This window comes from Diplotaxodon limnothrissa, linkage group LG1 (assembly GCF_057381915.1).
Source record: "Diplotaxodon limnothrissa isolate DT_005_m linkage group LG1, D_limnothrissa_male_GT1.1, whole genome shotgun sequence".
In the NCBI taxonomy this organism is placed as follows: domain Eukaryota; kingdom Metazoa; phylum Chordata; class Actinopteri; order Cichliformes; family Cichlidae; genus Diplotaxodon; species Diplotaxodon limnothrissa.
In genome coordinates this window covers 3,515,818-3,804,175 of record NC_140596.1, presented here as the reverse complement: position 1 = coordinate 3,804,175, position 288,358 = coordinate 3,515,818, and the positions used below count along the sequence as shown (strand labels likewise).

Sequence of the window (288,358 nt, the reverse complement as noted above, 5' to 3'; positions counted from 1 at the left end):
AGGTTACTCCATTCACTGTGAAGCTGCTAAATTCAGAGTATCACTCACCTGTGCTTCTTGACAAAGGAATGGGCATGGTCAGCAACAACACTCAGGTAGGCTGTGGGGTTTAACTGATCCTGAGCTGGTACTAAGGGGCCCAAAGTGTGCCAAGATAATATCCCCCACACCATAATACCACCAACTTCCCGAAACGTTGATATGAGGCAGGATGACGCCGTGCTTTTCACTCCACATTCTGATGCTACCATCTGAGACTCATCAGACCAGGCAAAAGTTTTCCAATCTTCTCTGGTCTAATTCTGTTCAGCCTGCAGGAGCCTCAGTTTCCTGTTCTCTCTTGAACAGTGGCACCCAGTGTGGCATTCTGCTGCTGTAGCCCATGTTGTGCATTCAGACATGTTCTTTTGCATACCTTGGTTGTCACAAGTGATTTTCTGCGTTACTGTGACCCTCCTATCCGCTTAAAGCAGCCAGGCCATTCTCCTCTCACCTCTGGTATTTTCCCCTTGAGAGCTGCTGCTCACTGAATACTTTCTCTTCTCTTCTCTCTTTCTCAACCCATCTCTGTAAACCCACAGATGGTTTGTGTAGGAAACAAACTACTCAGACCAGCCCACCTGACACAAACAACCATGCTGCATTCAGTCACTTTAATCACCTTTCTTTCCCATTGTGATCCTCAGCTTCCACTTCTTGATTTCTGAACACCCTAACTGAGATTTCTTTTAAAATTTTTAATAAACACTATAGACTCACAGCTTTTTTACAAGGTCAGAGGTCAAATCTTACCCAGAAAGTGTTTGTCGGTGCGGAGTTTAGTGGGGTCCAGAAAGAACTCGATGAAGACGTAGGAGGCAACAACAAGAATGAGACAAACTCCCAAAAGAGCTGAGATCACACTGTGGAGGAACAACCTGCAGGACACACAGCACTGCTCAGCACACACGCCTAATGGGCATGAATGTACAAAATATATATTTCAAAAACATTGATTAAAATATTTAAAATACATAACATTTGCTATCTTTGCAGCCCATGTCTATGTTGCTCCAGTATTTTAGAAGAGACTTTTGGAAATGCTTCTAACTCGGTTTTCAGTTAATGACACTTTCATCATTACAGGCAGAAGCACAGAATTATAAAAACAATGACAGACACCGACTCCTCACTGAGTCACATCAGACACGACGCATCCTCCTCTGATTCATCACTCCCATCATATGGCAGCTGCCTCGTTCTGTTAGTTTGTCTGTGTTGCGGTCGTGACTTTCCTGTTTTAAAGACTTTTAATGTTGGAAAGACTCAGATGTGCACGTACAGGTGCAACAGAATCTCCTTTTCTTAAAGGAGATTCAGTGCTTTGCACAGAGCTGTATATCAGCCTCACTTCCCTGTCAGAGACAGCTGTCTTACTGGGAGTGAACCAGTGTCAGGTGACAGCATCCTTCATTGTTTGACTCCACAGAAAATTAACCAGTACTCACTTATAGTTCCTGCTGCCCACACAGTTGTTGAGCCACCGGCAGTGATGGTCGAAGTTCGCCACACACTTGTTACAGGCGCTACAATGTTTCGACTTCGGTCCCCTGAAACAACCACATACATATATCTGTGTTTACAACGAAGTGCAGCCTAGTACTAGCACTACTATACAGAATGTACAGCACGCATTGTGATACAAATCTAACTGAAACACATTCACGTTTGATGACTTTACTGCTTTGGTAAAACAGTACCAGTCAAGTTTGTTTTAATGTGTGTGGATGTTTAATGTGTGAATGAGAACTTTTTACTTCCAACACAATTCAGGTTCTTAATACACAAAATGGTACATAACTGTTATTTAAACAGCCAATCCCAGAGTTCACATCCTGGCGTTGTAAATAGGCCGTATATGCAAATAAAACTGAGGAATAATGAGGTCAGTGCACATGAGATAAAAGTCTTTTTTCTACTTGTGTGAGAAGCCCCGCCCACCAGCTGCACAAACTTCTGAGGGGCAACCAATCAGAAGAAAAATAGAAAACTGAAAAGAGCTCGAAAAAAAAAGCTCAAAAAGCTCGTTTCAGACAGGGGATGAACTGCAAAGATAAATAACATCATTTTTAACTGGGAGTCATGCAAAGCTACTCATGGAGCAGCACAACAAGCATAATAAACCACCTTTAAAATTAGTTTTCAGATTCTGAGTCAATGTGTAGCTCCTTCTCTGCAGCAGATCCAGAGGATTGTGGGTATTCATATCCGGTCCCAATGTTTATTCTGAAATGGGAGTGCTGCGCAAAGCAATGTCAGATCAGATCCAGGTTTGAGAGGGGGTTTACGGTCTGTAAGAGCCCCTGTGACCCAGTTCTCTGAGGCCTCCTGAGACCAGCCCACTGACCCATATTTTTTTTTCCTCAGAGGTTGTCACTGCAGTTCAGCTCAGCTCATCACCTCCTGGCTTCAATGAGCAGCTCTATTATTTACTCAGGAACTGAGCTGCATTCAGCTGCTGAGGACTATGCAACACTGCAATTAATGAAGCCAGTAAAATATTTAAATGGAGACTTAAAATCAGCAGAATTCAGTGGTGAAGAGCTCTTGTCTGCAGTGCAGATGTACAGACAACTGGAAGCAAGTCCCAAACTGTTGTTTCTCTGAAGGTCAGTTCTGATTCATATCAAAGATGACAATCAGCTCACGCTAAACCGAAACATGTGCACCTCATTTGTGTGAGCATACTGTGAAACAGCTAATTCCTCTCGGCATTTCTTACATCTAAACACGCAGAGTCTGGAGAGTCACCAGACTGCCTGAACTGTTTCTTTAGATCAACAGTCTGAAAAAAGACCCTTTCAGAGTCTTTGTGTAGATTCAAATTCTAAGAAATATTGTTAGATTTAAGTGTGCACAATAGGGCCCGGTATCAATTTCTAGAATCGATTCGATTCTGATTGACAAGGTTCGATTTGATCCACGATTTCGATTCAAATCAGGGAAATTTTGCCTCAAACAGTCAGAAATATTATAATTCTGATTATTTATCAGTACTGACACTTCTGAGACTTCATCAGAGGTGTGAGCATCACAGCAGATGTCTTTGTGTCAAAGTAACTGAGGATAAAACAAAAAACATGAAGGAGATTTTCCTGGCCTGGCTTTTTATAGCAGATAACCTTAAAAATATTCTGCAGTAGAACATTTTGAAAAGTTTACATTTCTTCGGAATTGAACAGCAGAAATGAGTTTTTCTTTCAGAGGTCTTTTTAAAAAAAAAACAGCGGCCGACAGCGCTGTGCACAATGGTAAACTGGTGGGTAATAAGCAAGCGAATAATGCAGAAAATTGTGATTTTTAGATGGGAAACTGTTCTTAAAGTACACTGAGAGAGAGAGAAAGAGCTGTGCAGGAAGTGTGAATTTATTGTGGTGGAAGCAAAACCGCAAAAGTAAGACAGAATTCATGACGATGCTTATCTGAAGCGTAATGTGAAGCTTAGTTTGGATCTTCTTTTGCTGCTGGTTCAGTCAGTTTTGGTTGGAGAGAGATGAAACCTGCAGCATCAGAATCTAGCGCAAAAAAAACAGTAAACACGACACGCGGACCTGACGCATCAGAATGTGTGAGGTGACAGTTTTCAGCCCCGACGATGTGTCCGACCGCGTACGTGCCGTCTGGTGAGAAAGCCCACAGCTCACTGATTCTGATGCATCAGGTCCACGCTTTGTGTTTACGTCTTTTTGCAGAATCCGTTTACCTGCTCTCATTTACTGTTTTAGCTGTTTGGTGGTTGCTGAAATAGTTTTGTGAGGTTTAACCTACATTTTTAAAAATAGATTCAGGATTTTAATGAATCGATATCGCTTTATTTAAGCTAAAATCGATTTTCATCGGAAAATCGATTTTTGTGATGTTCAGGACATAAAATGTCCTGAACATCACACTGACTTTATGCAAGCAGCCTGGCAGGTTAAAGACCATATGAGCTCTGATCTAACAGAGATGGACACTTGCAATATGTTAGGTAACATCTCAAAGGGTTCATGACTGCAGAGCATGCTTTAAAAAGGTTACAAGGAGCGGTGGACTGGAGGGAAGGAACCATCATGGGTTTAAAATGAAATTTAACATGACACATTTTCAGTTCTTTCAGCTGAAGCTTTGTGACCTCGACTTCAGATCAGTAACACTTTGTGGCATTAATAAATAAATGCAAAGTATGTGGCTGTAAATTAAATAAATCCATGACACCTTCACTTTAGTTATGGAACAAATCTTTTCTGTGCATGCAGAGAGACCCCTGATAAACAAACATGCTTAAAAAAATACTTAAAAACACCGGAGTCTGATTGGACAGTGCAAATCCAGACCATGTGACAAGCAGCTCAGAAGATGAAGCAAACTTCAGTTCATGTTCATGTTGCTACCAACAACACCAAAGCTGCTAACAGCTGACAAGCAGTTTGTGTCTGCATGTGTGTGTTTGTGCAACCTGCAGAGACTGTCCTCCTGTGAGAGACACCCAGCAGGGACATGCCAATAAAAACTCCAACAGCAGCTCAAGTAAACATACCTCCGTGACCTATTTGCAATGTTAGCTTGATAGGAAGCAAAAGGACAATTTGAGCTACAAAATCTCAGCTACTAACAGCCAATGGGGAAACTTGATCAGAAAGAGTTTCAGCCAGTGTTAGCACCATCTGCTGGCAGCAATCCACAGTGTGGTAGTTTTGATTAACCAGATCATTCAGGGTTAATGACAAAAAATATAAAACAGATGGGGTTCCTTTTGTTTGTTTTGTTTTTTTGGAGACCTTAGACAAAACCTGATTTCATCTAAAGGTATCAGCCAACACCAAGGCATCAACTGAAATAGCTGCCTGGGCCATATTGCTGCACACGAAGGGGTATAAAGGCCTTTTAGGCTAAAATGCAACAACTGTGCCTGCATCTCTTGGAAGACTTACAACACAAATGAGTATCCGTCTGCAGCTGTCTGGGTCCAATAGGGTGTGCCATACTGAATCACCCCTAATAACATCGGTTTAAATTTTGAAGTTAGATAAAAGTGTCATATCATGATATCATAGCAAGATCATGTGTTTATTTTTCCTAGTGCACAACGAGATGAGCCCAGGGATCTCTGAGAGCGAGAGCCACGTGTCAGCATCCACTTACAATTCAGTGCTCACCTCAACCTCCAACAAAGCACAGTACTACTAGAAAAATAAGCAAGAAAACTGCTCCTGCTGGAGATGGACAACTGTGGCAAATATGTTTCACCAGAGATATACCTCCAAATTGAACCAGCCAATAGCTGGTGACGTGTGACCCAAAAGTAAACAAATGACTCAGCGACCATCTCTTTTAAAACTACTGCACTATAATGCTGCTGCTGCACCTTGTAGCAATAGATTCACCCATTGCATTAGGTGGTCACAGTAACTCACTGAAAAATATTTTTCATTTTGCCAGCATAAAAAATGCAACTGCCTGCAAGCGATTACAGATCATTTAATTTTTTTTGTCTGTATCCTCATAAATATAATTTATATCATGAATATAATTTTTGCAAATTCCCTTAAAAAAACATGACAGAATTTGGAAGCTATATCCTTACCAAACCCTAGTGTCCACTTCAGAAACAATATAATCACTATAATTAATACATTAGAATCATACAAACAACACATTTTATATAAAAAGTGAAAATCACTTGTTTTACATTTCAATAAACAAGAAGAAAATAATGTGTATTGCTCTAAAAGGTAAATTGCTCAACAGCAAGTGTAATTACAAAATTTAAAGATGATCTGTACACATCCCTATTTTTAAAAAAAATATTCCACAGCACGCTGAGACTCACCCTGAGATTAGTGCATCGAACTAACCCGACAGCATCCCATCTGAAGAGGCTGTGAGCTTTCAGATTTATCACCGCTGCTGCTGACTCATCAACAAAACTCAACAATGACCATAAAACAGCTAAATGTTAAAATACAAGCTTAGAGAGCACTTGAGAGTTTTTATCATTGGGATGAAGGTATCCGGCAGTTTCGGGAACGATAACATGATGCAGCATACATGCGTTGAAAAGCCTCTGTTTGTTACTCACACTTCGACCTGGCACAGGTAGCAGTGGCAGTTCTCGATGACGTGCGCGTGTTTGGAGCGGTCGAACACGGGGACCGGGCCTCGGACGCTCTTCGCTCTGACATTGTAGTCGGCTGGATCGATGGACACGGCCATGACGTGGACAAACAGGTGACACACAAACATGATGCCCGTACACTGACACAGAGATCAGGAATCAAACACAGATACGCCGGAGCAACACTGTAACACCTCACCTAAAGAAAAGACCTGAAATCACTGTCTGTCCCCTCAGTAACAATAACTCAATGCTATCAGACAATATGGAAATTACATTTTGAATAGGGGTCATTTTTCATATTTTCATAGGCATCAGACACTACCAAAAACAGCTCCCTAACACTGCCAGACTTTACACTGGCTGTGCTAAATAAACCAGCAGACAGAATGAATAAATTATAGATTGTCGACTGTACAACCAAAGTATCTGGGACACAAATTTGAGAACTCACCTGAATTACGATCCAGTTAAAATAATAAAAACTGGAATTTTTAGAAGACAAAAACGCGAAATATTTAGATAAAAGCTGTAATAATTTGAGGAAAAGCATCGTCAGCTTTTGAAAGACAATTTGCTCTATTCTTTGACTAAACTAACACTATATTTTAAGGAAAGACGTTTTACTATATTTTGAGGAAAACCTCCCTTTTTTTTCCATAGAAAAAAATGCTACTGGTGTAGAAAGTTCACATGTGTTTATCTGTACACCTCGCTACCAGTGGTGCGGTGGTGGTCTGTCCACGCAGTGGAAGGATACGATGTAGCCCGCAGGGATCCAATGTGCAGGCAGCAGGGGGACGAATATGCCGAACCCGGTGACGGCAAAGTAGATGTAGAGCAGCCAGGCGAGCAGCTGGAAGGGGTGCGGAGGCCAGCTCCAACCGTTGGTCCGAGAGCAGAGCAGCACGTCAGCTCGCCGTGGGCCGTCCTCACCGACCGGCGCCGTCCGGTTCGGGTTCCTACAGCACACGTCCATCCCGAACGCGCATCCAGCATCAAAGAGCTGCCGTTTGTTGTCAGGCACAGAGCGTGGTCTCCATCACATGAGCGAGAGAGTAACCGCAGGCTGAAGCTGCATAAAGAGCCGCTTCATGATCAATGAGTTTGAGCTGCAAAGGAAACAGAGAGAGAGAACAGAGGCTCTGATTCAAACAACAACACACAGACCAACAACAGCTCTGCAGCATCACAACCGTGTGTCCCACTGTACAACACACAGCTGCAAATAGCAGTGATCTGAGACCATCAGCCCAATTAGCCACAATCAGTTTTCCACAAACCCTCAGCTTCCACCTTTCTGTAATCTGAACATCTGGGGTGAGGTGGAGTCTCTGAAGTCTTAATAAAACAATTATACCCTTTCCCTAAATTATTCATATCATCAAATAAGTTACATTTTTTACCGGTATTTGAGTTATGAGTTGTTTTTTTTATCCAGGGTCCATTTTCTGATTATTGTCATGATCAGTTCATCTGCTGGTTAATTTCTTTATCAGTTTGTCTTTGACAAAAGTCTGCATACAGCTTGGATTTGTCCAAGCAGGCTGAGATAGTAAACAGATTATTAAACAGCAGAGGTCTTTAATTGAATATCAGAAAAGATGCAGATAATTTTCGTAATCCAATCACCTCAGCTGTAAGTTTTCCAGCTCCTGTTTTTCCTGTCTCTGTTCAACTAATCCATCATCTGAGTAATGATGGTTTCACAGACTGTTATTTTACTGGCTTATACCTGAATTTATCAAAGTGTAATCAGGGGGAAATTGTTTATGTGTTTGATTCTACATGCATGATTTTTTTTTTTCAAACGTTCCTGCTGAGCAGCTGGAACCAGACAACACTGCCTTCTACATGCTGCAGCTGAGGAGCAGTTCATTCATTAAGTAACCGAGTGAATGGTGCAAAAAAAAAAAAATGAAGTCCTCACAACAGCATCACATAATTTATCGACAATTTTTTTTGGCTTCATCTCACCACCGGACCTCCTGCTCTACGAGAGGGCAGCCCACCTGGTTAACCGGTACCCGAGCCTCATCTCATCCCGGAGCCCGGGCCTGAGCAGCGGCGTGAAGCTTTGCCGTCCCCCTTGTCCCAGGGGAAGGGGGCTGCTCTTGGGTAAACCAGAGATCCACAGATCTGGGCCACACCGTCCCAGTACTCCAGCTGTTAACTCACATCCATCCTGGTCGGCAGCCGCAGTCCTCGTTTTATCCCTGGACCCGAGCTCATCCACTGTCGAGCGGCCTCGCCGAGACCGGTGCTCAGGGAGAAACTGTGATTGGTATACAATTCTGATTAGCTCGCCAGATAGCGTGCTAAGCTGCTAACGAGACGCGACTAGCGGGACACCGCTGCTGCCATGCTTGCTCTCACTCCGGCAGACGGAGGGGGGAGGGTAACCGCAAATCAACCGCAGAGCGTAACGTTTAATATTTAAGGTGAACGACTGTTTTAAAAATTTAAGATCGCTGTGGATCCCATTAGCCTGCTAGCATGATACCCGTTAGCCTATCTGCTGCTGCCTTCCACAGTCTCCTAGCGTCTTCCAGCCTCGTAAACCGTTTCCCTGGTAACGCCGTAGGTCCACACCTATTGGTAACTGGAGCTGACCCCGCCTACTATATGAATGTAAAAACCGAGCTCCGGGAACTGATAGTTGTGTTAGTGACGTGGATCCAGCAGAGGGCGGCACATCCACGACCAACAGAACGCCGCTATGTATTTATTTATGTTGATATTTGTATATGTGAACTAGAACCATTCTCTTCAGGCGTTTACAATTTTCGTTATTATTAGCATTATTATTAGCATTATTATTATTATCCACTGTTATCTCGTTAAAGTTTTCGATTTTTAATAAGATTATCAATTATTAATTATTAATACTTTATTTTTGTCATTTTACCACCCGTGTTATATTTGATGTTTCACTTAGTTTTGTTTATTTTTTCATTCGTCTCAAAAACCCTTTGCTGTAACCTCAGTTTTGTCAGTGGTTGGTAAAAGGGTGCTGTTTTTTTTAGTATAAACTAAATCAGTCTAAGTTTTGGGTCGTTTTTTGAAAAGTTTCTCATTATAAGCTGATCAGATAAATGCTGAGAAGTATTGCAAGCTAAAAAGTGTTTATATATTTTAATGCTGTATTTTTATGTGCAAATACAGCATATACAGCATATAAAAAGAAAGATGTAAGGTCTTTAATCTCATACATTCACATTTATATTTTTGATGCAACACTAAATTGTTACTTTAAGATCAAAGCAATTAATTTAAAAAAGATTACAACACGGATTCACTACATACAAAAGTACAAAAAAAGTACAGCTAATCCAATTGAAGCTGCCTTACATACCTTCAACCTCCTACACAGTTTTTTCATGGCTCTTGTGAACTCTGGTAATATTTCACTTGTTGGCATGGAGCGTAGCACATTTACAATAGTCGACTTGAACAGACACATCTGGAATGTAGCTGTTTTATGCAAATTCTGTCCTTTTCTTTTGCATTCTTCACTCTTTGAGCAGAAAGAAAAAAGCGTGAAGTTTGTTGAACAGCTTGTGACATGCACATATACAAGTTTACTGTGAATATTCAAAAGAATACAATACAACTGACATAAATGGACATTTAAAAATTACCCAATGTATTTATTATCTCTATATGTGTCACGGGAGTGGAACGGACTCAGGCGCAGACTGAGGTATCACAGTTCAACGACACTTTATTAATCACACTGGTGCACTATATACACGTGAAGGGGGGGGGAAACACCAGGGTCCCGGGGATCACTTGGCTGGGGAGACACACTTCTTCGCACTCGCTCTGCTCCTCGTCCAAACAGTCTCCACACAAGCAGCTCAGCTCACTCTCCTGCTCACGGGGTCCAGGGGTCACAAAAGGGCTGATCCAGGTAAACCTGTTTACACAGACGAGGGTAAGTTGAAGGCAAACACGGGAACAGTAGAATCGCAAGGAAGCCAGGCAATACTAACGAGAGTTACTCAATATTCCAGCGACGAACAGCTCAGAGCCCCAGCCTTAAGAGCCAGAGAACTGCAATCCGCTCGAGATCAGCTGCAGGTGCGTGGGCCAAGGGCAGGAGCCCAATCAGAGCTCCGCCCAGGCAGACAGGTAGGAGAGACAGAGTGAGAGAAAAACAACAAACACTTGTGGCCACACTGGGCTGGCCGGGGAGGCACAGGGACCATGACAATATGAGTAATTCAAATGTAATCCTCAAAAGGGAGTAGGAAGAAGTAAAGACTTTTACGGTTATATGAAGTCTGTCTATCTATCTATCTATCTATCTATCTATCTATCTATCTATCTATCTATCTATCTATCATTTGACCTGTTGTTTTTTCACAAAATGAAATTCTTACTGGTTCATGTAACTTTATGAATGAAGTAACCCCGAGGAGCTCAGCCGTGATATCTGGCATCCTGTAGACATGACCTAACCCAGATACTATACTGGAACAATGCACATGAAAAAGTACAGTTAATCCGATTAAAGCTGCCTTACGTACCTTCAGCCTCCTACACTGTTTTTTCATGGCTCTTGTGGACTCTGGTAATATTTCATTTGCTGGCATATTGTTTACAGTAGCCAACGTGAGTGGGTACATCTGGAATGTGGCTTTTTCCATCCAATTTTCTCATTTGACTTTCTTTCCAGAGAACTCTGCAAAATTTCTCCAAGTTCCAAAGGAGAAGGGTGTTCTTTATGCAGCATGCGTGCAGCTGATCCTGACATTAGATATGAAATAGGCTGGCTGTAGTTGTTTTGTTGGCATGTCCAAAGCAAGGATGTATCATTTTGTTAAATGTGGGGGTTGCCTCAACTCCTCTCTCCTGGAGTCCTCTATATGCCTCCTCCACTCGTTTCTCTGGTGGGAGTGATGAAAACATGAGGAGAGGAGGTGAGAAGAGAACTGAGGATGTATAAACTGAAACAATGAGGAGGGAAAGGCAAGGATACGCAGGGAAGACTGGGAAATTTTGCCCCCCCAGAAAATCTCATATCATGATCTACTGGGCCACCCTAGATCCTTTTTATTTAACAAATTAATAAGTTCCTCAACCAACATCCTGAAAGGTCAAAAGATTCATTCATCGTCATGTTGTGAGAAGAAAATCAAGAAATTGGGATCCAAAGTGCAGATGCTTCATATTTCTGTTGAAACATGTGATAAAAGATGCAGGAAAAGTTTCTCCTGATATTATTTAACTGTTTATGTAGCTTCGGTCCAGCCGACCCCTGAGCTGTGCCGCTGTCGGATGCTCCACATGGAAACTTTAGGATCTCCTACAAAACCTGCTTATTCTGGTTCTGACTCCCACAGTGAGCAGAAAACGACAAACATGCACCTCACTGACAAATGTGGGTCCCACAGGGGCCTGCAGCGGTGCCATATGACGGGGCTCTTTGACTCGTCTGCAGGTTACATAACAGATTCAAGGTCTGATGGAAGGTGGCCAGCACTGAGTTTCCAGAGAGGAAACTACCTTTATGCACACAAGCGAACGTGAAGAATGCACGATCCTTCAAGATATCTGATCTTATCTTATTTTAACATCATTGTTTTACTGATGTTACACTCTTACAATGGCGTTAAACTAGGTTATACTTTTTATGACCAAAAGGAAATAAAACTTTTGCCGCACTGCAGAAATGTTCAGCACAAGTTGAGCTTTTGATATTACGCTGTTGTTAAAACTTGCAAAAAGGTTTTTAAAACAAGCCCAAAGTCCGGGAGGCTCGCAGCTCAGGTGGCATGTTAAAGGTCATGTGTTCCTCTGTGCAGATGTCAATAAAGTTGTGGTCACAATACTTTGGCATCTCACTTACTCTACTGTAGATGAACAAGTTGAAACTGAGTTAAGTTTTTTCAAGTCACAGATAAATTTAACTGCAACATTTGGAACAGCTCATATAATATAAGGCTAATTGCTTCTATGCAGTCTGGATCACAGCCTGTCTGATGGCTGAATGTAAAGCGGCTGTATTTAACAGGAAGAATCAAATCCTTAATCTCTGATAACTTTCCTCTCAGAGTTGGAGGGAGGCGTACGGCTGAGAGGACAGCAGAGGAATATGACACAATATTTTGTGATGAACTGGACATTTAAAGCTCATATGTGAAGTCCTCACTCATGTTAGACTTTTTAAATCAGTGAGTGGCTCTGCAGATGATGTGTTGCTGAAGTTATCTGGTTATTTCAGAGTGAGAAACGTCTTTGAAAACAAACTAATTATGATAATTCTATGTTATTTAAAGTTTATACTGAACAGACAGTACAGGTTAAACTGGGTAGTTTGCAGTATTGTGGTATAGTTTGCAGTGATGGAGAATGATGGATGAGTGCAGGGCAGACGGTGGTAGCAGTAGAGAAATTATAAAAGAAAGGCATGGCACTGAAAGGAAATGAAATCGATGAGAGGATTGTGTAACAGCAAAGCTGGGGTAGAAGCATGATGTCAAGTGAATAAAAGCTTTTATAATCATATCTTGGGGCAAAGTCAGCAACTTTTCTGTTTTTATGATCACTGAAATTACAGCAAATTTAGATAATATTTCAAAGTAGCCAAAAGGATCACTTACATCCTTAAAGGAATTACTTGCATGCATGTTAACCTCATGATTTGAAACTCTGGCCATGTTTAATATGAGTACCACTGTAACAGCATGTATATGACAGAAAATAGGGGGGAAACAAAATAGGTCAAGTTTAGGGTTAAATGGTGTTCGTTATTCGGTTTGTAGGAAGTTCCAGTCCGGTTCGTGTCCTCAGATGTTTTGCAGTGGATCTGGTCCAGAATTAGCTAGGTCAGTGGGTTGAGCTGCTGGCAGCTGCTTGTTTCCACTGAGATGAAGCAGCAGTTTACTGGACAGTGCAAACGCAGTAGATGCTGGGAGCAACAGTCGGTGTTTCCACGCAGCTTGGCCGCCGTGTATGTAAGCGTTTACTCTGGCAGAATAGCAGTGGAGGAAATCCAGCTCGTTTCCATCAGCGCGGAGGGGGAGACGACCTCAAATGTTCCTCTTCATTAAAATATGTGGTCGGACGATCCTGCTGCACCCCCCACGCCCACCACCTCCAGCAGAAGCAGCAGCAGCCCTGAGCCAAGTGATGGAAATAACTCCCATTGTTCAAAGCTCTGTGGGATACCAACTGGCTGCGTTGCAAAGTCACAGAGTTTAATTCTCACTGTGCAAAGAAAGGAACGCAAATCCCCACAGAGCAATTTATTATTATCCCCCCTTCTAATAATATGCCCCTCCTAAAACACAGACTTACATCCTCTCTTGGCCTGTTTGAGCTCCAGCTGTGGATGAACCTACATCAGCAATTTTCTGACTCGAGGAGCAGGCCAACTTTTCTTTGACCAGCAAAGGGTTTATAAGAAATTTCTGGAATTTAGAGAAATTGACTCTGAATCCTTTTCTCTTAAAAAGGGGAGGAAATTTGGTGTCCTTTAAGCACATTCATGATGAATTTAAATCCCTTCTGGGCAGTGTTGGGGAGTAACGGAATACATGTACCGCCGTTACGTATTTAAAATACAAAATATGAGTAACTGTATTCCGTTACAGTTACCATTTAAAAAGGTGGTATTTATAATACAGTTACTTTGTTGAAATAAAGGGATTACACGGCAGTATTTTCCTGTTTCATATTGTTGCGGGTCAGGACTGTTTGGGTTTTGTTTGACAGCTATGTTCTGTTACAGGGTTGGTTACAGGGTAAAGCTCTCTCTGCGACTGTGTGTTTCCTGGGTGAGAGAGCGCTTTTTTGTTGTTGTTGTGCTAAGCTAATAGGCAGAATGCTACAGGCTCTAAAGAATGTAGCATCATGTTCAGTGTAGTCCGTGTTGCAGGGAGAATGGACTGCCATACACGTTATGTGTCTGTGAGCGCGAGGAGAGTGAAAAAGTACGAGCTGTCATCGAGCAGAAACGGGAGCTGGAAGCATGTAAATATAATAATAACCACTGCAGCCAAGAAGAGTGCCTGACGAGCCCAGTTGTAAGTAAGCTGTTAAGACTCGACTGTACACCGTGTTCGTGTTTTCCTCCGAAACAATAAGTTCCGTTGGAGCAGTCTTTCAACGCCTCTCTCTGTCTCTCGTTAGCAAAGTTGACCCAGACAACAAAGTAAAGCTAGTTTTCGGCTATGAGCCTGACATGAACCCGACGTATTAGCCAGAGGTCCCTTTACCTCCAGTAATAGTAATAAATCACACAGCAATAGTACATTCATGTAGTTGTAAACAGCATGATAATATATTAGGTAATCCAAAGTATTCAGAATACGTTACTTTCATTGAGTAACTTAACAGAATACGTTACAAACTATATTTTGGGGCATGTAATCTGTAGTGGAATACATTTTAAAAGTAACCTTCCCAACACTGCTTCTGGGATCTGAAAAGTAAAGCCAATGCAGAAAAGCCTTAAACCTGCAGAATGAAGTCTGGAGAGACACGTTTGTTTATCTATCAACTTCTCCTGCTCTGCAGGCTTAATTGCAACTTCTAAGCCTTAATAAAACATGGTGTTTATTTTGCAACTTACGATCCCTGTTAGAGTCCAAATGGACAATAAAGCAGGGTGTTATACCAGATGGGCCTTCCCTACTACCAACTACCATGTGAGCATGCAGTGTCAGCATATCCAGTTACAAACTAGTAAGATGGTGATTGTGAAAACACTCTCAACAGAAGTCTACTAACCACTGACTAACATCATGATGTCTATGAGCATATGTGCTAATCAGCATATGCTCCTGATGTCTTTACTGAAAGAGAAATGAAGCAGAAACACATCTGTCACAGACAGTGAGCTGAAAAAGGCAAGAAGAGGGAAATGATTAGAGGCGTTGAGAGTCTGCCACGAGGTGACCTGTGCAGTGTCTGACCTCCAGTTTGATTGCTGCACAGGTGGGTTTGCAAGCAGCACATACAGTATCTAGGGGAACAGAAGTAAATACTGTGTCAGCACTGGCAGCAAACTGTGTTAAATAATCAGCACATCTATAAATATTATAAAGAGAGGGAGGAGTTGCTGAGAGCCAGGCAGAGGAGCCATGGGGTAAAATATGGAGCGTAAAAGAGACAAAGTGAAGCCTGAGGTCAGGACCGTGTGAGCTCAGCCTCTGTGGAAAAGCTGGTTTGTTAGGTTGCACTCATACTGGGGAACTCACGTATGGATGTGTTACACGTTTCACTCCTAGCAGAGAGAAAAAAATCCAGTGAAGATGACTCTCTTGTTTCTCTCGGATTAATGAAATGTCCAACTGGTCTCAGTTCTCAAAAAAGCTTTTTGTGTTAAACATATGTTGGAAAATTGGGTCATCTTCCAATCAGTGCGTGTTCTTTGCAGAATAAAGGATGACCCCTGACTTCTTGACTGTATCCCTACTTGTGGCTGTCCTACAGTCTCCTCCTGCTTCCAGTCTTTGTTCTAAGTTATGCTAAAAATGCCGCGGCCCCTGTGAGAGTGTGGAAGCAGACAGGAGGAGTTAATTGTTCTTATAAAAAGAAATCACTCTGAGACGGTCGCAAGTATGGGACTGACTGAAACTGAAGACTTATCGGCGTATTAATGAGATGTGACAGTTTAATGAGCTGTCCATGAGGGTCGCTCAGTTCATCTCTAACAAAGAGTCAGAGTCATTTCTTTTTCTTCATGTGCTGGCACTATACTCTTGGCTCAGGGTGAATATAGGACAGCGTGAGCTCATGTGCTCTTATTGAACTCATTACATCACCTGCTGCTGTCCTCACAAACATTAACTGTAAAAGAGATGATTCAGAGGACATGTACAGGACATGTTCACCCTGCTGACACATTAACCACCGAAACCATTATTTATTATTGGATTATCATCGAGTGATGATTGTAGCAGGTTGAACAGAAATAAAGAAGCTCTTGCTTCACTGACGTCTTCTTGTCCCGTTTATTGTTTTCTTCTTAAAGCTGCTCAGTCAGGCAAACATAGGCGTGCGGACGAGCACGTCAGCGTGTTTTTCCTGACATCTAAATGTAGAAAAAGGACACTGTAGTGCAGAAGAAAAGCAGCAGGTGTTTTGGAAGCAGCCTGTGTCCTCATGCTGAGTTCTCAGCGCCGGTTCTGGTTACACTCAGCTGAAACTGTGGCTGTGCAACACGTTCTTTCTGAATCAGCTCTGATTTCTGAAGTTCTTGACCTTTGACCTTTCAGTTCGTACTGCCAAGAGTTGCATGCTTTGTTTTTTTGTCTCTTGTCCATTTCTCAGTCCAGTGGGAAACAGTGTGACATGAAAGAGAGAAATCTGTGTCACTGGGATTCAAAGTAACACAGAGCTTATGTGTTACTTCTAAAATAAAATAAAATAAACAATTAAAAAAACACACAGAGCTTCTGTAAAAATGTCAAAGAAGCAGATAACTTTATTTTGAAAATCTGGCATAGCATTTCTTAGCAACAGCACTGGTTTATTTTTATCCCAAAGTAAAACAACCAAGTTAATGAGCATGAAAGAGCCACGAGGAGGAGGGCTGGTTTTGATTCATAACCAAATGAGCTGATAACCACAAGGTAACTTTTGGAAAAAACATTAGAAATAACACATACAGTTAGGAAGGGAAGCCAAACTCACTTTCTACTTCTTACATGTTCAAAACATGCTCGTTACTTTTGCTTTAACACATTTTGGTCAGTTATTGTTTCATCAGTGTGAGCCTTCAAACTTCAAAATGATTGATTCTAAACAGAAAAACAGAAACACACAATTTGTTTATTAATCGCCAGAGGATGTTGCATAAAAAGAGATCACGTGACAAAGTCAGGGGTTAAAAGTGGGACGGTGATTTTTAGTTTTTATGTGGGGGGGTTGTAACAACACCAGAACAGCTGCAGGTGTCTGTAAGTTCCTGGTACTTCAGCATCAAGCTAGCTCTACAGAAGAGGAGCAAACATGAAGGGAGTGACTTTATTTTTTAAGTCTCAGGTAATTTCAAATGCAGCGTTACTATCAGCTCAACAAACATCAGCAAACACACAAACTGTGTGCAGTTTGTCTCCCAGTGTGTTGCTAGCTAAAGGTCCAGCTGCTGTATTTCACAGGAAGGGAAAAGAGAGAGAGCTAACTTCACTCAGAGATGGAGAAAGACAAGAGAGGAAGAAGAGAGCTTAGCTTTAAAGGGAAGGAACTGCTCATTTAAAGTTTACATGTAAGTCTGCATGTTTTAAAATCAGATATTGGGTCTGTCTGGATTTAAAGTAAAGGAACGGTGTGAATGATGCTTAGATCCACTGACTGAATTCCACATTCATACCAACTTCATACCATCTAGAAAACAGACAGCATAAACGTTGCACTGTCAGTGTAGGGGATGGAAATCAGCCAGGACAACTCATCAAACATCTGCTCACATCTGGTTGAATTCAGTTGTGCACATCCACAAAGAGCAGCAGGCCAGCTGATCACAGCCTGTACACTAAGAAAATCTCCTCGAGCTGTCAATAGAAATGATTGTGAGTTTGATTCTGTTCCCCACACTGAGCCATTACAACCAGTTTAGTGTTCCCCCACCTGCTGAATCCACTTTAACACCTGACTGTACACGTTTTCCTGTTTAGAGGAAAAGTTACCCTCTACAATGGAGACAATGGAAAATATTTTTTATTTTCCTTCTTTTTCTGTAGATTCAAGCTGAGTGTAATTAGATTTTTTTTTTAATTTTACTTAGACTAACGTTTTTATTCCTGTCTACTGATAATATTTTATCATTATGTTAACACAGCCCAAGGTTCAGTTAACTTTACACAAAAATAGAAACGTCCTCCAAACAGCTACTATTTACTTTCTTACTTTGAGTACATTTCAGGGCCTGTACTTTTACTGGAGTAGTTTGGAACAGTAGTATGTTACTTCTATTTAAGTACAGAATCTTTGTACTTTTGCCAGCTCTGATTTAAAAAAGTTATAAGGCAATATTTTAACAAGACTGTGTATATGTTGTAGCCGTTGTTAGCAATCGGTATCTGCAACACGAGTCTTTACGTGTGTAGCAAGATGCAGAGTCTGCAGTTCCAGTGTGTCTAAATGTGAAGTTGTATGGGCTCAAAATGTGGTCATAAATATTTTGTACTTGTAAATCGGTTTTGTATTTGTAAATCAGGATTTGTATGTGTACAAAAAAATTGTGTGTGCGTAAAAAAGATTTGTGTGTGGACTTAGCCAAAAAAAACCCTGCAAGTTACAAGTACGAATTTTGACCCTATTTTTCTTCCTTACATCTGATTGGTCAATGTCATGTCAATCACAAATGTAACAATCCAATCAGAGAACAGATAGGTTTGGCTTTTTTGAACTGCAGGTCTTTGAAGGGAATAAATGCCCTTTTACATGCCAACCCAGCATTTTCCTTCATCACCACGAAGGAAAACAGTCTGTGGTCGTCCGAGTTTGGTGATTTTTGTGTCACAGGTCTACGTGTTTAATACAGGGACTTCCACAGCCTTTTCAACAGCGCTGCGGACCGCGGGGTGGGGGCGGGCAGTGTTTTGGAAATGACAGTCTTCATTACAAAGCTTTCTTCGTTATGAATTAGCATACATGTTTTTATTGAACATTTGAAGAACTAGCAAAAAAAACAGAAACTCTTGTAGAGGACATAAAGTCAGAGATAGAAAAGACAAGGAGCAGGTGCATCTAGTACAGGTAGAGCTGCTGCAAAAACCCACAGAGCCCAGCAGCCAGCAACAAATTCTGGATCCTTTGCTTTTAGTTAGCAATTAGCATTAGCAGCACATCCTGCGTCCGATGTGAAAGGACTTTTATGCTGCGCACTGTGACTCACAGCAATGGTCCCGGGTCAGCCCTGACGTTGTGTTAAACTAATCCTAAAGTAATAATGGTATTTCTAACCACTGATGTACCACATTTTTCCTTTCAACAACTACTGAAAGTTAGGGGACCTAGCTGCTACCCTTCAAGGACCTGCAGTTCAAAAAAGCGCCCCTCCGACAGCCAAACCCATCTGTTCTCTGATTGGATTGTTACATTTGTGATTGACATGACATTGACCAATCAGATGAAAGGAAGAAAAATAGGGTCAAAATCCGTACTTGTAACTTGCAGGGTTTTTTTTGGCTAAGTCCACACACAAATCTTTTTTACGCACGCACAAATCTTTTTTACACATACAAATCTTTTTTACGCACACACAATTTCTTTTACACATACAAATCTTTTTTACACATACAAATCTTTTTTACGCACACACAATTTCTTTTACACATACAAATCTTTTTTACGCACACACAATTTCTTTTACACATACAAATCTTTTTTACGCACGCACAAATCTTTTTTACACATACAAATCTTTTTTACGCACACACAATTTCTTTTACACATACAAATCTTTTTTACGCACACACAATTTCTTTTACACATACAAATCTTTTTTACGCACACACAATTTCTTTTACACATACAAATCTTTTTTACGCACACACAATTTCTTTTACACATACAAATCTTTTTTACGCACACACAATTTCTTTTACACATACAAATCTTTTTTACGCACGCACAAATCTTTTTTACACATACAAATCTTTTTTACGCACACACAATTTCTTTTACACATACAAATCTTTTTTACGCACACACAATTTTTTTTTACACATACAAATCCTGATTTACAAGTACAAAATATTTATGACCACATTTTGAGCCCATAAAGTTAGAGAAACTGCCTTGAAGTGTAAGTGCTTGTAGGCATTTTGCAATGATTTGGTGGTTTCGGCTTGGCGATAATTTGTTCTTTTGTTTGTTTGTATGTAGCCAGAGCCACTGCCATATGTTTTTGTGCAAATTTTTTCATTGGGTATTTTGTGTTTCTTTCCGGTTTGAATCTTATCTCTAAGCCATTAAATCGCTGCAAGAACCCCTGCTATTGTGTCCTATGTAGCAACTATTTTGCCGGGCTACATAAATGTGCTTAGGTGTAAAACTGGGTCTCTAACACACTTCTCTTTTTGTTCTAGTTACCTTAGTTTGTACCATTCTGAGAAGGAAGCCCCACACAGTGTTGTATATGATATTACGTTTTTTGGTAGGATCCATCACTCAGTTGCCTTTTTCCCCCTTATGATATTACTCTGACAATTTCCTAACAAAAGTATTTTTGCTGGGTCTTTTGAAACTATAGCAGAAGCCACCAAAGCTGCTGCTCCTTACACTTAACTACCCAAACAGCATTTGGGTATTTTTGTGCTGTGCGATACTGATTCATTATGGCAGAGTCTTACTGACTTTATTAAACCTGATACCTTGTCTGCTCTCAGACATCCAGTGAGCATGGAGGAAGGAAAATGTGAGACCTGAGGGACTCAAACAAACAGCAATGTTGTGGTTTCCTCAGGAAGGAGGTCGGTCCAGTTCAGACCAGCTCTGGTGAACTCTGCAGACTACAATTACAGGATCAAAGAGCTGGTGGGAAATGTAATCCAACATTCCTGATTAATCAGTGGCTCCATCAAAACTGAAAGATTTCAAGTATAAACTGATAAAAGAGATGAACGTCTAAAAACCCAAGAAGTGTAATTTAGCAATTGACCATGTGAAAGAATACACTGCTAGTTCCAGATGTTCAATGAGCCACCAACTGGTGAACCAATAGTGAATATCAACCAGTCATTGGTTACTGTTTACTCCTGTGAGGAGGTGGATTTCTTGTTCTGGTCAGAGTGATGGGACAAATATCTGGGGCAGAGGTCTCCGCTGCGTGATAACAAATGCTGGGACAAAGAGGGGACCTTCCAGGGGGCCTGTGGATTCCCGCTTCCCAGAACTCTCTGGGGCAAAATCTGGAGGGCATCACACAACCACACCTCCTCCCTGTCTGCTAGTACCCAAGGCTGTCTGCTGGAGGTCAGACTGGAGTAAGCACAGCAACATGTTCGCCCTCATGTTTTCATCTGAAATTACACGCATTACAAAATACTTCTAACATAGGTCTGAGATATTTTTTATCCAACGCTGCTGCTGCTTTTTAACTTCTTTTAGCTCCTAGTTTTGGTTTTGTGGCACATTTCCAATCAGTGTCTCACTCAGGCTGAGCTCCAGTTGTGGCCCTGCTAATATTAATGCCCAAGATTCGCCTGTTCTCTGGCTCATATCAGTTTCTGCTGGTGTTACATAAGCTTTACAACTTTTGGAGAGAAAAACAGAAAAATAATGATGACGACAAAAGCTTTGTGCATAACTGGAGTCCAGGCCCGGCCCCTCAGGCAGATACCTACTGCGCTTCATAATCCAGTCCTGGCTAAGATTAAAGGAGGTTTCATGAACCTGATTTGATTTGTTTTTTGCTGTCCTGTCATCTTTTCAGAGTGTTAGGAACCAGAGGTCTACACCATGCAGGTTTCACAAAAGCAGTTGTGCACCATACTGTTTGGCTTAACATGCAATGTGTTCCAGTGGGATAAAAAGATAAAAGAAAACTCTTTACTTAATTCCTCTAACAGCTTTAGCAGCTGTTTTCCGAAATCAGAAACATTAAATTAAACCCCATAATTGTCCTCAGCTGTTCATGTCTCATGTTTGCAGCCAAAAGGCCATAAATTTCTGACAGTATTACGACTGAATCAAACTCTGTTAACAAAGTTTCCTGGAAGAATCTTTAAAAAGGAATACTCCAGAACCAGAACCAGATCCGCTGTGTTCCTATTGGTAAAGTAAAGCTCTGCGGGTGGTTTGAAGAAACTGAAGAAATTAGCAGTCACATTTTTCTTTATTTCTTACAGATTTTACCTTTTTGTGCATTTTTCTTTTTATCTGATACCTTTGTCTTTTTCCTCTTTTTCCTAGTGTCCTTATATATATAACTTAGGAAGTACATTTTTAAATGTACATTCCTTTAATTTCATGTGAGGGATGGCCACCTTACACATTTGAGTCGATTTGGTTCTGAGATCTGGTTTGGATCCTTGAGCTGTGGTAAAAGCTTGGCTTTTTTTAAATGATTGAATCCTTTTACTGTTTTGATTTCTGGACTGAGTGTGGGATATCTGCCTCCAGACTTGTTATATTTACTGGAATCCTTTCCTCCCTCTGTCCCTGCAATTTTCCCAGCAGTTGGTTGCCACATTCAGCACTCAGTATTGTTGGGACTGTTGTGCTGAACACTTGGTGACATGATTTTCCTCTTTTCTCCAAATGTCATGTACCATCAATTATTGTGAATGCAGAACCACCGTTCCTCTCTCAGCAGCTCATCATATGCTTTCTTTACATCCACAAAGACACAGTGAAGCTCCTTCGTCCTTTACATTAACACACTCAAAGCAAACAACACATCTGTAGTACTGAAGCATGAAGCCATACTCCATCTCACTGATCACCAACTCTCTTCTTCAACTAAACTTCAACAACCTGTCACTCCCCAGCGGCTACGCTCTCTACCACTCTATCCACTTTCCATTAAAAATCATTCCCTTTTCTCTGATATCCAAGGTTTCTAGCACGCACACTGACAGCATTCAGCATCACCCCTTCAATATCCAGCTTCGTCTTCCCCACTGTTGCTGGCAATAGATATTAATGCATGTTACCAAATCAATGGCCTTTTAGTTCTTTACAAAGATACTTATTTTAATAGAGAAAATCCAGCATTGACAAAGTGGTGATTAAACTCAAAGAAATGTTGACCATGCAACACGTTGGCTTATATACAGTTATCTGCCTTCAAATGTGTTGGAGCCAAAACTGCATGTGAAACACATTCAGTTAAGGAATCCTGAAGTAAATGTGCAATGCATACAAGATCACAGCTGCACAGGCAGTTGTTGTTGATAATGAGATTTTTCAAGAAGTGAAGTTACAGTTTTTTTCAATCGCTAACAAGCGCCTACCCATACTTCAGATACTTTTTCTAAACTCTTAACACAGACTCACACCTACAAAAACACAATTGGCCAAATGGATAATTTCCTTCTCAAAAATACATTTTGTTAAATATATACTAACTCTTCATTTCAAAATAGAACAAAATAGAACATTATCCAACGTCTGCTCCCTGGATAACAAACTGGATTACATCCGACTCCAGCAGGCCACACAGCGTGAGATTAGAGACTGCTGTGTCTTTGTTTTCACGGAAACATGGCTCAGCGAAAGAGTACCGGACGCCGCTATTCAGCTAAACGGGCTGGCCTCGTTTCGCGCCGACAGAAATGCAGCTCTGTGCGGTAAGACTCGCGGTGGCGGCTTGTGTGTTTACATCAACGAGAAATGGTGCAAGAACTCTGTGCTAGTCTCTAGTTATTGCTCATCGCTGGTGGAGTTTGTGACTGTTAGATGCAGACCTTTTTACTTACCACGGGAATTCACCACTGTTTTCATTATCGGAGTGTACATTCCACCTAGCGCTAATGCTAAGGAAGCGCTATGGGAATTGTATACAAAGATCAGTGAACTGCAAAATACACACCCGGATGGACTGTTTATTGTTGCTGGGGACTTCAACCATGCAAATCTCAAGTCAGTGCTTCCTAGATTCCATCAGTATGTGGACTTTGCAACGAGGGGAGAAAACACGCTGGATCTTGGTTACACAAACATCCCCGGCGCATATCGGGCAGAGCCCCGCCCCCACCTCGGCTACTCAGACCACATCTCTGTTATGCTAATTCCAGCATACAGACCACTCGTCAGGCGATCAAAACCGGTTCTGAAGCAGGTGAAAACCTGGCCAGCAGGAGCCATCTCTGCTCTTCAGGACTGTTTTGAGAGCACTGACTGGAACATGTTTAGAGAGGCTGCAACTTACGGCGACTTCACTGACTTGGAGGAGTACACATCATCAGTGTCCAGCTATATCAACAAGTGCACCGATGACGTCACTGTCTCCAAGATCATCATCTCACGACCCAACCAGAAACCGTGGATTACTGCGGAAGTGCGTGCACTTCTAAGGACCCGAGACTCTGCCTTCAAAGAGGGAGATAAGGTGGCGCTTAGAAGAGCGAGGGCTGAACTTTCTCGGGCCATCAGAGAGGCGAAGCGCGCACACGCCCAGAGAATCCACAACCACTTCAAGGACAGCGGCGACACACGACGCATGTGGCAGGGCTTACAAGCCATCGCTAACTACAGGACGACACCACCTGCCTGTGACAGTGACGGCTCCCTCCCAGATGTGCTTAACAACTTCTATGCTCGGTTCGACAGGCAGAACGACGTGGCGGCGAGGAAGACCACCCCTCCTCCGAACGACCAGGTCCTGTGTCTCACTACAGCTGAGGTGAGGAAAACTCTACGCAGAGTCAATCCACGTAAAGCTGCTGGACCAGACAACATCCCAGGCAGAGTGCTCAGAGAATGTGCTGATCAGCTGGCAGATGTTCTCACCGACATCTTCAACATCTCTCTGAGCAGTGCCGTTGTCCCCACGTGCTTCAAGGCCACCACCATCGTCCCCGTGCCCAAGAAGTCTTCTGTGTCCTGTCTCAATGACTACCGCCCTATCGCACTTACACCCACCATCATGAAGTGCTTCGAGCGGCTCGTCATGAGACACATCAAGACCCTGCTGCCCCCCTCACTGGACCCAATGCAATTTGCATACCGCCATAACCGCTCAACGGACGACGCCATCTCCACTGCACTCCATCTTGCCCTGACACACTTGGACAAGAAGGACTCACACGTCCGAATGCTGTACATAGATTTCAGCTCAGCATTTAACACGATCATCCCCCAACAACTGATCGGAAAGCTGAGCCTGTTAGGCCTGAACACCTCCCTCTGCAACTGGATCCTGGACTTTCTGACCGGAAGGCCTCAGTCAGTACGGATCGGGAACTGCACCTCCAGCACCACCACACTGAGCACTGGGGCCCCACAAGGCTGTGTGCTCAGTCCTCTGCTGTTCACACTGCTGACTCATGACTGTGTAGCAACACACAGTTCGAATTACATCATTAAGTTCGCTGATGACACGGCCGTGGTGGGTCTCATTAGCAAGAACGACGAGTCAGCGTACAGAGAGGAAGTGCAGAGACTAACGGACTGGTGTAAGGACAACAACCTGTCTCTGAATGTTGACAAGACAAAAGAGATGGTTGTTGACTTTAGGAGGACACGAGGCGACCACTCACCGCTGAGCATCAACGGCTCCTCTGTGGAGATCGTTGACAGCACCAAATTCCTGGGCGTACACCTGGAGAAGGACCTCGGCTGGTCCCTCAACACCAGCTCCCTGCACAAGAAAGCCCAACAGCGTCTCTTCTTTCTGAGAAGACTGAGAAAGGCCCGGCTTCCACCACCGATCCTGACCACCTTCTATAGAGGAACTATTGAGAGCATCCTGAGCGGCTGCATCACTGTCTGGTTTGGGAGCTGTGCCATATCAGACCGCAAGACCCTACAGCGGATAGTGGGAACAGCAGAGAAGATCATCGGGGTCTCTCTACCCTCTATTGAGGACATCTACACCACACGCTGCATTCGCAAAGCCACCAGCATTGTGGCTGATCGGACACACCCCTCTCACACACTCTTTACACTCCTGCCATCTGGAAAAAGGTACCGAAGCATTCGGGCACGCACATCCAGACTGTGCAACAGCTTTTTTCCACAAGCCATCCGTCTCCTCAGCAAAAAGGGACTGACTGATAAACACGCACACACACACATACACTAACATTATCACTCAGCTTAACTCAAATACCTCAAAACATTGAGACTGGACTGACTAACCAACACAAGCGCAAACACACTGACCTACACCACCAAACCATCGCACACACCAACCTGTAAATGCTCTTTTGCACAATATTATTACTAGATATATTATATATATATATATTTTTTTGCACTAACTTGTCTTGTAGCACCTTGGTTCCTGGAGGAACGTTGTTTCGCCTCACTGTGTATTTTTAAACTGTATATGGTTGAAGTGACAATAAAGTTGAACTTGAACTTGACTTGAACTTGAACATCTTTCTCTGCACACACTAACTGTACAAAAACACTATAAATCTGACTCAAAATGAAATTAGTCTGTCAAAGAATAACACTTGTTTTCACTCCACAAGGTACATGCAGTCAATCAAAGTACACCAGGTTTCAAAATACTGGCTATTATTGACATTACAAAAACTGCATAGACTTTTATGTTTCAGTTTTACAGGTATTTGCATGCGAAACATGCAATCCACCATTTTGACACCAGAAATGTCTTGGTTGGTAACTGTATGTCCACATGTACAGTAATGTTCACATTCAAAAGCATTCCAGTAAAAAGCAAACAAGTTTTTGTTTCTTTACTGTTTACTACAGGAGGTACAGTAGAAACACAGTATGATAGGACAGAGAAAGTTTTACAGTATTGCTTACAGTGAACAAAATATCCATGAAACACACAAGAGCATTCTGAACAAAAAAACAACAGCAAAAAGCCAAGATAAAAAGGGGGGGAGGGGGAGGGGGGCTAAAAAAAGGCAAAAAATTTGCATCTAATCTCTGCGATCTTCAGGGTTAGGCCACATGTTTTCATCAACATCACATCTGATGTTATCCAAGTCGATGCACCTGGGATAAAACCGCCTGGTATGTCGGATCCACCCTTGGCAATCGTCAACTGTGATGTCCCTGGAGCCGGCATCCATGGCTTCAAGGAGGGACATCTGGTCATGTGGCTGATGGTCATAAACCTTCCACCTCCATGCAGAAAAGAACTCCTCTATGGGGTTGAGGAAAGGTGAATAGGGTGGAAGGAAGAGACTTACCAGTCTTGGGTGGACTTCAAACCATGTTGTTATTGCTTGCAAGTGATGGAAAGCCACATTGTCCCAGGTAATTACAAAGGTCCTCATGTTTTCACCCTCCTGACCCTGCTCTGGAACCAGGCGCTGGTGGAGATCATTGAGAAAGGCAAGCAAGCGCTCTGTATTATAGGGTCCAACCTGACATCTGTGAAGGAGTAATCCTGCATTTGCAATTGCTGCACACATGGTAATGTTTGCCCCTCTCTGTCCTGGCACATCAACTGTGGCCCTTTTTCCAATTACATTTCGTCCACGTCGACGCCTTTTGGCCAGATTGAATCCTGCCTCATCGATGTATATGAATTCATGAGGGGCCTGGTTGGCCTCCAATTCCATAACTCTCTGAAACAAAGTTTATGTAAGTCATGTTATTACTGTATACCATACTGTACTGTAACCTAGTATTGTGTAGGTTACCTACTTGCAAAGTGCAAAGCTTATAGAACTGGACATTGGATTGAATATACACTATACCTGGACATATTGTCGTCGTAGCTCCTTGACCCTCTCACTGTTCCTCTCAAAGGGAACAGTGTAGAGCTGCTTCATCCGCACTCTGTGTTTGGACAATGTCCGCGTAATGGTTGTGAGGCTGATTCTATCGATATTGTCAAATATCTCATGGTCCGCCACAATTCTAGTTTGAATTTCACGCAGTTTTATTGCATTATTTGCAGTAACCATTTCTACAATGGCAAGCTCCTGATCATTACTGAGGAGCTTTCCTCTTCCCCCAGAGGGTGGAAGACGTTGCATTCTTTAGAAAGACAAAAAATTCAACATATGCATTACTGTATGACCATATTGACATGTCAAGTGAGAATAGAAACAATCCATGTAAAATGCAATACTTACCTGTTGGTTTGTTGAAAGATGCGTATAATGGAGGCAACCGTTGACCGCCTCAAATTGGGCTGCACTCTTTCACCAGCCTCTCTTAGTGAAAGACCATGGTTGATTACATGGTCAATGATAGTGGCACGAATTTCATCACTGACTACTGTTCTTGCAGCCCTTGGAATGCCACCACCACGCATTCTTACACCTCTACCTTGCCCTCTCCTTGGGCCTGCTCTTCTCCCTGGGCCCCTTGCTCTTACTCTTCCTCGACCAGACATTACAGTGTTTGTCTTTTTTTTGTTTCCAAAAACATCACTCCTCAAGGTCTTGCCTTATAAACCCCACTGAGTCTAAGCCAGAATGGAAGAAGCTGTGGTTGGCCCAATTTACCCAACATAAATAAGCTGTGTCTCAATTATTCAGTTGTTTGTTTATTATCAGCTGAGATATATTTTTGATATTGATATTGTTTTTGTACTGATATCATTGCAGAAGCAGAGGCTTTTATACTGTATCTAAGGTTTGGAATATTGTTTTTGCTATTGTGGGATGTTGTGTGTTAACATTCGTAGATACTACAAAAACAGTCCATAATTTTGTTGGGAGGTATAGCTTGTCTGTTAAGAAAATGTAAGCATTGTGGAAATGTGTTCACTGACTGCATATTGGGTGAACACGACATGAAATGTGTGAATGGTATGGCCACAACAGACCGATGCTGTGCTAATTGTGTTTAGAGTTTTGCAAATGTGACAACTGTTTGGACAAACGCTTGTTAGCGACTGAAAAAAACTGTAACAAGCAAGAAAACTACATGTAAACTTACAGGCCACATGAATCTGAGTGGCCACACACACACACAGATACTTTTTCACCTTTCTGCACTACATTACATGGTCCTCAGACTGAAATAAAAATGTTAATGATTTCCATCAGGGGTGTCAAACTCAAATACACAGTGGGCCAAAATTCAAAACTGGAACTAACGGGCTAACATTAATAATTATTGAAAAAAATCTTCCTCCAGATATAAGAAACAATCTTTTCTTATTGACTCAAACAAATTTTGCTGAAAAACTGAATATGGAACAAGCAAGGCTTAATACTAAACGATATATATTAGCTGTATAATACCAGTAGGCCAGCTCTAATAGTAATGGCTTCGCGGGCCAAATGTAATTACACTGCAGGCCAAATTTGGCCCGTGGGCCAGAGTTTGACACCTATGATTCACATCATGGGAAGTTTGTGTCTCTTGTCCCCCATGGAGCGGTGACTCAGCACAATGTGAAGGTGTGATCACATTCAGATTTCCACAACAGGAGTAAAACATGTGCACACACACGGTGCTGAGTGTTAACAGATGCGTGTCCTCTGGCTGGCTGCTTGGCTCTCACTCCTCTGCTTGGTGCAGACTTAATGCAGCGTGAAACTCAAGAATCTCTCTGAACAAACAGCAGAAAGCTGTAACCTCAGATGGCAGAAGACGTAATGAGAGCAGGATTGTGCAATGATATGATGGTTGTTTCATAACTGCTAACAAGCCCATATTTCTCCCATTGTGGAGCAGGTTAAAGGGGACTTCTCAGAATCTTTGTGTAATGGATATATATATATATATATATATATATATATATATATATATATATATATATATATATATATATATATATATATATATATATATATATATAAATCCCCTCTCGCCCCTGCCGGCGAGAGCTACCAGAGGCCTGGGAGCTTGAGGGTCCTGTGATCTCCAATGTAGTTCCTGGGACATCCTGGAGCCACTTGCCTAGCTTGTAAGTCACGGCACCCGGCACTCCGATTACCACTGGGACCACTGTTGCCTTTACCCTCCACATCTTCTCGAGCTCTCCTATGAGCCCTTGGTACTTCTCCAGCTTCTTGTGTTCCTTCTTCCTGATGTTGCTGTCACTTGGTATCGCTGCATCTATCACGTGGAGGGAGTGGAGGGTGAAGGTAACAGTGATCTTAGTGGTAATTGGAGCGCTCGGTGCAGTAACCCCCCAAGCTAGGGGCAAATATGCATTTGGAGCAAATCTACCAAATCAACAGTTGTTTTTTTTTTTACTGAAACATATTCCAATTATAGTTATATAACAGACATAGACATAATATGTAGACTCTCAGCTTTCATTTGAGGGTATCAACATTCAAATTGGATGAAGGGTCCTTAACATGTGCCACATTCATTCTATAAGGACCAAAAGTAATTGGACAATTGACTCAAAGGGTGTTTCTGGGGCAGGTGTGGGCAATTCCTTCGCTATGTCATTATCAATCAAGCAGAAAAAGGCTTACAGTTGCCGATTTGAGGTGTGGTGCTTGCATTTGGAAGTTTTTTCTGTGAAGAGACAACATGCCATCAAGGGAGCTCTCCATGCAGGTAAAACAAACTATTCTTAAGCTGCGGAAAAAAAAACATTTGAGAAAAAGCAGCACGGTGGCACGGTGGTTAGCACTGTTGCTGCACAGCAAGAAGGTCCTGAGTCCAGTTCCACCATCTGGCAGGGGTCTTTCTGTGTGGAGTTTGCATGTTCTCCCCGTGTTTGCGTGGGTTCTCCCCGGGCTCTCTGGCTTCCTCCCACAGTCCAAAGACATGCAGTTAGTGGGGATAGGTTAATTGATCAATCCAAATTGCCCATAGGTGTGAATGCAGGAGTGAATACGAGTGCGAATGGTTGTCTGTCTCTGTGTGTTAGTCCTGCGACAGACTGGCGACCTGTCCAGGGTGTACCCCACCTCTCGCCCTATCACAGCTGGGATAGGCTCCAGCGGTCCTGAAAAGGATTAGCGGAAGCGAATGGATGGATGGATAGACATTTGAGGAATTGCTACGATTATTACGAGTGGAAAAAGCTACAGTTTGGTACATCCTGAAAAAGAAAAAGAAAAAACAGGTGAACTCAGCAATGCAAAAAGACCTAGCCGTCCACGGAGGACAACAGTGGGGGACAGTGTTGGGAAGGTTACTTTTAAAATGTATCCCACTACAGATTACAGATTACATGCCCCACAATGTATTTTGTAACGTATTCCGTTACGTTACTCAATGAAAGTAACGTATTCTGAATACTTTGGATTACTTAATATGTTGTCATGCTTTTTACAGCTACATGAATGTACTATTGCTGTGTGATTTATTACTTTTACTGAAGGTTACTCTCCATACCAACACCAACTAGATGTTTAAATCTTAATATAAATGAGTAACAGTAGGTGGACATTAGGTAAGGCTGCACTTTTTGCAGTGATCTCGTATAGAAAACTATTCCACACGTATATAAAACAGGTCCGCGGCTCCAAACCGTAGTAAAGGGACCTCTGGCTAATACGTCGGGTTCGTGTCGGGCTCGTAGCTGAAAACTAGCTTTACTTTGTTATCTGGGTCAAGTTTGCTAGTGAGAGACAGAGAGAGGCGTTGAAAGGCTGCTCCAACCAAACGTATTGTTTCGGAAGAAAACACGAACACGGTGTACAGTCGAGTCTTAACAGCTTACTTACAGCTGGGCTACACTGCCCATGAGGCTACATTCTTTAGGGCTATGTCTGTAACACTCAGCCTGTTGCCTTCATATTAAATCATTTTGTGAATAATTTAAAAAAATATTTCTTCACGTCATTATGCTCGATGCAAGTAGAGGTGACGTGCCGCGAGATTGAGACACAGGCATTAGAGGCTTTTAATGCGTGTTTTGTTTGGGTTTCCACCGGCGTGGAGAGGGCATAGCCTTATGAAACAGGAAAACACCACCATGTAATCCCTTTATTTCAACAAAGTAACTGTATTCTGAATACCACATTTTTAAACAGTAACTGTAACGGAATACAGTTACTCATGTTTTGTATTTTAAATACGTAACGGCGGTACATGTATTCCATTATTCCCCAACACTGCGTGATAGACGCAGCAATACCGAATGACAGCAACATCCCCAACACTGGTGGTGGATGATGATGACATTTGCATGGTGAAGAGAAACCCCTTGACAACAGCCAACCAAGTGAAGAACACTCTCCTGGAGGTAGGGATATCGATTCTTTGGACAGATGAAACCAAGATCAACCTCTACCAGAACCACAGCAAAAAAAAAGTATGGAGAAGGCGTGGAACAGCTCATGATCCAAGCACGCCGCATCATCTCTAAAACACGGCGGAGACAGTGTGATGGCTTGGGCGTGCATAGCTGCCAGTGGCACCAGGACACTAGTGTTTATTGGCACAGGACAGAGTCAGCTGAGGTGTTCAGAGACTCACTGTCTGCTCAAATCCAGCTAAATGCAGTCAAATTGACTGGACGGCATTTTGTAATACAGATGGACAATGAGCCAAAAAACAAGACAAAACAAAAAAACTGTTTAGTTTCCCACATTTGTATGCAATCTTTTTGCTCAGCCCACTTTTAAAATCCATTGTGGTAATGTACAGAATTAAATTAGAAAAATGTTGTCACTCTCTGTCCAAATATTTAGGGACCTAACTGTATACAAAACGGAGATTTGCTCAAGTCTAACGAAGCCTCATTTGCAACAGTTTTCCATGCTGCACCCATATGGAAAACAAATCCTCTCAACTGTTTGAATCTAATCACATGCTGCAGGTCCAGGCTTAGGACATCCTGTTGTCTATGGCACAAATTATGTCCCTTTAATATGTGTACTGGAGATGATTCTCAAAAATGCAGTGGCTGTCGTCAAAGTGTCTGATCAGAGACCAGCAGCTGGAAGCTGTTAAGTCTACTTAATGTCTATTAAACTGTTCTCCAGAGCTTCAGCTGTTCTCCTTTCCATGAAGCTGTTGTGAAATATTAAACTGACTGAATTTTGCTGCAAAAACACTGGACCCCTACAGTTTAACTTTTTCGCAGCAGTAGTGTGGCTGAACTTTGGATCTGAGGACAAGTATGTTACTGGCCAATGGGATTCACTCAGTTTTTTCCACTTCAGCACTCAGTTTGTGGTTCTCATGTTTATGCTTAAAGTCCTCTCTTACACTGTGGCTCAGACTGACCATACCCCTAATCCATTCAGGGTTAGGGGTATGGCTTGGTTAATGTTAACCTCTTTATTGAATCTTTGCTTGCTTAAAACAGCTTTTAACTGTCAAGGTATGTGGGGGAAAGCATTGCCTTTATTTACAGTGTAGCCCCTGTGTCTCCCTCTGTGTGTCAAAGTGGACATCGTGATGTGAGTATTGTTTTTGTTCCCACTCCTTGTGTTCTGTGTTTCTTTTTTTTTTTTTTTGAAAAAATTACTTTATTTAAATATCAAAATACACAATTACAAATACACATAATACAAGCACCATGCACAAATTATTCACATCTTGTTTTACATTTTACAATAATAAAAGCTCCCACGGCAAGTTGTTACCTAGTTTCATATCTCTCGTTTTCCTTCTTCTCAGCTCAGTTACAATGTTTTTACGTACTACGAAACTACTTATCATTTTTTGTTCTATAACCCCTTTAGCCCTTGTTTTCCATATGTGTACATTTATAATGCACATCACCAACCAAAACAATCTCCTTTTATTTTCACTCATCTTTTCTTTAAACAAACCGTATCTTACTGATTTTGTATTATTTTCAATATTAAAACCTACTTTATCTATCCTCCTTATTTCAACCGTCCTGTAACATGATATCAATAGATGATCAAGAGTTTCGTCTTCATCACAATTCTCCATGGGGCATTTCTTTGTAGTAACGAAGCAACTCCACAGAACTACAGCTCTTACTGGGAGACGTCCGACAGAGATAAGCCACACTGTATCTCTCATGTTCTCGGATATTACTTTATCATATATGTTTTTAACTATTTTCTGATTTTCTTCTTTTTCCACAGCCTTATATTGTATCATACCTTCATTTTTTTTAGATTGATTTTATTATATATTTGTTTTGAGTTTAATTGTAAAAGATTTAAGCCATCCAATTTCCACTGATCCACAAGATCCCCAAACACAAATTTAAAGTATGGCACTCCCGTTCGGGCTCTCCCTTTCATTTTTTTCCACAAAGATTTCTTCCCTTGGATCCAGTGGGTGCTTCGCTCAAATGCGCTATATACATTTTTTAGAAAAGGAATCATCAAAATAACGCTAAGATCTGGCGCTCCTAATCCTCCATTTTCTTTTCCTTTATACATTAATTTCCTCTGCGTTACTTCGCGGTTTCTTCTGTTCTGTGTTTCCTCATCCCGTCATGTGCTCCTAAATGTTCTCGTTCTCCCTCCAAGCCGTCTCGGTGTACTTCCTCTTTTACTTTGAAGGTCTGTGTCTCATGTAAGTGTATTCTGCTTTGCTTCCTTTCTCGTCAGTTCTGATTTCTCCCAGCTGTGTTTCCCCCCTGTCTCCCGTTCCCTTATTGCCCCTGTGAATATATAAGCCCTGTGTTTTCTCTTGCTGGTTGCTGGTTCTTCTGTGATGTCTTCCCCAACTCGCCCTGTGTTTCCTCCGTGGTCCTTCCTGTGTTCCTTTGCATGTCACTCTGTGAGTTTTGGTTTCACTTTCATGTATTTAGGTTTTCCCAGTTTAGTTATTTCTTAGTTCCTGTCCTCGCCATCTCCACCTTAAATAAACTCACTCCTTATACCGACCTGCCTGCACTTGGGTCCTCGCTTTACCTCCACACGGCCTGCCTCGCAAGCCGTGACACACACATTCCAGAACAAAGGGAAACAAGGGACAGCAGCACAATACACACATACGGCCATCCAAAATAAACAAGTCCACAGAGTGCTCATGAACCCTGGGTCCCCCAGACCCAGGTCCTTGACATAAAACTGTAATCCAAAAAAGCTGGAATTGGACTTCATTTTAAATGCAACATCTTCTAGTTCTGAAAAATGCGGTTAAAGCAAAACCTCGTACTGGACAGATCACCTCAGATGGCAGAAGTGTATGTCAGAAGGATAACAACATTTTTTATTAAAATGTAAAAAATAATAGAAATGATTGCTCAGTATTAAGTGTCGTTTATTAAAACAGATATGCAGGTTGTAAGTCATAAAATAAATTTTTAATCTTTAATCTCAGTCCATCATTTAACTCTTAGAAAACCCAAACATACTCAGGTGGTTTTCGGTTCTGACTGGATTTGTAATTTCTTCACTGAACATAAATGAACTCATTTGTATAGCTCAGAACTGGTTCAGTTTACATTGTTCTCATGCCTCAGGATGTAACCTCTCAGACAGAGGTGCTAAAATGAGGTGATCTGACCTGTAATTATGCTATTCTTGCAAAAACACCCCACCCTGCAGCTGTTTAAGCAGGGCAATGCCCACGCACACAGTGCCAGAGTAGCGCAGGCCTTCAGCATTCCCTGGCCAGCATTTATTACCAATATGCGTCTTGTTGAACATGCCTGAGACATGCTGGGTCTACATCAGTCACAACCAATGACCACAGCACAGGTGAAAGCTGCAGCAACTGTCACGGTCTGGCTGGCAGACCGTGGGGATGTGGGGAAAGGAGGACCCAGGCGCGGTGCTCTATGTATAAACAGTGTGTTTATTTACAGAGTGGAACAAAAACAACAATAAATCCCCGTGTTCTCCCAGACTCCCGTGTCGTGTCTCTGCGTGAATAGTTCGTGTCTCTGTGCTCTCCGCTCCCGTGTCAGCACCCCCCGGTGCTCGCTGCTCTTCGTGCCTTCCACGCTCCTCCTGCGGGAAACAATAGACGCAGCCGTCAGGACACAAATAACCGCGGGCATACACTTACACACATTAACTCAATTCAATGGGACGACTAACGTGGAGTCTCAAGGAAATGATCCCGCGTCGGTGGGAGCTCCAAGACTCTCTTAAGTAGCTCCCCCGACGAGGCCTGATAAGCAGCAGGTGTGTGGCTTCGGGTGTGGCCAGTCCCCTTGCAGGGCCACACCCTCCAGGCCTGACGCCGCCTATAAACAAGTGCTCAGCCACCCACACACACATATACACAAGCACAGGGAAGGGGGAGCAACACCAAAATACACAACAATAATAATAATAATAATATAATACATGACTGCTCAGGGATCCTGGGTCGCCCAGTCCCAGGACCCTGACAGTACCCCCCCTCTAAGGGTCGGCTCCCGACGACCCCAAAACCAAAACAAAAAAAACAGCACAACCAACCCAGGGCGGGCGGCTGGGGGAACCAGGACGGAGGGCCAGAACCAAAACAAGCAAAAACAACAAAACAACAAACCGACCCAGTCCACAGTCTCAGAGTCAGACCACGCATCCCGCAGCGGTGCAAAAAGAAAACGAAAAGACGCCACAAACAGTCACAGGCGGCCCATCAACACAACAAGAGAGTTCAGGGGGCCTACCTCGAGCCCAACGGCGGTGACGTAGCAGCTCCGGCGGACGGCCCCGGGTCCGGCAGCAGCAGCAAAACAGTTCAGGGGGCCTGCCACGGGTCCGGTGGCGGCGGCGCTGCTCCTCCGGCGGCCTGCCACGGGTCCGGTGGCGGCGGAACGGTTCTGGTGGCCTGCCACGGGTCCGGTGGCGGCGGCACTGCTCCTCCGGCGGCCTGCCACGGGTCCGGTGGCGGCGGAACGGTTCTGGTGGCCTGCCACGGGTCCGGTGGCGGCGGCGCTGTTCCTCCGGCGGCCTGCCACAGGTCCGGAGGCGGCGGAACGGTTCTGGTGGCCTGCCACGGGTCCGATGGCAACGTCGCTGCTCCGGTGAGCAACAGCGAGGCGTGGCACCAGGTCCATGACGCGCCGATCGCTGACGTGGACGCACCGGACGTGGACGGCGAGGAGGCCGCGCTAGACGTGGAGGTCCCTCCGGTCCGCTGACCTCCGGCCGAGCGGGACCCTCCTCGGCCGGCAGCGAGAGCTCCTCCTCAGCCGGCAGTGAGAGCTCCACCTCCGCTCGCAGCGAGAGCTCCTCCTCGGCCGGCAGCGAGAGCTCCTCCTCTGCTCGCAGCGAGAGCTCCTCCTCCGGCTCGCTGAGCTCCTCAGCTGGCAGAGCGGGCTCCTCCGGCTCGCCGAGCTCCTGCTCGGGCATGCTGAGCTCCACAGCTGGCGATGCGGGCTCCTCCGGCTCACTGAGCTCCTGCTCGGGCATGCTGAGCTCCTCCGGCTCGCTGAGCTCCTCAGCTGGCGGTGCGGGCTCCTCCGGCTCGCTGAGCTCCTGCTCGGGCATGCTGAGCTCCTCCGGCTCGCTGAGCTCCTCAGCTGGCGGTGCGGGCTCCTCCGGCTCGCTGAGCTCCTGCTCGGGCATGCTGAGCTCCTCCGGCTCGCTGAGCTCCTCAGCTGACGGTGCGGGCTCCTCCGGCTCGCTGAGCTCCTGCTCGGGCATGCTGAGCTCCTGCTGCAGCTGGACGAAGTCTGAGGTTTCCCGAGCTTGCACTACCCCCCGGGCTTTACGCAGGGTGCAAAGGCAGGCGGAAACTCCCCTGAGCTGGCCGAGGTAGGGGTTTCCCTCCAGGAGTGCCTCGATGGCGTTTAACCCCACCACTCTTGCCCTTGTGTTGGTGGTGTGAGTTACCCAGTCCATCAAGCGTTGGACGCGGGTGAGGTCGCTCTCTCCGGACAAGGCCGCTGGAGTGGGCAGTGGAATGGAGGCTGCTGCTGGTGGAGAAGATGGCTGAGCGTGTGATGTGGATGGTGAACAGGATGAAACGGTAAGCGGTGAGGTAGATGTCGCGGGGGATGATTCAGCAGGTGACGGCTGGATCACTAGCCGGGCGATAGGCTGAGGTACAGCGACCAGCTGGGCCGCGGGCTGCGCTTTGGCTACCGGCTGGGCAGCTGGCTGTGCCGCAGCTACAGGTGGCTGCTGAGCAGGTAACTGAGCCGAAAGCGGACGGGCAGCTGACCGTATAAACATAGCCCCAGAGTAAACAGTTGAGGTGAGTGACGATGAATTGTCCATATGACTCACCACAGCCGACTGTTGAGATGTCTGTGGATTTAGCTGCAGTGAGGAACGCTGGCGGTGCGAACGTCGTTTCCGTGTCGGCGTCGGGGCCGGCGTCTCAGGCAGTGAATCCACCAGCTGTCCGAGCTGGTGGGCAGCCTGAGGAGGAGAGTGGAGGTGGAGGGTGGAAAGCAGGAAGTCCAGGACCACCGCATTAAGGGAGTCCACCAGCCAGGGGAATTTAAAAAGCATCTCCTGCAGCCGCCTCTCCACGGCGCGACGCAAACCTTCCGCTGGCTTCTCCCACCACACCTCACATAGGTGGTACACTTCATCCATAACTTCCCTCCTGAGCCTCTCCTCGGAGACCGCTGGGTCCATAAGTGGCGGGATCATTCTGTCACGGTCTGGCTGGCAGACCGTGGGGATGTGGGGAAAGGAGGACCCAGGCGCGGTGCTCTATGTATAAACAGTGTGTTTATTTACAGAGTGGAACAAAAACAACAATAAATCCCCGTGTTCTCCCAGACTCCCGTGTCGTGTCTCTGTGCTCTCCGCTCCCGTGTCAGCACCCCCCGGTGCTCGCTGCTCTTCGTGCCTTCCACGCTCCTCCTGCGGGAAACAATAGACGCAGCCGTCAGGACACAAATAACCGCGGGCATACACTTACACACATTAACTCAATTCAATGGGACGACTAACGTGGAGTCTCAAGGAAATGATCCCGCGTCGGTGGGAGCTCCAAGACTCTCTTAAGTAGCTCCCCCGACGAGGCCTGATCAGCAGCAGGTGTGTGGCTTCGGGTGTGGCCAGTCCCCTTGCAGGGCCACACCCTCCAGGCCTGACGCCGCCTATAAACAAGTGCTCAGCCACCCACACACACATATACACAAGCACAGGGAAGGGGGAGCAACACCAAAATACACAACAATAATAATAATAATAATATAATACATGACTGCTCAGGGATCCTGGGTCGCCCAGTCCCAGGACCCTGACAGCAACACATCCGCCACTTGTCCAGACAGGTGACTGAAGGTGTGACCAGCCTAAGAGTCAGGTTTTGTGTGTTTATATTTTGTTTCTATGTACCCATCATCACTGGCTGTGTATCAAGTACTATGACACATTTCAAGTGTAAGTAAATGTAAGAATAAACCGTAGCAAACAGTGCTGGTCATGTAAAAAACTGTACAACATTCCTCTTTATTCAGCGTGACAAAAAATCCACGTCTCCTGCCTGACAACAACTGAAGAGTGAAAACAAGCAGTTTGTTTTCTTTTGTTCGATGTGTAACGTGAAGAGGAACACTAAGCAAAACCAAATGCTGCACTTCAGGGGAAGATCCCCCAGGCATGAGAAAACAGAAACCTCCATTCCTCAGTGGAGCTGTTGTCTTCTTTTTTTCACTTAGAAATTCATCAGGCATCGGCTGAGGCAGGGACAGAGGGTCTCTGACAGAGCACTTCTGTTTCACTGCGATGTCTCTGTTGGTCTGATGTGAAAGCAGATTAGGCTAACTTCTGGTCACCTTTGTCTGCAGTTTCACTCCAAAGTCTGAGCCCTGATTAGTTCACATGCGCTGCTCAGTGCTACAACGCATGTCCTAGTTTGTGTCCAGATATGATCACATTCACAAAGCCTTGCTTAGACACCTGTAGCAGCACGTAGTTTCATGTTCTTATGCTGAAGCATTTTGATCTCTGATGCGGAACAATGCTGCAGATTAGTTATTGACTTGTTATTGTTGGTGTGGCTCCAAAGTGTAGTGGCTTATGCATCTGCCTAACAAACCAAAGATCCTTGAGTCACTCCTCCGAGGAGATGGAAGTCCCTTGGGTTTTCATCAGGGAAAGCATCCTAGATAAAATCTACCAAATCAAATATGTTTGGCCACCCAGCGTGGCGACGAGGGAACAGCGGAAAGTAGCTTTTATTGTTTGTGTGAAACTAGTTTATAACAAAATATAACAATGCAACATTCACACAATTAGAGCGTGCACAGATAAGCCAAACCCAGTGTCCACTCACACACTGAGGCTTTACTATTAATCCTGTGTCATACAGAATCAATCATTTAAGATCAACACAGTCAAATTTAATGACTACAACATTTTGCAGTTTATTGCAAGTTATACCTAAGTAGACTCCTTGTAATTGAGCATTTTAGATTAATTTATAAGTACATTTACTAAATCTGAGTACTTTCTCCATCTCTATAAGACAGTTTAAAATAATTAGATTTTGTACAGTTACTCAGACAAGTGGTGTTATGACATATGAAATAGTAGGTCTGTCTTCTTTTAAGGTACAGCAACTCCTTCATCCACTTCATAACTGTAAAGCCATGTCATCCACCTCAACAAAACATGCATTAATATCAAAGAAATACAACTCTGCGGTGTCGTTGGTGGCCACCTGGAAAATATCAGCTCTCCCCAGCTGGTTGGGAAATGGTTGCAGGAGGTTTCTGGCTGTTGCTTGGTGAAGCTGGTCACAAATAGACAAACAGTGCTTCAACAAAAACCTCCTCGTGACAACTTTGGCTGCTTGCTCTGCTCGCCTGTAGTTTGTATGGAAGATGCCGACTTGCAAACACTCATCAACTACACCAGGTTTCGTGCAAGCTTACCGACTTACCAAAGGGTTTCAACCTTCAAAGTAAAAATGGCATTTTTTGAAATGTGTTAGCAGCAAAGCACAGCTTTTACTCTGAAGGTGAACATTCCTTTGTTCTATTATTAGCTGCACTTCAAGTTTTGTGTTTTACTAGCGCTTGGTAGCTTGTTAATAAGTGTTAAAATAGCATCTTCCACGCAAACTATAGTTGACTGCTGCAATCTGTGAGTAACCAAAGCAGTTACAATGATGTTTTTGCTGCATTTGCATCCACACCCAGCAACAACCAGCAACCTTTAGCCAACTGGTTGGGGAATGCACATTTTTCTTTGGGGGGTCTAGGTCTCTGTGGCCTAAGTTGCTCCAGGTTGTGCAGCTGCCAGGATTTCATGCTCTGGTGCTTATGTAGTGCTTTTGTACTCTAACTGAACCTTTTTATTTTACACCTCATTCGTCTAATTACAAGCACATTCATACCAGCACTTTTTTAGCATTACAAATTCATGCACACACTCACACTCCAACGATTGCAAGGGTAACTTGGGGTTCAGTATTATGCCCAAGGTTACATGAAGATTGGAGCAGCTGGGGTTTGAACCGGCAACATGCTGATTAGTAGACAATATGCTGTATATCTCATGTCTCACACACATCTATATGAAGCCTGATGTCATCAAAAAGAGCTCTTTTCTCTGTTGTGTATTAAAAAATGATCATATTGCTGAACTTTTAAAAGTGGATCAGATCATAATGCATCTGACACTGTTCCCAAAGATATACACATCAATCACAGTCACCTCACACAGTGAGTTAACTTCTCTTTTTTCATACTTACCACAACTATTCCAGTCATTTTTCTTGTGAAGAACTAAGATGAACTGAGACACAGTCTGAAAATGTGTGCTGTAAACCACATTAATATGATTCTCCACCTCTCTCTCAATTGCTGTTTTTTTGTGTGGCTGCTCTGAAAATCTTTAAAATGTATCCTTCAGATGTGGTTGGAGAACAAATTACATGAAGCTGTTTTCACACTTCCTGAGTGATACATAATCAGGTTGTTCAGATGTGTTTTAAACCCATTGCTCTTTGAGTTTCTTTACAGGAATAGGCTTGTCTCCAGGGACCTTGCTGACCCAACTGCTGATAGAAATCTTTCTTGCAACAGATAAAAACAGCAAGTTTAGGTTGATATTTGGTCAGTTCTGACATAGAATCACATAACATGCATAAAACAGTCCACTGTGTTAAAAGTGAACTGAACAACAATGAACTGCAGTCCTTTCCAAAAACACATGCTGGGTGGGAGGTTAGAAAACAATGTTGCAAGCACCAGATTCACAATGTTGCCTTAACAAAGATGCATGGTTTTACAAGGACTGTCTAACTGGTTGTCATGGTCCCCGTGCCTGCCCAGCCAGCCTCACAAGGCTACACTTGTGTTTTTTTTCTCTTTCTCCCCCTATCTCTCTGCCTGGGCGGAGCTCACAGCTGGCTCCCGCCCTTGGCTCTCACAGCTGTTGGCGATCAGCTGATTATCCGTCTTCTATTTGAGGCTGGGTCACAGATCCTCTCATCGCGGGATGATTGCGCTACTGACGTTAGTCTACCTTTCCAGCTCCCGTGGTTTTACACCTTTATGCCTTCGTGATTTGTGAGTGATGTCTCCCTTTCCCTGTTCCAGCTTATCTTCCCGGACCTGTGACCTCCCCGCGGTACGAACGTGTGTGAGGACGTGAGCGAGCGTGAGAGAGAGAGAGCCTTCCCCTAATCCCCTGGAACCCTGAATTTCCCGTCACTGTATATATTATTGCACGGGTGTGTAAATAAATCGTGTTCTGAGACATCAACCTGCTCTGCGCTTGAGTCCCTGCTTTCAGCTCGTGACAGAATCATCCCGCCAGGAAATGGACTCAGCAGACTCGGCGGCCTCCACTCCCACTCTCGCTATCCTGGCCGCAATGCTGGAGCGACACGAACAGATGTTTGTTCATCTCCGTGGCGAGCTCGCTGCTCTCACGCAGGCTGTGGCCCAACGAACACCCCTGCCGGCAATTCCACCTGCCGCCGCTCCTCTCCAGGAAGCCTCGGCCTCAGCAGTAAGTGCCACACCTCCTGCTTCTTCACTTTCCCAAGCTAACAGATTTCTACCCACACCGAAAGCTTTCTCCGGAGAAATTGATAAATGTGCTGGCTTCCTCACTCAATGTGCCCTTCAGTTTCGTCAGCAACCGCAAGCTTTTGCTAACGATGGTGCTAAGATTGCATATATAGTTCAACTACTCCAGGATCGGGCTCTGATTTGGGCTCAAGCTGTGCTTCACGCCAACCCTGACATAACGTATTCTGACTTTTTGGATAAGTTCAAAGGCGTCTTCGATAGAAAATCCACCACGCTCACAGCCGGCCAGCGCCTGCTCGCGCTCAAACAAGGCAAGCGGAGTTTGGCTGATTTCTCTATTGACTTCTTCACCTTAGCTGAACAGACAGAGTGGGGGGAGGAGGCTTTAAAAAGTACTTTGCTTTCTAATGTTAACGAAGACATAAAGAAAGAACTGATGCTTCGTGAACTGCCTTCTTCCCTAGACGCGCTTATGACCCTGTGCGTTCGGCTGGATGACAGAGTACGTGCACACCGGAGCGCGCACACACGGACGGGACAGGAATCACTGGATTATCACGGGGCCTCTCCAGCCGGCCGCGGGCCGCGCGACTCTGACGCCGGTGATGAGGAGGAGCCCATGCAGCTTGGACACTCGCGGCTAACGCCTGCAGAGCGCCAGCGCCGTCTGGCCGCCGGTGAGTGCGTCTATTGTGGCCGTAAGGGTCACTCTGTCTCCTCGTGCCCGACGCTGGCAAAAGGGCGCGCTCGCCAGTGATTGAGAGGGTGCTGGTGGGCGATCTGTCTAGTAAAAACCCTCTCCCCAGACTTCTCTTACCGGCCAAACTTCAAGTACAATCTGTTTTTCACTTGCTTTCAGTACTCATTGACTCTGGGGCTGAGCAGAACTTTATTGACACCTCGCTCGCCGCCAAGCTGAACATCGCTTTGGAGCCCTTGTCACGCCCTCTCCGCGTGCACGCGCTCTCTGGTCACCGCCTGCCCGATATCACTCATGTCTCGGAATTCCTTTCGTTGTCTCTCTCGGGCAATCACACGGAGAGGATTTGTTTTTTTGCATTCACGGCTCCACTCACTCCGCTGGTTCTCGGTCACCCCTGGCTTGTGCTCCATAACCCGCACATTGACTGGGAGAAGGGTGACGTCCTGGGTTGGAGTGTTAATTGTCACATGTCCTGCCTTCGGGCGGCCACGGCGCCCATTCCGCTTCTGCCCTCTGGTTCGCCGTCCGACCCCCCAGATCTTTCGGCGGTTCTGCGGGTCTATCATGACTTGCGTGGCGTGTTCTGCAAGGATCGGGCGCGGTCCCTTCCCCCCCACCGCCCGTATGACTGCGCTATCGATCTCCTTCCGGGGGCTCCGTTGCCGTCTAGCCGCCTGTACAGCCTCTCCCAGCCGGAGCGGGTCGCTATGGAGCGTTACATCTCTGAGTCGCTCGCTACGGGCTTGATCCGTCCCTCCTCCTCCCCGGTTGCGGCTGGGTTCTTCTTCGTGGACAAGAAGGACGGTTCGTTGCGCCCGTGTATCGACTTTCGCGGCCTTAACCTGATCACTGTCAAGAACAAGTATCCTTTGCCGCTGCTTTCCTCTGCTTTTGAGCTGCTCCAGGGCATGACTGTTTTTACTAAGCTGGACCTGCGCAACGCCTACCACCTGGTTCGCATCCGGGAGGGGGATGAGTGGAAGACGGCCTTCAATACTCACCAGGGGCACTTTGAGTACCTTGTTATGCCCTTCGGCCTCACCAACGCTCCCGCTGTTTTTCAGACCATGGTGAACGAGGTGCTTCGTGACTTTGTTAATCGCTGTGTCTTTGTGTACTTGGATGATATTCTCATTTTTTCTAAGTCACTCGCGGAGCATCAGGTGCATGTGAGACAGGTCCTGCAACGCCTCTTGGAGAACCGGCTGTTTGTGAAGGGGGAGAAGTGTGTGTTCCACGCGCCTGCGGTGGCTTTCCTGGGCTATATAGTTGAGAACGGAAATCTACGTACCGACCCTGGGAAGGTGCGTGCGGTGGTTGAATGGCCAGTCCCTCCTAATCGCCGCCAACTGCAACGTTTTCTGGGATTCGCTAATTTCTACAGGAGATTCATTCGCGATTTCAGTAAGATCTCTCTCCCTCTCACTAGACTCACCTCTCCGAAGGTTCCTTTTCTGTGGGACCCTGCCGCTCAGCGAGCCTTCGTCCAGCTCAAGGAGAGGTTTTCCTCAGCGCCCATCCTCCGGCAGCCGGACCTCACAAGGCAGTTCGTGGTGGAGGTCGACGCTTCTGACTCCGGGGTGGGGGCGGTTCTCTCACAACAGGAGGACGGTAAGCTTCACCCATGTGCTTTCTTCTCTCGCCGTCTCTCACCCGCAGAAAGCAATTACAACGTCGGGGATCGGGAACTCTTGGCCATAAAACTCGCCTTGGAGGAATGGAGACATTGGCTGGAGGGGGCTGCTCACCCATTCATTGTTTGGACGGATCACAAGAACCTGGAGTACATCCGTTCGGCCAGACGCCTCAGTTCTCGGCAAGCCAGGTGGGCATTGTTCTTCGCTCGCTTTGATTTCACCATCACCTACAGGCCCGGATCTCGCAACGTGAAACCGGATGCCCTGTCCCGGCAGTTTTCCACCACGGAGGAGGAGTCGGTACCCGAACCAGTTCTGCCGGCGGCCTGGGTGGTTGGAGCCGTTTCCTGGGAGATTGAATCCCTCATTCAGGAGGCACAAGAGACTGAACCGGATCCTGGGACCGGCCCAACGGGCCGCCTCTTCGTCCCCTCGGCGGTCCGCTCCCAGGTACTCCAGTGGGCTCACACTGCCCGTTTCTCATGCCACCCCGGGGTCTTCCGTACCCTGTCCTTCCTTCGACGCTACTTCTGGTGGCCCACCATGGCGAGGGACGCCAGGGAGTTTGTGACCGCCTGCCCCGCCTGCGCCCAGAACAAGCGGTCAAACCAACCTCCGTCGGGCCATCTTCTACCTCTCCCTACGCCGGCTCGACCATGGTCACACATCGCGCTGGACTTCATCACTGGACTGCCTCCTTCTGCAGGTTACACCGCCATACTAACTATCATCGACCGTTTCTCTAAGGCCGCACACTTTGTCGCCCTTCCTAAACTCCCTACGGCTCTGGAGACGGCTCGGCTCCTCGCCTCACATGTGTTCCGGCTCCACGGGATCCCCGAGGACATTGTCTCGGACAGGGGACCACAGTTCACTTCCCGAGTATGGAAGGAGTTTTGCACCGCATTGGGGGCCAAGGTCAGCCTCTCTTCTGGTTTCCACCCACAGAGCAACGGACAGTCCGAACGGGCTAACCAGGAGTTGGAAGCTGCCCTCCGGTGTGTTGCCTCCCACAATCAATCGACCTGGAGTGAACAGCTGCCATGGATCGAGTACGCCCACAACAGCCACGCCTCCGCCGCCACGGGCAGGTCACCCTTTGAGGCATCCCTGGGCTACCAACCACCCCTGCTCCCAGCTGTCGAAGGTGCGCACTCTGTCCCCTCTGTTCAGGCTCACCTCCGCAGGTGCCGCCGGGCCTGGCGTGCTACTCGGGCCGCTCTACTCCGCACTAAGGAGCGCAACAAAGCCCTCGCTGACCGTCACCGGACACCGGCCCCTGAATACTCCATCGGTCAACAGGTATGGCTGTCTACCCGTTTTGTGCCGTTGCGGACGGAGTCTAAGAAGCTGTCACCTCAGTTCATTGGCCCCTTTCCCATAGACTCCATTGTCAACCCTGTGTCCGTTCGCCTCAAGCTGCCTCGTACCATGCGGATTCACAATGTTTTCCATGTGTCCCAGGTCAAGCCGGTGCTCTCCAGCCCGCTGTGTCCTCCTGCCAGGCCCCCGCCGCCCCCCCGGCTTGTGGGTGGTCAGCTGGTCTATGACATCTCCCGCATCATGGACTCCCGGCGCCGCGGCAGGGGTTTTCAGTACCTGGTGGATTGGGAGGGCTACGGGCTAGAGGAACGTTCCTGGGTGCCTCGGGCGGCTATTCTGGACAGGAATATGCTTCGGGACTTCCATCGCAGGCATCCAGGTAAGCCTGGTGGGTCGCCGGGAGGCTCCCGTTGAGGGGGGGGTACTGTCATGGTCCCCGTGCCTGCCCAGCCGGCCTCACAAGGCTACACTTGTGTTTTTTTTCTCTTTCTCCCCCTATCTCTCTGCCTGGGCGGAGCTCACAGCTGGCTCCCGCCCTTGGCTCTCACAGCTGTTGGCGATCAGCTGATTATCCGTCTTCTATTTGAGGCTGGGTCACAGATCCTCTCATCGCGGGATGATTGCGCTACTGACGTTAGTCTACCTTTCCAGCTCCCGTGGTTTTACACCTTTATGCCTTCGTGATTTGTGAGTGATGTCTCCCTTTCCCTGTTCCAGCTTATCTTCCCGGACCTGTGACCTCCCCGCGGTACGAACGTGTGTGAGGACGTGAGCGAGCGTGAGAGAGAGAGAGCCTTCCCCTAATCCCCTGGAACCCTGAATTTCCCGTCACTGTATATATTATTGCACGGGTGTGTAAATAAATCGTGTTCTGAGACATCAACCTGCTCTGCGCTTGAGTCCCTGCTTTCAGCTCGTGACACTGGTTCCCACTTGTGGTTCAGTGATCCCCGCTTGACGTCACTGTAGCAGAATTTATGATAACATACTGCGTACAGATGACCAAAACGTTAATTCGTATAATCAGCGTTGGCATAACATTTGTCTAAAACCATAAACAGAAAACAACAGGCTTCCACTTGACTGGTAAAATCAAAATCAAATCTGGTACCTACATGTGCTCAATTTACAATATACCTGGTGGTCTCTGTCCTGCAAGACACCAATTAAGAAACTTCCAGCTTAACTTAGGTATCTCCCGGTCCCTAACCTGGTACTCAATCTATAAGTCTCAAACATACTACCTATGAGAGGTTCCCCACTGTTACCCAACCTAAAAATGTCAAATCTACTACCTACATGTGGTCCCCGGCCTGGTACCCAACCTAGAAGTTATTAACCTACAAGTCCTCCACCTACTATCTACCTGAGGATTCCCAATTTCTTACACAACAAAGGTGTTCCACTATAGAAATCTGACACATGCTGCTTATTTGGGACTTCCAGTAGTGGTGTCTTCCAAATCATCAACATAGTACCTTTACCTGGTTCCAAACCAAGAGTCACCAGGTAACTGCAGCTGTTTAAATTATTTTGAACAACTTTTAAAGTAAAAGGCACCAGGTCATTTTAGGACACATGCAGAGTAAGGTCAAGATCTTACGTAATCAGAGACAGACACAATAATTCCTACATAACTGGAAGTTCCCAACCTCAGTCTCTATTTATTTATTTATTTATTTATTTATTTATTTATGTAAGCATCAAAAGTCACAGCCGATTTGAAAAATCTCTGAACCAACCGAAGTACAGATGTTTTTTCTTTATCTTCCGTAACAGAAAAATCTGTCTGTTCTCCTGTCAATCACCTGTCCACAGATATGCACCTGGGACTTTTATCTGCAGTGCAGATGAAAATAGAAACTTATCTTCACATCTTATATGCCTCGTGCATTTTCAGGACAAGTTTTGGCTTCTTTTTGGTTATGAAACAGTCTCTTATCCACATTTAGCCTCAGTCCGTGATAAAAACGTGTACAGCTTGTTTTGCAGTCAGTTAAGATGTACCATGACAACCGATAAACAGAAATTATTGTACTCCAACACAGGAGTGCTCACAAGGGAAGGTTGTTTCCAATTATCTCTCAGGGATTTTTTAATCTGCACCCAGTCAGGTACCCAACCTAGGATTCGTAAATATGCTGCCTCCATAACGGCTCTAATGTAGAAATTTCCAGCTACTACCTACCCAGGCTGACCAAGATTCGAAGTGACAGTGAGGTTCCTAGCCTTGAAGTCTACTACCCATTACCTTCCTGGAATTTCCTGACATGTTTGAAATCTCATCTATTTACTCAAGCATCTCAGTAGAGTGAGTAACTCTGAATGCACTCTGAAGATTTCAATCAACCCAATTTAAATGTTTTTCTTTTACCCTCATGAGCAGAGAGATCCGCCTGTACTCCTGCCACTCATCTTCCCTGTGAGCCGTGGATTGATCTGATGTGCTGCCGGGAATCTTGGTGAATTATCTGGAGTGCAGCTGAAAATAGAAACCTGTCTTCTTATCTCTGCTGTTGTTTTGGTTTTCAGGGCAAGCTTGGTCTTCTTTTGTTTATGAAACGGCCTTTGACCCTGAGGTAACAACAGCCCCCGATGAAAACATTATTCCCTGCTGCAGTTAGACAAGCTGTTCTACACCAGTGACGAGTTTTGTTAGAAATCATCATGCGTTCTTTATTAACACAGGTTCATTCATTGCTGTGTCTAAATGGTTCATCGAGGTTTACAAAGTACTTCTAGAAAAAAAAAAAACATTCCTGCAGCCAAAATTTCAGACAGGCTGACAAGTTTCCACTGCACAGTCCTCTCATTCCTTTATTTTCTTTTCAAAGTAGTGAATCTTTGATGAGCAAGATAAGATGACACTAAAATGCAAAATTATAGGCCAAAGTTCACGTGACTATCATGACAGAATCCCATCATCATATCTCTGTTTTTTTAGCTGTTTCCGTGCTAATCAGACCGAGGTATCTTTAACCCTGACTCAGACTTTTCTGGCAGATTGACGATTTATGTTAAGGTCCTATGTGAACTGACTCAACCTCCTCTAACACGAAACCACATGCCAGCATTAAAGACAAGAACCCCACAGACCTCAAGAACTGAAGCAGAACGATTTAGATAATACACACCTAGACAAACAAAACAGGGTTCGTGATGAAAATAGCTTTGCATTAAAAACAGTCTGTGTTAGCAATGGTATGTTGTTAAATGTACAAAAGATAGCATCTGATCCTAAAATCCAGAAATAGATCCCTAATTTTTTCCAGCACATTACAGCATTTTTTGTTGTGCAATGTTTAAGCAAAGGCTTTATCAAAGAACAACCAGCAAATCCTCTGAGAAAAACAGCAGACTTTTCTGTCTGGAGGGACCGTTTTAAAGAGGGATTATTATGTTCATTTCCAGCTTCTATTCTTGAACTCCATTAAAGTAACTTGGAATGACTAACAGATGAAAAAAATCCTAATTTCTTATGCTGTCCTTTTGTGCAGGCCCCTGTTATCCTGTAAAACAGGCGATTTTAGTAGCAATTATAAGCTTTAAACTTACAAGAAAACAGAACTTCACCAGTGAAAAAAATGCTGCTTAGACAAAAGTGAATTAAAACATCTTTAACCAGGACACATGATTGCAACAAGATATATGTAGATGTATAAATGGTAAATGGCCTGCATTTGTATGGCGCTTTTCTAGTCATTAAGGACCCCAAAGCGCTTCACACTACATTCAGTCATTCACCCATTCACACACACACATTCACACACTGGCGATAGCAAGCTACATTAGATTAGATTAGATAGAACTTTATTAATCCCTCGGGTGGGTTCCTCTGGGAAATTCGATTTCCAAAAAAGCACAGCACCGACAGAAGTTACAGAGTTACAGAATATTATATATATATATATATATATATATATATATATATATATATATATATATATATATATATATATATATATATATATATATATATATATATATATATATATATATATATACACACACACACACACACACACACATATATAAATACAGAGACAAATATAAATAAAATATACGAAGGGGATAAATAGAATAAATAGGAATAAAAAATAAAAATACAAGTGAATTGCACATTTCAAGTATTGAGTCTATTGCACTGTTGACTATTTACAAAAAGTATTGCACAAAAGGTATTGCACAGTGAGGTGAAGAGGCACTACAGCTTAGTTGTTCCCCCCTCCTTTGTCCTCCTGTCTCCCCTCCCTCTCCCCTCCAGAGAGGAGTTAAACAGTCTGATGGCGTGTGGGACAAAGAAGTTTTTAAGTCTGTTAGTTCTTGTCTTTGGGAGAAGCAACCTGTCACTGAACAGACTCTTCTGGTTGTTTATGGCCGTGTGCAGAGGATGTCTGGCATTGTCCATAATGTCCATCAGTTTCTTTAATGTCCTTTTCTCTGCCACTGTCACCAGAGTGTCCAGCTTCATGCCGACCACAGAGCTAGCCTTCCTGATCAGTTTCTCCAGCCTGGATGAGTCCTTCTTTGCTGTGCTGCTCCCCCAGCACACCACAGCATAGAAAAGTACTCCAGCAACCACCGACTGGTAAAACATCCTCAGGAGCTTCCTGCAGATGTTAAAAGACCTCAGCCTCCTGAGGAAGTACAGTCGGCTTTGGGCTTTTTTATACAGGTGCTCTGTGTTGCATGACCAGTCCAGTTTATTGTCCACCCACAGCCCGAGGTACTTGTACTTGTTGACCACCTCCACCTCCTCCCCCTCTATCTGAACCGGCAGTGGACCTGCTCTAGACCTCCCGAAGTCCACAACCAGTTCCTTGGTCTTTGAGGTGTTGAGTTGCAGGTGGTTTGTGTGACTCCATGCGACAAAGTTCCTCACCAGACTTCTGTACTCCTCTTCCTGATCATCCCAGATACACCCCATGATGGCCGTGTCATCTGCAAACTTCTGAATATGGCATAATTCAGAGTTGTAGCAGAAGTCAGAGGTGTACAGGGTGAAGAGAAGAGGGGACAGCACAGTTCCCTGTGGTGCTCCTGTGCTGCTGACCACAGTGTCAGACGTGATGTCCTTCAGCCTGACGTACTGTGGTCTGTCGGTGAGGTAGTCGGAGATCCAAGCCACCAGGCAGGGGTCCACCTCCATCCTGTTCAGTTTTTCCTGAAGCATACAGGGCCGGATGGTATTAAAGGCACTGGAAAAGTCAAGAAACAGGATCCTGACCGTGCCTTTTCCCCCATCCAGGTGTGAGTGGGCTCTGTGTAGGAGGTACAGGATGGCATCCTCCACTCCGACACCCGCCTTGTATGCAAACTGTAGTGGGTCCTGGGCATGTTGTACCTGTGGTCGGAGGAGGTTGAGGAAGAGCCGCTCTAGAGTCTTCATAAGATGTGACGTCAGTGCCACCGGTCGGAAGCCACAGCTGCCCTGGGGCACACTGACAGAGGCATGCCTTACCGTATGCAGTGTGTGTTTTTGTAAATATAAACCTTTATTTATAAGAAGACGAGGCAGGATAAGTCCAGAGACAAATAACTTTTCTCTTTTGTGGGGATTCATTGTTCTTTCTTTTGCTTCATCTGAAAGTCATCTGAGGTAAACCTCCTGCAGGCTGACCATAAAAGGCTTAAAGATTATTTTCCCCTAAATGTTTTAGTAATGTGTTTAAACTGCATTGTGATGTGTTTTTGGGTCAGTTCCAGAGTCCTGCTCACTTCCTCCTCCTCCTCCTCCTCCTCCTTCAGCTGAACATTTGAGAACAATTAGCACATTATGATCAGGATTACACCCCATAAGAGGTCTATAGTGCGAGTCCTCGTGATAACTCGTGATCTATCATACGCAGCTCGGAACATTTAGCGTGAATTTTTAATGATGTTATTCAACAAAATCAGCGAAGGTCCTTGAACTGAAGCTTGAAAACATGAAAGTCACATTTACAGGTAAAAAGCTGATATATGAACATTTAAGTGTCTCCAGTAAATAACGAGAATGAGTTTGATACAATTTTACACTTTTTAAATTCTATGGATCTTGAAACTAAAACTCTGCATGTGTGGCTGTTTTTACTCTAACATTTAAATTTACATTATTAAACTTTTTTTTTCCTTGGTGAATAAAAATATGAAATTTCTCAGCTAAACAAAACATTTTGCTTCCCGTCCCATTTGTGTTCAGACTGTGGTGATAAGCAGAACACTCTTTTTTTCGATACTTCCATTAGAATGTCCATGTAACACTCTGTGCACACAGTTTACTTGTGTACCACTATATTCTACTGAATATATACTGAACGTTAATACAAAGATGGTCAGAAATGTTTTGTAAATGACTTGCCAAACTTTTAAAATCATACATAACATAATTATCATGGAGAACAAAGTAAATGTTTGAATCATGCTATAAAACTTTTGCTTAACAGTGAAAATACAAAACAGGGAATTGATTGGCACCCAGTCTGCAATCCACAAAGCATCAAACCCCTGCAGCTGCTCATGAAGGTGGTGGGTACTCACAAGTTGGTCCCATACGAGCTGCTGCTCTGGGGATGGTTTGCCTCCCTGATCCCTCTTTGGTGAGGTGCTTTGGGCATGCCCAACTGGGAAAAGACCACAGGCAGAACCAGGGCGTGGTTTGGGAACGCATGAGAAGTGTTGTAGGTAGTGAATAGGTGGAGGGAGGTGTGAGCATCTGTACTGAGATTATTATTCTCCTGCAGCCTGGACTAGAGCCCTATGAAATGGATGATAGTGAGTTTTGACCTGTAGTTTTTCTCCACACAATGACCTAGAATAGTCAGAAAACTTACACATTATGGACAAAAGTACTGGGCCACCTACTCTCCACACCCACTGAAGCTGCTCAGCCACAGTTGTTGTAATGCCAGGGGAGGTTTGGATCTCTGCAGTTATTGAGTCAGCAGAGCGTTGGCGACTTTTACAAACTCGGCAACCCCACTCTGTAACTTTGCATGGTTTGAGTTTGCCGTGGTTCCTAAACGCTTCCACTTTGCAATAATACCAATGACAGCTGATTGTGGATGATCTAGGAAACAAAAAATTCGATTTTACATTTCAGTCAAATTCAACGAGCTCATTAGAACAACCCATTCTTTCACAAATGTTTGTAAAAGCAGACTCCGTGGCTAGCTGCTTGATTTTATGCACCTGCACCAACAGGACTGAAAATACCTAAATTCAAAGGTTAAGATTATCTATAGGCTGCAACAAAAGCATGCTTTCTTCTCATTGGTCACTTTCTGCATTAAAAACTGAGAAATGCTGTAATAGCATTTTTTCTTTTTTATGCACAAATTAAAAACACTCAAACTCATTGGGAAGCATACTTTGTAAATTGAGCTCTCAGTATAAACATCAGTCTGCAATCGAACCTTGTCATTAATCTAGTTGCTGTCGGGGGGCCTCTCCAGCTGAGACCGACACTGCCTCTGTGTCTTGAATGTAAACTCAGGAAATGAGCTGCCATGGATAAATGAGCCGCACATGAAGGTCCCTGGACAGTCCACACACTCAGCTGGCGAAAGAAATTGAGAAAAAGTCTGAAAGCTCCAGCAATAACAAGCCATCAGCAGCCATTTTCCACTCAGTGGGACAGTAGGAATATTTACTCTTTTATTAGGAGACATTTTAAAAAAAAAACCAGGAAATGAAACAGTATAGAAATCAGTAGGATACCTTAAGGTTTGGGGGTGTTTTTCCTTATAAAGTTTATGGTATTTTCATTATTTTTGTTTCTTTTAGGCTGTTTCTGCCCAGCTTGCCTCAGAATCATGTGTCTGAAAAAAACAGAGCCAGTCATTTTGTTGTGGAAGAGATGCTACCGCTGCGTACTGTAGAGTCTCTGTCTCTCTGGAGCCGAATAAAAACACCCTGATAACGACTGTGTTCAGTCTGTTCCTTCCCATTCCATGCAAGGGCACCTGGGTTGGCTGGAAGATAAGATAAGATAAGATAAGATAACTCTTTATTGTCATTGCACAGTCATACATAGTACAGTAGTACAATGAAATTGGAAAAACTGTCCTACGTCGGCACTACATATAACACAACACGACACGATATGACACATCACAACGTAACAAACAACACAACACAGTATATTAACTTAGTATAAAAAAAGAAGAATAAGTGTATGTGACTGTTTACTTAGCCTGGCAGGGCAAAGGACACTGTCTCAGCTGAACTATGGACACACACACACACACAGTGGGGCAAAAAAGTATTTAGTCAGCCACCGATTGTGCAAGTTCCTCCATAATTTTCACCAGAGGTACACTTCAACTGTGAGAGACAGAATGTGAAAAAAAAAATCCATGAATCCACATGGTAGGATTTGTAAAGAATTTATTCGTAAATCAGGGTGGAAAATAAGTATTTGGTCAATAACAAAAATACAACTCAATACTTTGTAACATAACCTTTGTTGGCAATAACAGAGGTCAAACGTTTACTATAGGTCTTTACCAGGTTTGCACACACAGTAGCTGGTATTTTGGCCCATTCCTCCATGCAGATCTTCTCGAGAGCAGTGATGTTTTGGGGCTGTCGCCGAGCAACACGGACTTTCAACTCCCGCCACAGATTTTCTATGGGGTTGAGGTCTGGAGACTGGCTAGGCCACTCCAGGACTTTCAAATGCTTCTTACGGAGCCACTCCTTTGTTGCCCGGGCGGTGTGTTTTGGATCATTGTCATGTTGGAAGACCCAGCCTCGTTTCATCTTCAAAGTTCTCACTGATGGAAGGAGGTTTTGGCTCAAAATCTCACGATACATGGCCCCATTCATTCTGTCCTTAACACGGATCAGTCGTCCTGTCCCCTTGGCAGAAAAACAGCCCCATAGCATGATGTTTCCACCCCCATGCTTCACAGTAGGTATGGTGTTCTTGGGATGCAACTCAGTATTCTTCTTCCTCCAAACACGACGAGTTGAGTTTATACCAAAAAGTTCTACTTTGGTTTCATCTGACCACATGACATTCTCCCAATCCTCTGCTGTATCATCCATGTGCTCTCTGGCAAACTTCAGACGGGCCTGGACATGCACTGGCTTCAGCAGCGGAACACGTCTGGCACTGCGGGATTTGATTCCCTGCCGTTGTAGTGTGTTACTGATGGTGACCTTTGTTACTTTGGTCCCAGCTCTCTGCAGGTCATTCACCAGGTCCCCCCGTGTGGTTCTGGGATCTTTGCTCACCGTTCTCATGATCATTTTGACCCCACGGGATGAGATCTTGCGTGGAGCCCCAGATCGAGGGAGATTATCAGTGGTCTTGTATGTCTTCCATTTTCTGATGATTGCTCCCACAGTTGATTTTTTCACACCAAGCTGCTTGCCTATTGTAGATTCACTCTTCCCAGTCTGGTGCAGGTCTACAGTACTTTTCCTGGTGTCCTTCAAAAGCTCTTTGGTCTTGGCCATGGCGGAGTTTGGAGTCTGACTGTTTGAGGCTGTGGACAGGTGTCTTTTATACAGATGATGAGTTCAAACAGGTGCCATTCATACAGGTAACGAGTGGGGGACAGAAAAGCTTCTTACAGAAGACGTTACAGGTCTGTGAGAGCCAGAGATTTTCCATGTTTGAGGTGACCAAATACTTATTTTCCACCCTGATTTACGAATAAATTCTTTACAAATCCTACCATGTGGATTCATGGATTTTTTTTTCACATTCTGTCTCTCACAGTTGAAGTGTACCTCTGGTGCAAATTACTATTTCACTGCAGGGCAACCTGCACGTGGCGAATAAAGCCTTGATTGATTGATTGATTGATTGATTGATTGATTGATTGATTATTTCTCTCTCCAACAACGTAGGTTACAATTACATTAGCATGACCAATTAAGCAAATTAGGCGATGACATCAATTAGCGACTTTTAGGACAGCCAATAGCGATTTTCCTTACTGAGGAGTTGGCAACACTGGCAGTGTGACTCTGAAGTGCAGTACTGTATGTCGACGATGTCGACGAGACGTTTTGCACCGTCAAAAAATGAAATTGACTATTTGATTTCACCTGTCGCTGGTTATTTTTAGAACATAACACCCGCGATAAATGAGGGACAGCTGAGAAATATAACATTTGAATCCCTTTTCTCTTTTGCTCTGAGGCGCAGGGAAAAAATATCGACAAGTCGATGAACATCATTTACAGATATATTGGGTAAATGCCCGAGACATCTATAGAAATGTAAATCGCCACTTGATTCATTATTTGCTTAACTTGTTTTGGACCATAAACAAGGCACGAATAGGACACTGGAAACAAAGCTCCCCACAGGAGTTTCCGCATCGGAAGTTGCATATGCTAACGTGCACATAGTCAATAGGCAGTGATGAGTAGATAAGGGAGGCAGGTGAAAAATATGGAGAAATTGATTGAATTTCAAGTTTACACCAAATCAGGATAGGTGAATTTAGCCAGTAGGTCAGCTTATGAATATGCGAAGACCAGTAGTACATTATATAATTTGGTAGGGAAAGACCCCAATTAGAGGTAAACTGTTGTAATAAAGAGAGCCTCAATCAGCCAGGATCTCAGCAGTACCAAGAGTGACTGGGAAGATGATTTTAATGCTCTAGTAGGGGTGTATAATCTAAGTAGCTCAATGAGGGAGCTTGGCGCTATATTGTTAATGATTCGGAAGGTGAGCAGCAGAATTCTGAATTGAATGCGATACTTAACGGGAAGCCAATCTTTCAATCAAAGAGGCCATGGATCCAATTTTAAGGAGTAATAAAAAAAATTACAGGGGATATTTAAGAAGAAGAAGCCATTCACCCTGACCACCTATACAGCTGTGATGAAGTAAGGAAAACTATCCACAGAAACCCAAAAAGCTGTTTGGTACCAGGTTGTAAACATGCTAAATTCAGAGTTGAAACAGGGTATTTTAACATAGGAGACCATGGAGATTAATGCACTTTATGAGCCAATCTTAAATGTCTGTAACAGGAAGTGCAGTCTGTCGCTCTTCCAAGCTCCTTCCATTTTTTATGACACATGGTTGCTCCATGTGAAAACGCCGCAGACAGCTGAGGGGTTTCGTTCCTTTGCTGGAAGGCTCAGTGATGTGTAGTGATCCTGGTTCTTCATATGGCTCCTCCCACAAAGAAGCACGATCCTCTACAAAGTGTTCAAAGTCTGCAAGAGTTTTTGGTTGCCTTGTTTCTTTGTACAGCTGTTTCGAGTGTCTCTGTAGTCCTTTCACATCTGTTTGTGGTCAACTCATTCACTTTACAACATTAACTGCTCACTGCTATCCCTTTGGGTTAGTGGTCTGTGCAAAACGATTATAAAAATCAAACAATCCAACAAAATGCATCTATCTTGTATTGGGTGCCAAACAGCAGCACTTGCATGTATATTTGATTAACAATTCCCGGGTCTCGGGAGGTTTTGGCATGAATGATGGTGAAAAAAGAAAGGCCAACTTCACATTGGGGAGAAGTGCTTCATCTGTTTGTTCCTAGAAAACGGAGACAGTTTACTTCCCTGTAAAACTGACTTTATGGCCCACATGGCTCAGTCATAATGAAAGCCAAGCTGCATCTAGAGTTTAATATTAAAAAGAACCATTACATGCATTATTTAACCCGAGACCTTCGGAGAACAACAGGTGCACAATTCTCTGTTGCTTTTAATTTCCTATGCAGTTAAAAAACTTTATTTATGACTGCAATAAATGTCAGTGAGTCACAATGAAAATGTCCCAGCCACAGCCCAGACCAAAGGAAGCTAATTAAAACAAGTCCTGTAGAATCATGTATCTCTAAATTGTAGTTTGTCAAGCTCTAGCTTTATTTAAAGACAAAGGCATGCATTCCTCTTTTTTACTCGTTGGTTATCTTGCATCCAAATAAAATGCCAATAATTCAGTTGACCTCCAAATAACCGAAACCTGACAGTCTATGTTTCAGGGAGGAGGAGCCAGAAGCGTTTTCCAGGCTCATCCGACAACAGCTCAGACAATAAAACATGCAGAGAAACTCGGTGTTAATGATGGAGAACTAACCTAATAAATATCATGTAATCTTGTTCACAGCTATTTCCTGGTGAGTTCTGGCTGAACATCGATCTATCACTCAGAGTATTAAAACTTAAAAATGTCATGATCGTCTGGTTTTGGAGCCAGAGAACGTTTTGCTTTAGTTTAGCTTTCTGTTATTTATTAGTGTTTACATGTATTGCTTTTTTTTTGCATGACGCCTTGTTTGAGTTCTGAATGGTGTTATTTGATTTCATGTCCAGAGATCCTTAGGTTTATCAAGTGTTCCCATTCTCTTCCTCCAGTCTTATCTTTGCATTTTTTCTCCCTCGTTCCCCGTTCAGTTGTGCCTTGTTTTATTTTGTTAACTGTTGTTCTCTGTGTTATTCATGTTGTTATTCCGTTTTGCCTAATCGTGCATCACACCTGTTACTTCTCACCTTGTTATCAGGTGTTTTTTTAATTGCACACCAGATATAAAAACAATGCCAAATTATCAGAAGAAGGCAGCAGCAGGGTAAATTTCATGGTGTGATCCAGTTGAAGCTGTATCACGATTTTTCAGGCAGTTTGAACAAATCATTTCTGACAGCTGATTGACCTGAAGCAGTATCTTACTGTGTGCCTGAGGTAAAATAGGATTACTTTATATTTCCATGTCAGTGCAGGTTTTTGAGCTACAAGTGCACTCTTTGCCAGCTGCAGTGGTCTGAGTGGTCAGATTTGTTTATTCGCATGCAAAAATGTGATCTGAAAATAAATTATTGCAGCAAATTGCACATCCGGTGTGTAAAGTCCTTTTGTCTGTTCGGTGTAGGAGATGTCTGTCTGCTGTTGCGTATTCCCAGCCTCTGCATTCCCATTTCCAAGTCTACCTTGAGCTCTCTGGTTCGGTATTCCCTGTTTTGCTTGTTGGTTTGGAAATTCTTCAGATTTCCTTGAATTAAAGACATATCTGAGTTTTATTCCTGGCTCCAGCATCTTGCATTGGGTTACGCCTTTTTCTGTACATAGCTGAAATATGAAAGGAAAATAGATACACCTGTAACTTCTTCAGAATGAGCAACAAACCCAGGAAAAATATGATAATTTCTATTTATTTTTTATTTGTCTTCAGCTATTTTTTTCTGTAAATGTGATTCAATTTATGCAGTGTGAGCATTCAAGTATGCATTGCACTCACAGAAGCACATTATAGCATCACCGAGTCATCCCTAATGGTCCTAGCAATCTTTACTCTGTGAGATCTATGACTATATTTATGACAAATAAGCCAAACCCTAAAAAAATTTCTTCGGTAAAAATATTTTTTGACATGCACCAGCTAAACCGCCCTGATAACACTGACCTTGGAGGACTATTTTCTGATAGCACAGGGTTATGGTTAGGTAGAGGGATGAACACGAGAGTTATGTTGTGTTATGTTAGGAGACTAAGTAGTGTTTCCTAGTTGGTCAATGACTCAATAAAGTGGATAACACGAATTAGCAGTAAGGTGGCCTCCTGGGTCCAAACCGAAGACTGTGTGTGACTGATCATTTCTGCTGTAACTATTTCATTTATTTCACCATTCCCCAAATGTCCTAACCCCTGCTGAACGCTGGAATGAACGTCCTGTTCTGTCAGAAAGAAAATCAAGGCTGGATGACAAATCGCTCCTAAATCTCAAAAGTAGCTGTCGCTGGAGTTTTTAGATTGGCCGGTGATAAAGAGGAAAAAGCTCCGACATGTGTTAGTCTCACGTGAGGCCACGGCTGAGAGCGTTATGGTGTCATATGGTCAGAACTAGAGCAAAGCAGCATGTGATTGAGCCAGAACTATATGAGAGTGCAATGTTTTGTGTTTTTAAATCGTATCTATCTCTAATTTGTGACATGTGGTTTAAAGGTTAAGGCAATTAAGGCTTCACAGTGAAAGTCGTCAAACCAACAGGTGATGGTTCCTGTGTTAGTCTATGGGAAAATAAAATCAATACAATACCATGCACCCAAATCTGTTTCCATACTTACTTTGATGATTGTAAACTCAAAGACTGACATCCTAATGTGACATAAAGGGGCCTGTTGAAGTTCCTCTGTTTGTCTCTGGATTGTTGAGTGTCAGGTTTGTCAGATAAAGCAACATATGATATAAAACTGTTATTTCCATTTAGTTACTTCCCTTTCCCACAGCCATCTACCCTCTCGGCATTCCCGGTACTTTTTATCACAGCTTTCACTTCCCTTTTAATTACTTTTACTATCAGGTCACAAGACTGTAAGATTATAAGCCTGTTCAAGAAGTCACACACCTCATCTGATACACTGAGTTATTAAAATGGCACACGTACTAAGGCAAGGCAAGTTTATTTGTATAGCACAATTCAACAACAAGGTGATTCAAAGTGCTTTACAGAGACATTAGAAACAAAAACAAATAAAAAAGCATGATTTAAAATTGATTAAAACAAGCAAACTAACTAACTAACTAATTAACAAACAAACAAACAAACAAACAAACAACAGTATATAAAATCAAAACAGATAAAATCAGAACAGTAGATAAAATCAGTAGTTAAATGTAAGTTTTGAAATTTAAGCTTAAAGTGTGGATTTGGTGCTTTATTCAAATGCAGCTGAGAACAGGTGAGTCTTCAACCTGGATTTAAATAAACTGAGTGTTTCAGCTGATCTGAGGCTTTCTGGGAGTTTGTTCCAGATATAAGGAGCATAAAAGCTGAATGCAGCTTCTCCGTGTCTGGTTCTGACTCTGGGAACTGATAAAAGACCGGATCCAGATGACCTGAGGGATCTGGAAGGTTCATACTGGGTCAGGAGGTCATTGATGTATTTTGGTCCTAAACCATTCAGAGCTTTATAGGCCAGCATCAGAACTTTAAAGTCTATCCTCTGACGGACAGGCAGCCAGTGTAAAGACCTCAGAGCTGGACTGATGTGGTCCACTTTTTTGGTCTTAGTGAGGACTCGAGCAGCAGAGTTCTGAATGAGCTGTAGTTGTCTGACTGTTTTTTTAGGTAGACCTGTAAAGATGCTGTTACAGTAATCAAGCCTACTAAAGATGAATGCATGGACTAGTTTTTCCAGGTCCTGTTGAGACATCAGATCTTTTATCCTTGATATATTCTTGAGGTGATAGTAAGCTGACTTTGTTATTGTCTTAATGTGTTTTTCTAAGTTTAGGTCTGCATCCATTACTACACCCAAATTTCTCGCCTGGTTTGTGGTTTTTAGATGTATAGATTGAAGTTCTCTGGTGACCTGTAATCGTTTTTCTTTGGCGCCAAAGACTATTACCTCAGTTTTGTTTTTGTTTAGCTGGAGAAAATTGTGGCACAACCAGTCATTGATTTCCTCAATGCATTTACCAAGAGCCTGTACAGGGCCTCGGTCTCCTGGTGACATTGTGATATATATTTGTGTGTCATCTGCATAGCTGTGATAGTTTATTTTGTTGTTCTTTATAATCTGTGCCAGTGGGAGCATGTAGATGTTAAACAGAAGGGGTCCCAAGATGGAACCTTGGGGAACTCCACATGTGATACTTGTCTGCTCAGATGTGAAGTTACCTATTGATACAAAGTATTTCCTGTTTTCTACGTATGTTTTGAACCAGTTTAGTACAGTTCCTGAAAGACCTGTCCAGTTCTCCAGTCGTTTGAGTAATATGTTGTGGTCAACTGTATCAAATGCTGCACTGAGATCCAGTAAAACTAGGACTGACATTTTTCCACTGTCTGTATTCAGACATATGTCATTGAACACTTTGGTCAGAGCGGTTTCAGTGCTGTGGTTCTGTCTAAAACCTGACTGGAAGGCATCGTAGCAGTTATTCTGTTTTAAGAAGTAACTGAGCTGTTGAGAAACTGCTTTTTCAATGATCTTACTTAAAAATGGGAGATTTGAGATCGGCCTGTAGTTGTTCATTTGTGTCTTGTCAAGATTGTCCTTTTTCAGTATAGGTTTGATTACAGCAGTTTTTAGTGATTCTGGAAACACACCTGACATTAAAGAAAAGTTGACGATCTGTAACAGGTCTGACTCTAAAGTCTTTGAGACCTTTTTGAAAAAACTTGAAACGTGTTTGAAAAAACACATACTAATACAAAGCACAGAGGAGGCAGTGAGGTGTGACCCACTGATATCATTGATGTTTTTACATTTACAGCCATGCTGATTTTCAGAGTTTGGAATTATATCTGGCTACCTCAAACTGAAGTCTTGCCATCTTACAGAAAAGTTGTCATGACATGAAGCACAGATTTCCAAAATGACACCCAGCACACAGATTTTAAGAAACAGAAAAAATTATAGATTTTTTGTTTTCCCGGAGAGTTACACAGGATTTTAGAATTGGAGTCAAAGGCAGTCATATCCGATATATTCATAATTGATGCCGCTTTCAGCATTAGAACCAAACTGGAGGGTGACTGGACGTCAGCGTGCACCATCTGATGACAGGATTTACATCACCTGGACAGCAGCATATATCAGGGAAAATAAAACACTTTGTCAGACTGCAGCCTGTAGGAATGTGGGTTGGATGTCCTAACTCAGCTCATAAATATCAAAACCCCATCCATTCTAAATCCAAGGAATTTCACTGGAGGAAGGAGGCATCCAGCTTTGCCAGTCTTGAAAAAGGATTGGCAGGGTTAGAGGGCAGGACTGGACAGCTGCTGCAGACAGAGGTGAGAAAAGGGGGTAAAAAAGAGAGTTTAGATCTTTAGATCAGTTTTCTATATTACAGAATGCAAATCTGACAACAAATGAGAAACAAATAACAAATTTTAACACTTTAAACACATAAAAAACATGCGATAACAGAGTGCCTGACATTAGTATTTTACTTGATGGACATTGAATCAGAAGACCTCAGGATTCAAAACTCCTGTGAGGCTGTTAGAGATAAAATATCTTTTCTGGTTCAGTCAGAGTAAAAACTAAGGAGTACTTAAGTTTGTGGTGATAGAGACATCCAGATATTCCTCTCACCGATGAGTCCGATTGTGGCTCACAGAGAACTTTAGAGGTTGAGTAAGTCTGACCAAAAGAGAAAAGATAACATGATCTTCATGACATACTGCCGCAGACACGTGATGTAAGAGTCCTGCGGAGGAGGTGGTGGTGGCGGAGGAGTAGGAGGAGGGGGTTTTGACTCACATGGGGTCAGAATCCCCTCCTCCACACCTCCCATTCAACTACATGGGATGTGCTCTGATTGGTTGGTTCAGGAGGACACAGTGTTCTTGTTTCATGCCCACAGTCATGAAAGTCTCTCATCTCTTCAGAGTGCACTTCAATAACCTACATGCATTTCCAGGAGACTCAGCAAAACCATAACCACTGCTTACCCTAACCTTACCCTGACATTACTGTACCCCTAACCTAACATTATCCTAATCTTACACTTGTGTTAAACTCAGCATTCACCTCAGAACTCGGAGACTTTCTTTTTGTCCACTAAAAGGAGGTGAGCCCGCCACAATGAACCGCTTTAGTCACTAAAACAGCAGTAATACAAGTACACACAGATGTACCCACACACACAGAGAAACACACACACATGCAAATACACACACACACACACACACACACTAGCTAATCTGGTCTTTCCTGGCAGCCTAAACACATCGGTCACATTAAGAGAATTGAGTAATTAAGGAGAGAAAAGCAGCATGTTCCCACTGATTTAATCAGTTTACGACCAGTGTGTGTGAGTGTATGTGTGTGTGTGTGAGTGTATGTGTGTGTGAGTGTATGTGTGTGTGTGCGAGCTTCAGGCTATAATACCCGGAATACCACACTGTTATATTTATTTATTTATTTATTTCCTGGGAATGCATTTTGGAAAAGTAGGGTCTGCTTTAAAGTACTGGCCAAAATACAGGACAGCGCCCCGGCTTCCCTGTTCCAGCGTCTGCTTTTGAGACTTTTTTTAAGATGCTAAACTTGGTAAGGTTACAGGATCTTTGCTGTAACAGTGAAGAGCTGCCATCAGGGCAAACCAAAACAGGAAGTGCATAAACCTCCACAAATCTGCTTATAAGACAGAGGAAATGCTGGAGAATTCTGCTGCGTGTAGGTTTCCTTATGGTGCCAAATGATACAAATAAATGCACATATCTCTGACTGGAGCTGCTCACAGATAATTCCACTGCCTTTAATCAGTTTGACCAAAGGTGAACAAATCCAGGCTAAAATTGGGTGTTGGAGGGAACGTCAGTGCCTGTAGGTGACATTAGAAGACTTTTACCCCTGCTTACAGGGTGCTGCTCTGCTGACAGCTTTCACGCATTTCCGTTGTCTTACTGGTTCCAAAACAAGCGCATATTCTAGTGTTAACAAGTTTCTATCAGATTTATGCCCAATCCCAATTTTCTGTGTGGCACAGCCCCTGCATTTTTCCAGGCTTCCAAATGAAGCATGGTCATTTTTAGCATTAGGTCACACCTAAAGTTCAATCTCCAAAAGAAACAGAGCGCTATCCTGCCCAGCAGCATGAGGGATATGTCCAAGGTGGGAACTGGGATTGGGGTTTTGTCTTCACTTTCACATGCAGGCTGTAGCATCTCAAACTGCTATTTGCTGCTGTAGCATATCAAGTGTGATTTGTAATAATCCACGCTGCATAACAGGATGAAAAAAAGCAGCACGTTGACATGTGCAGCTCCAAGCCACGTTTCCAGTTAACATAACGACGTACTCTAACACGGTGGCCTGAGCTCTGTTTTCCACAGTGGGTTCATCCGATCTTAATGGAAAGTTTAGGTCAACGTGTCTTTTAGAAAAGTCGCGTTCAATCCTGCTAAAGCTGTCTGCTATCTTTAAACTCCACCTCCATTTCTCTGCAGCAAGCTATTACTGCAAATCTGCTTATCAGCTCACCCACTCCATCAGGAACATTACGTTTGGAACAGAAACCACGAGAAGTAGTATTTACACCTCGGTCCAAGACAACAACAACAACAACATGCCAGAACGGCCGGCTCTTTATATAGCCGTGATGTCCCGGCCTTTAATCTCTCAGTGTTTGAGAACACTTGGTCTCACAGTACAGATTATCCAAACCTGATTCCTGAAAGTTGATAAACAAACCAATCAGCACCACTACTTTGATGATGGAATTTAAAGGCAACGTTCCTCTGGTTGAGGCAGTAAAACACTGGTGATGTGATGTGACCACAGCAAGATAAAAACCTCAGGTGAAGCTGGATCCATGGCGTAATGGCCTTTGCAGCAGTATCAAAGGTATTTAAAACATGGACGCGTTGAGCATGATGGAATAAAGTGTTCCCACTAGATTATAAATAACAGATGTTTTAACACACTTTATGGTTGCTATTTGAGGAACATTTCATTTATGAGCACATGTTTTAAATGACTGACCACCTGCTGCACTTGCTCCATGTTTCTGCTCTGAGGACGTTATGTACTAAATACTGAATAAATGCAGCGTTTCCTCTGATGTCAGTGAATGAAATGATTTTATTAGAATCTGAAACTGACATGCTGGCAGAGAAACCACATTCAAGTTATCAAACAGTTCTCCGGACATCTGTGATCTAACAAATAAAGAGAACATGTCATTTATAAATGGATTGCTATAAAAATGCAATCTATTATTATTATTATTATTATTATTATTATTATTATTATTATTATTATTATTATTATTATTGTTGTTGTTGTTGTTATTATTTATTCAGTATATTTGGGATGTTAAGCTTGACAGAAACTGGCAGTTTGTTTTTTGTTTGTTTGTTTTTGTTGTTTTATTGTAAACACTCCAAATAGAAAAAGCTGGAGGATGTTATGATGAAAAAAGGACATAAAAATTTGATTGATTACATTTGCAATGAATCAAATTTGCAGAAATTATAACTGAACATCTAAAATTCAAATCTATAATTCCTTTAAACAAGAATGACTCTTTTAGAGAAATTAAAAATAATATTTATAATAACATAAATGCTTTTTAATACAGTCATGGATGTTGTCTGCTTATATACGGATGACACTGTTTGTTATCTCTCTAATCATGACTGTTGAGTTTTCAATTTTTTATTAACCTAATAAAAATCTTTAAAAGTTGTTTTTTTTTTCCAGACAAAGAAGTAACACTTCTGAGAACACAACCACTGCTCTTATTTGATTTTTTTTTCACATTGAGTTCAGTAGCTTGTTGCTTTAACAGATGTGTTTTTTATACTTTTATATATACCAAAAAAATATTTTTGTCTTGACTATTCATGCAACTTTTGTGCAACAAACTTGTCATTGCCTTTGATTTTGAGAAGAGAAAATGTGTTATCATCTGGCTATAGTAAGTTAAAGTGAGTGGATGTGACAGTAGAGGAATTACTGATGAAGCTGTTTATGGCTTTTCGTTCCTCTGTCTGATCTCATATATAAACTTGAAACAAACAATCTGTAGTACCTCAGATGCAGACGGCCACCTCCAATTCAAGGCTGTATCATGCAAATTCAACACACACACCACGAAAATCACTCTAAATTCATAATCCAGTAAAACTATGAGCAAGACTCATGGTCAGATAATGAGTAAGAAGTTGGTCATATGCTTAATGATGTGACAGAAACTGATCTCTGAGGGACACAGCAGGTGTACGATCCTTCAAGTTGAAGAATTTTATTCCTCAGTGTATAGCCTAAAGCTCGCGCACACACATTCCATTCCAAGATGGCTACATTTTTATTTTCTTTTACCTCATAAGTGTGAACTTTGTCTATGATAGGTTTGTAACGTAAACCTATTCGCTGGAACGTTAAGGACAATTTGCTACACAGTAAAAAGCAAGACACAAGTCACCAAAGTTCTTTGGGTCACTCATGCATGAAGGAGGCCTACCTGGAGCCAAGTGTCGTTCCACCCACTTGACCTCCGTCAGAGACTCTCAGCCAGGTTCCCCATAGCACTCCTTATATTGTGGCTACATGAATATGCATAGGGTCATTAATATATAACATCTTACATAGGTATACAAGTGAACAAAGAATACTGTGTGTGTGTGTGTGTGGGGGGGGGGGGGGGGGGGGGGGGGGGGGGGGTCCAGAGTGTGACCCCATAAAGACTTCCCTAAACCTGCTGGTCTGGAAGCTCAGCAGTTCATCTAAACAAAAGGCACTTAGACTAAAACTGACATAGCTACGTTTATCCTACCATAAAACAATAAGACAAGGTACGACCTCTCCCATACTCCCAGGACGTAGGTGTGAATGCCAGAACACTCTGGAATGCACACCAAGCCTTTGCAGACTGCTAAAGATCACACATCCTATCACTACACAATCGATTATACACCTCTAAGCATATACGGTTAAATATTTCCTAATACAAATGACAATAATAAAATCTAAACCCATCAGTCTATAGGTTCACTTCCGAGATCAGACAGTCTCACTGCATAAGGAGATGCTGAACATTTCTGATTGTAATCTGGAAATCTGTTGAAGACTGCTTGTGCAATAGCTTCTCTCCATCTCACGTTCCTGCCTGCTCCGGAGGTCCATTTGGACACAGTATTGGCAGCTTCATCACCTTTTTCAAACATGTTTCTTTGATTATGTTTTTCTTATGTATTTGTGTTCATTGCTTATGAAAATGTGTTCATAATGAGTTGCTTATAATAATGATTATGTCATGGAAAAAACTTTTTGTGTGTGCGTGTGAATGTACAAGCTAAAGTGAGCAGATTAACCTATACAACAAACTTACCTTTCCATGCAAGAATGACAAAAGCAACTGCAGAAGAAGAAGAAGAGTAAATAACAGCGCGGTCCAGGAACAGATTTTGGTTTGTGACAGGTATTAGTGTCTCGGTCATGGACACCAGTGGATTTGGGATCAGGAGCTTTGAGGCTCAGCTGCTGCCAGCAGGCTCGTGACTATACAGATTAACTGTTGAGCAATAAGGAAGCCAGATTTTTGCAGCCCCTGTCACTTCAAAATGATTTGTCCCTCAGATCTGTCTGACAGGTTTGCTCGTTACGATTTCAGATGTATTAGCTAGGTGACAGCAGGTCAGAAAAGTCACAGTGTTATTCCTCAAACAACACAACGACATAAAAAAGCCCTCACTTAACCCTCGTTAATTCATTAACCCCTGATGAGTTGATCAAGGAGCCATAAAGCAGCGGGAGCAGCCGACGGAGGCAGAGGAAGAGCTGGGGGGGGGGGGGGGGGGGGGTTGCCTCAGAGATTAATGAAAGACTTCAGGTTACACTCTAAAGAGGACTACCTTCTGAAGTTTTGAACATTTGTAAAGTAAAAATGATCGTGCAACATTAAACATGGCTGTATAAACAAAAGAAAGTGCATTCTAACAACCTGCTTGATCTGTTAATCATTAAGTGTCTGTGTGAGATAATGCTGGCAAGTGATATTATTGCTGGCAACAGCAAATAAAAATGTAGCCAACCGAGGCGTGATGTGTTACTGTAGAGGTGCTGGCCGAGTCCTCATCACATGAACTTTAACCAAACAAACCAATCAGACAATAGCAAACAAGTTTAGTCAGTGTCAGTGACCTCTCACAGATCCAATTACAGTTACCAGAATGTAATCCACCATTATCTTTCTCTAGATCCTGTAGTCACTATTACAGGAGTCTGCATGAAGTAAAAAGCTTTGGAACTATGTGATACTTAGTTTTTCTGTTATATAATTTTTCCACGAAAGATGAAACATAATTTTACTGTATTGTGATTTAAGCTCCCACAGAGACAGTTACTAGCGCTGAGGGACAGAGAGGAATGCCAAGAGAGCCCATCAGGCAGCAAAAGGCACATGATGAGACTGAAAAGCAAATATCGTGGTCAACCAAGGGCCTCCGGGGAGGTGTCATCTCCATGCAGAAGGCCTGTGTGAACACACAAAGACAAACAAGCATAGACATGCTTTTTTTGTCAGATTTATTTCTCATTTATGAATCTCGATGTTTAATTGTACTCGTGCGCATAAGCCTCATTTCCACTAAAATCTTAAGCCTAAATAACATAAATAACATAACACAAAATGAATTCTTCTTCCAGGTATTGGAAGAACAGGTATGGGAAGAAATATTCAATGATAGGTAGACATCAACCTTTAATAAAGGGAAATCATTATTAAAAAAACAAATTCCTTTTCTGTATTACTAAAAAAGGCATCAAAATGGCATCAGTTTACTCAAGGAAAGAAAAAAAACATTGCTGCTGTGATGTGTATGATAGGACCCGCAATTATCAAAAATAAAAGTAAAAGATGAAATGATGAAGAAAAATACAAAAACCTTCCAATGAAAGTTGTAAATGGTAAATTGTGCATTTGGAGATGCATTTAAAAGAAATGCAGACTCTTCCTGTCTTCCCGTCCCTGTTTGTCTTCACTAAATCAGGCTTGACTTGGTTTACACTTGTTAAAATGTGTCCACACAGTCACAACACACATACTTCCATAATAAGCAACAATTTATGTGTGGGGAAAGGCCTATGAATTGTTTTTGTGTGAACACATCATTTATTTCTGAGAGGCAGTAGACCTGAGGTTGCAATCAGAGACATTTCAGCATGTAGTCCAATATAAACAAACATGGGTCAGAAGAAGGTCACACTCTTGATGGGAGCTAAGGTTGCGACTGCTGACCAGCTGACATCTATCATGTCAGTCATGTCCACACTCAGATTAACATGAGCTCACATGAAAAAAATGAAAGTTCACACGGCAGTATGTTGTTTACTGGTGAAGCACTAATTGTTAAATGAGGCGTATGCAGAATTGTATTGTTACTGTTCCTGTTTACTGTGAACATGGAGTGTTTTGACAGCATCTGAATCAGTATGTGTCCATGATGTAAGTACTCATGTCACGCGATCCTCTAATGAGAGTTCTGCCACAGACATATCCTGCTGAAGCCCCTCCAGCTCCACAAAGAGAGCATTCTTCTTCTAGCGCAGTGGGATAGGGATTTTGCATTGTAGCTGAGGGCCGACTGTCCCGATCATCTCCGTTCACATGTTCAGCTGAGTTATTTCTGAATCCCGATGAAGAAAACAGGTCAGAGTGTTCGCAGCCAAGCAGGAGTCCAGCAGCGATCATCTAACCCGAGTCTTCCTCATCCTCTTCTTCATGGGAAAAGGACTGAGCTGCCTTTCCATTTCAGGCTTCAGTGTTTTATTCACAGGTCTTGAAATATTAGCAAAAGATAATATTACAGGCTCCCAAGTATCTTAACTGTTCAAGATTAATTGCAGCGATCCAATTTGACTGATGCATCCTAAGTTTTAGTCTCAACAAACACTGGAATTAAATCTGTTTCTGATTCCACAAACGGTCTGCGAAAGTGAGTGTGAGTCAAATTATATTTGTGAACTTTCGGTAATGAGGGAGCTTGGAGCCGGTGTGTCTGCGACTCAGTCAGGTGACTGGGCAATGAGTTCCACCTCCTTTTTATCTGGCCGATCAATGTACTAATATTCAGCAATTGATGTTAACAAATCAATATCACTTATTGTTGTGTATGTATTTGTATGTAAACTTAACCGTGATACAATATAAAAAGAAAAGGTAGGAGGACCCATGATTAAGCCATGAGGAACCCCACATTTATCACATATCAAGGTCAAGGTCAAGGTAACTTTATTTATACCCAAAGTAAATTTACCTTGCCTATGGGTATAAATAGAGTTACCTTGACCTTGACCTTGATATGTGATAAATGTGGGGTTCCTCATGGCTTAATCATGGGTCCTCTACCTTTTCATCATTTTTTCTTCCACTGGCTCATTCATCACATTTATATTACTATTGCATGCCCACTCTACAGTGTCCTTTGGTCTATGATTTTATTCAGCACAATGAAAGTTTGGTGGATATAAAATAGATGTTAATGTCATAAAATTAAGATGCCGTGCTTTTATAACCTGCTTATCTACATCAAACTGTCAGCTCATATTAACACAAAGCAAGACTTCAGTCGGGTTTCCTTTTCACCCTTTTCTGTAAAGTCTGAACTCTGGAGGTTCTGGAAATGTTGCTTATGTCCATGTCCATCTTGTCACTTTTGTCTTCTTAATAAATTAATCAACAGAAACAGTAACAGGAATATACAACCGAAACCAACACACACGTACATTTTAGGATGTTGAAGATTCTTATCAATATAGGGTATTTATGAGATTATCATATTGCACAGCAACCACCTATCAGCACTGCAAAAAGCGTCCATCCGCAGTGTCAATGCACCTATAAAAGCATTACATTACTTTGATTTCATAACAAAACTCTTTTATAGCCAGCAAATTTCATTATGCATGATATAGGAAGATAACATTCTGTTGCTATCAGTTATAGTACAGTACTGTGGAAAAATCGATAGACACACCTCATTCCTTTAAATTCCTTTAAAGTCTCTTGTGTACTTTAATTGTACTTTACTGTACAATTTAAGAACATTACTTCCACCAATTTTGTCGGCACTTTCAGTACCACTGTTTGAAATGTTGTACCGTTTCAGACACTCACTTTTCTACCACTCATCTGACGTCCTCTGTATCTTCCAATTTCAAATTTGGATTCATAACTCCATAAACCCTGTGACCACTGATTCTTCTAGCACAGCGTAATTTGGTATACAACTGCCTTTTCTCCCTGTTTTGCACTTCACAAGAATAGCTTCTTGTCAGCCACCCTTCTACTGAGACCACTTCTCATAAGGATTCGAACAATAGATGGATCAGCTAAAGATCCAGATGTATCTCCTGCATCAGGTTGTATTTCTTAGGGACATGCCATTTAAATACAGTTCATCTGCTGTAGACAGTTTTTTTTGGTCTGATTCTACAGTTTGATGTCCAGTGCATGCCAAGTTTTTGGCTAAAAGCTCACCTTGTTGGTGCAAAAATACTCTTTTACATCTGTCAAACTGGAATCTTTGGCATTCCAGTGAACAAATGATGTGTTTTTGTGATAGACTGCTACTAATAAACTGATTAAAGATACAGTTTAACATGGCTGTTATCTGATATGTGTTGGTTCATCCCTTTATGAACCAGTTTAGCCTTTTATGCTTGAATGAGATCAGTGTTAAGTGGATTAACAAACAAAAAGAAATATGATCCTGGTCACGTACAAAGACCGTCTGGATCCTTGGAATCGTAATATAAAGAAATAAAAGGTCACTCACATTTGTTAATTGTAAAAGTTTTAACCTTGGCGTCCCTGTAGCTTCTTTTCCTCCCTTTGATTGGCTGGATTTTCTCGTTAAATATTTCTTTACAACCTGCAGCTATGCCTTTGGGGTGTCATTACAGTGAATAGCTGAACTGCTGGTGTGATTAGAGGTTATAAACATAATGAATTACAGTCTATGTCTTGGTGTTCATCTGAACAACAGACTGGACTGGACTCATAACTCAGACGCCCTCTTTTTTTTTTTTTTTTTTTTTTTTTTTCTTCTTAAATGACATCAGAAACAGCAGTATGCGACATTACGTGATGGCAGAGCTTCAGTTCATCCTTTGTCATTTTTTTTTTTTTTTTTTTTTTGTAGAGTACGCTTGGGGAGTGTGATTGTGTGTACAGCGTCTCTTTATGTCTGTCTCCACGTTGGTTGAGTGTGGAGTGAGTGCATATGAGAGCATGAGGGTGGGAATGGATGTTTGTGTCTGTGTGTGCCTGTATGTCTGTGTCTATATGTCAGGTTGGGTATCAGACGCCACCTCTCTGGGGACACCTCAGGCCCTCCAAGGTTTGGAGGCCTATCTCCACCCACCACCACTTCCCCTGCCGGTGGCGGACTCCCTCAGGTGTCGGTGTGTTGGTGGTTCTTTGTGTCTGGGGGTGGGCGTCCGGGTACACACCGGCTCACTCCTTGGCGGCCGCTTGTCGGGGCCTGGGGCCTGGGGCTCGCTCGGGCCCCCTTTGGAGGTGGGGTGCCCCCGGCCTCTCGGCCTGGGGCTCGGTCACTCAGGCGCAGCTGGGGGCCGGCGGAGCTCACGGGCGCGTCACTGCAACTCCCCCTGACTTCTGCTCCGCGGCTGCTGGGCGAGCCCTCATCTGGGACTCTCCTCAGCTCTTACTGGAATAGTGGCGCGGCTGCCCCTCTGTTGGTCTTCCATGGTCTCTTGTGTTCTGGGGGCCTCTGGATATCTGGAGTTTTGATCTCCTCCATACCCGCTTCACACCCTGGAGGACGGGGCTGTGGCCCCCCCACACTCCCTAGCAGATCATTACATGGAGAAACCTTTGGAATGCAAGCATGCTGATCCACACAGGTATGCACACATGGGTATTCACAGACGCGGACTAAAGCTTTCTTGGCTGCTGCCTCAAAGCACACTGTGCGCTGTCTATCTTGCGTGCTGCACAATATCGTTTATTATTTAGTAAATATTGATATCTATGGCTAGCTAGTTTATTGTGATGGTGCTTTGTTTTCTCTATTATTATGTTGCTCTTTGTTGTTTGCTGTCTCCTCTGTTTGTTTTTTTTGTTTGTTTTTTTTTTTTTCTCCATACAGGTGACCCAGGAGTTCTTTTTTTTTTTTTTTTTTTTTTCTCTCTCTTCCCCCCCCTTCTCACCGTCTCTTCTCCCCTTTGGTTTTCTTTCTTTCTCTCCCCCTCTTTCTCTCATTCATTCCCCCTGTCCTATTTATTAAAAAAAAAAAAAAAAAAAAAAAACTCAGACGCCCTCTACAGGAAAGGGCAGAGCAGGCTGTACCTGCTGCGGAGACTCAGGTTGTTTGGAGTGGAGGGCCCACTCCTGAAGACCTATGACTCTGTGGTGGCCTCAGCCATCTATTATGGTGTGGTCTGCTGGGGGGCAGCATCTCTGCTGGGGACAGGAAGAGACTGAACAGGCTGATCAGATGGGCCAGCTCTGTTCTAGGATGTCCTCTGGACGCAGTGGAGGTGGTGAGTGACAGGAGAATGGCGGCTAAGCTGTCATCCCTGTTGGACAACATCTCCCACCCCATGCAGGAGACTGTGACAGCACTGAGCAGCTCCTTCAGTGGGAGACTGCGGCACCCACGGTGTGGGACGGAGAGATTTCGCAGGTCTTTCCTCCCCACTGCTGTCAGACTCCACAACAAAGACTTTAACTGATCAAACACATCCACACATGTGCAATAATCTTTCTGGCATTGTTGTATTTTTACTCAGTTGTATATAGAATTTGTATTCTATTTTTATCTTATTGTATATTTTAATCTATTTTATTCTACTGTATATGGTATTTTATTTTATTCTATTCTGTACAGTTGTGTACTGTATTTATTCTTATTGTATTCTAATTTTTGCTTCATAACTTTTGCACTGTCCAGTTCCTGCTGTGACAAAACAAAATCTTATCTTATGTCATGGTTCTGGGTTACTTCGACCCAGCGTTTTGTGTTAATTCTGATTTTGTTTTTAGGGTTGGCTTTGGTGTTTAGTGTTTTATCATCCCTACCTGTGTCTTTCCTCTGTTCTCTGTTCGTGTCCCCGAGTTTTGTGTTGTAAAACAGTAAAACCTTGTGTGTAGTTACAGTGCGTGTCTGCCTATGTTCCTTGTCGCGTCGTCTGCATTACTCTTTTTTAGTTGGTATTTCACAGTGTCTCTCTGTTCTCATCTCGTGTTCCTCTCCATGTTGCATGTTCCAGGTTTATTAGTTTTTCCCAGTTTAGGTTCGTGTCTTTGTGCAGTCCTCGCCACCCTTGTTTCTGTTTATATTTCACCCTTTGTAAATAAACGCTCACCTGCATCTAGCCGTTTCCTGCATCTTGGGTCCTCATTTAACTCCACCGCACGACTGCTGTCCCAGCCATGACAGTCTAGATTTGCTTTCAATTTAGTTTTGTTCAAGTTCCCCATACGAAGCCAGCAGTCACCTGAAGGACACTGTGACCTTTGGATATATTAACTTGTCTAAATTCCAATGAGCCTGTGTGTTATATAATACATTTCTGAGCTACTAAAGCTCACCATCGGACTGTAAATGGATCAGAAACTACAGGGAGGCTGTGCTCTTTCCAAAAAGACGAATTATAATAATCCTCTTTAATTGTAAGTGTGTAACATAAAGTCATTATGATTTACACCAAATTAGAGGCTTTGGCGTAAATCATTTTTAATGGAATCATCTGATTAATAATGTGTTCTGTAGTAAAACCTATCCCAAAAAATCTGAGCTTCCATTTTGGTGAAATTCTAGTATTGTGTTAGCCTGTCACACTGTGCATTGTGCCCATAAAGTTTATGGATGAGGTTTGCTAACCGAGATTGTTAGCACTGCCATCTCTGGTATAAATTTGGTTGCACCTAGCTGAGCAAACCAGCATGATGGTGACCAAAAAGAAACAGCCGGAGATGCCACGCAGGCTAGATCCACCTTTTGCATACGGTTTATGGCTCAGACACGTGGAGAAAAATGTAGAAACAGAACATCAAAGAGATAAACAGCATAATGTTAAATTTGATTTGATCTGATATACCTTTATTAGTCCCACAAGGGGAAATTTCATAAGGCTGCCGACCTCTTAAATGTTAAAGGACATAATGTTCTCTCATATTTCACCCCCCCCCCCAAAAAAAAAGACATTGAGCAAACAATAAACGCAAGAATTCATGCCCATGACATCGGCAATATTAACACCGAGACAATCTGGACCACCTGATTAAGATTTATCTGATTGATATGCATGTTTATGCAGTCCAAGATTCCAACAGCAAATTCCTGCAGTAATATACATTTTAAATCTTCTTAATCGATAAAAATTTCATAAGAAAACAAGAATCCTTTTGAGGCAGTTTGAAAGAAAAGCAGAGACAAAACATAAAAGTGGGGTCAGAGGTCAAATGAGACCTGATATTTGGGCACAAACTACAATTTGATATTTAAAACTTTCATATACCAATATCATATCCTAATGTTGCCAATACAAATAGAGGCAGTAAAGTTTTAAAGATAAAAGACATTTTGTATGAAAGTTTGACCTTATTTGACCTTGTAGAAGAGGTCAGAGTGATATTTAGAATGCTCAATATTATCACGTTGAGCTTCTGATCAATCTATTGATTTTGAAGATGGTCAAATGTGACATGATATTTTAAGTCTATATACAACACTTCCACTATGTTGACAATACACACCACATTTGTCAGAATCATAGTTTCCATTTTTCCAGGCTTTTTGTCAGTTTTGGACAATAAATTGTGAAGTTGACCTCGATGGATCTAAGCCAGATTTTAATGGACTGTTAACACGACCTCATTTTACACCCCTACACACTTTTATCAGAATCCATTCAGAACTTTTCAGTTTATCGTGTTTGCAGACCAGTGTTTGTCAAGTTACTTGAAAAAAGTAACTTGACTTGAAAAAAGTAAATATTTAAAAAGTAACTAATTACTGATTACTTCTCCCAAAACGTAATATCGTTACTTTACTGATTACATATTTTCAAAAGTAATTAGTTCCTTAGTTACTTTTTAAAAACATGATACACACCCTGAATAGGTAATAAAGCAACAGACCTTTCAGCCCAATTCTGCTTTTTCTACATAATCCATCATATAAAATGTAATCAAATGAAAACGTCTCTTTTTAAAAATTGTTTTATTTTTTAAGCAAAAATTAAATTATATGCAACAGTCTTTGACTTGAAGAAATTTGTTTAACATTTAAACCTATTGTCACAGTTCTGGTCATTTTGACCCAGCTTTTTCTGTTTCTCATGTCTTGGTGTTTTTTCTGTGTTAGGATTTATGTTCTGATTCTTTAGTGGTGCTGTTTTGATTATTATTATTGTAGGTTTAGTTCAATATCAAGGGCCCGTTCTTCGTACCTCGCTAAGTAAGTTAGCCGGATTTGACTGTTGACGATTTCGCGTGATCCTGGATCGTTCGGTTCTTCGAAGCCCATCCGGGACTTGCTGTCATAGCAACAGAGCCGTAAGCGTAAACCTGCTCGGGAGCAGGTTTACTTTATGTAAACAGGATTAGATCGCGGCCACTCAGGTATTTCTGCTTCATGTATACGAAAGCAACAGCGATATTTTACCACTGTTGTACCATAAATAAATATTATCAATGTAACTAAAGATAATGCAGCACTTGATCCTTTTATTGATGTCACACAGATACATACAGGTCATTTCCTAAAAAAGGGAAATGTACTATTAACATTCTATTACATGTATGTGATTATTACAGATGTAATTCAGATTTCAGAGTAGTAATTGCAATTTACTTCGTGTAATCAAGATGGGAGACCACGGCTATAAAAGCGAAGGTGGATTTGGGAAGCCTGTTGCAGCCATGTCCTGTCCGTATACGCGAGCCACCCATTGCGGAAGGTGCAAGATTGATAAGGAGAGTCCTCAGAATCCAGCATATATTGCGGGACAGACAGGATCCTTTAGCTCAGCGCGACAGTGTGCTCATAGAGAGATATCGATTTTCCCGTGAGGGTATTATTCACTTAACCAACTTGTTGACGAGGGGGTGCAGGACCACCACCTGTCTTTTTTTGCGCTGCCCCTTTTCTTGGTTGCTGTTATAAACAAACAAACAGATTATTTCAGGGTCTCTTTCCAAGAGACTAAAAGCAATATAAGTGATAAATATTACCATTCTGTAGAATATTCTTATATTTCACTTTTACTTGTTCCCATGTTCTAGTGGGTCCTGTTGTGGCTCTAATGTGAAAGGGGATATAATATAACATAATGTAATATAATATAATGTAATATAATATTGGATAATATAGTGTGATATGAAAAGCTTTTGAAGAGACGGCATGTCGAAATAGTCGCTCTTCGCAGGGCTTCTACTTTTATCACAACTACTTGATAATTTCTCACTACCCGCAACAAAGTGTGGAGTTGTATTGGTGGTATTGTGTGTCTGGTGTCATAATCTGCCAAGATGACCAGTAGAAACACCAGGAACCAGGAGCAAAAAAGAGATGAGCTCGCTGCGGCTAATGAAGCCATCATGGCTATGCTAAAGACCACGCTGGACGAGCACAAAGCCTCGCTTTCGGCAGAATTCAAGACATCCGTTCAGCGACTTGAAAACAAGCTGGACAGCATCCAAACGACTCTCAACAACCATGACCAACGGATTACAGCCTTGGAAACTATGGCCACAACTACGAGCGCGGAGCTCCAGAACGTGGTGGCTAAGTTAGCGGTGGTGGCGGAGGATAACGAGAAGCTGAGAGCTAGGCTAATCGACGTTGAAAGCAGGAGCCGCCGCAACAATATTCGCCTCTTGGGGGTCCCTGAAAATATTGAATGGCCCAGGCCGACTGTGTTCTTTTCTCAGGTGCTTGTGGACATATTTGGAGTGGACGTTTTGAAAACGGCCCCGGAGTTGGATCGAGCCCACCGGGCACTGGTGGCAAGACCAGGCCCCAATGCGAAACCCCGAGCGGTTGTTGTCTGTTTCCATAGCTACCAGACCCGTGAGCTCGTTGTGCGCAAAGCTCGGGAAATGCGGGGTAAACTGAAATATAAGGACACCCCCATCCATATTGTCGAGGACTATTGCCCTGAGGTGCTGGAACAACGGTCCGCTTACCGCGGAGTTATGAAGGAGTTGTACGATCTTGGACTCAAGCCTCAGCTTCGCTACCCGGCCAAACTGTTCGTTATGACTGACGAAGGGAACCGGAAGCGACTGGCGTCACCAGGCGACGCTCGGAGCTATATCGCCTTACACCGTCCCCTGAGTTCTAACATTCTGGAAACCTGATCTGAGGGTCATGGTTGGACCCTGCCACTTCCATAGAAGGGCTCATGACATTTTAGTTTGATGTTTGGTACCTAGAGGACAGCATGGTTTGAGTAATTCTAACCTCATTGTTTTTTCTGTTTTTCTCTCATTTTCCTTTATAATACCCCTGTTTATATTTTGTTCTAATATCACTGTTGGCACGCTAGTCTGCTACGTATACATATATGTATATACTGTTTTACTTTATATAAACACACATTTTTTCATTATTATTGCCTCTCCTACAGTTTGATTCCTGCCATGTACAAATGGGGGACAACAATACCCCAGCCTGCCTTTTTTGTGCTTTTCTTCTGTCCGTTTTTGTATAGTAAGATACATCCTAGTTCCTCAATTTTTTTCTAGCAGAATATTGACAAGGCATATTTTCATAGTGAGACCTTGCCGCCACAGGGAAGCAAGCCATTTGATAAGAGTTGTGATGGCGAAGTCTTCACATGGGAATGTTTACACCCTGCTGTGCAATGGACACTTGCAAGTTTTGTTTTCGGGGGTATCCAGGTCCAATTTATGTTGTTCGATCTGCATGTATGTATTGCCTTGTTTTATGTTTTTTCTGTTGTTGTTGTTGTTGTGTCTTATTTATTTTATTTTATTTTATTTTATTTTATTTACTTATTTTTCTTTCTGGTTTTTTTTTTTTTTTTTTTTTTCCCCCTGTTCTGTTCACAGTCTACTACCTCAAATACAGACACCAGCTTTCCCCTGGCCACGGTCAACTTGTCAAACCAAAGACCTGTCTGAATATAGTAAGGTATGTCGAGCACAATCAATGGTCTTAGAATTGTCTCCTGGAATGTGAGAGGGGTGGGGAATGCAACCAAAGTTAACAAAGTTATGGCGCATTTACAGCAGCTTAAAGGAGATGTGTTTTTTCTTCAAGAGACACATCTCTGCAACAGAGAAGTGAGGCGACTCAAGAGAAACTGGATCGGCAATATATATCATTCCAAATTTAACGCCAAGGCCAGAGGGACAGCCATACTTATTCGTAATAATATTCTGTTTGAGCAACATAAAGTTATTGCTGATCCAGATGGCCGTTTCACATTTGTGTCAGGAAACTTGCAGGGCTCACTTGTGATACTGGCTAGCGTGTACGGGCCGAACTGGGATGACGACTCTTTTATAGCTAAACTTTTCTCTTCACTTCCAAATCTGGAAAACTATCATCTTATTATTGGAGGTGATTTTAACTTGGTTCAGGACACTCTGCTGGATAGATCGTCAACTAAGGCCTGTTCCCTGAATAAATCTGCTAAAACCCTAGAATTTTTCAAAACTCAGCTGGGGATTGTGGATCCATGGCGACATGCGAATCCCACTACTAAGGCATTTTCCTTTTTCTCTCATCCCCACCGTACATATACACGTATAGACTTTTTTCTTGTTGATATTAGGTTTCTCTGTAAAATTAGCCATTGTCAGTATCATGCTATCGCCATTTCAGATCATTCACCAGTTTCTTTTGATGTGGTATTAGCGACCCCGTCTCGACCCATTAAACATTGGAGATTTAACTCTAGCCTGTTGATAAGGGATGACTACACACATTTTTTGAGATCACAGTTCTCACTTTTCCTTGAGTTGAACGATTCTACTGAAGTGTCAAGAGGTGTATTATGGGAAACGTCGAAAGCCTACATGAGAGGCCAGCTTATAGGATTTGTGTCAAATTTAAAGAAGAAAGAGTTAACTTACACGTCCAGTTTATTAAATAAGATCAAAGATCTAGATGGCAGATATGCATCAAACCCAGATCCTAACCTCTATACAGAACGTGTGAAAGTTCAAGCCAGTCTCAATTTAACCACCACCGCAACAGCTATGGTTCAATTAATTAAGACTAAGCAACGCTTTTTTGAATCTGGCGACAAGGCAGGGAAACTTCTGGCTTATCAAGCCCGTGCCGAAGCAACCTCTAAGCTAATCCCAAAGGTCAAGTCTGCTGCTGGTGACATAATATCGGACCCAGAGGGAATTAATGAAGTATTTGTAAGTTTCTATTCCAATCTGTACACTTCAAGTTCTCCCCCTCTATCAGAAGAAACTCTCCAAAATATACATTTTCCAAGAATAGATAGAGATCTGACAAAAGGATTAGGGGGACCTATCACTGTAGTAGAGGTACAAGAAGCCATTAAATCCTTAAACACAGGTAAATCGCCGGGCCCTGACGGTTACTCTGCAGAATACTATAAAGTCAATTCTGATCTTATGGCACCGTTGTTGAAAGATATGTATAATGAAGCCTTTTCAAAATGTCAATTACCCAAGACTTTGTCCGAAGCTACTATTTGTTTAATCTTGAAAAAGGATAAGGATCCTTTGTTGTGCAGTAGTTACAGACCAATTTCTCTTTTAAATATTGATTTTAAAATACTATCTAAAATCCTCGCACTTAGGCTACAACGTGTTCTGTCACAAATTATCGCCTTTGACCAGACGGGGTTTATGGCCGGCAGGCACTCATATGACAATTCAAGACGCCTCTTGAATATTATCCATACATCGTGCAACTCAATTCCAGAGGTTGTGGTATCTCTTGACGCGGAGAAAGCTTTCGACCGCGTCGAGTGGAGCTTCCTCTATGAGGTGATGGATAGGTTTGGCTTGGGGGCTGACTTTATTCTCTGGGTTAAGCTACTATATTCCTCGCCATCCACCTGTATTCGTACTAACAACAACTTGTCTTTGCCTTTTCCACTTGAGAGGGGCACTAGGCAAGGGTGCCCTCTCTCACCCCTCCTATTCGCCATTGCTATCGAGCCTCTTGCAATATGGCTGCGTTCAGAGGATAGATTTAAAGGCATTACAAGGTTCGGTGTGACTCACAAACTCTCCCTTTATGCAGATGACTTGCTCCTGTACATTTCTGACCCTCTAAACTCATTCCCGGTGCTTTTTGACATACTGGACCAATATGGTACACTGTCAGGATATAAGGTCAATTATCAAAAAAGTGAGTTGCAACCCCTTAATTCCCTGGCCAGAGCTCTTCCCCACTCAATAGTGCCTTTTAAGTGGACAGAAACCGGATTTAGATATTTGGGGGTTTTTATTTCCTCTTCTATACATAAAATGATGAGGGAGAATTTTCTATCCCTACTAGAAAATGTTGGGAAAGATTGTGACCGTTGGACTTCTCTACCATTGTCAGTGGCAGGGAGAGTTAACCTGATAAAGATGAGTGTCCTCCCAAAATTCTTGTATCTTTTTCAACATGTCCCGATTTTTCTTACCAAGGCATTTTTTGACAGGTTAGAAAAGATTCTGTTACATTTCATATGGGGAGGGAAACAAGCTAGAATTTGCAAGTCTATTCTTCAGTCCTCTAAAAGTGATGGTGGTCTTGGTTTGCCCAATTTTAGACACTACTATTGGGCAGCTAACATACAAAAACTTTTACAATGGGTTCATAACGACCCCCCTGTAACAGCCTGGGTACAAATGGAAACTGCATCTAGCTGTTACTCATTATCATCAATACTCAGCTCACCACTCCCTTTTTCTCCAACCCTTGTTGGGGATAATCTAATAGCTAAGGAAACAGTAACTATTTGGTGACAGTTCAGAAAATACTTCGGGCTACTTGGACCGTCTTTGCTAACACCTTTATCAAAAAATTTTAATTTTGCACCTTCAAACACTGATGCGGCCTTTAGTAGTTGGAAAGATAACGGACTTAGGACTGTTAAGGACTTGTATAGTCAGGACACCTTTCTATCTTTTGCTGACCTATCGTCCAAATACGACCTGCCTAACTCCAACTTTTTTTGCTATCTTCAGGCTAGAAATTTTGTAAAAACGCAGTTCCCTCACTTTCCCAATCGGCCTCCAGAAACAAATCTGGATATCATCCTGCAGACGAACCCTCATCAAAACAGACTGATATCAGCCTTGTATAAAATACTAGATGCTTTGGTCCCCAAATCCATTTCTCATATTAAGCTGAGATGGGAGGAAGAGCTTCAGACAACCCTGCCAGAACAGCAGTGGGATCGTGCTTTGAAATTGATTCACTCGTCTTCAATTTGTGCTCGTCATGCTTTGATTCAGTGTAAGGTGGTCTATAAAGTACACTATACAAACGCAAAATTATCTAAAATCTATCCAACCATCAGTGATGCCTGTAGCAGATGTGGACTATCGCCTGCCAACCATGTCCACATGTTTTGGTCATGTTCGAAACTGAGTGCATTTTGGAGGAATATATTCGACACACTTAGCCAAGCATATGGCCAGACTGTCCTTCCTAACCCACTCTCTGCAATTTTTGGCATTCCTCCTGACTTGAACTTATCTGGTCCCCTCAAACAAGCCCTAGCCTTTACCACTTTACTGGCCCGGAGGCTTATTCTGTTGAAGTGGAAGCTTCCCCACCCCCCAACTCATGACCATTGGGTGAGAGATGTACTCTTTAACTTAAAGCTGGAAAAACTTAGATTCTCTCTAAAAGGTTCTATTAGGGAATTTAATAAAATCTGGAAATCATTTCTCTTGCTGGTCGACACTATTACTTTACTTCCTGAGTCTGCAGTGAACTGAGCGAAGCTACATTATAATGTTTTTTTTTTTTTTTTTTTAATCTTATTTATACCTTATCTATTTGTTTTTCCTTTTGTTTTGCTTGGTCCTTTCTCTGTTATTTGTTTTCTCTGTTTTTGTTTTGTTTGTTTTTGTTTGTCTGTTTGGTTACGGGGCGGGGGGAGGGGGGGGGGGAGTTGTGGTTGTTGTTGTTTTTTGGGGGTTATGCTTGTTATGTGTATGGGTCCTGAGGTGTTGGGTTGTTTTTTTTTTTTGTTTTTTTTGTTTTTTTTTTTTCTAAATTTATTTTTTAGGTTTTTGTGTGTGTGTGTGTGTGTGTGTGTGTGTGTGTGTGTGTGTGTGTGTGTGGGCAGAAACTGGTTTTCTGCAGTGTTTTGTCTATTGTAGACCTGGTAGGGGGAGAATTTGGGTTGGGGGGTTGGAGGGTATAATGGACATACCACTGTTCTGAAATCAAGATGGACTTAGCTGTTGCTAACTTTGTATGTCATTGTTGAAATTAATAAAACAAAGTTGAAATAATATAGTGTGATATGATAAATCTACCCTACCACCTACTGGTGTTGGCCAGAGGGGCCGATGGCGCGATATGGCAGCCTGGCTTCTGTCAGTCTGCCCCAGGGCAGCTGTGACAGCTACCAGTGTGTGAATGTGAGAGTGACTGAATAGTGGCATTGTAAAACGCTTTGGGTGCCTTGAAGAGCGCTATATAGATCCACTCCATTATTATTGTTATTATTAAATTACTTACGAGTTTAATTTGTCAGCAACTTTCTGCCAGCCCTCTCTCCTTGCTTTTGCAGCCTTTGCAGTGTTCCCTTGCGTTTTAATTAGACTCTGAAACTCCTAAAATCCCTCACTCAAGAGTTCTTGCTCTGCTGCCGAAGAATACCGAGCGCGCTCCTTCGACATTTTCGCCGACCAATCAAAGGGTTGCCGATCAATGTTTCTACTATCGATGCGTAGCCCCTGTTGGGCCACCCAGTGATCTCACATTACTTCATCCAGCTATACTAATCGTCAACAACAGGTGTGTTCGGGGAACCGGAATAGCGAGCTCAGAGTTAGCGCGATGATTTGATCTTGGATGTAGTAAGCGACGTACGAAGAACGGGCCCCAGGTGTGCGTCTTTGTTTTTGTTTCTTGTTTGCTGTTTTACTTTGAAGGTTCGTGTCTGATGTCAGTGTGTTCAGTTTTACTTCCCCCCTATCGCGTTAGCCCTAATTTCACCCAGCTGTGTCTCCTTCCTGTTTCCCATTCCCTGATTACTCCCCTGTGTATATAAGCCCTGTGTTTTCCTTTGTTCTCTGTTGTGTTGTGTCCTCTACATGCTGTATGTTGGTCTCCTGGTCCTGTTTAGTTTCGCTATTCCAATTCAGTCTGTGATACCTATGTTCATATTTTTGGTTTTGTTTTGGTGAGTAATTTTGGTAATTTATCTGGAGTTTTTTCCAGCAATAAAATCTGCTATTTGAGTTTAAGTCCCATCTCCAAGAGTCCTGAATTTTGGGTCCACCACTCCTGCCTGCCTGCCTGCCACACAGCCTATCAGCATATAAAATAAAATAATTGTTTGTGCTTACACTCACTCTTTCAAATAGATGCAAGTAAAACACAGCAGAAAATAAATAAAATCAAAGATTAAGTGGCACAGAGTCCTGTTGCTTCTACATCTATTTTCACCTGTTTAGCAGGAGTGGAGCAGGTGGTGATTTGCCCGGTGCCACAGCGGTCATGTCAGTGGGGGGATCTGGGGGTTTCTCTGTGATTTTCACATTCCCATGGCAGTGTGCTCAGTGGGGGGGTTTTCGCTGTAAAAATAAGTTTTCTTCCCATGCAGACTGTACAGCAGATGTAACCCAGTTCCTAAAATCATTTCAAACAAAAGAGAAGAAAAAGTAAAACATTTTATGTTTATTGTTTCTGTTCTTACTGTCCTAGTTTGATGTAAGTGAAACGAGATCAATATATTTATTTAAACAAAAAAAGGGGACAGAGATTTATATATTTGTTCTGGTTAAACAAGGGTTAAGTTTCTCCAAGGGTTGATGAGTTCTGATGAGAGCCTATTGTCTTACTCCACTCCTCGTGTGTCAGCCAATCGGTGAAGCTCTAGGCAGCTCTTGTCCCGCCTTAGTATCAGCTCCCAAGTTTTCAGTCTCTTTCTTCTACAGCCGAACAGAGCAGGCGGACTAAAACTTTGTTATCGGTATGCTGGCGAAATTAACCCCTAATGAGTTAAAAAATACCATCTAAACTGATATTGTTCACAAAGTATGGTTTTGCACTTGTTGTCGTAGAGGACAGAGCGAAACCGGAAGATTTACTGAGCGGTGGCTTTACGGAAACACTGAGCATCCACTCGATGGCGGTAAGCTAAATGTGGCTAATCAGGCACGTGATGTGCGGAGTGTGGGTACAGTTGTTGGGTGTCTTTGGAACGCACTGTTATGCTAGTTAGATCATTAACTAAGTCATTAACATGTGAAAAGCTGCAAATGTTTAAAGCAGCTGAAAATAAGTTTATGAGAGATAATTGTAAGCAGACTTTATGCTGCTTCCTGCTTAGTTTTGATGCCAATCAGTTATTTTACAATGCTCAGTATTGAATACCTGGAGGTAATTTTTAGTGTATTTCCACTTGTGCTAGTAGGCTTATGGTACAAGCGGGATTAAGCACGTCTATTTTAATACTCCTATTCGTAGCCTGAGTCCTTGTGCTTACATGTTATTGAAATTACTTGCACTTTGTTCAATTTCTGATAAGCATTTGCATATTATTCCATTTCTTAAAAGGGGTAATATACTTATTTATTTGTGATTAGATATATATGTACAGTGAGTTTATTTTGATGGATGTATGAATGTGTGTGTGAATGGGTGGATGACTGGATATGTAAAGCGCTTTGGGGTCCTTAGGGACTAGAAAAGCGCTATATAAATACAGGCCATTTACCATTTACCATTTAATTAATGTTTACAATGAAAGTGAATTATATGGTGACTATAATTCCTGAATGTTTGAAGCCTTGTAGATCATCTTTAATCTTACTGCAGGTTACAAACAAGTATTGAATCTTGATACTGTGAAATTTTGAATACTGTGAACTTTGACCCTTGATATTTTAACGTTGTACAACATGACTGAACTGATGATGACTGAATTGACGATAGCTGATTTGAATTGTAGTTACTGCAGTGTGACACTACTTTAGTTTAATTTGTGAGAGTTATTCTTAAAGTGGACGTGACATATATTTGACCATTGTTTATAGGTCAGGTTTTTATACGGGACGAATGCAAAGACCAGGTCAGCGATTCCAGAACCCAGAGTGTTCCAGTGTTCACTGGATGGCGAGCCAACCCAAGATCCTTGGAGACGATATACATACACACGCACATTCATTCGCACATTGATGGACTACAATCCTCTACTGTACAAGTAGTACAGTAGGACAGACAATCACACACACACTCCTCATCGGACGAACTCTATTGCAATACACCCGTTTGTCATGGGCCCCACCGGTACCATTTGGACTTAAAAGGACTAATTCTTTTACTTGTGCACGATTTTAGTTTTATTTATTTATTTATTTATTTTTTGCTACTTTGGGGGAAATTTTTACACTGGAAGTTCTGTTAAAACCTGTTGTAATACTGTGTGGTTACAAAATTATTTTAAAAGGCTTTTAAGCCACACAGCTGTGTTTGTCTGGGTTCTTTGCCATTCATGTACCAGAGCTCTAAGAGTCGTTCTTAATCTTCTGATACTAGCCCAAATTACTCATTACCTTGGTAATTATCTACTGGTACTGTATATAACTCCACATAAGTGCTACACAGACGCTAAGGTTTTTGTCACTTTTTACGGAATCAAACTCAAAGTAAGGTCAGTACTTCCACACTTTAAACGCTGCACGGTCGTACTCTCCCCCACACTCTATATATTATCCATTGTTGATCTACACACGTCGGTTGCTGCCATGAACGTCGCACGCGCTTACGTCATTGTCATGAGAAACACTGGCAAACAAACTCATGGTAACGCAGTAATGCAACGTGCTTAAGGGAAAGTAACAGTAATCTAATTACTTTGTTTGCAAAAGTAATCCCTTACTTGTTACTTGAAAAAGTAATTGGATTACAGTAGCGCATTGCACATAACTGCCTATCACTGTGACAGACTGATGAAAACACACAAACACTACCACAATCACAGCCTCCTTAACGGAGGTAAAGATGTCTGAATTCTATCATCAAACTGAACTTTGGTTTGTAACAATGTCCGGGAAACTATTGCATCCTCATTAACATGCATATTTATGCAGACCTTCGTCCAACAATTCAGAATCGGTCTCTTTCTTCTTTCTAAACCCAGATGTTCTGTATGTGATGCTCCTTCATGGCCCGGAAGGTTATGAAACAGATCAATTGGCTCGACTTCAGCATATTGCTTCAATGTACTGAAAAGGAGCAGACAACATTTTTGTCCTAGCTTCCTGGTACACGAGTTTGTTTTCCTGGGAAAAATGAATGTCGCTTTGTGTCTGTCACATTTTCACCTGATATGAGTCTTCTGTGAGTCCTACACACAAATTTCATTTGGTTTTTACTTTCTTTTTTAAATTATTTTTTGGTTACATGCAGTCACCAAAGAGAGTCTGACTGGGAATAAACCTGGTTTAAGAAAAGCTTCCTGCACAAGGTTTATTCCCTATCCTCTCAGATAGTACAGTGATCACTTAGCAGCCGGTCCTGTTCGTGCTTCTTAGCTGCTCTAAGAACTGCCCTCAGGTCTTGGTTTTCCACCATAAAACCCACTGGTGTCCAGGGTGATCAGCTGGTGTGGGCCACCTGAGGAGATCTATGACACACTGACCTCAATCTGAAGCTCCTGTGTTCACCACAAGCTGCTAAGTAGGCCAGAGCAGCTCTCACTGCTCAGTGCTCTGTAGGTGGTCTCATGATGTCACATTGTTGTAATAGATGCATTGTGCAGTTTAGCATTTTCTTGATGAAATGTGTAAGACATTCACAGAAAAAGACTTGATTGGGATGAGCGTGCATGTTCCTCTAAAACCTGTCTATACCTTTCAGCATTGATGGTGCCTTTCCAGATGTGCAGGCTGAAAATCCCACAGTGATTAACGCATGCCCATACCATCAGAGACGCAGGATTTTGAAGTGAGTGCTGATTAAAAGCCTCATTAGTACATATCTTACAAATCGACTTCCAAATTCTGATTCATCCAATCACGGAACTAAGTTTACCACTTGTTCAGTCAATTTTAAATGAGGTTTAGAGAAGACAGAAGAACATCATGTTCCCACGTGGTTTCTTGTTTGCATGACAGAGCCTTAACCTGCATTTGTGGATGGCACAGTGAATTTTGTGTAAATGTTCCTGAGCTCGTGCAGTGATCTCCCTGACAGAATCATGGCTTGTTTTTAGGGCACTGTTTATTTTCAGCTGTTTGTGCACAGAGATTCCTCCAGATTCTCTAAATCTGTAGATGATATTATGTCCCGTAGATGATGTGATATTGAAAGTCTTTACAATTTTACATTGAGGAACATTACACAAACACATATTTTATTCGGCTGCTGTGTGCTTGGAACATTTGCAACAGGTGGTGGAAATGAGAGTCATTTCTTGTTTGCAACTAGATATGAGTCTTCTGTGAAACCTGCACACAAATTTGGTTTGCTTGGGAAAAACTAGGTGTTGGTGATAACAGTCTCACTGGGAATAAACCTCAAGAGGTTTTTAGAGAAGCTTTGTGCACAAGGTTTATTCCCTATCCTTTCAGATAGTACAGTGATCACTTAGCAGCCAGTCCTGTTGGTGCTTCTTAGCTGCTCTAAGAAGTGCCCTCAGGTCTTGGTTTTCCACCATAGAACCGGTTGGTTTCCAAGGCGACCAGCTGGTGTGGGCCACCTGAGGAGATCTGCGACACACTGACCTCAATCTGAAGCTCCTTTGTTCACTGTTAGCTGCTAAGTAGGCCAGAGCAGAGGCCGGCCAACTCCCACCGCTTCATCCTAACGCTCTGCAGGTGGTCACATGACCATGTTTCCAAAGCCATAATGTTTTTAATAGCTGCAATATGTACTGTAGGTCCCTCACCTACAGTACAGCCTCTGAGCATTGCAGTAGAACTCCTCATTGAGAGTCTAACCTTTGGGGAATCACAGTGAACAACCTGACACATTTTGAAAGAAATGAAAGTTACTTGAGCAATTAAACCCATATCAGAACTCAAAGTGCTATAAAACAAAATCGCAACTGGAAAAAAGTTGGGATGCTGTGAAAAATGTAAATAAGTACCGAATGCAATGATTTGCACATCTCATGAACCCATATTTCAGCCAGAGTAGAACATGAGCAACATATCAAATGGTAAACTGAGAAAATGTACCATTTAAAAACAAAATATATTCGCTCATTTTCAGTTTGATTGCAGCAGCATATCCTGTTGGGACAGGGACACGTCTCCACTTTTAGCATCCCATCTTCTTCTAAAAACTGTCAATAAACATCTGGGAAATGAGGAGACTAGCTCCCTGTCATTTGGGCGAGGAAGTTTGTCTCATTTTTGTCTGATAGAGGATTCTGGCTGCTCAACAGTCCTGAGTCCTCTTTTGGTTTCTTGGTGTGCTAAATGTCTGAAAGTTCTGGACAGCAGGCAGGCAAGCTCAGAAGCCATGCAGTTTAGCATTGTCTTGGTGAAATACGGAAAGGCCTTCACTGAAAAATATGTCATTTGGATGGAAGCTTATGTTGCTCTGAAACATATATACCTTTCAGCATATATACCTTTCATGGGCACTGAGGCATCCCCTTACCATCAGAGACGCAGGTTTAAGGACTGAGCACCACATGGTTCCACACCTCTTTAGTCTGGAGGATGTTTTCTGACAGGATCTTTAAATGGTCTGATTTTAGAACAGTTTTTCACTTTGCTTCAGTTCATTTTAAATGAGGTCTTCACAAATGGCTTCTTCTTCACATGATAAAGCTTTAACTGGGATTTGAGAATGGCACGATGGACGGGAAGTGTTCCTGAGCCATGCACTGATGTTTTCTATGCTCTATTGTGAAGAAAAAAATATTGATTTATGACATTTTCAAGTCAGTACATTCTGTCCTTATTTACATTTTGCATAGCTTCCACTGCAAGATGCCATTGGGTTATCTAAAAGGTCAGTAGAAATTGAAACTTCATCTGTTTTTTACTGATCAGTTAGTTTGTGCAGCCTCAAGTAAAAATGACCAAGTTTAAGGATTTCTGCAGCTGTTGCAAGGTTTGTAGGTGTAGGTGACTGTGGGCATCTGTCACAACCACCAAATATGCAAATTATATTCTGTCCAAAGCTGGGGAGACTGGTTCAATAATTTTGATTGATTCTGACTTGAACATACTCAGAGGGGCTGATGTTCAAGACAGTATCAGGAAAAACCTGTTTGATCGATCGATTGAAAACTATTTGTGATAAAAAAATTTTAAAAAAAAAACCTGCAGCACTTGTTATGGAAGTTCAGAGGTCTCCACTTGAAGTGAGTCAGAGGTTCTCTGACTGGAGGCAGACATCACTGTTTAACTGTCTGTGGGGGATCAGACTTCCGGTTTAGCGATGAGTGAGTGAGGTAGACACGGCAATAGCTCCGCTTAATTTTGATCTTAAAACTCCAAATAGACCGTAATTATACGCAGTAACCGAAACTTAAACTACTGTCTGATAAAGTGGCTGGGTGTCTACAGGCCAGTTGAAAATGCCCAAAAAAGTTTCGCCAAAGTTGGACACACCGGACAGGGAAGGCCCGAGTGAAGCCTCCGGCCACAGTAAAGACGCCAGCGGAACCGTCACGAGCACAAGCAATACAGTGTTGGGGGCTATTGCGGCACTCCGCTCCGAACTGGCAGGTGTTAAGTCTGAAATTTGTGACAAAATTGAAAATAAGATCTCAGAAGTCACAGCAGAGGGGAGATAGCCAGCTTGGAAGCCGAGAATGACAAAGCCATAACAACGTTAAGGAACGAGATAGAGTCACATGGTCATACGCTGCAAGAGCTAGCCGACATGGCTAGCGGCTCATCCGATGCAATACGGGAGTTGGAGAACAAAGTTGAGATGCTCCGTGGGCAAGTGACATCGCTTTCTGAAAAATGCCTCGACCTCGAGGGACGCTCGAAGCGTCAGAACCTAAGAGTGGTAGGGGTGAAAGAAGGCAAAGAGGACGGGCAGAATGCCAGGGAGTTTGCAGGGAGGCTGTTAAAAGAAGTGCTTGGTCTGGACGAGACACCTATGATTGACAGACCCCACAGAGCTTTGAGAAAGAAGCCCGGAGATAACGAACCACCCCGACATCTTATTGTAAGAGTTCACTACTGCCACACCTATGAGGACATCATGAAGAAAGTCATGGGCACCCGGGATATAACATTTTGTGGCCAGCGGATTCAGATTTCCCGGGACCTGCCGCCTGAGGTGGCAAAGCGCCGAGCTACGTTCACCGCTGTGAGGAGGATGCTACGCGACAAACCGGGGGTCAAATACGGACTTCTTTACCCAGCCAAACTACGAGTGTCTCACGATGGTGTTGAGACAGCATGCAGAACGCCTCATCGGCGACGTGGATAACGGAAGATCACTGGATCCTGTCCCACGTGAGATAAGGGCAGATAATGCCACAATACACCACCCAGAACGCGAATAACCTCTACACAGGTGACATCTAGCACTTTACTACTGACAGGGGTTTTTTTTCTCTGTGTACCTAAGAGTCAATAATCCGGGCAGCTTGCAGTTAAAGGTATATGTTAGTAACGTTATACTTGTTAATGATGTTACATGTTGCGGGTTCACACTTGGTTTTAAGGGCTGGTAGTTAGACACCCTTTAACTTGTTTTTGAATAACTGTATTGTTTTGTTTAATAGTGACAATAATGTACCATCTGATCCTTTTTTTTGTGATATCTGGTCTATGCTTAATGTCTTTATGGAGCTACACAGAGCACTTGTTATGTCGGAGGTTGCGACAGAGGATGGTTGGAAGTACGCATGGTCTCGTTGGGAGGATGGCAGGTTCCCCTCCCTGCTATGACCTAGGTGTGTGTGTGGTTTTGTTTGTTTGTTTGTTTTTCTTTTTTATTATTTCTTTATTTCTGCTGTGTTTACTTTGTATTTTCATGGGTGGGGTTGTTGGGTGGGAAGGTGCTATGGTAGAAAATGTTCTAGTCAATATGGGACAATACACATAAATCACTAACAGTATGGCCTCAATAGATGGTGATGGAAATGATGGGGTGAACAGGAGAGGGCTTGAAACCTTTTGCACTTGGAATGTGAATGGCATCAGTGAACCAATAAAACGTGGTAAGGTGTTGGCATACCTAAAGTCATTGAGATCAGATGTTATTTTCTTGCAAGAGACGCATCTTGAAAACGATGGACATTTCAGGATTACAGCTAAGTGGATAGGGCAGGTTTATCACTCAAGGTTTTCCGCAAAGGCAAGGGGTACAGCAATAATTATTCGTAAAAATGTGCCATTCATACATAAATCTACCCTGGCAGATAAGGAGGGGAGATATATCATGGTGGTAGGAGAAATTCAGTCTATATCAATCACATTGCTGAATGTCTATGGCCCGAACAGGGATGACCCAGAGTTCTTTAGAAAAACGTTTAGCTTGATCCTGGATATTTCAACTATAAACTTGATACTTGGGGGAGACTTTAATTTAGTTTTAGATACCTATCTGGACAGGTCGTCAGCTCAGAGAATTGCACCATCGAATGCTTCTAGGTTTCTGAAATCGTTTATTGATAATGTGGGTCTTGTGGATGTTTGGAGAACGTTGAATGCAACCGGAAGGGAATATTCCTTTCATAATACGTACTCCCGTATAGACTACTTTCTATTAGATAGTAAACTGTTACATGGAGTCCAAAGTAGTAAATATCATAATATCCGTATATCAGATCATAGCCCAGTGTCTATTTCACTAAATTTACTGGAATCAGGTGGTAATTATAAACACTGGCAATTAGATCCTCAACTTCTTACGAGGAAAACATTCTGCAATTATTTGGAAGAACAGATCAAGTTGTTTTTTGAGATGAATGCTGGTATTCTAACACTGGAAAATAACTCAAAATGTTAGAAATATTCCAGTGTTAGAAAATCAGCACTGCTCAGTGTTAGTCTTTGTTAATCTTCAAAACTGACTAGGTTACTTTTAAACATATAACACTGTCAAAAGTGTTAATTTAACACTCAACAGTGTTGTATTTAACACTCAGAGGTGTGGACCCATATAGACACTCTCTAGTGTTAATTTAACACTGGAGATTTTGCTGTGTAGATATGAGAGCTACACTATCCTAAGTGAGATGGATCAGAGCAGGTTTTTACCAGAATCTTTCAATTAATCATGTTACACAAGATCCCAACATGATGCAAACTTGTGCCAAAGACTTCAAAGGCACCAGAAGGTTTGGCAACTCAGCCCTATGGGAAACCCCTTGATTGCCTCTGAGTGGTCCAGATGTCGGGTGAACAATGTTTCACAAAAACTTTGGGAGACCTTTTATTTCTTTCTCTTTTCATTTTTATTTTTTTGTGCTTCCAGAATAAAAGTTGAAGCTCTAAGCATAATATTTTGTGCATAATTTATAGAAAAAAGCAGAATCGTGTGACGCTGTATGCATGCACATGAAAATACATGAGGATTTGGGAGGTTAAATCCCAAGTCATGATCTGATTGTGTAAACTGAATTTAATTGGCTTGTGTGTTATGTAAAAACAAAAACAGCTAGGGGAATGCTCACATGCCGATCAAAGGCTGAGAGTGGTTGCTCCGATTGCAGCTCTTTGAGACCTCATCCAGCGAGCCTGTTATCAGTGAAAAGACAGAAAAGTTCCTCTGTGCTCACACGAGGTGGTGCCATCGATAATGGTGACAATAGGAGCTGCTGATCTGGTTGCAGCATCGCAGACTTGTGGGACTGGGACAAAGACGCAGGAAAGTACAGAAAAGCAGCTGGGAACAGAAAAAATGGAAAAACGGACCGAGCGTTAGTGAAGAAGAAAACTGCCAGAAACAAAGAGCATTATTAAATTCAAGCAACATAAAAATAGGGGCTCACATCATCATATTTAAGCACTTTAAATGTGACAAAAGCATGGAGAAAATGTACTTGAACACAGCCACTGTGACTTCAGAATATTTTTACCTTTATGCTGATTGCAAGCTTGATTTTCTGGAGCCACAGTTTACCATATTTGGACACGAGGGTGGTGTGGGAAGCTATCACTTAACAGATACATGCTAATGAGACATCCAGTTTCATCAGATGCTTGCTGTGTCTCCCCATTATGCTCAACGTGGCTGTAGCAGAGGCACAGTCAGGAGACACTGGTTTGTGATCCTTTGTGTTCTGTTTTTGTTTTTTTTCTACTCACGTTGTAGGTTTCAGTGCCTAAAACTATATAATTAGGGTTAGAAAAAGATAAGAGCTTAGGTAATGATGCTCACTGGAAAGCAACAACCTGGGAGTTGCTGATCTCTCGGGACTGAGAGTACCTGAGAGCACGGCCCCAACTTTAATCTTTAACTAAATCCAAACCGATGATCATGAAGGGGGAAATCAACAAAGATCAACATTGTGTGGTGTTTTACTCTTTCTTTGAAGCCAGCCTCAGTTTCACACTTGTTTTAATGCCCAACTTCCTACACACCTTTATGTCTGTTAGAACATTAAAGCATTTCTCAAAGTCTCCCAGCGTCTCATTTAGGAGTCCACAAACAGGGATTTATGTGGTTCATACACTGAGTCATAACTGTGGTTAAGAAAGATGGTAGTTTGAGTAACACCAGAGCTTCCTCGTTTGCTCACTTTTCCCTGTAAAATCACAGCAACAAACCACACAGTGACCTGATTGTAAGATGACCCTCGTTTCTAACATCTGTTTTAGAGCAAAATGAAGGAAATAGTTTGACTCCTGCATATAATCATTAATAATCTCTGGATCACGTCCTCTCCTTCCAAGCTCATTGCCTGTGACAGCTGTAATTCTTCTGCTTCGTTTTTGCAGCTGTTCTTTACAGAAAATCCTTATCTGTCATAAAATGAAAGAAAATACAGAGAAGCTAACACCGATACATTACAAACTGAGTAATTTAAATACTTTTAATTTGAAAGCAGAAAACTCCCACCAATGCCTGTGAATTATATACTTATGTACTTGTAGTCAAAGGAGCTTGCAAAGAAAAGCGTCTGGACTTAAGTTGCTTGAAGACGTTTCACCTCTCATCCGAGAAGCTTCTTCAGTTCTAAGGTCAAATGGTGGAGAGTCCCAGATATAAACCTAGTGGGAGTAACCCCCCACAGAGGGACAAAAGGACCCCCTGATGATCCTCTAATCACCTGAGCCAAGGTGTGAAATTGGGTGTGGGACCCAATCAGCCAGAGTTTCGGGTGTGTTCATTGTGAAACCTGGCCCCACCTTGTCATGCGAATTCCTGAGGTCACATGGCCCAGGATGTGAGTGGGCGTTAAGGCGTCTGGGAAGGGATCTCAAAACTGGATTATAGATGGCAGAGAGTTGGTGTCGTAAACCCCCGCCTCTGTTCAAAGATGGTCGCTCACAGTGGACATAGATGGCTTCTTTCACTCCTCTTTCAAACCATCTGTCCTCTCTGTCCAAAATGTGAACATTGGCATCCTCAAAGAGTGTCCTTTATCCTTAAGATGCAGATGGACTGCTGAGTCTTGTCCTGTGGAGGTGGCTCTTCTGTGTTGTGCCATGCGCTTGTGAAGTGGCTGTTTGGTCTCTCCAATGTAGAGGTCTGAGCATTCCTCACTGCACTGTACAGCATACACCACGTTGTTAAGTTTGTGTTTTGGCGTTTTGTCTTTCGGGTGAACCAGTTTCTGTCTGAGTGTGTTGCTGGGTCTGAAATACACTGGGATGTCATGCTTGGAGAAAACTCTCCTGAGTTTTTCTGATACACCGGCTACATAGGGGATGACAATGTTGTTGCGTCTGTCCTTCTTATCCTCCTTCGCTGGTGTCTGGTCTTCTTTTCTGTGCCTCTTTGCTGACTTTAAAAACGCCCATTTAGGATAGCCGCACGTTTTGAGTGCTTCCTTTACATGTGTGTGTTCCTTCTTTTTTCCTTCAGGTTGATTGGGTCCCACACCCAATTTCACACCTTGGCTCAGGTGATTAGAGGATCATCAGGGGGTCCTTTTGTCCCTCTGTGGGGGTCACTCCCACTAGGTTTATATCTGGGACTCTCCACCATTTGACCTTAGAACTGAAGAAGCTTCTCGGATGAGAGGTGAAACGTCTTCAAGCAACTTAAAGAAGTCCAGACGCTTTTCTTTGCAAGCTCCTTTGACTACGATGACCTGGATGACTGAGAACCTTCACAGACTTATGTACTTGTATTTTTTCATACAAGCCATAAAGGAGCCATTTCCAGCTTTTGGCTTGACAAGGATTCAGCAATGCTTTGACAAAGTGTTGAAAATACTGTCTTGAAACAGACTGAAAATAGTGAGGTTAGGTAAGAGTTAGTTAAATTCTGCATTTGCAGGTTGGAGCACAGTTGGAAGGTTGTTGGAGGATAAGTCACCTGACCTTTAATACCAGTGCCCCAAGTTCAAGTCACATTGCAGTTTTTTCATAAATCCTTCTCTTGTTTTTTTAAATATGTTACTAATTACAAATGTCCCACTTGGTTATGTTTAGCCATTAAAAACTGCTTGGTTCAAGTGAGGCATGAAAAGCTCTTGAAGAGGTTTACAAAAGTATTCTGTCTTGGATTGTGTGTCTTTTTTAAAATATCTGTTTGGGCAACTTCTGTAATTGTTAAGAGTAATTCTTGGTCTTTAGATTCTTTGGGATGTGTTGTTATTTAAGATGCTGGTATCAGTAAAACAGTGTGTGGTGAAGAAATAAATATCATCTTCAATTTGAGCCAGTGAGTAAAATGCTTTATGATGTCCAGCAGCTCTCTTTGGTCTCAGGGCCCCATTTCAGCATTAGATCGTTCCTCTAATCTCCCAAGCATTTGTTTTATCACCCTGTTTAATCAAGATCTAATCTTCTGGAAGAGTCTGGAGCTCTGAAACTCTCCGATCGACATACACCATAGCAGCCAGCCGCGCCTAGGCCTGTATTTAGGCAGTTGTCCAAAATTAAATTGGATTCTAGGAACTGCTGACCAGCTGAAGACCTGAAGTTTTTTGTTTTTGGCAGCCTGGTCTTGGCCAGAAAATGGCAGGCTGTACTGGGTTTCTTTTATTCACAGAGAGTTCGAGGCATGTTTGGCACAACAAGCTACAATCAGACCCAGCTCAACCAGGCGGAGGAAAGCCGTTTTTTCTGGAAGTCTACTGTGGAACAAGTGCACTGTGGGACAGACAGAACTTTATTGCATAAGAGAAGATTTTTATCTAATTACACTCCAAGAACAATTTTTGTAGCCCCATGCTGCTCAGGCGAACTTTAGGTTAACCTTCAACTGGGAATCTCAAAGGAAACAAAGAACCAAAACTGGATGGGAACCCTATGAATATGAAGCTACTGATCAGGAGATTATTTCCATTTGATGAATGTTTAAATGTCTGGACCCAGACCCAGCCTCACTCTGTGGGGCTGTGTATTCACATCATGCGGTACCTAAAGAGCTTCATGGCTTTGACATCATCGTCACCAAAGTGATGAAGGCAGGTGCCGGTCATTTCAACACACTTATCAAGTGCTAACAACACAAAACAGAAACACACAAGTGGTAGTTACAGGCCAACTAGTGGATGTAGTGCAGCTTTCAATAGTTAAACACTGAGATATATCTGTTTGGTAGAGCACAAAGCTAAAAACACTCCAAATTACTTAAAAGTTCACATGAATTTGTCTCTCGTGCAGCAGCAACAAGCCCCATGGATGATCTTCCTACAATGATACAACAATAAGACACAGCAGGTACGTCTCAGGTGAAATTATGAATTGTACCATTATCCCTGAAACTAAAGCTGCAGAGGGGGATCTTACCAGCTCCTGAAGATTTAACTCAGAATCTGGCAGCAGAACAGGGAGCAGCTCACTGACAGAATTATGGAATAAAACCACCCAATTCATCAGATTTTTTTCAAATGAATATGACTCCATGATTTGCTTTTTTGTTGTTGTTTTAAATTATTTGTTTGGGAGTGTGAACATATTGTACCAGCTGCTTCACTTTAGCTGTCTCTAGACTTCAGTCTCTCAGCTAGGTGTGCCTGACCAGCACTGAAGTTGGTCTAATGGGAGCGTGTGGTATTTCAAAGCAATGAGACGGTGCACAACAGCGCAGCTTTGACTCCTGCATAATCTACAAAGGAATCTGTGTGTGTTTAAAATAAAAACAAACCAAAGTGTCCTCAAACAAATAAAACTCAACTAAAATTAACTCAAAGATAATCAAACTTGTCATGCTTGACTGCCTCCAACTGTGTCAAAGGCAACAAGCAATAGGTGGCTGAAGGTGAGGCTTGCAACAAACTTGCACAAAGGCAAATAGAGAGATAGCCGAATATGTTTTGGGTTTTTAAAAATGTTAGCAGTTAGCTCGCAAGCTTTCTGACTTAACCCCCAGGTAAACATGAACAATCAGATATACCACAACTGTCGCTGGAGATTCTGAAACTTGTTCTGATGCTACTTTTGGCTGGTGATATAGAACTAAATCCTGGACCTAATTCAAACATCAGTGATTTGGACTGGCTACAACTAATTAGCCTAGTTAGCCTAGGCCTGCCTGGGCCTCCATTTCAGCTGCCTGGGCCTCCATTTCAGCTTCCTGGGCCTCCATTTCAGTTTCCTGGGCATCCACCTCAGCTGTCTGGGCCTCCATTTCAGCTAGCTGGGCTTTCACCTCAGTTGCTCGGGCCTCCACCTCGGCTGCCAGGGCTTACGCCTCAGCTGCCTGGGCCTCCAACTCAGCTGCCTGGGCCTCCATTTCAGCTTCCTGGGCCTCCATTTCAGCTGACTGGGCCTCCACCTCGGCTGCCTGGGCCTCCACCTCGGCTGCCTGGGCTTACACCTCAGCTGCCTGGGCCTCTAACTCAGCTGCCTGGGCTTACACCTCAGCTGCCTGGGCCTCTAACTCAGCAGCCTGGGCCTCTAACTCAGCAGCCTGGGCCTCCACCTCAGCTAGCTGGGCCTCCACCTCAGCTAGCTGGGCCTCCACCTCAGCTGCCTGGGCCTACACTTCAGCTGCCTGGGCTTCCACCTCAGCTGCTCGGACCTCCACCTAGGCTGTCTGGGTCTCCACCTCGGCTGCCTGGGCCTCCACCTCGGCTGCCTGGGCCCCCATCTCAGCTGCCTGGGCCCCCACCTGCTGTACCCAAACTACAGTCTCCGGTAAAGGGTTTCTCATCATTAAATGCTCATAGTATTGTCAACAAAAGGACAAGAAATCCTGCTATTAAAATTTACAGAGGAACAAAGATCTGCAAGACATTTAATCAGGCTAAAGTAATCTGGGACACTAAAAATAAACCAAAGGGGCTTCTATGTGGACACATTAACATTCGCAGTATGTTACCAAAGCATGAGCAACTGGAACATATTCTAAGCAATTCCAATATTTCTATTTTGGGTATCTCTGAATCTTGGCTCACAAGTTCTTCTCCTGAGTCTGCGGTTGTCTTTCCAGAGTACACAGTATTCAGAAGGGATAGAATTGGAACAAGAGGAGGAGGAATACTTGTGTATGTAAAAAAACACCTGGATTGCTCTTTACTTAGTTCACCAATAGATGTCGAAATAGAACATATTTCTGTTAAAATCACTCTTTCCCCAGAAATGTCATTTACGTTGATCTGTTTATATCGCCCTCCTTCAGCAAAGAATATTTTTTATGAACAACTACAGATATTACTTAAATATCATGCTATAAATAGTAAGTCTAATGAAATAATTGTAATGGGAGATTTTAATGTCAACTGGGACTGTGAAAAGGACAGAAAAACACTCAAGGACATAATGGAGACTTTGAACTTTACTCAACACATTGAACAACCCACAAGAATAACAAGACACTCTAAAACTAAAATAGATCTGGTTTTCAGTAATAAGCCCGAGCGAATTATTAAATCTTATAATTTTATCACTGGTATTTCAGACCACAATTTTATATTATTTTCTAGAAAACTTATAAAATCACGGGTTAAGAATGACTTTCAAAGTTCATCTAATAGGAGATCCTTTTATGAATTATGCTCCTCCCCTTTGTGAGTGTGGACGCTTCATCTCTTTGCTCTTGAATGCTTTGCTTCTTATATTGATTTTTATTGATTTTTATGCTGATTTTTTCCCTTTTTTCCGTGTGAGCTTACCTGCGATAACTTCTGGACACTTGTAGATCATTAGGACTAGAGTGTTCTTAACAGAAACAGCAACATTTTATGGTTACCTTGTCCTCAGCGCTCCGTGTGTCTGTGGCCTAGACACAGCTGAAGCCTGATTACAGCGTCTGGGCACCGAGCAGCCTCAATAGCCTGGAAAGGTGCTAACCGCTAGGCAAACTAGCAACAAGATGCCTTCCCTCTCCACAGATGACTACCACAGCCTCCTGCAGAAGATTGCAGTACTGGAGACAAAAATTCATCGCTTAGAAGTAAACGTGGAGGTAAATGGACTGTGTGGAAATGAAACAACCTTGCCTTTGATTCAAAACAATGGCGATGAGCAAGCTAGTACACAGCTAAGGAGCACAGATAACATGACCAAGAAAGTAGACTCTGTGCATTATTATAAATCCTCAAGTGATAATCCCCCCTTAGACTGTCTTGGTGCAAAACCAAGACATAAATCATGTCTCCTGGAAGGGGGAGGACGTATCACAGGCAGGGCACAGCGAGCTGAAATCTCTGAAACCGACTGGCCTTCACTTCCTACGAGACAGAGAAGCTCTTCTACCCCTGTATACGGGAGGAAACAGGACTGGACAACCGTGAATAGGAAGGTTAACAACAAACCTCCAAAACAACTGAATGTGAAACTGCAGAACAGATTTGCTCCACTATCAAAGGACCCTGGATCTATATCGGACAACCATCCATCTAAAAGCAGCGAAATAAGGTCTGAAAATCTGTTGAAAAGTGAAAGGCCACAGGGAAAGCTAAAGGCTAGGCCTGAAACTCTGATTGTGGGTGACTCTGCCGTAAAGGATGTACAAAGGATGTGCGGTAAGAACACTAAAGTCCTCTGCTTTCCTAACGATATGGTCAACAACCTGAAGGAGAGAATTCTTCAAATTGCAGATGAATATCCAACTGTGACAAACATTGTTCTGCATACAGGGTCAAACGATGTGTCCAAACAACAGTCGGAGGTTCTGAAACGGGACTTTACTGGATTATTAAATACTGTAAACTCTCTGAATGCAGCTGTATTCATCAGTGGACCTGTACCGTCGGTCAGAGGAGGAGACGAGAGATTCAGCAGGTTGTTTACACTGAATAAATGGCTTATATCAGCATGTGCTGACCACTCAGTGCACTTTATCGACAACTTTAATATTTTTTGGGAACGCAGGCATCTGTTCAAAGCAAATGGATTTAATTTTAACAAGTCAGGGGTGAAACTGTTCACCTCCAACTTGTTTTATTCCATACGTCATCCATCCGTGCTTGGTGCCAAGGCTGAGATAAACGAGGAGTTATCTCATAAAGAGGAACAAACAGTACTCCAAGAACAGACAAAGCCCAGCAGAAACCTTGAGGAGGAGCTCCATTTGCCCCCACCCGGGAAGAGCCTCAGAAAGGAGAGACATCCATGGCATCTGAGGAAGAGCCTCAGAAAGGAGAGACATCTAAGGCAAGAAGAGGGGTCCCTATTTGCCTCCAACTCTCTCAACAACACCAACGACCAGGACAAGGGACCACGACCTTCCCCAGTCCCCCAAACCCCTGACAGGCCATCACCCTCCTCCCCCTCCCTTTCTCCCTCCTCCCCACACCTGAAATTCACTGAGGAGATGATGGAGCGGGTCAATGCTGGGCTCAGATCTACCCCCCGTCCCAATCCCTTTTTGTCCCCCATAAACCCCCCACCAGAGCGGCCAAAGGTTCGCCATCGAGCCCCACCCTCAACAGAGCAATCGAAGTCACATTGCCCAGCCTCGCCCCCCTTAGTTCCTCTTCATGCCCTGTCTCCGCAGTCTGATGTGTGATGTGTGAAGGGTCCGGGCTGTGAGGATTATGGCAGTGATGACTTTTCCCAGGAGAAGCTGGGACCCTGTTTACTAGAAGGTTTTAAAATTTCTGTACTTTTAGGTGACAGAAGGAGACATGTGGCCTGGTCAAAACACAGAGAGCTGCACTCTAAAAGATCTTTAAACATAGTAAACATACCTTGTGTGCCACAGACTGCTCCCAAACACGAGGGGACAAGTAATACCTCTAAAACACTTAAGTTGGCTTTATTAAACGTTAGATCTTTAGCTGGGAAAACATTTTTAATTAATGATTTAATCACAAAGGGACTAAAGACCTGAGTAACACTCTGGGCAACTTTGGGCTGACTCAGCATGTAACAGAGGCCACACATAATAGAGGACACACTCTTGACCTACTGATCTCCAAAGGCCTGAGCATTTCAAAGGTTACTGTGTCTGATGTGGGCCTGTCTGATCATTACTGTGTTTTCTTTGAAAGTAAAATCTCAGCCCACACAAATATATCAACAACAGTGATCACAAAACGGTGTATAACTGAACACAGTAGTGCAATTTTTAACCAGGTCTTCCCATTAACACCTGACCTGTCCAGAGGGTCAGTCAATGAGCTCGTCAATAGCTTCAATGCTAACATGTTAAATGTAATGGACACTATTGCTCCCATTAAGGTGAAGGTTATCTCTGGAAGGAAAAAGTCTCCATGGAGAAACTCCACACTGGTGAAAAATGAAAAAAGAGAGTGTAGGAAAGCTGAGCGCAGATGGAGAAAAACAAACCTCCAGGTTCATTATGACATCTATAAAGAGAAACTTCACAATTATAATTTACAACTGAGGAGTGCAAGGAGGTCCTACTTCTCTGACATCATCACTAAAAACAGCCATAATGCTCGGGTCTTATTTTCTACAGTTGACAGGCTAACAAACCCCCCTGTGTCAGTGGCAGCTGAACTTCATTCGACCATGGCCTGCAATGACTTTGCCAAATTCTTCACTGAAAAAATAAAAAAAAATAGACAAGCAATTGGTACATCAACAGCAGATCCAGGATATGTACTGTGTCCACCAAAAAACTGTTTAAACACCATGAAACAGTTTCAACCTATTAACAGCAAAGACCTGGAGGACATCTTAGGTCAACTGAACAACTCCTCCTGCTGTTTAGATGTCCTGCCAACAAGTTTTTTCAAAAAGGTCTCAAAGACTTTAGAGTCAGACCTGTTACAGATCGTCAACTTTTCTTTATTATCAGGTGTGTTTCCAGAATCACTAAAAACTGCTGTAATCAAACCTATACTGAAAAAGGACAATCTTGACAAGACACAAATGAACAACTACAGGCCGATCTCAAATCTCCCGTTTTTAAGTAAGATCATTGAAAAAGCAGTTTCTCAACAGCTCAGTTACTTCTTAAAACAGAATAATTGCTACGATGCCTTCCAGTCAGGTTTTAGACAGAACCACAGCACTGAAACCGCTCTGACCAAAGTGTTTAATGACATATGTCTGAATACAGACAGTGGAAAAATGTCAGTCTTTGTTTTACTGGATCTCAGTGCAGCATTTGATACAGTTGACCACAACATATTACTCAAACGACTGGAGAACTGGACAGGTCTTTCAGGAACTGTACTAAACTGGTTCAAAACATACGTAGAAAACAGGAAATACTTTATATCAATAGGTAACTTCACATCTGAGCAGACAAGTATCACATGTGGAGTTCCCCAAGGTTCCATCTTGGGACCCCTTCTGTTTAACATCTACATGCTCCCACTGGCACAGATTATAAACAACAACAAAATAAACTATCACAGCTATGCAGATGACACACAAATATATATCACAATGTCACCAGGAGACCGAGGCCCTGTACAGGCTCTTGGTAAATGCATTGAGGAAATCAATGACTGGTTGTGCCACAATTTTCTCCAGCTAAACAAAAACAAAACTGAGGTAATAGTCTTTGGCGCCAAAGAAAAACGATTACAGGTCACCAGAGAACTTCAATCTATACATCTAAAAACCACAAACCAGGCGAGAAATTTGGGTGTAGTGATGGATGCAGACCTAAACTTAGAAAAACACATTAAGACAATAACAAAGTCAGCTTACTATCACCTCAAGAATATATCAAGGATAAAAGATCTGATGTCTCAACAGGACCTGGAAAAACTAGTCCATGCATTCATCTTTAGTAGGCTTGATTACTGTAACAGCATCTTTACAGGTCTACCTAAAAAATCAGTCAGACAACTACAGCTCATTCAGAACTCTGCTGCTCGAGTCCTCACTAAGACCAAAAAAGTGGACCACATCAGTCCAGCTCTGAGGTCCTTACACTGGCTGCCTGTCCGTCAGAGGATAGACTTTAAAGTTCTGATGCTGGCCTATAAAGCTCTGAATGGTTTAGGACCAAAATACATCAATGACCTCCTGACCCAGTATGAACCATCCAGATCCCTCAGGTCATCTGGATCCGGTCTTTTATCAGTTCCCAGAGTCAGAACCAGACACGGAGAAGCTGCATTCAGCTTTTATGCTCCTTATATCTGGAACAAACTCCCAGAAAGCCTCAGATCAGCTGAAACACTCAGTTTATTTAAATCCAGGTTGAAGACTCACCTGTTCTCAGCTGCATTTGAATAAAGCACCAAATCCACACTTTAAGCTTAAATTTCAAAACTTACATTTAACTACTGATTTTATCTACTGTTCTGATTTTATCTGTTTTGATTTTATATACTGTTGTTTTTTTGTTTGTTTGTTAATTAGTTAGTTAGTTTATTTGCTTGTTTTAATCAATTTTAAATCATGCTTTTTATTTGTTCTTGTTTCTAATGTCTCTGTAAAGCACTTTGAATCACCTTGTTGTTGAATTGTGCTATACAAATAAACTTGCCTTGCCTTGCCTTGCCTTGAATTCATACCAAGAAGTCAGCGACAAAATGTAGCAGAAGCATTAGCATCAGTTAACTGGGAGCCTTTATTGTGTAGTGATGATCCACAATTCTGCAGCAGTCACTTCACTGACATTGTCAAGGATGTTATATCAACATACTCCATTAGAGGTCGACAAAAAATAAAGACAACATCTAATTTGCCCTGGTTAAACAAAGAGTGCAAGAATTTAATGAAAACAAGAGATCAATTACTAAAGCAGTTTCTGAAAACAGGTCTAACTCTGGATAGACAGAGATTTACTTCAATGCGGAATAAAGTAACAAGAAGTTTGAGACAGGCCAAAGCAAAATTTTTTATAAATATAATTGAAAGAGCCAAAGGTAATGGTAAAATTATCTGGCAACACTTAAATAAATTACTTGGCCGTCATTCAAACAAAAGTAAAAACACAATTGAACTTTATGTAAATAACTCTATTGTTAGAGAGCCTCTATCTATTGCCAGTAACTTAAACACTTTCTTTATTTCATCTGTTAAGGAGATCAGTCAGAGCTTTGACTCAGTCATATGCTCTGATAATGTGAATGATGTTGGTCAAAATTTGTTCACCATCACTCATATTTCAGACACTGAAGTTGCTAAACTAATTACAGGTTTAAAACAATCAAAAGCACTTGATGTATATGGTATTAACACAAACTTCCTAAAGGAACATGTGGATTTTCTTGTACGTCCAACAACTCATGTTTTGAATATGTCTTTCAAACACTCCATTGTTCCAACAGATTGGAAAATTGCTGCAGTTACACCAATTTTCAAAGCAGGTGTGAAGACTGACATGGCTAATTATCGCCCCATAAGCATACTCCCGGTCGTATCTAAAATAGCTGAGAAGTGGGTGGTTAAACTCCTCACTGCTCACCTAGAAAACACCCAATCCTCATTACATCCATTGCAGTTTGGCTTTCGGGCACATCACTCCACAGATACTGCCCTGTGTATGTTAGTGGAGAACTTGAAGAGCTTGCTGGACAAGAGTCCCTGTGTTGGAGCTGTATTTTTAGATCTGAGGAAGGCTTTCGACTCTGTAAACCATCAGATATTGTTATCCAGATTGACTCGGTTTAATATCTCCAGTCAGGCTCTTCAGTGGTTTGCCTCATATCTCTCACACAGGAAACAGTGTGTGGTGTTGGATGGGGTTAAATCTCCATATTTAGACTGTGATACAGGGGTTCCTCAAGGATCTGTTCTTGGGCCCTTATTGTTCTCTCTTTTTATCAATAACTTACCTGAAGTCTGTCCAAATATATTTACTCAAATGTATGCAGATGATGCAGTTATATATACGCAAGCAAATAGTGTCCAGCAGGTGGCAAAAGATCTTACAGCTGCTTTAGCATTAATACATAGCTGGCTGGAGGACTCATGCCTAATGTTGAACACCTCAAAAACTGTCGGTATGTATTTTTCAAAACGCCCCTTAAACTTGAAGCAGTCAAACATATTCATGGATGGAGTAGAGCTTGAATTAGCTCCAGAATTTAAATATCTTGGGGTCATTCTAGACCCAACATTATCCTTCAAGAGTCACATAAATAAAGTGTCCCAGGTACTTAAATTTAATAATCGAAATTTTAATCATATACGTAATACTTTAAATATGAATGTTGCAAAAACTTATTTTTACTCAATGATCATCTCTCATATGGACTGTTGTTTGACGTCCTGGTCACTTGCTTGTCCAACAACACTTAAAACTATTGAAAACATTTATAAAAGAAGTTTAAAACTACTTGACAAAAAACCGACTTCCCACCACCACTGTCATGTGTTAAAAAAACATAAATTACTGAACTTCAATAACTTAGTGAAACTTAAAAGAGTGAGTTTAATATATAAAGTCTTACACTCCCTTGCTCCACCACCACTAAAGCAGTTCATTAGGCATAAAGAAAGCTCAGACAGGACCACTCGAGCTACAATCCGAGGAGACTTGTTTATACCCCACAGACGGACAGCATTTGGGCAGAACGTCCTTTCTGTCCAGGGTGGCCATCTGTGGAACAGTCTTCCTCAACCCATTAGAGAATGCTCGACATTCAATTTGTTTAAGGCAAAGGTTAAAAACTGGTTATGGACAAATCAAGTGTGTGATCATGTATAAGTTGTATAGTTTTACTGTTTTATTTGGGAACAGAATGGTGTGTATGTGTAAGTTTGGTGATGGAGTTTTTATTATGAATGAATGATGAATTTTTATGAATTATTATGTCTATTTTTATGCTTAAGGACAACAGATGGAAATTAGCCCTTGGCTATAATCTGGTATGTTTACATTCATGTAATTTTTTTTTTTTACATTTATGTTCATTAACATGCACTGTCCTAAATAAATAAATAAATAAATAAACTTGATTGATTTTTGCAGGAAATTCGAGAGTTAAAAACAGAAATAAGGAGCTTTTTTAATATTGTAAAATATATGGATGAAAATAAGAAAGCAGAATAAAATAACAGGATAAAAACAAAGTTTAATTGTGGTCAGACGTTTACATTCATTCATCGTGACCATGAATGTCAAGATTTTTAAAGATTTTAATGTGTTCTTTGAACTGTTGTATTTCCATAAATATGTACAATACATTTGTACATTTACTTAATCTTTTAGTTAATGGTGCTAAATATTCCACATTGTCTATTAACTTGACAAGTCCAGTGTTTATTAACTTCTCGTTAATAAGCAACTGAAAATACCAAGATTACCAGTTCCAACAATTACACATAAGTACAAATTATTTTGATGTGTCACTAGTTCGCCAAGGTCAAACTGTCACCATTAGATGTAAGACAATTTGTTAGCATGTTCGAGAACAACTCAGGAACCACCAAGGCTCAAGTCTGCTATGAACTTGAACCCGCTAGTTTTATATCTCCATGGACTGAGAGGGTGCCAGCCAAGGAAGAAACCCCCTGTTTAAAAGTAAACACTTTCAAGCATGACTGAAATTTGCAGCTGTCCACATGGACAAGTCAAATGCTTTCTTGAGACAAGTTTGATTGTCATGTGAGACAAAGACTGAGCTGTCTGGCCACAATGATAAGAGGTTTGTTTGGAGGAGTAAAGATACCGTATCATTTTTGACGAGCATGATGGTGGTAGAGTCATGCTCTGGGGTTGTTTTGCTGCCAGAGGTGCTGGTACATTGTACAAAGTGGATGGAATAATGAGATCACCTCCTAATTCTTCCATTTCACTTCAGATCAACAGCTAGGTGGTTGAAATTTGGACACAGTTGGGAGTTTCAGCAATAAATCCAAAAACGTTCCCAAAGCTCTGTCCTCAGTTTGTCTTCCCGTTCTTAAGGATGTTTTCTTGACAGCCACGTTTCCACTGAGACCCTTTATGATGGCACTTCAGTGGATGGATCGACTGAAGGGCTAGATATACAGTTGCAGTCAGAAGTTCACATACACTCATCATCAACATGAATGTTATGACAGTTTGGGGGTTTACGTGGTTTCTTTGAACTGGTTTTTGGTTTTTCTTGGTGGAGTGATTGTACAGATGTACAGTATGATTTTACATCATACTGCATAATGACTTTAAAAAACAAACTTCACAGAAAAAGTATGAAAATATCAACTTTAAGGTGTATAAACACTCTCACCGTGGACACTGGTATATATTATACAGTTGTGGGAAAAAGAAAGTACACCCTCGTTTTTATTGTAAGGTTTTATATACCAGGATGTAACTAAGGACCTGGCCACCTCAAAGTCACTGAGTCCACCTTGAACTTCAGCTGTCCGACAGCTAAAGCTGGGACCAAACTGGGTCATGCCATAGGGCAATGACCCCAGGCACAGCATAAAATCTCCAACGGAATGGCAGAAAAAGAAGAGAATCAATGTGCTGCAATTACTAGGGGTGCAACGATACACAAAATTCACGGTTCGGTTCGGTTCGATACTTTGGTGTCACGGTTCGATATTTTTTCGATACAATAAAAAGTTCATGCCTTTTTAATTTGTCATTTATTAAAATTATAAATATATATTTTAACTCAAAAGTACAGTTTTAAAATTTAATGTTGCTGAAACAACAAAGTAATAAAAAAATAAATCTATCTGATCGAGAAATCGCTCATCTTTGGAAAAGAGAGTTTATTACAGAGAAATGTCTCTTTCCAAAATAAAAGCTATACTATATGCTTCTTCTGGGCTATATTCTCAGCAACATATTAAACATATCAGGTCCCCATAAGGAGAATCATGTGCTAACGGCTGTCTAAATGACTCGGGTAAAGTTTGTAGCATGCGTGCTTGTTGTTTTTGTCTGCTTCCACTTGTCTTTGCACTAGGATGATGTTGGAGTAAATGTGCAGTCATATTCGTTGTGTTCCCACTAGTGCTGTCAGCGTTAATCTCATTAAAATGACTTTAACGCCATAACGCGGCAAATCTCCGTTAATGAGCTACTGCGGATCGTCCCGTGCGTGGGGCTGGACGGCGTCAACACGTTAACAAGCTAACGGCGCTAATGCACTGGTTCCCACCCATGTAATTGAGCATTGCGTGGCACATCCGACATACTGTTTTACTTTAGTCCATGACGCGCTTACCTTCAGGGTCATACGTCACATGAAGACCAAAATAGTTCCAAACGCCAGATCTGAATGAGGGTTGGGGAGGTTCAATTTGCCATGTTGCAACGAGCTTAGCTTCTGTCTCGCTAGCTTGCGTTGCGCTCAGTGGATCTGCGCTCGACAGTGCAGCCTAGGCGGAGTAGTCGAACGCAGATCCACTGAGCTCTCAACACAGACAGCATCGTCAGAAGAAAAGTTGATAAAATAAATTAAAAATGTTGTATTGTTCGATACATATGCGCACCGAACCGAAAGCACTGTATCGAACGGTTCAATATCGATACAAGTATTGTTGCACCCCTAGCAATTACCCAGTCAAAGTCCAGACTGCAACTTGATTGAAATGCTTTGCCAGGACCTTCAGAGAGTTGTGCATAAACAAAAGCCTGCAAACCTCAATGAACCCAAGCCTGCTGTAAAGAAGAGTGGACTAAAATTCCTCCACAACAAGAGGAGACAGATAAAGTCACAGAGAAAAGCATTACTTGAGAGTTATTGCTACTGAAGTCGGTTACAGTGCAAAAATTTTGATCATGGGTTATCATTAGTTTCACAAACTCTAATAAGGACTAGATTATTTTCTAGTAATTGACAGAGGGTGAACTCTCTTTTCACTATGATGTTTGCCTCTTTCGGTTCTGTTTTGGACAGCTGGAAGCTCAGTGGTGCAGCGCTGAGAATTTAACATTACAGTTACTCAACTCCTCATTGCAGCGACAGGCTTTCATTATATTTGGGGTTTAAAACCTCGTGTGTGTTGAGTTTTACAGCACACCATATATGATTTAACATGACATAAGATAAGATAAGATAAGATAAGATAACCTTTATTAGGTTATCTTATCTTATCTTATCTATGGGTAGAGTTTGAGCTCAACATGAAGCATTTGAGAGGACGACTTAAAAAGATTTTGACTCAGTGTGAATTCAGCCAACAAGCCTTGGTAATATTAGTGCCTTGCTTTGTGCACAGTAACCTTCCCCTGACCCAAAAGCCCTTTGAATCAGTGTTGATGTCTCAAGAAAGAGGTTGGTTCAGAATGTCCAGATTATACGAATACTTTTCAGGGAAAGATTATGATTTCCAGGATTCGTGGCTTGGAGGCGTTGTGTTTTTGTAGGAACAGCACAGTCAGTGGGGGTTTGGAGCCACTGCTGAAGAACAACATGCAGCGGAACTAAAGCTGAATGAATCTGATTCATTTGGGAACAATAAACAATTGAGAGTGCTCTGATGATGGAGAGGTTATCAGGACTCAGCTGAGCGAGAAGAGAACAGCACGTGAAGACAAAGTGTTCTGACAGAGAAAAAAAGAAAATGGGGATTCCCTTTTGTCAAGCATGTCAGTCACACACAGGGAAACAACTGTTATTCTCATTAATCCCAAAGATATTTAGGTTTTTAAGAGAGTAATGACCAGCAAATATCAGCCCAGCTTTAAATATTATCTGTTTATAACAGTGAATGCTATAATTACAATATTAAAATAATAAAAACCAAACCAAACAATAAGAACTGGAGAATATTTCAGGAAAGAGTGAAAGTGGGTTTTTTTCTAATGTCACCTGGATGCTGACTCTTCGTTAAAGTGGAAAATCATGGGAGTTCTGGCTGTTCCACCTTCAGTTACCAATTTACTTGCCGTCCCTGAACAGAGCTGACGTTTACGCTCCCCTGAGGACATCAGATAAAAGTGACTTCAAGATCGCACGTGACATGATAGATGATAGTGGCCTCTGGAAGGAATGTTTTACTGGAGGTCGGTCATAAAAAATTACTCCTAGGAGAGATTTTGGATCTCAGTGACATCTGGGCCGAGTACACACTGAGGGCCGAGACTTTAGCTTAGATTATGTGCATCCGCGCATTTACCGACTATGTAACCTGTGACACTGATTGTAATTGCACTTTATATTTCCAAATTTGTAACGCACTGGGGTTTGCTACGGCTTGTGAAGGTTATATTGTCAGTTTGAATATAAAACCTTGTCTTGTCCTGATGTGTGATTCCAGACGTGAGCTGGACCTGAGGTGGGAAGTAACAAACACTTCTTTACTGTAGTTAAGTACAATTTTCAGGTATCTGTACTTTACTTGAGTAAGTTTTTTTCTGACTACTTTTTACTTTTACTCCCTACATTTTTAAACAAACATCTGTACTTTTCATCTGTACTTTTAAACTGATTTCATTCTAAACAGAAATACATGTCTGCCAGTGCTGTTCATTTATTAATTATGACGTGTGATTCTTTTCCCCACACTGAACTGTTATAACCAGGTTAGTTTTCCCCACCTGCTGAATCCACTTTAACCCCTGGATGTAATTTTTCTTCACATTCTAGCTGAGTATAATAAAAATGTAAAAAAGTTAGACTAACGTTTTTATTCCTGTCTACTGATAATATTTTATCATTGTGTTAACACAGCCCAAGGTTCAGTTAGCTTTGCACAAAAACAGAAACGTCCTCCAAACAGCTACTATTTACTTTCTTACTTTGAGTACATTTCAGGGCCTGTACTTTTTTACTTTTACTTGAGTAAAGACGTTGAATCAGTACTTCAACTTTTACTGGAGTAGTTTTGAACAGTAGAATTTGTACTTCTACTTGAGTATACAGGGAGTGCAGAATTATTAGGCAAATGAGTATTTTGTCCACATCATCCTCTTCATGCATGTTGTCTTACTCCAAGCTGTATAGGCTCGAAAGCCTACTACCAATTAAGCATATTAGGTGATGTGCATCTCTGTAATGAGAAGGGGTGTGGTCTAATGACATCAACACCCTATATCAGGTGTGCATAATTATTAGGCAACGTCCTTTCCTTTGGCAAAATGGGTCAAAAGAAGGACTTGACAGGCTCAGAAAAGTCAAAAATAGTGAGATATCTTGCAGAGGGATGCAGCAGTCTCAAAATTGCAAAGCTTCTGAAGCGTGATCATCGAACAATCAAGCGTTTCATTCAAAATAGTCAACAGGGTCGCAAGAAGCGTGTGGAAAAACCAAGGCGCCAAATAACTGCCCATGAACTGAGAAAAGTCAAGCGTGCAGCTGCCAAGATGCCACTTGCCACCAGTTTGGCCATATTTCAGAGCTGCAACATCACTGGAGTGCCCAAAAGCACAAGGTGTGCAATACTCAGAGACATGGCCAAGGTAAGAAAGGCTGAAAGACGACCACCACTGAACAAGACACACAAGCTGAAACGTCAAGACTGGGCCAAGAAATATCTCAAGACTGGTTTTTCTAAGGTTTTATGGACTGATGAAATGAGAGTGAGTCTTGATGGGCCAGATGGATGGGCCCGTGGCTGGATTGGTAAAGGGCAGAGAGCTCCAGTCCCACTCAGACGCCAGCAAGGTGGAGGTGGAGTACTGGTTTGGGCTGGTATCATCAAAGATGAGCTTGTGGGGCCTTTTCGGGTTGAGGATGGAGTCAAGCTCAACTCCCAGTCCTACTGCCAGTTTCTGGAAGACACCTTCTTCAAGCAGTGGTACAGGAAGAAGTCTGCATCCTTCAAGAAAAACATGATTTTCATGCAGGACAATGCTCCATCACACGCGTCCAAGTACTCCACAGCGTGGCTGGCAAGAAAGGGTATAAAAGAAGAAAAACTAATGACATGGCCTCCTTGTTCACCTGATCTGAACCCCATTGAGAACCTGTGGTCCATCATCAAATGTGAGATTTACAAGGAGGGAAAACAGTACACCTCTCTGAACAGTGTCTGGGAGGCTGTGGTTGCTGCTGCACGCAATGTTGATGGTGAACAGATCAAAACACTGACAGAATCCATGGATGGCAGGCTTTTGAGTGTCCTTGCAAAGAAAGGTGGCTATATTGGTCGCTGATTTGTTTTTGTTTTGTTTTTGAATGTCAGAAATGTTTATTTGTGAATGTGGAGATGTTATATTGGTTTCACTGGTAAAAATAAATAATTGAAATTGGTATATATTTGTTTTTTGTTAAGTTGCCTAATAATTATGCACAGTAATAGTCACCTGCACACACAGATATCCCCCTAAAATAGCTAAAACTAAAAACAAACTAAAAACTACTTCCAAAAACATTCAGCTTTGATATTAATGAGTTTTTTGGGTTCATTGAGAACATGGTTGTTGTTCAATAATAAAATTATTCCTCAAAAATACAACTTGCCTAATAATTCTGCACTCCCTGTAGAATGTCTGTACTTTTTGCCAACTCTGCCAAAAAGGCAGTAAAAGAGCTGATGATCCTCTCAAATGTGCATCCTTAGCCAACATAAAGGACAAGTTAGCCACCTTAATGTGATAAAAGAAAGACTGTGCTGACCGGTCACTTGTGTGCTTCACTCTGATGCAGCTTCACTCCAGTACATCTGCCTACAGCAGGATACCTTCACTGTTTTCACTATTTATCTTGAAAACTGTTTAGATTCCTACTCACAACTGCTGCTCAGCAGATATCGACCCACATCATGGATCAATTCGCCAGATCAGGAACATGTAGCTGTGAATGCAGAGAAGAATCAGTACAAACGGGGGAGAGAAAAAGACACAAAGTTAAAGGTCACAGATTCTGCTAATTTTTTTCTTGGCCTCTACTAGAGTAACCTTGCTTGGTTCCCAGTTCAGGATAACCTTTATAATATATTTTATAGCCTCTCAGTTTATTCTGTCTTGTGGCCTCCTGCTTGGGACGTGCTCAGGATGCCTGTCTCACCTAAAACTTGGACTAAAATCTGTGACATGTCTGTTTCCATCTAATATATAAGTTAGTTGCAAGCATTAAGAAACATAATCACAGAGAAAATTGTTAAGTTTAGTTCTTTAATGCTCACCACTACCCACACAGTGGATATTCATCAGCAATAAGTCACTGTGGTGTCTGGGCAGCTGTCAGTGCTTTAGAGATTACATTTCTAATTCAGTAGATCGTCTTCTCTAGTAGAGCTCTGTTGCAGTGTGGTGGTAGATATACCACCACACTGTTGTTTTGAGCCTGAACATGAGGCTTCGTGGCCAGAAAGACACCAGACTGATCCTTTAAAGCTGCAGTGAGGTAGTGCGATCAGTTTAAGTAGTGGCTCGACCCCTGCAAGAACGTGTTATCCTCCAAACTGAAGTTTAGTCTGACTTAACAACTGATCACTGTCAAACATCCCGTGAGATTTTTCAAAGATCGTCAAGTTTTTTTGTTTGTTTGGTGTTTTCCTTTGGTAAAGTACAGTACATATCACTCTTTGGGTTTCAGTTCTGACATCAATTTAGCTTTTAATTTACATTTATAAACAGTGACCAGCACCTGGAAAATAAAGTCTTTTAATAGATAGCTTTAAAATGTTACTGGAAGCCCATAAAAAAGCGTCCATCAGCAGACCATCGGATTGGTTCCAGCACTGCCCCTAATTAGGAGCTGGGTCCTACCCAAGAGTTTGTGCTCGCCCTAGCATGTCCAGGCTCCAGTTTTTGCAAAGCTTCTTGTGACAATTTTAACTGTTGATGGTGCCTTACACAACACAAAGTAAATAGAACTAAACAGATAGGAGGAACAAACTGCAGCTTCACCAAGGTGACCCGACATCCTCTTATCTGTCGGTCAAGTTCCTGCAGTGCCTCTCCTGTCTTTAATCTTGCAGGTTGCAGGACATCCAGTTGAAACCGGCGGTCACGGTGTGAGTGGAAAAGCTGATCTGCAACACGTGGAGAAAGGCTCCTCGGCCCCTCCGGGGTGTGATACGTGTCAAACAGCACTGAGATTAAGGGAAGGGGGTTAGAGCTGCAGTGTGACCGTGCAGCTCAGCAGGCATGTTCGCAGCGGCGGGTAATCGTGTCAGACAGGTGACAAGACTTGCTGTGAACTGTTGACCTGAACCCGATGCTGCTCACGCCAAAGTCACAGAGGAGAAGGAGAAAAGAAGCAGGAACAGGGTTATTAGTGCTGAGACAATGGGCCTCGCTCTCAAACAGTGTGTACGACTGCTTTTCCTTACCTCAATCTGTTGCAGTACGCTGCAACCAAAGTTAGAGCTACCTTAGCAGCTTCCATATTTGTACCCAGAATGATTCATGTTTGGATATTTTACAAAATGGTAACATTTATGTTACAGTTTTTCAAAGCAACAATAAAAAATGCTTGTGAGTTTAAGTAAACAGCAATGAAGAAAGGTTTCATGCATTTACCACAGTGATCATAGCTCACATTTAAATGTTTGTCATATAAAATTAATATTCAGAGAACAATCAATTCTTGTTGGATTTTATCGCTTCCCCTCTGGTTTCAGAGAAACATCCCACATCTGGGTGTTTTTTTCTGTTCTCGTGGGGAGTTTCTCAACTCATGCTGACACATTAGGTGCTTTTTGTCCTCCAACCTCCTTCCTTCTTTTTCGTTGGTCTCTAATTCTCTTTTTGATGTCAAACCTTCTTTTGTTGATCTGAGCCACAGTCCCAGGGGGCAGGCAGCCTTCACCACCTTGATTATTCCAGCTTTAGCACTGGACTACTTCTGGCTTCAGCTTTTGTTTGACACTGATTTTTCAGACTTTTTCAGAACACATCAAATACATCACAGCTGTCACAGTGATGCACACACTAAGGTAAATGAATTTACTCAAACAGAGAAATGAGCTTGGACTGACTGCTAACGCTGGACACATACAACCAACAAATACATTTTCGATTAAAAATCATACTCAGTGTGTACCTTTAATTAATCTCGCTTAATCTACAGTTTTGTGTGTGAACAAGGTAAGAATATTTCACATCAGTGTCTCTGAACTAACCTTTTGTGCTTAAAGGTCCACAGGGACCTTTGCCCTATGTCCAGGGAAGACATAAGGAACACTGGAAAGATTTATTTACATTTTGGCTGAGGTGTAGTCATGTTTGAGAAGAATGCAGCTCATGAAGAGCAGTTTGCTCAATCCTCCTAATCCTGAATGTCCTCTCAGCCTGTCACAGTACTTTGTTTAGTCCCTGATTAATTTGGCCCACAGCAATTGAACTCTGAAGGTTTTAATACCAAAAGCAAACAAAAGCAACTCTCAAAACATTAGCTGTCCACAATACAGAGTACAGCATGTTAATACTTGCTGAGATTTGAAAGCTCCAAAAAGTCCAAAGTGCAGCGTTCAGTGGAACAGCAACGGGTCTGCTTTGTGGTCTCAGTTCACCGTTACCCGCCTGTGCACAGATCAAAAGTCTACTGACTGCCTCTGAAGTCATCTGATACACCAGTCTTGAATGAAGTCTTGGTTTTCAAGTATATAAGCACTTAAAAAGAGAACAGCAGACTAATCCTGAGTCACCCTCTCTGCGCGCAGGACTTGATGAGATGCTGGAAAGCTTCCTCTGAGAGTCTGCTCAGGGTCCACATGATTCATCATCTCTTTCGTGCACATCGACGGTTTGCTCTGTTACTTCACAGTAAGGAGTTCCTGGGTTCAAAGCTGAGCTGTGTAAAGTTTTTGTAGCCAGATGGGCTACTCGCCTTCCGTTGTTTTTCTTCTCTCATTCTCTCTCTCTCTCGCTCGCTCGCTCTACCACCCTCGCTCTCTTTCCACTGCACTCGCTCCTTGTATCAGGTGATCGGGTTAATTGGGAACCCACCTGCACATTGATTGCAGGGTGGCGCTAGCCTGTATAAAGCTAAGCCGATGTCTTGTTGGATTAATTCCTCCCGAGCTTCTGGTACGATACAGCAGTAAATGCTGGCGTACTGCGACGGACTGATCAGCAAGAGCCGATTATACGACAGCTACAGGTATGCTCTCGCTTAACCTTGGATTCCCTCCGAATACTGGAATTGGTGTTAATATCCTTTTCCGGCCTGTTGTAGCGCAGCAGTCTGTTTAATTCTGCCATTGCGGAGAGAGGTGTTCGTGGTATCTCCACCAATGAGAGTATAGTGCCTCCGGTCCTGGGGTAAGCTGTTAGAACTACTTTTATTAGCATTCATAGCTATAAGAGTTTAAGGTTACACTTATCTGTTTCAGGGTTCACTGCTGTACTCACCTCTCCATGGTAAATTGTCCAACCTAAATTGGAAGAGTGGACTGCCTTCTCAGTTGCTGTTGTGAACTCCTCCTTGGTGGAGTCTGCTGTCTTGTCTTGTTTTGTCTTATCTTGTTTTTATTAAGTAGGCTTACCTTTTTTGGGGTTCGCCTGGTGTTCTATTTTACCCTGGACTGTTGCTCGTACCCACACTTCTGTGATCGGGCTGAAGTGATTCTCTGCCCGAGTGTCGTGCTGGGACTCTAAATCGCCTGGGTGGCCGGTCTCAGCCGGTGGGGAGCCAGACCGGCCTACGCCTGAGAAGAATTATTACCAGCACGAGTGGTAGTTTGACCCGTGGGGAATAAGCCTTTCTCGTGTGTGTGTGTGTGTGTGTGTGTGTGAGTGTGATTTCTTTTATTAAAGTGTGTTTTAGTCTTTTTATGATTTGTAGCGAGCCTGACGCTCAGTGTCCTTTTATTCTTTTAACATACTTTTCTGTGTTTTATTTCAGTGAAGGAGGACGAGCCAGTGGCCCTGGGACCTCAGGTGGTGGGTCGTTTTCACACTTTCTTTTGTACAGCACTGGGTGGTCTGCAGTGATTCTTTTGGTGTGATTTTTCTTTTGGTTCCACGGCTGCTGGTAAGTCCAAGTTCCACGATTGTTTATTTTTACTGTAGGACACTGTCAATAATGACGCTACATCTTGACTTTTAATATTTTGTTTATAAAATATTATTTATAATATTTTATTTATTTCTATAAATAAAACTGTTTTAATATTGGAAGCCAACCTGCCTCAGTGTGCATCCTTGAATCTGTGCGGTCTTTTATTCCTTTTATTTATTTTTCTTATATTTCCTGGGGGTGTAATTCCCCTAGGTGGCGTTGTCAAGTTTATTTATTTTGTTCATAACCCCGCCGACCACTTGGTCACATTTTCATGACCTCCATCTGTGTAAGATGTTATCAAAAACATGCTAAATGCCCTTGACGTTTTGAGCTGCCCCCCTACAGATGCCAACCTACGCTTCCATCCATCTTTGTTCTTAACTGCTTGTTCCATTTGGGGGAGGATGGAGAGATCCCAGCATGTCCGACATTGAGTGGGACTATGATGGTTTGGCTTTGACCATAGGACAAATGTGTTTTATCTGAGTACCACTTCTCTTCTCTCAGGTGTTGTGTCAGTTAGCCGTCTTCAGGTTTTTTCTTTTTGAGCTGTTAACTTTTGTAAATTAGAGCCAAATGAAATGTGGGACATAGGATAGAATCCAATACAGTCCTGCATGAAGTGGAAAAGCTAACGATCCTAACTTAGAGTTGCAGGGGGGCTGAAAGCTAATCCAGCTGTAATAGGATGAGATGTGGGCTGCACCTGTCCACCATGGGGCCGACGCAAAGTCAGACACACTCACTCTGACATCACAGGCTCAGGGAGGAATACGAACTTCACACAGAGATGGAAATGCTGACCGAGGGGCTTCTAGCTGTCAGGCGACTGCACTGAAAAACTGAAACTCTTTAGAAACAGCCTGGATGTTATCAGAAGGTTTCTCGTAAACATGATGTGCAGAGGCAGGTCTGTTCCCTGCAGCACTTTTATGGTGAGAAACATGAAAGACCACCTAAGGCCAGCAGCACCTGCTGTTTGTGGAGAAAATAAATTTATTGTTGACTTTTCCATAAATTCTTGGAAGCAGCAGCTCACCTGAGATGACGCGTGCCATCGTGCTGTCTTTAAAACGTTTACAGGTCCAACAGGTTCTGGAAGAATACAATAATAAGCTTTATTTATAAAGATCACAAAGTGATTTACAGCATGTCCAGATAAAACAAATCAGCACAATAAAACCTGATAAAAATCAAACTTCTAAAGGCGTGGAAAACAAATAACCAAATTTCCCATCATCCTGTTCTCATATCAAATTCGTCTTCCTGAATTCTAGCTAATATTGTGATAAATAACCAAAACAAGTCTGATCGTAGAAATGTTACACAAGAATTTAAAAAGTGGCTACTCAGCATGTTAGATGTGAACACACGTGGGTTCAGAGAAGACCTAAACCACTTTGATCAGATTAAAAGAAAAAGCAAAAACAAACCTAGAGCTCTGAGACCAGCCCCGTCTCGTACAAATAACAAACCAAATTATTTGATGTCTTTCAGCAACACATTTATTCCTGTGTGTGCATGTTCAGTCCTTGAATGAGGTCCCTTGGCTGCAGCCCTGACACTGATGTGTAATTTACAGTTGTAGAAATAATGGATGAATTCATGTCAGCGTCCATCAGAGTACTTTCTTGGAAATGTATCACTTCTTTTTCAGAAATCATGAGCACAGTTGTCTGGAAATTAGTGTTACCCAATGCAATATACAAATGAAATCAATGACAGCATAAAAAGGGAAGCTTGATGGAAAAGAGAACAAAGTTAGTGTGAGCCGAAATAGTAAATTATGTAGAATTTGGCTCTTTGGAGCCAAAACAGAAGGAAATAAAAGAAAAGCTTCAGCATGCACTCTTTAGTGATGTTAGCTAAACAGCAAAAATTGCAACTTGTACTTTCCAGTTCTTATTCTATAAGTAATTTGGCCTCACTGGCCAGATTTAAACTGTGAGAATTTAGACTTTAGAGTAAACCCTGAAAAGACGTCATCAAATCCAGCTTGTCACTTCTTTTAATGTTCAAGCCTCTCGCCCCTGCAGTCAAAGCTCATCCCAGCTGTGTGTGGACTTGTTCTCCGAGTGTGCGATGGGATTTTCTGGCTTCTCCTGCTGTCAAAAACATACCAGGTTAACGCTCCTGTCAAAGTGGCGTCCTCACTCTGAGCCATCCTCAGATCAGCGGCTCTGAGTGCTTCTGCATTTTTTTCAAATGATATAGGTTAAAGGCTTGGTTGGAGTTAGACAAAGGACAAAATACACTTTATTTTCTTTCAGCTCATCATTAAGAGCCAAACGTCAAACAAATGCAACGGCGCAAGAGTTAAGGGGTCGGCATTTGGCTGTTGCTCAACAGCTGTTAATCAGAGAACAGCCCAGCTCCTCTCTTTGTCCCTGGCTGAGAGTGTCAAGCACCAAATTGAAATGAGTCGAGAAAGTTGTTTCTGAGCCAAGTTTCAGTCAGAAGAAAGCCCAACAGTTCCAAGTCTCCTTTGTCTGGTCAATCTCAGCCGGCGCAACTGGAGCAGGTCGCGTTAACTGTTCGATGAGCAAACGTCGACCCATAAAAAGGAATATCCTGCATCCATTACTCAAAGGTATATAGGCATCATTACAGTGCAAATACAAATACAGCGATGCAAAGAACTTAAAGGAGACGAGAGAGGTGCAGGGGGGTGCTGGTGCTTGTTTGAAGGTTTCGATTTTTAAAAAAGAAAATGTGTTTTTTGCATGATGTGCGGCAGTGTGACAAAGTAACTCCAACTGGAGCTTTTGCGTTGACCTTTAAGAGTGCAGTGCAGTCGTTATTGACGTCACTAAATTCGATTCATCAATACACTAATCGGTAATCTGTCTCAGTCTTCTGATGAGCTCCATGTGGCGCTGTAATGACCTCATACAAATTTCAACATAAAGTTCAAGCACAAAAGTTCATTCTTAAACCACTGAGCCCAACATAAGGTCTGCTTACTGGTTTTTCCTGAACACCGGGCGCTCAGAGCTCTGGAATTGGGATTTTATTTGTTTGTCTTTTTTTTTAAACAGTGAATGAGATTTTAATGCGAGCTGTCAGTCGAACAAAGGACTCAGTCTGTCCGCTGAGTGAAAACCTTGTATCTCCACTTCTGGCAGCTTTCCTGCTTTCAGATCAGCTGCTGCACAAGTCAAGATCACATTCTGACCTGTGAAACTCATAAAAACATTATCAGTAGAAACAGAGAAGTCATATAAGACATGACGTTTCCCGCGCCGTGTGTGTGTGTGTCAGGTTTGTGCTTTGTTTTTATTTTTATTTTTTTATTGCATAAAAACTTTGATAAATGATCAGGTAATTCACACTCATGATTGTTCTTGAGCCAAACTTGCTCTCTCAGTGTGTGTGTGTGTGTGTGTGTACGTGTGTACGTGTGTACGTGTGTGTGTACGTGTGTACGTGTGTGTGTACGTGTGTACGTGTGTGTGTGTACGTACGTACGTGTGTGTGTGTACGTACGTACGTGTGTGTGTACGTACGTACGTACGTGTACGCGCGTGTGTGGGCTGCAGATTAGATGCAGGGCTACAGCCTTTAGTCCCTCCTCCTTCCCCTGCAGATCTCTATATATACAGTGAGTGAGAGAAGCAGCCGAAGAGCTCTGTACCGGCTGCTCGTCAGAACACAGAGTGTGAGAGGGAGTGTGTACAGCAGAGAGGGAGAGCAACAAATAGACACACACTCAGACTGAGTTACTATCTGACAGAGGGGACAGCACGCTCTTGTTTCTTTAAACTTCAAACTTGCAGCTGCAGGAAAGAAGGACAGACAGGTAAAAATTAGGCAGACAGGTAGAACAGGTGAAAAAGCCACTCATACTCTCCTTCAGTGATGGAAGACTACACTCTCCCCTTCTGGATTTACCTGGCCATTGTGACTGTGTTCATCGGCGGAGCCATGAAGAAGATCTTGGCGTCCCACCTGAACACCACCTCCACCGTGGTGGCCTGGCTGGGGGCCACCGTGCTGGTGGAGAGGCTGTGGGCGTTCTGCCTACCGGCCATGCTGCTCCCGGTGCTATTTGGCATCACCTTCTGCATCTACTATGCAACCAAGACCAGCCAGCCACGAGCCATGCTGCCTGCCCACGGCAAAGCCGTAATCATCACAGGTAAGAGGAGGCACTGCCCACTCATTCGGGTGTTTTATCGACACTAGAAATCAGACGTTTGTGTATTTATTCTGGGTTGGGTCTTATTTTCACAACAGCGTGTGTATGCAGTCTTTTTAGTTGTTGTCAGTTGTGCACTTTAGGTGAAATCCTCCTAATTTCTCCTCAATGATAAGGGTTTCTGTCAGATTTAGGATCCTGGGTGTCGGGAAGATGGGGAACTGGTTGCTCCAAAAGCATGAAAACCAACAATCTTTGCTTGAAAACAAGCAAACTTTGTAAATTTCTGAAAAGTGCATCATCAGATTTTGCTCAAACTTGTTTTGAGTTTATCAACGTATCTATCAGCAGGAGCATGTAATTTAAGATATGCTTATTTTACCCCGAGAAAAATCTGTCCTGAAATTACAGTACATCGGTGTTCTCTGTCTAAAATAAACCTCAAGCTGGCAGGAATCCCAAAGCTTATAAAGATCCCTGATCCTGTAATTTGCAGTTAGAATTTCATGCAAGCATGCAAAAGCAGAGCAGAAAAATATTAAATGCAGCCTTAAAACTTAATATTATACTGTTTTCAACAGAGCCTCTGAGGGGAAGGGTAGAGGCGAGCAGGCTTTCAGAGGTGAAAAGGAGAAGTTTTGTAATCTTTAGTGTGACTGTAAATGATCACAGACGTGGTGAGGTCCCGGTGTACTGAGCCCTCTTTAAAAACCATTCGAATCACCGCTCGGATCACACACACAATGAGCGCCTGCAGGGAGGGGGTGGGGGAGTGTGGTGGTCAAATGGGATTTCCCTTCACAATAAAAGTCAGCGTATAAGGGAAACGTCAGCGGTGTGTTTGCTGATCACAGATGACTGTTTTTGCTGCGCTCTCTGTTATCTGAGCACTGTGGAGTGAGTCTAATAGAAGACTTATATTCGTGTGTGTGTGTGTGTGTGTGTGTGTGTGTGTGTGTGTGTGCGCTGACCTCCGTCTCCATGCAGCCTTAATCACACTTTTGTTGGCTGACATCCAGCTGGCCCAGGCCTCTTTGTGTCATAGTTAACGAGATAATCAGATCTACAGATTAATGCGTCACTTTAATCACACCACGCTTTGCTTTTGTGTAACTGTACTCTCCTGTAATCTCCGTAGAAGCACACATATAGTGGAAACTTTCCCAAACTGCTCCTCAGGTAACCCTGAAAGGTAGGAAACAGCCGTTACTGTGGAGACAGAAAGACGCTCAGCCGTTGTGTTAAATTACCTGTTGCTTCCCTGTAAATGTCAAACACAGATCACATTAAAAAATATAATGAAATCTGCCTTGATCTACTGAGAGGGTGTTCATTGTTATTCATTAGTCCTTACCTGTTGTTTTCTTAATTTATTACTTGTTTAGTTCTCCTAGCTTCACATTTGGAGAAGTTAAGCTCAGAAAATAGGCGCGAAGTTTCTTAATTTGGAGCCCAAGTTCTATCGACCAATCACATCCGAGCAGATAAAAAGTGCGTGTGGAGAAAAAACAAGAGGTCACATTTGCAATTTCATAACAGTGACAATGGTAAGTCTCGATAGCAGCCAGTGACATTCACTGCCATCCATCTAATTTCTTTCTAAATAATTATAGGGTGTGTTTATTTTTTATAGCTCACTTGATTAGATTCTATCAAGGCATAAAGTTAAAGGTGTGGTTCCGGCGATGTCTCTTCTAAGTGCCTGCTGAGCTTTCTTAATATTTGACTGACTGTGTTGGAGCCTATGGAGAATTTTAATGCAGTTATCCCCTGGCTTACATAATAACCTGACACTCCAGCCTCTGGCAGTCACTTTTGGCTGCAAACACTTAAGCTTCAAAACCAGACTTCACAGTGGCTACGGTCACTTTTTACAAACAGCTACTGTAATGATAATTTCCCATGACACACAGTTTCTGAGATGTTTTGACATATAAAAAACAGGCTATTACCAACGCACATATTTCCTGTAAGGCAGCACGGTGGTTAGCACTGTTGCCGCACAGCAAGAAGGTCCTGAGTTCAATTCCACCATCAGGCCGGGGTCTTTCTGTGTGGACTTTGCATGTGTTTGTGTGGGTTCCCTCCGGGTACTCCGGCTTCCTCCCACCGTCCAAAGACATGCAGCTTGTGGGGATAGGTTAATTGGATAATTGCCACTAGGTGTGAATGTCAGTGCGAATGGTTGTCTGTCCCTGTGTGTTGGCCCTGCGACAGACTGGCCGACCTGTCCAGGGTGTACCCCGCCTCTCGCCCTATGACAGCTGGGATAGGCTCCAGCGCCCCCCGCGACCCTGAAAAGGACAAGCGGAAGCGAATGGATGGATGGATGTTTCCTGTAAGCTGCGCACGATCAAAAACCCAAATACTGGAGCAATTACATAAATACACACAGGTAAAATGCGTCTTGGGAGGTTTTCTGTGTATTTTTCAAACAAATAAAAGTTATGTTAATTATTATCATCCCAAACAAAGTGAAATGTCATTCAGCTGCACAGGATTGGCCCGTATTTCCTGTTATATTTTCTTGCTTTGTGGGGATGTCAGTTTGTTTGCAAACACCTTTACACTTTGAACAAAGGTGTGGTCCAGATCTCTGCCACTCACCTCCCACACAGGAAAGAGTGCTCCTTTGAACGGGAGGAAAAAAATCTAGGTTAAACAAATAAAGCCGTTCACGTTCACGCATTAAACTGCACCGGCACCAGTGAGTATAACACATCACACAGCATCCATCAAGCAGCAGACCTTTAGAAAAACAGATGTTAGCCATAAACTGGTCTCGGTGTCAGTCAGTCCACTTCTCTCGTTAAGAGTGAAATGTCTGGATGAACTGGCACAACGTTTGTCTCCAGTATTACTTACCCTACAGGCACAAATGATGGTAGGATACTGGAGGAGCAGAAGTCTGCATGAACAAACTCAAATGAGACGACACCTTTAGGGTGAAAGGATGATGGGGTATTAAACAGCAATAGCAGGAGCAATGAGATGAACTAAAACAATACTCTGACTACTCACCAAAAGACTACCTCTAATAGCAATGAAACAGCCAAAACTCTTAAACCAATTAGTTGGTCTGTGGATTTAATAGATCAATGAATAAAATATTACGTGTTCCTCTAACAGCTAAAAAGTCAGATTCTCACGTCTGTACTAGTCTGATTGTACACATCCGCCATGGCACAGATTCAAAGTAATCCCAAACCAGAACAAACATATCCTGCAGACTAAGCGGTCTGACACCGGAGCTGTAGGGCTTCAGGAGATGGTCTGTTGACATGGCAAGACATAAATCCCTAAGACACACACGAGCATGCATGAAGATCACCACAGCACACATGGCCTTTACAAGATACAGCCTCACATCTTTGCACACCAACCACGTTATCCTACTATCAAGTACTTCACGCAGATACGGTGCGGAGCTTTATTTGAGATCTGATTACAGCCTGAAAGCTCTCTCACTTACGTGGCCCTTTGAACATTGGCTTCAACCCAGTAGAAGGGGAAATATCTACGAGGAGATTTAAAGCTGGTCCAGATCCCAGATCTCAACCAACAGATCGTTCTTAATTGGCTCTGCCGAAAACTGTTAAGGTCAACGTTTGGTCATTTTGGAAATAAGAGCAGAGGGTGGAACAAAAGGCTGCAGTAAACCTCTTAGAAAGCAAGTTGATTTGTTCTAAACAGAGCCACATTCTTCAAAGGATGAGGGCTGAAGTCACAGGGCTCGGTGACTGGGCAGCGCTGCAGGTTGATGTCCTGCCAACGTGTTAAGGAAACCTCTCAGAGCCTTTAGACTCTTTCAGAGGGAGGGAAGGGAGTCATGGTCAGAACTGCTGATGACGGACACCTTAAGATGGTAAGTTGATGAGAATCTAAGGTTTTCTAAAACGCCTGCAGTAGTCTCCTGCAGAAGATGGCCTAGACCAGGGGTGGGCAATTCCAGGCGTCGAGGGCCGGTACCCGGCAGGTTTTAGATCTCACCTTGGGTCAACACACCTGAATCACATGATTAATTCGTTACCAGGCCTCTAGAGAACTTCAGGACATGTTGAGGAGCTAATTTAGCCATTTAAATCAGCTGTGTTGGTTCAAGGACACATCTAAAATCTGCAGGGACAGCGGCCCTCGTGGCCTGGAGTTGCCCACCCCTGGCCTAGACAAATCCCAGTCCTCTACTAAGTCCAAAGCACCATCTTGCCAGAAGCCCACCAAAATGTAATGGTTTCTTTCATTGCTCGGGCTTCGTCTCTCCAAGTCTGATGAAATTTGATCCTGTTGACAGACAAACACAGCTAAAAACAAACTTGGTTCTGTTAGACACATTTGTATCAGAAGCATGAATGTCTAAACTACACATTTCATCAAACCACTTTCTCCACGTTGAAACAGCTGCGTTCAGTAACTAACAATCAAAATATTTCTGTAGCAAAACCTACATTACATCTATAATCCCTTAACTGTGAGTAATCAGATTTTCTTCCTTCTACTTATTCGATCTTTGCTCTTTTGTATGCCCGTCTTCTTTCATCATTTTATTCATGTTTTTCTCTCTCGTTCTCTGTATTTACTCAATTGTGCTCCATTTTCCTTCATTGTTTTCCATTTCTACATTTTACTTCCTTGTTTCATAGTGCTGTTTCCCTTTTTTGGAATATTTTTCACTTTCCTTTCCCATTTGACTCGTGCACTTTCTTATGCTTCCACCCCTCGTTTCTCCTCCCTCATCTCAGTCACTCGGTTCAACAGAAAGTTCATCAGAGTTCACCTTTTCATAAACGCAGACTTAGAGTTCACCTCATGTCGTAGTCAAGAGTTTTAAAAGTTTTAAAAACTGTTTGCAGCTGCATCCGGGGTGAAGTCTTGTGTAATACGCCTCTGCTTATTAACAGTCTAGAAACCGAGGCTTTGTTATTCAAAGGTTTGATTCTGCAAGCTTTGCAGTCTTGACCTCTGCTTACAGTTGGACAATTGCATTGATGAAGCAATGGCAACCTTCATCATGTCCTCACGTCGAGTTCACACACAGAAAACTTTTCTTTCACGCAGTCAGGCAAATAATAGCAGGATATTAGAAAACATTGCTCAATGTTTGCACCAAAAGCATTTTGTTCATAAAAACACCACAGAAGGCAAGGAGTGAAAAAACCGTGTTCACTGATTCCACATCAACAGGAACAGTAAGTGAAACGTGGAGTCTCATTGTCAGCTTGGTCAGCAGAAACCAAAATGTCTTCAAACCCAGAAAGCTAAATCATAGATTTAAACTGTAGTGCAGTTTCCAGACAAATTCAATTTCTCAAGCTGAATCTTGATAAGATGACATGGAATATTTTCATTTGTAAACATGCAACCCTAGAATTTCATCTTGGATCCTTAAAACCTCTCTGTGAATCATAACAGAAGTATGCTTTAGACCTTTTAGTCCAAAAAGTCTAAAAGAAGATTGGAAACCACTGCATTCTCCCAAATGGTCCATAGAACTTCATAAAATACCCTTAAACATCTCTACAACCTCTGCGGAGACACCAATCATATTTCTCGTTTGCTCGTCCTAGAAGCTCCTGTGAGTTTCTTGAACTCTCGTGGTTACATTCCTGGGTTATTCCCTGTGTTAACGATGAAGTTCTCTGAACACAGATATTAGGTGTGAATGTGATATTACGACAGTTCTGATCACTTCCAGGTGTATCTCACAGCTGATTTATAGACCCCCATGACCTTCCAAGTCCAGCAAAAGGGAGAAATAGAAATCCTCAGACACATTTCTTTCACACCTCTTTAAACTTTTTCATGAAGCTCTAAACACTAAGCGATGGCTCACATTTCGTAGTTCAGCACAAACATTGGCTGTCACCCTTTTTCACTAACAGTGTTGTAACATCACAATCCTGACTTTTTCATCCCACATCTGTAACTTTTTGGGGTCATTTTTTAACCTCGTTTGATTGATGGCAGTCTTTGTATCCTATAACGTTTTCTGTCTGCAGGGTGTTATATTAACCAAAGGAGATTCCCCAGTACAGGAAAAATTGCCTTGGTAATCAAAGAAAAACGTTTTTCTTTCCCTTTTCCCCTTGATTAAAAGGGGAAAACAGTTGGAGGGTTTTTGGGGGGGGTTGTTTCTTTTTACAAAGACATATTATTACTTTTCTCCAAACCACAGGGTTAAGTTTAGGATTGCGAGCTGGTGTTGGGGTCTTCACTGATGATCACTTAGACCTCAGACTTCATGAGTGATTCGTGGTATTTTTGTCTTTTTCTTGGGAAGAACATTTGCCACACACTGTGCAAGTTTAATATCAACAAATTAAAATTTTAGTGGTTTTATGTGAGTTAACTCTCCTGTCGGTGGCAGTTTCTGCATGTGCGGATGGAGCTGATGAATGCAGTTATTTAGGTCTCTACAAAGTGTCTTTTCGACCTTATTCATATTTGTTCTTCTCTGTCTCTGCACACATTGTTTTCTTAACCTCAGGAGCCTCTCAGAGCCTCAGCCATAAATTGCAGCGCTGCTCCCCTTTAGACCTGGAGCCTCTTTTCTGCAATACCGCAGTCACATATTCACCTCAAAACCTCTGACCACAAACACAAACATTTTTTTATTCCTACGTATTCGTTTTTGCCCTGATCATATCTCAAACGGTGTCACTACCTTGACGTACGAATCATGACAAAGCAAACCAAACAAACCATCTCAAATACGTTTTCCACCACAGCATGGTGCAACAAACAACAGGACTTATTGTTTCTGTAAATGTGGTTTCTCCTGTCGCTGTCCTTTAGCCATCAACCAAGAATCTGCAGCTCCCGGGGAACCTGAAGATGAATAGGATCATACGACGATTTGAGCGGACATATCAAATTAATTGTGTTATGTAAGGGGAAGGGGATCAGGGTCAGACAAACTTGTTTGTTCTTTGACGTGGCTAACACAGAAAGTGTTAAGCTGGGCTCAGCTTTTTCAGCACTGTGATGACGTGGTGAATTTTTCATTAGTCAGGCTTCCGCGTCTGCAGTCACACACTCGGTATACCGAGGATAGACCAGCGCATTAACAGGCGTGCTTTTCTTCTCTGCTCTTTGAGATGAAAATGCTCTTTAGGGGGGAAAACAAATTGGATGAATTCAGAATTTCACCAAAAAACAACAAAGATGAAGTACTTTAAATCTGCACACAGTATAGTTCCTTTTGAGACCCTCGGCTGTGTGTGGTGGCCCTTTGACTCAAGACTCAAGAGCTGGTCTCCTGGCCTTATGTCAATTTTGTTTGAGTCTGAGAGCTAAAAGACATCACAGCATGAAACCGGCTCCCCCTCCCCACATTCCCCTCTGTTATCAGATATCAAGCTGCTCACAATAACAAAGCACAGCTCAAAATATCCTGGCAGTTGAACAGCAAGTGGAACTCAGCAGAAAGCGTTTGCAGCTATGAATCAGGTGTTTCTGCAGCGTGGAGCAGAGCTGAGGTATTTATTTCACTCTCACTCAGCGGCTTTTTTCTCAGGACGTGACTCTGGAAATCCTCCAAGGACACAGATAGAAACAACTTGCCAACGCCTCGACACTCTCGCCAGCAGAGCTCTTTCAGACACCCGCTGCACAAAAGAACAAACAGAACAGCGAGTACCGCTGTGGATCAGGTTGTAGGACCAGGACTTCTGGGAAACTGGGCAAGCTGCGGGGTACGTGACAGATCCCCACGGTGGCTGTTTCTGAGGGACACTGCAGTCCTGCTGGAGGAACATATGTGGGTGTGTGAACACAACGGCTCTGCGGTTGGTTCCTCATAAAGTTTGAGGAAAAATAACAGCTCGCTCCACTGATCAGGGAATGAAGGAATTCAGGAATCTGTTAATTATTATTGACTAATTACTTAGTTTAAAAATGCAGTGAAACAGTTCCAAGAGCGTCTGAGACCGCATGCCTCTGCCAAGGCTGAAAACTCCTTTCACACCATGCATGTGTTAATGCCTAATCTTAGCCCAGATAACAGTAAGATTACTGTGTAATGATTAGGTTCACGCATTAACAAAGAACTTTGTGTTTGAGTCGATCTTTTGTCAGATTCTGTTCGAAATGAAAACTCTGCATTTGTGAGCTACACCTGAAGGACTGGATGGAGGAAGTGCAGGGTGCAATGCTGTGACACCAGAAACCAGGTTCACACCCAGACTCTTGCCTGTGGCTGAGCCAACAAAAGCTCTTTTGTGCAGGTTTAGGTACTTTTCAGGACCTGAAACAGGATCTGAGCAGAACCAGGAAGCCGTCATAATGCTGCAGGTAGTACAGGTGGAGCCTGGAGTCAGGAACAGACTGTCAGACACAAGACATGAAAACTTATCCCTAACCTGGCGGCGGTGTCTCACACGTGTTTCTCTGTAAGCGTCTGAGTGGTCATTTTGCCTGTTTTGTAATGTTTTGTGTTTCCAACAAGAACAGTTAACAGATGAAGGTTCTGATTCGGGGGCCATGAGCTGCGTGACTAGAGTCCCAGATTAGATATTGTGCTAGAACACTGTGTGATATTTTGCTGAAAGTATCATGTATTTATAACATAGGTATATATGATTTATATAAAGCAACTTTTTGGAGTCAAAGTCACATAAACCAAAACCAGTGTTTGCTTTCTTTTTTTCTTCAGAGGCAAAGACAAGTGCATCTCGTTTTCTTTTTCGTTGGCTCTGCAGCTTGACGTTAACAGTAAAAGAGAGATACTCCCATACAGCTTATGACAAAATTTGATCCGAAGTGATTGATGGCCCTAATCATAACCTTTTGACCTCCCCCCTCCGGAAGCGCGCCATCTGTCGCTAAGCGTGTCGAATTGCATCCTGAGAAGGGAGGGGGGAAACCTCCAGAAGCGCGCCATCTGTTGTTGGGGAAAAAAAAGTTTTTAGAGGGAGGGAGTGCAGCGGGGGAGGAGAATAAAAAAGCAGAGAGGTGGAGTCCGTCACAATTTCTAAGGCACAGACGCAAGATGGATTTCCTTCTGCAGCCCAGCAGCGTTCCTGTGTCCGATGAGATCTGCTCTCCCAAAGAAGAAGGCTTTGAATATGACATATTCAAATACAGCATATTTACTATGGAAGGCCTCGATCCGGACCTTATGACCCTACCGGAAATACTCCGGAAGTGTCTAGTCATTTTCAGACCTGATGCGTCATGTTCCCTAAGCATGAGGGGAGGGGTATGGTTCCTGAAGCACAGCGGTGATGCAGCAGATGATTCTGTGATGTATAGAGAGACAGAGCGGCAGTTAGTTTTCCGCAAACTCATAGTTTGAATTCTGTTTCGATATTATGACAATTTTCTCTGTTTTTTACAATAGCGGATGTAATTTTACTTTCTTAAGCTGCACCGGCGTTTGTAATGGGAATAAAGAGTGACTTCCTGTAGAGATTTCAATAGTATTTTATTTTCCTATAATACAGACGCTGTAAAAAACCTTTAAGATACACCATAGCTTGTGATGAAAAGAAGAACTTTCTATCCGCTTGTAACCTACAGGCTGCCTATGTGTAAAAAATGAATAAATATCCCTTAGTGAATACTACTTTTCCTTTTGAGAGACTGAAAAACAAACCATAATTGCCGCGACAGGCGATCTTGTTTCACACACACACACACACACACACACACACACACACACACACACACACACACACACACACACACACACACACACACACAAAACAGAGACCCGAAGGATGAGAAAAAACAAAAAACCCTCTCTAACTGACAAAAGTACACCACTGGTAGTAAACAACATCACCCACTTAGGCAGAAATGACTTATACGCATAACACAAACTGAAAACCGGTCCATGAAAATCGTCTCTGTGCCAGAGTGTTTAAGGGTTTTCGCTCAAAGTTTTAATGGGATTTTTGAAAAGGATTTCCTTTGATCTGTTTTGATACTATTTATTTGTAAATTTTCATCGTCCTGTTGAAAGGTCCAGATCATCTTCATCTTTTAGTCAAGTTATCCTGAGCTCTCTGAATAGATTAATTGAATCGTTTAGTCATTGACTGCACACTGGCCATTTCCTCATCATGCTTTACAGTTAATATATGAGACCCATTTTATTGAAAGTTACCTATGGTCTGGTGAATATATCTCCTTTTCACTCATCTGCACAGATAATTTGACTAAACTGGATTTTAATTTAGGGACGTCATGAGCTTTTCTCTATCACTTCTCATAAACAACAACCGGTGAACTAGTAAAACTGACTGTTCTGCATGAATACTTTTATTTTAGGTAAACTCATAAAGCGGCCTTTTAATATTTAGCCTACATGCACTTGAAATTCACTTCACATATCTCTATGCATACTGTACATTAATATAATACTGTGTACAGTGCAATCTACGTGAAAAATCGTGCTCATTGTTTTTTTACACCCATCATCACTCTAATGCTGCTCGTGCCAGTGTTGTGCCACAAACTCCCGCCTGTCTCCTCTCGTCTTTGTACCTTCAAGACATTTCGCTGTGAAGGACTGTTTACGTCTCAGCGCTATTGTGAATGCCGACGAGACATTTCCGGCATGTTCCAAGAGCGTCTGAGACCGCATGCCTCTGCCAAGGCTGAAAACTCCTTTCACACCATGCATGTGTTAATGCCTAATCTTAGCCCAGATAACAGTAAGATTATTGTGTAATGATTAGGTTCACGCATTAACAAAGAACTTTGTGTTTGAGTCGATCTTTTGTCAGATTCTGTTCGAAATGAAAACTCTGCATTTGTGAGCTACACCTGAAGGACTGGATGGAGGAAGTGCAGGGTGCAATGCTGTGACACCAGAAACCAGGTTCACACCCAGACTCTTGCCTGTGGCTGAGCCAACAAAAGCTCTTTTGTGCAGGTTTAGGTACTTTTCAGGACCTGAACCAAGATCTGAGCAGAACCAGGAAGCCGTCATAATGCTGCAGGTAGTACAGGTGGAGCCTGGAGTCAGGAACAGACTGTCAGACACAAGATATGAAAACTTATCCCTAACCTGGCGGCGGTGTCTCACACGTGTTTCTCTGTAAGCGTCTGAGGAGGAGTGAGACAGCAGATATCAGTTTTTTCTCAATGCTTATAACCTATAACGCGCCCCCCAAAAAATATTATTATTATTATTAAAACATCTATATGAGGTAGCTTTTGCACAGCCTGCTCCTTGGTAGAGTTTTTTTCTTCATTACTTTTACAATGGGTTTTCTCAATAGACAGAAAATGATGACGCTGAGGAGTCAACAGCCGATATTATCATTGCTTGTAACCCGGTAAATAATTTCGTACATCTCCCTATAAAATAAGCCTTAGTGGAAAAAAGCTCATATTCGAATAAGTTTATTCCCCTCTGTGGGGAAAGAGTTTTTTTCCTCAGAGTCAACCATGAGGCGAGTTTTGTCAACAGGAGACGAGCAAGAATAACTGTTGCCCATAAAGTAAAACAAATATCCGCCTCAAAGTCGTATTTTACCGTTGCAGAATGTGGAAAACAGACAGCCCTCACAAGAAGCCCCCCCCCCCCCCCCAAAAAAAAAAGAAATTGGACACCCCAACTTTCCCCCCTCCCGACTGCGCGCGCACACACACACACACACACACACACACACACACACACACACACACACACACACACACACACACACACACACACACACAAAACAGAGACCCGAAGGATGAGAAAAAACAAAAAACCCTCTCTAACTGACAAAAGTACACCACTGGTAGTAAACAACATCACCCACTTAGGCAGAAATGACTTATACGCATAACACAAACTGAAAACCGGTCCATGAAAATCGTCTCTGTGCCAGAGTGTTTAAGGGTTTTCGCTCAAAGTTTTAATGGGATTTTTGAAAAGGATTTCCTTTGATCTGTTTTGATACTATTTATTTGTAAATTTTCATCGTCCTGTTGAAAGGTCCAGATCATCTTCATCTTTTAGTCAAGTTATCCTGAGCTCTCTGAATAGATTAATTGAATCGTTTAGTCATTGACTACACACTGGCCATTTCCTCATCATGCTTTACAGTTAATATATGAGACCCATTTTATTGAAAGTTACCTATGGTCTGGTGAATATATCTCCTTTTCACTCATCTGCACAGATAATTTGACTAAACTGGATTTTAATTTAGGGACGTCATGAGCTTTTCTCTATCACTTCTCATAAACAACAACCGGTGAACTAGTAAAACTGACTGTTCTGCATGAATACTTTTATTTTAGGTAAACTCATAAAGCGGCCTTTTAATATTTAGCCTACATGCACTTGAAATTCACTTCACATATCTCTATGCATACTGTACATTAATATAATACTGTGTACAGTGCAATCTACGTGAAAAATCGTGCTCATTGTTTTTTTACACCCATCATCACTCTAATGCTGCTCGTGCCAGTGTTGTGCCACAAACTCCCGCCTGTCTCCTCTCGTCTTTGTACCTTCAAGACATTTCGCTGTGAAGGACTGTTTACGTCTCAGCGCTATTGTGAATGCCGACGAGACATTTCCGGCGTTTCTTACTTCAAGTTAAAAGCTTTGAAATGGTGATTCAGCTTGATGCTTTTATTGTGAGGGAACTATCGGAGATGCACATAGGTGTGTTTACAGAACTTCTTTTTTTTTTTTTTTTCTTTTGTCCTCAGCGCGGGTGAAAAAACTCGGGCTGCACGTAACCGAAGCTGCTCACTGCAAAGGTCGGTGCTGGTAACCAGAACACGGAGGGCCCCCTCCACCGACTCATACAACTTTTTTTTTGTCGTGTAGTCGTCGCCACAAACCAAAAAAAACAAAACAAAACATCTACAGCTTATACAAATTTAAATTACATACATACATTTAAATCCTACACTCCTCTTGCAGGATTGAGTAAATAGTTCGTACGTGCATGCGTGCATGGATGTTTTATGGTATTTGTGTTCTTGTGTGTGAGGCTGCGTGTGCATGTGTGTGATGTGGACTCAGTAGGATTTCTTTTGTGGTTTTTTGTATGTCTGGCTGGAGTCGTGCAGGGAACAGACAGGGTTGAAGAAGAGGTGGAGCAAGAAATGTTCTAGACAGTATTGCTAAGAGCAACGTGTTCTTTCTTCTGAAAATCTGAAAATCTTTTTAGGATCTCAGGATGGCCTGTGCACACGGACAGCTGTTTTCAACTGTGATGAACCCTGTCACTCCATTATCCCACTGTGCAAGACTAGTTTCTTGCACGTTAAATGCTGTAAACATGCACGTTTCAGTCAGCACAGGAGAACTACATTTAAAGCACGATGTCAGCATCATCGGGAACATTATGAATCTCACAATCTTCAGAGACTAAAGATTGCTCAGTATCCCTGGTACCAAGTACCAAATATGTACCGAGTTCTGTCACTCTGATGGTTGATTGAGCAGAAGGGCTGGAAGATGCCATTTTCATGGAGAATTTCAAGCCCAACAGATGGGAATTACTGTTCTTTTCCAAAGTTACAGCTGCTAGAGACGCAGTGGCCAACTCTACGGTTTTTGAAAATAGCTGCCACACCTACCCGCACCCTTTAAGATCAACCCACTTCCAGACCACGCCCTCTTCTGTTATTTAAAAAGAAGACCGCCGTCTCATTCCTTCAAACCTTTATTTATTTTTTTATTTTTTAGCTCAAAAACAGAGAGAAGTATGGCCTCTACAGCCCTGCGCCACCCTGCGGAGGAGGAGGAAAGTTCTGCGGACGAGGGCACAATATTACCTGACACGTCCGGTTACTATCGACCCTTGGAAAAGCAGCAGCAAGCGGACGAGCTTGACGGTTGGGCATCTTCTTTGTTCATCGATATCGTGAAAACTGCTGTGTATCATCTTGTCAACCTCGTAATCAACAAGTACCTCACTGACACATGCAACGGTTGTATGTCCGATCAACCCCACCAGAAACAGCACGAGTGTTCGCGAGTGTTGGAGGATGACTTTTACGCTGAAAATTATTACAGCATCAGAAAAAGACTCCTCACCCCTCGTTTCATTCCATCCATTCATCGGCTGCTGATTGCTCGCCACATCAAAATGGACGACGTCAAAGTCTGCATGGTGGCGGAAACTCTCTTGCACGAACTGAAATCGGAAAGGAAAGTCTTTGACGCCATCGCCGAGGCATACCACAATCTGGTAGGGTTGGACATGGTGAAAATCAGACAGCTACGGTTGGTCGCAGAGTTTTACAAAGGGGGCTGCTAATTTTTTCTCTGACAGACTGATTTTTTCATTCTTAGAACGTGTAACCAGCATTTTACCAAACAATGTATTCTACATATAGTGCATTTAAAAAAAAAAAAAAAAATGTACCCACGTAATCGGTGATGAATTGTGAAGTTACAATTCTTTTCTGAAAAAGCATTTTTATTTTTGTATATAAATAAATGTTGATGTTGTGCTATGGGATTGTATGTTTCAATTTTACTTATAATGTGCCAAATCACTACAACAGGCGGCTCAAGGCGATGCCATCCAGAGTAAGGATCTTGTTAGCCACAGTGTTTCTAAGATTTTTACGCCCCGTTACAATAACCTTAGTTCTATCTGAACTTAGAAGCAGAAAATTAAAGCTCATTATGCGTCTAAGACATCCCGGCAGTTTAACCAATAAAAGCGGGTATCATATGCATAGCAGTGAAAATGTATGCTATGCTATGCCTTCTAAAGCGCGTATAATGTAAACAAAACTGGTCTTTGCACAGAAGCCTGTGGAGCTTCATAATTAACCTCAGTGTGTGAAGAGGACTCTCCATTTAATAATAGCTGTAATAAAATGTTATGGCCAACGGTGTTAAACGCTGCACTTGGGTCTAGCAGGGAAGATTTCAACTTTTCAATATGAATGAAGGCTGAAAACTGATTAGATTAATGTCTGATGATCTTTTCTGTGCTTCTTCAAGTTTGTAACACCAAACATATTAAAGGATGATATAAGGTTCACAGGAAGAGTTTAATTAGACACACATTTACTATTTTCTTTATACTCTTTCTTTCTTGACATGTTTAATTGTCATGGTCCTGGGCCATGTTGGCCCAGTGTTCTTAGTTTCCTTGTATGTTTGTATTTTGTTCCTTGCTTAGGCCATGTTTTCTGAGTTGCCCTGTTGTGTTGTTCCCTAAGTGTTTTCCCTTCATGGCTTTTACCCCCTGTGTGCCCCTCTGTGTATCTGTGAGCCCTCGTCTCTCCTTATGTTTTATTCCATGCTTCCCCTGCCCATTATGTCTAAGTTCTCCCCGTGCTCTCTCTTCCCCCTGTGTGCCCTCGTCTCCCTTTGTGGTTGTTTCATGTTTCCCCAGCCTGTTATGTCTGTGTTTTCCCCGTGCTCTCTCTCTTCCTGTCTGAACCTCTGTGCACTTCCTGTTTACTTTGTGACTCTCACGCCCGTACATGTCATGTTCAGTTCACCCCGCCCTGTCTCGTTATGATTATCAGTGTCACCTGTGTTCCCCGTGTGTTCCCACTTTCCTCGTTAACCCTCTGTGTATTTCTGTCTGCGTCTCCCTCTGTTCAGCGTGACGTCGTCCCTCATGCCGTGTGTAGATCTCCCTGTGTCTCTCTGTGAGTTCTTAGTTTGTGGTTTCCCAGTTTAGTTTAGTTTGTATATTTGTTCTGCCAGCAAATAAAGCTGAGTTTTGAGTTCATTCCCTCGTGCCTGTGAGTCCTGCATTTTGGGTCCTACTCCTGCCTGCCGCACGGCGATCCGTGACATTAATATGCTTACTATCAGAGGAGAAAATGACCCTTGTGTAGTTTAAAAACTTTTTATTTAATCAAACTGTAATGTTGTTGAACTCTGACGGACGTGTCTTTTAATCTTGTCAACAAATCCTTAATCACCTAAATCTGCCATTTATCATCTAGTAAAATGTTCCCTCTGCTTCTGTTGCACATCTCCCTGGACACTCTCTGCTTCACCCGTCCTGTGCAGGTGGTCCAACCCCTGCCTGCCTCCTTAAACTGGGGTGTTTAAATCTCTTTACCTCTGTTGTGAACTTCACACAAAGTTTGTGGTAACAAAATCAAACTGACGAGGATCTCGTTTGAAAAAGAAAAAAAAAAAAAAAAAAAAAACCCACACACACACAGTCACGAGACAAAATAAAAACAGACTGCTCAAAGCAAAAGCAGAGCCCTCGCAGCTGGTAGTACAAAACACAGCAACAACATGCGTATTAGATACCCTCAGTGCCAAAAGCATAAATATGAAAAAAATGGGATCACCAAGAATATCCTAAAAATGGCGATGAGGTGGGTGTTACAGTGGAAAAACAAAAAGCAGCCAAATTTTCATCTGAAAATGTTGAATTTTAGTAAAAACAATGCTCTGTAGTGTGATACTGTCGTTACAGACAAAGCAGATGTTTAAAGCCTTCGGACGCTCATTTGAAATGCACTCATTCTCCTTATCAGCTGGAAACATTAAAGCCGTAAAATGACTTTTTTCGAACGGATAAAAACTATTGAACAGCAGCAATGATGAGCCTGTACCAGAATTTGAATGTACATGTGTTGAAGGTGCGGGTCTTGTTGAATTATTAAACATACTTTCTTTAATTTTTCGAGCCACAAAAACAACAACTTTTAATTTCTTCTGCTTGAGTCTCGGCCTCGGGTAGCTCTACTTATCATTGCTCAGTCAGTTGTCTGTTTGCGCTACTTTTTCAAGGAGCAGCGGATTATTGGTAAGGGTGACTTTATGTGTTTAGCTACTTAAGTGGAAGTACTGTGGATAGTTTTACCTTACATACATAGATCTACCAGTACAGCTTCTGAGGTAACTGTTTACAAAATGTTATAATCTATCCACAAGTTCTTTGCAATTTTACATTGATAAACATTATCCTTAACACATTTGGCCCACATAAAGTGCTATGGCCATCACACTGTCATTTAGAATTGTTTAAATAACTCGTGTCTTAAGTCCTTCCATCAAACAGAAAATAAAAAAAAAAAGTCGCATGGTTCACTTTATATTTCTAACATTTTGTGATATAAAGTCGTTCATAACAAACTGAAAGGCCGGGAGTTTAAAATGCAAACCGATGGAAGCAGAAGTAGAAGACTGTAATGTCACAGAGCACACGGTGTCTATTAATGTGTAGACTTTTATAAATAAGAGTTTAATAAAGATGCTTAATTTCTTTAGAAATAAACAGGTGGAGTGATCTTTATCAAAAGTGGATGTTGCATCTGCGGCTAAACCCCTGTACCCAAAAACTTTAAAAATCTACTGTGTGTGAGGCTGTGTAAGTAAAGCTTGCCCTTCACACCCGCGTGTAACAAACCATTTGTTGGGGGTTGTGGATTTGACACCTCAGCATTGTGAAAGTGGGGGGGAAACATGTTTCTGGCTGTGCATAAGATTTCTGCTTACAACTTAGAATCTCAGTTCTAAATGAAATTCAGATGTTTTTTAAGTATGGCTAATGTATTAATTGACTTCTAAGGCACACACACACACACACACGCGCACACACACGAACAACAACAACAACACAGAGAAGAAGAAGAGGGGGTCGTTTTACTACGCATCATAAAAACGCAATCATTCATCTTCCAACTGTATCTTTCTGTTCTGGCTTTAGAATCATTGGTTGTTTACTGAGCCGTACTTTGGGAGTCATACTGTTGTGATACTGGGGAGAAAAGGGTAAGGTTTGATAGACTAAACCCTTACACACATAACTTGAAAAAACCTAAAGAGTGTGTGAGACTGCTAGCTGTGTTGTTCAGCAATAAACTCATCTACAAATGTGTTAGTAAAGAGCGACTTGTACTTCTGTCCCATTAAGCAATGGTTTAACAAATTTCACTGCAAACTATAAAAGGAATCTGGATTTATATAGAACATAGTAGTGATGGATTAAATGCAGGAAACACTATTGCTGCTGTTCAATAGTTTTTATCCGTTCGAAAAAGTCATTTTACGGCTTTAATGTTTCCAGCTGATAAGGAGAATGTGTGCATTTCAAATGAGCGTCCAAAGGCTTTAAACATCTGCTTTGTCTGTAACGACAGTATCAAACTACAGAGCATTGTTTTTACTAAAATTCAACATTTTCAGATGAAAATTTGGCTGCTTTTTGTTTTTCCACTGTAACACCCACCTCATCGCCATTTTTAGGATATTCTTGGTGATCCCATTTTTTTCATATTTATGCTTTTGGCACTGAGGGTATCTAATACGCATGTTGTTGCTGTGTTTTGTACTACCAGCTGCGAGGGCTCTGCTTTTGCTTTGAGCAGTCTGTTTTTATTTTGTCTCGTGACTGTGTGTGTGTGGGTTTTTTTTTTTTTTTCGTTTTTTTTTCTTTTTCAAACGAGATCCTCGTCAGTTTGATTTTGTTACCACAAACTTTGTGTGAAGTTCACAACAGAGGTAAAGAGATTTAAACACCCCAGTTTAAGGAGGCAGGCAGGGGTTGGACCACCTGCACAGGGCTGGTGAAGCAGAGAGTGTCCAGGGAGATGTGCAACAGAAGCAGAGGGAACATTTTACAAGATGATAAATGGCAGATTTAGGTGATTAAGGATTTGTTGACAAGATTAAAAGACACGTCCGTCAGAGTTCAACAACATTACAGTTTGATTAAATAAAAAGTTTTTAAACTACACAAGGGTCATTTTCTCCTCTGATAGTAAGCATATTAAACATGTCAAGAAAGAAAGAGTATAAAGAAAATAGTAAATGTGTGTCTAATTAAACTCTTCCTGTGAACCTTATATCATCCTTTAATATGTTTGGTGTTACAAACTTGAAGAAGCACAGAAAAGATCATCAGACATTAATCTAATCAGTTTTCAGCCTTCATTCATATTGAAAAGTTGAAATCTTCCCTGCTAGACCCAAGTGCAGCGTTTAACACCGTTGGCCATAACATTTTATTACAGCTATTATTAAATGGAGAGTCCTCTTCACACACTGAGGTTAATTATGAAGCTCCACAGGCTTCTGTGCAAAGACCAGTTTTGTTTACATTATACGCGCTTTAGAAGGCATAGCATAGCATACATTTTCACTGCTATGCATATGATACCCGCTTTTATTGGTTAAACTGCCGGGATGTCTTAGACGCATAATGAGCTTTAATTTTCTGCTTCTAAGTTCAGATAGAACTAAGGTTATTGTAACGGGGCGTAAAAATCTTAGAAACACTGTGGCTAACAAGATCCTTACTCTGGATGGCATCGCCTTGAGCCGCCTGTTGTAGTGATTTGGCACATTATAAGTAAAATTGAAACATACAATCCCATAGCACAACATCAACATTTATTTATATACAAAAATAAAAATGCTTTTTCAGAAAAGAATTGTAACTTCACAATTCATCACCGATTACGTGGGTACATTTTTTTTTTTTTTTTTAAATGCACTATATGTAGAATACATTGTTTGGTAAAATGCTGGTTACACGTTCTAAGAATGAAAAAATCAGTCTGTCAGAGAAAAAATTAGCAGCCCCCTTTGTAAAACTCTGCGACCAACCGTAGCTGTCTGATTTTCACCATGTCCAACCCTACCAGATTGTGGTATGCCTCGGCGATGGCGTCAAAGACTTTCCTTTCCGATTTCAGTTCGTGCAAGAGAGTTTCCGCCACCATGCAGACTTTGACGTCGTCCATTTTGATGTGGCGAGCAATCAGCAGCCGATGAATGGATGGAATGAAACGAGGGGTGAGGAGTCTTTTTCTGATGCTGTAATAATTTTCAGCGTAAAAGTCATCCTCCAACACTCGCGAACACTCGTGCTGTTTCTGGTGGGGTTGATCGGACATACAACCGTTGCATGTGTCAGTGAGGTACTTGTTGATTACGAGGTTGACAAGATGATACACAGCAGTTTTCACGATATCGATGAACAAAGAAGATGCCCAACCGTCAAGCTCGTCCGCTTGCTGCTGCTTTTCCAAGGGTCGATAGTAACCGGACGTGTCAGGTAATATTGTGCCCTCGTCCGCAGAACTTTCCTCCTCCTCCGCAGGGTGGCGCAGGGCTGTAGAGGCCATACTTCTCTCTGTTTTTGAGCTAAAAAATAAAAAAATAAATAAAGGTTTGAAGGAATGAGACGGCGGTCTTCTTTTTAAATAACAGAAGAGGGCGTGGTCTGGAAGTGGGTTGATCTTAAAGGGTGCGGGTAGGTGTGGCAGCTATTTTCAAAAACCGTAGAGTTGGCCACTGCGTCTCTAGCAGCTGTAACTTTGGAAAAGAACGGTAATTCCCATCTGTTGGGCTTGAAATTCTCCATGAAAATGGCATCTTCCAGCCCTTCTGCTCAATCAACCATCAGAGTGACAGAACTCGGTACATATTTGGTACTTGGTACCAGGGATACTGAGCAATCTTTAGTCTCTGAAGATTGTGAGATTCATAATGTTCCCGATGATGCTGACATCGTGCTTTAAATGTAGTTCTCCTGTGCTGACTGAAACGTGCATGTTTACAGCATTTAACGTGCAAGAAACTAGTCTTGCACAGTGGGATAATGGAGTGACAGGGTTCATCACAGTTGAAAACAGCTGTCCGTGTGCACAGGCCATCCTGAGATCCTAAAAAGATTTTCAGATTTTCAGAAGAAAGAACACGTTGCTCTTAGCAATACTGTCTAGAACATTTCTTGCTCCACCTCTTCTTCAACCCTGTCTGTTCCCTGCACGACTCCAGCCAGACATACAAAAAACCACAAAAGAAATCCTACTGAGTCCACATCACACACATGCACACGCAGCCTCACACACAAGAACACAAATACCATAAAACATCCATGCACGCATGCACGTACGAACTATTTACTCAATCCTGCAAGAGGAGTGTAGGATTTAAATGTATGTATGTAATTTAAATTTGTATAAGCTGTAGATGTTTTGTTTTGTTTTTTTTGGTTTGTGGCGACGACTACACGACAAAAAAAAAGTTGTATGAGTCGGTGGAGGGGGCCCTCCGTGTTCTGGTTACCAGCACCGACCTTTGCAGTGAGCAGCTTCGGTTACGTGCAGCCCGAGTTTTTTCACCCGCGCTGAGGACAAAAGAAAAAAAAAAAAAAAAGAAGTTCTGTAAACACACCTATGTGCATCTCCGATAGTTCCCTCACAATAAAAGCATCAAGCTGAATCACCATTTCAAAGCTTTTAACTTGAAGTAAGAAACGCCGGAAATGTCTCGTCGGCATTCACAATAGCGCTGAGACGTAAACAGTCCTTCACAGCGAAATGTCTTGAAGGTACAAAGACGAGAGGAGACAGGCGGGAGTTTGTGGCACAACACTGGCACGAGCAGCATTAGAGTGATGATGGGTGTAAAAAAACAATGAGCACGATTTTTCACGTAGATTGCACTGTACACAGTATTATATTAATGTACAGTATGCATAGAGATATGTGAAGTGAATTTCAAGTGCATGTAGGCTAAATATTAAAAGGCCGCTTTATGAGTTTACCTAAAATAAAAGTATTCATGCAGAACAGTCAGTTTTACTAGTTCACCGGTTGTTGTTTATGAGAAGTGATAGAGAAAAGCTCATGACGTCCCTAAATTAAAATCCAGTTTAGTCAAATTATCTGTGCAGATGAGTGAAAAGGAGATATATTCACCAGACCATAGGTAACTTTCAATAAAATGGGTCTCATATATTAACTGTAAAGCATGATGAGGAAATGGCCAGTGTGTAGTCAATGACTAAACGATTCAATTAATCTATTCAGAGAGCTCAGGATAACTTGACTAAAAGATGAAGATGATCTGGACCTTTCAACAGGACGATGAAAATTTACAAATAAATAGTATCAAAACAGATCAAAGGAAATCCTTTTCAAAAATCCCATTAAAACTTTGAGCGAAAACCCTTAAACACTCTGGCACAGAGACGATTTTCATGGACCGGTTTTCAGTTTGTGTTATGCGTATAAGTCATTTCTGCCTAAGTGGGTGATGTTGTTTACTACCAGTGGTGTACTTTTGTCAGTTAGAGAGGGTTTTTTGTTTTTTCTCATCCTTCGGGTCTCTGTTTTGTGTGTGTGTGTGTGTGTGTGTGTGTGTGTGTGTGTGTGTGTGTGTGCGCGCAGTCGGGAGGGGGGAAAGTTGGGGTGTCCAATTTCTTTTTTGGGGGGGGGGGGGGGGGGGGGCTTCTTGTGAGGGCTGTCTGTTTTCCACATTCTGCAACGGTAAAATACGACTTTGAGGCGGATATTTGTTTTACTTTATGGGCAACAGTTATTCTTGCTCGTCTCCTGTTGACAAAACTCGCCTCATGGTTGACTCTGAGGAAAAAAACTCTTTCCCCACAGAGGGGAATAAACTTATTCGAATATGAGCTTTTTTCCACTAAGGCTTATTTTATAGGGAGATGTACGAAATTATTTACCGGGTTACAAGCAATGATAATATCGGCTGTTGACTCCTCAGCGTCATCATTTTCTGTCTATTGAGAAAACCCATTGTAAAAGTAATGAAGAAAAAAACTCTACCAAGGAGCAGGCTGTGCAAAAGCTACCTCATATAGATGTTTTAATAATAATAATAATATTTTTTGGGGGGCGCGTTATAGGTTATAAGCATTGAGAAAAAACTGATATCTGCTGTCTCACTCCTCCTTGACCCGCGGTGTGTGTGTGTGTGTGTGTGTGTGTGTGTGTGTGTGTGTGTGTGTGTGTGTGTGTGTGTGTGTGTGTGTGTGTGTGTGAGAAACAAGATCGCCTGTCGCGGCAATTATGGTTTGTTTTTCAGTCTCTCAAAAGGAAAAGTAGTATTCACTAAGGGATATTTATTCATTTTTTACACATAGGCAGCCTGTAGGTTACAAGCGGATAGAAAGTTCTTCTTTTCATCACAAGCTATGGTGTATCTTAAAGGTTTTTTACAGCGTCTGTATTATAGGAAAATAAAATACTATTGAAATCTCTACAGGAAGTCACTCTTTATTCCCATTACAAACGCCGGTGCAGCTTAAGAAAGTAAAATTACATCCGCTATTGTAAAAAACAGAGAAAATTGTCATAATATCGAAACAGAATTCAAACTATGAGTTTGCGGAAAACTAACTGCCGCTCTGTCTCTCTATACATCACAGAATCATCTGCTGCATCACCGCTGTGCTTCAGGAACCATACCCCTCCCCTCATGCTTAGGGAACATGACGCATCAGGTCTGAAAATGACTAGACACTTCCGGAGTATTTCCGGTAGGGTCATAAGGTCCGGATCGAGGCCTTCCATAGTAAATATGCTGTATTTGAATATGTCATATTCAAAGCCTTCTTCTTTGGGAGAGCAGATCTCATCGGACACAGGAACGCTGCTGGGCTGCAGAAGGAAATCCATCTTGCGTCTGTGCCTTAGAAATTGTGACGGACTCCACCTCTCTGCTTTTTTATTCTCCTCCCCCGCTGCACTCCCTCCCTCTAAAAACTTTTTTTTTCCCAACAACAGATGGCGCGCTTCCGGAGGTTTCCCCCCTCCCTTCTCAGGATGCAATTCGACACGCTTAGCGACAGATGGCGCGCTTCCGGAGGGGGGAGGGGGGAGGTCAAAAGGTTATGATTAGGGCCATCAATCACTTCGGATCAAATTTTGTCATAAGCTGTATGGGAGTATCTCTCTAGTAAAGAGACATGAACTTGAAAAAAATGCTCGCTCTGTCCCTGCAGGCTGCGACTCTGGCTTTGGGAATGCAACGGCTAAACATCTGGACTCCCTGGGCTTTGAAGTGTTCGCCACAGTGTTGGATCTGAATGGAGACGGAGCCAAGGAGCTGCAGAGGACCTGCTCACACCGCCTCACCCTCCTCCAGGTGGACATCACCCAGCCACAACAAGTGCAACAGGCCTTGCTGGACACCAAAGCCAAACTGGGGCTCAAAGGTAAAGACGAACTGCTTTTTCTGAGTCTGTTCATACCAGACAAACCAGCTAGGATTAGGCTTAATGGATTTAATGGAGCTACCGCCACATTTATCAAGTGTTTCAGGGTCACAAGTTAGGATGATCGCGTGTTCTTATGACTGCGGTTTGAGATGTAACATTTAAATCTCAGCACGAGTTTGACATCTGAAATGGCTCGTGTAGTCTTCTCCAAACTACTCTGTTTTAGAAGTAGATCCAAAGAAAACAGGAATGATGCCAAGTTTTACTTTTAATATATTTTATATGGTTCAAAGTATGTTTGACAAAGGACAGATTATTTATTGAACTTAAAAGCTGAAATAAAACTTTTGAACCCCATAAAAAGAACAAATCTCTGCAGTCCAGATGTCGATAGAGCATAAAAAATAATCTCTGAATATCTTTCTGGATTTCGTTTGAAATGTTCTGACGAAATCGTCAGCAGCTTCAAGTACATCTTCACCTGTTGACCTGTTATCATCAAAAGTCTTGGGTATTAAAAAAATACAAAGAACTAAACTTCAAAGCGGCTCCATCAACATTAGCAACACTAAATTAGTGACATCTTGACTGCAGGGAGCTGAGTGATTATGAATGAAGTCACCGGGCAGTTAAGGGTTAAACAAAACTGGAACAGGAAGGAGTTCAGAAAAACAACAGCAATCTGCAGGGAACAGGTGTATGTGGGGTTTACCGCAGCGAGGTGGCCTGTCAGTTAACTTGTGACTTGACACGCCGGTGTGATAAAGTTTAATCACCTGCTGAGCTTCTGGTGAACTTCACAAGATCAAGGTTCGAAGGGAGAGAGATTTATGAGCACCGGTAAATGCTGGACTGCTCCTTTAAATGGTCGGCTGATTCTGCACAGCGTGCTGGTTCAGAGCGTGCAGCGATGCACAGGAATGTGTGGTGGAGTTTGTCCAACAGCCTTCTAGGAAATCACAGTGGCAGAGGAGGCGCTCAGGCAGCAAAACCACTGCAAATGGCTCGGACTGCTTTGCGAGTGGAGGACTGTTCGAGAGGTGTCGTGCAGGTGTCTCATATTTCACACACAGATATCAGAGTGTTGATTCAGTCTGTGATTGGCTCAGCCCTGCAGCACCCACTGGCTTTGTAATTAGACATCTTAGACCGCTGGCTTCATGTCCCAGTCATTTAAGGATACACACAGTGTGTGTGCGTGTGTGGATGTAATAAAATATCTGGAAGGAAAGGTCACTTAAACACACGCTGGAACTGCGCGTGTGGTTTATGTCCTTGCATGAGTGTGCACTTTTTTACTCGTGTTGTTGGGACATGGATTTGGCCACAGTCACACTGTAAGGATTCGCCTCCCTGCGAGACATAAATCATGAAACTGTTGTGTGGTTTGCTTGGAGATTTCTAAGAGCGGATTCAGAAAAAGATTCAGAAAGAATCCCCTCTTGCTTTATTTTAATTGAAGATCAATCGAGTTGTAGTTTTTCCATAAAATTTCCCAGCTATGAGAAAATAAAAACATACTTTTAGAAAATCCTGCAAATCTATTAAATGTCTCATTTAGAAACGAATTCTTTGTTCTGGCACCAAACGCCCATCTGCTGCATTCTGTTTGCTTGAATTGCCATTAAGATGTCCTGAAGCTCATTGGACAAAGTTTAGAAGGCTACACACCTGATTATGCAATAAAACATTGATAAGCAGAGATTATGGTGAGGATAAAACACTCTATTTAAAGCCTCAAGTGTTCCCAGAAGCCAAAGAAAAGAAAGCTGGAGTGCCTCTTCATAGATCTGGCTATCAGACAAAACTAGTGATTGAGCAAGATAGTCCTTGACCAGGGAGGGAACCCAAAGATCACTCCAAGAGAGGGCTCTGTGGGGATGTCTGCCTTACATAAGGACTCTTAGAGTGGTAATAAGTGTTCATTAATAACCACAAAGACACATTAAGGTTGCCTTTCACAATAAAATTCTTTACTGCAGCTTATTTCAAGCAGCTTCGGTTTTACAATTTTAGTTTTATCCGAAGGTCACCTCCAGTTCCAGTTCACAGAACATGAACTGCTGCCTTCTGGTTTGGAAACTTTATGTTTGACCTTTTTACCGCTGACCCAGAGTCAAAGTTTGGCCTGTTGTTTGCCTGCTTATCATTCATCAGCTCAGACCTAAACAAAGTTCCCACAGCGGCCCCCGAAACAAACACTGTGATTCTGGGACAGCCGCTTCAGATGAGGACGAGTGAGGCTTATTTACACCAGCAGAGCGAGAGAGAGAGTTGTTGGTGTACTACAGCTGAATGTGTTGGCAGTCTGAGGGTCTGCGGAACAAATTTTACATAAAAGTTCTGAGAAAACACACCAGGCCTCCACATGTTCGCTGTGAATCCAAGAGATCAATCAAAAGTACTCAGACTCTCACCACAGAGGAAACATGGTCCATCATTAGAAAAGTAATGACTTATTTATTCAAATATACCCAAATTCTTCAAAAGTAAGGTACAGAAGATGATTTAAATTTTAAAGTTCTGTCAGTCAGCTCGATAATTAAAACTAAAACAATTAGAATGGTTCACATTATTTCACAGTATTTGTGCGCAAATATGTGTGTAAAATACAAAATAGCATCAAATACTTGGAGTGCAATTACCTTAAGTTTCACTTAAGTAGCAAGAAATAATACTAAAGTCAAACTCTTTATTCATTTGAATACCAAAGGTCAGCATCTACTAAAAAAGATTTTTCACAATCAAATCCGAAACGCTGTAATTAATTAAATGTATCCTGTCATGTCAGTAACTATTAAATTCGCCTTTTTGTTGTCCTCTGGCACACAAGCCATCTGTTTTACCATTAGTGCTTTCATGTGTCTGTGTCAACACACCACATTTCCTAACCTCTGCCGTGCGTTGGTTTGTCTTTGCAGGTCTGTGGGCTTTGGTGAATAACGCCGGCGTGTGTGTGAACTTCGGAGAAGTCGAGCTGTCGCTGATGTCCAACTACCGTGGGTGCATGGAGGTCAATTTCTTCGGCACGCTGAGCATCACCAAGGCCTTCTTGCCGCTGCTGCGACAGACCAAGGGACGCATTGTGACCATCTCCAGTCCCGCCGGTGTGTGTCTGAGACGTTCACACACACACACATACAAAGATGCTGTGATAAATCTTACGTGAGTGCTCCAAAGTGAGTGAGCCACACTTAAACTGTTGCCTTCAAACAGCCAAAGCAAACAAACAGCGCTGCTGCCGGCCGTTTGTCCAACTCGACTCTGTCATCATGCCAAAACACCACAGTGCAACCAAATCAATCAGAAAGGTTCATCCCCAGGTGCAGTTAATGAGCTCAGCAGCTTCCACTGACATCTGCTGTTGGTTAGACTGTAAGACAGAGTTTAACATTTTCTCTGTATGTGGTGAGGTGGAAAGGGAACAGTTCATGCTCTGGGCCCTAAAAACACTAAACACATCTGCAGAAGATATATATCGTCCTCTTTCTTAGACTCACATTGTTACATCTAACACAGAAATGAATAACCAGGATATCCAAGAGTGGACTTAATGAGACTAATATATGCTGTTATAACAAAGCTAATTTGGCTACTGTGCCTACGGAAGAAATGTTATAGTTAATTTTGACCATAATGTACAAATTTATTTAAGAATTTCTTCCCTGATCAGCTTTTTGCATTTTGTTGATTCAGTTTAATAAAAATTCCACTAGTTACATTTTCTTAGTTTAGTTTTTTATGTCAAATTTTTAGTCCAGTTGGATCCAGCAAAGTGAACTGATGTGGTTCTTTGACCACAACTCAGAAGCAAGACCCACTTTTTTCATTTTTTCATCTGGTAGATCTGTAACTTGAATCACAAGTTACTTTGATGGTTTGTTTATTATGTCTTATGAGCACTGTTGTGAGAAAGGCTGGAGGGTTTTCTGAATTAGTACCTGAGTAAGTGCAGGCGTTGCGCACCAGTGGATGAATACTCTGACAAATTAACCTGCGTAAGTTAGTTCAAGTGAAGGTTTAAAAAACAGGAAGGAAAGAAAGCACTTTAGGGCTCATTTGGTCTGGTTCTGTGGGTGAAGGCAGCTGCACAGCAGCAGAACAAACAAAGAAGAAAATGACCAATTCTTTTGTAGAGTATTTAGCCTTAATCTTACTACATGAAAGAGGTCATGCTGACGCTTTACCCGTGCTTCTAGGTGACCAGCCATTTCCCTGCCTGGCAGCATATGGAGCATCTAAAGCAGCTCTGAACCTCATCACTGAGACTCTGAGACATGAGCTGGAGCCCTGGGGAGTCCAAGTGTCCACCATCCTGCCATCCTCATACAGGACAGGTACCAGTACCAAACAGTACCCTGGACACCTCAACTCACCACAGTTTACAGAGGAATGAGCAGAGATTTGAGGTCAAACAGAGTAGTTGGGTCATTGGCTGCATTCAGTCAATTAAAAACCTGCATGAATGATTTATGTCATGCTGGTATTCGGACCTACTAAGGCACAATAGTCAACGGAAACAAATTGTTATTTTTATATGAAATGTGATAAGATGTAGGAGTTCCACAAGGCTCAATCAACGGTCATCCAATATTTTCATTTTCCAGTTAGAAGCTTTAATCAAACGAAATAAATCTGTTGTTACTGCATTATAAAACTAGACACGGGAAACTAAAAGAAACTTTATTTGACACTTTTTTAAGTTAAACTGTAGTATTTTTAATAGCTTCGTTTAATGGTACCAACCAGAGAATTAGATTTATTCATTGTTTTCAAAACCAACTCGTACTATTCACATCACTTCATATTCTTATCAAATCATTTTCTGTAATATTGACAGACCAAGAAATCTGTAAAAAACTAAAGTAAAAAATTTTTAAAAACTGTTCCACATTCTGGTTCAAAAAGTAAAAGTGATGAGTGGAATATGAAAACATTTGTTTGGCTGCCAAACCTTCCAGAGAAGATGACAAGTTGTGACGAAGGGCTCGCTAAGCGCTGAGGTGAGATGTAGAAATAAGCTTAAGATTTTTATTAATTCGGATCCATCGGGAATAAACTGCACTCCTCATCCTGCAGGAGTTGTACACTGTGGTTTGGCCTCATGTCAAACACAATGACAGCCCTCCTGCTGAGGAAAGTACGCTCGTGATGAGAAACACATGTGTGATGGACCATCTGTTTTCACACACGCACACACTCAGCGCTGACTTGGGATTTCGAAACTCTTCGGGGATGGATGGATATGATTAGAGGGAGGGAGGGAGCATGCCTCAGTAATTCACTTTGTCCTGCAGTTGCTGTGCTCAGGAGACAGATCAACATAACAACTCAACAACCTGATTATGTTGAAATGTAGAGACAATTTCTAACTCACAATCACGGGCCAGTGATGGAGTAAGTACTTGCATAATTTACTTTAGGAAAATTAGCAGTAACGCATTAAAGTACTGACAATAAAAAGTCCCTGAAGTATTAAAAGTTCTGACTGTGCAATAGAGTATATTATACTATCAGTGCATTATTCTCTTCTGACTCAGAGTCTGTTGTAACCTGAGATGCAAAATTGCAGAAACTGGGAGAAAATAAACACCTGAGCATCAACCAATAGACGCATTGCTCCATGCAATTAAATTACGCTTTCTAATCTTTAGCAGTCTTAATGACTTTGTAAAGGGATCTAATTCAATGTTATGTCAAAGCTATTTATCATTTTTTCATAAACATTTAAAAAGCATGAAATATCTAATTTTCTTCCTATGCTTCTATAAGAAATTGACAAATCTTAAATAAATTGTTTGGCAGTAACAAAAAGCAAGTTGCAACTTGTGCATAATCATCAGCATAGAAAGTGCATTTTGGAAAATAAAAATTAAATACTTAAATGCTGCTAGTAGGACTGTTAATATTGATCTAAACCACACAAACGCTGATTATTTTTTTCATTATTTATATGATTTGAAAAACAGTGTGATTATCTGTCTCAAAGGCCTTTACAAACCAGTGAAGACTGCAGTAAAAGAAAGTTAGTCTCCTCCAGGAAAACCCCTCGTTAATAGCTTACCAGTGTTTGCCAGGCAGTGATGGGATCAGCTTTAACCCTAAACTCTAAATTACTTTTGTACACTTTATTATCACACATTAGAGTGAAATGTGTTTCTTATTGGTCTGAAGGTAAAAGAAAATCTTTAAACAGTGAAAAAAGCTTTTAAAAGTCCACTTGCACTCAGCTGTAATAAAAACAGGTTGTAATGTTTACCACTGCAGTGTGACCAAAACTATTCTAGTCCTCCTGGGTCCTCACAAAAACAATAAAAGCAAACAGCAGCTTCAAACAGGAAAACGTAGGACAGCAAAAGAACCACAGAGAGGAGTTCCCGTCACGCCGGCTGTGGTGATGACAGGGATGTAAACACCGAGCTGGCTCACTTTCCATCTGTTTACTCTTTAATCCTGAAGAAACAGGTTTGCATTTAAGCTTCTTATCCCACTCTTCAACTTGAACTTTCCAAGACCTGCTGACACCATGTTCAACAGTTAAACAGCCAGTCCGCAGCTGAGTCAAGGCTCACACTGAGGCAGTGAAGTGTCAAAAGCTGCTGATTCTGTGCAGGCAGCTACAGCCGTCCCTTTTGTTGAAATTAAACCTGCATGTGAAGCAGAGATGCTGATTCTAAACCTAAAAAACTACACACCGAAGGCCTAAAATGGATTTTCACTTTAAATGTCGAAGTTAAAAAGCAAGCAATATTGGGGTTTGGTGTCATTGATGTTGCTATGGTAACACTGCCCTCTTCTGTCTGCAGCTCAGTCCAGTAACTCCGCCTACTGGGAGAAACAGCACAAGCATCTGCTGCAGAATCTGTCCCCGGCGTTGCTTGAGGACTACGGTGAGGAGTACGTGACCGAGACCAAGGATCTGTTCCAGACCTTTGCCAAACACACCACCACCAACCTCCAGCCTGTTGTTGACACCATCGTGCAGGCGCTGCTGGCTCCGCAGCCTCAGCCGCGTTACTTTGCAGGCTCTGGCTTGAGCCTCATGTACTTCCTCCACACCTACTTTCCTTACAGCATGAGCAACAACTTTCTGAAGAAAAGGTTTTTGAAGAAGAATGTTATCCCGCGCGCTCTGAGGAAGCAGTCAGCCTTTGATCTGAACCTCAGCCTTCATAACAACAACAATGAGGAGAAGCTACAGCAGATGTGAGACAGTCAACACAGAGGGTATTATCCTGCAGATAGAGGACCACTTCTGTAACACACTCATAGAGCTGTCGTTTTATGTTTTTTAAAATGTTGAAGGGAACATTGAGATGCACCAAAATGGTTTCTGTTAGGGCTGAACGATTATGGAAAATAATCTAATTGCGATTTTTTGCCCCAATATTGCGATTGCGATGCGATATGCGATTATTTTTTAAGGTCTTTGTCTTCTGTATTATTAAACAAAGACAAGCAATACATCATATAGTATGGCCAATACTATATTACATTAATTTTAAACTGTTCTTTCCTGGAAGACAGACCTCTGTTATGATGACATGAGGTGATGCATGAATTGATGACTGACATTTTTATTTAACTTCTTCAATCACAACAGTATATTTGAACATACACAATAGTTTATTTTTAGCTTACAAACATCTGAGCATAAAGTGCTGACAAGGAACCCTGGTGTAAACATTAAAATGAAAGTCAGTACAATGTGCAGATTGCAGAAATATACATAAAAAAAAATCAGTGGCTTTACCACACTCAGTTTTTCGACATCTGTGAACTAGAATAGAATAGAATAGAATTCAACTTTATTGTCATTGCACATGCACAGGTACAGGGCAACGAAATGCAGTTTGCATCCATCCAGAAGTGCTTTAGTGATATAGATATATTACAATATATATTAGCAATAATATAGATATGTGAGTATATTACAGAAATGGGTCTATTATGGTATGTTATAATGTACACGGTATGAAGTATGTTGTGAATATTCTATAACTATAAGTATGTACAGGCTGTAGTGAGTACAAGCTATGTACAGGATATGAACAGGATATAAATATGAAAGACTATACAGAATATGAAATAAATAACTTTACAGAATCTGAGATATACAGCTATACAGAAATGGGAACTATGCAAGTTGTAAACAGTTGTAGGATTAAAAATTATCGAATGTACAGAATGATTATTTACACAGAGCTATACAGTAGTGCAGTTAAGATAAGTGAGGGTGTAGATAGTTTCTACAGAGGCTATATAAAGTGCTAGTGGTTGTGAGTGGTGGTTCAGTCCATGTTATTATTGTGTTTGAGGGTACAGTTGTCCATTGTGGGTGTGTGTATGTTCAGTCCATGAGTTAACGTGGGTCAGATGTCAGGAGGCAGAGTTCAGGAGTCTGACAGCTGTGGGGAAGAAGCTGTTCCGGTACCTGGTGGTCTTAGTCCGGAGGCTCCTGTGGCGCCTCCCAGAGGGCAGGAGGGTGAAGAGTCCATGTGATGGGTGACTGGGGTCTTTGATGATTTTCCCAGCCCTTTTCAGACACCGCTTCCTGTAGATGTCTTTTATGGCAGGAAGTGGTGCTCCGGCGATGCGCTGGGCAGTTTTCACGACCCTCTGCAACGCCTTCCGGTCCGAGGCAGAGCAGTTCCCGTACCAGACTGTTATACTACTAGACAGTCATTCAATTAAAAAATAATATTAAATAAATAAAACTAATAAATAAAAAATACACACATCTTACTGATCTCTGCAGTCAGTAACATTACACATAAAGTGCAAACATAATAGCAATTGTATAAACACACACACAAACACGCCTTTAAAGTTTAAAGGCGTGAAATTGGACGGTCTAGCCTTCTGATTAGCTAATCAGAAGGCTAGTTCTGATTAGCGTCACCGCTGTCTCGGTGGAGTTTAATAAACTCGGCCGTCTGCTTCTTGCTATCTAAAATATAACCAGACACTGGTGTAAATTCTCGACTGTCTCATACTTCTGTTTAATAAGTTTTCTGTTTGACGTTTAGTCAGCTGTGTGAAAACCAAGGAGGAACCCACCCGGGGGATTAATAAAGTTTTATTTTATCTAATCTAATAACTTTAATCTCAGCCAAACCGATTTACTCACGAACAAACAAAACACTGAAAACACCCAACAATAACATTTTTAGGTTGTCTAAGTGACTTATATATTACGTTTAACCCGAGCAGCGAAACTCCGCGGTGATCTGAAAATGATGTGCCGGGAGTTGTGCCGTTCTCGGCCGCATCAGTAACCCTCGAGCTCCCGGCTAGCTGTCGAGCTGGTGGGTAGCAGACGCCTCTGAAAACGTCGAAGCACTTTTGCAAATATGGGATATCTTGATAAACCGAGCAGATATTTGATGTTTACACAACTACTTTCTCGCCTGAAAATATGTTAAAAGTTTATTTTGTGACCCAGAAAGATTAGTATGAGTAATTTTAAAACTTAGTAGCGGCCGCCATTGCTGGAAACTGGAGTTTGGCTGGGCCGCGCTATGAATTCTGGGATATGGTAGTAATTTGGACAGCCTTATAATCGCAGTATAATCGCAGCCTTTGCGGTTAGAAAATTGCACTTGATCATGTCGCGATATTATCGCAAATGCGATATATCGTTCAGCCCTAGTTTCTGTTTGTCTCTGTAATGTCTGGCCTGCATGGGGAGGTCAGGGGGTGGGGTTCGGCAGATGCAACCACAGGCCGATCACGGGACACCTTCACCTCTGCCAGCTGTACTGTATAAACACCGGAAGGATCACACTGATGTCATGTGCCTTTATCACATAGAAAGCAGCTTTGCAGGTGGAAGCAAACACTACAGCAGCTCATTAAACCAACACCAGCACAGCCATACAAAAATATCGTTTGCAGAAAGATATCAATTTTTATCACCTACATCATATTAAATTATTTAGCTTCATAATCATAATAAAAAGTTAATTTTCTATCAACCCATCAACAGTCAGTGTGATTCTTAGATTGAGACTAAGCTAGATGACATAAAATCTACTGACTCAGCACGACTCGTCCCGTGTTGAATCAAATTATATGCCTGATTCAAAGACTGCAGATTATTATAAATTCTCAAAAACCCCAGCAACAACAGTTTTCTTGCTGTCTAAAGGAGCTTTTACTGACTATCGCTCTGGAGTTTAACAAATCAAACACTGGTCTGGTCCATCTCCGGATGTCAGGTCTGGCCCCACACTGATTCGACTGATGCTGCTACCTGAACCTGATGTTCAGCCAAAATTAACGCACAAAAAAAAGAGCCAAATCTGACATTTGTGTCCGGGCCAGAGCAACATCACAGCTGAGTCAAGCCACCTGTGAGCATCTTAAAGCAGCAAGTTACAAAGTCAAAGTTAAAAATCTAAGGGAAACCTCAGATCTGTAACTCAAATCTCGTCCGGCCAGCTCCACGTTTATATTCAGTACAGAAACTGGTAGAATGAGAACACACCTGCTGAATACTGTGTCTTTGCTCAACAGAGTCAACTGACAACAAGTCAGAGGCCCTTATTAGAAGCAGATTTCATTATTTGCAGGCCCTCATTTATGGTTCCTGATGTTCCATCGTCTCTAAGTCGCCTCTGTCAGTGCGCCCCAGGGTGGCTGTGGTTATAATGTAGCTTGCCATCACCAGTGTGCGAATGTGTGTGTGAATGGGTGGATGACTGGATATGTAAAGCGCTTTGGGGTCCTTAGGGACTAGTAAGGCGCTATATAAATACAGGCCATTTACCATTTACCATCTAAGTCATAAACACTTTTTAGTGAGGCACAAAGAACTGCGTCACAGTAAATTCATTACATACATGAATCGTTAGTCATGGCACAGTCAGGAATCATTTGGGATTTTTGCATTAAATAACAGCGTGTAGAAATACTGAATGAAACTTTTGTCTAATTTTTGCTAAAATCTTTGGCCTTCTGTGAAAAAACAAAAGAAAAAAGGAGTAAAAAGGGAACAAACAGTGAAATGAGCTGCTGCAGTGCTGCGTCCATCCACCTGCATCAGAGAGAAACATATTCTTCTTCAGGTATTTAAAGACTTTACTTACACTTGTGATCTCTGGGGTCCGGGTATTTTCTGCAGGAAGCAAATTGAGGCAAAATAATTTCAAAACAAAATCACGCTTTCAGTTTGACGTATTTTGGTTTCATTTTATATGCAAAACCAAAACACAGTGACTTTATTATCTGATTTTGGCTTGAGAAGTTTGCTCATCAACGCCAAACATGGTTATCAGACTTCCTGTTTGCATTTCGCCTTCGAAATAAAAGCACAACTAACTCTGGTGATGAATGTAGATAGTTGAGCTTAAACTTAATTTTGATCTTTTTAGCCTCTGAAATCCAGATGATCCAGCTACATTTTGGTTCTTGACAGTGAGCCACAGACACGTTTCTGTTATTCTCATGGAAACTAGAAAGAAACATGCTGTTTTCTCGCAGGACAGCCTGCTGGTTTCTCTCACTAAATGCTGACTTCATCTTCAGGATCTTTGTTTCTTCACCCTGTGTCGTCATTGTCTCTTTGATTAAATGTATAAACATGGATCAATAAATCATGTAGCAGTTTTTTTCTGCTGTTGTAAATGCAACAATTCAAACCTCAAAACTTTATACAACACATGTACAGAGCAGATATGGTATTATATGCTGGGGTGTTGCTATGAGTCATGCAGACACTACATAGCTAAAAAACAAACTTTTGTGCACATGTTCAGGGTGTTGTGTTTCTGTGGTTGGAAACAGCCTGTCTCTCATCAGACTCACCTCCAAAAACATCCCCGAGTTTTTTCATTTTGTGTTTTTTGTTCTGTCTATTTGTGTGTTTGTTTTGTTTCTCAGCCCATTTCGAATCAAACTATTTATGGCATCTTTTCTTTTATCACCATTCAAATTGTGACTTTGTTTCTTTTTATAAAAAAAATTTAAGAAAACTAAAAAAAAAAAAAACATGATGTAAAACGTTCACTTGGTTGATTCTGTAATAGAAATAAAGTTGGCTTTTCAGACTTCTACCTTTGCGGCGATTTGTGAATTTGTGTAGAAATATGAAGATATCCCCTCTAGAACAGTACACAGTGGTCCCTCCCTATATCACGACGGTGCAATTTTCTCTGTTTTTTTGGTTAGGTTTGGGAGTTGTTGTTTTTTTTACAGCGCATTGTGCTCTGCGTCCTGATTGGCTGTAGACCATTTTCAATCAATCTCGTGCTGTGTCTCCTGTACAGTACAGAATGCGTTCAGCTTGTCAAATTTACATAAATCTTTGCCAGCAGAAGACAACAAACACAACGGTGTCGACGTCAAAGGATTATAAGGCACATTAAGCGAAACAAAACTGTCAGATAATTCAAACTTAACTTCCTCTACTTCCATACCATTAATAATAATGGATTGGATTTATATAGCGCGTTTCAAGGCACCCAAAGCGCTTTACAATGCCACTATTCATTCACTCTCACATTCACACACTGGTGGAGGCAGCTACAGTTGTAGCCACAGCTGCCCTGGGGCAGACTGACAGAAGCGAGGCTGCCATATCGCACCATCGGCCAACACCAGTAGGCGGTAGGGTGAAGTGTCTTGCCCAAGGACACAACGACCAGGACAGAGAGCTCGGGGATCGAACCGGCGACCTTCCAGGTACAGATACGCTTCCCAACCCCCTGAGCCACGGTCGCCCCATTGATTCATTAATGTTGAATTCTCTTGCAGCTGATCTATTCCCATGTTCTGGACCTGAAAACAGGGTTTTTCTACGAAGGTTTGATCTTTGAGAGTTTAAACAAGAAAGAAAAGTGTGGAAATGTCGATGCCTGTCTAAGAAAAGTGTATAAAGTGTGTAGAGAGGGGTTTTACAGCCTTAAAACATCTATAATAATTGTAAAAAAAATAAAGTTCCCTACTTCACCTATCGCGGGTTATTTTTAGAACGTAACACTCGCGATAAACGAGGGACCGCTGTATATAAAAAGTGCAACTTAGAGTGACTTGTTGTGGTTTTCACTCTGTACACTACCACAGTAGACCTGACTGAAGTGCAGACTTATAGCTTCAACTCAAGAGTTTGACAAAAGTATTGCATGAACTGTTGTCTCTCATTTTAAAGCCTCAAAATTAATTGGACAACTGGCTGACAGGCAGGTTCATGGCCAGGTGAGGTCTGTTCACTCATTATTTCATGACAAATTAAGGAGATAAATATCTAGAGTTTATTTCAAGTTGAACTTCATATCAGTGATGCACGTGTAGGAGGCCATCATTAGGCTGACAAACCTAAATAAAGCTATCAGAGAGATAGCAAAAAAATGTAGGAGTGTTCAAATCAACAGTCTGATACATTCCTAAAAAGGAGGAGTGCAGGAAACTCAACAACACCAAAAGTCCTCAGATGTACATGGGGATGTACAATAGCTGATAATGGGCCCAAGACATTTCTTATGAGACTAACAGTCTTAGTCGCTAAAAATGATAATGTCAAGTTTGTCATGGTTTAGTTTGAGAAAGTTCAAAGACATCCAGCAATTAATATTGTTAAGAAAATCTGAACCTTTCTGCAATGTGCTATCAGCACATGGTTTTAGACAGAGGTAGAACTGTGTATCATCTGCATAAGAGTGATAGGAAATTTGGTGTTTCTGAAAAATAGAGCCTAATGGGAGCATGTATAAGGAGAATAAGACGGGGCCCAGAATAGAGCCCTGAGGTATTCCACAAGTAAGTGTAGCAGGGGAAGAGTTTTGTTGCCCTGCATCAAGGAGTTCTGCTCTCTAAGTAAGAGGCAAACCATTTTAGAGCAGAACCTTGGATGCCGACGCACGTCTTCAAACGGTTTCATAGGATTGTGTGATCAACAGTGCTGCACTCAGGTCTAAAAGAATTAAAACAGTACTTTTCCAGAGTCAGCAGGGTAAAGGTCCTTTCGCACATAAAAATTAGATGTAAAGGATTTGTAAACAGCTGAATTCTGTCATTATTAACATTTTACACAACCTCCTAATTTTTTTTCATCCATGGTGAAAGATCTACCGTGACATCAAACGAACCCTGGTACGTGTTTGACGGCGCTGACAGTAATATTTGTCTAACTTTTCTGCGCCGTGTTAACACCTCAGCCCAGTCCAACACATCGGTGATGATCCAAATCCAGGTTTTTTGCAAAGAATCACTGCTGCAGATTTATGATCTGCTGGAAGCACCGAAGCCAGCAGAGCCCAGACTGTAAGAGCAGCACACATGTTCAAACACATGAAGTGAGAATGAGCAATGTCTAGATTTTTGGTTTCTTGTAAACGACAGAAGAAGAAGGAGTCGGGCTCAGGTTTGTGAGTCTCAAAGCTTTGTCCCTCGAAGCTGTAGCCACATTTCACTTTGTACTTCTGATATTCATCCCTTACGTTACATTTTTTTTAGCTTTTACACTGCACACATTAAACCGTCTCCTTTTGCATACCAGGGAAACCATATGCTCTGCACTGTGCACTCTTTTTATTTATTTTTGCCAAACGGCTCTTTTGTAAGCTCATTATGACCTCCTCAGTCTGACCTGCAGCTCTATTAAATGGGCCTTTCTCTCCTCTAGGCTGATAAGGTGATTTCGCTTCAGCTCTTAGACTGCTGACAGACTGCTGAGAGCGGACGGTTTGTCCAGTTAGAACTGATTTCCTGCTTTTAAATCCAGAGCATGAACTCCTGCATAAATCACCGATGAGGTAACATCAAGGTCGTGTTCAGGTCAGGTTGACCTTGTCCATCCATTCTGCCAGGACTGCAACCCTCTGTGTCATTCCTGCTTTGTTTCCACTAATGAAGGCGATTTAATGAGGACATTAGGCGTTTTAATGAGGAACTAAGACTTTAAATCTATGATTTGATAAACAGAGAGGATCACCCACAGTCTGGCTCAATCTGGACCTCCAAACGTCTGACTGGTGGCCCGAATCCTCACCACTATACAAAGTGAGGGGTCATGTTCAGTTTAAGGGGCAAATAAGGCATCACTGCTTCTCATTTACAATGTTTAAAATAATGAGCCGTTAACCATGAGAGACATGTGGAACATCAAACATCCCTGCTTTGTTTCTGTGCACATTCTCTTACATTTGTCTTTGTGCATGACTATGAAATGTATGTGATTACTCAAGCTAATCACCTGATCTTAAAAGTTAAAGAAGTGAAGTACTGTGTAAAACTCTTGAGCCACACTTCACTTCTTTATCTTTTGCTTCCAAGGAGCCAGACCCGTCAACAGTTTGGACACACCTTCTCATTTTGTTTATTTTTGTGTTTATTTTTATTGCTTTCTACATTGTAGATACATACTGATGATATCAAATATATGAAGCAAGAATTATGTAGCAAAGAAAAAAACTGATAAATAACTCTAAATAAGTCTTTTAGATTCCTGAACCACCCTTAGCTTTGTTGACAGCGCTGCAAACCCTTGGTCTTTTCTCAATGAGCTCCATGATGTAGTCACCTGAAATGGTTCTCACTTCACAGACGCCTTATCACCCACTCACATCCTGGGCCTTTTGACCTCAGTAAATCACACGGCAGGGTGGGACTAGGTTTCACAATGGGTTCACCCGAAACCTTGTCTGATTGTGACCGACACCCATTTTCACACCTTGGCTTGGGTGATTAGGCAGAGGAACAGTGGGGGTCCATGATCCTCTTGGAGACACTCCCATAGGGCTTAAAATCTGGGACTCTCCACCAATTGCTTTTAGGACTGAAGGAGCTTCTCAGATGATCCACCATGCAACATCATCTGGAAAAACCTGACAGAAAACAACTTCTTTTTTTTTAACCATTTTTCAGTGTTTGGGACAAGGACTCCAAACACAGTGCCAGTGCAGTAAAAGCATTCTTGGATATAAAAACAGACAATGGAACATTATCAGTCATGGATTAGCCTCCCCAGAACCTGAAGCTCAACATTATCAAAGCAGTGCGGGATTCAACAAGCCTGTAAATCTATTCCTGAATAAGATTTTTTTTAAATGCTTAACAGAGTTAAGGTTGTGTTGAAGAATAAAGATGGTCATAGAAACCGGACTGCTGCATTTACATTTATATTTGCTCTTTTCAATAAACCACTGCATGTATTTCTTGTATTTCATATCAAAAAGTAAAGATATGAGGTATGAATGTCACCTGGTCCTATGACACTTGCGCACAGGGCTGCGCTTCTACTAACTGCTGTGACTTTATTCAGTCAATTTTATTTTTTATACTTGATGGATTTATTCCTGTGTATCAGGAGAAAAATGAGGGCAGGTTCCACCGAGATTTGAACTCGGATCGCTGGATTCAGAGTCCAGAGTGCTAACCATTACACCATGGAACCACGTGCTTACATCGTCGGAAATTTCATTATTTAAAAGTCGAACAGACATGACCTCCCCGATATGATTTATGTAAGCTGTTGGGAGGATTTTTTTTCGCTGTACAACGATCCGTTTATTTACATACGAATCGTCTATAGATTTCATGTTAAAACCTCAAATCTAGCATCGCCTCTGACGTCACATCCCCCGGATTTTGGACGTAAAGGTTGTATATACAACTGTGAAACGTATTAGTTCCCGGGTCCATCAGCACGGTGGATAAAATCTGACAAAACAAACGAACGAACATGGTTTTGCGACCACACCGGTCACTAATAGTTCGGTCAGTGCTTATTTAATCGTTTTACTGTTTCAGTACAGAAACGTTTGTCAGTAAATCCACCACTCGCCACCAGGTGTCAGTGTAACACAGCAGAACAACTACCTGCAAACAATAAACGGCACAACACAGCCAGCACGGTGTGGAAGGTATCTGTTAGTCATCATTTTTCTTCTTCTTTATATTATTATGTTGTTGATCCGTGGAGTATTTTATTTTATTGCAAATTATTTTTGTCACTTTCTGAGGATGAATTCAACTCCATGTGTTCACTGCTGATTGCACACACGTGATTGCTAAAAACTAGAAGCACTGCTGGATGAATTGTTCTGTGGATGAATTGTGAGTTGGATGTGAAGCGCAGCTCCTGCTAAAATTCTACTGACCTCAGATCAACACTGGTCTCATGTTTCTGTCAGTGAAAACAGGTCGATGTTGTTGCTATCTGCTGATCATCAGCTGCTGTTTCATCCTGCCAACACGTCGATGCTCCTCAGCTTCAGTTACACAACAATCTAATATCACACACTCTCCTCTGTGGTTATTTAAAGTCTGGCAGCGTGTAGTCTGCAGACTTTACCTGCTTCACCTCCAGCATAGACACCACATGGACAACAAAAGCACCTTACTGGTGATAATCCATGTGTATGCGTCCTGTTAGTTTTGAGGTATACTTACAGACTCGGTTTGATTTCAGATGAGTACAGTGATTAGAACTGCGACCTCAGAGCAAGATGGTTCTTTGCTCTCAGGTCCTGGTACCTGCTCTCCGTCTGTTCTCCCACAGTCCTGGCACACCTTCACGGGTTTTTCAAAAGGGAAAAAAAAAATCACACTGATAACAAAGAAGTCTTAAGTTGTCTGACCTTGGTGTGAATTTGCTGAGACGTCCACTCCTTTGTGATTGTGTTAATGCACAACGGCAAAATGTCAAAACCTCTGCTTTTATAGAGTTGCTCTAATTTATAGATGATCAGCTAAGTGCATTTGATTAGCAGCATCTTAATTCCAATGGAAGCAGTATGTTTGCTTAGTTTTACACATGACTGCATAGAGTCCTGTTAAAACGTGCCTTTTCACAGGACTGTACTATAAAATAGAAATAAATTCATGTTGTCTCAGCAGGTTGTATTGAAAAACATGATGACAATTTACCCACAAAAATGTTCCTTTGATTTTTTAATGTTTTGTTTTTTAAGTGTTTGAGTTCAAATTAGTTGTTAGTCTGAGGGCATCGGTCAACGATTCAAATTAGAGTGCTACTAAAGTGCTACTACTGCAGCTCCACCTGCTGACACACTAACATTACTGACTTCCTGTTTATTGTTGTTGTGACTCTTCTGACTCAGTATGCTAACCTCACGTTTCTCCACCATCACTGCAGAGAGAGAAACCTCGTTTGGCAAAAATCGACATTTAATCTTTTTGTTATTCTGGTTGAGATTAGCATATGCTGCATAGATCATTACAGACTGGTGGCCTTGCGGGGTGCTCATCCTGCCCTGCGTGCAGTGTGCTGTACCTGTAAATGTCAGGTGTGTCCTGGTGGAGGTTGTGTAATCCAGCAGATGAAGGCTGCTGTGCTGCAGCAGCAGGAACGCCGTGTCTTCACCACAGTTGGCTGCTCATGATAATCAGGACGGATGTGCCTCTGCAGCCTGAACTGAACAGCAGCTGCAGGAGGAGGCGCTTCAGCTTATTCACACCACCCAGAGTTCAAACTCACAGCCAGCTGACTGTACTGTGAAGGAGAGGTGAACTCATCTTGTACCTTCTAGTTTCCCAGTAATTCCAGGCCTCTTAGTACAGACGGATGTCTGAAGCTCCGTCTTTACACATCTATTTCTTATTCCTTGAATCACTACAGCCGACTCTGACCCCACAGTTTACAGGAGACCACTAGCAGCTACGCTAACTGATCTGTAGACTGGATCACGTCTCTAGAGGTTAGAACAGGAGTAGTCATTCCTCTATTGTTAGACATGACTGGGTACAGATAATGCAAATGATTCCAGCCAGTAATTCCTCTTGGCTGCTTTTCTGCAGTCCTCGTTCAGAATTTTAGGGGAAAAATCTTTTGAAGACATTTGAGCTGGGTGAACTAGAAGGAAAGTTATAAATAGATTTGTGATAAAATGATTTTTGTGGGGTTTGAATCTTTCGGTGGATTAGCAGAGTATTTAAATCAAAAGTGATAAGTTTGAGATAACGTGTTATCTGCAGGCTCTAAAAGTGTAACGACTGAACGGCCCATCCAAACTGCAGCTCCTCCACCTCCTCCCCCAGCATGACAGTGCTCCCTGTAACCAACAGCCCAGTGAGAGTCCTACTAGGTGAAACTATGCAGTATTGTAAATCATTTCTCATATAAATTGTGCATTAAGAGAAAGGCTTACAGTGAAAGGTGCTTTGAAGTGTCTTCCTGTAGCAGAGCAAACCTTCAGACCTTCAAAGCTGCAGACCAACAGCATTCCTGGACCTCCTCCTGTTCTTCCTCTAGACACTTGATGGTACAAACCAATGTTAAGACCTGATGTGTTTAGCTGCAGGATGAGGAACAGCTCGCGCCCTCGCCTGAACCTGGATCGGTTTTCTCAGACAAGAAGCCTCGTGAAGCATCGAGTGACAGAACAACCTTTTATTTGATTCTAGCCATAAAATATTTTGTCTTGAAAGAGTGAAAGCTGTCATATCAAGTTAGTAGGAGGCAGGAAAAAGTTTTATCAAAGCCAGGAGTACAGGTGAGATGACAGAGAGAGCCCTTCCATCAACTGAGCTACAGTTTACTATGATTGTCGTTATGCACCAGAATGCTTCACTAAACCAGATGTACAAATTCACCAGCTAGAAGCAATTTACAACATGCACTTTATGGAGAAAGATTGCATAGCTCCTCACTGTTTTGCCCTTTAAAGATGTGCTTTTAAAAAGAATCCAGTTTTGGATGAGGCCTTTCTGAAAAGCACTAAATTCAGAAAAGCCCTGTTCTGTATCCACTGCGGCGCCGTCCTCACAGATGTTTCTCAGAAAATCGGAAACGTCCACAGGGGAGAAGAAAGTCAGCCCTGTCTAAGCTGAGTTCAAACTCCATCCCAGAGAGAGGCTTCATGCAGTAACCGTATCCCCTCTGGAATGACTGCGTGATCGAGACAGTCCAGGTCTCAGGATCTTTCAGGAAAGAAGACTCCCCGCCGGCAGTAGAAAGGACAGGCACTGAGTCGAGCTGGGTCCGAGGTTCAGGTGGAATCGGGGTCGAAGAGAGACGTCTTTCCTCTGCAGGATCTCAGCTGCCTCATATTCGTATGTGGAAATTGCTGAAGACACAAAGCAAGCAGATGTGGGTGACTTCTAGGACTGACTGAATCATCATTAACTGTTTGAACCTCTCAGGCTGTAACTGGATGAAACTGTGAAATTTAGCCTCGTTGTATCAACTGCAGGATGGTAATGGTGCATCTCAGTTGCTGTCAGGAGTCTGTTTTTACTCTTTAAATTAAAACTCTGACAATTATCTTTGCATGTAATGTTTCATAGGATTCACCTCCAGGGCAGAGCGACTGGAAAACATGCTCATGGAAAACATGCTCACTTTGAGCTGCCTCAAACTACTTTACAATGTCGGGTAAATACCCCACAGTGCTACAGAGAAAACTTCCACAATTAGACGACCCCCTATGAGCAAGTACTTGGTGACAATGGGAAGGAAAAAGTCCCTTTTAACAAGAAGAAAACTCTAGCAGAACCGGGCTCAGGGAGGGCCGGCCGGTTGGGGGTCCGCAGCAGGTGCTGCAGAGTCTGTTGTAAGCAGACATAAATGACTGGACGAGCGTAAATGCTGCGATCTGTGCGCCGCACCTTGCAGACGCGCGTTCACGCCGACGTTTATGACAGTCGAGCTGCTCGGCTTTGTGACGTCAGATTAACTGGCTGACCGTAACCAGGGTGACGCGGGAGGTGATGTACCTGCTAGTAAAAACATAATGGCTTTCCAGCTTTCTCTTTTTACAGTTTAACTGCTTCTGTTGCCATAGTAACACCAACCCTTGAGCCCAGTTTCCAGCTATTATCTCTGAGCGGCGGTGCAGTGTGATAGACAAATTAATGACTGAACTCAATGACTTGATAAATGCACCCTCCTCCTCCTCACTCTACTCTTCTTCCCCTTGTCTCTCCCTTCACCCCTCCTCTGTGCTCACTGTGGGACACTGTGATGGATTGCCAGCAGTAAAACTCGTGGGTTTTATCTCTGCAGCTTTATGCAGAGCAGCAGAAGACTCAGCAGCCTGAGTGAGAAACACTCACAGCCAGGATCAGGACCTGGATCAGGACCTGGATCAGGACCTGGATCACAACCATCCTCTGTCCTTTCAGGAGACATCCCGCCGGCAGCTTCACGGTGAAGCTTCTCATTGATTTGATGCTGTCCCTTCATGCAGCCCCTCAGTTCAGCCTCAATCGTGAAACAACTGATGTGTGTTGAGCAGCAGATCAAACAAGAACTACAAATATCTTCCAGCGCACAGTAAGACTCATTTAGTAAGTTTGACACCGCTGCATTAGTGGGAGGATCATACTGAGCCGCAGCACAGTCTGTACGGCTGACTGTGAATTAAAAGGCTAAAATAGTGTGTGCCTTTGTGGTGGATGGATGAAAACTGTTGATAACCCTGCAGATCATCGTGTTTTAGTGATACTGCCAGCAGAACAGAAGAAAACTGACCCTAAAGCATATTTTCCTCCAAAAAATGCTGCTTCAAGAGCAGAGAGCACAGAGCTGATGTGTTATGTGACATTATTGTGATGAGCTGGCAACAGCACCCCATGACAGCCTGGAGGGGAAATATAAGAAACAGTCAGACAACAGTCTGAGCAGCAAAAAACACTTTGGACCGATTCCAAACACAGAAATTAAGGATTAAAAAACCAATCACATACTTTTCTAACTTCGCGCTGTCACTGTGGAGGTTTGTGGGAGAGGAGCAGCCACGTCTCTGCCTTACTTTAAAAAATGAACACATAACAGAAGAGATGACGGTACCTCAGAAAGTCAGGAGCCTTGGAGATCATGTTCTCAAAGTCGGCGAATGAGAGCTTGTTGTCTCCGTCGAGGTCGGCCTCCTCGATGGTTTTGTCACACACCAGCGTGACCTCCTCGGGCGTCAGCTCCCCTTTGGTCAGCTTGTTCAGGGTCTTCTCCAGGTCCTCCTTACAGATGAAGTTGTCCCTGTTAAAGTCTGGACCAGATCCCCAACGAGACGACTCAGTACTGGGCTGCCACAAAAACCTGAACTTATTCTACGAATAATCTCCATGTAATCAACAGTAATAACTGCAAATAATGAAATCATTTTGTAAACTATACATTTTCTTAGACTTTATTTAGATTTTTCATATATTATTTTGAGACCATTTAAATCTATTTAGACATTTAATGTTAATTTAGTGACATTTAATTAATATTTAGAAGAATAATTTTTAGACTAATAATAATTATTTAAATTTTTTGATTATTTTGAATGATAATTCTTTTATTCACATATTTTTGGCCATTTTATTTACATTTAGGAGAGATTTGTGTATATTAACATTTTACTTTCTTTTAATATTTTCAGAAATTATAATAATCATTTTCCAGGAATTAATAATTTTCTCTTAATTATATACTTACGAAGTTGAAATAATTTATTAAAATAATCTTTTATATAGTCATGCTATTTTTGTTTAAATCGGGAAAACAGCACTTATTCTGAAGCGAGTACTCGCCGAGGCACATTGCTGCCACAGGTGTGTCATCTCAGACCCAACCCGAGCTTCTCCACCTGAAGGCGCACGTTACCGTATATCTTGAAGGCGTAAATGGTCTTGAGCTCTCTGGGTGAAGCTTCGCAGAGGGCAGAAAACATATCGATGAAGTCGCTGAAGCTCAGGTTCCCCTGTCCGTCCTCGGAGAACGTCTCCACGATTCTCTCTCTAAACGGGTTTTCCTGTCAGCACAGACGCAAAACATCACACAGTTGAACATAACGGCCAACAAAAACCGGGATGTGAGACACATTTGTTTTAAAGTCTTGCATCAGCCAGCAGAATTTTGACCTGTACAAACTGTACCTTCAGTTCAGGCATGGTGACGATGAGCGTCATCGGGACTTTGATGTCGGGGTTGTTGGTGTAGTCCAGCGGCACTAAATGTGGCGCCAGCTCACGATATCGAGCGTGTAACCTGCAGCACATTAGAGCAAAGTCAGCAGTTTACACAGGAGTCTAATACATTCACTTTAATAACATTTTACATTCAGGATCCCAAATTTCAGACTGATGAGAGAAAAGCAACAAGTTTCCATCAGTCAGTCAGTGATCAAAGCCTTCCTAACAAAATGATGCAACCTTAAGATAAAAGCTGCTGGAACAAGGAAGGAGAATCTGAAACACGCCGACGCTGTCCGTCTGTAGCTGTAAAGTGTTTGTCTGAGCGACTCCAATCTGCTCATTTCCACCTCTAGAGTTTCAGTCTTGACCTTTATTTATCCCACCCAGGGACTGTTTCTTGAAGGTCACCCCCTCTCATGCCATTTTCTTCTGATTGGTCAACTCGCAGAAGCCTGCTGAAGGGCAGCATCCAGACTTTTTGAGCTTTACTGGCACCAAATGATGGAATCAAAGCATTCAGAGCAATCTGAAGTTTGAGTGTTTGGCTCACAGGGATTTCCTTTAGATACGTTTACTCATTATTTTTCTAAACTGTGCAGGTTTAATATGAAGGTCTAACTCTGGGTCATGTGACAGGAAATACAGGAACGGTGAATCAGCCTACGTTACAAGTCATCTTAAAATAAGTTAAAAAATCCAGTTTTGATGTTTGAAATCAGCTCAGTTAATCTCACTTCAGTCTACTGAACAGTTTCACCTCATACTATGAAAACAGGTGGAGCTGCAGGTCCTGGAGGTGCATAGGTGTGGGTGGAAATTTTGCACAAATTTTTTTCCCAGCATTTTTGTTTCTTCACAACGTCATGACTACACGAGATCTTTCCAGTGCTGAAAAACTCATTTAAGCTCTGTTTAAAGCATGCAACCCAAATCCACTTTAAGCCCACTCAAGTGTCACAATCTGAAGCTAAAATGTGTTTTTTGTTTGGTACAATTCTTCCTGTAACCTTTTCTGAGCATTAGTAACATCCACTTTGATGTAGAGGAACAGAAATACCATCTGTACCATGGATGTTTGATCTGTTTCTAATTACTTATTGGAGAAAACTTCAAAAAGTGCATTTTGAGTAAACTTTGAAGGGTCGTATCACCATGCAGGACAGGTGTGTGAAGCATATAAAGTGTTTCCTTTTGTGCTTCGTTAAAATGAGTCAATCAGCTATTAAAATATACTCCAAGCGCGCTGCGTTCAGTGTGAGTTTAGTAGATCCCAGTACAGTAAAGCCAATCATCAAAACCATTGTGTAAACACATCGCGCCTACAATACACAGCAGGAAAAATAGCCGAGCTGCAGTCGTTCCTCTCCCTCAGTGAGTGATGAAGGTGTAGATTCAAAAAGAAAAGAAGACCAGCAGACTTTCGCCGTGCGCCACACTCACCGCAGGATTTCCTTCCGGGTGAAGAAGGTGCAGTCCTGGGAACAAACAGAGAGACGAAGAAAGTGAGTCAGAGCGGCCAGTCCTCAGGGAGGATCTGCTTTCACCATCAGTCAGCATCTTCACCACTACCACCACCACCATCATCATCATCATCCAGTGCAGCAGGATGCAGAGCCAATCAGCAGCAGGAGGCAGATCTGATGTGGTCTGCGTTCTGCTGAGCCATGAAGGCAGACACCTCTCCACCTTTCACGCCTCTCTGAAGGACATCCAGCTGTCCGCCTCCATCCTGCCCCCCCTCACCTGATACGCCTCCAGCTGTTCCTCGGTGAAGGTTGTCTGCTTGTTGCCCATCTTGGCCGGCGGATCCTCCCATCACACAGCTGCATCACACTCTGAGCTGGCTTTGCATCCGGCAGCAGGTCTGCGCACAGCCGGGACATCCACTCTTCTGATCCGGGTCTCAGTCTGCGAGCCTGATGCTGCTGCTGCTGCTGCTGGTCCCAACGCGGAGGAAAACAGGATTGTGACGCCTCAGAGGACAGGAGGAGGAGGTGCAGGCATCACAGTGCTGCTTTCAGCTGCTGCTTGGAAAACCATGAACTGTAAATGCAGGAAGAAATTCTGGAATTACATCATTAGATTAGTCTGTACGATGACTTTATCAGAATGTTTGTTTATTTTTTGTTTTGTTTATTTTTATGTTAAATAAATTACTTTTTATAACTTTACATCCATCTTTCTTTATTTCAACCACACATTTCTTCGATCTGCTTTCCAGCTTGGGTTCAATCAGCGTAAAAGTTGTAAAACCCATTTTCTTTTTCAACTGATTTTTCATGTATTGTTTGTTTCTTTTCCTTTTATAATAATAAAGTTATGCTAAAATAAATACAGAAATGTATGTTTGCAGATTTTCTTTCTCGAGATGAATGTTAGACTGGCTGTTCTGTGCCATCAGATCTCAGACATCATTTGAACACTAAGCCACAGCTCTGAGCTTAGAGCCACAGGTTCTAAGCTCACAGTAAACAAAGTAAAGTCAATAACAAAAGTGCACGCACACGAGTCTGAGTGTTTTTTTTGCATGCAGGTCTAGAAATTAAAGCTCTGACAGTGGACATCAAGTGTTGGGTAGAGCAGGAGCAGTGGCTCTTTCTCAAAATATAAACCTCAGAATCAAAAAACTACTCAGACACCAGGGGGTAAGTGATGTACACAGGTGTATTTTTCAAATGACATAAATCAAATTCTCTTGTTTCACACAAACATACATTTTGTCCAATAAATAAGTAAAGAAATAAAACTAAGTGAGCAACAAAAAAAAGATATAATAAATAGACATGGCAACCACTAAAAAAAACCAGCCTAATTACAGCAAATAAAAAAACAAAAAAGAAGTGAACAAACTTTTAATATGTTCTAATCACGGTGATGACTGTAGAGTAGCGCCCTTTTGCCTTGTTTGTGTAGATTCGGATCTTCCTAATTGCTCCTGAAGGCAGCACTAATTCTGATGGTGGTGCAGCGTCCAGCAGGTGGCGCCAAAAACAGCCTGTGGCGCCAATGACTCGTACAGCCACAAAACTCTCTCGGAGTGAGTCATCTTGCTCGCACAGGATCTTTATCCCGGCTGGTTTTCGGCAGCAGCTCGGAGTGAGTCATCTCTTCCACAGACGATCTCGGAGAGCTCTTCCTGAGCAGAATGGCAGGCAACGCGTGGAGGTCACTGGTAAGAAGCACCGTGTTTATTCCCGGTTTTAGACCACCAAAGCTCTGTGTGTTACAGATGAACGGGGCTGTGTGTGTGTCCTGAAGCCTGTGTTTGTGACTTTGTCTGTCTTTACGCGCTCTCCGCGTGTTTTTTCGGGCTGATGTACCTTGGTTAGCTCTTAGCCAGGAACCCACGTCCTTCACGTGAACGGAAGCTTCTGGAGCTGACGGAGACGTGTACCCTCGTCTCACCTGTCTAATACAACTTTGACTTTACATATTCCCCTCCGCCAACCTCAATCTGGTTACCTTGACAATACGTCGACCTGTCCCGCTCTTTCTGCTCTTTAGTTCTCTGTGATCCCCAAATCCATACTAGAGTGACGGAGAAACCAACGTCAGCCTCCGTTTAAATTTGCACGAATTTAAGCTCAGTTTAGAGTTTAGATGGAATCATTAGATCGTAGAAGTTAGTTGAAAACATTTCACGAAAAGTGGATATCCTCTGATAACTTCTGCATACATGAAATTCAACATGTAGCTAGTTCATGGTAGACTCAAACTAGGTGTGGCTGCTGAGAAATGTTTGCTTTAACTAATGTGGAGACGAACACCAGACTCCCTTTTTAAATAAAGCAATTTACCTTAAACTCGTACTATGATTAAATTCCAGGTCCCGTTTTAACTGACGGAAAAGATGTCAAATAATGTGAGGCTCCTGAGATAAACTCGGCATTGAAAAAAGTCACCGTAATGTAATAGGCAGTAAAAAATGTGAGAGATATACTACATTATCCAAAAATAATCAACATCAGCATACAAAGGATCTACAAAACAGAACAGCGGAAGTGGTGGTAATAATTTTCTCCCTTCTTGTAATTTGTTACTGATGCTTGAATTTAGCCCTAGAACTTAAAGTTTGTACATATAAGCTCCTCAAGTCATTTTTAAATGTTATAATATGAATTATTAGGAGTGTTTCAAGCCTCAGCAGCAAATAATCAAGGTGATTCTTTGCAGTTTTGTTTTACACATCAACAGCAAGTGTTTTCAAACAGCTGAACACAGACTAACCATCATGATCAGGTTGTTTTTGAGCTGCTTTGGTGTGTTTTGTGTTGAGTTGACCTTTACGTCGTCTCTTCCAGCTGACCCAGGCAGTGGGGGTGGCGGTCAGAAAACCGGCTCTGGCTTCAGCCTCCTTTTCAAGAGGGGTGAGTAGATCCACCTCTGCCTTCCTGGGATGCAATCAAAGAGATGCTTTTCGCTTCACAACTCCCAGAAAATCCATTTATAAATAACAGGAAATGTTTTACATGAAAGCAGACACCTTGATCTCGGCTGGACTGTGATCTGCTCCAGCTGTCTGAGTTGTGTCTCTCTGTCTCTGCAGGTGAAGACAGTCACCATGATTCCCGGTGATGGAATCGGTCCAGAGATCTCCGCTGCTGTCATGAAGATCTTTGAAGCAGCAAAGGCAAGTTTGATCAGACTTTAGAGGCCAAATCTGGAAAATGATCTCACCTGAGTCCTCTCAGAGTCAGTGGATTTTTGGAACAGTAACTTTAACATATTTAATAAAGCCATGAAAAAATGTACTTTAATGCTGTGGGTATTTTCTGAGTTATAAGCACCTCGAAGTACATAGCTGGTGCGTTCTAATTTGCCTTGTTTTTTCCACCATTTTTCATCTCTCGTAACTTCTTTAGTTCTTTGTACCCTTCAAGGGTTACCCAAAATACACTTTTTATTTAAGTTTTCTCGAGTAAATGATCAGAATATAGAGCAAACCTTCAGGGGATCCATGCACTTTTCTGTTCCTCTGTGTCGAAGTCCAGGTCTCGAGGCCTGGACTTTGACACCCCTGCGTTAGAGCATTTTGATAAATCTTTAGTGTGTTTTCAGCCCTGAAAATTTCATGTGATATCACCTTTTCTTATAAAGTTATGTGAGCTCAACGTGCTGGAAATAAATAAATACAAAGCACTGCTGGCTATTCTAAGAGGGTCAGGTGGGAGGCACTGATTGGTTTTGGATCAGTTTCTAAATAGAATTTTCCTCTGAAGGCTCCAATCACGTGGGAGGAGAGGAACGTGACGGCGATAAAGGGACCTGGCGGCAGATGGATGATCCCTCCTGACGCCAAAGAGTCCATGGACCGGAGCAAGATCGGTCTGAAAGGTCTGCACGTGTCCGTTACCTTTAGACAGATTTCCTGGAAGATTCCTGCTCGTCAGTGTTTTTTGTTTTTTACATTTTTTTTTTTCTCCATCAGGACCCCTGAAGACACCCATCGCTGCAGGTCACCCCTCCATGAACCTGCTGCTCAGGAAGACCTTTGACCTGTACGCAAACGTGAGGCCCTGCGTCTCCATCGAGGGCTACAAGACTCCGTACACCGATGTCAACCTGGTCACCATCCGGGAGAACACGGAGGGCGAGTACAGTGGCATCGAACACATGGTGAGTGAACGGAGGCCGAGTGTGCGACAGCTCCAAGCTGAGAGGGTTACAGCGGGCTGTCCTGAGTAATCCTGACAGCTGTGTGAAAGCAGCCGTCACAGGCGATGCACAAACTGCAGACAGAGAGGAGTTCTGCTTAATTTTCTGACACAGTATGTGAAACGTTTGGTAGTGCATTTGTTTAAAGTGCTTCATTTTGTTCTGTTTTTATTTGTGGACTGTGCCAGAGCAGCTTTGCATGATTCACATTTCAAAATAAGCCTCACTTATTCTACACAGTGGGCCTTGCTGCTGCTGTGGTTCATGAAACAAGCTGTTTTAGCTCCTCCCCTTGTAAGTCAGCTTCCTTCCGATTGGTTGAGTATTTGAGTATTTATTTATTTATTGTCATTGTCAAGAACAATGAAATTGCGTTTGGGGCTTCCATACAACCCAAAAAAAAGAAGAAAATAATAAATACCCCTTAAAACCCAAGTGTACATATTTAACCCAGTGTGACTCCAATGCAATAAGCCCCTCAAAAACAGTGTTTGAACAACAGGTGGGTGGGGCTTCTTTACCTCAGATAACCATATTAGGGATTTCCTCTGTTGCTGACATCATTCAGAGCCAGGAGTAGAAAAAACTGTGTGAGTTCTTTTGGATCACGGGGGTTACTGTAGGTACACTGAGCTCATTATTAGAAGCTTTGGCCGTTTTTAAGGTGAACATCCACCACTGTTCATCAACAGCTAGCAAGTTTACACTTATTAAGGCTGTGCACCCTGCCAGGATTATCCACACCTGTTCATTTAGGAGCTGCATGGCATCCTTTTGTCCTTCAGCCTGTCAGGGTTTTTTTCTGTATTCAAACAAAAATAATCACCAATGAGCAAATGTGTGCAGGAATCTGTCACAGTGACTGTTGTCCAGTTCTTTAGCGTGTGAGTCAGGATGCTGCTGGAAGCTGTTAGCAGGTGTTGTTATCTGTGTTAACTGGTTGGTCTACCTGCCTCCTCACCTGTTCCCTGCAGGTCAGCTAGCAGCTGCAGGCAGGACGCTCTGCTCCTGTTCGTCTCTCCTGGTAAGAAGGAGGAAGCGGCGCCAGAGTCGTATTCACAGAGCACCTCGTTCCACCTCTGATAGATTCACTTTCATCCCAAAGACACAAACTAAGGACCTGAGACTGTTTCACATTCTGCTCACTGTGCTGCAGACATGATGAGCATGCTAACTATCATCCTGCACTGAGCAGCTCCCTTATTCAGACTGTGGATCCAGGTCTTTAATTCTCTGGACTCCTGATTGGACAGTTAGTTTCTTATGCTGATTAGATCCTTTGATATTTGTTATCAACTCAAGTTTAAAGCACAATCCTCTGAACCTTCAAATATTTCTGCTTCGTTTCAGCCTGTTCTGCTCTCCTTCACCTTTGTAAACATTTGGGCACAGACACACCATAGACAGGTGAATGGAAAGCACAGCAGGCTGAAATAAAGCGGAATGGTCCTTTAAATCTTCTTGGTGCTTCTGGATGTTTTGTGAATACGGCAGAACCACTGCCAGCTTCCTGAAGCTCACCTGTTCACCCACACATTCCCGACGTGGATCCGTCTGCATTCACACTGTCAGCTCAGATCTGGAGACGGTGTTAGCACGAAGCCCAGCAGCAGGGAGAACCTGTTAGCATGAACGCTGGTGTCCGTGTTCAAAGAACGAGGCATCCGAGCAGATCTTCCAGCTGGCAGTGAACGTGTGTGTGTGTAAAGTCTCACATCCATCCCCTGGGAACCTCCACCTGTTCTCCGTCTGGTGATTCGTGTCGCCCCTCCTCCTTGTCTCAACTTTTACCCACAGCTGACCTCAGGATGGACTAATAACTGCAGCAGCTGAAACTCTGTAAGGTCAAACCTTATTTGAGAACAAGTTTAACTTGGTAAAGACCTCGAATCTCATGGAAAAGATGTTTGCTAGTGTCCTAGAGGTCTGAAACCTCCCCTTGTATATATCTGATTAATTATGTCCCCAAAACGATGCTTTTATATCTTTGAAAGATTAGGCCTCCCCTCCCTGTGTGCGTCACATACCTCTTGTTTCCTAATCTGGAAACTGTTCCATGTATTTCCACAGAAAAGCTGTGGAGAAGCTTTTTCTGCACCGGCACGGCACCGAAACCTTGACTGAGCACAAAGGTTGAAGCAGCACAGGCTGCAGTTACAGGCTGCAGGAGGGTCTGTTACACTAATTTTCCTCTGCCTGAATTGCAGGGTCTCCTCGACTTCCTGTTTTAAAACGCAGCGTTTAAATCGATCGAACCAGCTGTAACCTTCTATTTTTTGCTCCGTTACCTATTGGCTAACGCAGCAGACACGCTTCCTGTTGCGTGCATGTGTGTGGAGGCAGGAGGATCCACTATTAGAATTACCCCGTTTTCCACTGATTTCCACTAGTTTGCCAGATGTGTATTCAGCCGCATCCATCTTTTCCTTCTGTGTTTCTGGTAATAGGTGCAGTCTCTTGCGTCCCTCCACAGTTTGATTGTTGATTCGATTGTGTTCTGTCCAGCTGTGAGTAACTTCAGTGCGTTTCTTATCTTTTTGTTGCCGTAGATCGTCGACGGTGTTGTTCAGAGCATCAAACTGATCACCGAGAACGCTAGCAGACGCATCGCTGAGTACGCCTTCGAGTACGCCAGGAACAACAAAAGAACGAGCGTGACCGCCGTCCACAAAGCCAACATCATGTGAGTGCAGCCCATCGCCCTGTGTGTCAGTCAGTGAGACCGGAATGTTTAGTCCTCGTGTGCCGAGGAAGAACAAATTCAGAAAACTGATCAGGCAACTCATTTATTCACCAGTGTAAGGTTTGACTTCCTAATCATCAGTAACTGCCAACAAAAGCACTTTATTAGCAGGAAAGAAATGGAGGTGAGGTAGATTCATCCAGTCGGAGGCCCATGGGAGATGGACCAAACCCAAAGTCCATCTCACATGGACAGTGGGCAGCCTGCCTCCAGCGAGGGTTACCACCTGTTGATAGTCAGTCCACAGGTTACTGAGTTTCAGCTTTTAGGACGGGGCACAAGTGCACCTCTGTAAAGGAAAGGGGTCGATTAGAGATAACATACAGAAAGAAGGAGAGTGGAAATAAATGAACAAAGAATAGTTGTTGAAAGCCAAAATCCAAGTAATCACTCCACCTTAGCTTGCACGTCTGAGGGAGAGGAGTGATTAGAGGACTTATTTAATCGAATTACTTCAAACAGTTTGGGGGTTATTATTTATGTTTCCTTTAAATAAAATGTCACCCATGTTTTGTCACTCACACACTCAGACTCTGTCCCTGTCAGGCGTCGTGTTCCCCCGCAGTGCAGATGTTGTGTTGCTGTTGTGTAACTCCGACTCTGTTTGCAGGCGGATGTCAGACGGTCTCTTTCTGAGAAAGTGCCGCGAGGTGGCTGAAAACTACAAAGACATCAAGTTTACCGAGATGTACCTCGACACAGTGTGCCTCAATGTGAGTCCGCCAAACAGTTCAGCAGCCAGATGTTCTGCAGCTGTTTCACAGTCTGCATTTAATGTGTTTACCTCATTAATTCAGACAGTGAAATAATTATGTTTAATGAGTGTGTTCAGAGCTGGATGGACGTGGGGGTTAATTTCAGTATTCAGTAGTATTGCTTTTCCAGAATTCTGACTTTTTTCTCAGAAAGAAAGAAAGATGTGCCCACTTTTTGTTTAGTTTTGTTTCCAGTGGCCCTTATCCTCTTCCGTACTTTCCTGACATGTCCCGATGCTTGTGTTTTCCAGATGGTCCAGGATCCAACCCAGTTTGACGTCCTGGTGATGCCCAACCTGTACGGAGACATCCTGAGGTCAGTGACTTATTCGCTCTGAAACCTGTGTTGCCAATCAGAGGCTGTGATTGGAAGTGCTGAGGTCATGTGACTGTGTTTCAGCGATCTGTGCGCTGGTCTGATCGGAGGCCTCGGCATCACTCCCAGCGGGAACATCGGCGCCAACGGAGTCGCCATATTCGAATCGGTTTGTATGGCGTTGTCTTTTTTAGTGCCGTGCAGCTTCATCTGAGTTATGATACTTCATCTGTTTTTATTGTGCTTCATACACTGAGTACTTTACTCTTCATGCTGTAGTTTTACTGCACTTGCTTGTTGTTCTGCACAAAAAGCATGTACAATCTTTAAAAGCAGATGCTTTAAAAAGATTAAATATTCTTTTCTGATCTTCTGTAATTTGTTATATGATGCCAGGTGTTCTTAGTCTTTCAACCAATGAGGCAAATGACTCCCTGGGAACAAAAGCTCCATTCCCAGGGATTCATTTACTGCTGGTAGAAGTAGAAATTTAGGGAGGGGGCTCTCACCCCAGAGATGTCACTGTGGTCATTTGGGAATGAGTTTGAGAGTCTGTGCAGTTGCCTGAGTTGTAACCTTACTGTGGACACACACAGTCGTGTCCTTAAAGAGACAGGAGCTACTGAAAATGTCAATAAAGGGATGAATAAGGATTTAATCTGAACTGTGAATTATGCAGAGCTGCTCCGGTCAAGCCCTGGGGTGAAGTAATGTTGAGCTCCACCTCGACCTGGTACACAGAAAAATCCCATCAGTAAAACTCTTTAAAAGATATTTTTCCCACAAAACTGAATGCTTGGATTGAACTTGTAACAGGCAGTTTTACAGTGTAATTATCTGAGTGTTAACCAGTCCTGTAATCCTGTGACCAAACGTCTGTAATCAGGAGACCTGCAGATTTATTGTTGTTTTGCTGACAAACTAAAATGAATGTTTGTGCTGCAGGTCCACGGCACCGCCCCTGACATCGCCGGCATGGACCTGGCGAACCCCACTGCCCTGTTACTGAGTGCTGTCATGATGCTGCGTCACATGGGTCTGCATGACCATGCCGACAAGATCCAGACGGCCTGTTTTGACACCATCAGAGACAAGAAGGTGAGGCTGAAGTCTCTCCTTGGAGGGCTCCAGTATTTTTGTTCCTTTAAGTCGAAGTTTCAAACAATGAAAGCAGCGTGTCTGTAACTCATTGTGCCAAAAGCTCCGACTGATCCAAACACTGAATTTTTACTCTTGGTTTTGGATGATGACAAAGAAAGGGGAGTGTCTTAGCAGCCCCACCCACCTACCTTCTATTTATGACGGGCAGCCAATCACGAGCAAGGTGGCCTGAAAAGCTCGAGAGAAAGCAGAGAAGCTTAAACGGCATGTATCAGGCGATCTGGTTGGTTTCATCGACGCCCAGAATAAATAGGATTATTTTCAGTTGTGAATCGTCCAAAGCCACTCTAGTGGAGTCTGAGAACCTCTGCTAATGTCATTAATAACAGCTGGAATGATATTGAGGACACCTGAAATGCTCTCAGAGAGAAGCTGCAGTTACTCCAGGACCGCCAGGAAAAAATCTTACACTTACTTTCAGTTGTGCATTCTGGAGGACGACCTCCTTAAAATCACACTTTGTATGATCTTTTTTCTAATGGTTTGTCACACTCCTGTATCTTGGAGCGAAGCAGACGGGAAACATGACACTCTGCTGACAGGGCTGCTTTTAATCTGAGTGGAGGCTGCTGGATACTTCCTGTTGAGCTCTTCTGAGATGACAGTTGATACATTGTTACGCCTTAGGAGGCTTATTCAACAGAAGTCAGTTTGAGCACCACCCAGTGGCTGTGGATGGGTCTGCACTTTAGTCCAGGCTGGCTGTCAGCAGCACCACCTGCTGGTTGGAGCAGATTCCTGTGAAATAAGAGCTGCTGCTCACTGATGTGTTTGTGTTTCAGGTTCTGACGAAGGACCTGGGAGGAAGTGCAAAGTGCTCTGAGTTCACAGCTGAGATCTGCCGTCGTGTCCAGGATCTGGGCTGAAGCTGCAGGGGAGAGGCTGCTGTTGGAGGCTCCCCCCCCCCCCGCCCGCCCACCTATCCTGCTGACTCGTCATATCTCTCTGGAGCTGCTGGCTGTGGAGGGGTGGGGCTTCTGCAGCAAGATCTTGAGTCCTTAACATTCACAGCAAGCGTAACGCACAAGTTTCACCAAGAAGCATGAGATGAGCGTTTCTTACTGTAATATCAGATGAATGACGGTATCAGTGCTTCGTTCCATTCGCATATTCTTTATTGTATTTTTGTAACAGTAGTACTGCGGGTAAAAGGTCCTCTTATTTATTGTTTCCACTTCCTGTTACTGCTTTATTCATTCCTACTCACCCGGATATATAAAAATTCTACAAAGAAAGGTCTCTCCTCTGTTTTGTTTTTCTTTTGCACCTCAGACACTTGGACTCAAACATGCAGCTTTAATGCTTCAAGTTTAGCATCTGCTCTTAACACTCGTTTTTATTTGAAATTATTCAGAAACAGTTTAGCGTATCCTGTTAAAGTCAGAGTGGAACACTGAGCAAACCATCAGGAAACATGGCAGCACCAGAGAGAGGTTCTACTTAACTTCAATAAAGGTGCTTTTTGTAATTACTCTCAATTGGGCTAAATTTCCTAAAGAGGCTTTCTCCCAAGGCCATCACTGCAAACAAGAATGTCCTCATTATGACCTTGTTAAATCAATGCTATGTTGAGTCATTACGACATCTTGTCGTTCAAACTGGGATTATACATTTTAGCATTATTATTACCCAGAGTTGAGATCATTTAATAACCTTGCCCAATTAACCTAAATGAATTGTAAGAGAAATGGCTATAACTCTATGTATTGACCTTTTAAACAATACCAGTTTAAGGGGGGGGGGCAGGATCAGCAGCAGCATCAAGAAACTGTTTATTTAAAAACAGAAACCTGTCTTCACTCTTTTCCATACTCTGACCACTTTGTTAGGTACACGTTCTACAGTCTTAATATCCCAGTCCCTGGATTTCTACCAAAAATACTGCTGTCATCGCTCTAAACCAAAGTTGCTGGGCCCCAAATAAGGACAGAAGGGTTACTGCTAAAAATCCAGCTGTGATGAATCGCCATCGCTCCACTGAGACTGTTTCTGATGAGACTTTATCAGAAACAGTATGTGGATCAACTGGAGGGCCAGATGGCTCAAGACTTTTGCAGAGTGGGTGGAGCAGCTTTAATCCAACAACAGGAAGAAACTGAAACTGAACAGAAATAAGTCATGAACATGAAAATGAAACAAGACCTAACCTTGTGATGGAGTCAGTCTGAAAGTCCAGAGACGTTAGAATCATGATCCATTAGCAAGCACATAATTCATGTTTATAATAATAAACTAAACAGAAACCAATATAAATAATAATATTTATAATTATCACCCTTTCCCTCCCTGCAAATTACGTCATGTGACCCCGCCCCTATTTCCTGGCTGCGTCAAATTGCGGCATACAAACGGGAAAAAGAGCAGTTTTACTTTCAAAATATTATTTGTTTTTACCTGCAGAGCGCAGTGATCGAAATGAAAACTAAACTTTTGAAAACAAAATATAAAAATGTAGATAATTGTGAGTTATTTAATTTAAAACACGAATAACAGAAACATGTTGGAGATTATGTTAAAAAAGGAGCTCAAAACCACTGTATAAAGTCACGGTAAATAATGAATAAAATTAATTAAATAATAAATATCAAACTGAAAAAGAAACAATTTACACATATAATATTTTTATATTTTTCATAAATATTCATAATTTGTTTTTAGAAATCCATAAATATAGAGATCAAAATAAACTTTTATATTCGCTGAATTTCAAGGGTAGTCTTTCACATGGAGCTGTTACACGCATCGTAAATGTTTTTGTGTTAGTACAATGCACACTGCAGATTTGCTTTATTATTATACTCATTTAATTATGTCACAGTCAACACTTAAAAACATTTTTATTACTTAGTTGTAAAGCACATACAAATTGTTTAGAGGCAGAGGGATACAAACGAAAAAAAATTTAAATAGCAAAAATACTTACTATATTATTATTATATAATATTCGGATGAGAGGTGAAACGTCTTCAAGCAACTTAAAGAAGTCCAGACGCTTTTCTTTGCAAGCTCCTTTGATTACTATATTAATTCATTACATTTAGAATAAAGAAATAAATAACCATTACTCTATTTTACTATCATAAACCCCTGCACACACCTATTTGCAAACTACTACTACTACTAAATAATAATAATAATAATAATAATAATAATAATTACCTATGATGTTGTTTCTGTTCCAGACTTTATACGTGTGAAATGTTATAATTACTAACGATCATCAATAACGGAGCACGCTGGGAGAGGTTTGCCTTATTGTGAAAAAAAGGGACCGGATGTGGGCGGGGTAGATTCAGGCTAGCTTGCAGCCGGAGCGCTTCCTGCTGCTTGTCGCTGCTCTCAGAGTGGAACCAACACGAAACCAGCGCTCCCAGTGAAGCCAGTCCGCCCAGCAGAAAGGGAGCAGGCCGCAGGTTCCCCGTGAACTCACCGGGACACACGGACGGACCGACGGACGAACGGCGGGAAAATGGCGAAGACGTACGACTACCTGTTCAAGCTGCTGCTCATCGGGGACAGCGGCGTCGGCAAGACCTGCCTGCTGTTCCGGTTCAGCGAGGACGCCTTCAACACCACCTTCATCTCCACCATCGGTGAGTCTTCTCCTCATCACCCTCTTCCCGGTGTACCGGCCGAACGGAGGGCTAGCTCCAGGCCACAAGCTAACTGACCGGAAAAGTGAAAGTGTTCGGGTGGGGTGGTGTGGAGCATGTGACCTCTGACCCCTCAGAAACATACAGTAGTTGTGAAGTGATGTATCTGTTAACTAATTAGTGATCGAGTATCACTTAATGGAGCATTCCCACGGTTTTTCCCATCCAGTTACTAATACTTATTATCATCAATATCATAAGCAATACTGTCATCAATAATATCAGCGCACGTGTCTAACAAACTCACAATCAGTGTGGTTAAAAACAACTTTATTTAACTTTAGAAAAGAAAAGAAACTCAGATGTTACGAAACGTGTTCTAAATCAAAGGGATTTTTAAGAAGATCCACTAGAATTTTTGTTTGTTTGTTTGTTTTTAAAATGTGGACAAACTTCTAATAGAGTCCGCCTCAGTTTGCTTTGGTTAATCATTTTGTATGACCTTACTGAACAATTTTAAAGGAAAAATAATAATAATAATAACACAAATAGAGAGAACATTTTACCAAACAAAATGAAACTAGTAAACTGACTGAGACCAAACCAAGTGGAGAAATAAAGTAAATACAATTTGAAAATATGAAACTACAAAATTATAATAACTCTGGTTGGACCTATTTTTCATTTACTTTTTTAACATATTGTAAAAAGTAATCATCGCCTACGAAACCAAACTGAAGCTGATGAAAATGTATTTTTTTTGTGACGAGCCCAGAGAAGTACGTCTTTTGTCCACTTATACAAAGTTTTTGATTTCTTTCAATAAACCCTAACTTTACTTTGAGGGGAAAAAATGTTTTGTTTCACTGACAGAAATCACAGCTCATACTTCATGAATCTGATTATTAATTAGACAAAATTTTGCTTTCATAAATCTTCATTTTTAAACAGACATTTTTAGATGAAGTCTAACAGTACTATTTTTTTTTTTTTTTAATAATGCCAAAATCAGAGAGTAAAAGAATAAACGATTCAGAATATTTTTACAGAGTGTAGTTATCCTAAGAATTGTACTTTTAGTTTCCTTTTTGTATACACTATGTGCAGATACCACTGCATTGGGCTCTACGTTTTAGAGCTGATGATGTACATCTGAATGTACAATCATAAAAAGAGTCAAAAATGTACAAAATAGTCATGATTTATTTACGTTTTTTGTAATTATTGTCATTATTTTAATAATTGTCTGTTCTGTCTCCAAAAAATAATAAAAGTAGAATATGTGCCTTTGGGCTCTACATCCTGGGATGAACAGCTGGATAAAATAACAGCTGGACAAAGCAGATCCATGCGATGCTCTCAGATATCTCGGCTTCGGTTTGAAACTTGATGCCACTGGCAGAAAGGCTGCTTCACAGAGAAGAGCGTGCAGTTTGAAACATTAGAAAGATGGCACTGAGTTGCATCATGGGAAATGTAGGCTCCCCTTTTTGTGGTCTAACAGTGAGGATGTGTCCAGCTGTGTTGCTCAGATATAAACCTTCCTGTAGTTAATCTCACAGCAGAGAGTCGGAAACGACAGCAGGAATTGTGACGATCAAATGTGGATGAAAACACGACGGAAACGTCTGTTAATTTATTAGTTTTGTCGATTTTTTTTTTTAATGGAACTTTTATGAGAAAGATTACTAACTTGTAATTCCCTGTTGTTGTGTTTGATTTATTTATATTACTTTTTAGATTTCTTCTTCATATAATGGCAGTAATAAAGCTCCTTTTTTAAATTTGGAGATGGTCGTGAAAAGCAGGTGGATGGAAACAGATCAGCTGCAGCTTTACTGATTTCCTGATCTTTAGTGGAGCTAATTAACATCAAAAAGTCCATCGATAAATTGCAGTAAGCAGCTGCATCAGGAAGCAGCTGTGCTGACGTTTATCTGGAGGAAGATGTTCTTACATGAGGCAGGTCAAAGGTCATATGAGGCCCTGGTGACGTCTCACATTGAGCAGGATGCAGTTTAGGCCTTCTGTCTTTGTGTGGACCCTCGGTGGTCCCTGACCGGGACCCTGAATCCTAAAGGTCCTCACAGAGATAGAGAAGCAAGACTGTGTGTGTGTGTGTGTGTGTGTGTGTGTGTGTGTGTGTGTGTGTGTGTGTGTGTTTCCGGTGCGTCAGCGGAGTGTGTCGCTCTGCTGTCTTCCTGGTGGAAACAGGAAGTGGGAGCTGTCTTCTTCTATCTGTCGGCGAGTGTTTAAGTAGTAGGGGGTGTGTTTGTGTCTTTGGTATCACAGTGAGGACATTTTTGGTGGTTCTTCAGGCTCTCCCCACAAGGTCTGAGGATTCAGAGTAAAATCAAATATAAGTGAGTGGTTATACAGAGGCTTAAGAACGTGTGTGCGTGCGCGCGCGTGTGTGTGGGATGGGAGACTGAACTGATAGAAGCTTTTATTTTGGGGAAAAAAGAAACAAAAGATTGAGGTCATCAAACTGGCTAAAGAGTTAGGTTATTGCTACTCCTATTTATTACTGATTATTTCCTTAACTTGTTTGGTTATTAAACTGCCAGAAAAAGTCTATGTGACGACTTTACATCCCTCAAAACCTCAAAGATTTTCAGCGGACACTCAAAGAGAGCAGCAAAAATGTGTCACGACAGAAGCAGGAAGTTCCTGAGGCCAGAAATATGACGCAGGATTTGGCGAGGTGACGTCGGGTTTAAGTGTGTTGGAGATGGTTCATTAGTGGGTGATGATGTCACATTTTTACTTTGTCCTGGTGGATCTGCACTGACCTGACTTCACCTGTTCGTCTTTAACTTGGAAGTAATAAACATTAAACGGCAGGTAATTTGCTTCATAGCTGACTGAGTGGATGCACAGCTCCGGATCTCTACAATTAAAGTATTTTTACATTATGTCAAAGTATTTGCTGCATTAGCAAAATGAGATACAATTACAGCCGAATCTGATTACCGCATTTATCAGGGTGTCAAATACATGGCTGGGGGCCAGAGCTGGATCGTCAAAAGCTCCGATTGGGCCCCTTGGATGGCTGTGGAAAGTGTGAAACTGGAAGGAGGGCATAAATTTGGCCACAGCTGATGAGGTGTGAGCCTCTGCAGGTCACTGTGTTTAAAGCTGTAGGATGAGTCAGGTGTTACTGGTTTGAATTCTGGTTTTATTTTTGTTCTTTTATTTTTTTGCTCCCTGACAGTTTAACATTAGTCACATTTTAACACAGCTTTCCTTCAAGGCTTTAAATAAACTTTATTTATACAGCCTGTTTCCTGTCACGCTGAGCACTGAAAGATATTTGCTCTGCAGGCCAGCTTCTCAGATTCATAAAGCAGTTTATCTCTCACGCTCTTTGTTATGTGTTTCATTACAGTTTTGTCATCGGCCGCTCTGCTGCCAGTAGACCTGTCCATGTTTCTGATTGGTCAGAATTAGGGCTGCCACAAACGATTATTTTGATAGTCAACTAGTCAGCGATTACTTTTGCGATTAGTCGACTAATCAGATCATCATCCATTGAACATACAGCATACAGCTTATTGCACCAGCAGCATCTGCTCTTATATAACTATCATTAGCTTTCAGCTTTAAGTGTTTAAGGTCTGTGCTAACTAAAAATAAAGACAAGATGATAGTTTATTAAATTTTAATGACATTTGCAGAGTGTTTCGGTGGAGTTTAATAAACTCCTTGCTATCTAAAATATAACAGGACACCGGAGTAAATTCTCCAGCATCTCACACTTCTGATGATCAGCTGTCTGCTTGACGTTTATTCAGCTGTGTAAAAACTATAACTTTAATCTCATCCAAACCGATTTACTCAGGAACAAATAAAACACTGAAAAAAGCCAAACAACATTTTGAAGTTATCTAAGTGACTTATATATCATGTTTAACCTGAGTAGTGAAAGACGGCGGTGGGTTTGAAAACGATCTGCCGGGAGTCCGTGTTCTCACGGCTCTAGTTAGCCTAGCCCCCGGCTAGCTATCGAGCTAGTGGGTAACAGACGTCTCCGAAAACGTCGGAGCGCTTTTGAAAATATGTGGTGTCTTGATAAACTGAGCAGATATTTGAGGTTTACACAGCTACATTCTCGCCTGAAAATATGTTAAACGTTTATTTTGTGACCCAGAAAGAATAATAAGAGTAATATTAAAACTAACTAGCTGCCGCCATTGTTGGAAACTGAGCAGGGCCGCGATGGGCCGCGCTATGAATTCTGGGACACAGTTTCTTCTTCTTCGGGGTTTAACGGCAGCTGGCATCCTTGGACATGCAGTGCTGCCATCTTCTGTTTCAGTCCGTTATTACACTCTTAAATCCTACTACTGATTCCTGCGTCTTTTGTGATCTTACAAAGCTTCAAACGATGCGTCAACTATTAAATTAGTCGTCGACGATTTTGATAGTCGACGTAATCGTGACTAGTCGACTAATCGTGGCAGCCCTAGTCAGAATTGGTTAGAATTATTTGTTAGATTGTTGAAGTCTAGGCTGATTCATCGAGCTGGTAACATCTTTAGCCTGATTGCTGATCTCAGGTTGCTTCATAGTGCGGGCATTCGATTGGTTAGCTATTATCTGAACAGCTGATTGGTGGGTGGACTCTCCTCACAGCTGAGCGTGAGCTGCTGAGCTCTCTGCCGTCTCATTATCTCGGTGTCGCCCTGATTTATTTATTTGATTTGTAAACTGAGGGGTTATTGTCTGTAAATTTCAGGCTTTCCACACAGCGACAACCCTGGTTTTTACAGTGGCACCTGAAGGTGTCATCTTCCTCTCACGGCGCTCCACTCTCTGCTGGGTTGTTCCCAGTTCATTTGCCGGAGCTGCATGAATGTTACATGAGCTCCCACAATCCTCTGCTGCGGCGTTTGGACAGAGGACGCTCTGTGGCTGCTCTGTCAGAGGTCTCGTGAGAGTCAGCTGACCTCTGAGCATGTGTGAGTGTATCTGGCTCTGTGAGGGCCACTTTTGAGGAAGTTGCATTAAAGAGCTGTTTTGAGGGGTCCAGACCTGGTACTAGAGCTCATAGGTCAAAGGTCACCTGCTGCTGCATACAGCAGCTACTCTTTGTGGGATTGCCAGTTACAGTCTTGGATCAATATATAGTTACTGCCTGTATCACAAATTTGACATCACATCCTTTTTCAGGCTGCATGGAGGTGAATTTTAATTGGCTGGAAACGTCATGTGACCACACTGTAAACTGGTTAAACACAGAAAGTTTTTTTATTAATGCATCTGAAGACTGAACAATAAAAAGTGCACAGAGTGATTGATGATCAGCACTGCCAAAATAACAAAGAAGAAGAAATGAAAACTGTTATTATAGTGATGGAGTCTGGTACAGCCAGTGTGCTTGTCTGTGATGTAAATATGAAGTAGGAGCAGTAAAAACAGGTACGAGCAGAAGCACAAAGGGGGGTTTATGGTGATATTTAGAAGTATTGCTCACTATGATGTGGAGGATTGTCATGTGTGTGTACATACGTTTTTCATCATGCACACAGGAAGGCAGGAAGAAGGTATTAAATGTTATAAAAGGCAGTGATGTTGTGTTTAAGTGCTGCTTTGTGCTGAGTATTTAAACACTGACACTGAGTTACTGGTTTCCTCAGCTCTGATGCAGGCTGTGTGTGTTTGTGCGTGTGCATTCTTCGTGTTGTGTGGACATAAGACTTTACATGTTCTCACCGTGAGGACTTACTTTCCTACTGAGGACACAAAATAAAACCACCACGATGTAAATGTGAGCGCAAATGCTTAGAGTAGGAGCAGGAAATGAACGTGAGTCAACGGTGTGTGTGTGTGTGTGTGTGTGTGTGTGTGTGTGTGTGTGGTATTCATCTTCCTGTTTTTATTTCAGTGAGTGAGCGGTCGCAGACTTCTATAAAGCTCAAACAATGAGCTGATTGTCAGGTTGGTTAGTTAATTGACAAAAACACTCTGAGTTTGTTCTGTAGTTGTTGTGTTTGAGGCAGAAACTTTGCTTCTCATTGTTTTAAAAGGTAATTTTTAACCTCTCTGTCAGAATCGAAGGCATGTGGGCCAAATCCAGACATTCACAAGTTTGAGTCACTTTAGGTTTCTTAAACCCGGCTGTAGGTGCGACTGGCACAGGGATGCAACCGAACTGAGCGAGCTGGCTAACAGCAGGCAGGCTGAAGCTGTGACGGCAGCCTACATGTTTTAGTCAGCAGACAGAAAAGTTTTAAAGTCACAGACGAGAAACTGAAGCTTCAGAAAGCAGCTGAACTGAAAAGAGTCACAACAGAATTGTACCTTCGCTTAAGCTAAAGCTCCACTTTGCAGAGCGTTAAAGGCAAGTTTCAGGGCGGAAGGCCCGGCTGTTTGAAAAACTACGGGGTCAAAGGTCTTTCACTTTTCTTAATTAAATGTTACAAAGGCTAAGGAGCTATTTTGGACTAGTTGAGAGTTTCATGTGTTTCTAAAGCAGCACACAGAGCTTTTCGATTAAATTTAAGCATGTCTGTAAAATATATTTGTCTGAATGTTTTTGCTGGTCGTCTTCTGCTCTTTGGCGAGTCTGTATATTTCAGTGTTTGTCTCTTTTCTGGAGTTTTTGTCCTTTTCTTTGATCATTTTGTGTCTTTTGTAACTTTGGCCATTTTGCATCTTTTTTTCTGGTTTTGTTTCACTCTTAGACAGTTTTGTCTTTTTGCAGTTTCCTTTTTTATTTGGCAGTTCTTCATTATTTTGGGGGTTTTGTTAAAGCTTTAAATACATGTTAATTCTTACTTCCAAAGAAATAAACAGTCTGTAATTCTTCTGGTAGTTTCATTTTAATGGACAGACTTGAAAGATATAAATTGATTTGCATGTCATATTGAGTGAAATAAGTAGTTGATCCCCTACACACCAGCCAGAACTCTGGCTCCTACAACCAATCAATCAGTCACTCAATCACAGACACTCCTGATCTCGTTATGGATATAAACTACACCACCGCTCTACCACCGCGGGCGAGAGCTGTCAAAGGACGTCAGGTACAGGATTGTAGATCTAAACAAGGCTGTAATGCGCTCGGGGAGAAGATGACAGCTGTTGGTGCAATTATTTGTAAATGGTAGAAATATAAAATGACCGTCAGTTGTCCTCAGGAGCTCTATGCGAGGTCTTGCCTCATTGGGTCAGGATGATTATGAGAAAAGTGGTGGATCAGCCCAAAACTACAGGAGCAGCTTGTTAATGCTCTGAAAGCAGTTTGGACCACAGACACCAAGAGCACCATTGATAACACTCTCTGCCATAATGGAGTGAAATGGATGTTTGTCAGAGAACGTAAATGATTCAGAGAAGGGTTGGAGAAAGTGCTGTGGTCGGGTGAAACCAAGGTTGAGCTCTTTGGAATCGGCTGCATCCGCCGTGTTGGAGGAAGAGAAATGCTGAGTACGACCTTTCCCTCTCCTTCCCTCAGCCACAACACTGAGGATGGGTTGTTGGTGGGTCTTCCAGCATGACAATGATTCAAAACACACCACCAAGGCAACACAGGAGTTAACAGCATGGAGTGGGCTAACACGAGCCCACTCTAAAGTCTCATCTGACAATGATCAGCTGATGCCTGGGGGACTGTGACATTACTGTTTTGCTTCTTAAAGCAGAATGCTCGATTTATCAGCAGCAGACGAAACTGTTAGCTGCAGCATTATGTTGTGGGTGGAGATGGCGGAGGTCAGTGACCTCGTCCGCTGCATGTTTCCGTAACAGGCAGCAGAAAATGTTTCACTTCCTGGTGAGAGAATAGAAAGAGCTGCTGAAGAATGGAGGGAAGAGGAGAGGTTTAGTCTGAGCCGAAGAAGAGAAGCAAAGAGGAAATCAGCTGACTCATTTTCTGCCTTTGCTCACATTAAATTCAGTTCTCTACTTCCTACATCAGTGGATTCATAAGAGGAGAGATTGAGAAAGACGGCACATGGAGGCATCACTTTGATGGTTGATCATGTTGTAAGCACAGCCACAGCTCCAGCGCTAACATCCCAAAATAAGAAAAGTTGACATCTTTATAAACAGTTAATGTGCCGATGTGTTGCCTTTACGACGCATGGCAACGAAACAAAACACAGCATACACCAAAACCACAACAGGAAGAACTGATGAGTTACAACCTAATAACAGACTCTTCTAGTGTGCCACGATAAAAGAATGTAACACTCTAATAATCAGGCCCGTTGTGACCAGCGATGATACTCAGCGCAGAGAATAAACGTGAGCCGTGTGAGTCTTTACAAAGTGTTGAAACCTGCCCGTGTTCTTCTTCTCTAAAAGGAAACAGAGTAGCGTTTCATTTTTCTGTTTTTGGGGGGAGGGTGGGAGCTTTATTTTGGCGGGTCTGTGCTGCTCTCTTGAATGTTTGGCTCCTCGGTCGTGCGCCTCCTGTTGGTGGCTTTGTGCCACTCTTTGCTGGATTTCTTTGTATTTTATTGGTGGGGTTTTTTTGTTGCTCTTTGGTTGTCTTTTGAGACAATGAAGTCATTAATTGAGAATGTGATGAAAGTTCACTTCTAGCAGGGCTCAGTCCTATCAGTCCAAGACAAAGTTAGTAATTTAACAGTGGGGGAAATAAAAATATTACCTGCTCTCTGCTTAAATCAGCACATCCTTCAAACATGAGACACTTAACCATAGAACGGGTCCATAAGAGCCAGGATGGTTTCATCAGTCATTCACTTCTTGTGTCATTAGTTGTAAGATCAATGAATGAATGAATGAAATCAGTTGCAGCTGATGGTGAAGTGGCGTGAGGAGGGAGGGGTTTGGTTAGAGCTGTAGCCCAGGGATTTGAACCAGCAGCCCAAACAGCTGTGAGCAGGAAGAACCCGAGCTGTCAGGGCTTCACATCCGCAGCTTCTTGGAAGCATTTCTTCTGCTCAGGCAGGAAGAAGTGTTTTTAAAAATATCTTCGACTTCCTCTTTGACCAGGCAGGCACAAACCCAGTCAGCTGACAGATTTAAGACGCAGAAGAGAAACAAACACGCCTCAGCGTTTGTTTTAACCACATGGCCCTGCTAGCAGGGCTTCCTCTGCATCAGACCGCAGTTTTTAAAAGCATAAAACTCCTGCACTCACTGACAGCCGCTTTTATCTTAACTGTTCATTATTCCATCAGTCCTGCTTTTCTGAGTCTGTCGTTGGGCAGAGAATAAGACGGAGTGAGCCCGAGCGCTCTCTGCGTCTGCTCGTGATCGTTGCTATGACGCTTTGGCGTCTCTGGAGCTGTAAATATGTTTGTGTCCGGAGCTTGAAGCTGACCGTTGTTTCTCTTTCAGGAATCGACTTCAAAATCCGAACAATCGAGTTGGATGGAAAGAAAATCAAACTGCAGATCTGGTGAGTGCCACTCTCTGCTCCAACGTCCGTGTGTGAGCTTTGAGAGGAGATGAACCTGAAATCAGGTGTTTTGTTGTGTGGATATTTTTAATGAGCCTCTCAGTGCGGGTGTGTAACAGTGGCTTCTTCCTGCAGGGACACAGCAGGTCAGGAGAGGTTCAGGACCATCACAACGGCCTATTATAGAGGAGCCATGGTAAGACACACCCCCTTCCTGTTACCCCTCTGCTGATGCACAGGTAACGTGTCGGTCACCAGTGAAACAAGCAAGAAAACCTTTATTTATACAGCAAATTTTATTCCAGCTGAAGCACAAACAAACAAAAGGCAATGATAACAGGAAAGACACATTCAAGCTAATCCATAAAGAAATAGAAACCAACAATAGATGAGTAAAACAATAAAAACATGACACCAATAGAAATAAAATGGAAAAACTTGTGAAGCTCAGCATTAGTCCAAATTAAAACCTAAAGTTTAAAACCATTAGAAAAGAAATAACATGATAACTGAGACCATGACTCAATTATCTACTTTAGTTGGATTTAAACTCTGATAATGTGGGAGCACACCTGTACACCTGATTTGCTTCAGTGCCAGGTGATTGGTTGAGACCAGCCACAACCAGGAGGCCTGAGCTGGTTCACATCATGCAGGGCCTTGTTAAAACAAGCTGGTCCTGACCTCAGGAATCAGCTTGCACTTCCTGTGCTGATGTCATTTCCTGTCTTGTGTTCATTAGGGCATCATGCTGGTGTATGACATCACCAACGAGAAGTCCTTCGACAACATCAAGAACTGGATTCGCAATATCGAGGAGGTAGGCCACGCCCCTTTGATGTCACGTGACTTTTGTTATTTTCAGAGCTCACATTGTTCAGTTGGATTTGAAGAGGTCTTCAGGTGAACTCCACACCTGCTCCCGAAGAAATGCTTGTATGACGTCATCACAGAGTCATGTGATCTGTTATATAATGAGACAGATGCTCTCCATCAGATCCGGCTGAGCTTGAGCTGTTTTTGCAACAAAGAATGGGGGAAAATTTCAGTCTCTAGATGCACACCCCAAAAGACTTGCAGCTGTGATTGCAGCGAAAGATGGCTCTACAAAGTAAGGACTCAGGGGAGCTGAATACAGATGCCACACTTTTCAGATTTTTATTTGCTTAAAATTTTGAAAACCATGTTATATTTGTACCACTTCACAATTATGTGCTGCTTTGTGTTGGTTTATCATAGAAAATCTCACCACGTTTGTGGATGTAAGATGACAAAAGAGTATGAATACTTTTTCAAGGCACTGCATAAAGGTTAGGGTGTAATTATATGGAAGCCCGTTTCCGCCACTAAATAAAAACAAAACAGCTAGTATCCATAACTTCGACTTATTAACTCGAAATTTCGAGTTAATAAGTCGAAATTTAGTAAGTAGTTTAGTAAGTACGCCATCCTTTAAGATGGTTGGAAGATGTGACATCCTCATGACTCATTTCTGGACATCAGACCTGCTGAGCTCTCGTTCCTTATGATGTGTGACAGAAGATAAGATCGGTGTTAGTACCGTTACTCGCGCTCACTCTGCAGGGTGACGGAATACGACCGTGTGTGTTCACTTCCACATTACACATCAATTCCAGCTGTAATCAATACTCAGTAATCAGATATTGAGATCCGTGATGAACAGCTGCAGTTATCTCCTGTTTGAGAGGCTGTGGTGTAGGCCCTCCTCACAAACACAGCACACAGAAATGCTCTAAATCCATCAGTTTGCTTTGAGTGTATGTGGTAGAAATGTGCAAACCTGACACGTGTTCAATTTCCATCACTTATCGAGGTCTTTGTGGCAGAGATGCCAAGACCTCCGTCTCCCCGGTCGCCTCCTGCAGCTCTTCTGGGGGGACACCGAGGCGTCCCAACCAGCAGAGAGATGTGATCTGTTTTCTATCCAGTGAATTCTTCTCAGAAAAACAAGAATTCACATTTTTGAGATCACACTTTTTTTTTGTTCAAGGATGCAACTAAATAACTTTAATTTATAAATAAAAATTTATTTTCTTGTAAAGCAGTACATTTGAAAATTGAAGGATAACAACAATAATAATTATACTTTAGCGTTAAAAACATGGTGGATTAATCCGTGTGTGTGTGTGTGTGTGTGTGTGTGTGTGTGTGTGTGTGTGTGTGTGTGTGTGTGTGTGTGTGTGTGTGTGTGTGTGTGTGTGTGTGTGTGTGTGTGTTTGTTTTCAGCATGCCTCTGCAGACGTGGAGAAAATGGTTCTGGGAAACAAGTGCGACATGAACGACAAGAGACAAGTGTCCAAGGAGAGAGGAGAGAAGGTCTGAGCCGATCCCTGCAGAGAGCAGGACTCATTCGATCAAACTGAGTGAAAGCAGGAAACCTCCAGGAGATGATATCATCTTATTATTATGCATTTAGGAGCAGACGAGATTTTTACTCTTTGCTTTGCTTCAGGGATTCATTTGCTGACAGTTAGAAACGCTTCACACTGATTTCAGCCTTAATGAGAGAAAACGCTTCTGAACTTATGCTTTAAATGTCACTTCAACCTTTTCTTCTACCTGGGTGTAATCCCTTTCTCTTTGGTTTTCCAGCTCGCCATCGACTACGGGATCAAGTTCCTGGAAACAAGCGCCAAGTCCAGTATCAACGTGGAGGAGGTGAGTCCTGATCCCGATCCGCCGTCTCCTCCGTCAGTCCCGCGCACACGAGGCGACTAATTTCTGTCCCGTTTCCCTTCACAGGGCTTCTACACGCTCGCCCGAGACATCATGGCCAGGCTCAACAGGAAAATGGTGAGTTGAGCAGATTGAGGTCTGCGGAGGCGGCGCTGGCTCCAGATATGTAAATGACTTTATCAGCTGAACATGCAGGGGATGAACGTGCCGCTAAAATTAAAGACGGAGTTGGTCACCGTGAGCAGGAGATTGTTAATCGCCATAATCAGCCCCGCTGTGTTCTTATAACTGATGTGACCTTTGACCTCCTTTCTTCCTGCAGAACGACAACAACCCGTCAGGTGGAGGTGGGCCCGTCAAGATCACGGAGCCCCGCTCCAAGAAGAGCCTGTTCAGGTGTTCGCTGCTGTAGGCGGAGCCTCAGCTCAGACCTCCTCCTCCTGCAGCAGGAGCTGAGGAACAACCTGTGGACAGTTTAGAAGCCTGCTGTGACTCCTCCTCCTTTTCTTCTTCTTCTTCTTCTGTTTTCTTGTTGTCTGCTGTCAGCTCAGCAGTTGGAGGCTGAGCCAACGCAGCATCTCAGTGTTTGTTGCAGCGAGAACACGGAGGCGACGATGATGATGATGGCGATGAAGGACAAGGCCGATGACTGTTTGTACCAAAGTGGGTGGGGCTGTGGCTCCGCCCTCTCCTCTGATTTTACGCGTTGAGGATGAAGCATTTAAGGATCAGACATGTAGCAGACTCTTGCAGAGGCTTCAGTCCGACTCTTACAGCAACTGACCAATCACAGACCAGCGGCCTGGACTACGAAGCAGGTAACCAAGGATACGAGGTGCGATTAAAGAGTTCAGCCAGGCGGTAACATTCAGTCCTGAGTCAGTGGGAGTCTAAGAGGTCAGGCGTGGACATCAGCAGCTCCACAATCACCCGCGATGACGGCTGGATCTCGCTCGGGTCTCTGTTCTGTCGGCATCTACAAATCCATCCGTCAGGCTCTCACTTCCTGCCTCCCTCACTCATGAACACACTTCTCCGATGGGGCAGCAACTCATTCCCAAAGAGTCTTCGACCAAATTCAAATCAGAATCAATGTTTTCCATTTTTTAATTTTTATTTTTTTTAATAAACACCGTAACTGAACTTTCCGATCGCACCTCGTATGTCTCATCTTGATCTAATCGTGAAAAGTGGGAACACGGTGGTTGTGAAGCCAAACCAGGTTTTCTGAATCTCTGTGCACAGGTTTACAGCCTCGTGCACCGCCGTCACAAACCCCAAAACCTGGTTAAACCTGAGGTCTCTAAGCCCAGGTCCTGCTTCGTGGTTCAGGCCTGTGTCAGATCGCTTCAGCTAATCTCCTGCACGCCGCCTAAAAATAAGCTGAACTACAGGAACTTACCTGATGTTGGTTATCAGAGGCAAACTGTGCAGGACCTTTGAAAACGTCCTGAAATGTGCAGCTTTGTATTTTAGGAAACTTTGCAGGAAATCAGCTGAAAAAATATAAATATATATAAAAAATATAAATATATATAAAAATGTATAAAATCATTTTCATTTCAATCTTGAATTTCCAACTCAAACATAGGAAGTAAAAGCCCAGTAAGATCGGCGGGCTTCGAACAGACGAGTGGAAATCATAAAAATATTATCGAGTTTTAAATTTTGTGTTCACTAAAATGTCTTAACCTTCATGTGACCTCCAGCCTTCATTTCCTTTCAGAGTTTATTTTAACTAAACAGAACTAATAGTTTTATATTTTATCTTTTTTTTAATGCATCTTTAGTTAATTCTGTTCCTTTAAAACGTCTCTGTGATAAATATGTATGAAAGCAGAGAAAGTCCCTGCGAAGCAGCTTTTTCTTCTCTGTTCAAAGACGCGAAGAAGCTTCTGTTTTTACTTTTGATGCTTTTCTGTGTTTTTGTATTTAGTCGTTTAATAGCACACGTGCTACTTTTATTTTGTACGTTTTCAAAGGAACTGTACAACCTGCGCTTTTATTTTGAAGTGTTTTATTTTCATGTGCAGCTGCTGGTGTTAGATTTCCTCTTTCTGACTCCCGATCGGTTCATTGGCTGAAACTATATATTTATTATCGTAAAAGATGTGATTGACAACAACGATTGATTAAATTCGATGAGCACGGCGTGGAAACGTAAAGTCAAACTTTTAGTTTCCTGCAGTTTTCTCTGAAAAGCTGTTTCCGCGGAAGGAGCTCGAGCTCTTAAATTTTTGCAGCCGATATTCTGCGATAACTTTGACCGTCACGACTATCCCAAAACACCCCAAACAACAGCGGGAAGCAAGATGGAAACATGGGATATAAACTGAAGCTACTTTCAGCTTTTTGGAAAGTCCTCGAATTCATATAATCCCTCCTGACTGTTTCCGTGAAGGCAGAGTGAAAACGGAAAGATTTTGTGACGTCTGCCCGCCAAAAACGAGTGAGGCGCGTTGCCGTTGGTCGTTTTTGTCTGGCTTTAGATGGGTTTCTAGTTTTACAAATATCGTGAAGTATATCAGAAGCAGTGTTTTTTTTATATATTCAAGTACTTCATAAAGACCCTACAATAACAGAAAGCGCCCGTGTGCAAGTGGTGACAGTGGGAAGGAAAAACATCTTTTTAACAGGAAGTACCCTCCAGCAGAACCAGGCTGAGAAAAGACAGCCACCGGTGCCGGTTTAAGTGATTAAATATCCCATTTTTGTCTGAAATATGTCTGTACTCGTTTTTACTGGAGCCTGGTGAGATGCAAGGTGGTATCAGCAAACTTGGCTTACCCCCCTGAGCACTGTACATGTGTACTGAACTGAACAGATCCTGCAGCTCAAAGCCTGCAGGATCTGTTCCTCCAGTTCCTTCGGAGGAAAAATACTTTCAGTGATTTAGCTTCTGGAAAATTCCTAAAAATTGAATTTTGGCTTGATCCCGAGTTCAGCGGGAACAGACGCTCAGCAGCTGCAGATGAAGCCCGTGTGCAGAAATCAGTGTTACAGCACGTTTGTTTACAGCAGTGCTTTTATTTTACTCCGCTCGGCTTCCTGTCACAGCCACAGACTGTAAATAAAGATGGATGACATGCCGCCTCTTCCTCAGAGTATCCGCCATTCTGGTTTAATGCGGAATAATTCTGACCTCAATCAGAGAAGCTGCCAATCACGGCCACAGACATCAGTTTAAAGCACGCAATCAAAAAACAGTAAGAATGTACTTGGAGGGGGCGGGGTTTGTGACCTGTGTACCACGTTTCCTCACTTCCTGTCATCCATCTTTATGTCCAGTCCGAACGTCTTAAAGATTAATGAAGAGCTGAAGGAGGCGTGCTCGACGTGTTTTTGTACTTTTCAGCACTTTGTAATTCGCTATGCAAAAACCACTTTTTCCTTTTATCAGGAGTTTGTGTTACTGTGCTCTGATTGGTCACACAGGTCGTCAGACGCATCGATGTGTTTGTCAGAGGTCATACTTTTAGTAGGAAACTAGAGTTTATTTTAAATGTGACTTTCAGATTAAAAGCCTTGTCACTTCAGCACATGGAAAGACGGATGGTTTTAATAAAGTTTTATATTTGGGACTTTGGTGTCGGCTGGGATTGAAAGTTACTGATGAGGGTGAAACAGATGAAGGCTCTGAGGAGGAGCTGGATGTTTTCTTTTTTTAATCTGAATCAAAGAAAAGGGCTGCAGACCAGAGGCTCTTAATGTGAAATTCACAAGACTGATTCAGTAGGTTTCGGTGACCTCTGACCCCATCAGTGTCTTCCGTTTGCTCTGAGATGATTGGAGCGTCGTCGCTGCTTCAGCTGATGAACAATAAACAACTTTCTACCATCTGGTTTGTTTTTCATCTTTAATCGCTCAGCTGCTGCAGCGAGGAGAGGATGCCTCGGGTTCACTGAGGTGATCCGGGCTGAGGCTGAAATGATTTCTCCTACAGCTGTTTGAAACACTCGCCTGACCTCAACGTGTGCAGGACATGTTGGGTTATGTGATGATGAAACTTTGGTGATGCTTATTTAAAATGAGTTTTTACACTACATGTGTAACAGGTACAGTAATTTACTTTTACAGGTGGTAAATGAGATCCTATAGGTGTAACTCTGCATGTCACAGTACGATCAGAAGAGAGGTGCTGTATGATTCTTAAAGTTCACTGGAAAAACAAAAGTTGACATCATCATGACCTGCCTGATGAGGCTGTTGTGCTGTTGTCTCCGTATTATTCCGTAAAACCTAAAAAGAAATGAATGTGTTTGGCTCCAGGTCAGCTGATCTCCGAGAGAACACAGAACAGGAAGCATGTGAACAAACTCAGTTTATTATTCAAGTAAAAAGTGGCAGCAGACGCTCAGCTGAGGGTTTATTTACACACATGTACAGACACAAACCTGCCATCCTCACAGCACGCCGGCCCGCCCGCAGACTGACCCTGGGTCAGCATGACAAACGGACGTGGCGGCGAGGAGACGAACTCAAACTGTCCTTATTTACAACACAAATGAAAGCAGCTGTCCGACGTCCGGGTCAAACAGGAGGAAACGCAGAACTGCAGCAGGAAGCAGATGAACCTGCGCGCACACACAGACGGATTTAAGGTATGTATGGAGGTCTCGCGCATCACCTCAGAGACATGAGACTGGGGTCATCAGACCAAACAGAGACCAGTCGGTGACCTCCAGCAGACGCTGAAATCGTGTTGTACTCGTTTATATTTTTACCTGGTGATCAGTGTTTTCTTGGGGGCGGGGCTTAGATTAATGCAGATTACTTAAAGGCGACCATCCTGAGCTCACTTAGTCTCTGATCTGTTGCGAACTCATTGTTATAGCTTTTGCTTCATGTGTCAGCCTTTACGTCTGCCTGCCTGTCTTTAGAAAGACTCGCATGGTTAAAGTTATCATTAACAGTTTGCTCGGGTTGTATGCCTTTTTTTCTTTTGTTTCCCTTTTTGATTTTTATTCTCATACTTTGCTTTCCCGCTTATTTTCTGCAATAACCCAAAAAGCCGTCAGGGTTTGCCCATTTCCAGTTTTCCCCCCAAACACAATCCCTCTGTGAGGACCTGCAGACTTACAGGAACGTCATTCAGGCGAGCTGATCACACGATGGTTGCCGGGCTGATGACTGCAGCTGCTTTCTGAGGACAGACGGAGAACACCATCAACCAAACATTTATAAACTCAGAGAAATTCCCAGAGAATCACCGAGCCGCTCGGAGAGATGACAAACATATTTAAAAATGCTCTAACTCCGCCTCCTTCATGGCGCTGTCTGCACTCACAGCTGAAATGTACGGGCTGTTGAGGTGCTGTTTGCTGGGGGAAGAGGGGGAGGGCTCCTCGGGCAGCGCTTCCTGGAGGTGGGAGGACACGCAGCCGCTGTCGGAGCCAGTAGAGCCGGAGAGGCAGCGAGACGACGAACCTGAACTCTCAGTGGCTGAAGACAGAAAAAAGAAAAAGAAACTGCAGTCAGGCGTTAAAGTGAAGAGGCTGGAGGATTGGGACGAAGATTACTCAAACCTAATCTGAGACTCATGAGTTTAGGTGTGTGCTGACGTACTCATGGAGGGCTGGCTGCTGGTCTCGTGCTCCTGCTCGTCTTCCTCGATGCACGAAGCGCTGAAGGAGCTCTGAGTGGTGGGAGGAGGGGGGATGCTCTGACTGCAGGAGGGAGAGGAGGATGTTATAAAACCAGCACAAGAACCTTTGACAGCAGGACAGGTAAGTCTCACCTGTACATGTGCAGATTGAGCGGTCCCAGCAGGCTGGCTGAAGACGGGCCTAATGCTGCAGGGTCAGAGGTCACCGTTCCCCTTTTAAAAGGATTCGAATGGTCGAAGACGGAGACGGCGATGGACGCCCGCGTTCTGGCACCTGAAGGACCCAATCACCGTTTTACTTTTTGATCATCAGTAACTAACGAGCTAATTGGTGAATTCTAGTGAAAGTCTGAGCGGCACCTCTGCTCTTCATCATGTAGTGAACGGCTCGGTCGCTGATGGCCGCGTCGCTCGGCTGGATGTCCAAGAACGGTTTGTTGCCCACGCCCATCGACACCATCTCCTTCAAACGCATCTCTGCTGGCAGAAAGACAAACGGGTGAGTTGATCTCCGACACCGACGCTCTCCTGAACGCTCCGCCATCCGCACCTTTGTTCCTCGTGGCCTGGGTCCACAGGATTCGGGCGATGTCGTTTGTCCAGGCGTGTTTTGCGTCCGTCGTTGTCGCCTGAAGGATGAAGGTCTGATTCTTGGATGTCCTCCTCCTGAACCAGATCTCAAACTTCAGCCCGCTGTCCCCCGTCGACTCTGTCAGACCAACGTCCGCCGTCTGCAGCACAGGCACACGTTTTCTGCTCAGAAAATTCCTCGCCTCACGGTTGGCGTGGGCTCGCCTGCTCTTGGAGAGCTTACCTTGAAGGAGTGTTTGTAGATGAAGACGTCCAGCCCTCCCTCCATCTTCTTAGGTTTACTGAAGAGGACGAGCTCCTCGAACAGGAAGATGCGACGCTGACATTTCCTCCTCCCACTCCAGACAGTGAACTCGTCCTGCCGGATCAGCTGACCCTGCTCCTTCAGGTTCACCTGCAGGCAGAAGAAGAGCTGATTGGGTTTAATTCCTAAGAGTAGCCGATTTAATTATGTTCATAAGGTCCATCGAAACTTAATTTAAGACGTTGTAGACTTGGGCACGAACGATGACGCTAAAACAGGATTATAAGAAAGTAAAAGACCGTAAAAGCGGCTCTGCTGAGGCTCATGGGACACAGCCCTTAGTTTGGTAATCTGAACACAAAGGAATGGCTGGTCAGGCTTTTTGGAGGCTACCCCCAGCCTCACAGGGAGCTGCAGTCTGCTGGAGGAAGCCTCTGAACTGGCTTCTGGAGTATTTCACAGCATATATGGAAAATAGTTTCTGATACTGTTACGCTGTTTAACTTAAAAGAGCAGAAAACACAAAGAGGGAGCTTTTAACGACACGGTCCGATTTAAACGTCTCACCTTGAGCTCCGTCTTTATCATGAAACCCACAAACACAAACCTCCCATCTTACTGTGGTAATCATGTCCATCAAGGCGGTCGTGTGATTGGTTTTTAGTTGGACTACTAAAAAAGTTTTTCAGGATTTTGGATCCAGAAATTTTTAGGAGACCATCATCAAGGATTTTGAAACAAGTGATCAGTTCCAGAAGTTCTGCTCCTTGAATTTGATTCATGTGTGATGTGGAGGGGACTTTCACCTCAGATCAATATTTCTGGTGAGTCTAGAACACGAGTTTCACCTGAGCTCAGATCAGGCTACACTTACGTCACAGTCTCGAATGGCGTCCATGGCCAACAGGTCGTTTCCATGGCGAAGCTGGAACTTGACCATATTGGTGGCAGACTGCAGTGCCGTAAGCTCCGCCTCTTGTGCCACGCCCACCTCCTTCATGAGGTCAGTGAGGAGCAGCGCGTATTTGCTCATCCTCTGAACGGGCTTCAGCAGGTAGGAGGACAGGTCCATCTTATCGCCCAGCTCCAGCTGCTTCCTCTGCAGGAACGAGGGGGGCAGGGGTTAGTGCGAGTACAAATATGAGGTCACATGAAGGTCAAAGGTCAGAGGTGGTGGTTGTAGTTCTCACTCTGAAGAAGGAGTGTCCGTGATTCGCCAGAAGAGCGTCAGACTTGGGTTTGTTCTTGCTGTAAAGAGCGTACAGACCGAACTGCTCCTGCTGTTCAACACAAACAACAAACACATTCACACAGAGTACATATGAAGAGAGTGTGTGTGTGTGTGTGTCCGTCCCCTACGTGTCTGAGGAAGCAGTGTGGCACTCTGAGCGGATGCTTCGAGCAGGCCTCCAGCTCCTTCAGGAAAAACTGGCTGTGGAAGTCGAGGAGTTTCTCCAGGTTGCCGAAGACGACAGTGCGTTTCCCCCTGAGATCCTGCGGGAGGTCTGCTCGGTCCATCTCAGGGAAGTAGTGATGTATGATGTAACGCAGTGAGCGGACGTACTCGCGCTCCGTGTTCACCATCTCCTCCACAATGTGACGCAGCTTGCTGCACACACACACACACACACACACACAGATGTCAGCAGAGAAGTGTCAGTCTACAAATTCAGTCTGAGAACCAGGATTACCCACCTGCTCCTGGGTCGGGGTTCTCCGGTGGGTGTGCTGGGTGTCCCGGGGCTATGTGGCCCCTGTCCTCCCCAGCTGTGAGAAGGCGTCCTGGGGCAGAGCGTGCGGTCTGCTGCCTCAGTGCTGCTGACCTCCAGACCACGGATGAACACACCCGTGTTTCCTCTGCGCACTGGCTCGCTGAGGGCGCGAGCAGACGGGCTGTAGCGCGACGTCTCCGGGGTGGCGGGGCAGTCGAAACTCTGAGTCTTCCTGAGCTGCTGTCGTCTGCAGGAGAAGGAAGAGGAGGAAGAGGAGAGGGAGAAGGAAGACGACGATGGAGTGAAGCAGGGAGAAGAATCCAGGCGGGGGAGTCTGGGACTGCAGGAAGTGATATCCACACGGTCTGAGGACTCGTCTGAGGAGGAGCTGCGAAAAAGTCGCCGGAGGAGCGGCGTGTGCTGCGGGGTGGGAGGGGAGGCGGAGCCAGCAGGGGTGGAGGTAATGGAAAGAACCGAGGAGGCATTTGTTTTCTCCTCTGGCAGGCGGGAGGAGAGCCAGAGTCCTGACAGAGACTTCCTGGAGGAGATGGAGCTCCTGCTGGTGGCAGAGTCAGAGCGGCGCCTGTGGGCGGAGTCACGCGTCTTGAGTGCTGCCTCCATCTTCCTGTCAAACATCTTCTTGGTCTCTTGACACTTTGACCAAGCGAAGCTCCACTGACGAAGGCCTCGCTCGCCCCGCAGTTCACCCGCAGCCACCTTCATTTCCTGAAAACAGGTGTCTGAGATTGGTGGGTGCAGACGCTGGTAGTCCTCCAGGCAGCCAATCACAGCTTGGCATTTGTCTGGCAGTGTGCAGTCCTCCATACTGATCCCAGCTAGGTGACGCATACCCTGCAGCGCCCAGCCATAAGCCTGCAGAGAGAGAGGGGAGAGTCACATGGAGAGCCGATGGAAAGGCGCCATTCCACTTCCTGTTAAAATGACTGCAGTTTAGCTGAAGTACAGCAGGGGGCGCTCAGGAGAAAGTCAGACAGCATCAAAAATCTGTCAGAAATTAAATAAGACGACTAACTAAAAACAAAAAAACCCAAACAATCAGCAGTCACGCTGTAGTGCGTGCTCATTGGTTGGTTAAGGACAATAGAAAACACACTCAGTGGCACCCTGTTCAAAATGATAACTAAACATCAGAACCAGAGCTAAAGCCCAGCAGGAACTTTGTGTCCAGCTGGTTGTGATGGATGAAGGAAACGCTCTCTGAGGCTGCTGCTCGCCCGACGCTTCAAATCAACATTTACAGACGCTGTGACACCCCAGCGCTCAGAGGTGTTTTACTATAACATGAAAAACAATCTGAAACTCAAATATCATCATTTAAAAAATTCAAAGAGCAGAAGATCTATTTTGTCCAGATGACATGACCTTTGACCCTAGACAGCAGCCCACTGAAGAAATGTTTTTTTTTCTTCGTTTTAATAAATTCAAAAGCAAAAAGACTGAAAAAAGAAAAAGGCAGGAAGTGATGGGGTTACTTTAGCTGGTTATGATGGGAACATTTTAAGTTTCCCCAATCAAGTTGAACACCCACCTTTTCCCCGCCCACTTTTTTTTTTTTTTGCTAGGGTCACACACAAAGATGCCATGGTGCAGGTCCTCTTCTCACATGGAGGAGGTCCTAAAGGGCCCGCACTAAAACAGCTGATGTAACATGTAAACTTTTAAACCATCTCTCTGAGAAGACGTTTTCCTCGTTTGTTTTCAAAGTGATGATGTTTCCTGGTCCAAGCCGTTCCAGCTTTTCCTTTAAAGCGAGCAGAACTCGGACCCGACACTGAAACATTCAGGGCGTCTCCGTTTTTTCTGTCTGTTCGGACAAACAACAAGAACAGACCGACAATGACGTCACTCTGCAAGTGTGTAGTCAGAGAGCTTTGAAGTGTGAGCTCGTGTTTGTGTGCGCACCACGAAGGAGTCGACCGCCAATCTCCTTTTTGCTGAAGGCTGGAGGGGGAGGAGAGTGTGTGTGTGTGTGTGATAAATTAAAGACCAGAGGCCTCCTGCTTCTCCACTGAAGAATGACTGAATGAGTCTTTACCTTCCTGACATGCAGCTAACATATTACTTCACCACTAAAACAGCAGGAGACACACACGCACACAAGGTCATGTGCAGGTTATTCCAAACTTTTCAAGGCCTGGAGAGGGAAAGTTCAGCAGCACTGACAGCGGGTTGGGTTTGGGCAGGGTGTGGCCAGCAGAGGGCGCTGGAAGCACAGCAGGGTGAGGGTTCACTGTGAGGGTGCAGACACCCTCTTCAGTGCCTGCTGAAAGAAAACAACCCACCAGCATCGCAGAACACTGAGGAGCAGCTCTGACACTTCAGTCTCGGCTGATTTGGTGACAGCGGCGATGGTTTGAGTCTAAACGTGCAAAGCACAGAGGTTTGTGGCACAACAATCATCTGCTGCACGCCTGCCTGAGAAGGTGGAGGTGTGCTCCAACATCTATCTCTACCTACACCAACTCTTCAATCAGTCTTCCCAGAAAGGCTCAAAGAGGAGAAAGTGGTCCAAAAACAGACGGATGTGTCAGTTAATATTTCATTAGATAAGGTCTAATAATAATTCATTCAGACGTCTTCATGAGGTCGACGTAAACAACCAAGGCGGTGACACAGATATGATCCGACAGGACGTGCTAACAATGAAACCATATGGACATCGATGTGGCAGGAGGCTACCGGGTCAGCGCTCTCCAGACCGATTAGCTGCTGATGTGTCCTGATCGCTGCAGCCGCTCACTTCCCACATGCACAAAGGTGTGTGTGTGTGTGTGTGTGTGTGTGTGTGTGTGAGTGTGAGAGAGAGAGAGGATCGTCACAGCAGTCCTTTATTGTAACTAGAGATGGACCGATCCGATATTACGTATCGGTATCGGTCCGATACTGACCTAAATTACTGGATCGGATATCGGAGAAAAATAAAAAATGTAATCCGATCCATTAAATATCACGAAAGCACCTCGCAAAACTTGCAACACGCCGTAACTCACCTCAGAACGTTAGCACGTCGGAGCAGTATGCATCACGTGATAGAGCAGCTGTGGCATGCCGGACCTGTTGGTGGTCTGGATAGCATGTGGAGCTTCGCTAGCAACCCGGCATTTCATCTCCGACAAAGTTATCCCCGAGAGAAGTAAAGCAAGTGTGTAAGTCCATCTCTGAATGTTTGTAAAGCATTCCCACGTTAAGCTTAACAAGCGACTGCCTCTCGCTCTCCGGCTGCTACTTCAATCGTGAAACTGCTTAATGATCAGCTGATCGGCTTTTCTGTCGTGAGTCTCTCTTGTTTGTTTTTGGCCCACTTTGCACCAGAAAGAGGAAACCAGCGGCTGAACAACAGCAGAACGTTTAAGCTTGATAAGCTGTTGTTAGAATGTATTTAATATTACTTTCTACTCGAGGATCTTTTTCTACATAGCTGACGCTGGTAACTGTGCAGGGGCGGATCTAGCAAAGTTTAGCCAGGGGGGCCGATAGGGCATTAACAGGGAAAAGGGGGCACAAAGACATACTTTTCTTTCTTATTCTCATTTAAAATGTCTAGCTTTTAATAAATAATTATCTGACACCCAAAGTTTTAATTTGATGTAAAAGGAATAGAAGTCCATTACTGTATATAGTGACTATTAAGTCTAATATATATACCCTAGTAAGCTGTAGTACTTTTTCCTTTGGGAAGGTACCATCTGTGCAGTCTGCAATTTTGTTGAAGAAAGATGTTGAATCTATTTAATATTTCTTGAAAAATAATTGATTTCTGTGCATTTTTTTTTCACACTGCATCAAATTAAGGTTGATTACGTCGATTAAGCATCATGAGGTGGCGCGTGAGGGGTGGTTCCCTATTTTTTATTTATTTATGTTTGTTGTTGCTGGGAGTTGGAACCCTATTAGTTAGGTTGCTTAATATTTACGCTAAGTACTCTTTAAAATACCAGAATAGGGAGGATGGTGTAGGTCTAAGTTTATTAGATTGATCAGTATTGCTGAACTATGAAATATTTTTTTTGCATACAGGTATAACAGAATAGCTTTAGTGTAGTTGTTGTTTTAAACTTGAGTATGAACTTGCAGACTTGCAAAATGCAGCAAGATATTTAAAAAACAGTTTTGTTGATTAAAAAACACTATATCGGATTCATATCTGTATCGGCAGATATCCAAATTTATGATATCGGTATCGGTATCGGACATAAAAAAGTGGTATCGTGCCATCTCTAATTGTAACTGTACTCTTTATCTTCGATTCTACAACACAACAACTGTGGGTACATTTTAGTTGTCAGCCAGGTTTAATCATTTTATTAAGATCTGATTGGACCACTTTAAATGAAGATGACTTGGGGTGTTTTCAGAGGACCTTTTTATAATGAATAGTTTACCTGCAGAGACCGTGGCAGACAGTGGTTGGACTGTGGAAATGACCAATGTAGATCTCAATATTCTGACTGTATAAAAAGCTTTTCATGAACCCAGATGCTGTGTGTCTTTGGACTATTTCAGCAGCAACAGGCTGGAATGTCTTCCACATGTAGCACACAGCAGGCGCTACTCTGTGGTTTAGGTAGAGAAACACCTGGTCGAGCGTGCAGGAGGCAGCACACATGATGGCCGGCCGTTAGCAGTGATTGTCTGGGACGGTTAGCATTAGCTGCCAGGTTAAAGACTGGAGAATTAACGGTTGGAAACTTGAACACGCGCAGCTTCTTTGGACCAAGTTGTGGGCTGCTGTGCATGTACCATTATTACCAAAGGCTGACCCTCCCTCTACTGGAGGTCTCTTCCTGTTAAAAGAGTGTTCTTCCTCCCCATCATCACCAAGTACTGCTCACAGAGCCCAGTGATCACATGAGCCTCTCTAATATTTAGGATCTTTACACTTCAATATGAAGGTCCTTCAGATAAGTGTTGTAAACTGTTCATATAATAATATGAGGAACAGATTGTTCCTTTGTTTTCGTCTACTTTCATTATTTTAGCATCGTTCACATCGATTTATAAAGTAAGGCTGAAGAAATGTACTGCTTTCCAAGTAAGGAAGCTTTGGATCCAGCGTTACTGGACCATTTCCACTTCACAAACCTGACAACATTTGCTTTTAATCTATTTTCAGGCCTCCGACAATCAATGATCAGAACAGATGCCGATTACGTTTCCGTCGATCAATAAATTGATTATTCGGCCGATTGTTTCAGCTCGCCTCTGGATGTTTCCAAACAAGAGAGGGAGTGAAAACGTGGGGCAGAGAAGAGGAGGACTAATTAAAATAACATGTGGTTGTTATGGTGCTGCAGAGGGGGGAGGCAGGAGGGGGAGGAGGGATAAACAGGAGCACACGGGCTGTGGTTTTGGGGACAGTGGCCCTGCAGGACTCCAGGCCTGGAGCCAGTCAACCAAAGAGGAGGAGGGGAAACAGAGGGAGGGCGGAGGAGGCCAAAACCCTCCAAACCATATAAAAGGAGGGGGTAGGGCTCCTTTCCTCCTCCTTCAGAGGAGTAGTGGTGAACCTACTTCAAACGGTTCTGCGGTTCCTGGAGGAGAGCGTTTTGTCTTCAAACTCTTGTTGATGTGAAAGAAGTCTTTTGTTTCACTTTGTTTCTTCACTCTTTGCTCCGTTTCTATATTCTGTGCTTTTATTCTGAAGTCTTCATATAAAAGGAAGAAATGTCAAACAAGGCAGAATCCCCCAATACCAGTGTTTTTATGCCCCGACGTCAGAAACAGCTGTGCCCAGAGCTGTCGTGTTTTCAGGTGTCCATTTGTCCCATTCTTGAGATACTTAAACATGGCAAAAAAAATTACTTGAACTCGAAGATGGAGGGTAAGATTTTCATGGTCAAAGGTCACTGTGAGCTCACAATATTCAAGAATTCAGACACTACCTGACAAACTGTCACACATCGTTTTCGGTGCAAAACGGAAAACTTAAAAACATAAAACTGACAGATGCTGTATCCTGTCCAGATCAGAGGAAACTGATCTCCTTCCTTTCAATATAAAATCACTTATTATAAAAACACATCTACATGCTAGCATGTCATAGCTGACAGAAGGGAACTGCTGCCAGAACGCAGTCGGAGGAACTGATCCGAGGAGGTGTCGACGGTTTGGATCACAGCAGGTACCGACGAGGTTCAGAATGAACCCAATACTGTGTTCGAGTGGTGCGTATTAAATAAATGAGCTGACACATGACCAGATCTGGTGTATCGCCATCCGAGAAGAAACTAGGCAACGTGGTGAAACTATTCTGAAAACGAGCCCACGTGGAGCTGCTAGCGCCTGGCCAAACCTCGCTGCTGTGCTAAAAGCTGTTATTTTTAAAGATTCTTAAAGAGGTAACGGGTGAACTGGAAATGGAGCAAAATTATAGAATTCATTATTTTTCCCCAATATCTAATCACGATTAAGTGATTTTACCAAAAATATTTAAAAATAAGTAAATACAAGAAAAAACAAATGTTTTCTCCGAATACTGCTCATCCCCTCTGAAGAGAAAACTTGGTATGAATCAAACTGATTTTGGAGACTGAGCTCTGATAGCTGTGGTGGAGCAGCTGGTTTACTGACTGGAAGGTTAAAGTTTCTTTACTGGCTCCTTGAAATGAAATGACAGTGTGTGTAGGTACAGCAGAATAAACCCGTAGCCTGAGATTGCTCCCTTTATCGTCCACCTATGAGCACAGAGCGCTCTGCCAGCTGTTGGAGTTTTTTCCTGCCACTCAGCTGTGAACAATGTGGACACGACAAAGCGGAAAAGGGAATGATGCTGCCGCTGTGACTGCTGTGAAATGGAGCAGACAGCCAGTTTTGTATTTGCTAATACCCATTTCCTTTCCTTTCCTGCAGACTCTAGCTGGAGTCTCCGTCCCCAAAACGCATGACAAGCAAAATTACCTCCGACACACCATCATCGAAACAGACAGCAACCCTGTGTTGCTTTATATGCAAAAAACACGAGTCAGGGTGGGAATGTCACTGAGCCACAGCAACATGACAACATGCGTGATCTGGAAACGACACGATATCATCTGCAGCAGGTAAACTGGTAACACACACACACGCGCGCAGAAAGAGAGCGAGCAACAAGCAGCGAGAGCAGCTTCAAAGATCTCTCTGCAGTCAAAGTGACGCCAAGTTAACATCAAACAGCTGAAAAACTGCCACACACACACACACGTGCTGATAAAACTTCTCCAAAGCAAACCTCAGCTGTGTGTGTTTTTAAAAAAACAACAACAAAAAACAGTAAGAAGTGTGTATCGTACCTGTGTGTTCAGCTGAAGCTCTGAAGCCTGAGTGATTCGCGCAGAGAGCAGCATCCTGACCACACACACACACACACACACACAGTGACCCCCCCAAACTTCATCAATGGGCTGAATGGCAGATGGGCGGTCCCAGGAGGAGAGGAGGGGGGGCATCACCACGGCGACAAAGACTTTGTGGTGAAAGGAATGAAAGGGGGATGGAAAGAAAACTTGGCACCGGAGTGATACCTGGACCGACCACACACACACACACACACACACACACACACACACACACGCACGCACGCACACACGCACACACACGCTTCATTCCTGTCTGTGTGTGTCAGGTCAGTACTGCCTGCTTAGTGTATCAGAGAGGAAACTTCAGCACACTCTGTGGTTGGTGTTGTGCAGAATTTGGTGGCGTGACTAAAGCATCCGAACAAACTTCACTGGTGAAAGTTTAAACATCGGTCTGAAACACGTGCCTGCCGACCGGCCGAGCCCACCACTGAGTGAGGCGGCTCGGATCCCCACAGGCTGATGTTTTCACCCACAGAGCAGACATGTCAGGACAGGACAGGAAGTGAGGCTTGAAAAGACTTCCACACAATGAAAATAATAATCTTGTCATCGCAATTTCAATTTTTGTTTTCCCCAAATAGAAATCTTCTATGTCTATGTTGCATTTCAACAGAGAGGCTGTTTCTCTCCTTTGGTTTAGTTCAACTTTGCAGCAAACCGAGCGAGTAAAAATGTGTCGGTCCGTCATGTTCGTTCGCACGAGCTTATGAGCTATAGCAAAAACCATAATTACTTTGTTGGTAATTGTACGCTTGATTTCTGTACCAACTTATCATGAAGTGTCTTTTTACAGGGAATTTGGGATCATCCTTTCGAAAAACAAATGAAACAAATGAAATGAAAGACAAAGGTCTACGGACGCGCGAGGTCGTCAGAAGGGACTTTGGATGAGCGGCTGTTTTTTTTGAAGAGGCAGCAGGAGGCCCAGCAGCTGCTGCACCTCGGGAGATGATATAGAAAATATAGTTTGTTGCAGGAATGTGGACCATGTAACTTCTTCGGGCTAAGTGTGGCTGGGACCCAATGTGTGTGTGTGTGTGTGTGTGTGTGTGTGTGTGTGTGTGTGTGTGTGTGTGTGGGGTGGGATCTGGACAGATCAACTGGATTCTTGATTTTTCAGTTGTCACAGGACTTGTTGCTGCCCCACGTGGAGGAGTTTAAGTATCTCAGGGTCTTTTTCACGAGTGAGAGACTGACAGACTAGATTGGGGTGGTGTCTGTAGTGATGTGGACGCTGTACCGATCTGTTGTGGAGAAGAGGGTAAAAGCAAAGCTGTCGATTTACCGGTCGATCTACGGCCCTGTCCTCATCCTACGCTGTGTACGTCCTAATATGACACGAGTCTGAATCTTTTCTGAAAGAAAACCGAAAGTGCGCCGGAGTTCACACCGTGTCGCTCTTGGTTATGATGTGAACAACGATCGAAGAAACTTTTGTGGTCGGTGCGTTTGTTTTTATAGGATGTCTGAGGGACAACTTCAACTATTTCATGACTGAATTTCAAGAATCTGCACATTATAAAAATATCAGCATGACATAAAAACACACAAACAAACCTACAAGACAGAGTCATGTGGACAAAGACCATCACCCCCCTCACACCCCTTTACACAAAGCAATATTGACACTCTCTCCCCCCTCTTCATCCTCCTGGCCTCAATACAAGCTGTCAGTTTCACTGCAGGGAGACGATATGAGGAGGAGGAGGAGAGACACGACAAACCAGCTGCTCCGATCCACATTCAGCTGTTTTACATGCAGCTAAAATTAGATTTCTCAAGATGGATTAGAAGCTGCTCAGACAGAGCTGACAGGCTTCTCAGATGGTTTAAACCGAGAGACAGTAAAACATGAAAAATCAGAGCACAGCTGGAGCTATAATCAGAAAGAGCAGCAAGTACTGTTCACAACACTGAAATTCACTTTAGCTAATCTCAGAAAGCACCAGATTAAATATAGATTTACACATTTAGATGACTGTGAGGCTCAAACTGCCATTAAAAACAGATCCGATGAGCCACAGCCTCAGTGACTGTACCTGATCTAAGAAGCCGTAGAGTCGGACGGCCCGCTCGATGTTCTGCCCGGTACTGCTGACCCGCTGAGTGAAATCCTGCAGCTGAGCCCAGAAGGAGTGAACTTTGTCCTCGTAAATGTGGAAGTCAGCGGACGGCACGTCGTCCCGGCGCTCCAGCCGAGACAGCAGCTCCTTCCCTCGTTTACACTGGTCCTGCACACAGAGGAAACAGACCTCATCCTCTGTGGGGACCAGTCCTCAGTATGGGCTAAAAGAAATGTTTGAACGAGTGAGAGAGAGTGTGTGTGTGTGTGTGTGTGTGTCGTACGTATGCCGTTGTGCAGAAGTCCTTGTAGTCCTGCTGTTTTTCATTCAGAAGCACCAGAGAGTCTGCCGGCTCTTCCAGACTCTTCAGACGAACTTCACCAACCTCCTGTAGCCACGTCTTCACCTGACACACACACACACACACACACACACACACACACACACACACACACACACACTTCTTAAAAAAACCAAACAGAACTCCAGTCGACACTTTTTTTTTATGGTTACGAAGTCAAAGAATGACAGAAAAACAAAAAATAAGGCTAAGAAAGGAAAAAGAGAACCAATCAATGCTGCAGCTCTGTCAGCTCGTCTGTGCCTGAGGGCCAAATGTCTGACAGTTCATCCACACCCACAAGCAGCAAATCACTCACATATGGATCTACTTTAACCTGAATTACCCATTTATGAAATCCATATATCATCTAATGTTTATTCATTTTCCTAATCATTCATTTGTGAGTGTGCTCAGGGAGGGAAGTGTTTCATCCTGTCAAAGCTTCAGAAGACGAACTCGTTCCAGTTTAACTCCAAACACATAATTGGTGTTTTTCTGTTGATGGTTATTGATCTGATATTAATCTGATGTTATCAGGTAATAATTCGATTGCTTACAGCTTAGAGCGCATATTTCCAAACATGCCTCCATTTCACAAAAAAGATGTAGTAAGTTAAAACCTCCCTACATCTGACAACCACAACTCCACTTTAGTTTTTTCCTCCTACTGACAAGATACAAGACACCAGAGTTCAGGTTAAAAAAAAGAAAAACATCTGAAAATTATATATTTTTTAATGTATTTATTGTGCATTACTTCTTTTGGCCTACTTGCAGTACCTTCACAGCACACCAGGGGGCTGCTGTCCACACTTTGATCACTGGCTAAGAGCGTAACCAAGGAAACAAAGGAGGTGGGAGTGTCTCAGTGTCACGGTTCATCATGAAGTCAACTCCTCACATTAAGACGACACTGATGTAAATGTCAGTATGAACGATGCATACTGAGCGTGCTCAGACTGACCTCGCTGAAACCTTGCTCCAGGTTCCTGAAGTCTGCGATGAAGTTCAGCTCCTGCGTTTTGGAGTTGGACAGCATCACCAGGCGGTGGAGCAGCTCGTCCACCTGCTCGTACAGAGCCGACACTGACTCCACCGCCGCCCGCTGGTCCACCGCCACGCCGACGCTGCTCTCCTCCCTGCGCAGCCACGCCAGCGAGGCGCCGCCCTCCTGCTGGAGCTGCACCAATCGGCTGTCTGCGAGGATGCTGCACATCACTGCCCTGTAGCGGGACAGCAGCAGCTCGGCATCCTGGCAAAGACAGAGAGGTTTGAGCTGGTGTCTGAACCTTTATGTGAGAACAGAGCAAAACCACAAACTGTTCAAGTGAATAAAAACACGCAGAGTGGATTTTAATACTTGTGAAGGGATCAACAGCCTCCTGTTGAAACTGTTCATGTTTTCAATGAGCCCAACTTTTAGACCTCATTTCCAGTTTTATATTAAACCCAATTTGTATAACATAAGAACAGGAAATGATAAACTTTACAAAAGTTTTGAAAAAGTTCTGGAATAGCACCGTGAATTTGGTCAGAGTGCCATTTGCCCAGAAAGGATTAGGAGCACGAGACAGTCTTTCAGTCATCCAATCAGATATCTTAAAAAGACGACTGTATCTCAAACTCCAAGCGGGGAGGATGGTTCAGAGTTCAACTGACTGAGTTGTAGTCCTTAGCTCTCCTAAAGACTACAACCTCCCCCCGATTGTTCTTATATAACTAACAAATTTGTTGTTAATTGGACAGATTTAGGTTCCTAAAGTAAAAATACTGGCTACCCCTCAGCAGACACACCTATGGTATCAATTTGAAGCTCCTCTGCTGCCTCACTCTCGCATGTACAAACTAAGGTGTCCACGCGCGCCCGGCTGGCGGGGTAATCACAGTACCCCGTCGGCCTTTTACAGGTGAGGAGTAGACACAGATCTAGCACTCTCTTTCCATGCCGTGTGTGTTTTTACCTCAGCAGTGTTCGGTAAAGGTGTGGATTGCAGCGCGTTGATGCTCTTCTGCAGCAGGCTGATGACGTCCTCACACTGACGGGTCAGCTGCTCCAGTCTCTGAGGGACAAACACACATTTTCATTGTGTGAATCGTTTCCAAAGCCGCACACTTAAACTCACTTATGAAAGAAGAAAAGAAGCTTTAAATAGTCAACTGGAAGGTGAATAAAACCTTCCACTCTACAATACAAACCTCATGTCATTAGCACCCCAGGAATGTGGGACAACCTGTCCAATTATTTTTTAATGAAGCATGCAACGTTTCAGCTGCAGAAAAGCAAAGAGGAGCTGTGAAAGTCCAGAATCAGACATGCCTCACCTGCACCAGCGAGCAGGGATTAACCTGTGCTGACTGATTTGGGTTTGTCGTGACACTGAGACGTCTGTCCAACACGCATCAGTACAAACATGGAATATGAGTCTGAGTCTTATACTCATGTAGGTGAAACAGTTTTCTGATGACTACAAATCATCGAAACACTTAAGAAAGGTTTGACATTGTTCTAACAAACAGACTTCACCGCGTTCGTGTGTTTCACTGTTACACGTCTGCCTTGTTGTTTCTTTTTGACTGTTCATTTTAATCTGTGTGCGAGTTTTACACTGACCAATCTGAAGCTGACCCAGCTGCTCTGACTGAAGATGAAGGATCCTCCAAACTCCACGGGAAGCTGTCGGAGCTCCACGTGTTTCTGGACAGACTTTGGAGAGCTCAGCACCTCCACCTGCACAACAGAAACATCAACGCACACTTTAAAACATACATTCACACAAAGGTGTTTGTGAGCAGCTGCGGTGTAAAGTGTTACCTGTGTAGCTGCAGGTTTGTCCACACGCAGAGATGAGTCCTTGTTAGCAAGGATCAAAACACCGTGGATGGAGACTGGTGTGTCCTCCTGCGCGCGTGCGCACACACACACACACACACACACACACACACACACACACACAAGTTGTTCATGTATTTAGAACAAGAACCAATTGACCACATTTTCAGAGAAAACCACTAAAAACAGAATTAAACTAATAAAATACATCAGGAAACAAAACCGTTCTTAAAACGGGGCTAAAAACTGGAGTCTGGTTGATTTTCAGGTTGTTAGTCTGCTGGGGGTCGAGCTTTTCAGATGTTCTGCTTTCAGGATTTAAAGTTTGATTAATGCTAATAAATTCAGATAGAAATAGCCTGTGAGTCACTGAACCCATATATTAAAGAAAAGCACTGGTAGACAAAGAGTGCTGTTGTTGATGCGTTATACTCACGACCTCTGACCTCTCTGGGTTCAGTCTGTCAGTGAAACCAGCTGACTGGAACTATACAAAGCTGTGTGTGGACTTGTTTCTAATCCATAAACGATAAATTTCAAAAGCAGCAGCAGAGCAGTCCTCCAACCACCGCAGTTTGTAACTAACGCCCCCTGTTGGTCACTGACCAATCAGAGCACATCATTAAGGAGCTCAGTTGGCCTCTGTAACCACACTTCTCTCTTCCTAAGTTTTCCAGTGAGGTGGAGATAAAGTTTACGGGAAAAAAAACTTCTTTTTTTTAAACTAACTGACTGTCCCCTCGTTCCTGAAGGTCACTGACGATGTTCAGACCTGGATGCCAGAGGGGAGGACAGAGTAAGGATCCATAATCCATTTCCTGTTTGACCAGAAACTAAAAAAAACTGTGGCTGCACAGAAACCTACAGCTTCAACTTTGATACTTTAAACAGAAACAAGAAATCATGATTGAAAATGTAAAAAACATTCTCAGATTCATGGTCGATCAGAGATAAGAAGGACGACATATTCTGCTCTCTACAAATGTTTCTCCACTATTCACGTTCTGCATGTATTCCTCATCAGGAGCAGCTGCATCATTGTTTTAATAGGAGCTGAGATGCTGTCTCTCACGAGTGCATGTTTCTCTAAATGACTCCTGGAGAATAAAACGACTCTGAGGGGCTGAAACATGAGAGAGACTCCAGAATTAGTAAAGCCACCTTTTCTCGCAAGCGCTCAGTCTGCAGCTCCACAGCACAGAGCTCCTGTCTCCAGGTAGCTCAATCATAACCAACTCACCTGCAGCGACCTGAGGGCGGAGTACAGGGCGGGAGAGGGAGCAGCTCCACGGGCATCCACCAACACCGTCAGCCCCGAAGCTAGCACCTCCTTCCTGTTCCATGAAAGAAGTGATATCAGAGGGTGGACAGCACAGAGACCTGGGTAACAACAGTAACAGAGGAGTGTACCTGAGGGTGGAGGTGTAGTAAAGGAGGAGGCGGGGCAGCTCAGTGCTGTCACAGTCCAGGTGGGACCACACGGGGCTCGTGGTGGAGACGGTAAGCAGCGCTCGCCCACCTTTGTCTCTGGTTCCTGCAGGAAGACGCAGCAACTTCATTTACACACAGAAACAATGACTCCAACTCTGAAGTTCAGTCTCTGCTCCACCTGCCCAACTTTATAAACCTCAGGCTGGAGCTTCTGACTGCCCTGATCTTAGTCTAGTCGGGTCTGAGGCCTGAAACTGGTTGGTACATGACGTTTGTGTTTTCTCACCAGGCAGACAAACAGCTCCAGACCTCAGCAGCATACTGTACAGTCTGGACTGGGAGGACTGGGTGACAGGCTGGACTACCCTTGGAACAGCTGCTGGTTGTTCTGTCGGATTCGAACCAGCAGCCAGAGCAACCTCTGACTGGGCAGGACGCAGCTCACTGCAGAGGCCTGTGAAGAGATGCCGAAATGAACCTGTGTTACTTACAGTGTACTGACACAGCAGGCCTGTGAGGCCCAGTTTTCATGTATGACACAGATAATGGACATGTTCTCACAACTAGAAATACTGTGCTGCTGGGGTTCTCTCACAGATGCAAAAAAAAGAAAGAAAGACCATTTATAGTCCAATCTGGCCATCAAGGACATTTTCATTCTGAGATTCAGCTCCGCCGGGTCATGCCTGCTAAATTTCAGGGCTGCGGTTAATGTAGAACTTTAACCGTTAACCTCAAAATGGCAAAACAGCAAAACAGCTAAGAACCAGACAAAAGTGTCCTCACTGTCAAGGTCTCCACATCTGAGGACACAAATACAACAGTGCACGCACGCACGCGCACACACACACACACACACAGCCTGAAGACTTTAAACCACGAGTGTCAAACTCCTTCACCGTCCACAAAGAGCTGAATTTGATCTCAAGCACAACCAAAATCATTCCCTTCTTCAGTTTTCAGTTTTTTGTTCACTTAAGTCAAGATGTTGTAAATAAGCTGAAACTGAAGTGACGTACGCCCCTCACCTCACTCCTTTAACATTTAACAGAAGGTATCATCTCTTTTTTTTTCTCTTTTTTCTCATTTAGTGAACTCGAAGAAAAGCAGATGATAAACAGTCTGTAACATCTTAAGATAAACAACAAACTCCAGCAGCAGATCTCAGTTTTTCCACACTACTGGACAGGCATGGAGGCTTCACCTGTAGAGTTTCTAAATCCACAAAACTAGAAATGCCTTCATCTTTCATAGACTATCGCTGGCGTCACTGCAACAGGAACAGCAGGGGATTTTATTGACCAATAAAGTAATTCATAATTTTACACTTTTTTTAAAGCCATCTATTAGGTCCCACTGGATGATATAATTTTGATTTTAAATAAAGAGAGAATGTTTTCAGTTAATTCTCAGAGTCCAAGGCTTCATCAGGGTTTCACAAAGTGCAAGTCAGTCGCAGGTGGGAAACAACCCCTGTGCTGTGGGGTATAACCCACAGGGGGTGCTATAATGAAAAGTAGAAACCTCGTGTACAAATATTAAAAGTGTGGAAAAACTTAAGTACAATAATATAAATATAAATAAATCATGCAGCTACTAAACAAAACAAAACAAAGTTTTCATGACGTTCATGTCTGAACTAACCAAATTGACCAAACTCAAATTACAAAACAAAATAAATCTATAGAGCAAAAAAGTTACGTGCTGATACACACAGACAACGTAGACTCCCTGACACGCACTCTCACCAAACCTAACATGAAGACAGAGGATCTCAGCAGTTCCTGTGGTTATGCTTCCTCTGCATGAGATCTATCCAGGCTTCCGTGATTTTGTTCAGTAAACAAATATATCACCTGTGCATCCTTACTCAGTATGTTACTGTCAAGTGTTGGAGCCTATAAGGCAGCGCTCAGGGCAGCAGAAACTGACCTCTTACTGTTTTAGGTATTCTGGGTGATTTGTTTACATTACGATGCACAGAGTCGTTTTTTAGTTCAAAAGCTTGAGGTCATCAAGACTCTGCTGCATCTGAACACATCGTGATAAATCTGCATATTTTACTATTTGTTAAACAACCGGAGGGATGAGACGTTCAGCTTTCTCTGAACTGAAAGACACTGCAGAGAATTCCCCTTAATGGAGCCTGGAGCGAGAGCACAAGGCACACAACTTCCTGTCTGCTCTTGGGTAACAGAGGCAGAGCAGGCCGAAAAAAAAAGTGAATGGTCCTTTAAATGATCAACGCAGTCGTGTGAAATGTGAGATTTTATAGAAAAAACTGAAAACCTGACACAGACTCGTTCACAAGCTGCTCCTGCAGCCACACAGGTGAGTTAAAACAGGAGGTGAAGTCGAGGGTAGTTTTAGTGAAAGAGATGCAAAGGAAGAACCACTCAGCCAATGAGGAGGAGGAGGATGTGATAAAGGAGGAGAAAGAGTGAGTCTGATGGTCTGTGGGAGGAAAAGCAGGAGAGGAAAATGTACTGAGGAGGAGAAACGGGTTCATGTACCTTCAGTGTGACACTCTGAAGCTCCAGCAGCCTCCTCACAGCTCCACCGCTCCTCTTCTTTTTGGACTTCCTGTCCACTGTTGGACTCCTCAGCTTTTGTCGGAAGCAAGTTTTGATGTGCTGCTGGTGTGGAGACGCAGTGCAGTGTTTTACACTCCTCCGCATTATTCTCACCAGTACTGGATTGATCAGATTCTTCTGTGGGTCCCTGAAGTGCACTGCTTTCAGAATAAAAGTCATCGCAATGTGCTTTGTTTTTAGAATAAGAGTCTCCAGGGTCAGGTGTACTTTCAGAATATGTGCTTGCTAAGTGAGAGTCTTCTGTATTATTTTCAGAAGAGCTCTGAGGTTGTGTTTCTTTTTCAGAATTAAAAGTTCCTTGATGTGTTTGCAGTGTGTTGCTTTCACAATAAGAGTCCCTGTGTTGTGTTAGATGTGTGCTGTTTTCAGAAAACAAATCCTTGATCTGCTTGTATCCTGTGCTGGGCCCTTCAGAGCATGTGTGCTGTGTCTGTTTTTCAGAATAAGAGTCCTTGTAATATGGTTCTGTTGCTGTTTTTTCAAAATAACAGCACTCAGTGTGACGCTGTTTATTTTTTTCTGAGTCAGCGTGTCGTTCTCTCGCTGTACTTTCAGAATAATAGTCCGCAAAGTGCGTTTCTGGTGCTGTGTTTTCAGAATACGAGCCCTCAGTGTCTGTTTCTTTTATGTTGCTTTCAGAATAAGAGTCTCTTGCCATCTCTTGCTTGTTATTTTCAGAATTAAAGTCACTGGAGTCTGTCTGTTTAGTGTCACTTTCAGAATAAGAGTCTTTGTAATGTGCTTCTCGTACTGTGTTTTCAGAATGAGAGTCCACCGAGTATGTTTCTAGTACTGTGTTTTCAGAATAAGAGTCCTGAATGTGTGGTTGTTTGTTATTTTCAGGATAACAGTCCTCGCAACGTGACTCTGTAGCTATGTTTTCAAAATAAGACTGCTCAGATTTACTTTGTGGTTTGTTGCTTTCAAAATAAGAGTCAACAGCGTGTGCACGCTGTGTGGCATTTTCAGGATATAAGGTTTCTGAGTCTACGTTTTTTATGTTTTCCGAATAGTCCACAGAGTGCGTTTCTGGTGCTGTGTTTTCAGAATAAGAGTGCTCAGTGTGTAGTGGTTGTTTGTTATTTTCAGGATAACAGTCCTTGCAATATGATTCTGTAGCTATTCTTTCAGAATAAGATTCCTCAGAATGTATTTGTGTTTTGCAATTTTCAAAGCAAGAGTTACTGGAGTGCGATTGCTGTGCATCACTTTCAGAATTTGAGGTTTTTACTGGTTTTATGTTTTCAGAATAAGACTCCTCGTAGTATGGTTCTGTAGTTTTGCTTTCAGAATAAGAGCCCTGCCAGTGTTTCTGTTTTGTGTTATTTTCAGAATAAGAGTCTTTATAATCTGTTTCTGTTACCGAGTCGATGGAGTGTGCTTGTTGTGTGTTATTTTTTAAATAAAAGTTTTCAGATTGCTTTTGTTGTGCGTTACTTTCAAAATAAGAGTCTTTATCTGTGTGAACCTCTCCACATCCCTTTTCTTCTTCTGTCTCTCCTCCTCTTGCATCTTCTGTCACCATTTCCTCATCCTCATTTCTTTCTTTACTTTGTTGCACAATCACAACCTGTATCTCCTCCTCGACCTCTACTTCCTCTGGGCCTTCTTCTACCTCATCTTCTCCATCTTCATTCAACTCGTCTTCTCCATCTCCCTCTGTATCTTCACTTTCAGCTTCCTCCTCATCACTTGGGAACTCTTCCTCCTTTGGCACCTCCTCTTCTTCCTCAGCAGCTGAAATTACAGCTTCCTCCTTGTTACTTTGCTCCTCCCCCCCCTCCTCCACGCTCATTTCTGTGCAGGTTTCAGGTTTAGTGTTCAGATTTGTGCCTGTGTCAGTACCTTTTGTTTCTTCCGATTCACAGATGGATGTTCCTGTGACTTCAGGAGGGGCAGAGGAGGAGAAAGGGGTCGGGACCACAGCTTCACGGTGGTCCTGGTGGATGCTCTCTTCCATGAGCCTGCAGGTTGCATCCTCACAGGGCTGCGGGAAGTTGCTGTGTGCGTGAGCAGTGAGTGTGGAAGCAGCAGAGTGTATGTTGGTGGTTTGAGGAGTGTGTGCGGTAGCAGCAGACAGTGTGTGTGTGGTGGTATGTGTACTTGTCCTGGCTCGGTGCTGCAGGCTGATGGACTGGGTTAAAGAGCCTTTCTGTGGGGAGAAGCGAGGAAGCGGGAGCTCCGTCAGCTCCACGTACTCCCCCTCCGAGTCCTCGCCCCCGCTATTTGCTGGTGATTGGTCGGTTTTAGGCGAAGATGGGAGGTGCTTCACATCACTTGAAGAGGTTGCTTCTCTGTTGTTGTCAGATGATGTCTTGATTGCCACATCTTTGCCCTTAATGGAGGAGTCCTGGTCCTCCTTCGGAGCAGCACAGGGCCGACTGATGAATTGTGGGTAGACCAGATCCTCCCAGGGGACCCTAAAGACGTCTCCGTGGGCGGAGAGGAGGCAGCGCTCCAACCTGGATGCTCCGCGCTGCTCCCTCTCCCTGTTGACGGAGTCTAACCAGGCCATGCTAAAGAGCGACTGCAGAGCTACGCCAGACACCTCCTGCTGCTCCACATGATGGCTGCCGGCCGACTTGCTGCACAGGAGCAGGCGCGGTTTTAACGGGATGTCGCCCCTCCAGGAGGCCCTGTGTGCTCGAGGAGGGGGTGGGGCTGCAGAAGGAGAAACCAGCAGGTAGAAGTCTCCTGGACGGAGGAGGCGTGGGTCCAGATGACTGAGCTGAACGACTACCTTCTCGTGGATGCACAAAGGCCAGCCTTCATGACGAAACAGGAAACCACAGTACTGCAGCTGAGGAGAGAAGAGAGCATCCCAGTCAAGACAGAGCGTCATTAAAATCCTGGTTCTGAAGAATATCATCTGTATGGGTGCAAACTAACACCTTCTCCAAATATTGGAACAGAGCAACCACAGAGATTCAATTAAATCTGAGTAAAGTTCCCACCTGATCCCCTCAGAATCAGCTGATTTATCTCTTACAATAACTTTAATCTCTTTAAAGAAATCATGCAAAAGTTTACCTTCATTGTCAAATAACTTGCCCTAAAAGCACACGGGTATAAGTTGCCACTACATCTCTCCATGTGTAACAATGCAAAGCTAAAATCTTGCTAACTTTCAGCATCAGTATCACAGGATACATCATAGTTTTAATAGCAAAACCTGCACTAATTTAACATCTATGGCATAGAGCAGGGGTGTCCAACATGAGGAGCACAGACTCCAACCTGTCCCACTGGAGCATGTTGGAAAAGGTGAAGAAGAGGATAAATTTTGGAATTTCTTTCTTTAATGAAGCGAAATTCCTTTAACAGGTAGAAAAACACATAATTCTGAAATTGCAATGTGTAGTCAAACGTCTTTTCACTGCCACACACAAGAGATTCACTGATCCGACCCACTTAAGATGAAAGTGGGCTCCATGTGGCCCAGGTTGTAAAATCAACTGGACATCCCTGGCACGGAGGAACAGAAACGAGCACTGGAGCACGGAGGGCAGGTGGCTGGTCAAAACACTCCAACAGCTCCATTTTAAAACTTGTGAATTTCACTGTGAAATGAAGAAACCACACTGTTGTATATAACAGTCTCAACATGATGATCAAACAACTTTAGGCCCTGAAGATTTTCAAAGTTCGTGAAGGACACAGAGGATCCACGGATGATCTGTCTGCAGGTTGTTGCACCATCTCCTGTTCAGCTTGTGACAATTTTCTCTGGCGTAAGATGCCACGTCCCTTTTATTTGGTTTACTAAACTTTAGAGGGGAAACTAAAAGTTCTGCATCTTCATCCGCTATTCAGATCATGCAGTGATCCTGAGACTTCCTTTAAACCCACTCCTCTGTATTCTGAGGGCCTGTGACTTGGAACATTTTGCATAGCCTCATTAACAAAAGTGAAAAAATACAAAAAGTGAAAAAACACAAAAGCTTATTTTGAAGGGCAGGTACTGGTTGATCTGTCATTAATATTTTTTAACAAGAGAACAGTGCTTAAAAGTCCATGTTTGGCAGCTGTGGCACATCTGTATCCACTTAGGCTGCTGTAGCTGCTCAGTTAATGAGTCCCTCAAACAGTCTGACATCTTTCTGTTCATTTACAGTCAAAAGTTGCATCACGAAGAAAAACACGCAAACTAGAGAGCAGCAGAGCCTCCCCAAATCTGACGGGACGTGAACGCCCAGCAGCGAGCACGTGAGCTTTGGAGTCGAACACGTACGACAGGCAGGAACAGACACGAATATTCTGTGAGTCGTTTGATTCAGAAACAGTGATAATCTGTGCAGAGATTCCTGTCTGTTCTTGTGTTCACCATCCAACCTGATGTAACAACAGACTACAGCAGAGGGAATCCACAACAAACAGACACTGAGCGTAAGTTAAGGACGCTTAAAGGTGTGACGAGATTACTCGGGGAAATGCAGAGATACTCACACAGGCATCCTGCTGGAGGTTTTGTAAGAACTGCTTTGCCGGCAGCAGGAAGTGGAGGAGGTAGCGGAGGCCGTCTCCTCGGTAACAGCGCTCCACAACGCTGAGGACCTGACAGAGGACAGTTGGGGATGTGGCTTGGAAGGGTGGGTAGAGGGCTGCCAGAGCCGACTGGATGCACCGGTCCAAAGATTCAGAGTCCTGCAAAGAGTATGAGACGTTTTACTTCAAAAGGTAATTTATTTCAGCTGGCAAATCTAAGAGCTCTGCTACACTTTAACAGATGCCACAAATGAGAGTTTCACATTTTCAGATCCCAAAAAAAAAAATCAGACACACTACAGAAGAACCTTTAAACACACAAGGTTTCAATCTTCTTTAATCTGAGCTTCAGACGACACGATAACATCTCAACTGTGGATTGAAGTTGAGAGCTGGTAACAAATTGTCATCACCATCTGAATTTTATGCCTCTGTGCTTATCAAACAATCAATGCTGGCATGTTTTCCTGAAAGGTGGAGATTGCAAAACAGCAATGTCAAACTCACTTGTCAAACTCACTACCCTGCGTTAAGAGACGGATAATAAAACAGTTGCGCTGACGCTGAAAACAATGTGCAGGCCTAATTCTTTCCAAGTTTACTTTTACTGTGCGCTGTACAGTACAGTATCTGATGCAGACTGACTGTTTTGTTTATTTGTTAGTTTAAGGAAGTCCTCTCTGGCTCCTCTGTCCTGATTTTATCATACTGCTGATAAAAGACGTCTCTCAACCAAATCACTCTATAATGAGCCGCTCAGACCAACAAAAGGTGCTTTCATGGTATTAAAGAATAATCAGTTTCAGCTCATGTGGCCTTAATGCTGGGCTGTGTGTCACAATCAGCAGTAGAACAGCCCAAACTGCAGAGGATACAGGAGAGAACATGTGAGTGTGTGTCTGCAGAACATCCAGCTGTTGTCTTTAAAAACGCCACACCTCTGCATCACATTCCAGAACAGACAACAGCTCCTCTGTTCCCATCTGTTCAGACCGATCAAAGGGACTGATCGGATCGCCTCGGAGACCACAGCAGCTTCCTCTCCCGCTATGACCACACGTCATGCGAGTGTGCTGCACCTCCACAGTCAGCTGTCGTGTGTCCGTAAAGCTGCTCTCACACTCATGTGCTTCCAATTGACACATTTGATTAATGTTTAAGGCCAAGCACAGAAGGCAGGCCCTGGAGGTGTGGCTGGGAGGCCCCGTCTGCAGCGGTAACTGGATCCACTGGTCTGGAAGTAGCGGCGACTGGTCAGGTAAAAATATCCGCACCCCGTCTGGCTCCAGACAGCCCTCTGAGGTGCGTGCGTCCATGCCTCCTCTTTAATTCAACATGTCTAACATTCCAGGCAGAAGCACACTGACTGGCAGCTCCACCCTCAGCGTCGGCTTCACTCACACAGACAAATAAGCTCAGTTTTCCTCCTTTTCCTGTCGTTAACGATCCAGGAGCAGCAGGTCGCCGCTGTGCAGCACCTGAGAAGCACCTGCAGCTACAAACCAGCAAGGAAGCGATAAGAAAATCTAATTTTCAACCAACTCTTCACCGTGAAGAGGAAGTAACACAACAGAGACCATTAAAGATCTGCAGTGGACAGTTATCGGCATTCAGTTTTAAATATTAAAAAAGAAAACCCTTTTCATATTTTCCTGTGTTTTTAGCACCGCCAGGAAGGACGTTTCTATGGAAATAAAGGTGACGCTAACACAGCTCAACACACCAACACACCAGGGTAAAGTGTGGTGGGATGGAGTGCCAAGTGTCAGAAAAATAAAGGAAAAAGAGGTTTTGGCATGAGTTGAATGAAACCTGCCACGGCCTCTCTTTTTTTTCTTCTTTTAATTGTTTCATGTCAAATGTCTTGCTTTCATAGTCGCTGGAAACCAGGATTGTAACCAAGATTACATTTTGATGAATTGCACAACTATACAGAACTATGCACAGCGTCACTGGAGAGTGGTTTGGGGTGGAGCGCGTTCTTGAATGAACAGTGTAATAGTTCCAGATAGCTGAAATGCCCATCCCTGATAATTAACTGTATTTATAATGAAGTTAAAAACAGGTTTACCAAGTGCTTTACAGCTATACATCCAAGCAAAGTTAAACAAACGCAGCACATTATAAAACAGAAAATACAGAAACTCAGTAATCGAGACTGATACATAACTTGTCGTAAAATACATAAAAAGCTGTTTTATAAGCTTTAAAAGTGGATACGAGGGCAGCTCATGTGATTATCAGCTGAAGCTTGAAGTGGAGTCTGTCTGTCGCCTGGCCTTCGGGACCAAAGGCAACAGCTGGTCCGAGTCTACAAGGAGGCATGCGAGTTTAATATAAGACTGGGGTTGGGCAACTAATTTTAATGTCATGAGCGATTTTGGCATCCGATGGTTATGAAAACAAGATAATTGCTACAAAAGCTCTCCCTCTCCGGTTTATTTTTGGCATTTTAAGTCTTTATTTGACAGCATTGTGTAGCGAGAGGAAGATACAGAGAGAGGGGGAGGGGCAGCCCGGTGCTGCCCAAGTCCAGTCCAAACCCACGTCCAAAACCATCCTCACCTCCATCCATCCTTATCCTGTCTGAGCAGGACGTTCCAGATATCTCCTCCCAATAATGTTTTCCAGTTCTTCCCAGGGCATCCAAGTTGCTCCCAGACTAGACAAGATATGTAATCTCTCATGAATTGAAGGTCAATCCCGTTGTTTACTCCCAGTTGGGGTTGTTTGGAAAATTTAAGGCTGAGCTCAGTTTGGCTGCTTTTGTCCACCACAGCTCACGAGCACAGTTGAAGGCCGGAACAAAGATCAACTGGCTCCACTTTCTCTTCCCCACAACAGTCTGGTACAATGCCTCATGCTACCTCTACTTACCCATGTCATGCTCCACCATCTCTAGAGATATCTGCACTCCCTTGGTTGGTGCAGCAACGTTCCTCGATTCCCAGAAGGAGCAATCCACCATTTTCCAAGAGAGAAATGTGGCCTCTGACTGAGAGGTGCTGACCCTTCTAGCAGTCACTTCTCACTTTGCTACAAACCGCCACATTGCAAGATCAAAGTCACATCCTGATGAACACGTCTTTCATTCACATTTCACTTAAAGTTCTAAATGCTTCGTGTAAAACACGTTCTTAAGTGAAAGCTGCTTCTTGTTTAAGTTTGTGAATACTCAGATTCAAGTACTGACCCAAATAAGCGCATGACTCCTGCTGTAATCAAGCAGTTTTAACATAAATCAGTTGAGATCGTCTCTGGTAGCAGTGCAGGGAGGGGGAAAATGGGAGACATGCTCGCCGTTCTCAGCTGCACACTTCGGCACATTCTGTTGATGATTTCTGGGACTGTTACAGAAATCCAGATCACTGCAGATAACAGCATGACAGAGTTTGTGCATCATCCATGGTCTCTGTGATAAAGGACGCCTTCAGTGTGTCTTCATACTAAACTGATACCATCAGTCACACCGAGTTGCGAAAGAAAATCTACCTTCATCTGTCCTCCAGAGGGCAGAACTCACGAGGCAGGTGCCTTCAGGCGCCAGCATTAAACGACTGGAGACTTACAGGTGACAGTTGTTTAAGTCAAAAAAGCTTATGTCATGATTTTTAATGCACCAGCATCTTTTTCTATTGAATGTAAGCACAACATCGGCAGTGAACTCAAGTCCAAGTTCAGTTTAAAGACAACCAGTGTTGACTAAATCATGGATATAATCCTGACAACATGGGTTATTCCTAATTTGCTAATAAATTCATAATAGTTTAATCAGAAAGATGTAAAAACTACAAATATGACAGAATGTGTAACTGAGTGTTTGTGTTTTCTTTTTCACAGCGCAGACAGATGGTGATGTAAGACAGCACCACGATCAACATCAGAGTCTTATTTATCTGCTGTATGAGTCTCAGATGCAGAGATTACGTCACTGCATCACAGCAAAAAAATAAATAAATAAAATAAATTGAACATTATTTTCTGTTTTTCTAAGCAGCTTCTTTAGCGTTTAAATTCTCCTTATTTGACTTTGTCCTGACTGTAAAGTTTGACGCTTCTGTTTATCGCTGTATTTGCGCCGTATTCAAAGCGCCCACAGACCTGTTGAACTGACCCTGCGGTGATGTCACTAACAGTTTCCAGTTGTGTCGTCCTGCTCAGCCAGCGTTCCCCTTCAGCCTCGGCTGAATATTCTGGATGTGAATCAGGCGACAACTGGCAGCCAAATGCAACACTGAGGCCAATATTAGCAGCAGGATATCAGATGACAGCTGGTGCAGGGGGACAGGGGACCGGGGGGGGATTTTTGTGCTGCTGAAAAGCACCGCGGCAGGTTGTGGACGATCATGAGTTTAAAGTGCTGATGCAAACAGAGACCGATCGTAAACACAGCAGCGCTCCAAAAGTTACAACCGGAGTGAAAATAAATGGGCACTGATGGACGTCTCTGCTGACGTGACACTGACACAAAGCTGGCAGCTTCATCAACGACAGAAATTTACAGATTCATCGCTGCACCGCCAAACTTCAGATCGTTTTGTAAACCGTGGACAGTTCGTATTTACTACATTCATATCTTATACTGTCTATGGCCTACAAGTAAGAAAGCACTGTGAAAATACAGCATGCATATGTAAGAGCTATTTGAAAATGTGAAATATAGACATTCTTAACTCATCATAATAAGGCCAGTATGTTAACGTATGTTTAGATCATCTTCTCTGAGGTGCGATGAGCTAATGGTCTCTCCTTTTCTGCATTAGGACTCTTAATATGCATTAATACGTGTTTCAAGAACCAGAAAACCTCAGTGACACAGTCCAGGAGGAGTAAACCCATTAAACATACTTCACATCTTTTATGTTGCGGATATAAACTGTAAACCTACTCTGTTGTGTAACGGCATGAAAAGACTGTAGGAATCACGATGTATATAAAAGCGAGGATTACAGTATTAAGACTGCAGCTCAGGCTTGCTTTGAGAGGGTGAGGAGGATGATGGGAGGGGGCCGCATCAAAGCAGGCTGAGAGAGGTTCCCATGGGAGAAAGAGAGAGGCCACCCACTCTGAATAATAACTTCATTATCCTCAACACACCAGAGTCCTGTGATAAAAACACTGCTTTTACTTTCATTCAGATTTACAGAGTTTCAGTCAGTTCGGCCTCTAATCCGGAGTGCAGCAACAGAAGAGTCTCACTCCTGAGATCACTTCACAACGTAAACACACCAATTAGGAGGAGGTCAGAGGTCAAACCAGTGGGTTTAAGCTCCTTCCTGTGTTGCGCCTCAGGCTGAGCAGTGATATGGATTCAGTGTCAGTGTGAAGAAACAGAAAAACAAGCAGAAATATTGGAGGTCAAAGCCTAAAATAATTGGGCCGACGTGGGACTGAAAGTGAAATTCTGGAGTTTAAGACAAGATTTAAACAAATCGTTTGCCGTCTGACTCACGAGCTCCAGGTGTGTAGGAACAGTGGAGAGATCAAACAGGCAAAGTAAACAGAGATAACTCTGTTACTGAGCTTACTGTACTGAGATTATTTTGGTATTGTGAACCGGAACGGGAGGGACCAGACAAACCTGATCAGCATACCTCATGCGTTTCACCACCCCTTTGGATAACACCACGCTACCAAGACAGAGGACAGTGTGTCTGTACAACAGAGACCACGACCAGCTGGAACTGGAGTCCAAAGCTGGTCGCATGAAGAAAAACCACAGGAGCTCTATTACTGCAGATATAGGAACTGAAGGAAAGACATCAACTACCAGGCGTCATTTTACTGACAACCAGCCAATCGCTGGGCTTCACGTTCTTTATAGAGCACACTATAAGTCACTATAAATAACCCACTGTCAATGGCAACAGCATGTAAGCAAGCCAGTAAACATAAACCTGCAGGCAATATGTGGACCAATAAGGAATATTTACACTTAACCAATCATGTGATGCCCCCTCAAGTTTAACAGCTTGTTAGTGACCAAACAGAGTAAGGGAAAAACGATGAGTGGATAGTCTGGTGACCTGTTCAGAGCATGCCCTGCCTCTCACAGTGTGACAGCCCTGAACATATGGCAACAATGGCTGGATGGATAAATATTACACCTACATTATTGTATGCTTAATGTTAAGCAGCTATCTGCAACCAGATGGTCCACGGTTGTTGGGAAATGCCAAAAATCTGTTATTCTCGGTCTGATCTCTTGTTAACAGTATTAGAGTGATATCTCTGATACAAGTAGTGGAAATTAGCTTTCTCCGAAAGGTGGATGGGCTCTGCCTTAGCGATCGGGTGAGCAGTTCAGTCATTCGGGAGGCGTTCAGGGAAGGGCCACCACTCCTCCACATCAAAAGGAGAGGACTAAGCCCGTCACCTCCTGGGTAAGGTGTTCCGGCCAGGCATGTGCTGCCAGTAGGAAGCCCCGGAGTGAAACCAAGGCAATTTGGAGAGCTAACATTTATAGGCTGGCCTCGGAAAGGCTCAACGTTATCGTTAGAAGGAGATGGTGAGATGGAAGTCTGGGCTTCCCTACTGCCCCCACGACCTGACTTTAGATAAGAGGAAGAAAATGGCGGGATGATTTATTGTTTTAGATTTGAACTTTTATTGAAGTGGTTGGCATGAACTTTTGAACAGCCTGCATCATTCTCAGTGCACAGCACAAAGCACCATACTTTTCCGTCGCAATGTTTTAGTTTTTCAGATGTTAATTTAACACATTTTAATAATACGTCAACATCTTTTGTTGTAACATGTTTTCAAATCATTTTTAACATTTACGACTGCTCGTCATCTGTCTGGACTATAATGTTGATAATGCACAATGTGAGGTGCCGCACAGTTAAGCAGCATGATTCATTATTGAAAAATGTGTTAAATATAGGGCTGCCACAAACGATTATTTTGATAGTCGACTAGTCACCGATTATTTTTGCGATTAGTCGACTAATCAGATCATCATCCATTGAACGTAAAACTGGCTTATTGCACCAGCAGCATCTGCTCTTATATAACTATCATTAGCTTACAGCTTTAAGTGTTTAAGGTATGTTTCTAATTACTGGTTGCTAGAGCTGGGCGATATGAGATTTTTTCATATCACGATATGTTTTTTTCATTTCAGGCGATAACGATATCTATCACGATATAAGCCAAATAACTATATTTGTAAGATTTAAATGTGCTGTTGCTCACAAGTAAAATGTGAAATAATCAGCAGCTTGTTTTTATTTAAATATTTATTTCCCATAATAAGTTCAACAGGGTAGATGTACTTAAGGAACATGAGACTTTTTCAGATAAATAAAGGCAAATATTGCAAACTACACAAAAGGCAGCCGCTAAAGCGTTTAAGTTTCAAAATAGAACAAACGAAACAGACTAAATTGTCAATTCCACTTAGAAACAAAATATTAATTCTAAAAATAAATCTTAGTTTGTTTTACAGAAGAACAGACAAAACTGACTAACTTTTGTCAATATCAAATAAACTGAGAACTAAAAGGAAATTCTCAATCTCTCCTTGTTGTATAGCTGAGCTTTTCAAACAGTTTTAACAGTTACTTTAGTCTGACAAAAGCCGAATGACGAATTAGCGCTTCCAGTCAGAGACTGAGGCGACGTCCACACGTACACGGGTATTTTTGAAAACGGAGATTTTCCGTTTTCGTTTTAAAAAAATAATCCCGTCCACACATAAAGGCAGAAATGAAGGAAAACGCTGCTATGAACATGCCAAAGCAGCAGGTGGCGCTAGATTCCTAACTGTGCGGAAATGTTGGCCAATCAGAAGTCTAGAAGCCTCGGTGGGAAAAAGTAAACAAAGCTGGGGCATAGAAGCAGAACCGAGTCGTATGTGTGGAGGGACAGTAACTGTGTGTGTATGTAAGCATTTAAACACTGCAGAGAGTAGAATTAACAGTATTGTAGAAATTCATTTCACCGAAACAATAACGTGGCGCACAGTGTGACGCATGCACCAGTTTATTGTATTTCCAGACTTGCTTTCGGCACATTTACAGTGCACGCTACTCTGTTTTTTGTCAGACTTGAAATAGCCGAAATACCTTCACACTACGGAACTTCTATGGCTCTTCCGTTCGACAATCTCTCCGGCGTTGGAGCCATCATCTGTTTTCTCTTCGGTCACGCTCGGTTGATTTTTCTAGTCGGCACACTCATTTCCTCCATTACCCGCTGGCTGCTTCCCAAACAAACACACGTGCGGCTTGGCACTTGTGCTGTACGTAACAAGTCACGCGACGTGACGCTGCGGCTGTGATTGGTTCGGCTCTGCGCTACTTAATTTGGATTGGCTGACCTTTTTTTTTTTTTTTTTTTTTTTTTTTAAGAGGACAAGAGCGGCGAGGTCTATCGCGATAGCTTAATTTCTCTATCGAGTAAAAGTTATATCGCGATACATATCGTTATCGTTCTATCGCCCAGCTCTACTGGTTGCTGTGAGACTTTTTTCTGTAGCTACTTCATACTATATTTGAAATGTCCATTCAACCATCACGTTATGCTTTGCTCTCATTCTTCAGATGTTACTCTTTCAGTTTCACTGTTGCTGTCAGTACTTGGTGCCATTTTTAAATGAGCATGTGGATGGAAGAGAAAAGGGCTCCTGTTTAATAATCAGGATGGAGCCTCTGAGATAAACTAATGTAATATCTCAGGTTCAGCTGGTTTTATGAATAGTTAGTGGCAGCCCGTGTCTCCCCTGAGGGTCATGATTCATCCTTCCAACTGTTCGGCTGACTGCTCAGCGACAAACCAGTTCCTGTTGGGTGTGGAGGAGGAGGAGTCAGCGGCGTGCTGAAACTGTTCACATGTTTAAACAGCCCAGCCACAAAAGGGGGTCACGGTTCCACAAAGCAGAGGTCATGACTGTTTTAGTTACCAATCATGGTAACATGGCATGGGGAGGGAGGAGCTATATAGGCGAGGGACCCACAGGACATATGACCTTTTAACCCCCCCGTTCCAGAGACGTGAACAGTGACAGGCCAGCTGTCAGCTAAAGGAAAAGTAGAGATTTCTGACAGCACAGACCAATCCAACCAGCGACGGAGACGCGCTCAATCCAGATACTGAAAAAGCTGTACCTCATACCAGGCTCAGTCTGTCCAATCAAGGCAGTGATTGAGTAAAACACCCGATTAAGAAAACTGACCTCAAAGGTATCTTTAATGCTAGAGATTTTTCCCTTTCTCCTACATTTCCTTGCAGGGAAAAGCCTGATATGCACTTCTATTGGTCAAAGTCAGCCACATGTGAGGGGCGCAGAAAGGGAACATTGTGATGTTGATATATAAGAAAGCACGAGGTCTCTTAAGTCCTGCTTGCATCAAACAATGTTTTGTGCCACAATAATAAAGTCTATGAAATGATAATAAAAGGATGAAGTGATGTGCGCAGAGGGAAGTAATTATTTAATCCCTGTTGAATTTGTGAGTTTGTTCACTTACAAACTGAGTGAAGGTAACAACTGTTGCTCTCATTTTTTGGACATGGAACAAATAAAATGACCGTCAGTTGCCCTTAGTCTGGAGTATGGCTGGGCTATATCATACCGTTCACGGTAATACCGTTATAACGTTAGGCAACGATAAGAAAATGAAATATCGCGATAGAATATGGGTAAAACACGCATGCGCGGTGCCTTTGTTTTCATACGCACATGGCGGAAAAAGCATGGCGGTGACGCAGAATGAGAAGGGCGAAAGTGGACGGTTGTATGAAACGGATGAACCAGAACTGGTTTGTAAAAATGCTGCAACTTCAGTGGTGTGGAACTGGTTTGGCGTTCGTCCGTCAGATATGCACCAAAGCACTATTTTTGGTAGCGCATGCTAGCGGGCCGTCGTTATTACCGTGTTTTTCGGAAAATAAGGCACACTTAAAATCAATCCTTTGATTTTCTGAAAAAAAAATCGACAGTGCCCCTTCCCGTGTGCCTTATGTATGAATTCTGGTTGTGCTTACTGACCTCGAATCTTACGTGGTACACAGCGCTCAGAAATCTGTCAAAACTGTACGTGTTGGCCTCCTTCACTGCATGCAAACAACACTCTGCACATAAAATAAAAAGATCCATATTCTCATATCTGCAGCTGTATTTGCACAAGACCACAGTTCAACAACAGCCTCATGCCACTCACATATTTATATCCATTTGATGTGGCTCCCTTACTCCGGACGAACACTATGAAACCTTCAGTGCAGATGGTTTCTGCAGAAACACACAGCCAACAGTTGATCACAACAAAAACACCCACACCACAGACACACACACACACACACGTCTGGCAGTTCATGTTGCCGATTGTGGCTGGGAGATAAAAATCAGATGCTATTTTCCTTCTCCTCTGTTGCGCTGCTGCGATGCGGCTAACCACAGGCGGCCCACCCTGATACAAAACACGCTGCTTTTGAAATCAGTGACGATCCTTAACAGAAAAACACCTCGACACGGTAAACTAGACAGATGTTTGATTGTCCCACAGGGATGTGCAGCCTCTGTCACTGTGGCTCCACATCCCTCATCACAGCACAGCGTCAGAGGTCTGTGAAGCCTTTTCAACAGCTTCATGTTATCTGATGACCTCTGGTGAAATGTGGAAATTACAAATGCAGACAACCTCTGTTTCCTTAACGATTACAAATCTAACAGGGCCTGCGGGTCACACAAGTCCCGTGTGAAAATAATAAAGCATGTCTGCATCGGGAAGCTCCACGGTGTCGTTTTTCATCTCCTGCTCCATTCATCAGTATTTCCTTTAACCACAAACTGCCTTTTTCTCATTCAGAGACTTGTTTCTGTTTGCTGTGACCTGTTGCAGCTTGTTTAAAGTAGAAGACAATTAAAGTCTCCTCTGCCTGATTGTATCAGACAGATGAGACTTTGTCTAATCTGCAAATGATGAGCAAGAATGAACAGAATGAGCATGCCTTTATTCTGAAAATCCCAGCTGTAAACTCATCATGAGAGGAAAACATGACAGATGAGACGACGTACCAGGCAGCGATCCACAGATAATAGGAAAGGAATGCTACAGATGCACATCCACAATCACACAGAGGAAATCAAAGCCCTCAGCCTCAGGCTCGGAGTCTGCTCAGGTATTCAAAGTCACCATCTAATTGGTAAAATGCCACTTGGTTACCACAGGTGAATATTTTAATCAACAGTGACTATTTGAATTATTTGATGGGATTTTCTGACAGATATAATAAGGCTTGCTGTGTGGTGCAGACAGTCCAAGAAGTCAGGTTCAATTCTTCAGAGGAAGTTCCAAAAGCCGATCGAGGCCTACTGCTGCTGCCGGAGTCCGACATGACTCAAAGTGGGAAGGCATCAGGAAGTTAACAGGAGGCAACAAGGGCCAAGAAAGCTGGTAATCAGCTACTGAAAAAGCAAATGCAGATCTGCCAGGTCGTCCACAGCACTCCAATCAAACTGGCATCAAAACAAAGCTTACTCCTAAGCACCGACAGCCAATGAGAGTCCCTCACGCCGACATCACAAGCTGAAACTTCTCTCAACACCTGTTAGCACTGCAAACAGATCTCACACCTGGGAAGAAGTTTTCCAGTTGGTCTGTTTCCAGTGACCTGGAACTCTGTTTTTACCTTCCATGCACTCAAAAAGCACGAAAGGTAAAAACACAAACGGAAATGCTGTTATGCAAGTGGATATGGGACCACCAGCCTAGAGTTTAACTCATACGCTCTGGACACCATTCAGGAAGGCTCCGTTTCAACATTTTGATCTCAATGGAGGAAAAAATAAAACTAGAGAACCGATACCAAGTCATGGAACCAAGCTGATTCTACTGCATGCCTTAGATTATCAGCTCTGTCAGCACTGGCAAGTTTTGTTTACTTTCCTCCACAGTTGTGCATTGCAAAATAATGATGTCATGAGCATATGCATTCATAGTTAAGCCTACCTGGTAATCCGTTTCCTCGCTGCCTTTAGACAGAGAATAATACACCTGCACTGACACTTTAAACCTGCACAGGGCTACTTTTTACCCATAGAAAATTCATTAGAGAAATCAATTACGGGATTGTGGTATCAATAAAATCTCATCAATCTTCTTTCTTGTGATTGTAGCACAAAGGAAGAGAAAAGAAGAAGAGGAAGACCTCAGGTTGTTCTGATGAAGCTGCAACTTAAAACTGACAGTCACAATCTGCCACAATAATAATAGCATAAAATGTCACAACAAAGTGACCGTGATGATCCCTCAGGTCAGACGCTGTCAGATTCATGGGAGGCAAACATGTCTGAAAGAGCCTTGAAATGAAATGCAGATTATCAGGAAATGTCTTCAGTTTGACTCTTCAGAACTAAAAGTGTGTTTGTATTGTAGTATACATTATTGAACTAGAGAAGAAGAAACAAAACTCAGACTAACAAAGCCTGAGCAACAAAACTAAACTGGAAGCAGCAAAGACGTGATATAAAATCAGCTAAAGTCAGCGAGGTCCTCGGCTTCAAAGCAAACACTCCTTTCACTTTGCTTTCACACTGCCTGTGGTCTTTGTTTCTGCCTCCTGTGGAGTGTTTTCACAGGAGTTCACACCTTCATGAGGCCAGGCAGCAGCTGAGCCACCATCCATCCCACATGAACACAAACCTTTCTCAAACCTGAAGGGGAACAAAAACGTCTCCGCGTCCGGCGCCACAGCGCTCAGACCGATAGCGTAGAGCCGTGACCTTGACACACAGAGTTTCTAAAACATGAGATTAGATTTGCAAGTTTCTCACAGCGAAGAGCTGACAGGCTGCTCAATGAGCTGAGCTCAGCTGGCTGAGTGGGGAGGACAAAAAGCCCAACTTCAAGGCCCTTTATAGGGGAAAGAGGTAATGGCCGGTCCCTGTGGAACACGATTTGATTTAAGGGCCCAGCTAAACTCAGACCATTGAGAGGATCAGAGGGGCTGCAGGGGTACTCGACGGGGGAAAGTCTAAAGCAAGAAACATCTTCTCCTCAAGAGGAGAAAATCAAAAAGCCAGAAAAACAGTGAGCTGTCCCAAGTACCTGCACACAGTCAGAGCGAAATATTTCAGTTCATCTTCAAACTCAGCCTGAGGTGACTTTTAACAACAGAAGCTGGTCTAGGATCTGGTGTGGACAACCGCATGAAACCTCATGGTTCATCTGTGTATCACATTACAAAACCCCAGTATCCCACATCAAAGGTGTTCCTCATGTTTGCTTCACATGCTAATTATTACTACAGCAAACTGAGCCAAAACTGAAGCTCAACCTGCAGCATGATGAACACTGCTGCACCCTTAAACCCCAAACTACAGACAGGACATGAAGGAAGTCTGTCTGCAGGATGGGGCGGCTTACGTTCAAGTGGCAGCAGGTAGGACTGTAAACAGAAACAATGCAGATTAATTGAAAGCCTCTCTCTGATGCGCCGACAATATGTTTTCCCTCAAACGACCTTCAGTGAATTCTGAATGTGTTTCAACTCCAGTGCAGAGAAGCAGCAGATTTCTGAACTCCATTAATCTGCTACTGCAGATTTCTGCAGGTGCTTCCACCATCTTTGACTTTGTTAACTCAAAGATGCCTGCAACAAGCTGCCAACAGTTCTTCATAACACATTGACCCAAAACGGTTTCAGCCACATCTGTCCATCTTAAAGACAAATTATCACCTAGTCATAATTCTGTCACCTCAAAGGTAAAAAGTCACCAAACAAGTCCACAGATACATAATCTGAGTGGATTTAACCTGATATAACAGAGAAGAAACATATTAACAAAAAAAAAAAAAAAAAAAAAAACACAAAAGGGGTTTTTTTCTTTTGTAAATAACTTCACTGAACACAAGAATCCTCGACAAACCAGCTGGTTTAAATAAAGTCATGTAAGGAGTGGGTCTAGGACAGCCGTGAGACGTTTGCGCTCAGCATTAAAGCTGCAGCTACTGTAAATACCACCATAAACGCCTTCATGTGGGCTGTTTAAAGTTGCCCAGTTACAGACCAGAAAAGCAGTCATGCTCACTTTATCGCCTTCTGTTTACATTAAATTGGCGGAGGACTCAACTGATGCACCGATTGTAACTCCAACTCCTACGTTTACCTCTGTGCATGCTGCAGACTCATCTCTGCCTCAGCACTGTTATTCATCATTATACATACATAACATTATTATGACTGATTACATCTGTAATGCAGTTGAAGTCTGATTACACCAGTCTGACATTTATAAAAACAGGTTGTAAAAAGTCATTAAAAAGAAGTTTAAAAAGTTTGATACTTGATATACATTATCAAGTATCAAACATACATTCAATTTACCATTTAATTTTTTCTTAAAAGAAATTCCAACACATAGGATCCATATGAAAAAAAACAAAAAAACAAAACAAAAAACACCTACGATCATTCATAAGTGATAGCGAATATGAGACACAGGCCTAGAATCACCAGCTGCAGTCCAAAGTGGTGGAGTTGGAGTCTGTCAGGATGATCAGCATCCTCTCTGGGCAGCTGAATGATATCATGAACTGCCACGACAGCAACCTGCCACAGAGCCTTTAGAGAAAATGCACGACAAGAAAAAGCTGGGACCGGCTGCTCAGCTGTGACTGAACTTTTTAATCAAGTGTTGTTTGGATCCTGCATGATGAATGAAGATAATAAGATGAAGACAAAAATGCTAAAACGAGTAGGGAATTATAGTGCAGTGGACCACCCATGTAAAGTTTGTAAGTGGAAAACAATGAAATGGATCTAATATCCCACATGAGGGACCCTGAAGCTCTCTGCATGTGTGGCAGGATTCACCTCACACTGAAGTAGGTCAGAGAATTTATTGGCCTGGGGGGGAATCTTATTTTACGGGTGTTATATTCAGGTAGCGTGTTCTTCGGTGGAGGGGTGTTTTCCCAGACGGAGTTGAGGGTGAAGGGAGGGGGAAGAGGCTTCATGTTTCAGGCAGGCTGGGGCAGGAAGATGACAGGGTGCTGAGGTACGGTGAGGACCTGCAGGAACACTGGCTCTTTGTGCTGCCTCCTCCGAAGCGCATCGCCGCGGGTCCATCCCAACAACGCAGCACTCAACACCGCGGACGACGACCACTTCCTATCGCTGACGAGTCCCAAGAGATAAAAACATTTCCGGCTGAGCTGCAGCCTGCAGGTTCAAAGGCTGAGCTTTTTTCCTCTGACATCTGACCCGAGAGGCAGCGTGAAAAACAGCTTCCATCAGGCGGTGAAGTGAAGCCCACTGGGTCAGTGTGTTAAACCCGATACGCAAGATGAGCAGCCCGCTCATGGAAACCTCTTCCATCAAATCCTGTTTACTGGAAGCGGATTTCTTTAACCGTTTTAAGAAGTATTACCAAATCTCATGTCATGAAATCTTTTTTTTTTTTTTTTTTTTTTTAAATCACCCAAACTAATTATCTTGAATTACACTGAGGCTTATCTGTGATATGTTTGTTGTAAGAATGTCAACGATCCATGACCACACCTTGTTTTCTGTCTGTAACCTCCATCAGTGCGAGTCCATTATCTGAGTGCCTCAAACATTCCTGCAGAGCTTCAAGGCTCTGTAAATCAGAGGCGTTTGGGCTTGTCAAGGGTCTGCTGGGTAAAAAGACGGTGTCGCAGGAAGAGCCTGAACACATCCGCTGATCTTTATATCTCAATTTAACCCGTGTGAGGTCCAAGGCATCAATGACGAGGAGTAACCCTAACCCCACTGTTTGAGAAAAATAAAAAGGCTTTTGGGGAAAAACTGAAATAATTTTTAGTGTGTGTGTTAACTAGGGCTGCCACGATTAGTCGACTAGTCACGATTACGTCGACTATTAAAATCGTCGACGACTAATTTAATAGTCGACGCATCGTTTGAAGCTTTGTAAGATCACAAAGGACGCAGGAATCAGTAGTAGGATTTAAGAGTGTAATAACGGACTGAAACAGAAGATGGCAGCACTGCATGTACAAGGATGCCAGCTGCCGTTAAACCCCGAAGAAGAAGAAGCTGTGTCCCAGAATTCATAGCGCAGCCCAGCGCAGTTGTCAACAATGGCGGCAGCTAGTTAGTTTTAACTTTACTCTTATTATTCTTTCTTGGTCACAATATAAACGTTTAACATATGTTCAGGCGAGAATGTAGCTGTGTAAACCTCAAATATCCGCTCAGTTTATCAGGACACCACATATTTTCAAAAGCGCTCCGACGTTTTCGGAGACGTCTGTTACCCACTAGCTCGTTAGCTAGGCGGGGGCAAGGCTAACTAGAGCCGTGAGAACACCGGACTCCCGGCAAATCGTTTTCAAACCCACCGCCGTCTTTCGCTAGTCAGGTTAAACATATATGAGTCACTTAGATAACTTAAAAATGTTATTGTTTGGCTTTCTTTAGTATTTTATTTGTTCCTGAGTAAATCGGTTTGGCTGAGATTAAAGTTATAGTTTTTGCACAGCTAAAACTGTCAAGCAGACAGCTGATTATCAGAAGTGTGAGACGCTGGAGAATATACTCCGGTGTCCTGTTATATTTTAGAAAGCAAGGAGTTTATTAAACTTCACCGAAACAATCTGCAAATTTCATTAAAAATTAATAAACTACCATCTTGTCTTTATTTTTAGTTAGCACCTTAAACACTTAAAGCTGTAAGCTAATGATAGTTATATAAGAGCAGATGCTGCTGGTGCAATAAGCTGTACGCTGTACGTCCAATGGATGATGATCTGATTAGTCGACTATCAAAATAATCGTTTGTGGCAGCCCTAGTGTTAACGGGAACTTTTTCTTTTTTTGCCCCAAATGCTGGGTTGGTTTTCGGGGTTTGGATCAGGGGGTACTGAGCCCTCACCTTAAATCCAGTTAAATAAACACAGCTTATTCCACAGTTGCTCTGAGGAAAAGAGTACATTTATCTCTATCCTAACATCACGTGCAGACCGGCAGAGGTTATGTCAGGCTGTGTGTTGCTTCTGGCACTGTCAGAGCAGCAGTTTGTCAGATGAAAGCTGTGATGTGCTGAGATTAAATGTTTTTATCTTACAGAATAAAAATAATCAATGCAGGAATGTGTTGAATAATGTTAGGCGTTTCTGCTTATTTAATAGGCTGTTTATGGAGATGATGATAAGTGCGCATCACCAAAATCTCAAACACTGATTCGCATCACAGCATAGTGCCATTTGGGTCATCCCAGCAGGGGGTTGATCTGCTAATCACAGAGAGAGGACTGCAGGCCAGGGAGAAAGCAAACTGCTATAAACCCGGTTAGAAACGGGTCATTCATGAGGGACGTTACAGACCAGTATGATGAAACATGATGGCATAACATCACAGTCTGAGTCAGCTGCTGGGGTGAGGACAACTTCAGTTCAGAGACAGGAACACGGAGCAAAACATCTGGAAAACTGACCAAAGATGGCTGTGCTGCGACTGTAGTGTAATTGAAGTGTTTTCTGAGTGATTTTCTGCTTTAAAAACAGTTGAGCAGGACAACCTCCTGTCTGGTGGACTCCTGGTTCTAACTCCTGCAGAACCTTTATGGTTCCCCAACATGCCTGAGCACGTGTTCTTCAGCCTCGCAATATTTCACCTTTGTGTCAAACACACCCAATCACACTCCTCCATGGCAACAACATTTCATCTCTGCTCAGGTGTGTGTGTGATTCAGCCTCCAAAATGTGACTCACTGAAACAACAGCCACACACTTATTTATCTCCATTGTTACCAAGTTGCACTGTGGCAATCGGAGCAGACTGGACATGAGATCCAGGGCCTTATTTTCAAGCCTTCTGGTCATGAAGAGTGACCAATCAGGGCTTTTACTGAAGACCTCCAGCGGGAGCCAACATTTCTGAAGTCTAACAATGAAGCACTGAAAGCCCGCAAAGCATTTCAGTCCATAATAAATCACGATCATTAATTTTGAGTTAATCCAAGCTTCGACAGATGACATTTTACTCAGCAGCTTCTCCTCTAAGACTTACAAACCACAAACAAATCCCAGTGAACCTGATATAAAGCCACTGAATTATAATGTCATTGGAGGAGGAACCCTGCATTCATGCAGACAAGCTTTTAACACCTTTTTTAACACCACTTCATTTACTTCACTGCTGCAGGAAAGCAGGAAGCTCTTAACTCCCTGAAAGAAAGGACTTCTTTAACGTGAAAGTCTTCAGGTTTTGATAAACTAAACTTTTTTACCCTCTGACTTTTGTTCCAGGCATTTTGTTCAGGCAAAGCGATCTGTTTATTACACTTTAATAAAACTGGAAAAACAGGAATGTTGTACAATTTTCTGGCCAGCAGTGAGAAACCTCACAGTGTACAGTGTAATAAGAGCTCACGGGAAAGACAGATATCTGTGGCAAACAGTTTTGTGTTGTTACACTTCTTTTCTTTTTACACTTCCCAGGCACTGGGATGTACTGCAGGGAGGGACGCTGCTGTGGCTCTTTGGGAACAAACTGAAGGTCAAACCAACACTGTGAACTTTCACTAAAACTTTGTCTCGCCTTCTTCTGAGTGTGATAAAATGTGCTCCTCGGGTCTGATGTTAGTTAATGAGCCCAGAGTGAACTAAACTACAAAAACACTACAGGTACAAATTTAAGTGTTCTACCATAAAATAAATGATAACCACTCTTCTGTTCACCCCCATATTAAAGCCATCTTTACACACAGACTACAACGTTTCTATAGCATGACACAAACAGGCAGTCAGTTAAATCCATTACGAGGCAGAGATGTTTTAGTGCCATTGCCATCCTGATGTTAGGTGTGACACTAGCTGTGACAAATGAGGGGTAGACAGTGAAGCCGCATGCTTACTGGCTAACGTGTGACTTTAAGTCATTAACCAATGAGCACCACCTGGATAATCCTCCTTCCTAACTGTGAAGGGGCTTTCACACAGGAAGTGAGTCACTCGTAGTGAGTCACTTTGCAGCTCACTCTTTGTTGCTAGCAAGATATTCCTGCAATTTATCTAATCACTTTGTGTTGTGTGGATTGATGGATCGATAGAGCTTGATATAATCTTCATAGCAATGATGAAAATGTATTTTATTTCAAATAATATAATATAATGCATGCATAATGCAAATAAAATTGGTCCTAGCATAGAACCCTGTGGAACTCCATAATTATTCTTGTGTGTGAGGAGGACTCCCATTTACAGTAAGTTTAAGACGTTGTGGCCTTAATGATCTTACTTTGGTAAAAGTCCATCTGATGCTAAATAGTCATAACTGACAGCAATAATAAAACTACAAATCTACTAACAGCTCAGTAAGAAAACCAAACTAGGTTTAAAGCCTATAAGGAAATCCTGAGAGGTGACGCACTGACCACAGGACCAAAACAAACAACCGATTTCAGGAGGAGCTGAGGGACAAAACAGGAGTACAATCCAAACCAGCATCATGACAGCCCACAACATCTAAATGCATTAAACATCACCACATTTTACATTTAACCCCAGGTTTCTCTGAAGGCTAGAGAAAAGCCCTCACGTTGTTGCAGCTCTTCATTAAAGACACACAAAGGTCCTGGTATACATAATTTTGGGGGGGTTGTTTGTTTTTTGGTTTTTTATGGAAACCTTCAACCACAAACTGACACTTAAAAACTTTAAAATAAAGATCTGAGAGTTTGGAAAAACACAAGAGGGTGAAGACAGGGACTCCAACTAAATGTGCATCCAAAAAAGCCATTACTGCTGCTTTTATTTACTGCACTTTAGCTGTCTTTGTGAACTGTTACATACTCGTTTTATTGCATTTGTTTTGCTTTTTCAATCATGGACATTTTAAACTGCTGAACCAACAGATGATTCTGCTTTTCTCTGTTTTGCTGCGAGTCTGAACTCAGAACTCAAGAGGTTTGAATTTAGAGGTTTATTTCAGCTGAACACAGACTCTGCTCCAAACCACACACACACAAACACACTCACACACAGTCACTGCAAGGACTTTTTAACTGACTGAACACACACACACACACACACACACACACACCATGTGCTGCAGACTGCTGTTGGAGACTGAGTGTGTGATCTTACCATGTTTGCAGTGTGCTGTCAGTCGCTGTGTATTCCAGTTTAAGACCATTTTAGCTCCTCTCTTCCTGTCTTTCCGTCTGTCTGTCTGTGTGCCGTGTGTCTCGCCTCCGGTGAGGTCTGATTCACTGCAACTCTCAGTCTAGCCTCTCACATGTTAAGCCCCGCCCACCAGCTGCCAATCATGCATCTCTGGATCCTCCCCCTGCCCTCCTCACCTCACCTCTCTGTCACTCTCTGCTGGCAGAACTTAAGGTACATCAACAAGATTCAAGTTACAAATACTGCAAATAAATAATTTAAATACCAAACAAAGTTAATCCAGTTTCATCACAACCTGCAGAATAAAACCCAGGAAAACCCAACAAGGAGCAGGTGAGGACAGATCCTCTGTCAGGGGAAATCTTGATAGCTCCGAGCAGGTTTATTTTTCTGTATTGTGTTCCTGAGACTTAAAACAGTTTGATTCAAAGAAGCCGTTCTAAACCAATTCCAGCTCATTTTAACTTCCCACACAGTAAAACATGATTTTTAGTGCTGTGTCAATGTGACTTGGACCTTCCTCAGAATGTGACAGGCCTGTTTTCCAGTATTACCAGCTATAAACACAGCACACCGATGAGACAGTGATAACTGTAACACAATATACCAAGCTAACTTTATCTCTTTTAATTTCTTTAGAGTGGACGTGTGTCGTTTTTTTCCCCACTTTAAAACTCTGATAATACAAACAGACGCAGTTTGTTCTAAAGTCTTCTCTTTGTTCTGTATCAGGAAAAAGCTGGTGTCGTTTATCAGCCCCAACTCCATTATGATCAGTTCGGTTTTACTGATAATGGCAGAAACCAACCTTCAGCCTTCATGTATCATTTTACTTCGCACTGAAGAATGATACTGACATTCCTAAGCTGGGCTCTGTATTTGTATTCAGTTACTTGTTTGTCCTGATTTGTCCTTATTTTTGTCTCGTGTCTCTTCATGTTCTGTCCTTGAGGCAAAAAAATATAAAAATTAAAGGACCTCTTTGTTAAATAAAAGTTTAAAAAAGGTCAATTTTGTTGTGAACAGACATGAAGCAAAGCCCCTGTGAAAAGACTTTCCACTTGTAGCCTTTTGAGCAAAGCCTTTCCCCAGCAAAGAATAGTCACCCAAATCTTATTAAAAAGACTCAGTTTGGTTAACTACTGCATTACTCTAATCACATTACATTTTCCACTCGTGCACTAAAGTAACAAAAGTTACCTATTCAGACACACATTAAGGATGCACTGGGATAACCAGGAGTTCAGCATCTTGCGGCACAGACCGGAGGAAGTGTGGATCAAACTTTCCGACTAACAGACGTCCAACAGCCGCCCCTAAGCTTACAGCACAGTTCCCAGGTGGTCTATGAGCGAGTGCTAAACAGGCAACATCCCACTTTGGTTCCAAGATCAGATAAGATCGAGTGTGCTCAGGATGCCCAAAATTATATTCATATGTTGAATACAGTAAGCCAAGACGGACAATATGCACACTCATTTTCTCAGACGTTGTAGAACGTTTGAGTAACAATGCAAAGAATTTCAGTTACACACACACACACACACACACACACACACACACACACACACACGAAAAGATTTGTTTTAGTTCCACCAGCAGGTCAAAGTGTCCACAATGAAAACAACAGACATGCTATTTGTTTTCATGTAAACCCAGAGAAAATGTGTCCAAGAACACGGACGATCAATAAATGCTCTGAAATATTCGGCTGATTTATCAGTCCTGTGATTAATCCTTTTGCTCTCCAGTCTCCTCAAATTTTGGGATGTCTAGTGTTTCTGACAAGTATTCACTGAAATCAGGTATAAAACAGCTGCAGATGAGTCCATCGGCTGACTCCAAGCAGTAACCGAGGGACGCTTGCATCAAAAGTCCTGAAGGATCGTTTTTGGCTCCTGCTGCCACCGAGGCTGAATGTGGTCACTGTTAAAAACATCTGCCTTGTGAATGCACAGTAATGGCTGAACTGAAGGGCACTAGAGGCCTCTGCTGAATCCATTACTGCCCTAACAAGTCCCACATGTGACGCCGCACTGCTAACAGTTTGCCGGCTGGGAACAAAGACCCATACAGAACTGTACTGACTCCCACAGCCTCCAGTCTGAAACAAGTTGATGGTCACAGCTGGAGACAAACAGCTGCTGCTATCATCACAGCAGAGAGACCTCTGAGTTTGGGGTCGGGGGTCAGAGATAATGTATGGCAGTGGGCTAGTGAGATGCTGAAATGGGCCAATGCCTGAAGCAGAGTTCCTGCTGATATAGGTCACCTGATGACAGCTCAGACTGGACCAGAAACCAGCTGATGGTGACAGCGATGAAGGGTTTTCCCAAAGTTCTCAAAGCTCGAGAAGATTAATGCGAGTCATTTTTGCAGTTTCTAAGATGTTAAAGTGACTAAGCCGGTCATGAATGTCACACGATTCAGTTTGATAGTCAGAGAAAATGGAAACACAAAGCCTAAAGCCTGTTTTTAGTGCCTGATATTAGACTCCTGCACAGTGCTCAAACTGTTCACTGAAGCTGGACTCCACAGAGAAGCTGATGCACCACTGAGACCAGCATAGGGTCGAGGGGTTTGTGCTGGTTTCCAGGGTGCTGCTGGGAGTCTGTCTGTGGTTTCCAGGAGCTGCAGAGAAAAACTGCTTTCAGAGCGTCCGTGTGTAGAAAACAGAGACAAACTGGCAAGGTCACAATGGCTGAGGCTCTGAAAGGATGACATGGAGTCCCCCCACCACCAACACTACTACCCGGACGTTTATGATGGGAACACTGGGGACTCTGCCAGGGTCTCCTCGAATTCCCAGCTCTCCCTTCAAATTAGAATTGTGGCGATTGAAGATCTGCTTGTGTCATTCATCATGTATAATCGCAGGCAAATGAAAAACAAAAGACAGATGCCAGAGCAGAACCAGCAACGGGCTTTATTTTTAACCTTTCAGTAAAAGAAAAAGTCATCCTTTACTTTGAGGTAACTTTTAAATAATTTGATCCAATCAGAGAACGGTACCCACCTGTTTGTTCTGAGCAGCATTTCCCTACATACAGACTTTACTTGCTCGCTCTTATTTTGAAAGTTGGTAACCAGCCAGCCCTACCCTTTCCAGTGTTTCCCACCAGCAGGCTGATCAGGTTGCTGTTGTGACAGTCTGATATCATTCAGCTGCTCTCCAGAAGATTTTTCTTTACTCGTAGATTAAAAGAGTGCAGCTGGAGACCATAGTTCAGGTTCGGTCTACTCCTACTTAACCTCCAGAGAACAGGTTCGCCTGCTGAGCAGAATACAGTCTACCATCACTACCTGGATCTGGAGTCCATCCATGAACTGACTGAAGAAGCAGTTGAATATTGATCCTCTAGTTATTGTGTGCATATGATTTATTTACACATAAATACACTACAAAAGTTTCCTGTTGACTAATATACTACTCATTTAAACTGGAGAGAAAAGGAAGAAAGAGAAAACAGTTAAAACTGAAGAAAAGGACAAGGTTTACCACCACAAACTATTTCTGCAGGAAACACAAGATCATAACATATCCGAAAGGTGCGCAGGTGGAGGATACAAGCATCTATGCTCTATTAGCCCCACCTTTTTTATAAATGATGAGGGATTTAGGCAGGTCTCACACATATCCCGTTTCCCTGTGTCTTGGAGGAGTATTGCTCAGTTATCTGCTAACAACACAGATCAGGAGACGTGTCAGGATCTGGGGGGCTCCTCTTCTAAACAAATGCCTGAGGGGGGAACAAAACCCCCTCTCAGCCCCTGTTACATAAATGTTCCTGCAGCTTCACTTGTTCTCTCATGTCTGAATAAATGCAGGAACTTCTTTTATGTGAAAGTCCTGGCGGCGATGTGACCTGTAATGTTTCTGCTGCAGCACACAGAGACAGTCAGCGTGAGTCATTCACAGCACAGCAGGCCCCTGTTTAGCAGCTCTGACAGCCCCTCTTATGACCAGAGGCCAAATATCACCAAGTGCCGTGTCTCTACCTAAAATGAACATGAATGTAATCGACACCTGGGTTTTACCAGCAAGTGAGAACAAACGGTTAGGAAACTATAAGGAGGAAAATCTGTGAAAGATTTAAATTTGGGAGGGACCACTTTTAAAAACCGACACACGGTCCACAGTAGGGCTGCGACGATTAGTCGGCTAGTCACGATTACGTCGACTATCAAAATCGTCGACCACTGATTTAATAGTCGACGCGTCGTTTGAAGCTTTGTAAGATCCCAAAAGACGCAGGAATAAGTAGCAGGATTTAAGAGTGTAATAACGGACTTAAACAGAAGATGGCAGCACTGCGTGTACAAGGATGCCAGCTGCCGTTAAACCCCGAAGAAGAAGAAGCAGCTCTGTCCCAGAATTCATAGCGCAGCCCAGCTCAGTTTCCAACAATGGCGGCAGCTACTTAGTTTTAATATTACTCTTATTATTCTTTCTGGGTCACAAAATAAACGTTTAACATATTTTCAGGCGAGAATGTAGCTGTGTAAACCTCAAATATCTGCTCAGTTTATCAAGACACCACATATTTTCAAAAGCGCTCCGACGTTTTCGGAGACGTCTGTTACCCACTAGCTCGATAGCTAGCCGGGGGCTAGGCTAACTAGAGCCGTGAGAACACGGACTCCCGGCAAATCGTTTTCAAACCCACCGCCGTCTTTCGCTACTCAGGTTAAACATGATATATGAGTCACTTAGATAACTTAAAAATGTTATTGTTTGGCTTTTTTTGTATTTTATTTGTTCCTGAGTAAATCGGTTTGGCTGAGATTAAAGTTATAGTTTTTACACAGCTGAATAAACGTCAAGCAGACAGCTGATTATCAGAAGTGTGAGATGCTGGAGAATTTACTCCGGTGTCCTGTTATATTTTAGATAGCAAGGAGTTTATTAAACTTCACCGAGACAATCTGCAAATTTCATTAAAAATTAATAAACTACCATCTTGTCTTTATTTTTAGTTAGCACATACCTTAAACACTTAAAGCTGTAAGCTAATGATAGTCATATAAGAGCAGATGCTGCTGGTGCAATAAGCTGTACGTTTTATGTTCAATGGATGATGATCTGATTAGTCGACTAATCGCAAAAATAATCGGTGACTAGTCGACTATCAAAATAATTGTTTGCGGCAGCCCTAGTCCACAGGAACACTTTCACTGAGTCTCCTCAATGGTGTGGTGCTCGTTCAACTTGATATTTTCATTGTCAGGGAATGGATGAAGAGGCAAGGAAGCAAACAGGAAAAACAGGAAGTCGGTGTATCTGGTTAACCGTTAAATGTTGTCTCTCGGTTGCCTCGGGATGTTAAAGTCCACGAGGACAGCCTGACCTTGAAGGTCAAATCCATGGTGCATAACCTGATGAATTGCCATAGCTGGAAACGCAGTTTTCATAGCCAGAAATGTCCTTCACAGGACATTATAATTATAGTTGTGGGCCACAAGTTTGCCTCTCTTTCGTCCACTTTTGTCTCTAAACAACATTACTCGGCCTCGCCTCTCCTTCACTGAACACAACTCCCCCTCCTCCCCCATCGCTTCACCTGCAGGCAGCCACAAGATGGACACGGCAAATCTCCGTTAACAAGTTACTGCGCATCGCCCCGTGCGTGGGGCTGGACGGCGTCAACGTGCTAACGAGCTAACCACGCTAACGGCATGCACGGCCTGAAATCCTTTCATTTTCTCAAAAATTGACAGCGCGCCTTATGTATGAATTCTGATGTGCTTGATGACCGCGAACCGATTTTATGTGGAACACGGCGCTCAGCAATCTGTCAAAAAATGTTTCAGTACAACTTTGGTCAGCTACGGAGCTGCACCGCTTGATGGATTGTCGGAGCATTACGGCTACCGAGGAGCCTCGCGGAGTGATACGTACTGTGCTTCAACGTAATATTACCGTATTGTGTGTATAAGGACCATAAATGGCACCTGTTAAGAGACATGGTTACGAAGCGGATTTCAAACTCCAGGCTGTCAGTCACGAACTTGGGAACAGAGCAGCTGTGAAATCTGTCTTTGTTATTATGCTCAGCGTCTTTTAGTTTACATTTTGACTGCACAATTGTGAGCTCTTTGTTATGCACAAAACCAACATAGTTTTCTCTTATTTATGGAGCATTATTATTTAATAAATGCTCATAATTTATTTTTGAGTAGTTTTTTCATGTACATCTATGCTCTATGTTAATAAAAGTGCCCGTGTGACATCTGGGACACAGCTTTGACTAAGAACTCTTTTTGTTCTTACCTTGTGGCTTTAAAAAAAATATCGAGATATATATCTTATATCGCCATCCAGCTAAAAAAATATCGAGATATGAATTTTGGGTCATATCGCCCAGCCCTACCTTCAGGCTTAAGGACAGGAAGCGGCACACAAGACTGACTCACTGGTGGTTTATGCACCAGGCAGGAGAAACCTCACATCTGTGACGCCTCAAATCAAGACTAGTTCAAGTCTGCAGTGATGTGCAAAAACAAAGATGCTTTAGTGGAGTTTCAGAGTAAAAAGACAGTTCAAGATCATCATAACTGGCCCTCTTTAATAACCAACACTAAAATGAAGAGGTATAACATGAAACAACAGTGACACAATTCCACTTTAATTTTAAACTGCACGCATGACCACACCGTGGCCCGGACACAGGAACCGTTATACGCCTACTCCTGCTTACACTTACACCGTCACATTGTTACCGGGCCACACGCCTTCCAGCACACCCTCTCACCTGAGACAAACAGGTGAGCTCAGCAGACCTGCACATGAGCACACAGAGCATCAGTCAGCGTCAGTGACTCATGACCGCAGAGTACACAGCTAAATAAGACTGCATGAATGGGTGTAGAAGCTTTCACTGGATTAGTTGAGACAACATGAACGGGTCAGCAGACGTGGATCAAACAGCTCCACCTCGGGCTTCAACACATTCCTCAGCACTGAAAAAGGTCCTGCACCCCATTCCTCATATTCAACAAAATAAGAATCCACAGTTTTTTCACATTAAGAAAATTTGTGGTTTTCACCTTTGACCAAAGGGAAGAAAACTGTGCAAGAAACTGTGTCTTCATCCTTTGGTTTACCCAAACCTAAATATATTTACGTATTTATCAAATGGGCAGAAGTGGCAGTAAAATGCAGACTTAAATTAGATACCAATCAAGGACCAACCATGTTAAAAACACTCTCCAAACACTGATTTCGAGCCAGGAAAAGACTAATCGCGGTTATTGACATCAGTCCGAGTCAGACTCCAAGGCATAAAACAGCAGACTGAAGGACTCGAGTGTTGTAGCTTAAGTCTAAACAAACATTTTGCTGGCTGTGCTTTTAATACACGTACAGTAACTGGAGCTCCATCACCTGTGAGTAATTCAGTGCCGACCCATTAACCGTGACCCTGACCCTGTGTATGTGCTCGGCTGAAGAATGGTGGTCCACACAATAACAGACAGCTGCTTCAGCACATAATGAGGTTTCTGTGATGGAGACAGTTGATGAATGTTTCCAATGTGACAAACAAACACACCCGATGGAAGGAGAACAAAAGGAAGATTAATGTGAATCCTGTTCAAACACTCCTGTTTCCATCAGGGTTAAATGAATCCTGTTTACCTTCCACATTCTAATTTGCTCCACAGGGCCTGCAGCGCTCAGTCGAACGCTCACAGAAGACGCAGTGCTCACGTGACTGCACAGCATACGGTTTTATTATGTTTTCCTTCAGGCTGTTGCATGAAAATGACATGTTTCTCCAGTTTAAAATCTCATCAGTCACTCACTGAGCTCTGACTCCAGAGCCCCAGCTGCACAAACAGGCCTCAGATTATATTTGCACATTATATTTGCTCCTCTGACATTTTTAAAACCAATTTAAAACCAATTTCAGCTCTTTAGCCTTTCGCTTTAAAAAAAAAAAAAAAAAAAAAGAAAGAACGAACTAACATTTGTTTTATGTCATTTAGCGTGTTCTCTTACTCATTTAGCTGTGCACCACTCAGGTGAACATCTGTTTATTTGAAATGTGAATTTTATCTGTTTACTTTTGCTCATCCGAATTTGAGAGTAAAATATTACTTATTTTATTTAAATTTTCCCTCATTTGAAGTTTTTTTGCAGTTTTGATTTGAGATTAGTTTTCACCTTGATATCCATTTTCTTATACAGTATGTCTTATTTTATATTATTGAAGTACATGCCCTTTTATTAAGCTTTTTATTGTCTTAACTGCTGTGACTAAGGATTTTCCAACTTAAAAAAAAAGAATATTGTGTATTTGTTTATTTATTTATTTTAGCAAAAAGCTTTCAACAAAATAAACGTTTTCCATTAGAGCTGTCAGGAGGTTAAAGGACACTCAAACATAACTTTGGGTAATTGTTTTCTTATTTTTATGTCTTTCAGGATCATATGCCACCTACTCGTGGGGAGTAGGTGATGAAAAAAAACTGATCAAAAATCCACAAAGAACATTAAAATTATAAAAGGCAAAACCCTGCAAAGTTGCAAAAAGGTCACCTGATTAATGCAGCAGAAAATCATTAATCTGGTGATTTAGTCCAAAGAGTGGTAAGATAAATATTTGAATTCAAGCTAACTATTTCATGACAGAGCGTGCTCTCAGTGCTCCTGTTTATTTTTTAGGTGATGGCTACACACTAGACCTCTAATATTTAAATATCTTCAGTTTGTCACAGATCAAATTCAAATTAATTTGACTGATTGAACAAGTATTCTTGGTGTGTGGTTATAACTGCAGCAGTAGAATCAAATTCATATAACCAACATTTATATAAATCACCTAATGTATACATGCACATTCCTGGGACAAAGCCAAGTTGTTTGCAGGTTACTCAGTTATTTCGGTAACCTGTGGCTTAACAAGCTGCACATATAAAACCTTTTCCCCCCGCACAGAAGCTATGATGCACTTAAAACATACGGTAAATAAAAGATGACTGATTTCTTACGGTTCAACAAAGAAAAGAGCTTCTGATTCCTTACATGATGACACAAAGCATTATGGGTGCACAGAGAAGGGGAGGAGGTGCTCTGAGGCTTCTGAGGAGGAAATCAAAGGAAGCTGCAGCAGCATGAGTGCAGACTGAAGTTAATATCCGGTTAGTTAGTGAGCGGGTCAGGTAAACTCAAACTATTCAACATACTCATCATGTGTGCAGCAGATCAAACAAAGAGCAGGAGCAGCTCTGCAGCATCTGTGAACATGGTTACTTTTCAACTGATGTAAAGCTAATGATCAATTTGCCCCCAGAGTCAGAGGAGGAGCAGGAAGACAGTTTCCTGTCTGAGAGACTCATTGATTTATACATTAAACACTGACACAGGGGGTCCGTGGGGGCCTGTGGGGGTCTTCAGAGCATTTGAAGTTTGGATACACAGGCCTACTTTTTAATACAGGCCAGGACAAAGAGAAACCTCCAGACTTTTCCCTCATTAGTGGGAGCAGGAGGTGAAGTGAAGGTCGTGGGTGTGACTCGCACTTCATTATACAGCTCAGTGCACATGAAGGGGGGGGGGGGGGGGGGGGGGGAGGACACCACGGCTAGTATCCAGACAAACCAAAGGCCTGTATACAAATGAACACAGCTTTCAGGTTTCTGCTTTTCCTTCACGTCTCTCATATAGATAGATCTCGATAGATCGATAGATCTCGATAGATATATATGGATAGTTCTAGTTCCTGTGTGAAACTGTGGGGATCAACAACTGTAAATATATTATTACAAAGAATGAGCCAATCACAATATTAACAAGCCTGGTTACTATGATCACATTGAGCCAATGAAAGTACTAACAAAAAAAAGGCAAATATTTTAATCTGTTTTCCTAATTTATCATTCCTGCAGCTAAAGACTGCATGAAGTTAAGAGTTTATATATCATGAGACTGTGTGGAATTTTAGCTCTCCGTCACAAAAACTGTCAGTGTTAAAGTATTACGTACACTTTGAGTCCGTGGATGCTGCCTGTAAACAAAAATGTGAATTTTTCAAACATTTATTTGGGAAAAATGAGACAGAACGCGTCACAACGTCTTGAGACATGACTACCAGACACCTAAACTTAAACAAAGAAATGCCTAACTGAAGTTGTTAGATGATGTGACGGTTTGGGGATATTGCAATCATCACACATGGAAGTATTTTTGTCTTCAACCATCAGCTACACTTTTTTTCTTTTTCTTCTTCTTAAATCAGTCTGCAGAAAACTGTTATACTTAAATCAAATAAAAGAATAAAGAATAATAATTTAAATAATGATATCTAAGACTATAGTCTGACTTCCAGCAGTCAGGTTTCCTCTCAGATACTGTGTGTGACACATGAGGCTGGCCAGATAAGATCAGTATCTGCTAAAGGCTACGTCCACACGTACACGGGTATTTTTAAAAACGGAGATTTTACGTTTTCGTTTTAAAAAATAAAAATTGCATGAAATGCGCTTGCAGGAACAAAAACATAATATTCCAGAAGCTTTGCCGATCCGATCAGATGTTCGTAACACTTCCCACATTGAAAAAGACGTCAACACGAACTATCGCATTTCCTGCCTGAAACCGGAAGTGACGTCATTTTCGCGGAAAATGTAGTTTTTTTACTTGTAGGCCTTAAAAGCCTATACTGGTGTTTTCATAAGTCATGTTTGACTTTTCTGAATGGTTTCTGGGATGCTTAGAACTCGAATTGCACTGCTGGAAATAGTTTATTTTGATGCACATGCTGTTTTCTTTGCAAATTTGCATCATAGGATTGTTTTTTTGTTTTTCCTGCAGTATATAAAAATTGCTGTGTCTCCAAAATAAAACTATGAAGACACTCAAAATAAATTTCCTGTTGTTGTAAACTATTTTTTGCAACTTTTTTGTATTTAAAGTTTTGAGGGATAAACCTCTTAAATTTCTCCAAGAAATATATGTAAAAAAACAAAAACGATTTTCAATTTTTTTGTAGTTTGTTGCACTTTTTTGCAATTAATGTAGTTACTATGGACTTAATACATACATATTATTAAAATATGGGCTATAACAGTTGTATTGATGTATAGCAACTTGAAATGCTCCCACAAATGGCACTACAACATGTAAAAAAAAAAAATAATATAAGCTCTGCCGGACTTGGTTCTATGGTAGGTCTTAAAGGGTTAAATAAATATCGTCAAATAATCGTGATCTCAATTTCAGTGAAAATAATCGTGATTATCATTTTTGCCATAATCGAGCAGCCCTAAATGTCACAGCCTCAAAGACACCAGTACAAAAAAAAATAAACACAAAAAACTGCCTTCTACTTATATTTCGTGTATCAGAGAATTCACATTTGTCAACAATTTACAATACAGCTGACGACTAAAAGCATAATTCCCCTATGCTTAAACAGAACTTCACTGTATTTTATTTGAAATTAGAATGGAATTATGCAATTAATAACTACAATAAGGAGGGAACGAGTAGGGCTGGGCCATGTCATACCGTTCACGGTAATACCGGTATAACGTTAGGCAATGATAAGAAAATGAAATATTGCGATAGAATATGGGTAAAACGTAAGTAAGTAAAATTTTATTTATATAGCACCTTTCAAGATAAAATCACAAAGTGCTTTACAGAGGCAGAAAACAGACAAAACAAAATAAAATCAACCAAAAGCAAGTTTAAACAGATACATTTTTAACTGCTTTTTAAAAGACGTGACTGAGTCCACAGATCTCAAACTCAAAGGGAGCGAATTCCAGAGTCTGGGAGCCGCTGATACAAACACTCTGTCACCTTCTGTTTTTAACCTTGTATGCGGGACAACCAGCAACCCCTGGTCACAAGACCTCAGGGGCCTGCTGGGGTGATAAGGAAGAAGAAGATCACTTATGTAAGTTGGAGCTACACCGTGCAGGGCCCTATAAGTCATGATTATGATCTTAAAATAGACCCTGAACTTGACAGGGAGCCAATGCAGTTGAATCAGCAGGGGAGTGGCATGGGAGTATTTGTGATGCTTTATCAGAAGCCTAGCCGCAGCATTTTGAACACCCTGCAGTCGTTCCAGGGAGGCATTACTTAACCCTTTAAGACCTACCATAGAACCAAGTTCGCCAGAGCTTATATTATATTTTTACATGCTGTGGAGCCATTTTTGGGAGCATTTCAAGTTGCTATACATCAATACAACCATTATAGCCCAAACTTTAATAATATGTCTGCATTAGGTGCATAGTAATTACATAAATTGCAAAAAAGTGCAATAAACTACAAAAAAATTGAAAATCGTTTTTGTTTTTTTAACATATATTTCTAGTTAGAGAAATTTAAGAGGCTTATCCCTCAAAACTGTAAATACAAAAAAGTTACACAAACTAGTTTCCCACCACAGGAAATTTATTTTGAGTGTCTTCATAGTTTTATTTTTGAAATACACCAATTTTTATATACTGCAGGAAAAACGAAAATAAATATTATAGTGCAAATTTGCAAAATAACAGCATATGCATCAAAATAAACTATTTCCAGCAGTGCAATATGAGTCTTAAGCATCCCAGAAACGACACAGAAAGTCATAAAGTCAAACATAACTTTTTAAAACACATAACAAGTAAAACACAAGCTCATAAGGCCCCGATCGTAAAAAACTACATTTCCGCAAAATGACGTCACTTCCGGTTTCGGGCAGGTCATGCGGTCATGTGATAGTTCGCGCTGATGGACGTAGGAAGTGTTACAAACAGCTGATGGATCGGCGAAGCGTGTTTCTGGAATATCATGTTTTTGTTGCTGCAAGTGATTTTTATGCAGTTTTTGCAAAGCTATATGTGGAAGGAAACTGTGACCTAGGACAAGCTGATGGCATAAGATGTAAGTACAACTCCTCCAGTTTCATATGCAAAAAAAATTATTGCGCTAGCTTACTTGGTTGCAGAGCTACCGGGATTTAAAAATAGTTACGCAAAACAGAGCGTGCCCGCTCCGATCGGCTGTAAAGGGTTAAGCAAGTAAACAAGGAATTACAATATCTAAGCGAGATGAAACAAAAGCATGAATAATCATTTCCAATTCGGAACGTGACACAATGGGACTCAGCGATATTTCTTAAATGGTAAAAACAAGAGCGAACCAAAGATTTGACGTGTGTGTCCAGCGTCAGAGCTGGATCAAGTGTAACACCAAGGTTCCTAATGGAGGATTTAATATAAGAAGCAAGAGGGCCTCGATTTTTAACCACGAGGGGAACAAATTTCTCAGGAGCAAAGACAATGACTTCTGTTTTATCAGCATTTAGTTGAAGGTAATTACCAGCCATCCAATCTGCAGGACTGCAAGATTTGGAGCTTAGAAACATCAGGTGGCCTAAAAGAGATCTATAGCTGAATATCATCTGCATAACAATGATATGAAATATCAGAGAAAGAGCTAAGAAGTTGCAGAAGAGGGAGTAAATACAACAAAAAACAATAACGGTTCCAAGACAGAGCCCTGAGGCACCCCAAAGGCAAGAGAGCTGACAGAGGATCTGAACTTAGAGGTAGCCACAGAGAAAGATCGAGTTGACAAATAGGATTTAAACCATTCCAATGCGGTACCCGATACACCCACCCAGTGGTTTAATATATGTAACAAAATAAGATGATCAACAGTGTCAAACGTGCATATGCAGTGCCTTTGTTTTCATACACATATGGCGGAAAAAGCATGGTGGCGACGGAGAATGAGAAGGGCGAAAGAGGATCGTTGTATGAAACATATGAACCAGAATTGGTTTGTAAAAAATGTGCAACCTCAGTGGTGTGGAACTGGTTTGGCTTTCGTCCGTGAGATATGCACCAAAGCACAATTTTTGAAAGCAATGCATGCAAGTGAGCCGTCATTATTACCGTGTTTTTTGGAAAGTCGCTCTTAAAATCCTTTGATTTTCTGAAAAATCGACAGTGCCCCTTATAATCCGGTGTGCCTTATGTATGAATTCTGGTTGTGCTTACTGACCTCGAACCGATTTTATGCGGAACACTGCGCTCAGAAATCTGTCAAAAAATGTTTTAGTACGACTTTGGTAAGCTACGAAGCCGCACCACTTGATGGACTGTCGGAGCATTGCGGGTACCGTAGTCAGGAACCTCGCGGAGTGATTGCACTGTTGAATTTTTATATAGTTTTAATGCACATAAAAACAGCTGCTTGTTTAAGTGAAAATACATTGATATTTTGGTGGGGTTTTTTGTACTAATAAAGTTGCGAAGTTGTAAAGTATTTTGTCTCGCGTCAATTATATCGTCAGTTATATTGTTATCGCAAATTTTCGAATATATATCGTGATAAATATTTTTGGCCATGAAATCACTTTATTTTTAAAAACCTCAGTTACAAACTGAAGAAAACCAGGAAACACATGGTCAGCCTGCAAAGTTGTGCTCTCTGATCCATCACCTCAGCAGCTCTTTAATCAGCACACACACACACACACACACACACACACACACACACACACACACAGGCAAGCACCCACCTGCAGCATCTTTGCAGCCTCCAGCCAATTACCCCACTCACATTTTTTAACCGCCTCAGTGAGAATTGCTGTGTGCTTCTAACTTTGTGGAGACTTGTGTGAGATGTGATAAATTTGTAACTACAGTTATTCCAGCCCCCACTTTGAGATCTTCAGAGGGCTGTTTGAAGGTTCATCTCAGGGTAAGTTGATGCATTTAGTGAATAAAGGTCTTAGAAAAAATGTTTAACAAGAGCATGTTTGACTTTTCCTGAAACTGTATTACGGCTTCAGCGTCTGTAAAGAGGAGAGACCAGAGATTGAGGTGCAGATCATCAGTCAGCCTCACACACACCACACAGAAATCCTACAGGAGAGGGCGGTTTGCCTCTGATCCAACATCAGATGGCAGAAACCATTACTGCCACTTCTGTGAGCCAATGAACCAGTGAAACCGACACAACGCTGATGTGCTGTGGATGCATATGAGTTTTATCTTGAGTTTAAAAAATAATAATAATAATATGAGTAAGGAAGGAGCTTTGGTGATGAAGTGGTATGGAGCTCTGGTTAGAGGAAGTTGCACTAATCAATGTGGGACGCGATCACAGTGCGAATGAGGACAGCAGTACTGAGCTTGGAAAGAAAGCGTGCCATCAAGCATGACACTGAAAGCTGGAGTTTGGTGGCACTGAGGAGAACCTCGGATTTTATCACTGCTCAGTTTGAGAAAGTTTTGGAGTAGATTGATACTAAATATGACAGATTCCTAGGGAACACCTGTAGGGATTTGAAAATGTTGAGACGAATTAACCGTTTGGCTCATGGTCTTCTTACTCCTTTGTTTGTTTCTTCTTCTGTTTATTATAATCATGATGTGGTGAACAGCAGCGTTGTGGCATCTTATATGCGAGGTTGCTTTGAGCCATGGATTTAGGGATTGTAATACAAAACAAATGAGACACACATTCATCATACAGTCTTTGAAGATTTCCCCCAGTTTTCCTCAAACTGAATTATCTGCTGCTCTCCGTCTTGAATCGTTTTGTCTTGCTGGCCTTTAGTGTGAGCGCAAACTCACATGTCATGTTACGTGTGTCATAGCAGTGTGGCTATGAAGCTTTTTAATTTCAAAGCACTTTCAATCCCAGCAGTAAATGCCATCTTATTTGCAGACAGGCTGATGCATCAGTGCATTCCTGTTAAACAATTAAAGCTAACTCCCAAGCAATAACAACTAAAACCAGTCGTGCACTTTAGATGCCCTAAATCTAATCTGTAATCACAGTAAGAGCTTGAATCCAAGCAACCGCAAATAAAAACTGGCCAGCCCCCGAGGTGGAGGACGGGGTTGCACTCAACCTCCATTTTGGCTCCTACATGAGGCTGCAGAGCTAATCTCTGCCTGCAATTCTCGGACTGTTCGCGCTGAACGTCTGACACCTCGAACAGCTTCTCCAAAACCACACACTTTCATTTCTGCACCACAGGACAGCAGCTGGATAAAACACAAGCTGCACATCAAAGTGGAAGAAAAGCAGAATATAATAAAGTCAACAAATCAAGATTTGATTTAAAGGCTTTTCCCTTTTTACTCAGTCTGGAATCACTTATGGAAGCTTCTCTCTTCCATCAACATCAATGTTAATGTTGTTTTATGGCTCATAAAAGCTGCACAACACATTTGTTTCTGCTCCAGTTGGACAGGAGAAAAAAAGAAAAAAAAAAGACCCAACAGACTGCAACACAACAGTGAAATCAGCTGTGAAAACTCTTCACACGCACCGCTGGTCACACAAATTAGCACTTTTACCTGTCTGGAAAACATCTCTTGCAAAACTTGCCTGACATTCCAGGAATTCCCAGAGCCATAAACTTTGAAGGAGTAAACAGATGTTTTCTTTCAGTTCTTTTCCATTTTGTTCACTGTATTTATCACAGGGAGGGCGACTGATGGCTCCATCTGCCTCGATTCAGGTTTAAACAGGCTTTTAATGTCAACCAGAACAGAAAACATCAACAATTTTACCTGAAAGGGAGGATCTGACATACGTTCCATCAGAAAGAGAGAATTTCATCTGTTTTTACTCATCTGTGGATATATTCAGACATTCTGCAAACAAAGATGAGACTGTAACCGTTCAGCTGTGCTATTCACATATTTCAAACAACATTAAAAACAATCTTTTCCCTTTTTTTGATTGTGAATAAAGCCATCTTGCAGCACACCGACTGGAACTGCAGAACTCCTGGGAGAAGCACGAAAAAGCTGCAGATAAAGCCAGCACAGTGTGCAGAAACAGCAGGAGAAGAAGCAGGCTGACAGCTGAAAGGCACTCACTCACCCTGTGTTTGCAGCACGACGCCCACTCTCCTGCTCTCAGGACAAAGTTAATCCAAACTGAAACTCAAAAACACTCCAGATCTTGAGAGAGTAGCTGAGCTGTGACAGCAGAGCTAGCAGAGCCAGCGAAGCTCCATGCATGTGTTCGCAGAGAAGCTGCCTGACAAAAATCAAGCCTGCAGGCTCATCCAGCTCCACCCCCGGCTCTCTCCCCTCTCTCCCCCTTCTCCATTTGAAGCATGCGAGTCTCTATCAGATTCTCTGGATTTACCAAACAGCTGATAACACACACACACACACACACACACACACACACACACACACACACACACACACACACACACACACACACACACACACACACACACACGGCCTGAAGGTGCTGGCAGCAGTTAAGAGGACATTCTTGGGACAGTAAATCAAACCTTTAAATAGTACAGCCGAATGCTGCTGAACACCAACACAGAGGGAGAGCTCAAAGAGGCAGCACAGGATTCACACCACAGCTGCTACAAAAGGCTGGATGTGTGAGAGTTTTACAACAAATGAACAAACACATTAAAGCCAAATAAATTCCCACTTTACTGATCCAGACCATCAGCTCCAGGTACATCACCATGCTCAGGCTCTACAGCATGGCTATTCAACTAAGAAGTTAGTTGGGCCAGATTTTCAAACCGAGGAATTTATCTGGGCCAGATATTTTTTTGCAGCCAGTAAGCAGCAGATCATGATCAATTTCAAACCCACACAATTGTATTGAAAAACAAGTAATTTTTTTTTATTCCTTTTTCCCCTGTTAATCTGGTGACCTCACAAATGCACACCAAAAGGTCCATTTAAAAAAGGGGAGCTATAACTAAACTATTTTTTTTGCACATTTGAAATAATAAAAAATACATTTTGATAATTCCCTTTCAAATTAAAATAAATATTTTGCTGACCACTCACTTTTCCTGCCATGGATGGAGCCCCATCCGTCACAAGTATACAGACACGCTTCATATCCAGACCATTTTCCTCAAAAAGAGCTGAAATCTTCTCAAACATTATTTCGCCAGCTGTGTGTCCCTCTAACGGTAGCAAGCCGAGCAATTTCCCATCCAAAAAAAAACGGACATATATGCACAACTGTGCATTATCAGTTCTGTCTGTGAACCCATCTCCTGCTATAGATATTACATCAGTTTTCCTCAGGTCATCTAACAGCATTTCAAACTCGTTTGACGCCAGAACTTCATCTCTACGAACTGTCTGACAGGGGTACGTTTTTTATAGCAGATGTCACACTTACTTTAATTTTTTCGTCACTTATCACCGCATCCACCACAGCCAGCATGCAGTATTTCACTGTTTCAGAATCTGTGAAAGGCCTTTTCTTCTTCGCCAAGAAGCAAACATGAAGGAAAGCTGCTGCAACTCTCTCTTGGACTGTACAGGACCCTCACCATGGTAGTACAACTCCGGTTGTAAGATTATTAAACTCGCAGTTAAACTGTACTTTTGCAGCCCTCTCCTGAGATTGCTCTGGAAAGTTTGTGTAGAAAGTCTGGTGTTTGTCATTGTGGTGCCTTCGTAAGTACAGCAACACACTCACTGCAAATTAAACACATTGGTTTGGCATTTGGATTTGGCGGTAAAATGAATAAGTATTTGTCAGTCCAGGCAGGGTTCATTGTCAATTTTGCGCTTTTGGACTGAGAAAGACATGCTGTTGTCGCATCATATATTACAATGATTGTTTAATATGTTTACATCACAGTGCATTTTGGGTTAAATATTGCTAGGCTACTAGGAGTGTTGCATTCATAGTCTACACTACACTGTAGGAATTTTTAATTTTTTAAAAATTAATTTTTTGCGTTTTCTCTGTGTTTCTGCCAGGACCACAGGCAGGGCCACTCACAGGTTGCTTCTGGGCCGCATTTGACCCGCGGGCCACCATTTGAATAGGCTTGCTCTACAGCCATGAGATACAAGTTGAATTCAGACCATTTTGATCCTTCAGCATTTTTCTGTAGTGACCATAAAACTGCAGCTTTACCTCATGATCCAAAATAAGCAAAATAACAAATAAACAACTTATCAAAGAAGCAATTTTAAACTTTATCTTCAGGCACTTCGCTACAAGTAGCCGGTCAAAAATAACAAAACAGAAAAAAAACAAAAACAAAACACACATCATATGTTCCCATTTCATTATATTAATCAATGAAAATACCAAAGATAGTACAGCTTGACATAAAATAGTATTTCTCCAGAGATTTATAAAATTTTCCAACATTTCTAGACATTACTAAACATGTTTTAAATTCTTGCAGACTGGTGGGAATTCACAAAACAAAAATATTTGAAACCACCTGAATCTTTAAAAGGAAGGGCTACACTGAAATGTTAGGGCATTTAATTATTACTAGATTTACTCTAATGAAAGCTGCAGAATCAGGATTTTCTGGGCGAGTGAAGCCAACAGGATCGTTTTTAGAAGGAAAAGTGATTATTTTCAAATCTGTGCTCAGCTATTTTAGAAACTTCACAGTGTTGTGAGCTATTTAAGCGCCCCGAGGGCTCACACATCTGAGGAGAACAGAAAGAAAAACACTCAAACTCGCACCGAGGTGTTTTCATTTCATCAGGCAGCAGCTGCGAGGGATACGGTCAAAAATTCAGTCTGCCGTGTGCGGCGAGAACAAACCGAAATGTTAGACATTCCTGGAGTCCTTGGTCCTGCTACCATCAGCATCCGGCTGCCTTCATCTTTATAGAAATGAAGCAGCACGACTCGTCATCATCGCCACACAACATTCGGTCCTGAACACTTTGCCACAGAGCTGCTTAGACTCACGATTTTACTCCCTCTGATTACATAGTGCATGATTTTTAATTATAAAATTGCAAATAAATGAATTAGCTTTAATATATTTGTTTATCAAATGGCTGTAATTACAGTAAATAATAGAAACCATGCATTGACATCTGTTATGTAAGGGTTTGCTTTAACTCTATGCAGATCAATCCAGTCTGCGCCTTTTAGAAGAAAAAAAAAAAAAAAAAAAAAGTATTTCTAACAGAAATGCTCTCAGTACATAAATGAAGGCGCTGTATCTGAGCTATTAAAGTAAGATTTCAAACAATATACATCAATAAATCTCATAAATCACCAGTTTGATTGTCACAAATATCATTTTTGGGGCTGCTGAACTTGACTAAACTGTCATAAGGAGAGAGGCGGGGGTACACCCTGGGCAGGTCGCCAGTCTATAGTAGGGCTGGGCCTAGGGGTGGGCGATATAAACGATATACGGTAGAAACGATATAAATTTGGCCAACGATAGAGATTTTGACTATACCGCTCTATTGCGATAGCGCATGTTGATGATGTCATCAAGCTGCGCCTGTTTTGGTCGAAAGCATCGCAGCGGCTAAAACCATTATCATCTGCAAATTATGCCGGGCGACAGTCACAGCAAAGAGATGAAGCACTTTTGACTTCCGTAACATTGATTCATTAATGTTGAATTCTCTCGCAGCTGTTCTATTCCCATGTTGTTGCAGTATATTAATAACTAACCTTGTATTGTGGATGAATAATCTCATTTGTTGTCCTGACTGAAGTTTGGCCCGTGTATAGCATCCTGCTATGCGATTGCGTTTGTCCTTGACCACCAGAATCCCTCACGTTAACTTTTATCGAGTGGAAAAAAGGTTAGCATTTATCCTCCAGCTTCACTGTGCTAATGTTATGGTAACATAGCTGTGTCGCTAGCAATCACGTAGCACAACATTATATACCAGGTAGTCCAACTTCAGTAACCCTGCAAACGCCACTGCTGTTTAGTTTTCTGTCTTTATTTATGTTGGAAGTGATAACAGAGCTGTACGTTTGAATTAGTTTCAAAAATCTCTCAGTCAGAACATGGTATGTGATGTTTAGGTGGAAACTAGTGAGCTAACTTCCGGTTAACTTCTAACTCCGTTAAATTTAATAACTTCTGTTTTCATGGATGCCTGGATGTTAAACTTAATTGTTACACCTGCTAAAGCAGCAACGCTGATGATTTTATTAAAGATGAAAGAATTCAGACCGTTTTTAACTCTCAGTGTTCGTTTGACTTTGGGACCTGAAGAAGACGGAGTTTTGGACTGGATTGGATTTCTCCGTGAAGCTCCTCACTACAGCAGCCGTAATGCTCTGACAATCCATCAAAACATTTTTTTAACAGATTTCTGCAGCCAAAATCGGTTCGAGGTAAGTAAGCACAACCAGAATTCATACATAAAGCACACTCTCGATTTTTGAGAAAATTATATCGCGATATGGATTTTAGGCCATATCGCCCAGCATTAGCTGGGCCATATTATACCGTTAACGGTAATACCGGTACAAGGTAACGATAAGAAAATGAAATATTGCGATAGAATATGGGTAAAACACGCATGCGCAGTGCCTTTGTTTTCATACGCACATGACCGAAAAAGGCAGCGGAGAATAAGAAGGGGGAAAGAGGACTGTTGAGTGAAACGGATGAACCAGAACTGGTTTGTAAAAAATGGTGCAACTTCACTGGTGTGAGTTTGTCCGTCAGATACACAGAAAAGCACATTTTTTTGTAGAACATGCAAGCGGGCCCTCGTTATTGCCGTATTTGTCGGACTAAGGTTCTCGTTAATCTGGGTGTAATCAGGGTCCAAAACCCCGTCCCTTCAGGTCCCAAAGTTAAACGATCACTGCAGCATCACTGAGAGTTAAAAACTGTAAATTCTTTCATTCTTAATAAAACGATCAGCGTTGCTGCTTTACAAGGTGTAACTATGAAGATTAACATCCAGGCATCCATGAAAACAGAATTTATTACATTTAACGGAGTTAGAAGCCAGCAGGAAGTTAGCGCAAGTTAGCTCGCTAATTACGCTAGTTACCTAAGCATGACATAGCATGTTCTGACTGAGAGATTTCTGAAAAAAATCAAACGTACAGCTCTGCTATCACTTCCAACATAAATGAAGACAGGAAACTAAACAGCAGTGACGTTTGTAGGGTTACTGAAGTTGGGCTAGCTGCTATATAATGATGTGCTACGTGATCGCTAGCAACACAGCTATGTTAGCATAATATAAACAGTGAAGCTGGAGGATGAACGCAAGCACTTTTCCACTCGATAAAAGTTAACTTGAAGCTTCCTGGTGGTCAGGAACAAATGCAATCACATGGCAGGATGCTGTAAACGGACCAAACTTCAGTCAGGAGAACAACTGAGATAATCCATCCACAATAGAAGGTTAGTCATTAATATACTGCAACAACATGGGAATAGAGCAGCTGTGATAGAATACAGCATTAATGAATCAATGGTACAGAAGTGGAGGAAGCACGAAGAATGAGTTGAATAAAGTTTGATTTATCTGACTGCTTTGTTTCGCTTAATGTGCCTTATAATCCCGTGCACCTTATGGTCCAAAAAAATACGTATTTGACTTTTTTATTTGGCACACTGCAGTATAATGTTGCAAAGCACCTCTTTTTAACTTCAGTGGATAATTATATGTGGTTATGCTCAGGATATTTCTACTGGAAATGCCTTTTGGTTAAACTTTCAGCAAGGAATTTGCATTTGCACTGTTAAATGTTTATATAGCTTTAATGCACATAAATAACAGCAGCTTGTTTAAGTGAAAATAAATGGATAGGGTTTTTTGTGAAAGTTGTGGAGTTGTATTTTGTCTCACAGAAATTATATCGTCAGTTATATTGTTATCGCAAATTTTCAAATATATATCGTGATATATTTTTTTGGCCATATTACCCTGCTCTAGTCTATAGTAGGGCTTCTTTTTTTAACTCAATAAATAAATAGAGTCAATACCAACCAAAATAAAAATACCTGCATGTATACAGAAGTAAATCCCAGTATTTGCACGCAAGTTTACGTGGTCCTCTGCATATGTGAGCTCAGTCTCCAGATGGGTTTAAAACAACAGAAGCAGAACTTCTTTAATCACAAAAATCAGGTGCTGTTGTGAAACTGAAGCATGACAGTAATCATATGAGCACTGACAGAGACAAAAACTGAATAGATAGAAACAAAAATGCAACAGGATACAGGGATGCATCCTCTGTCCTGAGGGTTATTGTTGTCTCCACTAACGCTAAGTGGCAGGTGGTCCTCCTTTAACCTTAAGAGGGTCTTTAGTGGTCTCACAGGGACCCCGCGGTGTCTCCGGGGAAAAGACACGAGGGGAAATCAGATCAAATGAATAAAAAGCAGCACAGGGAGCTCGGTAATGAGCGTATGTTGTAGGTCACAGCTGTGTTCTGCTGCAGTGACTGAGTTAAACACTCTGAGCCTCACAGTGATGCTCAGACCAAAAACAAAAAAAGGACACAAAACTAACGACAACAGAAGCATCAACTGAAACATCTCAGGGTTTCCACCAGAAAAGATGGAAGCTTCAACCAGCATCACAGGCAATTTAGTGTTGCACACAGTCAGTGCAAGTCTACCAACCTCTGTAATGTTATAAAAACAAGATGAAGACAGCCTATTCCGGCCAGAGATCAGAGTTATTGGACTATTTTAAACATTTTTACACAAGATTTAAGATTGAATAAACTAGAACTTATGTATTCAGTAGTTCAGTAATGTCTTAAATAACCCTTTTCTTCGCCACATGAGGCAAACCGGAGTATTCCTGCAAATAAATATTTCTGATGCCTCTTTTCCTCAAAAGTGCTCCCGTGAGGACTTGGTGGGTCAAGCACAGTCAAAAAGCAGCATGTGGAACCACCGCTCACATAAAGACTGCAGCTTGTAGCTCTTCTATCTAAAGCCCAGCAGAAGTTGACGTAGACCAGAGGCAACGCTGGGCTTCTAATGGACTCACAGCCAAATGCCAGGCACAGTTCAGATAGGAAGATCCAACTTAAATTTAAACATACAAACACCACCTTCATAACAGACTCAGTAGACCCAGACTGGATGAATACATCAAAGGATTAAAGGTTGCAAAGTGCGGACGCACTTCACCAAACACAAAGAAGCAGCTGTGAACTCTGTGGGAGTGTATTCACGTTAAAGAAGCCTGATGTTTAAATATAGCAACAGTCACCATAGCAGGTGTATATCAGACTGGATCGGCGACAGCAAGATTTATGAGCAACGGCTTTTATCTTCCCCTTTCAACTGTATTTACAGCAGGATAATCCTTTAGTGGGTGATGTTCTGTCTGTGGAGACTCGGTCCTCCAGGAAGGAAGCTGCCTGCAGTCTGTTCTCATTTACTGACAACACTCAGACCTCCATGAGACAAAAGCAGCAGCCAGGGTATCAATAACCAGGCACAGGATATCTGCCAATCAAATACTGACATATCAACCTAAGCACCAAAGTTGGTTTTTTGTTGGTTTTTTAGAAGAAACAGTTAGCCCCCAGTTAGCGCATCATTATATGTCAACTAGCCCAATTTCACAAACTTTCTTTCAAACATAGCTGGTATTTAGTTTTATGTTTTTATTTATAGCCAAAGTTATAAGGACTATATGAATTTTTACAGAAATACTTCAGCCAGAACATGGAACATCATCTTTAGCTGTAAACAAGCCAACTTCCTCTTTTTCATAGACACCTGTACTATAAAAGGCACAGTCAGTTGTTTTGTGTTAATTTAATAGAAATTATTGTACTTAGAAAAATACACTGAGTGTGTAATTATGTCTTGCAAAAATGGATGCATTCTCATGAACTCCAATTGAACTCCATTGAAAAATCAATCAGAGCAACCTATCACATTGTTGCATTTAATGAATTAAGTTTTTGGCATGTTCTAAGACTTTTTCCCCCAATAATTAAATCCAAGCTGTAAGAACCTGTGAATCAACAGGTGGCCGTGGGTTACTTTCATTTAAAATCTTTTTTTCCACGTGGTTGACAGAAAATCAAAGTGTTTGTCACCAACTCTGCTTCATGCTTTGTGTGAGGAATGTGAGGATTCAGCCAAACGGAGTATGAATAAAGAAACATTAACAGGAGGAGGAAGAGGTGGAGTTGATCAAATAAACCCTGCAGCGCTGGCAGAACCAGTGATTAATGACTGCTGGCAGGAGAGTCGGTTTGACTTTCTGTTCAATAAATATAATGACAGCATTAACAAGGCTGGAAGAATGGAAGCAACTTTTGGATCCATTATTGATGGGAGGAGCCCACACAACAGCAACTATTACAGATAAACACAAGTACTACTAAGTACTGGGACTATAAATCATTTTGGTCAATACCGAGATGCTCCTTATTTTACACGCTTAGACTTTTGCTTTGAAACAGTTACTGCAGATTTCCCTGAATCCAAAGTATAATTTAACTGAAGACACTAAATGAACTGTGTCTTTTTAAAGAGTTACAAAAGTAAAGTAAAGAAACTGTAAATGAAACTATACAATTTCTTTTTTTTACCTGATTAAAGTTGAAAGTCATGCAGGATCATTTTCAACAAATACTCCAATTAATCCAATTTAACAGACATCTGTGTATGATGGTGGGATTGTGAGACATCAACAGGCAGATATTGTTTTTGAGTGGATGCTCCAGACGTTGTGGAGCTCTCCTGGTTGACATGCCTTCAGAAAACTGAGTTTCTCTTTTTCAAGATGGAGGACCGCAGGGTGTGTTCCAGCTTCAAAGGGATTGCTATCCAGGCAAACGTCGAAGTCAATCTGGCTGTGGAACACTGGACCAGCTCTTTATCTCAGTTTGCCCAAACAGTGAACTTGGCTTCAGCCAATTCCTGCTGCGGGTTTTCAGGAGTAATATCAGGCTGTTGCTGCAGGTTATTTGCTCCCTTGACAATCATAGTGACAGTTTTTCCTTCTGGCAATAAGTCAACCTGTTTCCATGGAGCGTTGACATCATCAGGTCTGCCCTGTGTCAGTGATGTTTTGGTGCAGCCAAGGGGCAGAAGATGTGCAGTTCAGTTGTTTCAGGGTCTACTGCATTATCTCCTTTTCGTAGGTGATATACTGATAACATGACCAGCTGACACTGAACCACCTGTGATGACAATGAGTCTGAGGACATGGTCAGGTGTTTACTTGAAACCACAAATCCTTTAATCTAGTTCATAATTTCTACTTATGAAAATCAGCAAAGAAACAGATTAAAGAAGCAGGCTAATGTTATGATTTTAACACTTTACTTCTTCGCTGATATCAATCCACCCAAGTCAGCTAATTAAGGTGGAATGAATCTTTTACTGCTGTACGAGAAGAGATAACTGAGATTCCACTCTTGGAGATGGTGGGAAATAAACGCCTTCTCTTATCTTATACTTGCACTGTTTAAGTGTATGAAGTGGGCAACAGTCCCGAGTAAAGTACCATTACAGTTCATATAGCACTCCACTGTTCACGTCAAAGCGAACACTGCCTCGATGACGCTCCTTCAAACCCCATCTCCTTCCTGTTGGCAGTAAAAAGGCTCCCTGCCGCCGCTCTTTTCTTGCAGCGACTGCATATTTTGTCCTGCTGGTCTGTTGTGGTGAGCAGCTTCAGTTCAGTCCTGAACCCCGGCCTTGAAGAGGCCTCTGTGGAGTCTGCCTTGAATCCAAAGCTTTTATGTGTTGGCCAGGCTTCCCCGGAGGGCTCCTTAAAGGCAACACTTTAGCCTGACTGCAGCTTCAATGGCCTCAAAACGGCCCTCTTTTCATGTGACTGCTGAATATGGAGAGAAAAGGAAGAGGGGCAGGAGGGTGAACCGGGTCAGCTTGCTTCACAATCAGTGGCTTAAACCGCCCAGTCCCAGCTCCATTTATAAAGACTCCTAAATATAAAAGCAGTCTCCAAAAGTCAGCAAGGGTTTTCTGTTGTCTCACATACTGCACTTTTCAAAATCGTTTGAACACAATTACACTATAAACCTCAGTAACTGTAAGAAGGGCCGACATCGACTACCAACCGAAACTTAGTCTGCTTTTAGTGGTATAAAGCTAAGTAAGGAAGCCCCACAACTGTAGGCAACCTTTAACGATCTTTCCACAGGCTTTGTTATAACTTGTACGTCTTTTAGATCTTGTTGACCAAAGGTTTTCCCTCCTCTTTCCTGACTCAGCACGAACCAAACTGAGTGATTTTAGGCTCTCTGGGAGTGGAAAAGGTGCACTGCTGCAAAGGAAAAAGCCTGGGCTTGATTTATAATCGCAGACAGCGAAGGCGAGGGGTGAAACTGACTATAAAACCACATGTTGGTTAGTTAACTGTCAATCACAAGCTGTTAGCCACCGAGCTTACCTCCTACTGAGTAAACCCCCAATCTGACTCTAAAAATGGTTGTAATTTATGAATTTCAACATTTATTGAAGTCATATTTAAAATTAACTTCAAGATTTAATTAACTGAACATCTTACAGGGTCACCCAGCTAATCACTCAGCCCTAAAAGAAACTTTTATCAGTCATAAAACAAAATCTTGTGTTCAAAGAGTTTTTCTTACAGGAATTTTGAGAGCGGGTTCTTTGAGTTACTCTGGTTATTAATCCTGGACATGCAACTAAACAACTACATTTGATAACTACATTAGTGTAACACCTCTGAACCTGGTGATAGATAGATATTTCTCTCGTTATGCAATCACACTGCGTTTCATACGTGTGAACAAACACAATGGCATGCAGAGCAGTTTGGACGGGGCGTCCAGCGTGCAGTCACATGTAAAGTGGTGATTATCCAAATAGGCCTGCCTCGGTGGGCCCGTTCTGTGCCCTGTTGTATAATTACTGGTGCCGTGAGAGCTGAGAGGCACAGAGACATCTACAGGATGACAACAAATCTATAAAACAGTACATCTCTCTGCTCTGAGCTGTCCGAGTGACAAAACAGCTCATCGGAGAAGAATGTGAGCAGGTTTTCCACCTCGCAGAACAATTTCACACAGCCAATGAGGAGCAGGGCCAGGCTTGGAGCTAAGCCCTCATAGAATAGCTTCATTCTTGGCCGGCTGGTCCTGGTTCTGTTTCCAAAGAAAGGCAAGGACCTCCCAACTGGGCAGCCACATTCCCCTGTGGCTGAAGGATGGATTACTGACACATTATTTTTACTAACCGGAATAGTCGCTGCTCCTTATGTAAAGGAAGACTCACAGCTGCCATCAGATAGTAAATCTAACAATGAATAGTGCCATCTTTAAAGCTATTCTCCATGCACTGCATTTGAATAAACTATTACATAACTTTAGTAGGTCTACTTCTTCAGAAGAGTGTTTTTATTTTAGCTTTTGTGTGGCGAGCACGGCAAATGAATTAGTGTAACTATGGAGCAGGTATCTGTCCACTTTGGTTCACATATTACGGCGGGATAAATCATTTATTGCTGTATGATGATACGTCCCACCAGTGAAGCCTTTCTGTTCTCTTCATGCTGGAAGTGGCTGTCTCATCAGCAGCAGTTATGCTGTGTCGTTTTTATTGTTTCAGCCACACACTGTACATGAAGGAGGGCGGCTGACAATCATCCCACTCTTAATGAGCCATCAGTTTATGTCAATGGCAGCGATCACAGCCTGGTCAGAGCAGGACTAGCAGTTCTCCTACTACTCTCTTACAGCTGCAACTTCTGATTGGCTCAAGAGGTGCTCAGCAAAGAAATATTCCTCCTGGCTCCACTAGATTGTTTGATAAGGCACAGAAGGCTAAGCATAATATTTATAACATCAATCAATTTAATTCCATTTTAAAGAAGAGAAGAAGTGAGCAATTTTGGAATATCAAATATATTCAATATCAACTACACAGGTTACAATCATGTCAATCCACCTGTGTTTTAGTACTGACATATGATGTGATACACATGTGCACACATCACATTTCTGAGGTTTTACTCTAGTATTACTATCTGGAGGCAGTGAGATATAACATTACAGGGATGTTCTAGGACAGCGACAACATCTGGATAAACAGGTACAGTTACTCAAACTTAAAACAAAGACCGCAATGTCCCATAACTCAGGCCAACAAGACACGCCCAGCATCTCCTGCAGACAGTCCACGTCTTCATTGCTTCATTGCGCAGAAGTAAATCATTATTACACTACTGCAGTGTGTTTCTCTTGTTATGGATAAATACTTGGTTAACCTCCTAGGACCTGGCGTCCACATATGTGGACATCACATTTTGGGTTATTTAGACCAAAATACTCAATTTTTCTCTACAAGGGCCTGATATCCTCTTACGAGGCAGCACAGTGGTTAGCACTGTTGGCGCACAGCAAGAAGGTCCTGAGTTCAATTCCACCACCAGGCCAGGGTCAGGACCCAATCAGCCCAAATATCAAAGAGAAATTAAAGATGCATGCCATGGAAGAGTTCGGGTCTTAGGAGGTTAAAGTTCATGATTTCCTATCATTTTTCACCACTTCTTTTCACAGAGAGACATTTTGAGCCATATAAGGTAAAAATGTACAATCTGAGTGGATCTCTAAAAGTTGATTCTGTTCATGAACAGAATCAACTTCTGGAGATTTACTTACCTGGATGACTGAGCATGCATCAAGATGAAATCTGAGTGGATGATGACATTTTTATTTTCCAGACTTTTAAAGAATACATCACAAACAGCAGCTGAGATATCAGTGGGCTCACACTATGCATGTCACAGGCCGTGTGCATAAGATTTCAGAAAAGAAGATATGAGTGTGGGAGCTGAAGCGGCTCCATCAGAGAGTCTGAGCGGGCGTGTCCTCCTCATTATACACCCAGCTTCCTCAATCTGCTGTTTACAGCTGGCCGGCTGTCTGACAAAACTAACAATTAGCCTCAGATTTACACCCACCAAGCCAGGTGAGACTGCAGGCTTCATAAACAACTACATCCACTTAGCTGCTGAGTAGGCACGGGGAAAGGCAAGCAGGGTTACCCCGCTGACCTGCAACACATAAACACATAAACGTCAGTTTTCATAAATCATAGCACAGCACTGTTCTATGTCAGCCAAGTTGATCTTCAACAGGTTCTTCTCCGTATATCACGGTGAACACACCGTCTTTGCTCTGCTCACCCAGACTCAACACTGGGAGAAAAACTGAGCAGGAAACCTGATTTGTGACAAGGTGTTTAAAACTTTCTCTTTTGTTGTTCTGCTGTCTGATGCAGCAGAATCACTGCCTGCCAGGAAAGCGTCCATCGGCCTGCTGAGGTGTTGGTATGTGCTTTCCCTGGGGCTCAGGCCTTACTAGACTGTTGGAGAAGCCTGATGGAGGGCGAGGCTGTGATTCACAGGATAAACTCTGAGCAACAGCAGCAGCTGAGAGGTTAAAGGAGACGCAGATCTGAGAGCAGTTGTTGTAAAACAGATGTGTCATGCTCCAAGTCTGCGAAACAGGTGGGGTTTCCATTACAGCCCAACTTCCACCTCAGAGACTAAAGCTGCAGAGATAAATGCTGAGGGCTGCTTGTTTTCTTTTAATCATCAGCTGACAGCAGCTGAAGGAGGATTTTTTTTTCCCTTTTTAAACCAAATGCATATCGCGTGAGGTCACTGAAGCCTCCGTGACAGGATAAATCAACAGCAGGACACTTGAAAAGATACGAGGACGAATGACTGTTCTGGAGGTCACTTAAGAAGGAGAGGACAAACGGCTGCTGTGCGCCAAACACAAACACAGTGAACAGGAGCATGTGATTCTTCTTCCTCAGATACAAAGAGGTAAAACAGGCAGAGACACTGAAGGATATAAAAAGACTGGAAGACAGTAAATGTTAAAAATGCCAAAGACATGGAATCAGATCCAAACTACATTTGGCGGTGGGTGGGAATCTGACTCTAATCACACTCTTACCTGTGAAATCATTCACCTTGTCCCCACCCCCCAAACCCACCTGTACATTTCATAGCATGCAGATGTTTGAGCATGAACTTGACTGAGCTGAAAGTGTCAATTATCTGAGACTACAGTGAGGCAATTCAGTATCAATCTCATAGTATTAATAACCTTAATTTGATGCATGAATGAGGATATGAGCCAAAAATGAGTAAAAACAAAATGAGCCATCATCAGTAACCTTGAGCATTGGTGATCCCCAACATCAACAAACACATGCAGCCCTACTCCACGAACAGCTAGCATCTGTGGCTAATAATGAAACGATTTCATGAATGTGGGAGCAATCCAGCAAACAAACAAACAAACGTGTCCGGCAGCTTTTGCAATCAGAATTATGACCTAAATGCACTGTGATGCCAAACAAGATCAGCTCTGTAAATTCTCTATAGGCTCCCCTTGTTCAGGGTTTATCTGTACATTTCTTCATTTCCATTTGTGCCATTTCAGTTATTACATGGTTATAGTTATACGTGGTATCCAGTAGGGGTGCAACGATATTCGTATCGATATTGAACCGTTCGATACAGTGCTTTCGGTTCGGTACGCATATGTATCGAACAATACAAAATTTGTAATTTATTTTATCAACTTTCCTTCTGACGATGCTGTCTGTGTTGAGCGCTCAGTGAATCTGCGTTCGACTACTCCGCCTAGGGTTGACAGTGCAGCCTAGGCGGAGTAGTCGAACGCAGATTCACTGAGCGCTCAACACAGACAGCATCGTCAGAAGGAAGAGCGCAGGGCAAGCTAGCGAGACAGAAGTTAAGCTCTCCTTACAACATGGACCTCCCCACCCTCATTCAGATCTGGCGTTTGGAATTATTTTGGTTTTCATGTGACGTATGACCCTGAAGGTAAGCGCGTCATGGACTAAAGTAAAACAGTATGTTGGATGTGCCATGCAATGCTCAATTACATGGGTGGGAACTAGTGTGTTAGCGCAGTTAGCTCGTTAACGTGTTGGCCGTCTAGCCCCATGCACGGGGCGATCGGCGGTAGCTCGTTAACGGAGATTTGCCGTGTTGTGGCGTTAAGGTCATTTCAACGAGATTAACCTGAAAGCACTAGTGGGAACACAACGAATATGACTGCACATTTACGCCGACATCATCCTAGTGCAAAGACAAGTGGAAGCAGAAAAAAACAAGCAAGCATGCTACTAACTTTAGCCGAGTCATTTAGACAGCTGTTTAATATGCTGCTGAGAATATAGCCCAGAAGAAGCGGATAGTATAGCTTTTATTTTGGAAAGAGCCATTTCTCTGTAATAAACTCTCTTTTCCAAAGATGAGTGATTCCTCAATCAGATACAGGGCTCGCAATATCGCTAGCCCGACGTCCCGGGGCTAGCGATTTTTTCAGTCGGGGTACCAAAATCTATCTCTGCCCTGCCCGTCAGGCTATTGTAGGAAGGGAAAATATATGTCAATGCTTTTGCATTCTTTCGGAAATGTAGCTGGGTAATTATGTCATTGGCATCGGTGAGCCACTGTCAATATGTGACATATTGAAATCGCGTTTGAATTTGCGCTTGTTTTTTTGCTTTCACTTTGCAATCGTGCGAACTGTGTTTAGAGAGCAACAGCACTGATCTGTGAGTGATGATAATTTGTGCACCAATTCCTCTGACATCGTCTTATTAATCGTTAGCTTACTATGCAAACATGACAAGTGAAATCTCCCGCAGCTTAAACATGTGAGAGGTTGATCGCAGAGAATCGCTGAACTTATGTGAGTGCGCGTGTAAAAGCAGCAGGATTTATATTTGACTACGATGACCTGGATGACTGAGAACCTTCACAGACAGATATATATTTTAGTTCTGCTGAGCCAAATAAGACAGGTCAGGGTGAAGAAGTGACAGCCAAAGAAAAGCTTACCACAAAACGGAAAAGTTATGACAAATCAGACTATAAGGCAAAAAGAAAGTGCAGCTTTATGGTTTCATGGACAAAAGAATTTCTGTGGCTGCAATATGACGAGCTAAATAACCAGGGCTGCACATAAGTGGTCCGCAGGTGCGCATTTGCTGTCAAAATAAAAAACACGCACAAAGGTTAGGGTTAAATTTAAAAACTGTAATTTTGAGTTAAAATATATATTTATAATTTTAATAAATGACAAATTAAAAAGGCATGAACATTTTTTTTGTATCGAAAAAAATATCGAACCGTGACACCAAAGTATCGAACCGACCGAACCGTGAATTTTGTGTATCGTTGCACCCCTAGTATCCAGTATAACAATGGCTATGGCAGGACAGTCTGAATCTGAGGTATACACTACAGAAAGAAAGAAAATGAGGCCGGCCAGCAGGGTAATGCTGTAAACACTTTCCTGATGAGTTTATAGTCTCGGTCGCCGGTTTACAGTCTTACTGAATCCAACTGGATGTTTGTTTTGTACATTCTGGCCTCTGCTAGTGCTCAGAGGACAATAAAGGATGATTGGGGATGATTTACTGTGAGACTGACAGTCCCTCAATTTCTCTGTCAGATCACTCGTCTTTGATTACATAACATAAAGATGGCAGAGGAGGCCAAGTTTTCACTCCTGGACAACACAAAGCGATACGTGATGTCGCTGTAACTATGTCCATCTTTAATTTAATGTCTCTGATGTGAGCGTGACAGTTTTGTAAATGTTAGAGCAATAATCACAGTGAAATGCTACAGATGTACACAGATGCTGAACAACAGAAGAATCCAGACTGAGAGACAGTGACTCTTAAGGTTCCCCCTGTGATGAGTCCAAATGTCTGCAAGTGTCTGTCAGCTGTTTAGACTCTGAAGGCTTCTCCTGGTTTGTGGGTCACATTCAAAAACATTTATCTGGCTCTGAATTCAGCCCAGAATTAAACTAAAGAAACCTTTCATTATAATATAAACAGAATGCCCATCCTTCACCTTTCTGTTTGAAATACTCCAAAATATTGACAAAGAGGCACATCGACGTTTGTCACATGGATTTCTTTCTTTTCCAACTACCAACTATAGTGGAACTGAAATGTGCAGCACTTAACAACAATAAAAAGAAAAAGAAAATCGTACTTTCTGATAGAGACGAAGGTGAGCAGCAACTCTTCAGAGGCAGGAAAACATTACAGTTGGTGGATAATGAAAACAGTTTTATTAATCCTTAATCACAGATATAAGGTCTTTAAACTGCTGTACACTCACAGGGCTTTCCTGCTTGGAACGGGTGTTTGATGGTGTCAACAGTCTCCCTGTTATTTGTGGCTAGTAATAAAGAGATTGCACATAAAGCCCACATATACAAAACACTTAGCTGTGATCCATCTTTGGCAATTATTGTAAATATTACAAGAATCACTTTCGGTGTCACACAGAATGCAAGGGGTTAAAATGAAACTGCGAAATCTGACCGATTTACAACTTAAAGCACTCATAAATATTGTGTTTTACATCTGATTGCCTCAAGGCCTTAATACATCCTCCACACTATGCACTTGAACATATAAAAATGATGAGCACCTCTTTCATTGACTTTGGAGTGTTTTATCAACCTTTTTACATCTGTGGTGTTCCTGGTCATAAGTTACCGCCATAGGAAATGAATGGGAATCCACTCAACAACCACAGCCCCCCCTCCAGCCACCCCCCACCGGCCCCTGACCGGCCCACTGAAGGACCAAATGAAAGACCCACTTTACGACCTACTGAACAACCCACTAAGCAACCCATTGATCCACCCACTGAACTGAATTAAGTGGTGAAAAATGTTTGTTGTGCTAATTTAAGACCTGTTAAAACAGAATGGTCAATTTTGACCGGAAGACTAAAGTAAGGGGGTGGGGTGCACAGAATTGGAGGGTTAAATATTAAAAAGCTGAAGAACATCATTATTAGTTGACTACTGATAAAAAAAAATGCTAGTTTTCATCTTTGCTGTCTCTAGTAAACTTTTTTCTCATAAATTTATGACCTATAAATCCCCCCCAAAAAAAATCGCACATAAACAAACTGAAAAAAGCAGACCTACGCTTGAGACAGGTTAAATCCTACCATTAAAACCACCTGTACCATCTGCACTCATTTTGGACCTTAGACAGTACAAAAGTTGGACTCAAAACATAAACAATGCAGCTAAGCTGTCCAAGTTACAGCTGATCTGCAGTTTTATGTGACATTATGAATATTTTTGGTATATTATTTGTATCTACCAGGTATCACAATTAACAGCCAAAGCAACTGTTCCTTAACCACCCAACTTCCCAAAGTTCAACGTGCTCCTCCTAACTGTAGGGAGTAATTACAGCCAGTCGTCCACCCACTAAACACTGTTCCTACAGTATGTTTAAGGCGCAGGGCGTGCTGCTGCAGAGCTCACAGTTACACAACATGCAGCTCGAGGCTAAACTCTGGAAAGACATAATGAAAATCAGACAGGTTTACTGAAGGAGCTGAAAGTTACATCTGCAGGCCATCATAGAGCACAGAAAACTACAACTGAATACCGTCACACACAATCATCAGGCCCTGAAGGCAAAACTGTTACTTCCAAACACACCGCTAATGACTGTTATCCAACTTTAACCTGACATGGTATAAGATAGTGACACACACTGTCAATCCTGAGATCAAATCCAGAAGTTAGTGAAGAGACTTGATTATAAAAGGACTTAAAGTAGTGATGGCCCGCTTGAAGCTGACGCTCCGGAGCGTGTGTCGAAAAAAACAACACACTGGTTCAGAAGCACTGTGTCGAGGCTTGCTTCGTTTGGCAAAAGTCACGTGACCAGTGACGTCCGAAGCTTCATTACGCACGTAACTGCTTCGGTACCTGATTCAAACAGATATAAGGAAGTGAATCATCCACGGGATTCGTGGAGTGTGTTGATGGTGACAGATAGCGACGAGGTGATCATTCCACTGACAGATATGGAACCAGCAAGGAAGAGAGGACGTTCTGGCGTGTGGGAATATTTTGAGTTGATTTTGCTCAATTCATTTTATCTGCCGAAGTGAAAAACTTGAAATGTCCAAAATCATGTTTTCATAATGTAAATATCATTACAGCATATGACTTTAGGAACACTTCCATGTGAATTAAAGCTGATGAAGACTACAAAAATGTATTTGACACTATACGTACATTACATTGCTACAGTTTAGAAAATCATTTTGTTTATTGTTTTTAGGTGATAGTCTGCAGGACCCAGGAATACCTGCATATCTACCAGCTTGCAGTGTAGTTCCTGCACTCCACAGCCTCTTCTGTTCCATGCAAGTGGATTTTCTTCAGGGCAGGAGAAACTATTTCTAAGAAAAGAAACAGACTCAGCCAGCGCACAGTAACACTAATCCTCTTGTTAACTGTAAATAACAAAAGGGCTACCTGACATAGAGCATGTTTTTACTTTGCAAGTTCTTGATTAGGGGTGGGTTTTGATTATCGCCTTTCTGATTACAATCCATGCTAAATTGAATAAAGTGATATTGATTCATTAAAATCCCGTGTCGATTTGTAAATTAACGTTATTATGCCTGAAACGCCAGCATATCAGGTTAAATCTCACAACATGTCGTCAAACACCATGCAGCTAAAACAGTAACTGGGAGCAGGTTTACGGATTCTGCATACAAACGTGAACACAGAGCGCGGACCCGACGCGTCAGAGTCAGATTTTGATGTGTCGTCGGGTCCGCGCTGTGTTTGCCTCTTTTTTTTTCGCTGGCTTCTGCAGCTTTCATAACTCTCTGTTTACATCTCTAATTAAGTCTCACATGTGTCAGCTTTCTTTTAATAGATACGAAATTATGGATATATACTGTTAAATGATCAGACTTGTAATATTTCTGACTGAGGCAAAACTTTCCAGATTCCAATCAAATTGAATCGGATCCTGTATCGAATCAAAATGATTCTACAAATCAGTGACGATGCAGCCCTACTCAGCTTCCTAAGCATTTTCCCTTTCCAGTTCACAATCAATCCCACCCCTAGGTCAAAAATATGTATAGGACAATTGGCCTAATCTAATATTTTGTATGAACCTGTCCAGCTGTCCAGTGATTAAACGACAAGTAGATGGAGGCAGGACTTCACAGCAGGGGCATACTCCATAATGTGCTGTGCATTCTCATATGTATATTATATATATTGCTCACTTATTGTATTTACCAACATCAAGGAGTTATGAGCAAAGAAAGGCCACACCATAGTGCATGTTTAAATAGGGAAAGTTTATTGATCAAAATGTATTACGCAAATACGCATTACATTTTTTTCAGCCCCCCAATCGAGAAAACAAAACCAATTACATGTTCAAAGCAACGGAACGGTGGCCCAATATCAGAGAGAACTCCACTCTTGAGTGAGCAGTGATAATTGAGCAGTCTGTTTTATTTTGCAGATTCAAGCTGCTCTTCAAAATTTTCACCACCAGATGTCACCGGAGAGGACTGTGTTGAAAAGCTTCGAGTAATGAACCGTTTTTCAATACAAGCTTCAGTGCTTCGGAAAGCTTCATTTGGCCATCACTAACTTAAAGTTTAAGCATTCAATAAAATAAAATGTCAGGAGTTTGTTTTTGTCTTTTATGAGAGAGACTAAATCCCTGCATGGCTTCCAAAAGTCCATTTACTGCTACAAGTATCAATGACAAAAGTTGTATAATTACCTATATTATTCATAACTAAATTTATTTTTTAAAATTAAAACAAAACATAAATTCAGACTTGTGAAAGCTTTATTCCATTTCTTAAAACTAAAGAGAGAGGCGCACGAGGCTAATTTCAGCTTAAAGGAAGCTAGCAAGAGTTAGCCAAACCGCCAAATACGTTAAACAACCGTTTGAATTACGAACTTCCGGTCAGGACTCTATCAGGCAGAAAACACAAAAATCTTCACCTCACCGCCACTGAGGAGCTGTCTCCATATTTAAGGACATACCCATCCTCCATTTAGGCTAACAAATTAGCTAACAGGTGTGGCTAATGTCAGGGAGTCAGGTTCAGCTTGAAACCGACCCTGGTGCGCGGTATCCGGTTGTGTGTGTGTGTCCACACTCACCACTGTTTGGAGTTCTTCCTTCAGCCAGGATTCAGGAACACTTGTCCTGCTTCAGCGCTTCATCACAAATCATCCTTCCAAATATATCCACAGGAGACCTACTTTCACCCCTTCACCTGCATGGCGTCTGCACTGTGCGTGCTCGCTCCACAGCGCCCTCTGCAGTCACGCAGCGTGCTGTGCTGAGCTGCATGTTTCAAGTAAAGGAAGAGCCAGGGTACAAACAGCTAAATTCAAATACCATGCACACCGTGCTTACTCATGCTACTCTCCATGAACTGTAGGAGGTATGACACAAAGTGGTTAGCGTACAGTACCACAGACACTGGTTGTATTTATTTTTTATTTGTAGTTTTCTATAAGGGTGTAAGAGGTCAGACTGAATTGGTCTGTTCAGGTCCTCAGGCTATATTTTGTATCTATTTAATGTCAAACAAGCAACAGCAGAAACTTTTCATTTATCAGTTTCATGAACTCGCTCATTGTTAAAGGGGAAAGAGCAACGATTCATTTGGTAAGGCATTACTGTTCATAGACAAGGTGAAGGAGCAGTGCTGATCAGTTCACCTGATATGTCTGAGAAAACACTCATTAATCTCTACCAAAGACAGATTTTCACTTTAAATTGGATGAAACAAGAGGTCATATGTCATATCAAGCTCATGTTAAAATAATAAAGAAAGCCTGCTTTACATGATGAGACTTTTCTGCTTATTTAAAGTAGGGAATAGTTTTGATGGATATAAAAAGTAAGACTGTGTTGAAAAACACAACAATTCTGTTTAAGGCACTGCTTATTTAAATAGTTTTGTGAATTTTGTGAAATCGGCTGATATTTTCTGTTTGACTTTGTAAAAAGTTTGAATTAATTTTTATGTTCGTTCAACTCAAATTCAAATTTGAACTTTTCCTTTTTAGGCTGCAGGACTGAATAAAAACAAGCTGTTCTAACTTTAAATTTCACATTTTTTAATTTCATCTGTTTGTAGTTTTTGCTGCACGTTAAATGACGTCTGCAGAGGTGAACTACAAAGCGAGCTGCATTCAGAGATAATCTGATTATCAGTCTCCTCGTCAAGACCTTGTTTGTGTACATACCAGCAGATCTGGCAGCAAATCAGGAACAACAAAAGTAAAGAGAAATATTTGTACAGTTTCAGCACGGCCAGATGAATGCATGTCGGTTCTTGTTTCAACATGATGCATACAGTACGTGCTGTAAGGCTTTGTTCAGAAGCACTGATACCATACAGCTCAACGGGTTTACATTTACACACAGCCCCTGGCTTGTTACAGCTATAACAAGCCAGGTATATAACTTGGTAAATACCTGGCTCTGGTATTTAACTCTGACGCTTTTAAATGTTGAAAATACTCCTGAACCTTCTGAAATTAACTAAAGTTGTCGGCCCAATCTGAAGAAACAAAAACTATGAGTTTAACTGCCAAAAATATCTACTGTGTATTGTCCTGAAGAGATACCGACAGAAGCTAAAGAAGGGCTGAACTGTACTATGAGTGTAATACGGGTTTGTACCACAAGATGGTGCTGTGAGTGAACACAGCTTTATTTTAAATGGAAGGTCAGGAGAAGGGTTAAATTGAGCTGAAACAATAATTAAATCTGATTGGAAGTTTCATACAAAGTACGAATGAGTTCATTTTCATGTGCTGCAGTCTAGCACACACTCTGTCTGCCAGCTTAGGGTATGTAGCTGTATTTTCCAGAGAGGGGATGTTTGCCTTCTTTGCATCCATCATAGTAAAAGTCCTGCAAATGAAAAATCCTTCACAAGACCAGAGGTATTCTAAACCTACCGAGCGACATTAATGATGAAAATGTCAGAAGTGAAAAACTTCCCAGAGTATCGAATGTTTTACTGCTGTAACTGAAACCAGCAGAAAGAACATAAAGCACTGAAACTCTGGGGTGGAGCCGACTTTTAGTCCAGTACTGCACCGTTTGAGAACACTTCAAATTATGTTTACTTTACTAACATTTATTTTAGTGATGTCTGATATTCTGAAGGAGAACTGTAAAATAAATGTCAAGTAAAAATATAACATTTCGTCTTAAATGAGATGGAGCAGAAGGATAAAGTAGCATAAATTACTGTGTATTATAGTATTTCTGTGCACTGCTAAGGTACATTACAGTGTACAGGTGTAGTTTAAAAACATCTGTCCACTGATTGGTGGTTGCATTCTGAGGGCGTTTTAGGTTCTGTTACTCTGCACAGGTCTTGAGTAACAGTATCAGACGTAATGAAGCAAGTTTCCCTCAGACATTAAAAGTAAAGCATCAAAAGAGTAAAGCAGGTAGAATAAAGAAGCACGGAGACAGGTGGGCTCATTCAGAAAAACACTCCTCACATTTATTGACTCTTGGATCTCTGGGCCGAAGCCAAAGCTAACACACATTTGGCACAAAGACAGACACGATTCATTGGATTTTTCCAAACAACGGCCCGAATCACAGGCCTAACAGACGAAGACCTGCCGCTGTGCAGAACGTTCCCCTGTCTCAGAGATTCAGGCATCACTGCGGCAATGATCGACTGGACACGGCGAGGTCATCCCCTCGCATCCACCGCATCAGCTCCAGGTTCAAGTATGTTTACAGTGCGAAGACCTCTCTACAAGCAGTGACATGTTTCCTGTTATCACGGCTGCACCACGAGGCGACAGCAGAGACGAAGCAGATCACAGCAGCCTGCTGCAGCCACTCAGCGTGCACTTCACTCCGTCTTAATTCAGGTCTTTGCACTTCAGTTATTTACACATGCGCTGCTACTTTGTGTTAGCTTTTTCAAGGGGTAGCTTCAGCCTAACATGCAACGAGGAAGGAAAAAGAACAGAAGAAAGACCAAAATGTCTGGTTTGTGCTTGGGATGCCAACTTTACCTGTGTGAAGTTACAAAAACAGGATGCCACAAAAAATATGTATCGGTCGTTTTAAAGCAAAGCTGATTAATTTTTGAATCAAAATATTACAGGATTCTGAGATGTTCTCAGGCGCTTTGTTTTAAACGAAGGACAAAATAAAAATGTGTCAGTTCAGCGAGCTGGAACAGGCGTTGGCGTGTTTACTGAGGTTGAGATGTTGACATTTCTGTGAGTCAGGTGGCTTTGCAAAGACTTTTATTTACTCTGAATGTCTTAAATCCTGCACTCTAGTAAAATGAAAAAACTAACAGCAGCTATACTGTTAGGCAGGGAGTTTCAACTTAAAGATCAATAAACTGAAAATGAAAATTCTTTGGAAAATAAAGAAACTGTAACCTTCTTCCATCCTGCAGCTTCCTGTGTGACACTCACAGAGTTTTATAATTAGCTCACTCCGGCTGAAATGTTTTGAAGTGCAGGTCAAAGATTGATGTCGCTTCTGGGTCTGAAAAGTGAAGCCAGTGCAGAGCGTATTATTTCTAATGGCCAGCAGGGGGCGTCTCCTCTAATTGTAAAAACAAAACCCTATATTTGGATTTGTATGTATATGATTATTCTATATTTATTTCCTGATGAGTGCATCGTCTAAAACTCTGGTTTCAAGTTTTACTGAATACAACACGATGTTCATTTTGGAAATTATGGTCCCCTTTAAACTAAAACAGAGGATAATGCCGGCTATGATTTACGGCACAGCTCTCTTGCGACTGTCAGAGCCACCTCAGCCCGAGGCTTCAAACACGATGCTGTCTTTTATATACAGTCTATGGAGCATCAGCACTGTGGAGAACAGTGAGATCTCATGTCAGTTTTTTGTTCTGTGTGCTTTCTGGATCGAGAGGCCGACGGGACTTTGAGGGTGAAGCTGAGCGGCTGCAGATGCTGCAGATTTGTGATCGGCTGACAGAGTAAAAGCAGCTCGATGAGACGTTAAGGCAAAAAAACATTCTTTGGCAAAACAAGAGAAAACTAAAGAAACATCACACAAACATGTTTGCCTGCTGGTGGGATAAGAACGTGCGGACGGCCCGGAGACTGTTGTCCACCTCTACACACACACACGCACACACACACACACACACACACACACACGCACACACACACACACACACACACACGCACACACACACACACACACACACACACACACACACAGAGAAACACATGCAGTAAGACATGAACACTGAATCAACACACAGCTGAACACAGACACGACAGAGTAAGGCAGTTACAGACAGACGCACGCCATAGATATGTTCATTATGCTTGTTATTACACACTTTGGTCATTTAAAATAAACTATTCTGTAGATTTTATATGTCTGCAGTTTTACAAAATACATTTTCAGATTTTTACGGTTTACGAGCAGCTTTGACAGAATAAATACACACATTCAGATTCGGAGCAAAGCAAAGAACTCTGTCAGAAAAGCTTCTATCAGCTCAGGTTAAAGGGTGGCAGCAGGTGGAGGCCTTAACACTAGCATCCCCTCTGTGCAGCAGCGCCCCCTGCTGCTGTCTGCAGTTGGGTTTTACAATCTGCACCAGAAAATTTGCCTCAACCAGCAACTGATTAAAGGACATTTAAAGGGAAAAAAACCCTCTGAATTTGTGAAGGTATTTGATTAGTAACAAATCAACATTAAACAGGTAAAATCAGGCCCAAGTCAGCAGCTGCAGAGAGGGGTTTGAATGCACTTTGCTACAACCAAGGACCAAGGATTATTTTTATTGTTTTATTCATAATCTGTGATTATATTGCACTCACTATGTCACTTATAACTCCTTCACTTTGTAATAAACTACATAAAATATGAAATTGTCCTCCAACTTGTAATCAAATGGACTTTGTTAATGTCCATCTGCAGCAAGAATATGCTGATACGTGATTACGTAGTCATAAATTGCAGATTTGATCAATAACACACAGATTTTCCTACGCAGACCTACAGCAGAGCAGCAGCGAGACTGAGAGCTGATTCTGTCCATGAGGCCACACAGAGATCAGACGGTTCACGTACAGACTCAAACAGACAGTGAAAGGATCAACTAAAGAAGTTTGTCTGCAGGACTTTCTGACAGAAAGACAAAGGCCACTTTGACTTCACGGCCCTGGTCGTGCTTTTAAAGTTACTTATAACTCTCTCCCTGTTTGCTATCCACTCTCAGACATCAGGATAAATAAAGCTGGCAAACATGTTTATGAGAGAGAAGAGCTGACAGGAAGCTGCATATTTAAT

The 288,358-nt window shown here is 42.5% G+C and overlaps 6 protein-coding genes and 1 non-coding gene across 8 annotated transcripts in view; 3 read left to right on the top strand and 4 right to left on the bottom strand.

Annotated features, from left to right (window-relative positions):
• The window catches only part of zdhhc1 (zDHHC palmitoyltransferase 1), a 13,188-nt gene extending 6,073 nt beyond the window's left edge, over nt 1-7,115 (bottom strand). For both annotated transcript variants that reach the window (XM_085351386.1, XM_085351394.1), the window contains exons 1-4: nt 6,897-7,115; nt 6,101-6,276; nt 1,488-1,589; nt 793-917 (exon numbers count right to left, since the gene is read on the bottom strand). In XM_085351386.1, the coding sequence (XP_085207512.1) occupies nt 793-917; nt 1,488-1,589; nt 6,101-6,276; nt 6,897-7,115 (622 nt within the window). The remainder of the gene's footprint in view (nt 1-792; nt 918-1,487; nt 1,590-6,100; nt 6,277-6,896) is intronic.
• Nucleotides 7,116-122,518: 115,403 nt separating this feature from the next.
• Nucleotides 122,519-158,942, top strand: hsd11b2 (hydroxysteroid (11-beta) dehydrogenase 2). Its single transcript, XM_085358324.1, has 5 exons — nt 122,519-123,027; nt 146,685-146,897; nt 149,822-150,007; nt 151,100-151,237; nt 153,707-158,942. The coding sequence occupies exons 1-5, from the start codon at nt 122,748-122,750 to the stop codon at nt 154,108-154,110; spliced, it is 1,221 nt and encodes a 406-aa protein (XP_085214450.1). The 5' UTR covers nt 122,519-122,747; the 3' UTR covers nt 154,111-158,942.
• Nucleotides 158,943-163,221: 4,279 nt separating this feature from the next.
• On the bottom strand, nt 163,222-163,293 carry trnaq-cug (transfer RNA glutamine (anticodon CUG)). The gene has a single exon. It is a non-coding gene; the product is annotated as a tRNA-Gln (tRNA).
• A 3,612-nt stretch (nt 163,294-166,905) lies between these two features.
• Nucleotides 166,906-171,554, bottom strand: LOC146639266 (calcium and integrin-binding family member 2-like). Its single transcript, XM_085351340.1, has 6 exons — nt 171,504-171,554; nt 171,201-171,235; nt 169,722-169,833; nt 169,450-169,597; nt 168,652-168,847; nt 166,906-166,927 (listed from the first exon to the last, which is right to left on the bottom strand). Exons 1-6 carry the CDS (start codon nt 171,552-171,554, stop codon nt 166,906-166,908), a joined length of 564 nt encoding a protein of 187 aa, XP_085207466.1.
• Nucleotides 171,555-172,888: 1,334 nt separating this feature from the next.
• Nucleotides 172,889-181,616, top strand: LOC146639265 (isocitrate dehydrogenase [NAD] subunit alpha, mitochondrial-like). Its single transcript, XM_085351329.1, has 11 exons — nt 172,889-172,932; nt 174,062-174,127; nt 174,307-174,390; nt 174,980-175,094; nt 175,189-175,376; nt 177,965-178,098; nt 178,769-178,871; nt 179,165-179,229; nt 179,314-179,398; nt 180,175-180,327; nt 181,173-181,616. Exons 1-11 carry the CDS (start codon nt 172,906-172,908, stop codon nt 181,254-181,256), a joined length of 1,104 nt encoding a protein of 367 aa, XP_085207455.1. The 5' UTR covers nt 172,889-172,905; the 3' UTR covers nt 181,257-181,616.
• Nucleotides 181,617-183,703: 2,087 nt separating this feature from the next.
• LOC146639264 (ras-related protein Rab-8B) lies at nt 183,704-197,796 on the top strand. The gene is made up of 8 exons (XM_085351317.1): nt 183,704-183,983; nt 193,296-193,356; nt 193,492-193,552; nt 194,099-194,176; nt 195,604-195,693; nt 195,970-196,035; nt 196,120-196,170; nt 196,376-197,796. Exons 1-8 carry the CDS (start codon nt 183,860-183,862, stop codon nt 196,463-196,465), a joined length of 621 nt encoding a protein of 206 aa, XP_085207443.1. The 5' UTR covers nt 183,704-183,859; the 3' UTR covers nt 196,466-197,796.
• A 2,603-nt stretch (nt 197,797-200,399) lies between these two features.
• Nucleotides 200,400-263,327, bottom strand: plekhg4 (pleckstrin homology and RhoGEF domain containing G4). Its single transcript, XM_085351158.1, has 24 exons — nt 263,222-263,327; nt 262,279-262,334; nt 225,271-225,468; nt 220,744-223,624; nt 218,517-218,684; nt 218,210-218,333; nt 218,040-218,133; nt 216,782-216,868; nt 216,581-216,697; nt 215,931-216,029; nt 214,934-215,221; nt 213,910-214,032; nt 213,603-213,794; nt 204,189-205,078; nt 203,853-204,102; nt 203,684-203,773; nt 203,368-203,592; nt 202,473-202,643; nt 202,209-202,389; nt 202,019-202,135; nt 201,791-201,932; nt 201,619-201,719; nt 201,341-201,495; nt 200,400-201,196 (listed from the first exon to the last, which is right to left on the bottom strand). Exons 1-24 carry the CDS (start codon nt 263,325-263,327, stop codon nt 201,158-201,160), a joined length of 6,894 nt encoding a protein of 2,297 aa, XP_085207284.1. The 3' UTR covers nt 200,400-201,157.
• Between the last annotated feature and the right edge of the window lie 25,031 nt (nt 263,328-288,358).

Excerpts from the sequence above, each read along its gene's own strand:
- hsd11b2 (XM_085358324.1), top strand. The coding sequence starts at position 122,748 with ATGGAAGACTACACTCTCCCCTTCTGGATTTACCTGGCCATTGTGACT. Across the intron at positions 150,008-151,099 it reads GACCATCTCCAGTCCCGCCG|GTGACCAGCCATTTCCCTGC; the intron begins GTGTGTGTCTGA and ends CCGTGCTTCTAG. Across the intron at positions 151,238-153,706 it reads GCCATCCTCATACAGGACAG|CTCAGTCCAGTAACTCCGCC; the intron begins GTACCAGTACCA and ends TTCTGTCTGCAG.
- LOC146639264 (XM_085351317.1), top strand. The coding sequence starts at position 183,860 with ATGGCGAAGACGTACGACTACCTGTTCAAGCTGCTGCTCATCGGGGAC. Across the intron at positions 194,177-195,603 it reads GGATTCGCAATATCGAGGAG|CATGCCTCTGCAGACGTGGA; the intron begins GTAGGCCACGCC and ends GTTTGTTTTCAG. Across the intron at positions 195,694-195,969 it reads CCAAGGAGAGAGGAGAGAAG|CTCGCCATCGACTACGGGAT; the intron begins GTCTGAGCCGAT and ends TTGGTTTTCCAG.
- LOC146639266 (XM_085351340.1), bottom strand. The coding sequence starts at position 171,554 with ATGGGCAACAAGCAGACAACCTTCACCGAGGAACAGCTGGAGGCGTAT. Across the intron at positions 168,848-169,449 it reads TTACGCCTTCAAGATATACG|ACTTTAACAGGGACAACTTC; the intron begins GTAACGTGCGCC and ends GATCTGGTCCAG. Across the intron at positions 166,928-168,651 it reads AAGGCTCCTGACTTTCTGAG|CAATTTCCACATACGAATAT; the intron begins GTACCGTCATCT and ends TTGTGTCTTCAG.
- plekhg4 (XM_085351158.1), bottom strand. The coding sequence starts at position 263,327 with ATGTTTGAGAAGATTTCAGCTCTTTTTGAGGAAAATGGTCTGGATATG. Across the intron at positions 262,335-263,221 it reads CATGGCAGGAAAAGTGAGTG|TTTGGATTAACTTTGTCCTG; the intron begins GTCAGCAAAATA and ends TTTGAGTTTCAG. Across the intron at positions 216,698-216,781 it reads ACAAACCTGCAGCTACACAG|GTGGAGGTGCTGAGCTCTCC; the intron begins GTAACACTTTAC and ends TCTGTTGTGCAG.
- LOC146639265 (XM_085351329.1), top strand. The coding sequence starts at position 172,906 with ATGGCAGGCAACGCGTGGAGGTCACTG. Across the intron at positions 178,099-178,768 it reads GTCCACAAAGCCAACATCAT|GCGGATGTCAGACGGTCTCT; the intron begins GTGAGTGCAGCC and ends CTCTGTTTGCAG. Across the intron at positions 179,399-180,174 it reads GAGTCGCCATATTCGAATCG|GTCCACGGCACCGCCCCTGA; the intron begins GTTTGTATGGCG and ends TTTGTGCTGCAG.